At 43.3% G+C, this 288358-nt stretch overlaps 3 protein-coding genes across 7 annotated transcripts; 2 read left to right on the forward strand and 1 right to left on the reverse strand.

The window, feature by feature from the left end:
- Window positions 1-2737: 2737 nt before the first annotated feature.
- Window positions 2738-3700, forward strand: mc4r (melanocortin 4 receptor). Its single transcript, XM_029528965.1, has one exon. It carries the CDS (start codon window positions 2738-2740, stop codon window positions 3698-3700), a length of 963 nt encoding a protein of 320 aa, XP_029384825.1.
- Window positions 3701-21529: 17829 nt separating this feature from the next.
- drosha (drosha ribonuclease III) lies at window positions 21530-106361 on the forward strand. 3 transcript variants are annotated; one of them, XR_003842304.1, is made up of 33 exons: window positions 21530-21563; window positions 22380-23235; window positions 23318-23386; window positions 24282-24576; window positions 25573-25729; window positions 26939-27099; window positions 29500-29580; window positions 30578-30664; window positions 30796-30882; window positions 32677-32748; window positions 33129-33210; window positions 33526-33600; window positions 34757-34926; window positions 37167-37291; window positions 40290-40389; window positions 45339-45446; window positions 48960-49067; window positions 56663-56801; window positions 56919-56979; window positions 57308-57367; window positions 59812-59911; window positions 62424-62526; window positions 68956-69026; window positions 77080-77124; window positions 80819-80976; window positions 86187-86292; window positions 87615-87756; window positions 90089-90171; window positions 91704-91807; window positions 94796-94888; window positions 95828-95874; window positions 102907-103188; window positions 105051-106361. XR_003842304.1 is itself a non-coding variant. In XM_029529199.1 (32 exons), the coding sequence occupies exons 2-32, from the start codon at window positions 22382-22384 to the stop codon at window positions 103035-103037; spliced, it is 4074 nt and encodes a 1357-aa protein (XP_029385059.1). In that variant the 5' UTR covers window positions 21530-21563; window positions 22380-22381; the 3' UTR covers window positions 103038-103502. The 3 variants fall into 3 exon arrangements, 2 of the variants coding, with proteins under 2 accessions (XP_029385059.1, XP_029385060.1); XM_029529199.1 differs by lacking the exon at window positions 105051-106361 and having other exon boundaries at window positions 102907-103502; XM_029529200.1 differs by lacking the exon at window positions 105051-106361 and having other exon boundaries at window positions 25573-25714; window positions 102907-103501.
- Window positions 106362-106871: 510 nt separating this feature from the next.
- LOC115060994 (cadherin-6-like) lies at window positions 106872-153280 on the reverse strand. Of its 3 annotated transcripts, none has more exons than XM_029529201.1 (12): window positions 153197-153280; window positions 133100-133487; window positions 124354-124648; window positions 122004-122123; window positions 119007-119174; window positions 116931-117118; window positions 113917-114170; window positions 110955-111091; window positions 109625-109746; window positions 108739-108856; window positions 108253-108504; window positions 106872-107547 (listed from the first exon to the last, which is right to left on the reverse strand). In XM_029529201.1, the coding sequence occupies exons 2-12, from the start codon at window positions 133334-133336 to the stop codon at window positions 107045-107047; spliced, it is 2394 nt and encodes a 797-aa protein (XP_029385061.1). In that variant the 5' UTR covers window positions 133337-133487; window positions 153197-153280; the 3' UTR covers window positions 106872-107044. The 3 variants fall into 3 exon arrangements, with proteins under 3 accessions (XP_029385061.1, XP_029385062.1, XP_029385063.1); XM_029529202.1 differs by lacking the exon at window positions 153197-153280 and adding an exon at window positions 147549-147607; XM_029529203.1 differs by lacking the exon at window positions 153197-153280 and adding an exon at window positions 147435-147533.
- Window positions 153281-288358: the final 135078 nt, after the last annotated feature.

Raw genomic sequence — 288358 nt, forward strand, 5'->3', positions numbered from 1 at the left:
CTGCTTCCCTAAACAGGTATTTCTAATACAGCTGATTTAAAATGCTTGGAGAACTGCAGCACGAGTGGAATTAAGCTTCCCCATACAATTAAAAAAGGTATATATTTGCTAGTCAGACTGATGACAGAGGTTCTTTTTTTGTCCACTCACTTCTATCTTCACCATGGAAACAGCTTTTTAAAAGGCCTAATAGCAGTATCTAACACAACGGGCTGATTAGGTTCTTCAGATGTAAATTTGGAGGAGCAATTTTCTCCTTTTCAAAGACAAAACTCCACCACCGGCAAGAAACCACCTACAGCGGCGGAGGAAAGTCAGTTGTATTCGGAATACAACAGGAGCGAGATGGGCCAGCTGAGCCCAGCTAGCTGCTAACTTCAGTGATCGAAGTAAAACAGCTGCTCTCATAAATGTGGCTGTTTTCTGGCAGACTGGCAGCTAAACAGCTCTAACTTTTAGAGGAATGACTGTCAGTCATCGCAGAGGAGAGCTGCTATTGTTGACGTCACTCTGATTTGTAATTCTGCTCGATTCAAAAAGCTTTTGGTGCTCTGAACGGTTAAATCCACCTGCAGAAACACCTGTTGGTCGGTGGAAGGTGCTTTAATAGTTTCCTGTTCAGGTTTCCTGAATCCAGTGCTGACAGACAGGGTGAGTTTTGCACATGTACACAAAAGTGTATGTGTGGAGATGGTGAGTGACGAAGGCCTGACTTAAAGGTCAGGGCCGCATAAAGAGGTGCTCCATAAGGTAACTTTCATTATAACATTAACACGATCGTCAGAGAAATTACAGCCATTTAAGCTCTTTAAATGTTTCGGACCGGAACGATGGCTGATGATTTTCCTCCTGTCTTGAGAATCATCTGTAATTAGTGACTAATTCTATTTGCAAGGCGAATAAAAGGGCACTCGGGGAGTCATCCATTCTGCTCAACACGAGTTCTCACACTTTTAAAAGCAGCTTTTGTGACGCGTCTGATCCAATAATAAATGGACAGATGAGTTTGAAATGAAATCTCTGGCTGCTCACAGGAACCCTCCAGATGCATCCTGCTCTAAAGTAAGCACTGAGCCTTTTTGTTGCAGTTATAGAACAAGAAGAAAAGTATCTTTTGTGTGAATGAAAATGTCAACTTACCAAATAAATGAAAATATAATTACTGCTGTGCTAACTCAGCCTTTTCACTGGAGGTTATCCATCTGCTTCGTCTCTCTCAGCCTTTGTTAAAACAGCAGCTTTGGTCGAAAATTAATCCATCTTTAACAGCATATTGTTGCTGTGTGTTTTTCAGCCGGAGCTGATATTTATGAAAAGGTCAGCAGGATTTTTCTAAGTAGGTTAAGTAAGCTGCTTTATCCGGCAGGTTCTTTTCGAGCTGTAATTGTGTATGGCTCGACCCGTTTAGAACTTTAAGGTTCTGGGTTACCTGACAAATTAACAAACATTTCTCTAATCGTTTCTGCACCCTTTTCCCTCCAAACAAAACTAAATGCCTCTCGTCCAACTTCCCAGCAGCGCTTGCTCCTTGAAAAAGAGATGATGAAATATGATTGCATTCTCCAGCAGCAGATGAAAGGCAGCCATTCATAAGAAAAGATAATCGTGTTGGATCGTATCAGTGTTTATATCACCGTCACATGTTTGACTTTAAAAGATAAAGTTCTCATGGAAGACCGTTTGTTTTTGTGGAGTAACAAAGTTCTTCACAAGGAAAAAGCCAAAACAGAAGGCTGTCACAGTTTCACAGCTGCTGCTAAAGAGGGCGAGTCACAGACGTGCTGACCTTGAATTCATGAATAATTCAGTTTGATGAGCCGAACCGGACTTTAATTTTAACTTTACACGGATCTGAAAAGTGGAGCCGGTGCAAAAGAGCCATAAACCTTAATTCTATTAATCAACCAGCAGGTGGCGATGTCACTGGTTGTAAAAAGAAGGCAGATTGTATTGAAGTCTATGGGAAAATGAATTCATCAGCTTAGTGAAGGCTTTTGGTCTGTCAAGTTTGAAAATCTTCAAAACAACATGAGATTCATTTTGAACCTGCTGCTTCTGTGTAGAAGTTGAATATTTATCAGTGGTGCAATCCGGAGTTGGAAGACAAGACAAATAAATACAAACGTTCCTTTTTTCTTTTAGCTGTAAATATATTAAGATACATAAAGATATCTTTGCGTCATCCTCCTAGTACTAAAAAAAAAGTGAAAAAATAACTCCATGTGATGCTTCTCACGTCCAATCATTTTAAATCCAGTTCATTCATGTACATCCAGCCAAACTTTGCTCCGCCTCCTCCAGCTGATAGGACGACCAGCGAGAGGGGAGTGTGTGTTCTGTGTGTGTGTGTGTGAGCGAGACAGAGAAAAGGAGAGCGAGCGAGCGAGGAAGGATTAGACTAGCTGGCAGTGATGATCTGGCGGCACTCGAAACGAGAGCTGCAGCTCACTTTAGTCTCCCACTTCTGCTTTCTGCTTCACTCTCCATCATCCTCTTTGATTTGCTCTCAGCTCTGACTCCACACTCTCAGACAGCAGAGCCGATCGTCTTTGGCTGACAGTGGGAGATGTTTGATGAATATTGCCTGTCTTGCTGAACCTTTCTTGGTACAAAAGGGGGAAAAGGAAAAACTGAAGGCTTTCTTGTCCCCATTTGAGGGTTTCCTCCAGATAAAGAAAAGGACTGAAAGCAAATGAGCCAAATGGACGGATAAGAGCGGAGAACAAAAAAGAAGACCATGAACACCACAGATCACCAGGAGCTGCTCCAGAGCTTCCAGAACCAAACGTCGGCCACTACGCCTCAAAACAAAGAGTCCTCAGCATCTGCAGGATGTTATGAGCAGCTGCTGATCTCCACCGAGGTTTTCCTCACTCTGGGCATCATCAGCCTGCTGGAGAACATCCTGGTCGTGGCTGCTATAGTCAAGAACAAGAACCTTCACTCGCCCATGTACTTCTTCATCTGCAGCCTGGCCGTCGCCGACATGCTGGTCAGCGTGTCCAACGCCTCCGAGACGATCGTCATCGCGCTGATCAAGGGACGAATCCTGATCATCCCGGCCACGGTGATCAAAAGCATGGACAACGTGTTCGACTCCATGATCTGCAGCTCTCTGCTGGCGTCCATCTGCAGCCTGCTGGCCATCGCCATCGACCGCTACATCACCATCTTCTACGCCCTGCGGTACCACAACATTGTCACCCTGCGAAGGGCCATCCTGGTCATCAGCAGCATCTGGACGTGTTGCACGGTGTCCGGCGTCCTGTTCATCATCTACTCGGAGAGCACCATGGTGCTCATCTGCCTCATCACCATGTTCTTCACCATGCTGGTGCTCATGGTGTCCCTGTACGTCCACATGTTCCTGCTGGCGCGCCTGCACATGAAGAGGATTGCAGCATTGCCGGGCCACGCCCCCATCCAGCAGCGGGCCAACATGAAGGGTGCCATCACCCTCACCATCCTCCTCGGGGTGTTCGTGGTGTGCTGGGCGCCCTTCTTCCTCCACCTCATCCTCATGATCACCTGCCCCAGAAACCCCTACTGCACCTGCTTCATGTCCCACTTCAACATGTACCTCATCCTCATCATGTGCAACTCCGTCATCGACCCCATCATCTACGCCTTCCGCAGCCAGGAGATGAGGAAAACCTTCAAGGAGATCTTCTGCTGCTCGCACACGCTCCTGTGTGTGTGAGCCACGACCTCGACATTTACAAAAAAAAAACAAACAACTTAAAAAAAAAAAATGATTTGGAGCCAAAAAAAGCACTTTGAGCCTCTGAGCGCTGCCGGGTCGGCTGTTAGAGACGATAATGAGCCGGTAGGTTTACAATCACGCTGTAACATAAAGTGTTGCTCTGTTGGCCGATGCTTGTGTTGTGATAAACGCTTTTCTTAAGTGCAATTTGAAGTGTGACCAGCATGTAAAAAACCCAGCACTTCATCTACAAGACTTTTTCTTTCTTGAGCCTCAACTGAACCTAAAAACACCACATCAGTACGTCTAATGGAGATTTTCCACCCCCCATGTTGGCGGGTGTGATCTTCCTTAGAGCAGAGGCCACCAGAACGTTTCGCACACTAAAAGATTCCCTGTTTAACATTAACATTAATGTTGGATCTCTGCTGTCACTGAGCTTCACTTCTTCATCCTCATATTCCTGCTGCCGATCAGCTCGGAACTCACCGTCAAGCCAGTTTGAGTCGACCTTTTGCTTTTTGTGATCGGTTGGTGTGTAAAAGGTGAACTGAGGAAACTCAACGGCAGGAGTCTGGATTCGTGGGCTCAGGAGGAATCCAGATCCATCAGGTCCGAGCCTCACTGAGGTTTCATTCTGACTTCACTGTGAACAAACTTGAAGCTGCAGTTTCACGACGAACAGCTGCCACGTGGTTAGATCATGTGTTCCTAACGAAGGTCGAGGCGAACGCCGTTACACCTCATCTGCTTCATTTCCCTCATGTCTGTTGTACCAACCATGAAGGCAAGCGCTGGGAAAAACGTTTTACTTGACTTAAAGTGCGGCTTTCAGAAACCCAACACGCAGCGAGGCAACTTTTTCGGAGAGCCGGAGGTCTCGTGAGGGATTTTTGACGAGTCCAGAGCAGAATAACAAGAGCCAAAACACAAAGTGGAGTGATTTCTGTCATTTGCTTCTCTGCTGTTTCCCGCATCGGACCCTCTCAGAGACTTTTCTGTTTCTGTGAAGGCCAAAGTTGTACAATCACTGAAAAGGAGGGAGCATGTTTACATTAACGATGGTCAGTTACACTGTGGATGTACAAAAAGCAGGAAAATGTCAGCTTGTGCATTTCTCAGGCACAAAATGTGACCGTTAATAAGTATTTATGGTTTTTATTTTGCTTATTTGCACATAAATGTGTTTGGGGAAAAAGACCTAAAGTTTCTCCTTCATTCACTCACAAATTTGATCTTTGCAACTTAAATTTTATGTCTTACAGGATCAGATTCTTTTTTTATTTATTTCTTTTGAATATGTATTTGAAGCAGGGCAGCAAAACATAACATCTATTCATCAGCTGAGTAGAAAGTTGCTTTATGGATAATTAAATCCTGAGTTTCTGTGAGCACAGTGTGGAAAAAACAAAACACAACAACAACCCTAAATACACTGCAGCTTTTGATATCTGCTGATTTCCAATCAGTGCTGTTGTGAATTTGTGGTTTGTGTAAATTTGCACTTGCGGGTTGTCGACACTCCCTCTCACAGTTTGCACATCTGTATAATAGAGATCTGTGTCCGTGCAACAGAGCAGAATGTGCTGAGTGTCTTTGTGTATCTGTTGTGTTGCTGTGCTGTCGGATGCTTTGTTTTTTTATTATCTTAGCCTTAATTATGTCGCACTGTGATATGAAGACCAATGATGTATCAGTGTTGCTGTGTGGTGACATGCCTATGTGGGTAAAAGCTACTTTTAATCTTGCCTTATTTATTCATGCCTGTTCAGACCTGAAGTGCATTTCTAAGCTTCTCAAATAAGAATACAGATGATTGATTTTCCATGTGCTAAATATATACAAATATACTATTCTTTTTTTAACCACTGCATTCTCTGTGAATCACTGCTGCTAAATAATTTGAATAAATCATAAAGCTTTTTCACAGCTCTGTGTGTCATTGTTCCCTCCGGGGAAGGCAACAACCTCGTGCACTGAATATGGTCTGAAATAAGAAACCAGCATACAAAGGAATGTGTTCTAGTATCACAGACACAAATATATTGACAAAGTCAGCAACAGCTTTCTGCATAAACCAGATGTAAATATAAACTGCAGCACAGATTGTGTTTGTGTGCGATGATGGTGAATAATTTATGGCGTGCTAAACACCATTTGCGAGTCTGGAAAACGACTTCAGCGTGGCTCCAGTCAAAAGTCAAGCTAAACAGTGAGTCTGCAAAATATCACAAGTGCTTACAAATCAGCTTTATACTTACACAAATGACCCTCTGATTCTAATTCATTCAATTAGGAACCAACTGAAGGAGCACGCTGTGTCACGAAACCTATACACAAAAAAAAACAACAAAAACAGAACAGCCAAATGTCAGCGGCCCTGTGGGGGGGGTTCTCCCTGGCTTCAGTCCTGGTCCCGGTATTTTCAGCAGGTCCAAAAGCCACAAAGAACTTCCCTCAATTATCGGCGGACCCCTGTGGAGTGCACTTTGACGTTTCTGTCCAGCTGGGCTCCACCGGTGACGACGTGCAGGGAATGACGAATGAAGAGGAGCGTTTCTGCTGACAGTCAGCGGAGGCCTGACGTTGTGAAACAGTTGTCATCTGCACTGACAGCTCATAGAAAGCAAATACTTGATCTCATTTAAGGTTTTCTGCACATGCCTCATAAAGTCTGGATTTTTTGTGGCAACACAGTTTGAGTTTCCTTCTACGATTTTTTCTACGTCGGGTTGAAAGAGGATAAACCCGACTAGCCCAAAGAAATGGTGCTACAAACTAGAAGAAATGAAATTGTCCACAATGTGCTCCTTCATGGTTTCAGTCACAGTTTCAGCTATAAATTATGAACAAAATAACAAAAAGGAAAAAACAGGCAGTTTATTGTTGAACAGCCTGATGCAGAGTTGGCCGGATGCTGGATCGGACGAGAAGTGGAGCTGAGCTTTTCAAACCGAAGAAGACAAAAAGGTGCGCCTGGAGCGAAGGCAAACAAAAGTTTACTTTAGCTGCGGATGGTTGGGAGTTGAGAGCTTGTCTGCACCACAGGTGGTTTGGCAGCAGCAGGAGCCCGGCGGCCTCCACCAACAAAAACAGTAATGAAAGTGAAAACAGCAGGAACACAGCGGAGCAGGGGATGGGCCGGACGGATACCAGGCCAATCAAAGTTCCAACTGCGGCAGAAGAAGAGATGCAACTGACACTGAATGGCAAACAAAGAAAAACCCTCCTCCCTGCTGCAATGACTCATTTCCTTTGTTGTTTGGGTTTTGCATACATTTGGTTGCAAAATATTTTGCAGAGAGTCATTGAACTGAGTTTATTTCTCTTTACAAGAGACCTTGTGAAATCGCAATAGATTTCACTTTTCTAACCACATGATGACACTTAAAGAGGAACAGCTATTCAACATCAACAAGAAAACACAGCAGCTGAATCAATAAAGAAAAATATCTTGATGCCTCAAGAGGACACAAACTCGTCAAGGTTCTCAAACTTTCCTGCAAAAAAAAAAACCTATTGCTCTGCGGGAATGTTGAGCTCGACCACAACAGCCGAGATAACAAATGAAATGTAAACAGCTGCAGCATCCAACTTTTCCAACATGGATCACGTTGTTGGATTTAAATGTTTCACACTGGCCTCCAAATCCACTTCGTCTTGCTGCAGTTTTTATCTCCTGGCTGGATTTAGTCGAACTTTGACTTCCTGGTGTGTGCTGGAGATGTACCGCTCTCTCAGATTGCGGTGTGTCGTCTCTGAAGAGGCTCTGGGATGCAGCGCTGCGGTACCTCGGGCTATGTCCGCCCTCCTCGTGTCGGCCTCCTGGGATTCTGACATTGCTGCTTGCATCAGATTAGCCCATGTTGACTCTCAAGACAAATAACAACGGAGTTTGCTTTCAAGTCAGGTCCCCTCTGCCAAGTTTACTCACCAAAACAAATTGCCTCGTTAAAAATGCATTCAGAGGGCCCCCACTTCTGTATGTTATGCTGGTGGGAAATCTTAATACCACCGTAAAGGCTGTAGTGGAATTGATATTAATATTAATTTGACCAGCCATTCAATCTGAGCCATCCTGTTACAGTCTCACTGGGTTTGTTCATTCCCTGAAGAGTTTGTATGCATGTGTGTGTGTTACCTTATGCTCCAGTCACCATAACAACGCATCCAAGAAAACCCGCGAGTGGCCAGAATTCTTTTCTCCTTTTCAGTAAAAGACAAAGTACATTATAAGACCTCTTACAAGCTCACACCCCTGAAGGAGCATTAGGAAGCATTCAGCGCTGACGTCATCAGATCACTCCTACACTGGAGACAGGAGGCAGGAGGCAGAAATCCAATCTGTCACCACTGTCAGGAGGAATAACGGCGCCTGTCAGTCATTTGGCGTCCAGCTGCTATTTAACATTTTCATGATTTCTACGTTTTGAATTATAGCACAGCTAACCAGCTAAACACGATGAAATAACAAAGATAGTGTTCAGATATGTTTTACTGAAGAGCTAAACGAATGTACGTTCACGCTCCTCAGAGGATGAAACCTTCGATTTGTTGGCCCTTCGCTGACCTTCGTCAAGACCAAATATCTCAGAGCAACCGTTGTTCATCGCTGTGGCCGTAAAATTCATGCACTGAAGAGAAACAAACACATTCAAACACTGACTTTTCCTGCAGCAATGGTATCATGCCAACTGTTTTTTCAGTGCTTCTTACAAATACACAGTTTCCTAAGAGGGAAAAAATGTATTCCAGTTGTCCATGTGACCCTGAACTCAGCACTCATTATATTTCCTACGATTACACAGTGCACAAGTGTTGGCTACTGTATCTGGAGACATAATGAGGCCTCAGATGCTGCGAAAATTAATTGAAAGCTTCATTATATAAGTGCTGGTATCGGTGTACGTGAAACTGCTGTTTGCTGAAAGAAGGACGTTCTGTTTACCTCGTTATCTTAAAAGATGAGAGAGAGCTTATTTTTCTTTTTCCGATTTCTCTCGGAGCCAACTTTGGCAATTTAGAGAAAATCACCAGGTGAATTAAAGAAGAAAAATACATAGATGATTTACTTAATACTTATTCACTCGCATAAATATAAAAAGAAAAAAGTTCATTTATCTTGTAACACTTCATTGGTCCTGGATTGGAGGGGAAAATCGACCAAGCTTGCTCACTGCAGTTACATTGAAGGCACAAAAAGGGATCAGTCTTCTTATGCCCTGAAAACTGAACTCATCAAAGATCTTAACCACACAATGTCTGAGTAATTTCAGTCAGACCCCTTTCGACTTTGAATTTAAGTTCAAAGTCTCACATCATCGTTTTTCAGGAGAATCGAGAGTTTGAATGTCGAAAGTGGAAAGATTTCTTCAGGCTGTTTAAATCAATGCAGCCATATCATAGACGCTCAGGCTGCTGCCTGATTCAGCATTTTCTCCATCGGAGCTGATGTGTGCTCAGTTTTAGAATAATTTGGACGTGATCAAACAAACATCAATTCGCAACTGGGTGCAAGATTTTTTTTAACTGCACATGAATCAGCCCTTTAACCAGCAGCGGGGGTGTCAGTACGAGGCCAAGCTGTGCAGCTGAGCCCAGATAAGTTCACTTCCAATTAGAAATCCTGACGCTCGCTGAGAAAACCAAATACAGCACAGTGCATCTCAAACTGAACGCACGTCTCCTCTGCATTCAGGAGAGTCTATTGAAGTGTTATAGCAGTACGCAGCAGCAGGTGCAGCACACTGAGCCAATCCAGACAGTTTTTTCATTTCTGGACCGTCTCGTGGGATTCCTGAGCATGTACTCCCACTCAGAGCTTCGAATGTCTGTGAAGATCCAATATCCACAGAGGCCGGCGCTTCATCTTTCAGTTTAACTTAAATTTGGTCCTAATCACCAGCTCAGACTCTCCTGAGATCCCGAGCCAGTTGCCTCTGAATGTGCAGGCGTAGCAAGCTGCTCAATTATTAACCGGCTCGATTTCCGGCGTCTCCTGTCAACACGCCGACGCATCCCACAGCGAGAGACCGAACCCTGATTGCTCCTGATGGTTACAGAGGGCGCCTCGCATACTTACCTGCCGCAGCAGAGTGTGAGTGAGAAACTAAATAGCTGTAACGATATCGGGGAGGAGGAAGGGGCACATAGTTACAGACAGCAGGGTCAAACCCAAACCTTTTCTGAAGAAAGAGCAAAAATGGATTTTGGTTTTGAAGAATTCAAGGGAGGAACTTTCCTGATCATGAGATCAACATCGTCGGCCATGACTTGATAATTCATGTTTATTAGTTGGATTTTGTTCTCTTATTGTTGGAAAATGTTTTGCGAGGCCTCTTTTGGAATCTGACAGACAGAAGTCATGTAAAAGGAGGCCAAGCTGATGAAACGGCAGTTTGTTCCGACTCTTCATTCAGAGAAACCATCTCTGCCTCACATGAAAAAATAATAATCCATTTGGACCGCCGCTCTTCTTCCCTCCGTCAGCAGGTTTTACCTGCGAGGTTTAGTCCACCATGTTCTGAGATTCTGTACTTTGTCTGAACCGAACCGGCTGGGCGGCATCGGCCACGGGAACCTCGCTCCCGCCGTTTGTGTTTCCTGTGTTATTGGCATACTGATTACTGCCGGTGTCTCTCTGTGGTTTTTGTGAGTCTGTTATTTATTCAGCCTCACACTCTGCTGCCCAAACTGCTAATTAGCCAATAGGTGACCAAACTCTGCTCCAGTGAATGATTAATAGGAAGCCACAGAAACGCTGGAGAGCTGATTATCACAGGAAAGATTTTAACTGCTCGACCATTCTACTCAAAGCCTGAAAGTGGCTGAAGGTCTGTGCTAATTAAATTCACCTCAGAATGTTTTCAGACAAACTTTTAAGCAAATCCCCGTTTTCAGGACGATCTAAACAGCATTAATGTTTGCATGGCAGCTGTCTATTACCTTTGCTTTGCAGAACAAAATAATTTACATAAGGTACAGTACTCTGCATTTATTAGTGAACAGGCCACAGCTGCTGCTCATCATCGGAGGTGAAAGTCTGTCAGTGAAACCTGCAGCAGCAACCGGAGAAAAAAACAGATTCAACTGGTGTGCTGCGAACATATTTAAAAAATCTACGCTCATTTGTTTTTAACACACTCTCTGCTAACTGCTAAAAAAAATCAAGGCTAGAAATGTCCAATAATTGCTTAACCCACACATTGACAAGGTCCATTTCCATTCATTCCATTTATCAAAAGCATCCTCGGCACGAAATGTACTTTCAGTAGCTGAATTCGTTATTGTTCCATCAAAGCTGAATGTGATTTAGATGGAAATCTGAGCAGTGGTCGGAGTCAACATGGCTGTGACCCGAAAAACCACATTATGAAATTCTTTTTTTTTCTTGTTTGTTGTTTTATAAGTCTAACATTCAGTGAAGGTAACAAAACACAATTTTGGCCTTGCAGTCAGAACTCAGAACTCAGAGTCACAACTCAAAGGATTTTTCCATCTGGACTCAAAAACAAACCAGTTCGATTTGGAGATTTGGAACGAGAAAATGGGGGTTCAATCTGAAGCCAGCGGAAGAGTCTTTCAGCTGGCTGGTTCGACCAAAACGGCAATCTGACAACCCAAATTGGTTGAGAAGAGCCAGCAGTTCTGGTTCAGTCACTGAGGCTGGCCTGAGTGCACTTTTATCCAGATCACATTCCCATCCCTCCACGGTCCGCTCCTCTGCACTGCAATCACCCAAATCCTCTTTTACTGGAATTTAGTGCTTGAGTGCCTGTTTCCATTTTGCCCGCTTTCATTTCACGTCATTGTCATTCTATGCAATTTTCTGTTCTAATCGTGAAGCACCAGGTGAAAAAGGTGGTGATCAAAACCGACAGTCGACGAGCAACACCAAGATTTACAGGGAATCCAGTTTTTTGTTTTTTTTTTTCTGATGCAATTAGGAAATTCCCAATTTGGGATCAAGTATATATCTAACGTAAAGAGCTTCAGAACTTCCTGATGACTTGAGGAGATGTTTTTCCTCTCATTAGCTCTGTGTGATTGAAAAAGAGAAACAGCATCATTTTTCAATCATGACTTTTTCACCACCACCAACCAAACCTGCTATTTTGATCTGTGGAACAGGATCTCATTTCCGCCATTTCAGAGCCGCTCTGTGATTAACTTTAATGACACAGGGGTACTTTTGGATGATAAATAAAAGCTGGAGTGGCTCCTCACTTCATGTCACGTTTTATTTTTCTAGCTACGTAAGGCGCCCTCGTTTGGGCTGCCTCGCAGAAAAAGTCCTCCAGAAATTCCGTCCTGAATAAAAAATGAGACTTCAGCGACGGACAGCTTCGGATCGCCGCCAAAGGAGGAGCTGATGTTTCTTTCAGCTCAACATATTGCTCCTGTCAATAAGGAAGAGGCGATAGTAAAGTGGATGGTTTTTCTTTTCATATGCTGTCAAGATATCATTGATTCTTTGACAGTAAAAATTGTGTAGCAGGAGCTTATTCATACGAATTATGGGTTCGGCTGTGATGTTGAAGTAGCGTTTCCCTCAGGAAGCCTGCTGATAGACACAATCAGGACAGCTCTGTCAGGTTCAAGGAGCATTAGACTTGGAGATTTGGTCGCAGTCGCAGCTGTGGCTCCAGTCCAACGTTTCCTGGAGTTTTCCCAGCATTCCCACTGTCTTCACTGTTTGAGTCTCAAAGAGTCTTCACTGGAAACAGGAAACATTTTGTGTCTCACCTTTGGACTTTGCTTTGATCAACTTTCTCTTATTGGTGTGTGGACTTGATGAGTCTGAGGACTGATGGATCTGCGGCAGCATCCACCATCCATTGTCTAAAAAATAACCAGCCTGAGATACATGACTGAAGGTCCAGTAGGTCCATGACCGAATTCTTCTCCAGTAATTCAGCCAAATTACTGGAGAAGAAAACAAAAAGCAATTAATCGGACCTTTGAAAACTTCAGATGCCAAAAGAGCTGCAGAACTTCAGAAAACATTGAATCACTTTGCATTTTTCAAAAAGTCTCACCAGAAAACTCTAAAAAAAACTCTTTTATATGTTTTATTATCCTTTTCTAAAAATCCAAAATTCGTCTCTTTGTTTTTTAAATGTAGCGACTTTTTTCAGCATCGGGGTGTCAGGCCTTTTCCGGACCTTTCTGCCCCTCTTCTGATCCATTATCTGAAGACTTGCCACTCATTACATTAATTGGATAAAGTGTTTGTGTGGGAGTCGGATGGAGGGTGCACTGACTGACTGCGGTTCACGTATTTAGTGTTTGGTGTCATGTGGAGAATTAACCAAAAATGGTTTTATTCAACCAAATGTTCCCGTTCAGATCGAGCTCGCCGCCGTTAAAGCATTTCAAGTGCTGCTCCAATAACCTGATAGCATTTTTCATGTAATCATAAAGTAAGTCGAGGTATTGTCACGACTTTCGGGGGGAGGCGGGGGGGGGGCACCAATTTCACTTCGTGTGCAACTAAGAGGTTTGTTTTAATGCAGTTCGGCTGCTCTTCAGTCGAGAGGAAAAGCCATTTCAATCAGGGGAGAGTAATAGGAACAGAAGAGCTTGATGTAAAATGGAGTTTATTGAAAACAGATGTTTTGGACGTTGCCCTTCTGACATGAACTTTTAATAAGCTCCATTTCTCAACCTTGTAAATATGAGAGAATCTCCACTTTGTGGAGAAATGTACGTTTTCTGGATGGATCTGTTGGCTTTTCAGTCGATACAGTCACATAAGGATGACACAGATTGAGCTTCAACATGAGCTCTTTGCACGGTCTGTCAGGTGTGTGTATAATTTCAACAAGCTCATTTTACCAACAATTATTTCCAGAACTCCATTTCTACAGCTGTCATCAGCTCCTCTGACCTGATTCGGCTGATCGATTGAATTCGGGAGGTGCTTGAAGCCAAAGAGGCAAACAAAGATGAATAAAACACAGGTGCTGAATATATTATTAGAGCACGCAGTCGAATCAGCTCTGCAGCTTCCATCTCAAACAGCAATAGATGCAGAGAGAAAAGAGAGCTGGAATGAAGGCCAGCGGATCAGCAAAGGTTTGAGCAATAAACGGTCTCAAGGTTTTCAGTTCGGTAAAACTGAATGCAGAGCAGTCATGCTGTTGGCATTGACTCCTTTTTTGTGGAGGTGGACGGTCACAGCTTGTACATTAAAAATTCATTTGTTCAGATTTGGCAGCAGCTCGTTTTCTTTCACTAGAATTTATCCATCTACTGTTCAACATGAATAGATTTCACTGGTTTAATGATTGATTTGGCCTTTGAGTTAATACATTTTTATTTTTGGGAAAAATTAAGTTTTATTGAAAGTTTTCTCAAGCTGAGTGACTGCAGTCCAGAAAGAACTTACTTTCAAGATGATTTCGTTCAGTTATGGTTAGGGTTAGATGTAGATGAAGCTAACAGCACAATCTGTCTGATGACCATCAGGAGGCGACTCCACTGGTTTCAAAAACAGGTTAGATTGTATTGAAGCGTATGGGAAATCGGCCCTGTTTCTACCTTGACTTATTAGGGATAAATGTTCATCTCCACTTTAAGAAAAGCAGCATTCAGAAGGCAGCCGGCAGGACTGATGGCCACAACTCAAAGAAAATCGCAAAATCCTCAAGTACATGGGGAACGCAGTGAGGGTGAAGTGTTTGTTTTTCTGTGTGTTGTCGTTTTGATGCTCATTTGGATGATTGTCACAAAATAAGATTTGTCTTTTATTAGCACTGTACTGGTGGAGCTGCTGGAGGAGGAGGACCTGGATGGTCTAGAATAAAGAATAAATATCTATTATAACTGTTTGTTGCTGTATGAGGAATTTGCAGGGACTCAGGATGAGAAAAGTCTCGTCAGGAAACAAGTCGTCTCTGAACGCTGAACACACCCAGTGACACTGCAGCTGAAAGTTGGCTTTTTGGAAAAAGACAAATAAGCACAAGTGAACTGTAAAAAACTGAGCTCTCTCTCTTGAACTCTTGAACTACTACTTGAAATCTGGTGCTTTTGGTTTTCTTGTCTGTTTTTCTCAAAGGCTGTTTCATCCAATTGGATTCAAATCAGGAGACAAATCGAGCATTTCTAGTGGTAATTTATTCACGTTTAAGTCCAGTGGCCTTAACATGTTCAACCATGACTTTGTCCTTGTGTTCTGAAGATGTACTTTATGATAGAAGGGCAAAATGGATTTTTGTCCATTTTTGCCCTTCTATCATCAAAGTACATCTTCTCAAAAGACTGAGGACAGCTCCTCACCTCATCACTTCCCTGCTGTCGTATATAACTGCGACATTATGGCCGCCGGTCGGTGGGATGGTCACAAACCTTTTAAATTTACCTTATGGTCTTTATTCCCAGCAATGCTGCTGCTCAGTCTGCTGGAAAGCCCTCCAGATTGAGTCCAGTCAGTGTGATCTGTAATCTTAATGTGTAAATTCATGACTGTTTCCATGATCTCCCTCCAAAGGGAGAGATAATTTTTTAAGCTCCAGCTCTTCCTCTGCTCCCAGCTGAGTTGAAAAAAAAAATCTTTCTTCATCTTAACTTGAAATCAAACAGTCTATGTTGGGTTTCTGCCCAAAAACTATTTAAGTTAACTATGTTTTTTCTCTGCTCTGATTTTTAGTTCTCTGAAATATATGAGCTCTGACGATAACAGCAATATCTTGAAGAAGATTTGATTGGCTTTTCAGTGAATCTCCAGAAAGTGTGTTTTTGTGTCTATCTCCTGCTGCTTGCAGACTTGATAGAGGTTTTTTATTTGATCTATTCTTCTGCTCTTTATTCCTCCAAAGTCACAAATTGTGATGCATCTTTTTATAATAGCTTCTCCCTCACAATGATTGAGTTGTATTAACAATCTGTTATAGGGAGCTCAAAGTGCTCAAAAGTGGAATGAAAGAACAATGACTCAAAGGATTAACTGAAGAAATATGGACAGGGTCACAAATGTGAGGAGAAAATAGGAGTAGATGGAATAGCAGTGACTGCCTCAGACTCCATTCCTTCCTATAGAAATGAAACCAGTTCAAGGAAATAGTATTGCACAGAGGAAAGGCTTAGAATATTTTTCTATTATTTCTGCATGCAACATTGTGTTCTGCACAACAGCAGCTCTGCATCAGGGAGGCAGACATGAGCAGAGGAGTGCAGCGCTTTTTGCCTTGAATGGTGAAAATATTTTCATGTTTTGAATAACATTAATTGAACCTCTACAGCACGGCAGCTTGGTGCTGAGGGCTTTTCTGTGCAGTGTTTGCCTCTGCTGGAGCCGATCCCAGCTCATCCTGGACAGGTCTCCAGTCCAGCACAGAGACAGACAGAGACCTACGGACAGTTTAGAGTCACCAATGAACCCAAACAGGATGTCTTTGGAGACTCCACACAGAAAGGTGTGCCACCATGCTGCCCCTCTTGGCACATTCTGTTATTTGAAATTGTTACACAACACAGAGCTTTTAGAGCGTCTGTTTCCATCAACGTTTTGTAGGGTGGAGGTATTGTAGTTGAAAGTAATATGCATCATGAAGGGCAGCGATGTCTCTTTGTAGCGAGGCGTGTTTTCCCTAATTGAGTCTATAGAAACCACTTTCCCATCCTGAATTTGTATTATGTGGCTTACTATTAAACATTGTGAGAAAAACAAAAGGCATCAGCGTGATATCTGCGAATTTAGCATTATCCCAGTTTATGTAGACAAAGTTATAAAGAATGTGTTACTGACTGACTATTTGTATTACACACGACCTACAAACATCACTAAAAGGTTCTCATCTGATGTTTCTGGTACTTAAAACTACTGTGCATATATTGATTTATATCTTCTATATCCAACTCTGAAGGATTACTTGGCTTTTCGGTTCAGCTGAAGTAATCGTGTAAAGTGAATGCATCAACAAGTGCCTGTTTCTAAACTGAGTACATCAGACTAAACTCCCTGACCTCTTATTTTTCTTCGAACTTAATTTCCTCTTCCAATCAAAAGCATCATGTTTTGGCAGATGAAAAATACAATCTAATCTCTGCATGTTACCTCAGTAAATTTGTGTTTTCATGTGTGCGCAGGCTCTTCACAGAACGAATGTACAGCAGACACGATGATCAAGGCCAACCAATGAGCAGCATGTTCCACAAGGAAATTATCATCCAGCACTATAATGGAGGTAAATTTTTCTAGTTTCAGTCATCAGAATCTGATTGATGTCAGGACAAACTGACGCTGCCTCCATGAAAAACAGCGTTTGAATTCATCCTTTTAAGAAGCTAAATTGCAGTTAATTTTTTCCACGGCCTTGTAGATTTGCTCAGCAGAGCACAGATCCGTGCTCGTCCCTCACTTTGGTTAACCAACCAACAAACAAATGAAAGAAAAAACAGAGACAAAGTGAAATCCTTGGTGAGTTCTCGGATCATTAAGGAACTGAACAAAGCTCAGGCTCACTCTGCACATTCATCAGATGTTTTCATTTCACTTTCAAAGGAAAAGACTAAAAATTAAAATACTCCATCAAACGTCAAAACAGATAAATATAAGTAAATCAAAATAATTTTTTATGTACTCATATTATTATTTTTTTTAATATCACAAGCAACAAAACTGGAAGAAGTAATCCTGTTATTTCTAACTACCCGCCAGTTAGAAGCTTGTAAACAATAGAAGCAAATAAAATAAGCTAGCTATGCTAAATATTGAAATATATCTGCTAGTTTCTGATTCTGAGGCTCTGATGTGTCTGCCTGTAACCCTCTTCATACTCTTTCAGCTGTCAACCTGGAGCAGGTACGTGGTGATGGGCGGGGCTTAAGATCAGATGAAGTCTTTTTCCTTTTTCTATGTGAGAAAGCTTTGTTGAAACCAAAATTATTTCCAGATGGTTTAAGTCAGCTTTGCGTTTCAGGTTTATTTCAGAGAATAAGAAATGAGAAAGTATGAATCATGAAGAAAATAAATCCTGATAAAAGGATAAAATTGGTGGTGACACCCTCAGATACAGGTTCTTCGTGCCCAATTTGCATCTTCTGGCTAAATAATTATCACTCTCTGAGGCTCCATCTCCACTCTCTTATTTCTGAGCCGAGATAATTAGTTTGTTTCAGCCATGATGCTCAAACCTCTCAATGTCACCCCAGAGGACTCAGAGTACGACAGGGTAATGTACACAGCTCGGATCTGGTTTCCCCCAGAGGAAAAATCCTTATGTTTGGTCTGCTTCTTTTTGGGATTTGGGCTTTATCGCTTCAAATGACAAGTTTCCTTTAATAAAAAAGGAATAAAACACCTTTATAGATTGTTTGCCAAAAATCCTCTTATTCCTTCTTCTCATACTAAGCCAGACATTTCATATATTAATATTTTTTTCTTGTAGAGCACTTTTCACCTTGTGAAGTAGACTCAAATAAATCAAGACATGCAAAGAAGACAGCAGATAAAACTATTAAAATAAGGTAAAGCTGGCAGAAGCTCTTCCATTAAAGAAAAGACTTAAAGGACATTCTTCCAGCCTGATATCATGACTGCTGATGTCTTGTCTTTAGAAAGCAGCTCCTTCGCACCATTCTCCAGGCTTATCCTTGTTTATATTCTGAGGGTTGTTTCCTCATGCTTTATTCTTTTACACATTTGAACAATACATTTCCGTAAAGGTAAAACACACACACACCCAAAAATGTCAGCTGCAATGTGTGCATGCATGGTAGCATCATTCTGCAGTGAGCCTCTGTGTGGGAGAAGCTGGGGGAAGCCTTTAGTTTTGGGGCAGGTTAAAAACTGCATTACACAGGTACCTGGTGTGCAGGAACAGTAAACACGTGCAATATGACAGATGAGGTTGATCAGCGTGATTTTTTATATCAGCTTGATATCAAAAAGTTATTTCAAACTCTGTTTTCAGTTCCACTCTGGTCATTAGTGTGAGCTGAGGTGCTGCTGTTACCTCAGTGATAAAAGTCCACCTCAAAAGATGATTAGGTGCATGTCATATATATCATATATGGAGCTAGACTACCAGCTGACTTCTGCATTCATGCTGACCTTTTGGAAGTTTTCAAGTTTAACAGCACTGAAATGATGCCATGTTCAATTGAGAACCCTACATGTGACATATGGGGTCATTCTTTAAAATATCATTGAACTCCTACTGATGTCACCACAGAGCTCCTCTTTTTGAGGGGCTTTTAAAAATTCTTTCACAAGGGCTTCACTGTTCCACTTTCACTCCGAGTCTCAACAAACAGTAAAGGGGGGATCTTAAGTAAATCACTTAAGGTGCCCCCTTTGTGTGGTTCAAGGGTCATTAGGTGTGATGAGAGGAACTTGCTATACGCCTCCTGATAGAGCCTTTTGTGGTGGTGGTAAATAAACGTAAAAATTAATAAATATGACGTCTCACATCCTGGAATGCCAATCATGTTTGCATTATTGCAAAAAACTCTGAGAGCAGAGTGGATGGTTAAGATCTGAAAGGCTTTCAAATTACTACTTGAAAGTATAGAGACTGCTTGGCATTGCAGTTCTCTTGAGAAATAAAAAACCGACCCTTTTCTTTCTTTGTTTCTTTTTCTTATTTTCAGGTACAGAGGGTGTGATCGGCACAAAGGCAGAGAATATTAATGCAGTTTGAGGCGACCTGAAGTGAATCATAATGGAGTTCTTCTGACCAACAACTGTGTCAGAACACCACTGAGAAACCCGATGAAAATGTGTTTATTTTTATTTTTTATTTTGTCTTACAAATTCTGTGCGTCTTACCTCTGACCTGTGTGTGAATCACATGTATCTGGTGAGTAAAAAACAAATTACCTGTTTGCCCCAAAGATTGACCAGAATACAGATTGATCAACTGAATTCATAAAGGACTTTTGACAGTCACACCTGGTAAAATTTTCACAATAGAATGATTAGAAAACATAACTGCAAGGCCAAAAAGTTTCCCATACAACCATAAAAAGGCTTTTCCCCTGAATAAAACAAGCAGCTAAAAAAGGTCAGTATTAAAATAAGAAGGTTTTTATTTTCACTATTTAGCAATCTGTGTGTCTTGATAATTAATAAAATAAAAAATTCAGCATAAGGTTTACATATGATTGAGATGATGGCCAAGATTTTGTAGACACCTGAATAAAGTTCGCAAATACTGAAATATGTGATTGTAGAATGTTACATAACAGGCGGTTAGTTGTTCCTATAATCAATGCTTTACATGTTGAACTTTTGGTCAGCTTAAATATGCAGTCTCCAATTGTTGTTCTGTGTGTGTCAAGTTCTTCTATACCAAAGTGGGAAACCAGTTTCTTTACTGAGCTGGCTTTGGGCGCATTGGATGGTTTGAAAAAGTAAATGGTCTCCCTGAACAGTTTGGTTTTGTTGTGAGGGCAGTATTTTCTACGCACACAACTCTGCTCTCCAGCATTAAGTTTGTCTTTCCTTAAAGGACAAATGGAGAAAAATTTAAAAACAAAAACAAGTGGGGTGTGGTGTCCATATACTTTCAGGCTGTTTGTGTATCTCGCCCTCTAGCAAGCAGCACATATTAAATAATTTTGATCTCACAGATCAGGTGATTAGTGGTCTCAATACAATGTGGGTGTAGCCTTCCAGCAAGCTGTGTGTAGGCTGCGTGCACTTCGACCTCACTCCTCCACAGTGATTCAACCAGTGATGATGTGCCATGCATAATATTGCAGCAGAGATGCTCGCACACACTGAGGTTAACAACAGGGCTGTGACCCACGCATTCACACCAGTGTCCCCCCGGATGGGCTCGGGTCACTGCAGAGCACAAGTTTAATAGGCTGCCTATTCAGAACAATGTGTAGGAGAGGCTGCATGGACTGAGGCGAACCTGTTCCCCAGCTTCTTCGAGAATACAATGACAAAGGTAAGCCTTAAGAAACGAATGAAGTGTGTTGCATGCTGCTTCATTCATTCTGGAGAGGACTGGGAGTTTTGTTTCCATGGCAATGTTCAAGCAACTCACTGTGAAGCTTTAAAAGAACCCCAAAACAAAGCTCTGCCACCCTCTAGTGGATATTTGGCAACCGTGCATTTTAATGTTTTCTGTGTCAGGCTGATTTTAGTTTTTAAATAATTCGTTAGTTATTACAAAATACCAAATATCCTAAAAAAAAGCAACAAACAAACAAACAAACAAATAAATAAATAAATAAATAAATAAATAAATACAAACCCAAATAATTTCCACTATCCCTAACCCGTAACCCTTCATCTTCATCAGAATCAGGAATAATTTATTGATCCCAGAATGATTTCCGTTTAGAGGTGCTCTAGAACAGAATCAAAACTAGAAATTACTAGAAATTAGACTAGAATTAGACTAGAAATTACTAGATACTAGATAGATAAGTAATCAAATTAAGAACAAAGAATACTTCGGTATATACAGATAAGTGTCAGGTAAATGTAAAGCAGAGAGTGTCATTTAGCAGTCAACGGATGAATTATTTGACGGATGCAGGAGTCTGGATGGTAAATATATTTATTACCTGTTTATCTAATTAAATGTGGCGTGTTAAATGAGTGAATGTTTCATAAATCTGTCAAAGTGAGCAAAAATAAATAAAAATAAAAAATTAAAGCGGACAGATTTTACTATTTCAGCACATCTTATTGTGAATTTTAGTTTTTACGGGAGAGGAATTGGTTTGTTTATGTCCGACACTGAGGACCGACTGACCAGGAACAAGACGAGCTTCCGTCGCTCTGATTGGCCAACGATCTGGCTGCTTGGATATGATTGGTCAACACGGGGTGTTTGCTTTAAAAAGGGCCGACTAGAAAAAGGCTGCATTTCCCGGAACGCTTGGCGACTCCGAGGTGAGCCGCATTCCGCTGCTTTAATCGACCATATTAGCCCAAAAAAACAGTCTGTTATTATCATAGGCATTTAAAGAAGAAGTGAATGTTGAGCTGCGTTCCGTTTTTTATTGCTAAATGTACACGTTTTCCACCGTTAGAGATAACGGTGCCTCGCGTGCCCTGGGATGATGGGTTAGCCAGCTAGCTTGCTAGCATGTCACCGGCTTCTTACTGAGCCTAGCTGCTAATGTTTGAATAAAAATTCTTCTTATTATTATTATTCTTAATAAACCATAGTGGAGAATTATTGCAATGTCTCTTTAATTCTACCAGCATCGTGGACGTAGTTGATCTCCGGTGCTTCATGAGGTTTTTTTTGTTTTTGGCGTCATTTTAGCTCAGTTAGCCAATGACGCAGAGCTAGCCTCTTATTTCTGAATGTTCAGCTGTTGCTAATGATCAGTGTGACTTAGACACTTCAATCACTTCTTGTTTGACAACCCTGCTGGCATTTCACTGCTACACTCGATTATTGTGTCCTTATGTTCAAAATGGTATCACTAAGAAGAGACTGCGGATGAAATCTAATCTACCTACCATGACAGTCACTGAATCCGGATTAATTCTTATTAAAAGAGAGGATTTCCACAAAATGACAATAACCATAATAAAGTTATTTTTCTGTAAATATTACATGTATAGCTAAAACCAGCCCTACAATCTTTTGAGCTGATTAATTCTCAATTTCATGTCTTTGTTAGACTTGTTTACTTCTATCTGTATTTCATGAAGTTTGTAGCAGGTTTAACGGCATCTTTTCTGCCATGTCCTCAGTCATGGCTTTCCACCAGGATCGTGGCGGCCCCAGGGGAGGAATGCCCCCAGGTCAGCATGGCTCCCCTCAAAGCTACCGACCGGCCAACCTGAGGCCGCCCCCTCCCCAGCCTCCCCTGCCCCCGTACCACTATGATCCTCAGGCTCCTCCTGGTTCGGGCTACCATGGAAACAGCAGCTACATGCCTCCACACACAGACTTCATGCAGTATCCTCCTCCAGCACCATCTCAAGCTCCCAATTCTCTTAACCAGTGTCCAGTGCGCGCACCGTTTTCCAAGCCCCTGGTCAGGCAGGGCTTCCTAGAACCTCCACCTAACTTTCCACCTCCTCCATTACCCAGCTCCACTGGGAGTCCAGCACCAGGGTCCCAGGTGTCTGCACAGAATGCCTACCACCCATACATGATGCCACCTGTGCCCCCACCACCATTACCACACCCGCCAATGCCTCACCCCATGGCCCCTCAGAATATGGGCTACCACCCTCCATATACCATGAACTATCCCCATCCTCCTCACCCCCCATTCCCTCCTCCCACATTCGGTTCTGGCTACACCCAGAGCCCCAGCTCATTCAAACCCGACCACAGCTTTAGGCACGGGGGCCAATATAAGTACGAAAAACCCATGGATGACAGGAGATCTCCAGAAAGAGGGTATCGGCACAATGACCACAGGCAGAAGGGCTATGGTTACAGTAGCCATGGTGAAAGGCACAAAATGGAATTTACTGGAGATAAGAAGGATCGTGGGAGGAGTCCAGACAGGCGCATCAGGCCGGAGGGTGGAAGATACCGGTCAGAGTCTGACAGAGGCCGGACTCCCCCCAGACACAGAAGCAGGGACCGGAGCAGGTACACAAACATCAGTATCCTAAATAAATTTCAACGTTTAAAATATTTTTTCCCTTAACGCTCTCTGTGTGTTTGTCGACAGAGAGCGGCATCGCCACAGAGAAAGTCGGAGATCTCAGTCACCTGACAGACACAGAAAGAGACCTCGGAGGTACGCAGTAATAGCTCATTTGTCTTTTTAAAGCTGTTGTGTATGGAATACTAATCCCAATTCGACCAGACAATTGACATTTTAGCTGCAGTTTTGCTTCCTCAAATGGTCAAACCTCTCATGGTTTTGCATTTGGTTAGTTTAATATCACGGTGCCTTCTGATTCTCCTCAGAATCTTCTGGGTGTTTGCATGATCTTTGATTATTTAATGCTTCCCCAATTTGCCCCGTAACCAAAACTGCATGTCTCTACTTTTATCTGTTTTAGATGGAAATTATGAAAACAATTTTTTTTTGGCACTTACTAAAACCAAAACTGAAGCTTCTATACTGATGACAGACTCTATTGAGAACTGAATACTCTACTTGCTCTTTTGCCATGACTAGATGTACTACACTGGGTATCGTGACTTTCATATGTAGGGGAAAGACAGAGTCCAGAGGCCTTGTCTCTGTTCACGCGTCAATATGAGAGTCAGGTCAGAAGGATCTGCTCTGGTGCCAAACAAGTCAAAACAATAAGTAGAAGACATCTGGGGTGTCAGGACAGAGAACTACACTACACACACACACACACACACACAGTGCTGCATAAGGGGTTCAAGATAAGGGTGACGGCACAACACACACACATAGCCTGTCTTAGGTATAAGAAGGCATGCCACATGTTGTATATGGGTTCTGTCTCTGACTACGTTGTTAGTAGGGCCGATTCCCTGTCTGACACCTGTGCCCGGATTACCTGATTGCTCTTTTACACCTCTTTCCAGCACAACACATACACTTAAAAGTGTATGTACAAGTGTACAAGCACGTTTTCATAGAGTGGTGGTACAGTGACGGACAGCTATGTGATAAGTGCACTTATCCCAATGCTTGTTTTTGTCATTTGAAGTCGTTCCACAAGCAGAGACAGGAAACGTGGTCGCTGGGAGGAAGAGAGAGACAGGAGGCCAGAGGGCTCCTCAGGCCTGAGCAGAGAGCGCAGCTACTCCTCAATCAGGAGCAGAGACTCTGACGAAGCTTTCAGTGACAGGGACCGCGAGCGAGAGAGAGAACGGGACAGAGAGCGAGAGAAGGAAAAAGAGAAGGTGGATGATGAGAGAGAGGAGGAAGAGCTGCTGAAACCTGCCTGGATACGCTGCACCCATGCTGAGAACTACTACTCCAATGACCCCATGGATCAAGTGGTACGGTTGGCTCTTTCCTTCTAATTATATCTCTATATCTAATTATATCTGTTGTGACATATAATTGTTATTATATAATTTCTACCCGGTTGGAACAGAGTCCATGGCTATAAAATGATCATCGCCTGCAGTTTGTAATGGGTAATTACACGAGAACGGCTTGTTTTGGTTGATTGGATTTAGCACATTGCTCATCAACGAAAACAAACTTGTCTGATATTGTTGCATTCACCAAATCCACCAAAGTTCGCTTTGGTGGTCAAAGCGAAAATTTCCCTTTGATGGTGATGTTAAAGAGTTGGATTAGCTTCTCTTTTCAGTCCATATTGTTTCAGCCTCTCAGTGACTAGTGAGCACTCAAAAGACCCTGTACAAATCATAGCCTGTCCTCTCAAATGCTCTTCTGATGTCTTTAGAGTTAATGCAGACTCCTTTTTTCCTTTTCTAAAACGCTGACCTTTACCAGGAGTGTCTCAACGCTTGCTTCCTGCTGTCGTCAGCTACTTTCTCTCTACAAATTACATATTCTGGCAGAGGCCTGACCTGTCCTTCAGTAAAGCTGAAGTGAAAGTAAATGTCGAGAAGGAGCCAGACTTTATTTCTTTGCCTGTCTATGAACAGAATTAGTGCTGTTGTATATAATACTTTTTTGCTGGGACAGCGAGGCTTCTACCTTCTAGAGTGTAATATTGTTTCTGCCCCATAAGGATGAATGACATAGATGGGCCCGAGAGTGCAAGACACAGTTGTGTAATTTTTGTTAGACTTGACAGCACAAGACCGAAATATAAACAGATCATTTTCACTTTTGTGACATCATCAAGATTATATTCATTTTCTTTATTTCATCCGTGTAGCTGTAAAATCAGCAAAGGTTGCATTTGGCCAATAAAATTTCAACACTTCCGATCGACAGCTGCTTTCATTAACAAAAATGAATCTGTCATATTGTTGCCATAGATTTGCATGCATTTTATTTGAATTGGTCGTCTCCAGGGAGACTCTACAGTCGTGGGGACCAGCAAACTGCGTGACCTGTATGAGCGCTTCGGGGAGGAGTTGGGGAGAAGGCAGGAGCGAGCCAAAGAAGCTCGACCCAAATGGGAGCCACCCAAGACCAAGCTAGATGAGGATCCAGGTGAGGAAATGAAAGGTGAAACTATACTACACACGGTTGTAGTGTGTCTCTGTGTCTCTGTGTCTACACTGTTCTCTAGCACCACAAAATTATCACACAGTTGATTTAACATTAAGAGAGACTGTCAGAGTTAGGTTTATTTATCAGTGAAAGGGGGGCTCTGCTGACCCTCTGATCCACTACCACCTGATATTTGTTGATTTGCTGCAAGACATCATCTTATTGAACAGTGATATCACAAAGTTCAGATTATCCTCATTATCCCCACAGTTTTGATGAATTAGTAAAAGAAGGCATGAGTGCAATGCAGAGTAATCTGAAGTAATATATTTTTTTCCCATCATCTTGCTGCTTTTGTTTTGCACCTCAAACAGCCAGTGACAGATCCCACAAGTGTAACAAACCTGCACCAGCTCATTCTTGCTTTCTTGTTTGGCAGTTGTTCTGGATGCAAGTGCAGCAGCCAAATAACAACTAACAGTTAATACATCTGTCGACAACCTTTTGTTACAGACGCACACAAAATCTTGCTGTCTTCTCAGCAGTGCATTGGGCTGAGACAGAGATTAAGTTCACCGTTTATGATGCTATCTGCAGGGCTGTCAGATGGATTGTCTCTTTCAGCACCACAACAGTATCAATCTTGCCCAAGGAGATCTAATTTGCTAAATATGTTGCTCTGGGCGCTGACTTAACAGTCAAGTTCTCAAGTTAAAATGCTGATAAGAAATGAAGCTAAAAGTCAGAAACTGTTCAGATGAATGGTAATAATAATCCTCATTTTGGAGTGAGATTATTTTTCATCCAGTGTAAAAGGAGAAAAAAACAAAACACAAAATGTCAGTTTTGGCATCTGTGCTAAGACTTAGCTTGCAGATGGTGAGAGAAGTGGACGTCTTAATGAGGAAGAATATTTAAACAATGAAGCTAGGATAAACTCCATTTGTTCCCCCGAAGAAACATTCAGACGTGAAAGTTTGTTGTATCATCAGCATTGTGTGGGTAATTATTCCTCCACAAGAGCTGGCAAAGACAGAGTGCACACAGTTCGAAAACACTGACAGATTGCTTTACTGAGACTTTATATTGTATAATACTTTGCGCGGGCAGAGCTGAGCAAAGGGAGCTTAACCACTCGACCAGCTCCAGCTCAGCAAATTATGTTTCAGTTGTCAGGCCTATAATGTTCTAATGATTAAAGACCTTTTTGCTCTCCGGTTCCAGACGACAGCAGCAGTGACTCAGAGTGTGAATCAGATGGAGAAGGGAGCACCTGTTCCAGCAGCTCTGACTCTGAGGTTTTCGATGTCATTGCGGAAATCAAGAGGAAGAAAGCTCACCCGGACCGTCTGCACGAGGAGCTGTGGTACAACGACCCAGGACAGGTCGGTCTTAACAAAGGGATTGTGTTACAAAACCAAAGCTTCTTCTTCTTCTGTATTTATCTTCTGAAATTCTTTTGTCGTCATCCCTGAGGGTACTCTGCCACAATGGCATAGCAGTGTATAAAGCAGCACAATCGTGTCATTTTGTGACTAACAAAGTTAGTTCAACATAAGAATAACCAATTCTAAACAGTTGTAATTGTGACTTTCTATGATTCTATGAGCAAAAACAGCACATACATTAACATTTTTTATTTTATTTATTTTTTGAAAATCAGAATTGGTTAATGAGTGTAAACTGCTGCAACTCAGTTATTCCCAACTTACTAAAGGAAAATGTATTCTCCTGTTGGATCCAATCAACAAATCAAAGATTTCTAAATCAGTATTAAAAGAAATAAATTGGGGTGAAACATTTTATATCCGTAAGCCCGTATGCCCACGTCTGCAACATGTAATGAGTTGCAAGACACTCATTTACATCGATGCCACACCAGAACATATTCAGGCTGATTTGTTAGTGAGATATGTTGAGGTCAGTTTGTAACAGTGCCTCTATTGCATAATATGTCCAGCAGAGTGCAGTGAGAACCTTATTTTTCAACTATAAATTGTCCCAATTATTAAATTCCTGATCAAGATGTTTTGTGTTCGTGTTTAAAAATATATAATATTGGCAGATGAATTTTTAGCAGCAAAGTTTAGTGGGACACAAAATGAAAAATAGATAGACGGTGCATGGACAGTTTTATCCAAAGTCCAGCACCCTGAGACTGAACTGAACACTAAGCACTAGTGAGTGTCAGAGCCATGATCCAGGATGAAACGACAAAGATTCCTGTGTACATCAGGAAGATGGTGAATATCACAGGCAGCAGAGACCTGTTGGGGAGGAGGAGGAGGAGGACGAAGAGCAAGAGAAGGAGGAACCATCATGGGAGAAAACCTCCGCACAACATGTATCACTGTCAGCACAGGAATGGGCTCTGAACACAAGATCAATAAGGGCCAGGATCTCCCACGCCAGGAAGGACTCCAGGCACTGCAGAGATGCCCCTGCGACAGTCCAGCATGCAGAGAGCGCCATGACCAAGTGACAGGCCAAGGGCAAAAGTGTATCAAATCAAATTTTAGTTTAGATTTATTTATACAGCGCCAGATCATAACAAAATTACTGGAGAACAGGATTGTAGTGGGTGGAGCCATCTGCTTAAACCGGCTGGGTTAAGAGAGTGAGAACAACAACAACAATAGAAGGAAAGAGAACACAATATAATACAAGCAAAAGTTCAGATGTAAAGAGTATTAAAGACGGAGTCCATTAGTAAACATCAGCAGTAAGTTTCAATAATAATAGGGTCAATAATGACAGTAAACATAATGATCAGTAATCTTTAAATACACCCACGAAGGTGGCAGAAAGTGACTGACCTATGATCCTGTGGGACCGACTGACAAACTGGTGATGGCTAACCAACTGGACATAGTAGCTGTGACACATCACAAGATGTCCGCAGTGACAGGTGCAGCAACAGCAACAACATCATCATCAAGAAGCTCAAGAAATACCAAGGGCTGAAAGAAGAGGTGGAAAATGTTGAGAAAGTGAAAGCATCACTGGTTCCCTGTGTAAACAGGAACACTTGGGCGCATACTGGGAGAACCAGCAGATTCCAGGAGCAACTTCTGAGATCTTATACAGATATTGCAGAGCACAGCTCCCAAGCCTCTGCTGAAGGACCTGAGCTGGGAGGGGGAAGCAAACACCATCGACATACAGAAAAATATATTTACTTTGTTTAAAACCGAGAAGGAGGAGGCCAAACTTTGACCTCATTCATGTTCAAAAAGGAAGAAGGGATGTCTTGGGATATTGGACCCAGCGTGTCTGTAGACACACTCCACAATGTAAAACTTTATAAAATATTTAATACGCTTCTATCAATGCTGGATTGTGAGCACCAGGTTCAAGTCTCTGGGCACATTTGAAATCATCACTCTACAAAATATTTCTGCCCTGACATTAAACTGAGCCATTCAAAAAAATGTGCGGAGGAATGGAAAAATTAGTTTACCAGTGAGCTGCTTTGTTGAAATATTTCAAAGGCCAATAAAACAACACTGCCAATACAGTTTAAAATGTAATCATGAGCCAGTGTTTTTTGTTTTGTTTTGCCTTTTAAATGTGCGCTTACTGTTGTGTTGCTGATGAGTTGAGACCTTTTTGCCAGAGGTCGCTTCATATTGCTATGAGACTATCGCAGAGATAAAGTCAAAACTCCAGTGAAGTCAGCAAAGGTCAGGAGTTTGCAGTTCGGAGACGTAAAAGGCTCAGCAGCTCCTGTGTTATACATGGCAAGTGGAGCAGTTGTCTGATTTACGTATTTTCTTTTTGTCCAGATGAATGATGGTCCCTTGTGCAAGTGCAGTGCCAAGGCCAGACGTACAGGGATCCGCCACAGCATCTACCCGGGGGAGGAGGTATGACACGTCGTGAATAAATCAGCCTTTCATAACCTTGAAGTTGTGCCACACAGGGGCAAGGACATTATTCTAGTCAGCCCAAATGTATTCTCTGTACAGAGGCCATTTTCTATTGTATTAGAGGGACAGTAAGTAAGAGTTTATCATCCCAAAGAGCCAAATGACATTACATCTGTGAGAATTTGGCAGGGGAGTCGGTCTAAACCAGTGATCCATCGATTATTTTGCCACCTGCTGAGATTTCTGGTTTTCATGAATCATTTTCATGTCCCTCTTTGTTTTGGAACAGAATCTCTGACATCGATGCATCTTCAGCTGACAAGTGTGAACAAATTGCAGCAACAAAGTTAAACAAATCTCAGAGCTGTCTGTGTGATATAATTCCCCCATAGAATTTGTTAAACGCTTTACATTTAAGGAGGAATGGAGTATAGTTAAGGAGGTAAAGTCTTCTGAGCACCATTAGTGACCAATCAAGACCGTGGATTGTTAAATTAGTTTTTTTTAATCTATGGCAGAGTATTTTCCTCAGAGGTAACTTCACATCAGCCCAGAGAAAAACCTCAGCTGTACTGCTGCAGCCTTTTTTTTTACCCATTAGCTACTTTTTGGTTTGTCACTTGAAGGTCACATTAAGTCTTTAAAATCTAAATGTTCTGGAAAATGAACATGGCCAGCTCCCTTGTTAGTCAAGCCGTTCACTAATTTCTCGTTCCGTTCTTGGTTGACCTGGAAATGGTTTTTCTATTAATTGTTTTTTAATGGGCAGTGCGCCTTTTTACTCATTACAGGATGTACATCAGGCTTCACTGGGATGTGTTTGTCACAAATATGTTTCATCATTGGCAAAATCACTCAGCATAAATGAATTAATGCTAAATGAGTCATATCAACTAACTGTTAGTTGATATGACTTTTTTTTTATTTATTTATATTTGCTTTCAAAGTGGATGAGCTTTGTGTTTGTCACTAAGTTTGGGTGTCTGCCTTTCAGTCTGTGAAACAATGCCGTACAATGAACAACAATGCGGGAAAACTCTTCCACTACAGGATCACTGTATCTCCTCCGACCAACTTCCTGGTATGGCAATATCTTTTCTTTCTTTTTTTTAACTCCAAAATGAGAGAATTTCTTTGTTTATGTTATGACATCCATTCAGCTGCGTTGTGTTGTGTGTGTACCCACGTGTGACCAGTTGTTCTCCCTTTTAGACTGATAGGCCGACGGTGATCGAATACGATGACCACGAGTACCTGTTCGAAGGCTTCTCTCTCTTCTCCCACACACCTCTCACCAACGTAAGCCTGCTTTGAGTTGTTATCGGTGTAGGCGATAAGTCAGGAATTTTACACCACAACAGGTTCAGATTTTTGACAGTAAGTGGGTGTCACTTTGCAGTCGTTTTTCTCAGCTACACCTGGGTTTTTTATTTTTTTTAATATCTTGTGTCACTGCTATTTATTTAGTTACTTGGAGTTTGCAGAGTTCCTTTCACATTCAGTTTTTGGAGGCAGGTGTCATAACGAGTTAGCTTGACTTGCTGTATTTGGCAATGTCAAGATGAAAGCAGAAAGTTTACAAGTTTATTTTTTTTCTAACTTCTCCTATAACTATAACCCCCACATTTTATATTCAAACCAAAAGTGTGATTATATATTAAACATAATTTCACCTAATTTTGATTAGGCAAATCACGTCACAATGTTTTGATCATGTTTTAAAGCTCCTGATCACCATTAATACTTTGTGCTTGTTATCTTCATTTTTCTGTGATTTAATTGCACTTTGTTATCAGATTTGTCTTCAGTCATTAGTGAACATTCAGTCACCTTATGTTCATTCAAAGCAAATAGAACAAATCATGGAATTATGTGATATCATCAACCTATCTTTATTCATTTTGCTTTATTTCTTTTTGGGATTGAATAAGATCTTCCTTGTATTCCTCCCACATCTACCATGAGCTCTATTCTCTCTCCTCTCTGATGTGGGAGCCTGCCAACATTTAACTCATGGGTGTTATTAGCTCTCTCCACACACCGGCCGAGAGAGAGCTGCTCAGCTCTGCGCTCCCCTCATATGATAAATTCATCCTTCTGCATGTCTGTTAGGGCAACATGTGTAATTCAGCTCAGCGTTTGAGTGACAAAAACCCCCCAAAAAACAACTTCTTCGCCGCTGTCTTCAAAAACAACTTAAAACTGGCTTTTTGCTTCGGGGCGGTGTCTTTACTGCCTGGACAAAGTGCTTCTCTCTCACTGTGCTGACCTTGTCGCAGACTCCTCTCGCTCACGTTTGAAGGCCCATCAGCGGCTGTCAAACATTAGAGAGGTCGTGGCTTAAAAGGATCCTCTTTCTTTGTGCAGCCATTTGAGCCACACGCTTGACTTTTTCTCCCAAGGAGCAAGTTTTAAAAGGAAAAGACAAATCGACAGGAGGCAACCAATCCAAATCAGTAGCCACGCTTGTGTTTGTTTTTTTCCGCATGTTTGAATAATAAACTACTTGGTCAATATCCTTCTAGCTTGAATAGAGCCTAGAGGATTAGCTGCGATTTGAACTGGATAATTTAAGCAGGCCTTGCTAAAAGCTGGGGTAAACGCTTCGTGGCAGTGTGGGGATTAAGAACCTCACCTGGTGATATCAGCATCCCCCGCTAGTTAGCCGCTGGGAAGGGCAAGAATAAATGTGACTCCCAGGTTAATCTCTTAAAATGGACCCCTGCGCTCTAGCAACAAAGAGCGTGTAACTAGGAAGATTAAACATAGAAGAGCAGGCTTATCTATTTGGTGAGATTTGAGTTACTTAATTTTCAAGAGTCAGGTGCACTGCCTGTGTGCGTCTGTGGAAGCAGCCGTCAGTGTTTTCAAACAGAACTTTTCTGTTGGTTTTTCTGCAAGTGCGATTTGTTGAGCGTCCATATTTTTCTCTTTTACCTGCACGTGGTTTTGAGTGCCATTTTGGGCAGGCTCCGCAGTAGAGATGAGGTTTTAATGAGTTTCCTCGAAAAGCTGTAACCTCTGCCTAACGCCATGGTAATGAGTCAACCCTTCCTTTCTTCTGCCCTTCCTCTGCTCCTTTCATCATCACAGATTCCATTGTGCCGTGTGATCCGCTTCAACATAGATTACACCATTCACTTCATAGAGGAGATGACACCGGAGGTCAGTGAAACCACACTTTATCTCCCAGCTCTTTCTCTCCCTTTTCTTACCCCTTTTTGTTTTTTTTGTTTTTTTTTATCTCAAACGGCTGAGCCTGAGCACAGCTGAGCCACATGTAACCCTCACACCTCAGTGTCTGGGTGAGCGGAGGTGATAATCCTTTTAGAGGATGGAGAGGAGATTCTTTTTAACCTGCTGAAGTTGATTAAGTCGATAAGGTGGCTTATGTGATAAAGTTAGAGAACTGGATTTGCTTATCAGTCATATCTGCATTAATACACTCCTGCCCTTATTTATTTATTTTTTTTTAAAATCTGCCTCCACTGTATGCTTACAAAATAATGTTATCAAACACCAACATGTCTGTCTCCTGTGTCCAGAACTACTGTGTCCGAGGCCTGGAGCTGTTTGCTTCCTATTTGTTCCAGGACATTCTTGAGCTGTATGACTGGAACCTGACAGGTAGGAGTCTTGTGCTTCTGGAGCTCATGCCTGGGCTGCGTGTATGTTGTTTGTTTTTACAGGTAAATTTATTGAGAAGCGGTTGAGAAAACAATGTCAACTTGAATGATTAAAAAGGAAAAAAAAAACATGTTTTCATGTTACTGTAACTAATTGTGGGAACAAAAAAAACAAAGCACAGTAACTGTCATGACATTGTCAAGCAACATGATTTGTCATTTCAGCCCTAACTTTGCCCTCATAATTTTAACCAAAGCAATGATGTTCTTATTGTGGATAGTAAAGTAAAAAGAAACTGTCTGCTGCTCCTTTCAGATCCTGAATGTGAAGATGACGCCTCTGTGTGCCAGCGGTTTCATTTCATGCCTCGTTTTGTCAGATTCTTACCTGGTAAGACTCATCTTTTACCGCTTATCTGTTTATGGGTTGGGGGGTGTGTGCTGAAGCCAATCCCAGCTCACTCTGGGCGAATGCAGGGTCACCCTGTACATGTCTCCAGTCCATCACAGAGACAGACAGAGACCAACATCCACTCAGACCTATGGACAGTTTAGAGTCACCAATGAACCCAAACATGGTGTCTTTGGATGGAGGGAGGAAACCCACACAGCACTAAGCCGCCTTGCTGGCCAATGAAAATCCAAGTCTAACACAAAATAAGAAAGGACAACATTTCTGCCCCTATCTTGATGTATGTGATATGTTCGGAGCTTCACTTTCAGAGCAGCTCTGCAGCTGTGTGGTGTTCATTTTTTATACACATGATGGTGCTGGTGCACTATGATACTGCCACACAGTTTGTTATGACAACCATGCCACCTACCTTCCCTCCATCAAAAAACAATTTCTCTCCCTATGTTTCCCAATTAAGTTTGCTACAAACACTTATCTGCCTCTTTCAAAATAAAAAAAAATTATGTTTCTGATGTGATCTGTAAAGAGAAACAGACTGGGAGGTACAGTGAGAGCACAATGATGTGTGTTTGAAAATTGCACACAGAAAGTATCTATCTATGTATATATATATGTGTGTGTGTGTGTGTGTGTGTGTGTGTGTGTGTGTGTGTGCGCTCGGTTTTATTTCTTTGCACATGTACATTCATATGTGACCGCCTGCTCACCGATGATTTTTAAGATATACATTTGAATGTTTGTCCAGCGTGCGTGCCGTTTGTGTCATTACGCATTGTGCGACATCTCGTTCAGACCTTTCTTCTGAGCAGCGCCCGTGATCACCTATGTGTTCACTGAACAGCGCAATTGTATTACACAGGGGACATTTCCACAGAATGTAATATTGGCTCAAAAACTGAGTTGGCAGAGGTGCGGCAGGGTGAGATGCTTGTATAAACACAAAGACTTTCTCCCAATGTGAAAACTGATTTTGGGCCAAAGATTTTGAACAATGAAAGAGTACATTGTATTGAAGCTTCGAGAAAAATTTTCCCTCAAGGAAAAAGTCACAGCTGGTTTATTTCCACAAATTTTAGCACATTTATTTATTTATTTTAAATGAACTGTATTCATTTTTATAAATATGTCTTAGATGGTGGAAAGGAGGTGCTGTCCATGCATCAGGTGCTGCTGTACCTGCTGCGCAGCAGCAAGCCGCTGGTCCCCGAGGAGGAGATTGCAGATATGCTGCAGTGGGAGGAGCTGGAGTGGCAGAAATACGCGGAGGAGTGCAAGGGCATGATCGTCACCAACCCGGGCATGGTGAGGCCTCAGCTTCTCTGTAACGACAGGAGGTGGCCTTGTCTTCCATTTCAAGGGCGTTAGTCACCCCCAACCACGACACCGCAGGGATAAGGCAGTTCATGTTAGCCTGTGACATGAACAATCTCACCTATTATCCCCAAGGGCGTTGGCTGTCATCAACACTGGTTGGGGCGACGCTTTTATGGCACGGTGAAGTTGGTTAACCTTCTTGTATGGCCCATATTTTAAAGAATGTAGAATAATTGTGTTTGGGTAAAGGTGAAGATGTCATTGCTAGCTAAAAGGTTGAATATGAACAGTGAATATGATTGTGTAACCTTTGTGGCACGACTGAGTTATTGAGTCAGCTGCCCCTTCTGGCAGGCTTGAATTGTTGCTGTCAGGTCCTTCATGTAGGCGGAGGTATAATAATCTTCCATCTGGAGATTCAAGTTAAAGATTGGTCTGCCAGTCAAACACAGTGTATCAAATATGTTATCATATAGAGACTTGGAAAGTAGAACTGTCTCTGATGATTGTCTGCTTTGTCATCTGCACTGTCACTCTTTGGTGTTTATAAGCATTTCCTCTAGTAAGAAGTAGACTTGGCTCAAATTATTCTTCTTAAGTTATGTCGATGATATGAGCTGCTTCTACCAGATTTGTCTCTATCACCCATTATTGATAGTTAATCCGTTTAGTCAGTTAGAGAAGAGAGAGAGCAGTAAAAAAAATAAAATAAAAACCCAAGAAGGGCTGCCCTCACTCAACTCCATCATGGTGAAAGGCTGTAAATGTTACAGCCTCGAAGTCCTGTCTTAAAATGACTGAAGTGGGTGGCGGAAACAGAGTCAGAGCAAAGTGCTGGACAGTGTGCGGCAGGGCAGGGCAGCACAGCTCGTTTCTGTCAGCTGCTGCGATACTTTCAGCTCTGGTGTCCAGCTGACAGCGCTGTCAGAAGCACAGCAGGAGACACTCTGGTGCAGTAGAGATTTCCAAACTGAGCTATAACCAAGACGCCAACTTTTTACTTTCTCTGCCCGTGTGGGAACTTCATATTTTGACATCCCAGATGATGAACAAAGACCTTAAAACACGAGTTTCTAAGTATAACACGAGAGTTGCCTATGGGAGTGGAGAGCTTAACATGATGTGTGCGGAGGAGTGCTTCGCTTTGTAGTGTCGAATTAGCTGACCCTTAAATTTGTGAGCTGGGGGCCGCCCTAAAAAGTTCTTAAAACTAAAGGGGACTTTTAATGGGCGTTGTTATATCCACCTAATAATCCAAAAACCGCAGCTATCCAATTACAGTTTTTAGGAATTGCGTTTTGTTTTTGTTTGATCAGTAGTTCAACAGATAACAGATAAAAAACTTTCACTGTTTGTTGATTTATACAATTATTTATACCCTCAAATATGTACAAGATAGTACGTTCTTAAGCCCTCAGAAGCCTGCTCATTAATTACTTAATATCTTTTCAAAGCTATGGGTCCCAGCTCAGTCTATACATGCTTTTGTGTTACACCAAGGTCACATGCTACTACAAATTAAAGAGCCCGATGCCGATCAAGCAGGCATGCTTGAGTGATCATCATGCACAGTGTCACGGTCCACAAATGAGGGCACAAATATCCCAGACCTTCAATCAGCTACGGCCCTTTTACGTGTAAAGAACCAGTCGACACTAAATGGCCCAGTATATATAAATTAGCCTTTATGATGTACTTGGGTTAAGATTGTGAACAGTGTAATCATCAAACCTTTCATCAAGCCAATCTTACCTAATTGTGCCACTTTTTAGAGAGAAACCTCTCGCTCTCAAATCAGGGTTTGTATGCAGGTTGTGACGAGCAAGCGCGGCTAATGTCAAGGTGAGCCCGAGCCTTGAGCCATCTGCCGCGCAGCTCATCACGCCTTATGCTACAGCCCTCCTCCCTCTGATCTCACAAAATGCCTGACAGGCTAACTGTGATTTGGGAGTCAGCTGAGGATGTGTTGCTTGTCAATCTTCTCCCCGATAAGGGTGTCAGAAGTTGGCGTGCCCATCCCTGATGCCACTTTATCGCTGTTGTTCCATGGCTATGAGCCAAAGCTGGGCCTTGTCTCGTTACATCCCCGTGACAGACGACCCTCCTGGCGTGGATTATTTGTTCTTTCACATATTGGTTGCAGATGATTGAATGATGGTTGCCTTGTAGCTAGATGAATGTGTTTATACTGTAACTTGACTTGATGCACTTCTTTTGCTTTTCCCTAGAAACCCAGCTCAGTTCGTATCGACCAACTGGACAGGGAGCAGTTCAACCCCGATGTCATCACCTTCCCCATCATTGTTCATTTCGGGATCCGTCCTGCTCAACTCAGCTACGCTGGAGATCCTCAGTAAGATCACATACATAAACGCCTGTGTGTGCGTACACACACGTAAATGTCGATCAGCCACCCGAGCACAGAATTTCCCCTCATAGTTTCCACCTGCTATGTACCGTCTCCCTCGTTCCCTCTGCTCCTCAATCACCACCGCTCTCCCAGGACGTCGTGACGGCACAATCCTTCGTATCACACACAGAGGAGCAACGAGAGTGGCGTATGTCGGCGAAGATGGGAGATAGACGGAAAGCTGGGAAGGGCAATAGAAAGATAAAATGAGTTGCATGACATTTTCACATGCGCCGTCACGGGTCCTGGATTTCCGCTGGGTGCCTCCGCCATGGGAACAACTGTGGTTTATGTCTCGTGAATAGTAATGTCACATACACACACGCCATGGGGTAGCAGTAGGGAATACTGTACTATGCTGCTGCATAATTAAGAAAAATCAGTGTATTAGATAATCCGAGCTGCGTCCTCTCGAGGTGCTCAGGAAGACAACAGCAATCAAAACTTAACACACAACTTAGTTTCTGTGCTCTTACTTTGAATCCCGGCCTACGGAATCCCTTTAAAGTCAAATATCTGGTTTTAACCACAAAAGTTAGGAGTTGCTGGAGTAAAATTCTGATGATGAAGACAAGTAAGAGGGTGATCAGTAGGAGATCCATTTAGCCAGAACTAGTTTGCTTCCTCCTTCTGACTAATGTCCTCTCTCCCCTGCTGCTACATTTTAGCTGTCTGAGCTTTTATCCCTGTGCACCCTGCTGCCGTGTCAAACTTCTCAAAGTGGCAGACAACGACAAATTTATGGATGGACTGGGACATCATTAGCAGATGCAGACACGAGTAGTAAGAGACCAGTGGAAAAGATTTCCTACCACTGCTAATGATGCGTGTAGCAAGGGCAGGAGTTGGTGTTGATTGCGGCGGCAATGCCACAGAGAGGGAGCCTTGGACACAGCAGCAGCAGCAGCATATATTAACTCAGGAGACTTAAGAAGCTGTGTTGTCTTCTTCAACAAAAGAGGGATGAAGCAACAGAATAGCAGAATAGAAGGAGTGAAAAAGATATGAAATGTGTGCAGAGATGCGAAAAACAAAATACACGGGAGTTTAAGAGACAGAGGAAGTTGAGAAGAGGAGATAGAAACACACCTCTATCCCTTTCAGGCATGCAGGTGAATGTGCTGTCAGTTTAACGTGTCTCCTTCCCTGAATCAGACCCACATTGTCTTTTTCTTTTTTTTGGTGAAAGTCGTGCATGCAGTCTTACAGGGTTGGATCTAGCAACATCCCTGCAACACCTCCAACATGGCTTGAATTTAAATTTACACCTCACGGTATAGAGTCAGAAAAGTCTCCCTTTCCCCACAAACCCGAAGTTGAGCTGTAATTTACATACTCCACTCTCATTGAGCTGTTTTTTTGTTTTGTGCTGGTACACAGTGAAGTTGATCATTTCTCAGACTGTGCTGTTTCCATGTGCCATTTATCTCACAGAAGGTCTGGAAGCTTTTATCAAGTATGTACTTCTGTTTTGTGTTGAAAGCACAGCAAACAACCATTCTGTAAAAAGAGATGTTGCGGGCAGTGCCAGCTTAAAGTTCAGTTTTTAATGTGTGGTGTTTTATCACATCTCTAGTTTTTTGATAAAGCACAAAGGTAAATAATGCGAGTTTTTAAATGCAAACCTTGCTCTGTCTTCCAATAACCTTGCAATGAATTTATCACAGGCTAACATCTTGTCAGTTTTCACTATGCTCTGCCCTCTCAGAGTATTCACTGTGCTCCAGTATGTCCAATACACCACTGTGTGAATGAGAAGATTAATTTGGCGATCTCTGAGAAAAACACTGCTTCCCTTAGCAGATAGATGAAGCCTGCAATGTTACAGATGCTGTGTCTGCAAAGGGTTAGAGACGAGAAGCGGAGGAAGTGGGGGTGAAGTGAGAGGAAGAGGCAGCATATGCTAATGAAGCATGTGCAGGGAGTGGCGAGAGCCGCGGCAGTGCTACCCCAAGAGCACACGGCGGATCTGTGGAAAGGTCATTGGAGCGGATTGGGGATGAGGGGGCCTCCCAGGCTGCATAGATGTTCTCTCTCTCTTTCTCTGTCTTTCGTCTACTCGGGCTGCTTCAGTGTGGAGGTGGTGGTGAGCTGATAATCGGGGCGGTAAAGCCGTCTCATTCCCTCGTCTCAGTCTCTAATGAAGTCCCCACTATTAAAGCTCTATAATTCTTCTATTCCACAGTATACCCCCAGCTCCCTCCTCTTCTTTTCTTCCTCGGCTCTCTCTTGCTCGCCTTCTCTCTTTTTATGCCTCTCCCCTTTCTCTCTGTCAATGCACCATCCTGTCCGCTAAACCCCACCACCTTACCTCGTCATCCCACCAATCATAATTGAATAACTCTGAGTAAATGAGGAGAAAGTCTCCTGAATGGGAGCAGAGCGGTCACACTCGGCCCTCAGTGCATCATCAATCAGGAGCGCTGATTGAAAAGAGAGTGTCGGGGTGTGGGGGAGGAGAGAGAGAGGAGGAGGGCGGTAAGTATGGTGGCTACATGTCACCTTCCCGATAACGCCCTGTGTCTTTTCAGATGCAAATGAGCGCAAAGACAATGAGGTTTCATAGAAACGAGAATGAGGAGGTTGTGAAGATTGCTCTTGAGCCACATGTCAGGGCCGTTTAAATGTTTCACCGCTTACATCTTTTTACCAGAAGAAGAAAATGGGGTGAACTGCAAATTGTCAAGTCAGTGTGTGTGCGCATGGCCCTCCGCTCCCAGTTCAAACGGCCGACATCAGAAACACAGAGAATCTTCTGTGTCCACTGGACTCACACACAAGCAGCTAATGCAATAACGGCCGCAGGCGACTGTTAAATTATGTTTAATATCAGCCAAGCTGCAGATAAAATATTGATGTGTTGTTGCATAGCTGGAGAGTGAAGAGGGAAAGGGGGAGATTACTCCTGTCAGCCTGACACCACCTTATTTACTCCTGGCAGGTACCAGAAGCTGTGGAAGAGCTATGTGAAACTACGCCACCTGCTGGCCAATAGCCCCAAGGTCAAGCAGATGGACAAGCAGAAGCTGACACAGAGAGAGGTGGGTTGAAAGATAACACGCTTTGATAGATATTCATTCAAATTCTCACACTCTCATACATTGCCAGGTGGTTTTCAGTTTTTTTTTTTTTTTTTTTTTTTTTGTGTGTGTGTGTATGTGTCGATGTTGGTGCAAAGTGCTTTCAATTAAAATCGTTTAGAAGTTAATTCCCTGAAAATATGTGTGATTTTAACCCGGGCCCTGACACACCGGAGCACTTCCAGACTCCAGCAGAAATTTGACACTCACAGCCATTCATTTCAAAATACAAACTATTCACATGACTATTATTTCTGCTGTGCACACTGATTTCAATTGCTGCTTATCTGGAATCCAACCGGCATCGCTTCAAACTAACAAGGATGCTGAAATTACAAACTGCAGGCTTCAAAATGGCAGCTCACAAACCAAATGGCGACATCACAGTGGGTTGATCAGGTTTAGCCCTTTTCACTCAGAAATGAAATATGTCATTAGCTTTCTTTACAGTTGTCTTTCCAAGGGTTTTTCCTAAGTACTAGTTTGTAGTTGTATATTAGAATGGAAACATGGGCAGTATGCATCTGTGCCGATGAAAGGCTAAGTTCATGTCACAAACAATAATCAAGTGCATATATGCACACTGAAACAGTTTTCCCTCTGTTTAAACTGGCTGTTAAAAATAAAATGGATTTCAGTGAGTAATAAGCAGCTTCAGGAGACTAAAGACAGACTAATCAAGAGGTCGTTTGGGCCCCCGACTATTGGTTTATGTGAATAATGTGAAGCAGTTCCTTTTGAATGCATAATTTAGATGAATACACAGCTCAGAATAAGAAGGCAGCAGGTTTTCTCCTGAGCCAAGTGTGAAGGTCAAATCACCTCTAGGGACGAGAGCGGAAAAGGTTTAGGCTTAGTGGAGTAATGACCACGTAGCTACTGGGAATCACGGAGGTACAGGTGATGTGTGTGTGGCCTGAAGTCGTGCTTTCTCCCACTGTATCTCTCCTGCAGGGACTGCATTAGCTTCTCGGCAGTAGATACAGCTTTACCTGTCTCTAAGGCTTTGAGTGTGCTACAGATCCAGTCTGTTCCTTTGAGGTCTGTTTGATACACTCTGAACCAATAATGAGCAAGAACTGGGAGCTCAATTAGCTTGTTTCCTAGGTAGCTCAGCAGAGCTCTCTGGCTAACAGGCCCTGACAATCCTACTGTCAGCCTGCACTGGAGCAATTACCGAAGCCCAAACACATGCACACTCACACACTGGGTCCATCAGGCTCCACCACAAACATTAGCCATGTCAGTGTCTTTACGCTGCAGTGGCAGTGTGGCATCACTACTTATCTGATGCCTGAGGGACCACTGAAACTTCCTGTGTAAATGGTCTTTCACTGAAACACTAAACACCTGTTCCTCTGATAGGCATTTGCTACCTATAAGAATCCTCCTGTCAGGGGTGTTCACAGCAATGTTGTGCTCCTCCAGCTGGCTCTTTGATACCTCTGCACCTGGTTTGAAGTCTGTGGAGCTGCTGGGAGACCAGAGGTGTCTACCTTGGTGAGAACTGGCCTTCACCAGCAGGCCACCAGGGCACATGCCTGTGTCCATTTCTAGATCTCATGCTGGGAGTATGGAGGGTTTGTGGGTGGGTGTGCGTGTGTGGGTGGAGGTGTTGTGGCATTGAGGCTGCCAATGTGTGTGTGTGTTGCCCAGATGGATTTTGTGCAGAGCCCTCAGCCAAAACACTCTACTGGGCCTCAACCGAACTCATACTGTTACTAAAGAAAAATTTTTCTTCTTTCTTTCTTTTTCGTTCTCTGTAGCGACTTGACGTTGGAAATAATAATCATCTTTCAACTTTCAGTGGTTTCAGTAACCTATAATGACTACGTGAAAATGAAGTACCTAAGTATGTTACTTTATTATCTCTTATCTCTAATTTGAATAAGTATTCAGCCTCGAGTCAGTGCTTAGCCAGTGAATTCAGCTCCGAGTCTTCTTTATCAGCTCAGCATATGTGGATTTGGGGATTTGTTCTGATTCTTCCTTGCAGATTTGGCCAGGCTCGGTCGAGCTCTATGAGGAGTATCTTTGAAAAGCTATCTTCTACTCATTCCACAGATTTTCCTTTGATTTCCAGTCTGGGTTTCAGCTGGGCCACACACAAGAACTTAAGACTGTTTTTCTCAGTCTATTCCAGTGTTGATTGGGATGTGTTCATAAGGATCATTGTCCCACTGCAGTGCTATGTTGGCCCCAATCTTGAGATTCTGGCACTTAAAGCTGGCTCCTTCATAAGAACTTATATTTATTTGGTCCCTAAGTTTTAGGAAACAATTTGTGAAAAAATACAGAGAAGATGAAGACACTTGCAAGTTTGGCAAAAAGTGAGGAAGTTGCTTGGAAAATCAACATAGAAGGCAAAATAAATTTCAAAACTAACCCATAAAACACTTGGTTTTCTTTTTTAGTAGTATTTATTTTAGACTGAATGAACAGCCTATTTGCAAATTGAAGGATCATTGGTTGCTTTGAGCTACTCTGAAGATGGCGGAAGAGGAAAGAAGCAAGTTTTCCTCTAATGAAGAGAGCGCTCAGCACGTTTCACGGATATATACAGACATATACAGATTGGTGACAAATCAAACGAAGAATCAACAAAATGTTTTATTAAGACATTTGGCTGTTGTGTGCTGCCAAAATGGCTTCAGTGCTCTTTGGCAACTCCTGTCTTCACTCATTTGGTGTTGGTTCAGAGCCCCGTCTGACAAGACACTCCAAAATCTCCAACAGGCTTTCAGTTGGGATGAGTTGACTTCAAAAGCAGCAGCATTTGATTCACATCATGTTCCCACTCATCAAACCATTAGCGACCCCCCGCCTTGTGCCTTGTAGATTAGAGGGGGAGGGTTGGCTTTTTAACCAGGGTGAAACCTCACCTGTTTTTTGCATCATAAAAGCAAATCACTCTGAAAAAGTTTTTGATGATTTGCAGTGACCCTTTGCTTCCTCACTGTGGCAGTCAAGCAGATAGGCTCCGTACCTGAACGCTACACACAACCTCACCTACATGTGGACAACATGGTGTAGGATGACTGCTCCGTCAGCCCCAACCAGGTTTTGTTTTTTTTTTGTTGTTTTTGTTTGCATTGCTGCACAAATGTCTTCATCTCTGTAACAACACTGACTTTCTCAGTCACCTGAGGAAAAAGTTGCCATTTTGTTTATCCCTAATATATCGCACTAATGCAGAAATATCATGCTCATCAGATGTGTACTTCTGACCCCAATTGCTGACATCTTGAAATCCAGACGTCACCTTCATCACCGTTCCTTTCTGTCTGAAGCTCCTAATATTTATGCCCAAACTGTGAAATCTCTTTCAGTGTCACTTAGATCTTTTCAACTCTACGTGGAAGCATCTGCATTCCTTATGTTTATTCCGTTTCAGTTTTTTCCTTTAATTTGTCACCATTCTGGTTCATGCATTCATTTGGACCATGCTCCTACAACTTGAGATACATGCATTCAACCTCCATAGCAAAAAGAAAAAAAAAAAAAAAGTCAATGTAAATAGTCTAAATGTGAAAGGTCTGGAAGCCCAACAAAAGTTTTATTTGTCTGCTAGAAACCATGAACATTTACATCAATTATTTATGTAAATGCAGAGGTTAGTTTTGGAAGACCTTATCCTGGATGACCTACAAGTGCCCTCGCTTTTAATCTTCAAGCTTTGCATAGTTCAAACAATGTGAGGAATGTGGTGAGAATAAACTAAATCCCCCTAAATGAACCTGCAAAAGCACAAGTAAGCAAAGGCAGCACACATGCAACAGATGTACCCTTCTGAGTCCTGCGGGCATTGAGTTGCAGACGGCGTCTTTGGTGTTTGACCCCAGCCTGATCCAAAATGCAAACACTCCCTTCAGCAGAAGTATGTGATATAAGTGAAATGTTCCCTGACTCGTTGGTCTCTCCACCTCCCCTTCCAGGTTAATTATTTAGTTTTTGTATTTCTGTCCATTCCTTGACCCTGCAGAAGTCCCAGAATAATAAAGTGTTTATATATCATTCACACTTCTCTATGATTACTGCGTTCCATATACAGTGTGCTTGGCTGTGTGTGGGGAGATTTGTGTGTTGTTGTGTGTCATTGTGTGTGCGTGTGCGGCGCGTGGGTGCTCGTGTTCACTTTGATGCACAGTTCAAAGTAGGATGGCATTATTTATTCATGCCTTTGTTGTTCTTATTTTCTCTGCGAGTCAAAAATTCCTGGCGTTCCATTTTAGGCAGATCATGGCGAACTCAGACTGAGTCGATAGTGTCTCGGTTCAGTGAATCATATGCATGCACACAGACTCTTAGGAGGTGCACTCTGTCAATGCTTTTTCCTTACTGGTTGTTATTAGTAGGGCCCTCTTGTCTCAAACTCCACTCCCCCTACTGAATTTGCAGTTATTGTCTATAGGGCCGACATGGTGCTCTGTGTGTGTGTGTGTGTGTGTGCGTGCCTCTGTTTTTCTGTGATGATTCCTGCTGCTGCTGCTGCTGCTGCTGCTGCTGCTGCTGGTGGTGGTGGTGATGATGGAGCTACCTCCAGGCTCTTCTACAGTGGTTTTAATGGGCAGGCAGGTGCTTTGGCTCTTGGTGGCTGGGACTGAAGCCTCAGCAAAAGCCTGCCTACACCGAGCACCACCACTGCCCACAGCCATGCTGACCCAATGCAGCGCCTCAATTAGCCAGGACCAGCAGAGCTGTCACTTCCTCCTGCTGCTTCTGTCCACCACTGTACTGTATATGTGTCAGGGAGGTTTCAGTTTATTGCATGTGCCAACCTATCTGTTGGTGAGCAGGAGCGAATGAAGGGAGGGGTGAGGGCGGGGTGGGGCTTTCTCAGGATGGGAGCTGCTGTCCCCGTAGGCTGTGCTCCTGCAGATCAATAATTGACTGGCTGGTTGTTTTGGCAGGAAGCTCTTCAGAAGATCCGTCAGAAGAACACGATGCGCCGTGAGGTGACAGTGGAGCTCAGCAGCCAGGGCTTCTGGAAGACTGGCATCCGCTCCGACGTCTGCCAGGTAACACCCGGTCCGCCGTGCCCAAACACCCACACATGCATATCTGCTGCAGTATGTCGTCATGGGTCAAACACCTGAACGCTCATAGATGTACTGCAGCTGAAGATGCACACACACTCGCATATTTGAAATTAAACACACTGTGTACCGTACAAGTGCTGCATAGTGCTTTAAAACCGGATTCAAAAAGTCATTAAAAACAAAACATTTTTCAACCTTCAAAAAATTCAAAATCTCAAAATATTCAGCTCATGATGGTTTGAAACAAAGCAAGCAAAGTATTGCATTTAAAAATCTGTTGATAAATGACTTAAAGTGATGAATCAATTGAGCATTAAGCTCTTAAGGGAGACTATTACAGAGGTTGGATCCTCCGACTGCTAATGACTGCTCACCTATTGACACCAGTCTGTGTGTAACAACAGTCTTTGGAGTCAAGATCCCAGCAGCCACACCATGTGGAGGGTATTTATGAATAATTCTGTCTTATTACCAGTCATTGTTATAGTTTTTGCCACATTTCTTGTCTGTAATAATACCACTGCTCACCAGGTAAGGTCGTGACAGTAAAAAGATTTTATTGTCAACATCCGTCACTATTCAGAGACCGACTTTCACACAAACAGTTTCCCTGTGAAAGGACGGTTTATGAGTGTTTCTCAGGGTGTGCACACTTGTAGCTGTAACCCCTAATAAAGATGTGCACAACATCTTGGTAAAGTGTTCATCTGTACACAACCTGCCTGTTAACAAACAATTACAATAACGGCTATGAGAATGACGGGCAGAGCTACATAAATATGCAATACTTTGCAATCATCCTTTAAAAGGGCAGATACATGGACACAGAAGTAAATCCACTCAGACAGACACAGTCCAGTGCTCGCTGCACAGCCACAGTCAGAAACTTCTGATCTTTCCACACGTTGCGTCACTCCTCCATTCAAGTGTCAAAATCTGTGTAAGGAAAGTGGAATCCCACAGAGCCTTAGCAGCCATACCCTTCATTAAGTAATGTCTCAGACCTGACAGTTTATTTATATACAACCTCACCACCAACACCAGAACTCACCTACCATTATCTGCCTCAAGGAGTTGTTACAGGCAGAACAGACCAGGATGCAGTTTCATCTAGGTGCGGTCGGCGCTGTACACTATCTTGATCTTGGGAAAGTGGGACAACATATGCAGCATACCAGTCCATGCGTACGTACTAGTTAGCATGAGCGGCCCTAATGAGACTAGAACCGTGGACCCGAATGTGTTAGTGTCACGCCTTGCCCACTGAAACATACAGGGCTGCATTTGTTCGTGGATTTGTCAGTGCAATGAAATGCACTAGTGTTCTATTTTATAATTCCTCCGTTCATTGTCAGGGGCAGCATTTTCTGCCTGTTACTCTGAAAATAATTGGCATTAGCGTTGCACATCTCTTCCTTCTGAACACATCCCCGATCCGTGTGCAGAAACGATAGCCCACAGCTGATACTCCTCTCCAAACTTGGAGAGCAATGACAGAAAGTTCTACCCTGGCAAACCAGACCTCTCTTGACCAGCCGACCAGTTAGGTCTAGCAAAGAAGGATCCAATCCATAATTGCTGCCCAATTATATTTGCTTCAAGCTGTACTGCTATGACTAATTGGTTCATGAATAATTTCACCTCGAACTGCAGCTGTACAGTCTGCACAACATGTGACATAGACGAGAGATAACGGCAAAAGTGACCCATAGTTTCCTGATTCTAAAAGAGGGGAACGAAAAAATAGACTCACTCGTTACCGGCAGCACTCGGCTACACCAAGGTTGTTTAACTTGAAAGGCTCAGTCAAGGACCAGGCTACACATTTGAGGCAGGGATGAAATGTATTTACTCATCAGTGATTTCTTTATGAATTTCAAATTTGCATTTTTTTTTTATTTATTTTTTCCCCCTGCCCTGTCTTCTGCTTGTTTTAACTTATAGAGAAAATAAGTATAGGCTGATCTCTATTCACACAAACAGTGGTGCATTAATTTATTTGTCATCACTTACCATCGACATTAATCCACCTACTTAAATATCACATTATCAAGCCAGAACACAGAGGGATCTAAGTTTTTATTGAAAGAAGGAAATTAATTAAATTTATTCAGCAAATTTAAACTGCTCTAACACTTGGCATTGCTGAATATGCTTTTTCTCATAACGTCTTTTTGAAACAAATTACAGTCGAGCACTGTAAGCCTTTAGCCTCACAATGACATCTCCATTGCACAAGATGTAGTGTAGAAATCGGAATGGATGAGACTTGAAACAAAAAAGATGTTCATTTACTTTTTATTATTTCTTGCATAGGAAGGAAATAGATGAAATAAATACTAGAAAGCAAGTAGGGATAACCTCTTTATTGCATTCCAGTTATTAAAAGAATGATATAGTTAGCTTTTAGTACAATTTAAAGTTAATACTTGTAATAATTCAGCCAGCAGGGGAAGGAGAAATTCAAGCCACTGGTCCAGTTGAACAGTGTCCAAATCATCAGCACGTCATCTGTGACAGTAAATTAGAACTTTGCCACCTTTTTAATTAGTGGGGTTTCTACTATAACAAGCCTCCATCCTGCCTTTCTACACACACACACACACACACACACACACACACATACTCGGTCACTCAGGCAGGTCAGGCTCTGCAGACATGACCAGGGCCTGGCTTTGTTAATTGGCTGCTTAACAAGGCCTGGGGAGTGTGTCATCACGGCCCCTGTGATGGCCCCCGGGCTACGTGGCAGCACCACTTGTAGCTGCTGGGCCCTGGACTCGCCCTCCCCAGCAGCGCTAATTAAAACATGCATGGCTCCCTCCTCGCTCGTTTGGTGGCACGGGGTTAATGTGTCTACACCAGCCTCCACTACAGTTCCTCAGCCGCCCCGACGGTCAGACTTGATAAGCCACCACTAATGATTCTGTAGATTGGCTCCCAGACTGTCAGATTCATTTGCTGACCACTTGCTGTTTTCTCTTTTGTTTTCATCCTTACTTTCTCACAGCCTGGCTTTCCCTCTTCCCTTCATTCAAAACTACTCCTCCATCCTTTTTCACTTTGTCTTTCTCAAACTTTTTTTTCTTTAGATATAATTCAGGAGGGTCACAGGGGTCTGTCTGTGTTTCTCTGAATGTAAGTGTGTCAACAAATGGGCTTTGATTTGACTGTTCTGTCCAAATGTGGATTTTCCTCCTCTGTCATTCCCTCTCACAGTGCAGCGATTGGGTTTTTGATTATTTCATCTCTCTGTTGCAGAGCACCACTTAATAAATAATGACTAGATGATTGATTTCTCCTTCCCTGTTCCCTCTATCAATTCTCTCGCTTTCTGTCTCCCAATCTCTTCATCACACTTTCTCTCGAAACATGCTTTCACTTCCCATCTTTCACATAAGGCGCAATCCTGATTTTTCATCTCTGCCTTTTTATTTTTGTTCCGTCTCCTCTGTTGCCCCTTTTTGAAAATTCTCTCTCCATCCTCCACAGCACGCCATGATGCTGCCAGTCCTCACTCATCATATCCGGTACCACCAGTGTCTGATGCACCTGGATAAGCTGATCGGCTACGTCTTCAAGGAACGCTGCCTCCTTCAGGTAAAGCAGAGGCATGACAACACCGTGTCCCGAACCCCGACCCAGGCTGCAGTATTTAAAGGCTTGCATAGCTGATAACTACCATGTAGGCAAATCCTTGTGCTTCTTTTAGGCCTGGTGTGTAGTAGTAGTAATAGTGTAGGTTAGATAGCCAGGTGAGAAAGGGAAAAAACTAACAAAAAAAAAAAAAATAATGTGCTGGGGTCTCTTGTGTGCAGAGAGGCAGTGGCTGCCTCATTATTGTGCCCATTCCAGCTCTGCAGGGATAGCTGAGGTGGAAACAGGGCCTCAGAAGTCAGCTAAGGTAACCCACACACTGGCCTGAGTCATATCTCTGCAGCGAGCAGCCCAGGCCTGCTGTGAGTCGCAGTGACAGTAGTCAGGACAACAACAGCCTCCTCCGTAATGCCAGCTCTCCCTTGTCAGGTCTGCAGCCTCAAGCGTTGAGCTCTCAGAGCACACCCTGCGGCTTCCTCAAGTAATATTGGAGAGCTGTCATAAGCTGATACATTAGAAATCAATGTGTTGTAGCCTATCCATAGTTAAAAAGGGAAAAGATGCATTAAGATTCGCTCAAGGCTGTGTGTGTCTGCGTGTGTGGTGTACATGACCGCTCAGTGCTCTGGGTGTGTTTATGTATTGGGGATTTGCATATATTGATCAACGATTGGCCTTTTTGTCGTTTGTGTAATGATGATCCGTCATTAAGAATGCTAAAAAGGAAACACTGACCCGCTGCCAGCTGCCCGAGAAGCTGCGGTGCTCGGACAGAAGGAGACACCCATTTTAGGGTGACATCTTGGTCCCTTGGAGAGAAGTTAATAGATTTATCCCTCCTTCTTAAAAAAAAAAAAACAAAAAAAACAAAACAACAACAAACAAAAACCAGACAAAAACAAATCAGTTTGATGGTGACCTCACATCGAAGCCTCTGCAGTGTGTTTCCCGTCTGTCTGCATCGCAATTCTATAAATGTTAATACCACAACATTGCTCTCTTTGTGTGTGTGTGTGGATGAAGGCAGAGCTGTCAGCAGTTCACTACTACTGGGACTGAAATGGCCAAAGTAGGGAGCCATCACGGCTGGGCTTACTGCACCTTTCTCATCTACTGCGCACACACATCAGCAGCTAATGTCCCACAGTACACACACTTTCTGCCCAGATAGGTTTGGACAGAACGGCTGCAGGAGTGCAATGGTGCTTGTTCAAACAGCCTTCTCCAAGTCAGAACTCATTTCAGATTTGCCATCACTTCCCATTTGCCTCTACTCTAATAGGATGATCACATTTAATGAGTTGAATGTTTTCCAGTGGCAGTCTGTTCATTTCTATCATGAGAGAATCTGGGACCACATTTTGATTGTGTTACAAGGAGTTCTACTTTGATACCGGCTTTTGTGTGTACCTTGAAAGTCATTTAAGTGTAGTTGTACATAAAGAATGGGTGAATTTCGACGTTTGAAGCCAAAATACATATTTGATAATATTACTTTAAAGGAGAAAGACACTTGAAATCTGTCTTTGAGTGTCTGTTTCAGGTTTGGGAAAAGCCACTTAGCCAATAAATTGCTAAATATAAGAATTCCAGACATTTGCTTCAAAGCCAGCGGTGACAGCGTAACACAAAAGCTGTATATTTTGCTTGTGAGAAATGGTGACTTGATGAATACCCACAGCTCCTTGTGTAATCCTTTACAGACTCCCAGCCCATGCCCTCTGGACCCCTTCTCTCTCCTTTATTTAGGCCAGCAGCTTGCTTCTGAGCCTGTTTCCATGTTTTTGAGTGAATGGGTGAATAGGAGGCCGAAGAGTTTTTGATAAAAGTGCAGCCATTTCAGAACCACTTCTCAAGAGGCTGAGTATCTAATGCTCATATGACTGATTTTGAGTGAACCATTTCCCCAAGAATAAAATTTAGTTTTCATAAAGTAACTTTATATTGATGGTTCAGCAGCCTGGGCAGAAGAGTGGTATCCACTGTAGGTTTGTTGTTTAGATGATTACATCAAAATAAATAAACCAGTATCCAGGAAAAAAAAAAAAAAAAAAAAAATTAAAGTTTGGTTAAATTACCATTCTTCCAGTATAAATAGTGGTGAGCTGGAAACATCCATTGTTGGTTCGAAGTCAGGAGATTTTAGAAGACATAATGTTTCAGCCTGCTGACGACTTTGTTGAGATGCCCATTTCCTTTTTCAGGACGACTCAGCACCTTGACACAGAGCCAAAACTTTTACTAACTACTGCTGACCGTGATATTAGAGGGTTCGACTGTCCGGCGAAATGTCCTGACCTGAACTCTATCGAGAATCTATGGGATATTGTCAAGAGGAAGCTGAGAAACACTTGACACATCAATACAGACGAGCCGAAGCTGCTATCAAAGCAACCTGGGCTAAGAGAGAACTCAGAACTCGAGCATTTTGGAGACGGTTGATTTTTGATTTCCATGAACTTTAATGAAACAAATCCAAAAGCTAAAAATAGAGCAGTAATATTTCATTCTACGTGAATTTAAAATAAATGAAATTTTTCAGTAAACTGTACCAAAAAAAAAAAAAAAAATCCATGATATATATATATATATATTTTTAAACACACCTATAGATATTTCTTAGCAGGGGTCACGTCTACATGTAGCACCCCAAGAAACCCTGTTCTGAACGAGGGCCGGGCTTTGGGCTCGCTCTGAGGACCTGTCTAATGGACATTGGTGCAGTGAAGGAATACCAAGCAGCAATGGGCAAGCTCGAGTCTTCCCTGGAGCATAATATAATGGCCTCTCTGCGTTAGAGACAGGAAGGCCCTAACAACATAATATATATGAGTGAGAAGTTGTCTGAAACACATGAATGAATGAACCAAATGAATGTTTTTAGTGAAGAACGGGTCTTGGGTGGTCACTCTTGGTCCAGGACAGCTGAAGTGATATTTTAAAATGCGAATTTTTGTTCTTGCTGTGAAGAGTAATGAGCTGTACTCCCATTAAAGGAAAAATAATTTATTTCCTCCCATTTTTTTCCTTCTTTTTCATACTTTCCTTAGAAGAGATGAAAGCCGCGGATCATTTGGGAGACCAGGCAGTTGGGTGGGTCTGTACAGAATCAATGCTTGTTTCCAGCTTCTTCTCTGTAATGTATTAATGGAGGAATATCTGCAAATTGGAACTGCAATAACGTATGTCACAAGTGTGTAGTCCTGCGTGTGCTGCATTGTCTGTCAGACTGAAGAACAGTCTTTGATTCTCTATGGAGCAATGCACCTGTTATTGCGGTAACACATAGCAATAGGCCCCTGGCATGAGGCAACTGACACAAAAAAAGAAAAAGCCCCCAAGCCTGAGAACGGGAGCCTCTGCACTCGACACCTCCTACACCCCCACGCCACCATCTCACGGCCCTTTGAAGCTCCTCTTCTGAGAGCTTCCCCGTTTAAACATTTAACATTTAAAACTTAGGGGGTGGGGTGGGTTTTGAGAAACATGTGTTCGTGGTTACCACATGCTCCCGCATCCCCGCATCCACCAGGCCCTCATAATCCTGCCTGCCCTCCCATTGTTTCATCCCCATTCCTCACTTTTGCCCCATGCTGGCAGAATGAGAGGCATCAGAGGGGAATCTCAATAATTCAACTGAACAAGCCCTCGGCCTCAGCTCTGATATTGCATGCTTTTGTTTATGTGGCCCCTTGAACGCGGGGTACGACTCTGCATACAGCGTGCGAGGGTATTTTATCTGTTTTGTTATTCACAGCGACGCATTCCGCGGCCATGTGATGGAGGTGTCCAACTTTTTTCAAGCAGGGTTGGACTGAATACTCTTTCACAGGCTTTGAATATTTTCTTGTATCTCTGAGCCATAAAAGGATGCTGACAATGTTTCATATCGTGAAAGAACGCAAGGCTTGTTGATGTTGGCCCATAATGCAGCATACCAAACACTGGTACAAGGCCTGTTTTAATCATATGGGCCATACAGTCCCATCAGTAAAACCACATCTGAAGCAGGATTTACACCTTTTTGCAGGGGGTTAACGGCAGTCCATGCCTCCGTTTGATTTACATTTCACCAGATGGCAGCACCACAGCAGCAGCAAATGGTCTTAATGTATTTGATCAGGCTCTGTAATTATACTTCCCTCAATGAACCTGTTTACATTGTATAATTCAATGTGATAGACAGCAGTAAACTTCTTATGATTAACACACAATTATAAATCCTCCTTTAGCCTGTATCTATAAATAAGCTGTGAATGCTATGCTCTTATGTCGTATGTTGTTTCTGGATCAAGGCCAAACTCCAGTCCATTATTCCCTTCTCTTTTAGCTCTCACTAGCTAGTTACTACCTGCATCTGTCAGGTTTTTCTCTGCAGCTGAAAAATGATGCTGTGAGAGCACTGAGGGTGAACCAAGACGGTGAATTTACAAGCAAGTCCTGCAAATTTGGCTGTAATGTGACTGAATATAGCGTTGTCATAACACGCTGTAATTATATTAGTACGCAGGTTAGCCAATGATGACAGTTTAAACTGTAGCGTCATTGACAAAGGAAAAAAAACAAAACAAAACACCATAATGGCCAGTTTGAAAACATAATAAATCTAAACCAATTCACCACTTCTTTGTCAAATGTAAGAATTGCAAAAAGGACAAAAGTGCCAAATTGAAACTTTGGCCATCTGGCTAAGATGTTAAAATGTCCCTCCATATTTTATTCTCTGTTCTCTGTAAATATCCAGCTTGTGTTGGCTCCTGCATCTTATTCAAAGCGTGCGTTGTGTTTGTGCAAATTACTGAGTCTGAGGGACAGAATGAAAGCTCGAAGACTCACACTCAATGTCGTTCCCATTACGCTCCAGAGGGGCGAATTAAAATATCTGACAGTGAACTCAGTCTGTTGCCTCTGTTTTTATTCACCTGCGTACACTGTACACAGTATTAACATGGCTGGGTTGTGTTTGTACAGCAGGCAGTTTTTCAGGCCCGCTCTTTCCAGTCAAGCCTGACGCTCTCCACTGAGCGATGATGTTTATTTCTGTTTAGCCAAAGGCAGTTGAGCAGCAGCTGAGGCAGTGATCACTAAATCCAAATCCCTGCGTTACTTTACGCAGTCATTATGTTGACAGGAACAGTTGCAGACGTCAATCCTCGCCTCAGATTCAGCTTAAAAGCTGTTGTTTGATGTTGTCCTTAACTGTGAAGGACCTGCGGTGTTTACAAAGTCTTCGCTTGATTTCATTTCTGTTAGAGAACTTGAAGCTGCGTAGAAGGCAGTCAATGACTTGCGTCTGACATCGCACAATGGGGGAGTTGACATTGGAAGCACATGTGGTGGTGGTTGTTGTTATTGTTGTTTTTACTTACATTTTTATCAAACTGTCAACAAACTGCTGAGATTTACTAGATTTCTGCATGTCTCATGTCAAATAACCAGCTCTTAACCACTGCAAAAAAAAAAAAAAAAAAAAAAAAAAAAAGAAAGGGAACGTTTGCCGTCTGTGTTCAAGGGTACAAAGCTGAAGGCCTCTTGAGCAACTATAAATATTGAAACCTCTGTGTTAATGTTTTACGTATATATCTCATTGGAGCTTGAAATTGATTTGAAGTTTGCTGAAAGGAGACAAGCATTTTGAAAAGCAAGCCCAGGGGGGAGAGTAGATGGATTTCATTTTTTTTTTTTTGGAGGGCTGAGATTAACATTCTCATAATGTAAGATTGATAAAGGCTCGACGTATCCTACTCAGCCCTATCTTTTCCCTTTTTCTTCCCTCAGCGAGTTTGAGTTCAGCCGCGGCAGTCTTTCCAGGCGCAGCAGTTTTTGTCCTCTTTTCAAACAAAGCTGAATGTCGACTTATCCGTTTGCTTCAGGGTTATTTTACCTTTAATTCCCACTTTCAGCTCTCTCTTCACAACTTGGAAAGTTTAATCATTAATTTTCATACAAACAGCTTTTCCCTGCAACAAAGAGGCAAAAGGGACATTCTTCACACACTCGCTGATTCTCATACATGTGCACCTCCCTTTCTTCTTTTTTTTCCTTTGATCAAACATTATTCGACCATTATTACTGTTTGTAATTAGGCATTAGCCGAAAGGGGAAATGAAAAAGATCAAACTCTTTTCAGTGTTTTCACAGGGACCAGCGCTGGGCCATGTTGTTGATGTCTTTTGTTGTCAATTGTGTAGACGATCCGCCCGTTTTGAGTCTCAGTACTCAAACTCACTTGTGTCTCTAAAAGTGTCTTTGTTGTATCTGAAGAAGTATGAAGGTGAATGGAAGTCATTAAGGGTATATAAAATTGGATGTTAATGGTTCAAAGAGCCTTGAACCTGAATTCTAATCAAATAACCATCAAGGGCAACTCAGATTGTATTAAAGTTGGTGGAAAAATGTCCCTCCTTCTTTCCTGATTTATTAGCTTGGCAAACATTTTCCTAATGAGTTTATGGTCTAAGTCTTCAAGTCTTTACAAATACATTTTGATGTTCATTTAAATGTTGGTCCCATTTGGAAGAAAGAAAAGACCAAATCACATCTTTTAAAAAGTATCTCACTGAAAATAAGATAATTAAAACTGATATTGTATTTCTAAGAACTGATAAAATAGTCTTTTTTTTTTTTTTTTTTTTTGCATATTGTGCAGCCCTAGATAAGTAAAAAGTTGTTTTGCACTGGAAAATCAGTTTTGTTGTGCAACATTTCATTATCAATGATAATACAGATTCTGATTCTGGATATGAAAGTAGCCCACATAGATATATACATATATATATATATATATATATATATATATATATATTTTTTTTTTTTTTTTTTTTTTTTTTTAATTTTTAAGGGTTGCCTCTGCAGCACCTTAGCTTCTTCCTTTCGGTGGCAAACCGCGGATAACATGTGACAAAGTAATAAATAAAATAACGAAAAGACGGAAATCTAAAGAGAGAAGCCACCTCCACACAACAGAGAGATCGAGGTGTGAGGAGGCAGGTGTGAAGAATTGGCTTCAGAACGTGGTCAGACACAGGCCTCCCTAAGCGTGACATCAGAAAGGTGTGATGGGGATGCGGTTTGTGAAGCCAATCGACCATCCAACAAACAGCTCAGGAGGACACTGCTACCCGCTCAACAGGTTCACGTGCCTCACAAATGTTGCCATACTGAATTTAAATTCACAGAACTGGCAAACAAGCCGATCTGTAGTCCGGCCACCTGTGATGCAGACTCTAAAATGCTCTCACATGCGTCCTCTCACGTGGTTTGTTGTTCGCCAGCTTCTTCCGCTTTACTAAACAAACAGAAAGATAATGACCTAGAAAACTGACAGGGCAACAATAAGTGAGTGCATTTTATGACTGACTTTTTGTGGTGCACTTATAATCCCTGTTAACTTTGAATTGCTGCAGATCATTGTGGATATTTTTGAGCGTCTACATTTTGAATGAGTGACATCTTCTCTCCTTTCAGAAACTAACTGCTCTGACTCATTCAGCCTGTCCTCAGAAAGCTTCTTCAGTTCCTGAAAATGGTGGTGTAGGTGAATTGTTAAATTACTCCGAGTTTTAAACCCCACTTCTCTTTCTCCTTTTTCCTTCCAGCTAGCCATGACTCACCCCAGCCACCACCTAAATTTCGGCATGAATCCTGATCACGCCCGCAACTCGCTTTCTAATTGTGGCATCCGCCAGCCGAAATACGGGGACAGGAAGGTGCACCACATGTACATGAGGAAGAAAGGTGTATAACGTCTCTCTCTTTTCTTTTCTTTTTTTCCCCTTCTCAGTGACTTCACCATTCTGTCTGAAATAATCCCTCACTCTGAAATCCTTCTGGATTATTTATTTATTTTTTCAGGAATCAACACATTGATTAACATCATGTCTCGTCTGGGGCAGGATGACCCCTCCCCCTCCAGGTAGGCTGCCTGCTGGCACATATCTGTTCATGCTATCGCTGACCACAGGACCAATCGAAGGGACGATTTTTGTGATTAATATACCTGGCAGGCCTGCTGACAAGAAAATTAACTTTAACTGTGAAAGGAAGGGATATCTCGGGGGAAATGAAATGAGCTAATTTTAAGGGCAGTGACTGCTTATTATTGAATGTGAGCTGCTGTTATTCTCAGTGCGCTGATGAGGTGAGGTGCCGTGTGCGTGACAGTTTATGTTTAACTTCCTTCTACGTCTTAATCTGTGCTCACGTGATCCAACTTTTCCCCCCTCTGCAACAACCATCCTTAGGATCAATCACAACGAGAGACTGGAGTTCCTGGGTGATGCCGTTGTTGAGTTCCTCACCAGGTGAGAAAGCACTTGATGGACGCGACTGCTAATCGAAGGCGACTCCGACGCCGTCAGCCTTTCTTATCCCACCCACCGTTCCTCTCTCACCCTCTCACTCTATTTCCCCCCACTCTCTCACTGTCTATATCTATCTGTGTCTGTCACGTCCACGCTACTTTCCATACTTTGGACTCATACAAGACAGTGATTTACTGATAATTGGAACTGGGAAGTACCCCCCAACCCCTTTCCCAACCTTCCCCTCTGTTAATGGCCTGAAATTTTCCATGACAACTTGCAATTAGCTGTCTAGAATAGCTGTCTGGAATGCTGACTGTGTTATTGACTCCCAGGTGTGTGTGTACTTTGCTGCTGGGCACTTACCTAAGCATAATAATGCTAATTATATGTAGCTATTCTTAATCTCATACACTTACCTAGCAAGGTGCTCCATAAGTATGTGAGGCAACGACCAACCTACCTACTGTGCCTCTATTCCCTCGGCTAAGTGGATGTTGCTACTAGAAAATGGAAGCCACCGGATGCATAAACACACACACACACATTTTTACCTGACTTTCATTCTCCCAACAGCGTAACTTTCATTCATTAATTCATTCATCTTCTACCTCTGATCTGTCTCCGGATCACGGGGGGTTCTGGAGCCAATCCCAGCTCACCCTGTACAGGTCTCCAGTCCATCACAGAGACAGACACCACTCAGACCTACGGACAATTTAGAGTCATCAATGAACCCAAACATGGTGTCTTTGGACAGTGGGAGGAAAATCCACACAGAAAGGCCCCAGGCCCAAACCTACAACCTCCTTATTGTGAAGCAACAACACTAACCACTATGCCGCTGTGCTGCCCAGCAGCGTAACTTCTACTACCAAAATCTAATTTGTAGCTCTCAATGCGAACGCTTCCACAACACTGAACATTCACAAGCAGGATTAAACCTTAATAGGAGCTGACACTGGGGTACACAGGACACTGCTTCTGCTCTTTATGCAGCAGGAACAGTGTTATATGAAGGTGGTTAGCCTCTGTTTCTCCAGATATCCGTGGGCATGTTTTGCCACTTTCCCTTCCCTTCTTCGCCCGTTTCTTTTTTCCCCTCCGCCTTCCTGCTTTGAGTCTTTGCGTCTGACGACACACGGCTGGCCCTACACTCTGGCCCTGTGAATTATTTATCAGCCTCTTGTCCAGATATATGGGTACAGCAGCTCTAGCCAGCTGCCTCGTGCACCTCCAGAGTGCGCTGCCCTTGGAGACTATCTGTACCACCGCTGTCCAGACAACACAATATTTTGCACATTTGAATAGACCCAACATTGGGGGAGGGGGTTAAGAGATTATTTATTTTAAAGGGGTAAGAAGATAATTAAAAAACAAAAGAGGGGAAGAAAATCAACCCAATATTTGTGTAGCTTCTCCTTTTAATCAGGAGTTATTAAAGTTGAGGTAAGGTAAGGTTTTAAATTAGTAACAATTATTAAAGAGAAAGGGCTGAAAATGCTAACCAGAGATAATCTTTGGAATTGCATGAAGCGCACAGAACAGCAAGTACACTTGTGGTTTGCCAATAAAATTTGAGAATTGCTGGTGCAGAACATGTAAGGCAGAGCACAGGAGAAAGTGATTACAGATGAGCCTCAGAGTTATTGGCTGGAAACAGCTTTGGTTTTTATGTACTACGTGGTCACCGGGGTCAACAGTTCACGGCATCATAAAGAATATTTTGAAAGCCTAAAAGGGAGTCCCAGTCTACATCTGAATAACAAACAGTGCAGACAGTGCTTTTGGTACCTGGAGAAATGATCTGCAGCCCAGTCAGCCAGTTTGTGTGACTGACACTTGTGCCAGCAAACCAAGTGTCTTCTAATTATTTTTCATTACATGAGGTGGTTTATATTAATTCCAAGTGCTTTGTTTCCACACTAAGATCACCATACCCTGACAAATAGACCTCTCGTGATTTTGGAAAACAGAAAGCCACCTGCTTTCGCACTCTTTGCATTGATTAGAAATGACTGAATTAAATGGCCTGTTTTAATTCAAATGAAATCAAATGACACGCTGCGGTTAGGGAGATGCTGGACCGTAATGAAAATGGAAGCTGCTCGCCCGAAACCCAGCTGTGGAACTACTGAAGCGTCTGCGGCCATTTTCTGGGTTCCAACACGGACCTGGAATGACTGGAAATCTCTGAAAATTAATGAACTGCTTTTGGAAAGGGGCGGGAAAAAAAAAAGGATGAGGGAGAATGATCAAGGTATCTCATTTTCGTCACAGTGAAGAATAACTTTCATTAGATTTGGTGATTGTCTTGTCGCTTATGTATTCAGACAAGAAATTAAGCAGCTGGAAAAATGTGTGGAATATTTCTCAACTAAAAATAAAATGTCCGAGATCCCTCGTGTCTCAAACCTGTTTTTCCTTTCTCTCCCCCCCGTCAGCGTCCACCTGTACTACCTTTTTCCCAGTTTAGAGGAGGGCGGTCTGGCCACATACAGAACAGCCATCGTACAGAACCAACACCTCGCCATGCTAGCCAAGGTAACCTAACCTACTACACCTCATAACAAGTCCTCCCTCTGCAGGTCAACGCAGTGAAAGGTCTGCGAACTGACAGGAGAACAAGTTCTGAGATGGCCTTATTGTTTTCTGTCTTGCTGCTATGACTTAGCTTCTTTCTGAGGGGACACTGGGGAAAAGAGTAATTTTGTCTTACTGCCATTCGTACCCCCTTTTTTTTTTTTTTTTTTTTAGCCCCCTCAGGTTTGTAATTGGAGATAAAAGGTTGTTGTTTTGGAGGACTAGACTAGTGCAGCTGGGGTCCCAGTGGGCCCCTAGAGGTCTTCCTGAAACACTCTCCAGTTCCTGTTATCGCTAGGCCCCCTTGCTTCCCTCCTTCTCTCTGGCTGGCAGCATTGTAGAGCCAAGCTGCACTCACTGGCACATTTGTAAAGAACACAACAATAATCGTCCCGTGATGTGAAGAAAGCAATTAAAAACTTCAATCTTTCATGTTGCTCCCCGCTGAATACAAAGATGCAGCCGCCTGAATCTGCATTAGTGCTGTGTAGCAGTTTGGCTTGTTTCAATTTGCCACTCGCGGTAAAGTGAGTGTGATACAGTGTTCGACGTTGCCAAGTTGTTTACCAGGCTCCTCTAAAGCCGTCTGCTCAAGAACACTTGCAATTATCTTTCAAAAAATATCTTCAGCGAGCAATGGCACAATCCACCACTTCACTTGGAAGGCTTAAAAGTCAGAACGGATTCCCTCTGAGTTGGAGTATTTATGAATTGTGATTTAATTTGTGCGTGAAATCACGGGGGGTGGGATACCACCAACAGCTAGCAGCCATAATTAAGTAGCACCCTGACTGTTCATCTGTGGTGCGCTGCCAGTGAAGTCGAGTTGGTATACTTTTGATTTGGCTCAGAAGAACTGTTGTAGAAAGGCCCAAAGTCCCAAACATCACACTCTCATTTGAATGAAATGCATACATTTCTGTTATTATTGTCAGCCAAAGAGTGAGCATGTAAACATCTTATTTTCAGACTGAAAAATGATGACAGGAAGTTCAGTGCCTGGTCTGTGAGGAGACTTCTTCTTACAGGTTCTGGGACATATTTTCTATTCTTTCCACAGGTTTATTTCTACAGACCAGTTATGACACACGCTGATCAGAAACCATTTTGTGACCACAGGCCGGTGAAGTGAATGACACTGATTATCTGGTTACAGTGGCACCTGTCAGAGATGGGATATATTTGGCAGCAGCTGAACATTTAGTCCTGAAGATGATGTGTTGAAAGAGGAAAAATGGTCAAGTGTGAGGATGTGAATGACTTTGACAAAGACCTGATTGCCTGGGTCAGAGAATCGCCCAAAGTGTAGCTGTGTTGGAAGATCCTGGACCGTAGTGGTCCGGACTTACTAAGACTGATCCGAAGAGGCAAACTCAGTGAACCAGCGACGGGGTCCAGGGCCTCTGTCAGCAGCATAATCCTCCCTGAATGGTTTGAGGAACAACAACCCATTCAAGGTGTTGATTTGGCTCCAAATTCTCCCAAATCCTAAAGCTCTAACAAACTACCAGGATGTAAAAATAACTGCTGCTGACATCTTGGTCAAGATACCACAAGTCAGCGGTCTCGAGGATGTAAATGATTTAAAAACTGTCTATCAATAAGCTTTATAGGCCAACATGAGCAGTTATATCACAAGAAAAACTCCACGTTGAGGAAACAGTGAGGTAAAATAGGACAGTGTAATAACAACAAAAAAAGATGGATAAGTCGAGCTCTTTAATGATCCTAATGGGAAATGATGTCGCTACAACAGCAGGAGTCACATGAATCACAAAACAAATGGACACAGAAGGAGCTAATGTAGAAAGTTCAGCTAAAAGCCTTTTATGATAAACAACTAGAAGAAAACAAACAGCAGTGATAGAAACTCTTCAATATTTATAGAATTTTATTTCACATTGGAGGGAAAGCACGCTGCATTTGCTGTTAAGTTAATATCGTGTACAACATGTGCACAACGATGTTTTGTGCATCGAAGCAGCAGCAGCAGCAGCAGTTAGTTAGTTAGCTGCCCAGTGAATGTTATGCAGTATAATATCAGCCACAGGTAGAGGTAGACTGAATACAGACATGTATGTGATACAGGGATATGAGTCACTGACAACCTTTCAGAGAGAAAGAAGGTCAGCTTACAATTTATCTTGGGATTATCCAGTGAGTCTGTGTGTGTGTGTGTCAGTGTAATATTGTGCATGCATGTATGCACAAAATGAACATGTTCCTCCTGTGCCGGCTTAGTGTATCATGCCACAGCTGGACAACACATGGGCACATCTGTCAATGCCATGAAGTAGAACCTTTTCCAGCAAAGGGCAGGCAATCTTTCTCATTTCCCTTGAGTCTTTTTCTTTTTTTCCATTGAGAGCCTGCAAAAATGTGCAATACCAAAAAAATGCTATTACTTTTTCAAGAGGCTATTACTGAGGTGTCGGTGGTGGCATACTGATATGAATGAGTTTGTCTTTTACAGAAACTGGAGCTAGATCGCTTCATGCTCTACGCTCACGGACCAGATCTGTGCCGGGAGTCAGACCTGCGACACGCCATGGCCAACTGCTTCGAGGCTCTTATCGGTGAGGTTCCCGCAAGACAGCGATATGAGGATGATGGTTTAGCGGCAGAAAGGTGGGGGGGAGACGCAGGAATTCATTTTGAGTGAACTAAATATGTAAATCTATTCCTAAAAGGACAGATTTACATAGGCCGAAAACAAATACTGCCTCTACGCTCTTACGAACACAACACAAAAATTAGTAAGGGGTTTAATGCTCTTTAATACCGCTAGTTTGTGGAGTGCTGCTTCGCTGGACTTTGCAGCAGCACAAATGTATTTAATCTGAAATGCTTTTATGCATAAATGTTTTAAATCCATCTGCCAACGTCATGTGCTCTGAATAAAATTGAATCCGTTAATAGTTGAATTCAGGTTTGTGTATACACCTGTGTGTGTGTGTGTGTGTGTGTGTTTTAAGGAAGCGCTGTAAATAGCTGCAGTAGCTCTCCCATAGGCTGTGGAAACATTACACAGCTGTATTGATCTCAGGAGATGTGGTTTGACCTCTGGGCTGGACAGACAATCCCCAGAGTACTGCTCTCCTTTTCAGCCAAACACATACACTAGCTCACTATTCTTTCCATTTAGGAGTTCAAGTGATGGAGTTTGTGCAGTGATTAGGAAGCAACACGCACAAAAAAAAAAAAAAAAAAACTTGTGCGGACGCGCACACACACACACACACACAATCTCTCGGTGGGGTCGATCTCCTTCTCTTCCATCCAACCCCACGGGCAGCTAAGCTGAGCTCTCGCTCCTAGAGAGCTGCAGAGTCAGCTTTCCTCATCTTATCACCATCTTGATTGAACCAGTTCAGCCATCTCTGTGCTCCCCTGATGACAGATACAGAAAGAGGGTGGCTTTAAAGAGACCGCCCCCCAGCCGCCCGCCTTTCCTAACCAAAAAACAGCAGTGCGCAAAGAGCGGCGGGTAAAAGTGCTGACTGGCGCCATGGCCCCCCATCGGCCCCGGGGCCTCTGTTCTTGTTACGGGTTCATTATCGGCAGAGACAAAGTCATAATCTATTCTGTCCTCGTGGCTGTCGCCGCCTCATTGCCGCACACATCCCAGCAAAGGTAGCAGGGCCACGACACCGGAAGCCTCTCTGCTTTCCTTTTTCTCTCTTGTGAGAAAGAGAGAAAAGGTTCTTCTCTCCATCTGAAATTTTCAACTTAATAAAAGTGATGAATAAACAGGGTTGCTGTTAGATGGTAAAACCTGTGAGAAAACTGCTGTCAGAGAGCCCAGTGATGTTTTTTTTTTTTTTGGATTAGTAACTCAAAAATATCACCTCACCCTCACTCGCCGCAGACACGCATATTGATGGGAAAATGTCTGCACACACACACCAGATTCGAGGTGTTCAAAGTGATTTCCATTGAGAATGCCGTCTGATGTTGCCTCCTTTCTTTCACAGAGACTTTTGTCATCTTCATTTCAGTTTTTTTAGCTCAAACGCCTCCTTTAAGACCTTGTTGTCGAGCAGTCTATCTGCCTCCTCCCTCCCCCTTCTCTCACTTGCTTCTTATGATCCTTTGCATCCTTCCATCTCTCTCCTCCACCCCCCCCCCACTGTGATCTAGAGTTTGGGTGTTATTAGGTGAAAGATGTGCCACACGGATGATGAGTCATCCTGTCACTGTCATCTCCCCCTTCCTCCTCCTCCACTGCCGCCATCAGCCCTCAGACTTTTTCACTGAAGGGAGCGTTTTCTCCTTACGAGACAAACTCAGATCGCTCGCATGTGCCGCAGGATGGTACAAGGGGGCACACACAAATGCTGTCATTTAATCCTCATCCTCGCGCCTTTCCGCCTGACAGAGATGTCAAAAAAAAAAAGCTGCCAGTTCCCCAACAGCAGCAGGCGCCACGTTAACAGACGTGCACTTGCAGACATGTCGATGCCTTGTTGTCTAAAGGTACCGTCATCTTATTTTTTTTTTCCTTTTAACACTTTTTTCACATCATCCAGCGTGCACACGTGTAGAATTCAAATGGTCCTCTTTTTCCCCTACACTTCTGTTTTTCAAAGCTGTGATGGAATATGACATGCTCATAATATTTCCAAGGCCCTGGCAGATAGCTCTAACGGCGTACTGTGCATGTTTTCTGACCTTTTGTTTTATTTGTTTCTCAGCCACGGTGACCGTTGAACCTGGGCGGTGTTGGAAATGGCAGATAATCTCCTGCTTTGCATGGGCAAAGCTTTCCCTCTATGGAGCCGAGAATGTGTCTATCTTGTAACCCCTGAGGCAGGGCCATTCTCCTGCTCGAGACAGAGAGACAGAGAAATGGAGAGAGCTGAGAGAGAGAAGGGAGAGCAGTGAAGGACTGGAAAGCAAAGGCATCTGCAATGCAAATGGGTGCCCTGCAACCCTGAATAATTCAAAGTGTTGAATGGAAATCTTGCTTTTCTGATCCCCCGTCATTAACTTCTGCCGGAGTGGGCCATTCTCATTTGGGCTCTTTTGGCCTGCTGCACCTCTCATCCTGTACAACCCCCCCATCTTTTTTCTCGCTCACCTTCTCCCTCTCTACTTTCTGCTCTTGCCCACTTTGCCTCTTCATCTTTAGAAACCACTTTCTCCTGCTTATTCATAGAAAACCCACACGCCTGTTGCCCTCCCATTTCCCTCTCAGGTCCTCTTTGCCGATAAGCCACGTTGCTTCCTTCCTACCTAAAGTGTTTGAAAGGAATCGAGTGAAGAAGAAAAGGGGTCCCACTCTGTTTTTTTTATGGCCCTAATTTCCTTGTACAGTTGATCGGTGGATTATACGCTGCCAGCAGCCATGGGGGATACAGATGGTGAACCTTTGTGAGGGCCCTCTCTAAGCTCTCCCTATTAAAAGAACAGAGAGAAAGGATTATCTCTCACTTGCTGAATATCAGATTCATACACAATGCAGTGTCTGTATTCATTGAGCAAGTACTGTTCCCTTTGTTAATTGTTGCAATGGTAGCAGGAGTTGAGTTGATTTCTTGCATGCCCTCTTTTTTTTTTCTTTTTTTTTTTTTCTTAGTTGCTCCAACTCAGCTTCTGCTTCAAGTCTCATATTTGGAAAGTAAGATGTTGGAAAATTCAATTTTAATGTTTTGGTTTCATTTATTATTATTTATTTTTGTTGCCTTTTTAATGTGTAGTTTTCTGTGTCCGTCTGTTGCCTCAGCCTCCATTGAGCGGCGAGGGAGCAGGTTAATATATTATTTGATGGATTAGAGCCTGAGCGTTTTTGAATAATTCATTCTAGGTTATTAATGTGACTGTCAGCCATTGGTGTTTCATATGCCCCTGACTCTTTTTTTTTTTTTATTGGTCACTGAAAATCCACAGACATTGGAATTCTATTCCTAAACATAACATTGTACAGTTGGCATGGTTGTCTGAATTAGACGTGTGACAGATGTGGAGATTCATTAGCGCCGGGCCGTCTCTGGCCCATGACTGATATTCTCTCCACGGCACTGGATGGAAACTTGGTTATAATTTGGACACTCTTCTGTCTGATCAGAATCATATTTGTGCTGTCAGATTTTTTTCTTTTTAATTTATCGGTTTAGAGCAGGCCTTCATTAGGCTCTGGGTCCATTTTAAGTCCAATTCAAAGTTGGGAAAATATCCAACATCATTATGAAGTACATCTAGTGGATATCCAGGTTAAAGATCGCAAAGGGTACATTGTACAAAACATTCAGGCAGAGTGGCCATTAAATAAGTAATCTACCTGACTTTAATGTTTTCAACGTCAGTCTTCTTAAATACTGAGTCAGATATACATTTAATTGGGTTTAGAAAGAGCAGGGGGATAAAAATAATTGATTCCTTAGGGGTCAGAATAGCATGCTTAAATCCATCCTGAGTCCTGATATAAATATTTATTCTAAGCAGGTTGATTTCAGCACTAAGATCCCTCTGTATTGTGTTTGCTTCAAAAACTCAATGGATTGAGTGTGCCGGAGTTCTGAGACTGCTGAGTGATTTGGTGAGAGCATGACATTACTGCAAGATGAGAGATGCTAGCATATAATTGCCAGTTGAGTCTGCTTGGGCGTCTTTGCAGGGTGCGTGTGTTCGGGGTGTCAGCTGCAACCTTGCAAACTAATGGGGTGGACTGTGAAGTACAGATCTCCGTTTAATGATTGCGGCAAGTTGTGCGATTGATTGAATGGCTTTGGGGCACACTTTTTGCACAGGCAGCCTCCTTGTCAAGCGTGTTCTCGCTAGAATTAACCGCACATCTCGGTTTCTTCATCTACAGGCCCTTTGATTGACACCAAAGGTGTTGCATTGAGATTTTTAAAACTCCTTCAAATCCCCTGAGGCTCTCTTGCTTTCTACCCCTCCACCCCCCACCTTCTCCTACCTCGTGGAATAAAAAAAAAAAAAAAGTTTGGAAAATGTAATCAGAAGCAAAAACTTTGCGCTCCAGTGACTTTGAGGCCTCCGTTTGGGGAACTTTCCTGATTTGCTGTGTCATCAAAACAAGAAAACTGGCTTGCAGCCTCACCCACACTCCACTAGCCTCAGTATTCACACACATGAATGCCTTATGAGTGGTAGCTGAAAGGCATTCAAAAGCCGGTCCTGCGAGGTGGTTCTTATCCTCCCACATCTGGTCTCCAGAGGAAACATCTGCAGTGTAGCAGCACCTAGAACTGAGGTCCACATTATGGTAAAACCACAAATCTCAGTGCTGATGCTTAGTGAAAAACATCTTGCGAGGAACCGCTCCCCTCTCGAGATCCTTCTGTGGTCTAGCTTCAGTGAGACGCTCGCCCCATCACATTCAGATTACCGAGGCTTTCCTCGCTCGTGGACATCTGCAGCAGCATCCTGCCTTTGAGGATTTGAAGAAGAGTTTAGATTGACTGCTTTTTGATTTAGGGCGGTTTCTGTCTTCAGGATTTGAGTGGTCAGACTTTAAAAAACAAACCTCAATAGCTGGCGCTCTCCAATATTCACAAGTTACTTTGATTATTTACCACTCAGCTGGATTTTTATTTTAGTAAAAGTGCCTCCAAATGAATGAGAGTCTGTTATGTGCAAAAGTGGCTGCAGGGTGATACAAGGTTGTCAAGCTTAATCAAATTTTATGAACATTTGGGCAACAGCTGGTAGTAATTTCCAACTCTGTGTTGAAGTGAAGGACATGCAAGGTAGATGGAGTGGGTGTGTGCTTGTGTTTGTCTTTGAGCTAGGTGGTTTGTTTGTATTTCTTTATGGTTTTGGTCATGTAGGCTTCATCTTCACTGCGTCTGTGTGTGTGTGTAAATGGCCTGTTAGCCATCTGAAAGCATTTTCCCCTCCCCAGATGATGAATCCCTCATATGTTTTTGATGCCATCCATGAAAGCAGTTTGCGCATTTAGACTTGCAACTGCACCGCGCCCCATTTTCAGTGGCTCATTTATGCACATAATAAAAACCGCTGCACGATTGTATACCCAATTTGCCAGGTGGTTATTGCTTTCTAAATTGAATGAGCCATCCTAAGTGTGATGGTTCGAACTTGTACACAGCTTAAAGGGACCATGATGGCACCTCTGATTTTTTTTTTTTTTTGTATAAACAGAGGAGAGAAACAACGAAACACACAACAGCTCCTTGTAAAGGAGCCAGAGATGTTGGATATCATAGACTGAGAAATTTGGGACATATCTCTGGTTATTTGGTTGCTACAACAGCGGTGAATGTATTTCATTGTGCCTCCTGCCTTGTGTGTATGTGTTTAATGGTGTATGCACAAGTTAGATAAAATATTTTCCGCTTAACAATTCAAGTTGATTTGCGTGCAGCCAAGCCACGAGTGTGTAGGTGAGTCGTGGAGGAAATTATACTTTTTGTTCTGTCCGTGAATGAGTGTGAACATGAAGCGCGAAGTGTGTGTGATCTCCTGTGTGTTTTTCAAGCCTATTGTACCTGACGAACACTTCCACTTTTAATTCAGCGGTGATGTTTATGTGACCTTGGCCGGTTTCCGTCTCAGTGTGGCGATACAAGTGTTCCCTCCTCGCTGCCGCCGCCGCCGCCGCCTCCTCCTTCTCCTGCCCTCTGACAGGGGGGAGGTGGATCTGCACAGGAACCCCAGGGTCATTTCACCGTCAAAAAGCAATAAAAATGCACTCCTACTTTTAATAAAGCAATTATAACTCATTGCCGAGTTCAATTAATTTTAAGTTTTCCATTAGTGGAGAAGTCTGAAATTGCCTCAGAATTGCTAGATTTTTTTTTTTTTTTTGCTTTACAGCAGCAATGCACTGTTGGAACGTCATGCTTTTTCACAGTTACTTTAAAATGATGTGCGTGGAGTGGTGGGGGGGTCGGGGGGCACTAATTTCCTGTTTTGCATGATATAGAAAGTATCCTTCATGATTTCCAGCAATCACTCTGGATATTTTTTCCACTCTTCTTGAATAAACTTTTTCTCCTCTTGCCCCCCCGCTCCTACAGGTGCAGTGTATTTGGAGGGAGGCTTGGAGGAAGCACGGCAGCTCTTCGGTAGACTGCTTTTCAACACTGAGGTAACTGGCAAAAATCACAAGTAAACTCTAATTTAATTTCTACCTTATGCCGCTCTCCAGTTTTATGTAGAGGATGAATATTTACACGTGTCTCTTTCTTCCTGTGTTGACTAACCCAATGTACACATCAGTCACAGAGTTGATGAAATGTTCCTATTTTGATCCATGGCAGACCCAACTGTAATGTTTTACCAATCTGCTCCTTTTGTATTCCTTCAAAAACCCACACACTTTTTGCTTTGGCATAGGACCACATATTGCTCAATATTGAGGCCCTGCCAGCCTCCCAGCCTGAAATCTCACATAATCTTGCTTTATCCTGCAGTACTTTTGACTAGCTGCACATTGTGTGTGTACCCTGATATGCACAAAGATAAAACAATAGGAATTAAAGTAAAAAAAAAAAAGAAAGCACAAAAAAAAGGTTTAGATAAAGCCATGCCAGCAAAAAAAAAGGATGCTGAGCGTGGCTTGTATATCTTGCAAAATGAACCGAAGGTATTGGAACTAGCAGTTTGCCAATCTCAAGCAGGACACCTGCTATTGTTTGCGAGCGTGTGTGATCAGCAGGCTTGAATAATTGATGAATGAATCAGTATTTGCGCTCATCTTGGCGACAATTGGTAGAAATCGGTCAAGTGATTGCAGCAGGTCTTCTGTGTAGCAGCAGGCTCAGTTCTAATTGGCTGTTGATGGTGTTTGTCGGAGGTTCAGTTGGCGACTCCCACACACAACAGGACACATGGGTAATCTGTCTAACATGTTTGATGAAAATCAGATCAGAGGCCTCAGGAATGAATCTTTGAAAACAACCAAGGAGGATTACTATTAATGAGGGATCATTCCATCCAAAAGAAATTTGCTGACAGGATTTTGTTTATTCAGTAATCTTTATATTTTCAAGGTTCAAACTCAATAATTCAACATTCTGTTTTAAGAATTTGCTTTTTATTTGATTTTCAAATCTCTTTTTCCTGCTTTAAAACAACAAAACGCACAGACTGATAAGTGTGGATGGAAAGCTGAAACATCTGTGGTCCTGGTGACCTCCGTCCAGTAAAGTTTGACAGTAATTATCACAATGAAGAGATCTCTATTTGTTTGATCAGGAGAGTTTTTGGAGCCATGTAAGAAATGTGGCGGATCTACGGGAGGTGAGAGAGGAGACGGTAACACCTACCATCAACATATGGATGATTTGAAACGGGCAATTTGGCAATTTGTCCTGTAATGCAAAACAAACCAGCAGCATTAGGTACATCGATATCTGGTGGCTACGGAGGATGCCACGACAGCGCTGCTGATGACGAGACATGCAGTTTAGTGTTTTTTGTCACTCAAAGAGACAACAGAGGAGAGGAGAAGAAAGTTGGATGTGGTTCTGATGGAGTTTCCAGATGGAGCATTCATGTACAAAGGAATAAAAAAAAAAAAAAAAAACACAGACGGGGTGTATTCACAGCAAGGAAAGAATATGAGGAGACAGGTATGATAACAGATGTTGAATTGTCTAAATTGCACTCCATCTCAGATGAAATTAGGGTATGTGCTATAATTTATAATAATAGTAAAAACTTTATCACAGTAGCCAACATGAATGGTGAATAAAGACATCGAGGCTCGGAGATGCAGGCAGGACTTGACAGTAGTTAAACCATTCAACACTTAAGTAATCACTGAGATCTTTAAATCAATTCTAAATGGGAGCCTGTTTAAAAAAAACAACAACAAAAAAAAAAAAAACTAGGATGCTCAAATGGAGAATACGTGATCTATATTCTTTGTCCTACCCCCTTCAGTATTTTGAATGTAGCTGAGTGTGAGCTTCTCAATTTTCAGAGAATTGAGATGATCAATGGATGAGAAATTAAAGCAGAAATAACTTTCCCCAAACTTGAAAGAGATGAACAACGTGATTTATTGGTCCTGTTGTTTATGACCCTCAAGCTAAATAACATCTGTTCTTTGTCAGCTGAGATTTAACGATAATCGTTCAAATTGCACATGCAGCCGTTTTTATCATCCGCAAAACAACAGACACAATGTTTGATTTCACTCAAATTGACGTGGAACCATGATGGCGCCTGGATGAACTTCATGTTTGACGTCTGTAGGAAGTGGAAAAAGAAATGTATAACTAGGAAAAAATTAACATTGTCTAGTAGTTCCGCCACTTAAAATGTTTAAAGCTGCTCGGTTAGTAAGTGGCCCTGAAGACAAATCCAAGTTTCCACAAAGTCAAATCAACCAGTAAATGTCCGTATTGTGATTTTAATCAACCAGCCGGTCAGGTGAGGACCTGTGAGAAGGTAAAAGGCTGAATAATGAATTTAGTAGAAACAAAAGTTGACTCATTTTGATTTGTCAGTTTTCTGACTTGCACACTGAGGATTGTAACAGTACGAATGGTCACCCTTCTCCCCCCCCCCCCCCGGATCCTCCTGATGGCTGCTCTGTCACACACACTGAGGGGAAACAGATGGACACAGACAGGGGGTGGGGAGCTGTGGGGCGGGCCGGGTAGATGGACAGACAGCAGGTGAGATGTATTTCCGCCGCTTGAATCCTGCTGCATTTCTGGCTTTAACGTGTCAGGATGGGACTGAAGACAGCACATTACCAAACTAATGAGATGCGGTGCAAAACTGAAGGACAATACATTTTTCTCTTATCACACCCTGGAAGGTTTTGTCGCTGCCGTGTGTTGATACGGAGTTGCATTCGCACACGGGGCATCGGAGCTGTGCCCTCCTTTTTTCTGTGTCACAACAGGATGCTGTTTGGTGTCTCTCACGCTTCCTCCTCTTTTTTCTTCTTTGCTTTTCCTTTTCCATTCTCTCCTCTCTGTAACACTCCAGGATGTCATTACCCCCACAGCTGTTTCACTCTACTTCTCTTATGACAAGTCAAAAACAAAAGCTTCACAAATCCGGAGGTAAAACTCTGAGTTGACTACCTCAGGCAAAGCATGCATGTAATTTCCACCTCAAGACCAAGCCAGACAAACAGCAGCGCCATTTTTTTCTCTCCCCTCTCTCTGTCTCTGTTATTCCCTAATTGGTATGGCATTCATGACTGGAGCGCAACAGTTATTTCTGTCCCCTTGTTTTTCTCTCAACACATCACCTTTGCTGGCACTGGTTTCCAAACAACAGTGCTCTTGCCGTGGATGGAATTTAGCTTCATTGCACACAGAGACCCGGAGGAAACAATAGATTCTAATTTGCTAATGACATTACTGTGGAGGTTATTAAAGCATCAGCAGAGAGCTAGGAAGCAGCTTCTTCAGGGGGAGCTGCTCGATTGCTCCCAACCTGGACTTAACAGCAGTTGCAGGGTTGCCGGGAAAAGATGTTGATGCCACGGCGATGTCCTGAGGGAATAGCCTGTTATGAGGGGCAATCATGATAATGATGATCTCACTAGTTACCCACTGGCTAATTTGTTGGCTTTTATTAACACCACCTCACAAGCTCCTGCACTCAAGCGCCAAATGTAACAGAGGTTGCTGTGACAACGGAGATGGGTCACCATGGCACTGTGACCGTCGCTTCTGGTAGCGTGGCGGCACAGCCTCTTTGCTACCTCCCTCACTTCTGGGTGCAGTGCCAAAAAGGTTTTAGGGCACTTTGCTGTCAACTCGACTCAAGCTGAGCTAGCAGTAGAACGGTTAGGATCTCTTAAACCCGTTGATTTGAGCCCATTTTGACATTGTTAACAGCTAGTATGATTTCTGACTTGTAAGGTTTTGGAAGAATTGCCTTGAACTCTGCTTGATAATCATAACTTGGTGTGACATTATTATCTCTGCACACCAGAAGAGTGCGCTGAGCCTACATGCTCATAAAAGGTTGGCTGACATTTCCTTCCATATGAAGGCCATCTCCCTGCCTTGAACCAACAGTAACCTCTCTGTCACTGTCAAGCCGCTTTAGGCTTCTTTTTTTTTTTGGCTCAGTAGTACTTAGACGTTTGTGTTCTTAAATGAACATCCAGTGCACGTAAGTCTTTCAAATAATGAGTGAGTGTGACAATTTTCTGTTGCATGAGCCACAAACAAACAGAGCACTTTGCCTTTCACTCTGTCAGTGTTTATCCCCTCAACAGCCCAGTGTCATCCTCTTTTTTTCTTTTTTAAATTTATCTGTTGAGATCTATGCAATTTCTGCTCTTTGTCCTGTCACAACGATAACTAATATTTCTAATGTTTGAATGAGAGTGAATGTGCTTTCTCCACCATGTCCTTGGTTTGGTAATAGCCTGGAGGACAAAAGCACGCGCACACTCACAGGCCATTTTTTCCATTCACATGCACTTCTCTGCTCACACTCACAGGAGCTGTAAAAGATGTTCTCTTCACCTCAACCATAAATCGTGGGCTAGACTTCACCAAAGCATCGACATTAGTTTTCCCGTATTTGGAAGAGCACCTTGACTGTTCACTGATAGAAGCCTCAGTTTTGGAGTTGGGACTGCTTTTATGTTGCCATCGATCAGCGGCGCTATCTCTTATCGATTTCTCTGCTGCACTACCACGTTTGATGGATTGATTGGCAGCCTGTGGCTGGAGACTAATTTGTCAGGGAGCATTGGACCTTGTCAGAGATGAACACCGTTGTGTCCCAATCATGGATGGCCAACAATCCCAGGGGGTGTGTCCTGTTGGAGGGGGGAGCAGGAGGGCCTGCCTCTTCATGGATGGCTTGTGAGCCCCGAATCTGTGCAAGACTGAGCCAGTGTCTTGGCTCCCCAGAGGCTGAGAGCAGCAGTGATTGAAGTCCGATCATCGAGGGGAGTTTCACCAAGTTGCCTTTCATTTTGCTTTTAATTTCAATTCCCATTGACACTCAAACATGTTTACATATGTCCCCCCTACACACACACACACACCGACACACACTCCCACTCCAACCCTTTTGTCTCTTTCTAGCACAAGAGCTCCATCCTCCAAATGGCTGTGATTCAGCTGCTGCACATGATGATTTGTGCCCCCAGTAATTATACCTTCCCTGCGCTGGGAGAGAGAGAGGGAGAGAGTAGGGAGGGAAAAAAACCTGTTGTTATTCTTAAATCCCCACTCGATGCCGGCTTAATCATTGTCTGCCTTGTCTTTGGAATAGCTGTAATTGAAACATTAGCTGTTCGAGTCTATATACAGCATGTGGGCGGATCGCGTGCACCCTGTGGATGGATTTTAATCATAAAACTTGATCACAAGCTGAAGTCTACTTCAGTTCTTCTCCCTTTCTCCCTTGTTTTTTCCGCGCCTCTGCGTGAAGTTGTGTTCTACATTTTAGAGGCATCTCTTTCCTGCGTGTACGTTGCTGCGATTCGTGTGCCAGCGAAATCACTGTCCAAAGCAAGTGATCCATTAGCCAACGCTATTGACTTTCCTCTAAGTGATGCAATCCTCCACAGCAAAGAAGCTGTATTGTATTCACAAGCAGGCTCAGTGTTGACCTGATACCACCTATGAACTTGGCGCTTTTCAACTCCGGTCCGAAGCAAAGAGACAAGCAACCAAAAGGAAGCATTTGCTTCGTATTGACCGCTTTCATGAATTTTTCATTAGCTGCTCAAGTCAATGGGTTGCCATGAGGGTGGGTTGAGAAGATGAGGCGCCCATTCGATGCCGCTGACCACACACAACTCCCCAATGGGCAAGCACTGCATTTTAAAGCTTTATCTCTTTGAACCTTTTAAACACCTGAGCAATATTGTACTTTAGAGGCCCTCGCCACATCTGTATCCACTCCTATGACTCACCCAACATTAGACCCCAGGGACGAAGCTGTCTCCTTCGTCCCTGGCAACGCCGCCCCCTTTTTCTCTCATCCGCCGCGTCTCCAGAGACAAGACACCTCTCAGGCCAAATCCTACAACCCTCTGCCCACAACACCCCTCACATTCTGGTCAAATCCACATCCCCACCCACCCACACATCACTCCCCAGCGGGTAGTCAATATACACACCTCCTGGTTTGAAAATTAGATGCTGACTCATTTGCTGCCCCCCCCCCACCGACTGGGGACACTGATGGCCCCTTAAATAACTGAGAATAAGGAATCCAGACTGTCCCCTACACAGAACAGTTGATTGTTCTCACCATCGCAGTCTTGTGTTCACCAAAGAATCAGTAAAAGCAAAACTTCATCATTAAATGATAAATTGAATCTTGGTGCTAAGAAACAGACCTGCTGTTGCTGATATCGATGAAACGCAGGGTATCAAGGTCTAAAGACAAAATCTAGACAGATTTAATCAATATGCCAAGATCAATGCTGTAATGTCTTTCAGCCCATTGTTTTAGTTGTACTTTGCTTTTACTCACTCTTGCTCTTATTAACCTGCTTCTAGCAGCAGTAGGCAGCAAAAAAAGGCTCTGATAAATCTACTGTGGTCTCACTGCCAAGCACCAAATGGCAGTGAGACAAAGTTAGCAACAAGTTGGATGAAAGTTTTAACAGCTGAAGAGTCGAAGATATTTCTGCTAGGTGTTGGAGGAAAGGCAACACAGTGCCACATCCAACCCTTATTTCTTTGTCTCCATAATTTACTCCTACTGAATGCTAACTTTACTCCTTATCTGCTGGATGTTTAGCTAAATGGGCATAAAAAAACTTCAATAATTCATTTTGATAATCTAATAATATGTCAATACTCCATTTACAGCCTGTTCCACTGCCCCCATGTGGCCAAAAAAAAAAAATCAATTAATGCATTTCTAATGAACGTGGTTAACCAGGATGAGCTTAGTTAACAGGAGAAAGATGCTCCCTGTTATTGTTTTGGACGGCATTTTATCAGGTGCAGTTTACAGCTGGCGGCTCTAAGAGACAACATATTCCCGAGACTCTTCCTCTCCACGTCTGTACTAAGGCGTTTAATCAAAGCAGCAATGGCAGCTGGTGGTCATATTGGGTTGGTGGCCCAACAGATGCATTATATTCATTAATAGTTCACACTTGACCAGCAGCAGGAGCATCACATCAGAGCTACTGTGCTACAGCAGGAACAGTCTTCTTAAATACAAAAATAAACTCAAAGTCTCCGCAACTGGTGCGTCCGTAATTCCTCTCATATGAAAAGAGAACTCTTAGTCTCACATAGCTGTCAGCCTTTCACTGAAAACTTATTATGGAACCATATTGTTGTTTGTCTTTTTGGGTTATTCCATCACTGTTAGGCTGATGTGTCCTCAGCCTCTTAACTTCTAGACATTAAAGAAAGTACAAAGTGCTCTCTCTAGGCCAAATGGTCAGAAGTCAGTGGCCTGCGAGCTCAATGAATTTATCCCAATGAGTAAATATAGGGGATGAGCTTCCACACTGACACTCAGAATCTACAACAGTGAGTGAGGTCTATAAGTTTTTGTTTGGGCTATAAGAAGAAAAGAGAAAAATATATCTTGTGTTTCCGTTGTGAGTGTTCGATGTGTTAGCTCCTCTAGTTTCCACCAAAATAAGAAAACTATATGTTGTAATGGATTTTTTGGAAAAGGCAAGGGAGTGCTCAGTCCTGTTAGCTCATATATACCAGCAAAGAACCAGAAACCTCATCTGAAGCTCAAAGTTCAACATGTTCAGGTTTAATCTCGTGTACAGGTTGAAGTTACAAGAGCACGGCTCCCTGCTCATTAGGGTAGCTCCAAAATCTGTCACAGGGCCGATGAAATTAGACAGAGGAAATGTTAAAGGAAGCCACACTAGAACACGAGGTTTTCGCTCTGAAGCTGGTACCGTAATTGTTGGTGAGAACAAATATTTAGATCTTTAATTGCTTCCAGGGGAGGGAAGGGAAATTACACACATTTTTTTTGTAATGTTAAAATCACCCAGACACCTGTAGAGAATTAGGCTCAAGTAATCTATCATCACTGTGTTTTTAATATTTTTTCAGCCTCTTTTATCATTTTGGATTCTTTGGCGTGTTTGTTTTTACTGTTGATTGATTGTTAGGAGGGCATTTATGAACACAGGTGACCCCGAAGCCAAGGGAAAATCAGGGAGCTGTTCCTTATGACTCACCATCCCTCTGCTTCTGTTTTCACAGGACCTACGGGAGGTTTGGCTCAACTACCCACCACACCCCCTGCAGGTTGGTCGAGATACGTTTCATTATTGATGTTTATTTTGTGTGGCGTGCCTCACATTAAAACTCACCTCACCCCCTGACACAAAGGAATTCTCTCATCTTTGAACTTTACCAGCCCCTGAATGTGTGTTGTTCTGTGTTTGTGTCGCTAGCAGAGGTGGTCAATCTGTTAGTTATTTAGCCTGAGGCTGACTGAGTGCTTTGCAGATGTCACAAGCCCCCAAGTAGCCGTCCACCAGTCTCCATTGTTCTGCTCCCCTGTCTCGCTGTCTCCATTTTGGTTGAGACCCTAATCCTCTTTTTCATTTGATCCATCCCTCTTCCCCTTCGCCATTTGCCCCCTTTCCTGTCATCGCCGCTCTGCACTCACCCCCTCTCTTCTCTGCTGCCGCTCTTTGCTTTACATGATCTGCCCAGAAAGATTGAACATGTCAACAGTGTTTGTTTGAAATTAGGATTTGGAAGAAGAGATCAAAGATGCCATAACAGGATTACAGTCCCGAATCACATGGGGCCTCCAGGGACCGTCAGGCATCCTTCCCTCTGATGTGTTTGTGAGGAGAAAGTGTTTCTTTTTGTGTTTGCTGAGACTCATCTTGAAGCAGTTCAATTTCTTTATCTCCCTTCATGAGTCGCTGCATTTTCTTATGTGCATCTTTGCATAGCCATGTTTGGCTCAAAATAACATAACACTTCTCTACTCATACCTCTCTGTGTATATAAACATATATCTGTTTATTCCCTCAGCCTGTATTTAACTCTGGAGAGCATCTGGATCCTTTTTTTTTTGCTTGTTAGTGCTCAGAATAAACACATTGTGTCCAGCAGTTTTGTTTACCTGCCGAGTTACTCTGTGCACCGCGGTCAGGGTGGAGCCCCGGGGTCAGACCTGCAACCGCCCTACCATGCAACCTCCACATTGTGCTGCATGAGTAGTGATTAGCCGCTTCAGAACAGCAGCCTCGTTACTACGCACACAGTGCGTGGCTGAGCTTTCCTCTGGGTGGTCCTCTGCAAACAGGTAACGCCTGTTTAATTGTGCCAACCTCCTGGTAGCCAGATAGCATCCTGACCTTTTGGTTTGAGAAGATATAATCTGTTTCACACCAGTGGAAGAAAACTGCATTTACTGATCCTATAACTCTAACTTATCCTATAAGTCAACAAAGTTCCCTCAAGAGTTTAGGTGAGAATATTGTACCTGAAAATTGTTACTGTGAGGTAATAAGTTGCCGCCTCCTTCACTGGCTCACCAAGATGAGGAGGACTAAATGAAGGTGAAGAGGAACCGTCTTAATGAGGTTCGAGAGGATGGCAGTGGCAGCTCGCCACGGCGTGGGTAATTATGCGTACACCCGTCTTTGGCATACATGCATACATTAGCCCTGCCACCGACATGCCCTGCAGAGCGCAGTGGTGTGCTTTCGTGGTTGACAGGCACATCTTTATGTCTTTCGTGTTCGTTCGATTCGCACCAGCGCATCATCATCCCCAGCTCTCTGGAATAATTTACCAGAACGTCATTTACGTTGAGTTTGGATTTCAAAATTTCTCCTTTGGTTTATCAGGGAGATACATGAGTGTCAGGCTTTTTGGGCCTCAAAAGACCTCGGCTCTGATTCTGCTTTCGGTCTGGACTGAGCTGAAAGTGATGCTTTGAAGCCATTTCAAAAGTGTGTGTGTGTGTATATATATTTTTTCCACAACGGCTGTTGGGGTTTTTTTTTCCTCCTCCTCGCTCCTCTCCGTTTGAAGCCTTGCTGCTGGCCATTCCCCCTGAAGGATAGCTTGAGCCTGTGAGTGCTGAACTCGTCAGATGTTGTTAGTTGTGATGCATGACATTTAAATGCCTTTAGTTAATTAACAGAGAAAGAAAAATGGCAGGAATGAAGTGTTTCTTAGGACATATTGGATGATGGAACCATGACATTACCAGCAGCACTCCAATTAAAATACCGAGTTTAAAAATACATCTCTGCTTTTGCACACTGGCTTGACATGGGAACGAAAGCTGTTTACTTGTCATTTCTTCATTAAAACAGATGAAGCTTCCAAAAAAAAGAAAAACAAAACGAAGAAAGTGGCTATCTTGCAGCAAAGAGCCTTGAACGTTGCCTCCTTTATTCTTACATTTTCAAAGACTCTATAGTGTACAGCTAAACCAACAAGCCAAAAGATCAACCAACATCCACATGAAATTCATGTGGCTCAAATTTTCAGCTTTCTGTGGAAAAGATGTCTTGGTCAAGCTTGCCGTACAGCTGTACCACGAAGAGACCAATTAGATGCTTCTAGCTGCCTAATTAATGCACCCATAAGGATATCTCTTGATCCAACAAATATTCATGCGCATATTTTCTTAGCATATCATTTCTAACGAGCACAAGCATGAGCAAATTCTGTGGCAGCGTTTTTTTTTTTTTTTTTTTGAGCCTCATCTACCCCTGAACTGGCCAAGCCCAAAAGCTATTGTTAAAAGCCTAATCTACAACAGTTTTCACAACAAAGAGCATTATTTCAAAACTCTCCAGGGCAAGAGTCTCAGAAATAACTGGCCTTAAAACAAGCGAGGAGATATGTAAGCGTGTCTGAGTCACCACAGATATCAATTGACTGTTTGAATCACCAGATCCAGAGAGACCGAGAGAGAGATTCGAGCTGTTTGACTTAAAACTTAATGACGAAGAGATTCCATCTGCTGCAGATCATCCAAGTTTGTTTTGAAGCGGAGTAAAAACACACACTCTAAACAGGCCCTCAAGCAGCACATACTGAAGAGGTTCATTTCAGTTTAGGAGTTAATCTGACGCTCTTATGGAGTTTTTTTTTTTTCTTTTTAAATTTTAGGATCCAAAGAGTCATCACTTTGTTTGTTATTGACTTTCAGTAGAGTACAGGACATCGACACACAAACGCTTTTTATCATCCCAGCCCGTCAATCTGAACACGTAGCCAAAAGTATGTGGACATCTGAGTGTTGCAGGGGTTTGTTACTTCTCAGCCTCATCAGTTGGATCAGTTCTGGCTCATTTTTTTAGTATTCCAGTTCATCCTAAACCTGTTAGAGGGGGACTGAGGCCCACGGGCCCCACACCATGCTGGGCTAACCACTTCTAATGGACTAACAGGGATAGGTTTCCACAGAGCCGTGGCATCAAAAGCTGGACGTGAACTATTGATTTATTTTTCTATTTTATTTTATTTTTTTGCCTAGAAAGCACAAAATGCTAAATTATCTTGGACCCAGATGCATCTCTGATTTACTTGTGTGATAGAAAACATCCAGGCCTCAGGTCATCTGGGACAGGTTTACTCACTTCCTCTGCTCCTTGTCTGTGCAGAAAACCTCCTGAATACTTGGGATCTACCTTAACTGGGCTATTTGCAGCAAGACGCCAATAAATCACATCCCAAGCATAAACTAGGTTTTAATATATTTTATCACTGCAGCGCTTCTTTTAAAAGAGTGCACCAAGTCTCCACTTCAATATGACCTATTAAATTTTCTTTTATTTATTTCTCTTCATGTTCTATTTTTAATGTATTTCCATATGGCTGCGCTCTAATGTCAAGATTTTCCTTCTTTTATAGCCGAAACAAGACAGAAATGTTTCAACAATAACAATTTTAACAGATTATTACTGAACTTAAATGCTCCAAATCACATTTGTGCTCTCTCTTTCATCCCATTGTGCAGGTCCAGGAGCCCCAAACAGACCGGCAGCTGATTGAGACCTCCCCTGTCCTTCAGAAACTGACCAGCTTCGAGGAGTCCATCGGAGTTTTGTTCACGCACGTGCGTCTGCTTGCCAGAGCTTTCACCTTGAGGACTGTGGGCTTCAACCACCTCACCCTGTAAGTACAATGGCGGTTTGTTTGTCGCTAACAGAGTTATAGCCAATAAAAATGCAAAGTGAGGCACTAGTTGGCCAGATGTAATTAGAACGGATGCTGCAGAAGTAGCCGGAGTCAGTGTGCTGCTCCCTTTAGAGGTGATAAGGCTCTGTGCATTATCATATATAATGCGATCTGAGATGCAGGGAGTTTTCTCAGATGTCGAGCATTTTAAATTGTTGTATCTGTTGTGAATGTGGCAGCGGCCTCCTCCCACATCATCATTATGTCTGCCCGCCTGCTGTTTATACATTTCTTCGCAGCAACTAATTCAGTCTGTATGACAAGTTGTGTCTTAGATGTCATGTTTAAAGTATGCTAGTGAAATATTCCACTAATCCAATCCAGAGAGGCAGCGAGGGGCCTGAGGGACTCTGAAGTCCCTGTACCTGTGAGGCCAAACCCCCCTGCCCCATGGGAACTGGGATTTTGGGCATTTCTCTTTTCTTTTCTTTTTTTTTTTTTACTTTCACTGGAAGCTCATATCTTATTTGACAGATTTTTTTTTTTTTTTTTACAATTGTCTCTCATTGTCAAGCTTCACTCCAGCTTTTGAATCCCTGGATTCTCACTTGTTGGGTCCAGGCTCTATTTAGACCACATGTGGTTCACTAGGGCTGCAAAATTAAGCACAATATCCAAATTGCAGCAGCTGCAGTTTTTTGATAAAGGCGAGATGTGTCCCAGCATTGCTGTGCGTTGTTTGAACCTTACGTGTTGTGGTACTGCCATTGGCTGCATATAAAAATCAACGTAGTTTCCAGGCTTGACTGGCTTCACTGGCTGTAAGTATATGGGAAAATGAATTCTCTTCTCACTGGATTTATTAGCTCAGCAAATGTTTTTCTAAAGCGTTTTTGTTCTCCCTCTTTAATTTCAAGCCTGCTTCAATTCCACATTATGTTTATTTTTTTAAGTGATCGTCCCGTTTGGTGGAAAACATGCTTGTGTGCTGCAACCCCCAACACATCACCTCATCTTTAGCAATTACATTTTTTTTTTTCTTTTCAGTCCAACTGAGACTGCATTTTCAGTATCTGCCAACATAATCGCAATATGCTGCTTTTGTTCTGTTTTGCTGTTAATTGTAACGTGATGCTGCAGTCACTTAGCTCTGGCACGCCAAAAGTTTTTTCTTCTGCTGTGACATTTCTCCAATAACCGGCAAAGTTACAAACTTCTACAGAGATGACTCCGAATTGATCTTGGAGGGAGCGGCTCGGGCTGTTTGCAGACAAACATGTCATCATTGTGTCACTGCAGGGTAACCTCGCACAGTCATTGATAAATGGAAGAAGGGGAGTCTGAGACGACTGCTATTTTCATATGAAAATGTTCCGACTGATGAGGCTGCGTACTTCAATTTGAAATGTTTCTGGTTCTGAGTGTGAGATTGTTATTTGCAATGGAAACTTAACAAACTTCTGAGCTTTACAATTCAACACAATAGCCAGTTTGACAGCTACAACAAATTAGCCTTGGCAGCACACCTCTGATATCTCATTGGCAGGCTGCACTCTGTAATTGCTTGCTTAGTTTTGCCACAAGGACATTGCTGCGTGCGCGAGTGTGTGTCTCTGGTTGTGTGCATGATGTGTGCACGTAGAGCGCACAGCTGTGTATGTTGTAATCCATCACTTAAATGTCAAATCTCTCTCCACTCATGGTCAGTGAAGTCGATTAGAGGTCCAGAGGTTTGACTCCCACTGAGCTTTACTTTGAAGACTTTTTCATCTCAAGGTTGATGCCAATGATACTTTCTTTTTTCACTTGATGGCTTAATCTATATTTTTATTTCGTTGTATTTTATCATTACTTTTCCCAGAGCAACAAAAAAAAAATGGAGGCAGAGAGAAAGGAAAATATATGTATTTTCAGGATGATTTATCTTCATTAGTTCATTAGTGGCCAAAGGCAAGTTGACCTAAATAGAGCTGACTTGAAAGCTGGGACCGAGCAACAGCGGCCCATGGGGACCAAAGGTCATACCAAACTAGGTCACACTGCCATGATGGAGAGGAGGAGGAGGTCAGATAACAGGAAGTAAGGTCAGGTAATAAGGTAGGCAGCAGATGAGGAGACAGTACAGGTTGACCCTTGGCCTATCACTTTTATGCAGAAGTAGAGGACAAACTGACCTAGAAGACGACGTGAGAGGCGGCTGAGACTGGAGGCTTCTATCAGACAGCAGAAACGCAGCGCTGCGGCCCCCAGGCGCCGGGCTTCCTATCTCCTCTCACAGCGGAAGAGCCGGGTGTTGCAAGAATTTCACCGTCTGTGAAAAAAGGGATCCATCTCTCTTTGTGCTCAGCGTTGTTTTCTAAATCAAAGCACATCTCACCGTGCAGCTTTTACTGCAGTCACTTCAAGCATTTGCACACGCAATTACGTTTTATTGAATCGATTGTTGGTCTCACAAAGAAAGGGCAAGTTGCATAAATCAGTAAACGCAATGTTTTGGAGTATTGCAGTTTTTCTAAATCGAGTACCTGGAAAAAGAACAGCAGTTTCTTTTAACACAGGACTCGTCGCTACGAGAGCATCAAACATCATTGTGGTTTATGTCAGCGAGCCAATTTGTGGCGGATTATAAGTGAAAAATAATGTTTAATGATTGAGATTTCACATAATTTGCTGTTTCTAGAAAAGCTACTTGAGGTGAGTTGGTTGAATAGCTTGTCTATAAATATTTATCATGCACATTGAAACTTTAAATCCATGGCAGTAGTTTATCTCCACTTATTTCATTATCTGTTTGGCACAATTTCATAAGAAGGGTCCTTGAGATTTCATTATATTGAAGAAGCATTTTGAATTTATATTAATGTTTTCATGTATTTTTATTTTTATTTTTATTCTTTTATCCCCCTAGATCCTGAATGTTTCGTTCCCAAGCCGCTGGTCCACTTGGCCCCCTCTCCTCCTCCCATCCCAAACAACACTTCAGCCAAAGTAGCTCCGGTTTACATATTTGAACGTAATACAAGCGACAACACATGAATAATTTTCCTAAGACCGTGGGAGGACAAATGTCCCGCCAAAATGGAGGGCTCCCCTCTTTTGGAGTGGGCAGCCAGTCGCCGCCTCTTCAGAGGGGCTGTTAAAGGTGTTTTAGATCAAAGTCAAAGGCGAATAAAGACCTCAGCTGCACACTTTACTTCAATTTCCTCCCACCTTACCGGAGCATTGTGTCTCTGCTGTTGAAGTGAATCAGGGGCGGCTCTTTGTGCAGCCTCACACAGCGACGCCTTCCTCTTTGACCCACTCTATCGCTCCTTTTCACCTCATCTTCTTCTGTTTTTTGTTTTTTTTTTTTTTTCCTCCCCTCCTTCATTTCTTGCCATCACCCCACTGTTCCCTCTCCCGCTCTGCCTCCTATTGGACGTGAAATTAGCTCACCCTACACCCTTCGCCATCTGTTGCTACGCAGCATGGGTTCCCCTTTCTCCAGCTCATTTACAACACATATAGATTGAGCAAACCTGTTGGCACGCGTGTTGCACGGTGCTGACAAGAGGAGGCTTTCCTCTCAACCTCACATCCTCTCACTCTCGTCTGCGGTGACAGAGCCTTTTTAAGAAAAAGCTAGCTGGCGTTTGTTATTTTTATCGTGTAAATGAAGCTCAATCTGGGATCTTTCAGCTATGAACTAAAAGGAATATGTCTTCCTTATCCTGTGTCCCTGCATTATTTACAGTAGATAAACTGCTAAGTCAGAATATCTTGCATCAACATTGATTATTGGTCTTTTTTTTTTTTTTCTGAAAAATTACAAACATTGCTCTCAAAGATGAATATTTTATAATATCGTTGAAGAATAAATATCTTTGGGATCTCGGTGAGGCCAAACGCACTCAGCTGGGAAGTTTCATGAACTTTTTGCAGACTTCCAGAAAGTGCTGCCGCTGTGGTTTGAGTGATAGAGTTTTTTCCATTCCTCCCTCCCGTTCCGCTTTCTTATACACCAGCATGGACGAGCAGAGGGGATGATTGAAGCATCGGCCCTCTATTAGTGAAAAATCACTGAGTTCTTCAGAGACTCACTGAGTTTTCAGATCAAATATTTAACTGACTAGTTAATTGAAAGAAAAAAAAAATCTGATACTGTTGATAATGGATAACTTGAAGATTTTTTTTTTTTTCTTGGAAACAGTCTCTTATTCCAGATTATTAAATGTGACATTGTGGATTGAGCACATTTGTGTTGTGGTCCAGTTCTCTGTGTTTTATGTTCTAAATATTTATTCAACAGAAGGTGAACTGATAAACAGCTTAAGATGTTCAAGCTGTAGTTTCAATCACACTTTAACTCTCCGGTTCATATTTTCTGCTTCTCATGAAAGCTAGCAGTGCCGGGAGTTGGACAATAAACTTTGACCTTTCCCTTCCTTTGATGCCAGCGTCGTCCTCCTCTGCATCTTTCTCTCTCATCTCCAGGCTCACTTCTCCTGGGAGGAGTTCTTATCTATAGATGGATATGTGCTCTGCTGCAGCGTATACCTACCTACCTGCGCTCACTTGCTTCCTGCCTGGCACAGTACCAGCCCTCATCTGCAATGCTGATTTATAATTCTGTTTTATTAATGACCATTACAGCGGCAGCAGTTTGAGCGTGCTTGCTGCTTTTCAGTGACGATGAGAAAGGCGGGAAGCTGATGTACAGTATCACAGAGATGCCATTAGCATTTTTCCAGGAATTGTTAGAAGGTTGAAAGTTGCTCTGTAAGTCTGTGAGCTTGTTCGCTGCTTTTATGGGCTTAGGATTTTGACAGGCAGTCCTGCAGGTGTACCGGAGGTTTTTGTTTTTTTCCCCTCACCCATTTATATTTGAATTGCAATCAAAGCCCAGAGTTTTCCTCAGAAGGGCTTCTACTTCAGGCAGCCTCCGAGTTGTCACATTGCCTGTCAGTACAGCTGTTCCCAGAGGCCACCCGTGAAATGTACATCATCCGACTTCACCGTTTCTGCTAAAAGACTGAAAGCCTGGTAGATTTGTTGAGAGCATGATGCCTTTCATACCCCGTTGATGTGTGGCTGAATAACCTCATGTGAAAACCCTCCTGGTCCCCTCTTATTTACCCCATTTCCTCCTGCTCTCCTGTCTCACCCCCTTGTCCTTTTCACACGATTGACTATATCCATCCATCTTTTCTTTTCTCCGTTCTGTCCAGGGGCCACAACCAGAGGATGGAGTTTCTGGGAGACTCGATCATGCAGCTGGTGGCCACACACTACCTTTTCATCCACTTCCCTGACCACCACGAAGGACATTTAACAGTAAGATCAAATCACCGTGTCACCACACATGCGCTCCTTGCAGCCAGCGGGCTTGAACTTCTTGCACCTACATCTTTGTACCTGCGTTTTGTCTGTACTTAGTATCTGTGCTTCTACTAACAGAAGTTTCCTGAAAGCACACTTCACTGTAAGTTTACATGAAATGAAGTTACAGCTGAGCTTTGGCGCCTTTGTGTTATAGCCCCCCTTTTTTTTTTTTTTCCTTCCTCCCATCAATCTTCGAATCTCAAAGTGCCAGCCAGGTATTCACCCCCTTCTTCTTTTTCTTGTTTCCACAAAATAACTCTCTTCCGCTGCTCACCCCACACTGCGCCTGTACGTTTACTGTGCTCTTTGTGATGGGCATTGTCATGAGACAAAATTGTACAGCAGTTTTCAATAACACATCTTTGTTGGCACATTTTTGCTGAGGCTGTCAAGTGTCTGAAAAATAAAGTTACGTGTGTGTGTATGTGTAAGTGTATACTGGCTTGCACAACTTGGAACACAGGTACAAAGCAAATGATCAGACTTTGAACATACAAGTCCATTTTCTGACAGCGTCAAACAGCATTAAGTCTCCCTCTTTTCATTCGAACATCAGCATTTCTCTTTAGAAGGCTGACTCCTCAAGGCTGCGGGGATTGAACCAGTCTAGAACCGAAAAAACCTCTGCAGTTAGACGTTTGTCCGTGGATATTCTTTTAGAGGGAAGTACGATGTTGGCTGTATAAAAGCTTCCAGAAAGCCTGCATTGAGGGACTGAAAGCTCCGGCAATGCCTATGCCCAAGAGTCCTGACGGAGTACATTTGAAATGGATTTCAAATCGGGAGAAAAAGTGCTCATTCAACTAGTGTGTGTGTATGGTTGTGCGGCTCTGATTGTGATTGCAGTGTGTACTGTTAAGGAGGGCACATCACAGTGAGACAGAGTCAGACAGTCATATTTCATTCCATTTGCTCTTTTTCTGCATCTTGTAGCTATATTTATCATGTTTGTGTTTTCCCTTTTAGAGACGTAAATGTACTTCACCCTTTTCCAACATGTTGTCATCCGCTCAGCTCCAAGTCACAATGTAATATTTAACAGAGCAACGTGCAATCTCCCTAAAACATTTACTCTGCATTACCATTTCTGTCTTTGATGAATTATTCTATGTGGCGGTTTATTTTGATGTTGGGTATTTTATTTATTTATTTATTTTTCCTTCTGCATGTGTGTACTTCTGTACATTTCAATGCATCTGTGTGAAGTCTCCATGTGGACACGGGCAAAAGTGACGTTCAGTGCGTTGTTTTTTGTTTTTTTTTTTTGTCCACAGCTGCTCCGCAGTTCGCTGGTAAACAACCGCACTCAGGCTAAAGTTGCAGAGGAGCTGGGCATGCAGGAGTTCGCCATCACCAACGACAAAACCAAACGCCCGGTCGCACTGCGGACCAAGACCTTGGCCGACTTGTTGGAGTGTATGTTCACATTATTTTCAGTCATTCGCAGACCCCTCTCTCTTTGCTCCTGAATGTGCAGTCTGAGAGGCCAGAATGAAGTGCCAGTATTGATTTCTTTGTTCCCTTTTGTGGTGGATATCAAACAGTCACTTCTCTGCTGAAGCCACTAGAAGTTGCCCCCAATGCACTTAGTGTGACTGCAACAGTTAGCCATGATTTCTTTCATTTTGTTCTCATTTTCTTGAAATACCACCAGCTACAGCTGCCACAATACCTCACAACCAATAATGAATGCACTTTTGGTATTTTTTCATAGATTTTTTTCCTTTCCATATAAAACCAGAGTAAACCATAACATGTTTAGTAAAAGAAGTGGATGGCGAGCAGCTTCTGGTGGTTGTTTTTTTTTCCCCCACCTTGTTGCTAGCCGGTAGCAGAGAGTTGTTATTGTAAATCACCAAAAAAAACAATCACACATTACAGTTTTCTATCATGATTTGACTTCCTATATTACAGCTTCTGATCTGACATGTAGAAATTCATCGGCGTTTTCCTCTAAGTCTGAGATCCCTGTGTTTTTTGTGTCATGTCAAATAAAAGCAGCTGAGGTCTCGACAGTGGCTCTAGCAGAGTGAAGAAACACTTTTGGCCGTGTTTGCGTGTGGGGAAGCCCGTCAGGGATTATCTTGTGGCAATTCAAACTCCTGCTGGTTTTGTCACTTGGTCCTTGGTGAATCTCTTCCCCCGTCATGTGGAAGAAGAAATCCACTGCCTCTTTCCTCCCAGACCGATCCCTGCTGACCTTTAATTCTATATCAAATCGCACTCATCCTGGTGTGAAGTCCCGGGGTAGACCGTGACTTCAAGCTGTTGAATGTACTCACCATTCCGCCCTTCCCATCATAACAAGGGAACCAGTCGTTTCCTTCCTCCTAGGAAATCACAAAAAGTTAAATGTTCCAAATGTTCGAGGTCATTTAGAAAAAGTCCCAGAGACACTGAACTCTGACCAATGAGAAATTTAGAATTCTGTACTTAGCACAGCTGCCGTTCTGATACTGATATTTGACAGGTTACATTACTTTATTAACATGTCAGCCTTAAGTCAGTTTTAAAAATCTTCTATTGTCTGGGCTGTAATAGAAGCTGAGGGAGACTGCTCCAAAATGAATGCAAAAGATCCCCAAAACCCCCAAACACACAAATTTAATTTAGATAAGGGTGTCCTTTATTACTGCTAATGAACAGACAGAATTATGTTTTTTTTTGTGTTTAATTGTTATTGCCGCATTTCCCTCATTTCAAACCTGCAATTAAAGGAAGTCTAGGGAAACTTTATCAGGAGTTCAGGGCTCCGTGCATATCTCATTAGTATTAACAGAGAGTGTGGTGATCCCTTCACAGAGCAGGGAGAGACCATCACAGTCCATGTTAGCACAAAAGAGGAAGCCAGCAGCCACAAAGACTGTATTATGAGGATTTTCAGAAGAAGTGGAGGGAAATTGAGAAAGACAAATAATGGGGGAAAAAAACAAACAGAGAAAAAACATTAATATGCTCTAGGTCAGCATTCAAGAGACAGACATTAATGGATGAATAACCACACACACGTGGAGCTTCGCATCATTTGCCTTCCAAATGATCCTTCAAAGTTCAGGCCAGAGCACAGAAGATGACACAGGAAGGGGACGGGGGTCAGCGCTGGAAATGAGCGCAGCTCTTCCGCATATGAACAGCTGTGCCCTGCAGCTACGGCAGGCCCTCGCTGGCCTCCTGAAATATTACCTATTATTCCTCTCTTGTGTCCAACGGTCTTAGTCACAGAGATGAGTGAATGCAGTGGCAGCTAATGGCGGAGGGGAAAAACAAAGAGAAAGCCACGAGATGAAGATGACACCCAGCACCAACCGCTTACATTTCCTCTCGTTCTTTCAGTTCACGCGGACCGTCCATTCAGCTTGGCCTATACTTTTACCATATATATATATATATATATATATATATATATATATATATAGAATATTGATGTTTCTGTGAACTTTGTCTGGCCCTTGGTAAACAAATTTCCTGTTGGTTGGAGAAAGGCAGCCAGCTACAGAGCCATCCTCTCCAATTGTTTACATTAATATCACATCAGTTACTCTGGAGGACCACAGCTGAGGTTTGTCCTCTGGTCTTTCTTAATGCTTTATTTGTTTCAGCAGAACCTGAGCCAACTGTTAAGCAGAGCAGAAAAACGAAGCCACACATCAACTGCCATCTTTTTATTGCTTTGTCCATTTATTTATATATATATATATAAATATGTTTATTTTTTTATTTTTTGACTGCTCTTTTTTTCTTTCTGCAGCTTTCATCGCCGCACTCTACATTGATAAAGATCTGGAGTACGTGCACACCTTCATGAATGTCTGCTTTTTCCCCCGCCTGAAGGTGAGCCTATTGATAGCTATTCACCACCCTCACCTGATCAATGAGCCACTGAGCCGGACATCTCAGAGAGAAAGGACCAGGGAGATGATGAAGAGCAAGCTAATGGCCGGGCCCTAATGGCGCCTGCATTGACGCAAGGCTTGAAGTGGTGCTCGGCTTTTGAATGCCTCCCACAATTGCGGCTTGAATTGCTATTTTAGTCATCTTTAATGGGAATCGCAACAGCGGCGGAGCGTATTTATTGGGCTGTTGACGCAAGACGTCAGTGTTTTTCCATTGATCCAGGAAGTGCTGCTGAAAGCAGGTTGGATAGAACAAGTAGGCTTCTGCCGAGACGTCCAGAGTCAGATGTGAGTGAGGAAGTTCAGGGATTCGATTCTTTTACCACATTTAGAGAGCTGCTCATTAACACAGCTGCTGTGGTAAAACATAAACTATTGCATATACTCTCCTGTGAACGGGCATGTTCACGTGTGACTATCTACATGCTGTGGGCCTCTCCTCGAGAAGCTGTTCCAGTGGTCTGATATGCCATGCTAATTGCTGTCTTCGTGTGCCTCTCCTGGGAGATTCTGCAGGAGCTGAGCTTTGCGTCATGGTTGCTGTGAGAGAGCACCTCATTTCCACTTCCAAGAGAAAAGTTGTGAAACAGCCAGTGTGTCTCCTTACATAGCCTTCTGGAAACCACAGCTTTGCACACTGTGCTGCTTCATCCAATTTGGATGGAAATAGAGAGGCAAAATCAGGGATGTAAACGTTCCTCTCCTTATGTTGGCCCCCCCTCCCCCCTCCCAGCTGCCCTGTGTGATTACGCAGATAGAAGGGGTTTGCGTTAGCGTCGGTACATCTGTGCACTTGAAATGGCCCATGCTAGTGCCGGGCTATATGCTGCGCTCTTTTCAAAACAGCCAAATTTCTCTGCTTTAGGCAAAAGGAAGTGGGGATGCCCCCCAGAGAGAGAGGAAAAGTGGGAAGGAGAAGAAGGGAGAAGTAAAACGCAGAAGCAAGCACTGGAGAGATGGATGGGTTTTGGAGGCAGTAAAGCGAGAGAGTAGGAGAGCGTGAGCAACAGAAGCAGAAGCAATCTTTGTAGAAAATTAATAGGAGCAGACAGTTCTGGATTCAAAGTCTGCCTTTTTATGACAAGGCTGCTTCCCTGTTAATGGAAGAGCTTTTAGAAGTCCCCCTTGGATAAGAGAAATGTATCAGGGCTGCACACCTGGGAGACTCCCAGACGCTCTTTATTTCTGGTTGAGGATTGGCTTTTGTTTTAAGTAGCCGGTGATTTGTACGCAACATGGAGAAACGGATGGAGAGCCAGTCAGAGAGAGAGCAAATAAGTGAGTGCAAAAGATGGGATGGGGGTTGGAGAGGGTCATTGCAAGAATGAAATAAAAGCCTGAGCGACCGAGGCGGAGAGCGAGGGAGAGTTTGTAACTGCAGCTGATTTCTATTTCTTGTACTTCTCTGAGCAAAGTTGGAGAAAGAAGTAGTTTGATTGCATGTACGCTGTGTGTGTGTGTGTGTTGCAGGAGTTCATTCTGAACCAGGACTGGAATGACCCAAAGTCTCAGCTGCAGCAGTGCTGTTTGACCCTGAGAACCGAGGGCAAGGAGCCCGACATCCCGCTGTACAAGTAAGACTCGAGGAAAAGCCGCTCACAGGCTCACGATGGTGTTTGTTGATAGAAAAACTGTGTTTTCATCCGACTTCCCCTTTACCCAGATTCTCGGTATATCTGTGTTTCTCTCATCTGTCCAACTGTCAAAGTGTCCTTGGCGAAGATACTGTGCGGCGCTATGAAAAGAACAAGTGCCCTGTGAATGGGTCTATATGACCTGTGTTCTATAGTGCTTTAAGTGCCCATTAGGACGAGAAAAACGCAGTGGCAATGCAGTCCATTCACAACTGCATGAAGCAATTTTAACTGTTTGTCGCCCACTGGAAGCTAACTGTTCCAACAGTTTACTCATTGTTTTAGCTCACTGTTGGTATTCATATTATACAGCTGACTCCATATCCATGGTGAGGGGGTGTAGGAGAAAATCCCAGATGTCATCGGGCCAATCTGGACGTTTCGTCAGCGTCCCTAAGGGGCACGTGGAGCTCTCACTGAAGCCTACGGGCAATTTAAAAGTCACCAATTAAGCAAAAGTTTTGGGGGAGGAGGGAAAACATGTAAACTCCACAGAAGAAAAATCTTCCTTCAAGCCGTACTTCACCGTGCCACCCTGACCTCCATATCAGGATCTGCTCTACATTGCCCCAACAGCCAATCCTCAGAAGCAATGATTCTATTTATTTGAATATATTTACCAGTTTAAGCCTGAAAAACCTGAGATAGGTGTCCAACCATAAGGTAACACTCCTGCAAGTGTAAACTGCAGGGAATGGAAAAGTCCACGTCCCTTTCTTTGTCAGTGTAATTCAAAGTCCAGAGCTGAGATGGGTTTATTCAGGCGTCACGCGGGCCGCGGTACATACCACCGGGAAATGAAATGGCACAAACATAATTTATAGGACTTTTCTCCTTGTTATTGATTCCTGAACATTGTGAATAACTGTGTAAAGGTCTCTGTTGTTGTGGTAAATAAACACGCCCAAAGAGACCTCCTGTTTGACAAAAGGTCAAGGAGCAAGTGTCATTTGACAGAATGCTTTTGAGAGCTGCCGTGAAGTGTGTTTGTCACCATGGCAACTGACAAACAGTGTTTTCTCTGATTTGGAAAAAAAAATGAAATAAATAAATAAAAGTGGGATGTGGGGGGCGGTAGCAGCTCGATGAATGAGCTGGGGCGGTCAGGGATGGAGCACTTCTATGTGTATTGAGCTCCACAATCCAGCATTTAATCAGTTCCGTCTTCCTCTCTTTCCACTTCGTTTTCATTTGGATGTCTTTTCAGTTTGCCCTCCGTTTATTATTCTGTCCGTCAGCCTGACGGATGGTGATTTTTGACACAGCACAACTCTGACACCACAATCAACACTTCCCTCCAACTCAATTGCACAATGAGAACGTGAACAAGAAACAAACAGAGCTCCCGTGTGACTCGAATTTCAACATCTTAGCACAACAACAAGAAGAGGCCCGAGCTCGGATCAGTTTGAAGCTTTTTGCCACGTCTTTTGTGGGTACTTACAGTAGCAGCAGATAATTTTGGAGGACTTTCTTAACCTCCTCCCTGAAATGGTCCGACCCCTGTCGCCGATTGACGAGACTTGAGATTGAAATTAATTTCATACACCAATTGCTGTCAGGTCTTAAGGGTCTGTTTAATTTGTTTACAAGTGTGAAGGCACCAAAAAAACAAAAAGAATCCCAGGGTGAGACAAGAGTGTGAGTCAGACTGAAAGTGACTAAATGACCGAACGGGGGGCAGGAAAGGACGCGGCAAGAAGTGGGGGAGTCAATGCACTGAGCCCCCTGCTAAAGGCTCCCTGGTGAATGCGTCTAGCTGATGACAGACCCACACCTCAACCCCGGCGCCATCACTTTACCGTACATCTCGTCTGGGCAGGACACATCAGGGAGCCGACGCATACGCGCTTTAACATTGTGCAGCCGAATGGCCCGGAAGCCAATAAGTAACTGCTTTTAACATGGTTGCCTCCCCCCTGCCACTCCTCCCTTCCTCCCGCCGGCACTCTCGCATCTCCCTCGCACACTTCCATTTGTGTGCAGCCGTGCGGTTGACAACTTCCCAACAGCCTTGTAGGTTTCCCTTTTCGCGGCTTCCCGTTTTGTGTTATTTTAGCAGCCCTATGATTCCAAGCGACACACGCCGGCGTGTTGAGGTTTGGCCGGAACGCCACGCGCAGGAGTCTTATTTGCTCCACGCTCTGTCATTTGTAAGTGAGAAAGGAGGCTGAATTATTGATAAAGTGTCATAAGTGACCACATTGCATTAAAAATGGATTGCTCTCCTGAAATAAGTAAATTGTCCGTGAATAATTTAGGTGACTCACAGCTTGGGCCTGAGATGTTTATGCTAATGTTAACATTTCAAACATCTCCCCAAGTTTTGTCTGCTGTCATGTACATGTGTCCCTGAAGAAATGCAACCAATTGACAGCTTTTTTTTTTTTTTTTAAATCTTTTAAGCATCAGTAAATTAGTTGAACGATATTTTCCTCATCCTCCCTCTCTCTTATCCTTTTCATTGTTTACCCTCAAAGCTCAAAAGCTGGAGGGTCTGCTCAAAGACTATTGTCATTTTCTAATTTCGACTCCTCTCTCAACATGTCATGTTTTTTCCTTTAAACACACGCAGATCTTGCTATCTGAAGATGATGGGTGTTGGGAGTTGGGCTGGAGGCTTAAAAGTTGTTTGTATGTCCCTCAGATTGCTGTGTGCTCTCAAAGCGCCCCAGTGAATCAAAGCGTTATTCCCCTCGTCTCAAACCGCCGCTTGAGATGAATTATTTTTGTTACAACTGAAACCTTTCTTCTTCTTTTCTTTTCTTTTTTGAAAACCTCCCTTTCTAATTTCCTCTCTCTGAATGACAATGTCCCTGAGTGTCCTTGCACCTTTCTCCTGGGTATTATTTGTTATTTTTCAACTTTACCTCTCCCTTCTCCAACCCCTCCTTCCCCCTCGCTCTGTATTTGTCTGTGAATTTGTAGGACCCTGCAGACGGTGGGGCCCTCGCACGCACGCACCTACACCGTTGCTGTATATTTCAAAGGGGAGCGTATCGGCTGTGGCAAAGGCCCAAGGTGAGTAAGACAGTACAATATAAAAAGACACAACAGGACAAGGCACTCTCCCTCTCAATGCACCACTAATAGGCTACAGAATAATGGCTGTGTGCTTTATTGATGGTGTTTATTATAGCAATTAAGCTCTTGTTGGCCTATTCTATCAGGAGAGACATTATGCAGAATGAAAATGAATCGATTCGTTATTGATTTGACATAAATTGTGTAATGGAAATATCACTTGGTGTAGAAGATGAGGCGACGCAGCATATAGAGCTGCGTTTGGGTCCACCTGAGGTTTTGTGCTCGCGTGGGAGACAGGCAACGGGTGTGTTTGTTTTCGACACACTCCGGCTTTTGGAAAGTAAAGAAAGTGAATCTCATCACTAAGGCCCTTTCAGGGTTGGAGGGGTTGACGATAAAGCTGCAGCTGAGCCTCCGAGAAATGAGACCTAAATCCATCAAACATCTTTCGACCCCCCCTCCGCCCTTTCTTCCACATGTGGAACCCCCCCCTTTACTTGAAAGCGCTCCTTCTCGCTCTAAGCTGGCGATAAGTTTGTCCCTTCCATAGGATCTTTGACAGCTTACTGTTTCTGTATTTACATGACTTAAGCTCCCAGCCACCTCCGCTGTGGGCTCTGATCACATATACGGAGAGGGACTGTGAATCGGAGGCATAAACAGTGCCCAGCACAGAGCCGCCAATAGGCTTACCTTTTTGAAATGTGTGCTCTGTGTTACCTGGGATTGTTAGGCAGAAGGGCTCTTTCAAAACAAATAAAAAAGCACTTTTCATAATCCTCTCAATATTGGGCCTGTTTTTCTTTTTTTTTTTTGTTATTTTTTTGACAGAATTTCAAAAAAGGGGCATTTTGAATATGCTAAAGACCTTTTCTCCTTCTTTCTCTCTGTCTCTCTGTCTTCTAAAAAAAAAAAAAAAAAATTCTAATCTAGCATCCAACAGGCGGAAATGGGAGCTGCGATGGATGCACTCGAAAAATGTGAGTTATTTGGCAACGCAAACTCCACCCTCCCCCCCCCGCACAAACACACAAACACACAAACACACATTTTCACACTTTAAGCCTTTCACACGCTTTGCCTCAGTGTTGAATATTAGCCTTGGCTGTACAGTATGCAAGATGGCTGGCGAAGAGCTGTGGCCTGACCAGCCGGTTGGCTGCAGCATATAGGACATTAGGCTGTTTGAAGTGCTAGCCCAGAGCACAGGCATGAGGCCTAGCCAGACATGGAGAACCAATAAAACAAGGCCGGGGGAGGCTAAGCATCCTCGACCATGTCCATCATTCTGAGAGACTGCAGGAAGTTTCTGTCGAGGGCCATACAAAGTTTGTGTTTTTTTTTTGTTTTTTTTTTCCCTCGTTGTTGTTATTCTTCCTCTTGTCATGTCTGGAGCCCTTTTTGCGAGCCACAAAAGTGAGACTTCACACTCTCCCGTGCTCAGCGCTCCTCTTCAGGTTTGAAGGAGCGCGGTGGATACGAAGGCCCCCCCCCCTCCAAGCGTCGCTTCACTCCTTGGCTGTTTTTCATCCTGTCATCAACCACCACTTAAGGAGAATAGATAGTGATTTTTTTTTTTTTTAAGGCATTTACCATGTTTCATTCACTGCCAAGTAAAAATGCAAAAAAAATGCAATTGCAGGGCTCTCAGAAATACATCCGTGAGCCGTTTCCATCATCTCCCATTAACCCCCCAAACTTGTGGCATATGGACACGGATGTATAATATCACAAATTGCTTTGCATGCGAAAGAGTTTTGGTTTGTTCTCCAGAATACTTCCTGGACCAGACTTAGTTTCCATCCCTGTGCCCACCACATTCATCAAATGTACAGTTTGTTCATTACTCAACTAATTAGCTGGAGGTGAACACAAATGGCTTTGTTGGAACGGACCTGTAGAACTTGCAGAGGGCAGGAAGGTCAAGCTTTGATTTCATTTGGCTTGTAAATGAGGCCTCGAGCCACTTGTGATTGATACGGTCTGCACGCCCAAGCTTTTAGCTTCTTTATGAAACGTTAGTCTTAGGGTGTTACTATTTAAAAACTGTTGATCTTAATCTCCTTCTCTGGCTGCAATTGGCTCCCCCTTCTCCCTCACCTCCCTCCCTCCTTATCAGGGGGCGTAGTTCAGTGCACACACTCTCTCTCATGTGTCTTCCTCCCTCCCTTAATTCCTCCCATTTCCTCTCCCCAGTGTACACCTCTGTCACCATGATTGATAGATGCTCATTGCTAGTAAATGAACATTTCCCCCCTCATAAATTGCGGTTTCATGTGACTAGATTAGCAATGCCTTCTAAAAGGTCAGTTAATTTAAAATCATCTCTCTGAGTCTTCCTTCCATTGGCGCAAAATACTTCCAGTTTGAGGGCTTTGTTTGACTTTGCGTTGTCAATTCATTCAAGCCCTCGCCTTGGTGTACTCTCTGATTTCACCTGTGCTGATGTGACTCTTTATATTACTCTGATAAATCAATTGACTGAAAAATTAAACAGGCTGCTCAAGGTAAAAGATCACAGACACTGCGGTTGGCCTCCTTGCAAGTAAATGAGTTGATTAACAGTGAGATTACTGGTGGTATGTTATTTATCAGAGAAAGAAACCTTTTTTTTTTAATATGATTGAGAATGTAATATCTTTATGTCTTATCAAAACAGACTGATCAATGCCAAAAATAATCATCAGGTGTTGCCCAAGCTGGAATTTGCTGGTTGTGTTGGATCAGATGTGATCATCCATCACCTGTTCTCACTTATTATTCAGAGGTTGTGTCTCTTTCTTCTTTTTTCTCCATGCAGCCGGCCGATGATTTAAAATTTTTCAGAATTCACCAGCCATGCGTTAATTAATCTGGCTGTTACATTCGTTTCTGTTACCCCCCCCCCACCGCCCCCAATTGGAACGTCTTCTTGTGGAGATAAATATGTAAAGCCAGCCTTTGAAGGATGCGAGTGTCTCCTGACCATGAGCTTATATAATGAGAGTTGAGCTCGTGCGCTACCGAACCGCCAAGCGCATCAACTCCTATTGGAGCCGCATTGTCTCTCATGTGATTGTCAAGGGCCTCGCTTCATTTGTTCGCATAGCAAGACTAATCAAGGACATTAGCCCCGGTGTCATGTAATTCGTCATTGATTGTCTTGTTGGCCCTCACTGCAGCTTTGGCTACACTATTACTCCTCGTGTACAACAGCCCTACCTTGTGTTACTCTCAGATCGAAAACACCTCCCCGCCAACGTGTCAGGATCCATTTCCATGTTTTATTTAAGGCCTTCTCGGGTATCGGGGAGCACTTTGAGCAGGACTGAAGTTTTTGTTTCTGCTGTAGAGCTTTTCCTGGCTGACAGGATCGGCGGCTCCGGCGGTGTCGGAGAGGTGAGAGACACGGCCGTGTTCAGTCAGACAGCTCGGAGCTCATTAAAGAGACCCAGGCCCAATATTTGGTGTGTGTGCTGTCTGTAGCCGATCCGCTGGTGGCTCAGCTGATTCATATTTCGTTATTTGATGGCCCGCGTTTTGACAGTCTCCTGCCTGTAACTGTCAAGGCAGAATTAAATGTTAACCAAGGCCCAGACCGGGGGAAACATGAGTGCAAACAAATTGAGCAGAGAGCAGCCAGGTAGGGGGGAACAGAATCGACGGAAGGAAGGAAGGAAGGAGTTGGCGGCGCAGAGTTTCTCCGGCACCGAGGCTCCATGCACCACGCGCCGTTAGGTCTAAGGCGACATCAAATATACATGGAAACGGCTTAACCAGTTATCATTCATCCCTGCAGATAGTACTGTCTCTGTTTAAAGTCTCCAGTCTCTCTCCAAGAAGCCTTCCCCTTCCTATTCATTTTATACATTTTTTTTTTTCCCAGCTTCCTCGCAGCTGCTTGTTTCTCAAACAACGCAATATCTGTTGAATAAGAGGAGGGGGCTCGATTTAGCTAGTAGGTAGAAGGGAAGTACATTCTTTCCTCAGCTTTCTCTAAACCCCTTAATCTCGGGATAAAAGCGTCGGATGGATAGAGGCACAGTGAAGTACAGTATGCAGGATCTTTATTCTCGCTGGTTTGAGTCTTTTCTTTGCCCTTTGGCATGGCAGGGAAATCCCTTCATGAGCGCCGCGATTGGCTTGTTGACTGATATGGTGCACGTGAGCTTCAGGTGATAGACTCAGCCGGCGCGGTGTATTGTGGAGTCATAGCCTCACAGCCTGAGCTCGGGCTGAATAGTGAAAGGATTCTGTATGTTGTAGTGGAGAGCTGATCCCTCATCGCAGTCCACCACATCCAGCTGCTGCATTTCAGCGTCCGCTGTCTGTCTGTGGGCACGACAGGCAGAGCTGTTGTTGAGTCCCCCCCGCCGCCAACTACCAGTTGCCTTCGAAGGTGGTTACCTCCTTAATTTCCAGACGGCAAAACAGCATCCTTTCTGAGGAATTGCTGCATTGTGGATAAACAAATAAACAAAAGATATGTGCGTTAACACCTTAAACACAGATTAGTATGCAGAGCGCACCGTTCCTCAAAGGTGCTTTTCTCCAGAACGAGAGTTCTCAATATGTCTGTGTGATGCCCAACGCAGTCTGAAATGAAAAGCCCTGCTTATTCTTCAGCAACCCCTATACTTAGAGGCCTGCTCTTGTGCCGCATGTTAAACAATGTAAATGGTCAAAACCAGCTCCCCCCTCCATTTGAGTGGGTTATTCTCAAGTCATCTCCAAAGGAAAAAGGCCGATGATTTCCATATTTTAACTGCAATATGTAGTTTTCCCTCCGAGGCTCACAGTGTTGCTTACTCACTGAAAGCATTTTGAAATTGGTTCTGTGTTTCTGTGCGCGTCCATGAATGTGTCTGTTTCAAAGTTCTCTCAGAATGATGTTTTTTTTATCTTAATGTATGTTTTCTAAAGGATTTGAAAAAAACAAATTCGATCCATCTCCTTTTTAATCAGATATTGCTGTTATCTTGCATTTTTCCTCTCTATTGCCATAATGACAAATTAGAGTGTTGCCGGAGAAAGAAAAGTCAAACACATATGCTATGTGAATTGCAGTTTCTGTCGGTGTTTCATTTACGATAGGAGCTTCTTGAATTCTGATTATAAGAGCTGGAGGCAGGCAACCACAGCTTTTAAATGCTTGTGGCTAATTCCTCCAGACAGTCGGCTGAAGAAAGTGTTCTTCTCGGGTTGCATTTGTTTACCTTGGATGTCAGAGCTGGGAATATCAGACCCATGTTATCTACATTCCAGTGCAGTTGGAGTAATACTGCATTACGCGTTGTTAAAAATTGATGTTGCTAAGAATAGGGGAGGAGCGCGTCCAGTTTATTTATTGACTATTAGACGTTTTCTTTTTGGGCTTTTTTTCATCTCTTCACTTGGAAGAGGAAGTGAAAAGTGAGGGGAAATATATTAGATTGTCGTACCGGGCTTCTTTTAATGTTGTTGCAGCCATCTTTGTTTTAGAGGTCATAGTCTGGGATGTTATTCTGCTTTTCTGAGCTGGAAATCTGACTTCAGGGGGTGTTCCAGTCGAAATTCCCAACTGGAAACTCCCAAAGTCCAGCTCATGGTTCAAACTGAACGCACCATCAAGCCCAGACTGAGGAGAAATCCTGTCGACTCGACTAAAAAAATAGCAAAAAAACCTCACAGCATCCCAGAGCTCATAGTGACCGCTTCAAAAATGTGCCAAACAGTCAAACTGTCCAAGATATTTAACTGAAACAATCAAATGTGCAATCGTTGCATTTAAAAAGCTGAGTTCCATTTCCAACTTATTAAAATGATAAATTAATTCTGTCAGTTGGTAAAATAGTTTGAGCATTGCGTTTAAGACGAGAAAAAACAAATAAAGGTTTCCGACTGTGCTCTTGATGAGGGATTCTTCAAATAAACCGTCGGTTGGATCTGTTTTTCAAGCCAGTGATTCGCTAACAAAGTGCTTATCGGCACCAGAGAGAGGTTAAACACAATCCAGATGGATAATGTGTCGCTCCGAAGTAGGAGAACCATTTTTACTTCAGCTCCTGCAGTGTGCTTCTCCGACCATGGTTATGGGTCCGCAGCAGCGGGACAGCAGCACTTTCCAGAAAACACAATATCCACACAAGATAGTTTAATAGTTGCCTCAAACCCTGAGGCGCCATATTATCAGCTGCGAGTCCACTGTGTCTGGACAATGGTCATAATTAAATTTTCCCATTTATCGCAGGATAATATACATTATCCTCCCGAGATACAGCGAAGGCCCAAAGTCTTTAGAAAGTGGGACATTTTCTCTTGCTCTGGCTCTGAACGGCAGCAACATTGGATTTTAAAAATGAAACAGCGTGTGAGGTCTAAGAGCTGAGTCATCTTTGTTAGGGGTCGTTTACATTCACACCAGGAAAACATTTTTATGCACAAGTTCGCAAATTGCAGCAGGAAAGTTTTCTCAAATGTACAGCCAAAGGAAGAAAAAAAAAAAATCCAATAATTTTGAACTCCGGAAAAAAAAAAAAAAAAAAGTCTGCACGACTGGCCAATACTTGTTTTCATCACACATTTACAATTAAATATAGAGTGAGCAAAGTTTTCTCTGTATCTCAAACTCGACAGAACAAAATAAGAAGCCAAAATAATTTTGAAAATGAGTAGCTGCTCAGACAATATATCCTTAACGGAGAGGCCTGAATGGAAACTAATTTAAAATAGAAATTTGGTTCAGGTGCAGATGATTGCTTACCCCAGAAAGCTGAAACCGCCTTAAAGACAGAGTTTGCATGACAGTGGTCGTTGACCAGAAAAGCTGCAAAGGCAAGTTTGTGTGTGTTTGTGTGGGCGAGTTGACACAAACTGCCGGGTGGCCGTCATGCATGCTGTTTTAAATTGAGTGTGCAGTGAGTAGCCCTGGAAAGGTAAACACTTCATGGAAAATTACCTCAGCTATGAATATCAAAATTACAAAGAGCTCCAGCTGTCGTGGCTCAACACAAAAGCCAGAATTTAGGTTTTAATGAGATCAGCCGATTAGTTTATCAGCTCTTTTGCCCCTTTTTCTTATTTTGTATTTTTGCCATTAAAATATTTACTTTGCCATTTTGTTAAAAATGGTGAGATTGTAAATTTAAATGTATTAAGAATTTTAGAAAAATTGATTGTGAAAATACTTGCTAGTTGCAGCTACAGCAAAGATGTAAAGTGGTTAAATAATTAATAGATCTAAGAATTTACATAATCAACCAAAATCTAAAAAAAATCCTGATTCCAGTTTTTGAATTGGAAATCATTTCTGATTTTGTTGGATTTTTTTTATTTTATTTAACTCTACAACGTTAAAATAAATGATAGATTATGAACTAAATTCAGAAATCTTCAGCTGTGTTTATTTGATTGACTGAAGTTTTGAAGCCAAGCCAAACTGTGGCTTCAAAACTTCACTTTAGAAATGAATGTAGTGAATGCTACATTTCTGCTCTTCCAGTCTCCTGCTAAGAAGCCATGCGGCAGCTGTCTGGCAACGAGACAATTAACATGAGAAAATGAAACAAATTTAAAGATCATCTGTGCTGCGACTGCTCCAGAAACAAGCTCTTTTCTTATTTTCTCTGCTCTCTATATGTTAGCATCCAATCAGCCTGTATGTATTACCCCCCCTCACCTCCACTGTCACACGACAACATCTTATTACAGATCTCATTTAGAAATGTTCACTTACAATCACGTTATCAGATCTCAGAGTCACTGTGCCGAAACCACACAGAGCCTGTTTAATTTCTTGTTACTTCATCATTATTAATGAAATAACACGAGGGCAATTTAACCGCAATGCCGCCTGCAACATTCTCACTCATTTAGCCAAAGCGACGGCACGACTCTTACCATGAAAACTATAGTCGGTGCAATCTGAGGCCTAAATTGCCGTCCTCGCCCGGCTGGAAACTGACCTTGTCTCCTCACACACACCTGCTTGTGTCTCTCTTTATCTGTTCTCCTTGGTCAACCTCTGTTTCCTACTCTGCCTCTCCCCGTACCAGATAACTTCCCACAGATGGCTCATCAGAAGCGCTTCATCGAGCGGAAATACAGACAGGAGCTGAAGGAAATGAGACGGGAGCGGGAGCGGCAGGAGAAGGAGACTGACGAGGTGGAGGATTGCAGGAAGTGACAGCGCCTTCTTTTCTTTCGCCGACGTCTGCGATCAGGAGTCCTGGCTGCGAACGTGAGAACCATCCAGGCTAAAAGCTGGCAAAATGGAGGTGATCATGGAGCTGTATAGAGTAGAAAGGAGGAGTGATGTTCCCCTACATGGGACAGAGGTGAGCGATACGACTGTGAACCCACCAGTTTAGGCTGAAGAGGGTTTTTGTTACTTCCAGCGATAGACAGCAGCAGATATGTGTATCAGCATCGTCGTCGTCTGACATCCTCAATTTAAATTAACTGAGCTGAGCTGCGACTTTTAAATCCATCACTAACGACAGCGTTTTTAAAATGTACTGTGAGCTATTAAATAATAAAGTGTAATAATAATGTTAAAAAAAAATCTACATTTTGTTTGCTGCATCTTTTTAGAGAAGGTCGAGTCAATTATATTCAGTCACCACAATGTCACCATGTCTCATATCTGCCACTTATCCTCGAATAATCAAAAACTGCTGCTTCTTCACCCTCCTCCCACTTTTTTTTTTTTTAAACCTTACCTAAAATCTGATTGGCTGTCAAACAGATCTTAATTATAGATTGTCTAATTAACAATTTCCTCAGCTCAGTAGCCTCTGGATCCAGATTTTTTAACAATGGCTGTCATATTAAGAACTATCTGACATGCAGAGTCGAGTCTTTTAAGCTTAGAGTTTAATGAAGATAATGTGCACATACCTGTGAGGTTGGTAAATGACTCGCCTGAGCGGCCGTGGCTGCTATCACTTTCTTTTGATAAGCCCCATTTTCCAGGAAAAAAAAAAAAGGGGGGGGGGTGAAGGAGGAAGTGCGTCACAAGCACATAAACCCATCAAACGCCCGACGATGATTATGACGACAGGAGAGAGGCTGATTTTAAAGATATTTAATTGTGTCATATAAATATTCAGTACAAAATATCACGTTTTACAAAGCAGATTGATGGATGGCCAATGATGTAGGGCCCCTTTACACTACCACAACCTCTCAAATTGCTTTTCTACATTGACAAAACTCGACTGCTCAATCACATTGTCACCAACATAATATAGCGTAGTAGAGGTGAGCCCCCAGGCCGAGCGTGTCTCTACACATCAACAACCACAGATCTATTGAATCTGGAGAAAGAAGACATCAGCGTCGCCATCTAGTTGCCTCAAGTTTAAGAAAAACAAAAAGTAAAATCAAAAATGAAGTCAGACAAACTCAGAGACAATGACGTGCCATGTGCACCATTTTTCTGTTATCTTAGCTGAGCATGGTGCCGACGCTCGGAGGCAATTATAGTCTCCTTAGGAAAGAAAGAAAAAAAAAAAACAAGCTGGTCCTCATAATGGCAGTACGCTGACATCTTGTATGAAGAAAGAAAATAGTGAAGACTGAAGTAAAAATGCTTTAGATGAGTGCTGCTGTCATGTTGATTTCCATTTGAGGCCTCACGTCATACCTTTAGGCAGAAAAGCAGTTTTCGTAGAGTGAAGGGTTTTTAAAACCCATTGAATGCTTATCAGAGGCAAACGTTGCCACAGTCTGAAATGGCCACTCGCACAATAGGCGCCCCAGCAAAGAGCTCAATAAACAAAAACAAGAGGGGCGTGTGCGTTTACAATGACGGGAGCGTGGAGGATTTTTATCAGCTGGATTGTTTAATGTACTGCATCGTTGGCGAAGTGGAGCCCTGATTCAGAGGACGGAAAGAAAGAAAGGAGAGGTGGGGGGAGAACAGTAGCATTGTGTTTTGTTATTACTGTTTCAAATGTCTGATAAATATCAGCCACTTCACAGGTTGGCCTTTGGCTGTGAGGGCAGAGCTGTTTTTTTCTTATTGATGCCATTCTGCCCTCCCAGTTCAACCAGCCATCTTTATTTCAATGCTTTCTTATTTTTAATAATATGATTATTCATATTCAACAATATATTTTTTTTTAGATATTTTATTTCTTCTCTTAATCGCAGTTGAAACTAAAATGGTGTTGTGTGTTCTTGTTGCTGCCTGCAGGATAATATTTTGACCTTCTCCCTAAGCCGAGGACACAGCTCTGGGTTTAAGAACCTTATTCCACACAACTCAAAGGTCAGGTGCCCCTTGATAAGCATCTTTATGGAACAGGCTGCTCATCCCACAGGAAATCAGCTGAGTAAAGCCCGAACACTTTGGAACGGCTTCATGTTCTACAGTACATGTAAAGAAGGGCGGCCTTTTTCTTTTTTTTATCTTAAAGGAAAATACTGGTGCTCTTTGCTTTTTTTTGGCACATTTCTATTCCTGTTACATAAAAATACATTCAACCGTGCAGGACGGACACCCTTCAGAGACATGTAGATTTTATCTTCCAACACTCGAGATTTATTCTTAATGCTGTAAAGTGGTGATACATTTATAGTCATGAACTTTTTCACGGTGGGATAGTCTAACCTTAACATAAGAAAGAAAAAGAAAGTCTGTCATTTCTCACTATTTTTATAATTTAAGGCAACTCTTCTGATTCATATCACGGACTTTGATTCGTTGTCACATGAAGAATGAAAAGCTTTACAGAAGTTTAAACATAGAATTTTTCTATAAATCTCAATCGACAGTATCGTGATTCTCACTGGGTACATTAATTCAGACGCTCAATTCTTGGGTTTCATAATCACCTCCGGCGTCGAAACAAACCATTTAGGAGGAGGAAAATAGAAAATGCATGATGAATTTTGATGGTAACTGTCCACAAGATGTTTCAGCTGATCTAATTTGAGGCCGTTAGTTTCAGTAGCATCCTCTCAGCGAAGCGTCTGTGAGGGAAGAAGACCAAAAAAAGTCCAAGACCAGTATTTTCCTGTTAGCTGAGCCCGGCCCGAGTTAAGCTGGGTGAACTTTATCAGTGTAGCATACAAAATAACACAATTCTGTGTACTTCATTTTTCAAGCAGAGAGTTGGCGGCACGGAGAAAATGATTCTGACGACATTCAGCTCAGCGAGGAAATATTTGGTCTTTCGGCTCACTGCACAGCAAATGTAAAAAGCTGTGAGCAGATGAAACTCAGATACTGCCCCCCCCCCCCAAAAAAAGAAAAGACAAACTGGTGAGTTTGCAGGTTTGTGTTGTGGCCCTTTAATTCCTCAGTCCTTTACCACAGCTTTGGGTAAGCTTTAAAAAAAACATTAGCCACTCGTCAGCAGCCATGTGCCACAACTAACACAATGTTTTGATGTTGTGTAGCAAGACTTCACATTAGAAACGACAATCCCAAAATCCTCTGGCACTTGCGGCTCGAGCGCAGCTGTAGATAAGTGGCTAATGCCAGGCAGCCATCAGTGAAGGTGGTCAGGGGGCGAGGCTGGCGGGGGCGGGGGGGGGTTCATGTGGACGATAGAAATCCCTAGAAAAACAAAACAACTGTACAGCGTATTGTATCATATTACCATACGTACACAAGCTAAGATAGAACTCACAATATGCAGCATGTTTTTGTCCCAGAAACACTGAAAAACACATCGGCATATCTGTTGGTTTACAAAGCTGCTTGTTGAACGTGTCCATCACAGGCAGCTTTGGAAAAACAAACTTAAAAAAACAAACAAACAAACAAACAAAAAAATTAAAATATTGGTATAGATATATTTGGGCCTCGTGTACGCCCCACACACACAGGCACACACACACACACACGCACACGCACAAAAAAGAAAAAAAAGTCTCGACACAACGTCTCTTCACTGTGCCCCCGCAAAAATGCAACTAACACTGACTGGACACACAAAGCCTACGTCTGGTCACCCAAAGGGACACGTGAGCGGTGGCGGTGAAAGGGTCACCTGGATGAATGGTGCCGTTTCTCGGTCCTCGCGCCATTTTCCTCGCCACCCATGCACTGGAAGTTGTTTTGTTTTTTTTTTTGTTTTTTTATTTGTTGTTGTCGTTTTTTGAAAACGTGTTTTCATCACTTGGTGTTCCTCTCTCTCTCTCTCTCTCTCTCTCTCTCTCCATCCGTGTGCCGAGCTCTTGTTAGGAATCCCTGTCGCTGTCGTCGCCGCCGTACATGTCCGCCAGTTTCTTAAAGCGCGGCCCCCACTCGCTCAGGTAGTTGTAGTCCTGGTCGCCCTCCGTGGTCACCGACTCCAGCGAGCTGAGGGACTCGGCCACGGAGCCGTTCCCCTCGTAGGCGTAGGTGGCCAAGGAGTCGTAAGGCGGCGCCGTCGGGTCACTGTCGTTGTCCTGGAGCCTCTGGTTGATAAAGTCTCTCACATCCCCGTTATTGTCCCGCGTTGGGGGCAGCACGGGCCGTCGCACCGGAGGGTAGAATGTCTCGGGCACGATGTCCCTCCGCTGCTTGTTCTCCTCGATGGCCTCCGGGTTGCGCAGCGTGCCGATATCAAAGGCCTGAGTGTCCTCCTCGCCACCGCCTTCATCGTTGTAGCTGACAACGTTGTCCCGGACATCCTCTTTGGAGATGATCAGAGGCTCCTTCTTCTTCTGTCTCCTCAGGGCAGCAAACAGCACCACAATCACTGCAGCGACAACAAAAGTACAGACAACAAATATCAGAGTTTGGCCACTTCATGACGAAACCGTTCACTGATGTTCGGTGGACTTTGTAGAACGGCCTCAGCCTCCATGAGGAAGCTTTATGTATTTTTCCCGCCTCGGGGGCCCGCTGCCATTTAACAACACAAAGGAACTCACTTTAAGAACACACCTCACACGTGCCCCATGCTGACCTTTGGAACCGATAAACAAACCATCTGTTTATCTGATCTTTGAAGTCTTGTGATTTCTGGCCTTTAAATAAAAACTGTTTGCAGAGTATATTGTTCTAATTACCAAAGTCCCAATTATACTGAAGATAAAATTGCCTGATTTTTGTCTCTGTGATGAAACGAGTAAACATTCTGGTTACTAAAGGACGTCTAGTCGTGGCGTGAACACAGCTGATGAAGCCCAGCGTCTGTTTAGATGCTGCAGAACTGAAACCAACCAAGTCAGACTTACAGGAAGTGATAAATCAAATTTAAAGAGTGAAAGTGGCACTATGACTTTAACACCTGTGAGAGGGAAAAAAGCTCTGAAGCTGCAAGATCTCCAATCTCATTTTCAGTGAAGTGAGACTTTCAGCAGCTGAAAAGCTGATAGTGAAAAACACATGTTTGCGAAATCTGAAGTGCAAAACACACTTGGGAGTGTTTTTTTTTTTTTTTTTTCCAGTCAGTACTCACTGAGCAGGATGATGACGCAGAGAAGGATGGCCACCAGGGCTCCCGTGCTGAGTCCCGCCCTCGCCGTGAGCGCCTCGGCGTTGCACAGTTTCATCTTGCCCTCGCGGTCGCAGGTGCACACCTTGATGGTCAGCGTGTTGGTGCTGCTCTGCATCGGCGTGTCTCCGTCGGTGATGACCACGGGCACGTGGTAGACGCTCCTCTGCAGGCTGTTGTAGCTGTTCCTGCGCGTCAGGATCCAGGCTGTGTTGTCTGAAAACAGCAGGATATCTGGTTACTGCTCAGTAATCAATAACCTGAATAAATATTTCAATAAACTTCCATTTGGTCTGTGAATGTGCTTTCAGTGCTGCGGGACGAAGAACTACAGAATATCGATAAATCGCAGCACGACGGTAGATGTGGTTAAACGTAACACAAAGTGCCTTATGGGATTGTTACGCCGAAGACTGACGTTTATTTAAAGCGAGTGGAGAGTTTTATCACCTTTGTTATCGCGGACTGAGAAGTTGGCCTTCCCGGCTGCCTCCTGAGCAAGACTGAAGAAGAAGCGGTGCCCTCCAATTGGATCGTCTGGATCTGTGGCGCTCACGGTTTGTATCCTCTGAGAGAAAACAAAAAAATTATTGTAACAACACGCACAACTCAACAGGCACCACAATGAACTGCAATATAACATTCTAAAAAGATGTTAAAACATCAGACATCACACTTTACATGTTATCTCTCCTCAAAGGTGGATTCAGTGTCACGTATTACATGTTACATATTATTTTGAAGTCATTATTGGCACGTTGTTACAGCAACAACACTGAATGGCATTTTTTTCTTCTTCTTTTTGAATGCATGAGTGTATAAGCCAACAAATAACTTAAGCTCGGGGTCGTCGCGCATCCAGTGAGCACTCATCAACTCCAGACTGCAACGAACACAAAATACGCGGCGCAATTTACAAGTGATAAAAAAGCTGAGGACTCGGTGTCAGAGTTGAAATCTGATGTGTCACAGCACGTTGTGTTTTGGGCTACGGCAGAAATGGCAGGAGCGCAACTGAAAAGCCGACTGTAAGATGCTCGTGTTGTGTTGGAGTGCTGCAGTAAATAGTCTATAATGCGGCAGCCTCTTTTTGAACCTCTTGACACCTCTTTGACAGCCTCGTGTGCTCTTGGCTACTTTAATCTCGGGCGCATTCGCAGGTCGGATCAGTTTTTGAAAAAGTACATTTCTCCAGCTGAGATGTGAGTTATGGAAAGGAAAAAAAAAAGTGCCAGCTGCATCAGTGCTGCACGATCCAACCAATCACACGCTGAGCTGAATGAAAAGGGAGATGTGGAAACCATGGCAACGGTTTTGTGCGTGTTGTCATACCAACCTGATTAGCCTTGGCGTTCTCGCACACAAACGTCTCGTAATTGGTGGCGAGTGTCGGCGCGTTGTCGTTGACGTCGAGCACTCGGATGTAAACCGGCACGCGGCTCATCTGTCGTGGGTTGTCTGAAAAAAACAAACAAACAAACAAAAAAAAAAAAAAAACACAAAAAGTTCAGACGCTGTGATTTTACCTAATCTGCTTCAGAAGCAAAGAAATTATGTGGCTCGAAAAAAGGAAATGTCACAAGCACAAATATAAAGAAATCAAATTAGGCTCTTAATTAGTCTCTGCTGATACACAATCAATTCCTTAACTTCTTAATTAACTCAGACTTCATTCAAAGTCCTCAGATAAAAGCTGCTATTCAACTAAACCAGCATGAATTTAAAACAAACAAACAAAAACCCACTATACAGGTTCTGTCGTGGTTCTCAAACTGGTCCACATCAGGGGACCGCTCAGTCACACATTGTGTTAATGGAAAATTAATTATTCTATTTTATTCACCGTCATGGTGGGAGAGGGAGCTGGGGTCAGATCTGAAGCAGGGAAGGTCTCACGGACCGCTTGGCGAACTCACTGTGGCGTTTTTTTGCACAACAGCGAAACAAGGCGAGGCTGTAAGAGTTCCAAATTTTAGCTTTTGCTGATTTACAGCGAAACTAAAAATCCCACTTTGAAACCTCTGACGGAAAGACACAAAGAAATTCACTGAGAATAATTTCTTACAGAAGAAAAGACGAGCGCAGCAGAAAACTAACCAATACCAAACATTAACACTAACATTAAGGTTTTTCCAACTTTTCACTTTCTTTGGTTTTCCCCACTGGGTCTACTGTAACAGGAGCTCGGCGCTCGGAAAACAAGACTCCTTATTCTGGCTTACAGCGTCTTTATCCATAAAATGAAGAAAAGTGCTCCAAATATCTCACAGATCAGTAAAACAGGACTGATCCTCCTTTAGGAGGTGTTAAACAAAAGTAAAGTGCATAAGTGGCAATATGATAAAATATACCTTTAGGATTTGGACTAAATGTGAGATTCTAATATAAACGCTCGTTGGAACTGGCCTGGTTCTTCCTGCAGAGTTAAAAATAAATAGGAGCCCCTGACACTTTCTGAGAGTGTGAATGTACTCAGGGAACAAACAGCAGCCAGCAGCCAAAACTGGGCGAGCTGGAAGTGTCTTCTTCTCGTACTCTACAAACCCCCCTCCCTTTTTTTTCCTCACTTCACCACAAAACATTCAAAGGTTAGTATCTATTCCAAAAATCCAATTTGGCTGGCAGAGTAAAGAGGAGGTGGGTGAGCGGAGATCGGCTGCACTTACTGAACTCGGTGGCGATGACGGTGATGTTGTGCCAGGTGTTTTCTTCTCTGTCCAGCTCCCTGACGTTGAACACTGACCCGTTACCCGCATGGATGTTGAACACTCGGTCCATGTCCGTACGCCTGTCAATGGAGTACCTGCACAAAACACACAAAGACGGGGGTTTGCTCGGAAACTTGTGTGCGCTCAGGTGCAGTCGCATTTACAGAGCTTCTCAGGTGTGAACCTGAGAGGAGGACGGTAACATTTACTGGCCGCTCTGGGTTAAACTGGCATTTTGGGGGGTTGGGTTCGGCGGGCAGGAGGTATTTGTCCTCACCCTTCCTTTTGTTGTTCAGACCGCTCAAAAACGCATTAAGAATTTTAGGAGTCCAGGCTGAGTCTGTCGGTCTCACGGGGCCTGGACGCTGTTGATTTTGTATGTTTTACGTATTTTCTTTGGCTCAACGGATCAGATCTCTAAGTTAACAGTCCGCTGTCTCCCACAGAATTTCATACGGGATTTAAATGTGTGCGGCGTGTCTGATGGAGACCGATGGCTCAGAAATCTGTCTGCAGATGTTGGCCGGCAGGATGCGAAGTGGCCCTCAAACACACATCCGTCCTGCGGAGGTGACGGAGTAACGTGAGCGTTCCCCGTTGATCCGCTTATACATCAGTGTGATTAATGGAGTAGCAGGCCTCAGGAGGAACGAGCCCCCCCCCCCACTCTGAATGCACCATCGCACCGCTGTCCTCACCCTCTTCGGCCCCTCCCTGTTCCCCCTGCGACCACCATTTTAGTGTCTTTATCTAAACACCCCCTCCTCGTTCCTGCGTCCTCCTCCGACAGTAACTCTAACCTCGTTAAATCTCCTTCAGCGGTGGACTTTACTAATTGCTTTTCTAATATTCCCAATAATTCTGCTGGCTGCGCTCTAACCCTTTGTCTGATTAATGACAGAGAAATAATGCTCCGCCTCGTCCTGACCGGGCATCCGAAGTGCTGCTCTCAGCAGGCCGGCAGCTGGCTGGACGGGAGGCCTTGATTCCAGGCAGAAGGACACGGAGGGTTACAGAAATGTTAGCTGTCAGCATGTTGGGACGTACTTCCCTTTTCCTCTCTACGGAAGCCTCGTGACCAGCCTGACCACCGTGGTACTTTCAGATAAGGCTCGTCTGGTGAACGAGTCAGCGAGCTTATTTCAGGATGTGCTGGTCAAAAGGTTTCACCTCTGACCTGGCTGAAACTATATATTTTTTAAAAAAACATAGAAAAATATCTAGATCCAGGGCTGGCAGTGCATCTCTAAGGAAAGCTGTGATCCTGTTATTTATTAGCTGTATCTGGCCGTGGCCGACACAGCGTCAGTGGCTGATTTAAGATTTCAGGTGACTTATGAATCTCTGACAGCCAATTTTTTAAAAATGGATTCTTGGACCTAAATCTAAACCGCTGTTTCCCAAATTGAGAGCAGGAAGTAGATTAAAAAAAAGTCTATGTTCCAAAGCAGACACGTCAAAGAGAAGATTTATCTTTCATTTCACAGATTTATATTTCATTGCTGAAGCTGGTACATGATGATATATAAACTAAAATTATCATCAAGGCTCATTTAGTACTTTTTTGGAACTTTTGATCATCCTAACCTTTAATTTGGGACATTATAAGAATATCTACTGAATGGATCTTGAACTGAAACAATTTCTGCCAAACTTCTAATTAAACCTGAACCACAGTCACTGAGCGTGTGCATCTGAGCATGACTTGGGGCTTTTAAACTGGAGGGAAAATTATATTTATAAGGAACGGTCTCTATAACTTGTTCACTCTCATGCCAAACTACTAAAACGTTTTATAGTTTGTGTTTCCTTCACCTCTTGGTACAGCTGCAGACTAGAAACAGCAAAAACTAAAAATAAAATTCCAATAAAAGGTGTCACAAAAGGCTTTTGTGACCTGTCACGCGTCGAGCGGCAAAACTGCACGATCGACTTCTGAAAAGAAAAGAAATAAAATGTGTGAATGTCTCTGAAGAGAACAAAACCTTTTTCAATTTTGCCACCTTGGAAATCTTCTGTGGCGCTGACGCTGAACATCAGCAGCTCGGCTAAATCCTGTTATATGTTTGAACTCTGGATTTTTGACTTATTTGCCTCTGCGCCAAATGGTTGCATGTGTGCGGTGACCGGGCAGCGCCAGCTAATAAAGATAACTGTCTGGGCAACTTCCTCATGCCAGGCGGCCCTCAGGCTTCTTCTTCCTCCTCCTCCTCAGCGCGGCTCTAAATGCCACGGGGTAGCTACCTCCTTGATGATGGGCGATAAAAGAGAATGATATCATATTTGACACCTGCAATAAAGTGGAGGAACTTCAACCTTGAGAGTCGGCTCCCTTAGTGCATCATAAAAATGAAAAAGTCTTTGAGATGGAGTCGAAGGCGCAGCCTCGCACCTCGCTGCCATGACTCCCATTTAATAGAATACTTGCATAATGTTGTATCCCTGCGGAGCCGTGATGAGCTTTTATCACATTTCAGCTTTTAGTAGTATTCTGTGAGTCTGATATCATAACGTGTCTCATCATGCATCATTGTTCAGTATGACCCGGCAACTTCCTTCAGCTTTTCACATCAAAATAGATATTTTATTTATTTACTTTATTGGGAGTTCTGCCCTTATCGTGCTCATGATGGAACTCACGGGTTGCTCCTCCTGCAGCTTTCAGCCATTTCTCCCAAGGTCTCTCTGCATTGTGGGAAACGACCAGAAGCTCCAGAAGAAGCGAGTGACTGGAGTCCGGATTTCATGTATGTACAGACTGAATTCATTATTTAGCTCCGTTCTTGAAGGACGGTTTGAGAAATTTATCTGCATATTTTAGATTCTGCAGGTTTTTGCAACTCAAATGTAGAAAGTAAAGAAGTTTTTTTTTTGTTTGTTTAATATATGTATATATCAGTGCGACATGCCGGTTCAGTACCTGATGAGGGTTTCTTTGCCGTCGGGGTCCGTGGCGCTGATGGAGCCGATGGCGGTGTTCCTGGGCACGTCCTCAATGACCTCCATCACATAGGCAGCACGCCGGAAAACCGGCGGCTCATCCACGTCCTCCACGATGATCTTGACGGTGGCCTCGTCCCTGAAGGGGCCGTTGGTGAAGAAGCGGGGGTTGATGTGGACATTCTCCACCTGAATTCGGAAGCTGTACTGACGTTTACTCTCGAAGTCCAGAGGCTGCAAAGCAAGAGCGAGAGGATGTCGGACATGTTGTTTTCTTGAGCTGAGGGTAAAAAATCCATTTGTGATGTTTTTGCTTCTTTGTTTTAATCATCCAGTTTGTGCCTTCATATTTACTTTTAAACATTCATTTGTATGCGGCTGCACGTTCAGCTGTTGATTTTTTGGGGGAAAACTAATCTCCTCTTTTGCATCCGGAAACATTTACCTTCAGGTCAGATTGGGATTTTATGCATTAAACTGGCAGTCTCTTTCTCAAAGCATCTTCTAATGATGCCAGTTGAAGGTGGACGCACATGAGCAGCTGCACAGATCAGAACTGCTCTTCTGAGCATGGAAAAGCATCTCTAAGCCAACACAGACTCCACCTGAAACCGACAGTCTTACAGATACTGTTGTGAGTCGACCACGTTCCTCTTCTGTTCAGTTTTTCAGGCTGAGTACAAAATATCGCTCACAAGGTTTCTTTCTCTTCATCCACACAAAAACTTGTCTCATTTTCAATCAACTCATTTGATGTTTATGCTTTTCAACTCGATTTCCTGATCCTTTCCACACTCTATGAAACAATAAATCAAAGTTGTCTCTCTCTGCCGTGTCTGCTGGGCGACATCTGTTCATTTTGTTTTGTTTTTTTTTCTGTTAAATGAAGAGATCAATACAGCAGATTAGTCTCACATGCATCAGAGATGATATCATTGTTGGGGTTGGTGTTTCATTAGCTCCTTTGTGGCGGTCATGTCTTGTTTTGTTTTTTGTTGTTTTTTTTTTGTGTCAGCAGGATTATGCCAGACGTACTGAACCGATGTGCACCAAACTGGGCGGCGGCTCCGGGCGCCGGGCAGGAACAAACCCATTAAAGTTTGGACCAGATCAAGATCATTAACTATGAGTAATAATTCCCCCCCTGCCCCCCCGGAGCCTGATGGTGGATGTTGTTTTACATTGACTGTGACACCGACTGAGTGCTCTTCCAGTTCAATCATGAAGGAAAATACGAGTTGTAATGCAGGAGGGAGGAAAGAAGCATTTATATTCTCCTTTTAAAAAGGTTCTATCAAAGTTGTTTACATTCCTAAATGCTCATCTATTAACAAGGATAACTAGGAAGAGATTCTAAAACCCAAAGGAGAATAAAATAAAATGATATCTCAAATGGTGCTTTGTTGAAGGACGCGTCCAAACTCTGCTGTTTATATTTGGGCTCTCTTGTTCGTGTTGGAATGGTGACAGTGATAAAGCAGGGAGTGAATTCAACTAACAGATAGAAAAGGCTTTTGCACACATTCTAAACTTGGAAATCAAAACCTTTTTGAAGCTTTTTTTTTTTTTTTTTTTTTTTGGCGGCTGCAGCCGTTGCCAGTGAGCGGTCATGCCGTAGCTATCCCAGATCTCTGCCGTTGGTGTTCAGTCTTTCATTTCGTACATTTGTTTACTTAAAAGAGAGCAGCTTTGTTTCTGTTTTTATTTATTTTTAATTTTTTATTTAGAATCTTGCCTCTAAAGTAGTTTGCTCTTACATGCTATAATTTATGGGCAGTGCAGGATGATTAGTAGCCTGATTTCTGCGTGACTACTACACTTTTCTGTCATCGTGCGTTTTGGTGGTGTGTCTTCGCTTTCATGTTTCCTTTTCTGAACTTTGTTTTGAAGCATCGGCTACTGAAGGTATCCGTGTATTGATGGAAATAATTGGGGAGCGGCGCATTTTAATGACTACGTGCCCCGTGCTGAGCGGGAGCAGTCGGATCAGAGTGAGCCTCTTCTCACACTGACGGCGGCTGGAACAAATGAAAGGCAGCCGGGGCCGTGATGGCTGGAAGCAGCCCTTGAAAGCTCGAGGAATCCAGATGGAACAAACTGCTTCCTGAAGCCATGAATAATAACATAACATGAGTCATTGATTTCCAGTGTCACCTGGAATGGTGGGGGTGCACGTCAACAGGAGGCGTGTGTTGCTTTGAAGGACTGCCGCTAAGTGTGGCGATGGGACACACTCCTACTTGACAAGCCCATTTAATTAGCAGGTTCAGAATTAGGACACCCCCCCCCCCATCACCACATACACCGCATCCACTGCAGCATCTCCGCGCCTACAAAAGGCAAATTATGTCACCTCCCACTTAAAGACGGCATGATGGCGGCGATCGATGGGAGGCTGCAGAGAGGTCGTCTGATGAGGCAACCTGCAGATTTCTGTTGAACACATCAGAAACAGACGGCAGCCCGACGCTGCTTTGGTCTCAGCTGAGAGGAAGAACGAAGCTCACTCTAAAACACATGTAGGGGAAGTGTGTAATAACTCTACGGTCCATCTTCTGGCTGTCTCAGTGTATGGAAATATTAAAAAATTTTGTATTTTTATTTTCCTCCTCCTTTCTCAGAGTGAGTAGATTTGTTTTAAGCTCCTTGAAGAGTCATAAAGAAGAAAGCCATTAAATGAATTTCTGAATGTGAGTTCGTGCTTTTGTTTCTCTGAATCAAGGAGATGAGAGTTTATGACGCGTTAACAAAACACCTCGCACTGATAGCATATACTTCTACATTAAATACGCCATCCTTGAGATTTTCCTGTGGTCGAACGCGATTGATGATGCTGCTCGTGGTCAACTTTCACGACCACACTCATTGACTGCATTCACTTTCTGCATAAAGTGGATTCATTCACAGGAAACATTGTTTTTTTTGTTTTTTTTTACTTGAACTTTTGCTGCTGATGCAAATCACAACCCAACCATGGAAACTCAGTTCTCTGACCTTCCTCAGCACGATGACGCCCTCCTGCGTGCTCCTGTTGGTGATGATATCAAACGTGCCGGGGCTGTCACTCCACACAATCCTGTAGTCCATCTCTGCGTTCTCGCCGATGTCCGCATCCTCAGCTGGGACCAATCCCGCCGTGGCGCCGAGCTCAGTGGACTCGGGGACTCTGAACTCGTACAGACCTGTGGAGAGAAATATATATAAATATATTTTTAGGATTTGATGAAAAGAAATTGGGGCATTGAGGTTGTGAGAATCCACAATCAGGTTTTCTTTCCACACACAAAGACGGCGTTCATTTAAGAGGTGCATCAATGAGATTTAATGAAAATTAAAATCCTCATCCAGAAGCAATCGTGCCCTAAAATGCACCTGAAGATAACACAGAAAACAAAACAGCCAAAAAGCTTCATTCAACATTTATGGCTCTGTCTGTGAATACAGGTCGGGACGGACATGAGTCAGACATCAGAACCAGGCGGGGAGGGCGAGCGGGTGAAAAGAAGAAGAAGAAGCACGAGATTTAGTGCTGCAACATTTGTAGATCAGCTGTGGAGCAGACATTTCATATGCGGCAGAACATATTTCATTTCCAAATCAGACGTTTGGCCTTTTAGCAGAGGTTGCTACGAGCGGAATCAACTCCACGCTCCAAAGTTTAGGATGTGACATAAATCCTGGGCCAATTTGCTCCACATAAATTAATTGCTTCTTGCTTCTTCGCTCTCCTCTTTCTAATTTTTGGTTGTTTTTTTTTTTTTTTTTTTGGCGGGATGATCTCCTGGTTTGAGGCGGATGAATTGATGGATGCCTGTCGGCCGCGGCGGCTCCAGCTGCATCTCGTATGCTTAAATAAATAGCCGGAATGCAGGAGGGAGCGGGCGTGATATACACACTGCCTGTGGAGACAAACAGCACTGACACACTAATAAAACATGCTGACAGCGTTTTGGCAACGCCTGAGTCGGCAGGTCGCGGTGACACTGACACACACACACACACACTGAAAGTGACACACTCTGAGATGCTTTCCCTGGGCTAACAGGTATTTAGCATTGGGTGGAAAAGAAGAGGCATCACTCCGGCAGACAACAATGATATCGCTTCCTGACACTCCACCTCCTCTGGGTGTCCCATTACAATATTTCTTTCTTTTTCAAACCCCCCCACCCACTCCCGCCCACCACCACCCTAACGCCAACTCTTCCTCCCTCCATCACAGGCTGTCTCTCTTGTCTTTCTCTTCCTCTATCCTCCCTCCTCTCCTGTCAGCTCCTCCGTCCCTGTCGCATCCATCTCCCTCCCTCCTCCCTCACTGTTCATTCATTGGCAGTGTAGCCAAGATGACAGCGTCTGTCTCCCGGATCCCCTGCCCCCCCCCCCCCCCCCCCCAACAAAAGGAACGGGGGTGTTTTGCAGTTGGGTGTTTGCCATACAGTTGGTGCATTACTGTACTGAAGGGTGGGTGGAGGGTGGGGGGGCAAAATGACACCAGTAATCTGTCAATCTGATCTGGCTGCCGTTCACCATGTGCATCAGAGAAAGGGAGATGGGAGGAAGGCGGAGGGGGGCTAGAAAAGGAGGCGATGTGTTAGGTTAAAGGAGAGTAGAAAGGGAGTGTAGAGAGGAAGGACTGATGATTGATGAGTTAGAAAAAAAAAAGAAAAAAAAAAAAAAGGCACCAAGGTCAGCTGGAGCACAAAACTGAGAACGTCAGTTTTATGGAGTAAAAAAGCAGCAAAAGAAAGACTTAACAGGAAGAGAGAGACAAAGAGAGGAGGAGGAAGGGCAGATAAAGCCGGAGAATGTACTCTCTGCGTTTAATAGGGATTACAGGGATGATCTGATGCACTTTGCAGGACCCTTCGCTCTGTCATATGGCTCTATATTTAATTATTCACTGCCTTTAAGAGGCACAAAACCCCTTCGTGCTTTCCCCGCAATAATCCAAATTCACTCAGAGAGCGAGCGACCAGATGGGGGCCGCAGACTCGCAGACCACGTGGCCTTTCGGAGGCCGAAGACGCCGTGGCTCCGTGTTTGGAGCCGCTTCACGGAGGCCGTACTCACTCTTGGTGAAGCGCGGCGGGTTGTCGTTGACGTCGGAGAGGGTGATGCTGACCGTCGTGGTCCCCGAGAGGCCGCCCATCTGTCCAGCCATGTCTTTGGCCTGGATCACAACCTGGTAGTTTTCTTTGACTTCTCTGTCCATGTCAGGCAGCGCCGTCTTGATCAGGCCTGAGGAGAGATTGGAAAGATAAAACACCGTCATGTTGACTTTATTCAGATAAAGAATGAAACACATGAAGGAGGAAGAAGGTGTAAAAACAAATTTAAAAAAAAAAAAAAAAAAAATCAATCAAGAGGAAAACTCTGAGGAGTTTAAACACTTTTTGTTATTACTGTATTTGTAGAGGCTCGTTTTATTTTTATTTTTAAATTTTTCTCGTCATCTCTGCAAATGAAAGCTTTTTCTGAGGAGCGCTCAGCAACAACAGGACCTCGCGACCTCGTTGAGCTGAGGTCACCTGTGTTGTTTTGGATTAGTGAGCATGTGTGGGAACAAAAAAAAAATCTGAGTGAATATGAGCTCACACCTGCTGCTTTAAAAAAAAAAAAAAAAAGAATAAATAAAGAAAGAAAATAAAAAATAATCAAGGTTTTCTATTAAATCCAGAAAAATACAAGATGGTGATCTTTAGTTCTGCAATATATTAACTACAACTCATGTACATAGTTCTGGGTACAGATTCATGTTTGAAAATGCCACGACAGCTTTAACAATCTAACATTTATCGAACCACAGGCTGCAAAATTGAACTTTAAATGGAGCTAAATGTTACAATATAGATTCTAATAAATAATAATATATAAACGTGTCTTCTTTTGTTCAAAAAATAACACGCTATCAGCTGTTTGCTACGACCCAAAGTTGCGCTTTGTTGCTAAGCGACACCTCGTCGTCGTAGCAACGATGAAGGGAGTGAAAAGGAAGTCCACATCAGGACGGACGGATGAAGAGAGGCGTTCGATTCCCGTGTGAAGGATGCCTGCAACTTATTTGGCCCCAAAAATGACCTCACGGTGACGCCCATTTACTCCTGTAACCATGACAACCAAGGTCTGCGAGGTGAAGAGAGAAGGTGTGCATACTGAGTTCGGCTGTATATAAATACATAAAAGATGATCATCGGAGTGAAATGCAATGTAATTGGAGTGTGAACATAAATAGTGCCGCCTCTTTAACTCTGTACAACTTTTATAAAAATGAGACAAATGAGCCGTTTCCACTGGAAAGACAACAACAAAACAAAAGGTTCCTGTGCTCACCTGAGATATGAGCCTGGCTGCATGAGCTCCACTGAATAAATGACGTTTCATCTTTTAGTTTTATGAATCTACAGGCCAGATAATTAAACCACTAAGAACATCTCATCGGGGAAAGGTCAGCGCTCGAGCTCAGTAGAGCTGAGCGGCCACCCAGGAGCACACTGTGCTCTCCTGATGTCTCAGGTACGACAGAACAAACTGGGCCAGCCGACCAAAACCACAGCGTTTTCCTTTGATTCCCCGAGAGGAGAGCTCGCCTCCAAATGTGTTACGCGTCATTCATCTCCTCTTTGGAATTAAGACTCTGCTAATGTTCGGCTTTTCAAGTGCCGTGCGGTTGCTTACTTCTCCGCTGCGACACATCAGATCTGGAGTTTGGAGTCGGGACAGAGACTGAGCGAGGCGGTAATTGGCAGCATATTCAAAAGGTGCGCTTCCATCTCCCATCAGAGCTGCTCTTAAATCCTGTTTGCTATTACATGTTTGAAATTCAGGCTTCATAAGAAAAGGAGGGAAGTGAATGGAAGACATAAAACCAAAGAGGTGTGATGGAACAGGAGAATAAAAAAATTTAAATAAAAAAAAAAAAAAAAAAAAAAATCACCCTAAAATAAACTGCTTTGATAAACTTCACTTCCAGCCTGAATAGATGATTCACTGTGTATCAAACGAAGAGGAAGAGGCTGACGAGGCAAATTGCTCCGGCTCAGATCAGGCCGGCCCATTCTGCTCAAACTTCTTTTTTCTGCCTCCAAAATATGAAAAAAAAAAATCTCCCCGTTGGTGCACCATCCATCTCGTGGCCGTTAAAGAGGACGCCCTTCCCTTCAGAAAACTCGCCTGCTATTTACTTTTGCTGTTGCTTAACGACGACGACAACACGCAAACACTGAGGTGGAGGAGGAGGAGAAGAAGAGAGGGGAAACAAATCCTGCTTATAATGTGATGTCCAGGCATGTCTTTGTGTAAGAGGGAATGTCAGCTTACATACCACATGTGGGATAAACCATATTACTGTTAATCCCTCCGCTAATCTGCAAATGGCTTTTCTTTTTTTTTTTTTTGTTTCTCTTTAGTTCAAACAAAAAAAAGAGAGCGACATGAGCGGGATGTGTTCCAAGGCGCACTTTAATGATTAAAACTAGCAAGCAGGTCGATTTTTGGGGTTGGTGATTTGCCGTTCATTCTCTCGACTATAAAATCCAACTGCCCTCTTCCTCTGGCCTGTCAGCCCGGCCGACTGATTCGTTGGTTCAGCTGAAGAAAAACTTTGCTGCCTCTCTGAGTTATTTTGTGATAAACTGTTTTAATTTGCCTCGCTGGTAAAGCTCAGCGTGCCGTCTCCATTCCCTCTTGGGTTGGTGATTTGTTCGTTTTCCTCTCAGAATGGCCACCTCCGGACGACGGGTGTAAATTTGTTACGTTCAGCTGCAGGTTACACGTGTAGGTGGACAGCACGGCGGCGGGAACGGCCCTGAAGCGGGAGGATGAGAGAATTTTCTGCTGAAGGAGGACCGAGGAGTTTGTGGTGCACGTTAGTCAGAAAATAGCCGTCTTCCTGGCTGCGGCGCACGCCGGTCTTTAAGATACAGGCAACGATTTCCAGAAAACGTTGGATGTGAGTTGAAACATTCCTCCTCTACTGTCAGAAAATATGTTTTTGGGACTCAATTTGTCTGAAAGTCTGAAAGGAAAACACAACAGCAAAAGAGAACCTGCACGGAATTCGACACTGACCGGTGTCCGGGTCCACCGAGAAGTACGGCTGGCCCTCCAGGATGCTGTAGACCACCCGGGCGCTGTTTCCGTACGTGGCGTCGTCTGCATCGGTGGCCGTCACCTGAATCACCGAGGTACCTGTGGTGGAGGGAGGGAAAGATTCATGACAACGAGCTAGATCAACTCTTCAATACGGCTGAAAATTGCTTGCTAGATAATTGGTTAAGCTGATGAGGTGTCGGCTCCTCCTCTGATCAGGCTCATGCAGAAGGTGACTGATCACTTCTGTCTCTTTGCATTACTCAAACCGATCTTTATTCCTCCGGCACTTATAACCTTATACATGATTGATTTTTCCAGCTAATCAATAAGTCCTAATGTATTTTTCTAAGTATATCTCTCTGAGTATACAGGCAGCACCAATACCAGCTCTTTGCAAAACCCCAAGAAGCCTATTAGTGCATCCACATATCTGGAGTGACTGAGAAGCCAAATATCTGATAGGAGGTGAACGACTGATCCATTTTCTCTTCCAGAGAGGCAGAGGCCCTGTTTCAGCAGAACAAAGGGAAGCGGTTAGCCAAGTGCTACCTCCCAAATGGCGCCTCGGAGGGCCAAGTGTTGCCTCATTACATGCGGAAGAAAATTAATTGAGTAGAAATATTTAATGGCAAAGTGGTATAAATATAGAATTGTGCAATACAATTGGATAACGACCTCGTGAAACTTCTCTAATTCGACGTCAGTCCAGCTTGGAGAGGATGAGAGGAGAGTTTCTGTCTTTTAAAATCAATGTCATTTCTTTGGATGAAGGATGCTCGAGGAAAAAGGAAAAGGAAAAGACGGAGAGGAAGACCACGGCTGTCTGATTTGGTGTAAGTGACAGTTCGGGAGGATTCCTGAGCGAGTTCACCGAACCCTGATCACTAATACCTTTAACTAGGGAATTAGACTCAAAAGAGGCTTTTCTGACATGGCGGCTTTTCGAAAATATCACTGATCCACATCAGCCATCTAGTCGCCGACTTTAAGCTTTTGAGAGAAGAATTTTCTGACAAACAAGTCAGGAGTCATCGCGGCTTTCTGCTCAGGCGGGGCAAATTACCTTGACTATAATCACTCAGTTGTCAAAGCAGGGGTCCGTCAAACGTCGCCCCCGACCGAGAGTCCGAGGGAGGAATGTCACAGCCACGAGACTGTAATAAAACTCAAAGTGTATGTCACATTTAAAGGGGCAGCGTCTCGACGCAGTCACTCGTGAACACATGCTCTGCCAAGCGGTGACATCACACCTCAGTTGTTGCCATGGGCGCCCGTGCTGCCCTTAGATAAGTGCCGGCCTCTCCCTCTCCCTCTCTCTCGGGGTTGCTGAACCAAGTGACGACTCTGTCACATGTCGGAGCTGCAAGACCGACGTCCCTCCGTCCCCAAAGCAGCAGTACAATGGAGAGTTCACTCCATGTTTTCATGCAAGTATTGATCAGGAGGCGATTTATTTTGTTTATCTATATTCATGAGGCCAGTATGTGCTTTTAGACTGGGAGCGAGAGCCCCGCAGTGCACGGTGAATTAAAGTTTAATTTGGTGCTGAGTGACAAGAACAAATGATAATACGAAAACAGCAAATGGTGCTGTCTCAGAAACTGGCACTCCAGAAATAGAATCCGCAATTATTCACTGTGATGACACAGCTGACAATGCTGGTAATTAAATTAAATACTGTTTTAATAAGATACAATACTGTATTTAAAAGATTATCCGCAGCAGCGCTGTAACCATCACGCAGACGCTTTACCTTGTTTATTCTCCGGTCAGGAAACAGCTCCGGGTCTTTCTCATTTAATTAGTCAGGCCCTCTTTGTTGAGTCGGCATCATTATTATGATTGATAAAGTCCCATTGATCCAGTAAGACTGGCAACTCTATCCTGTTTGTATCGTAAGCCTTTTAATCCAGCTCCTCATTCACACATGCACACACCTTCATTTGTGTGAACGCTTAATTATTGTCTTTTATGAAAAAATACATAGTAGTGTTCATGGTTTGACACCATGAACGCAATTTGCTTTGCCAGCTGTATCCACTCCAGAGACTACTCCCGTTTATTACTTATTTTTTTTATTTGTTTCTTTATTATTTATCTTTACAATATTATTGTTTTATTCATTGATTAGATTTTTTATTTATTTATTTATTTTTTTATCTCTGAGCTGAGCGATAGGAGGAGGTTTACGGAGCTTTTGGGGCCTTTTAGGGCATTTTAAGCTCAAAATAAAATAATTTTATTGGTTTATTATTTGGGATCAGAAGCAGTTCACTGATTAATGCTGTATTTGAACTCATTTGGAACATTTCCATCGGGGGCTTACCGATGTCGGACATCTCGGGGACCTGGGCCATGTACGGGTCCTTGGTGAAGCGCGGCTCGTTGTCATTGATGTCGTGGATCTTGATGATGAACTCCGATTCGCCCTCAAGCGCCTCGTTGGTGAAGCGGTTGACAGCTTTGGCGTGGAGGATGTAGTAGGCCTTCTCCTCTCTGTCCAGCCTCTTGGTGGCGTGAATGTCACCCGACTTCTCGTCTATCTTGAAGAGGGTGCCCGCCCCCTCACCGCTGAGGACGTACCTCACACTTCCATCTCCTCGGTCTGAATCTGAATGAAGCTAGAGAAAAGAATAAGAGGGATGATGATGATGATAATAATAATAATAACAATAATAATAATAATAATAACAACAACAACAACATGGCTCACTGTTGCACCAAAACAACAATTTCAAGCGACCGTTTATGGTGTTTTCATTTTAATAAATCCCCACTTTGCTGCTCTCTATCGCTAATTGCTATAGCACAACAGTGATTGAAACTCCGGTTCATGAAAGCTTTCACATTTGCTTAATTTGCTCTCATGAACAAGAGTGTCAGCTCGCTCTTTCCGAGCTGAACTCTCCTCCAGTAGTTAGCATGAGCAGAAAATAGCCACAGTGAACAGAAGAAAAGGAAAAAGAACGTGTGCTGGCTGCATCGTTTGACTGACGGCTGATCTCCGAAAGGTGGAATGCAAAAACACATTGTAGTAATTATCACTTTGTACCAAAGATCTTGACAAAATGTGATTTCAAAGCAGTGTTTTAGCAGCGCTGTGCACACGTCAGTGACGGGGCCGATCTGGGCCTTGGCAAACAAACACCAACAGCTTTGATAAGTGCATTGGCTGTTATTTAACAGATTCATATCATCTCTCGTAAACCGTCGGCGGCGATGCACATCCGCAGCTTCACCGCATCCGGGCCATTTTCGTGTCCTGCCAAGAACAAAAACACACACACACAGGCGTAGAGTTTACAACGACGGGCGCCCCGGTATTGTTTGGAGCAGGCGGTGGCGGCGCTCTTCACCTCGGGGCCCACACTGGCGTTTTCTCAGTGGTGTAAAACAGAATGCCAACGGCTTGCAGCCTGTGAAGCACTAGCCTGAGTGCACGCACTTCCAAACCTGCCCGCCTGCAGCCACCGCTGCCGCCTGCCAATCCCTCAGCAAAAAGACCACCATGCCAGACAACCACGAGAGTCCACTTGTCTGTGGAGCTGCTCATTATTATTCGCTCACTCCCTCTCTATTTTCCGTTTAATTTACTTATTTTTTTTTTTCAACATGAATAGCGGCTTAGCATGCTCTGACATTTTAATTCCACCACCAAATCCCCCCTCAACATATTTATCTCAGAGAACTCATCAAAAGCTTGTCCGGTTTCCCCTCCCACTGTGTCCCTACCTACTGCCTGTTGCCCTGCTTTAATAACCAAGGACGTGGTAATAATTGCGGGCCGAGGCAAAGGGCAAAAGGAGAGCACATGTTTGCAGACACGGGCGAACACATCACGCACAAACTGAGGAAAACAAGGATGAATGTTTTTGCTCGATGAACCCCGTTAGCTCGTTTGATACTGATGGTTTGAATGCACATTTTTCCTCCTTTTTTTTTTTCTGCGTGTGTCTACAAGCGTTCTTGGCTCTGCTGGTGGACAGACTGAGAGGGGATATTGTGCGTTGCAGCTGGGTCACGTGGGAGCACATTGCAAAATCTCCCTTCTCATCATATATTAAAAAGCTTTTCATCCCAGGTGCTCGGAAGCTTTACTAATTCATGCTGTTTTATCAGGGCAAAGCTGGCACATGTGAGATGAACAGCTTTGTGGATTAGCATCTTTAACACTATTTTGTTCGCCTGCTTGGATGCTGGTAAAAATGACTGTTTTCATTCCTTCTCTCTGTCGAACAGAGCCAGTCGACTGTGTTGCAGAATTTTAGCATCTTCGGATTAGGATCTAGAGTGGAGTACTGTTCCATTCACCCACTTGAATTCTGGTCAAAACAACTCTTTTTTTTAATATATATATATATATATATATATATATATATATATATATATATATATATATATATATTTTTTTTTTTTTTTTATTTTTTTTATTCCCCCCTCTGTCTAACCAAGCCAGGAAAATCTCTTTCAGAATTTTATTTGTTTCCTGTTCTGCTTTACAGAACATGCTTCCAAATAGAGACTCTGGCTGAAAACAATCCACTTCAAAATTATTATCTTCCTCCTGCTGTTATAGCTGCAATGTCCTTTTCTGTGATTGTCTATCAAGCTGCCTATCTCTGCCGGCACGACAATTCAGTTAATAACTGTTGAGTCCTCTCCTTTCGGCTGAGATGGGAGATAGACAGTGTGACATGCACTGTGTCTGCTGTCATTTCTATGGAAACAGAGAGATCTTGTGGTTCTGAAGGGTTCCTCCCTTCGCTCCCTTGAAGGATGTTACAAGGCAGCTTCGGAATATCGAGCTCCAGCGACTGCTGCTGTGACCCCGTCTCTCCCAGTTGCCCACCTTGCTGGTGAGGGGAATTTACTGCTATGGGGAGGAAAGAAGGTGTTTCCAAAAAAAAAAAAAAAAACAAACAAACAAAAAAAAGGTGGGGGGGGGGAGGCTCTCCTGGAAATCAATGATGCACCCCAACGTGCATTCACAATGGCCCCTTGATCAATTTATATTGAAAATACAATTAAACTGTCACAGGGTGAAAAAAGAAAGCCACATGTGCGTTCAGCATTGTCACCAAGAAGCCCGGGCACGTCGATACCTGAGCTTTCTCCTCTAACCTCCTACGGTACCAAATCATAAAAAAGGCAGAGAGCATGATGCTATATCCATTAACACTGGGACTTTTGGTCCTTTCAAGAGGACACTAGGAAAAAAAAAAAAAAAACGTCCATATTATTCACTTATTCATTTATTGTGTCCGCAATGGAGGCCACATTTCCTTAAAAGAACAGACCGACATTTTGGGAAACATTTCTGCTTTGGAAAATACAATACACCTTAGCTTAACCCAAAAACCTAAAAAAAAAAAAACAAACAAAAAAAAAAAAAACAACTGTTTCACCTGTTTCAGTTAATTTTCCTGACAGGATAAAAGCAACCAAGGAAAGTTGCTGCGCTCTGAAATGAATCTTCATTTCAAAGAAAAACTCCAAACAAGTTGATTTGCATTGGAAACTGGTTGAATTATTCTCTCACGCTTTGAGAAAATAAATCTTAAAGAGACTCAATTACAGACGTAACTGACTTGAGAGGCAGATTCCTTTTCCGCGAATCAGCTGTGGAGCAAAATATTAAACCGGCGCACCATTAATGACATGCTATTTATTTCCAAACCTTCGACTCAATTAGCCTCCTCTGCTAAGCAACACCATAATATTTCCAATGGCTGGCACTTTTTCATAGTGGAAGATATTTATTTCTTTTTCCTGTGAGCTTTATCTTCCAGCCTGAAGTGGGCTGAGAAGTGAAGTGGTACTCATCAGACATCTGCGCGTGAGAACTTATAAGGGAGCCGTCTTTGTTTGTGAAATTAATCAGCTTCAAGTGCAGCAAATGTTAGTGCAGCCTCGAATCTGGCCGCCATTTGTGCTTCACTCAAGTTAGGCCAAAAAGATGGCACTGGAAACAGGCTGCTTAGGGCAATTAGCCAGTTAGCCTTTAAGGCCTCGTGTCCTGGCCTGTCGAGAGCTGGCTGCCTTCTATGTAGCCAGATGGTAGCCTCAGACTGTGCACAAAAATAGTCCTATCAAATGTCTGATGATGTGTAAAGTTGAGACATGCGGTCAAGAACAGCAGAGACTTAAAAGGTGAAATGTCAGCTACCATACATTTCCCCCTTGAGGACATCTTTTGTTCCGTGTCCCGCGCATAATTTCCAGCATGCTATCCTTTAATTATGGGCAATTCTCAACAGTTTGTATTTACTTTGCCGCTGGGCCCAGACAACAAATCAGGACACAAGGTCACGTCCTACATGTTGTTTCCGAGGATTTAGGGGCCTTAAATAACCTCAGATTGTGTTTTACACTCCACACGTAGACCAAATGTCTTCTTTTTTTTTTCTTAAGGTTTGAAGGGTTCAACATTGGAACAATCGACTTTGTTCTTTGTACTGCAAAAATGATATTTAGAGATTTTCGTCTGATTTTCTTTATACTTAAAATACAAGCCGCTCGGGTTGGAAGAATAAAAAAGGATTTTCTGAAGTCAATTCAGTGTTTACAATGTTGGGTTTTTGTTTTATTGCTACTGAAAAGTGGTCAATTGTGTTCTTTCTATAGTGAGGACAGTAAAATAAACAAATGTGTGCTTTAAAACACAAATTAGACCACAAAAGTTGATCAGATGTACATAAATATGATTGAGTGGCTCAAACTGTATTAAAATCTATTTGTTTTTGGGTCACACATGAATTCAGAGGATGGGGAGTTGGAAATAAGGACTCCTGACCTCTGGCTGGAAGCCCCTCCCCCTTCATTTGTAAAAAAGGAGATGCAGAGGAGAGGCGTGAACATTTGATGAAAGAAAGTCTGTTAATCTCACCCCGACAAAACCGTCAGGTGTCTGTAACCGTTGCAGGCGGGCGACAGCGTTGCTGCAGCTACAGCGGCTGTCAGCATATCTCACCCAGACATCACCACGCTGTCAGACAGATGTTTGCTGGGCATCGCCGCCACATGACCTCATCACTCCCCCGCCCCTCCGCCGCTCACGCTGCGAAGGAGAAGAGCGTAATTGAAGTTGCCCCCCTCCCTGTGCACAAGCGGGAACTTATTGCCTAATCAACAAACACGGCCGATGTGTGCTCCAGGTCGCCGCTGGGGACCGCAGGGGTTGCCATGGAGCGGGTACAGCCAGGCCTACGCCATATTGCAAACTCCTTGCCTCTCTGCCAAGGTGAGCAGCTGGTAATGGGGGGTGCAAAAAAAAAAAAAAAATTGCCCCACCCCCACAAACAAACACACAGAAACCTGAACCTTTCCACTCTGCTGCCATAAGATGCTTCAGTCCTTCCCCCAGGACGCCGCTCCGCCGTCGCTGAGCTGCGCAGGTCTGGGAAGCGTATTATGTCTGTGTTCATCTCTTTTTTGTGTGTTTTTTTTTGTTGTTGTTGTTTTTTTCCCTCTTCTCCTCTGATTTCCAGCCCATTACTGGAGGCTTGTGTTTGCAGGTGTGTGCGTTTCGCATACGCGCCCATGTGTGTTTGTTCACGTACAGAAAACACTGCTCACTTGCAAGGGACTATGTTTAGGAGTCTACCCACCAGGCCCAGAACCACTGGGGCCTATCAGGGGCTGTAAATACTTTATGAGATATGATAGTGCAGCACAAACACTCCTCAACCACAGGCCATTAACCATTTTCGGTGGATATGTGCCCTTTGGTAAAGTAAGAAATAATGAAATAAACAAACACTCTCTTCCCCCAGTGACATCCCAGGCCCTCGGAGGCCTGTATGCAGCTCGCCTGCTAATGAGAGGCAGTGTACGATTCCCCCTCCTGCAGGGAAAACTAAAAAAAACAAAAAAGCAAAGAAAGAAGGAATCATTGGCCAATACAGCAAGATTAGCAAGATTAGCAGCCAACCGGCTCCCCCAACAAGACACTGGCAGAGCATCCTTCTCCTTTTCCATCGCTCCTCTTTATTCCTTCCTGTTCCAACTGCTTTTGTCACACTTGTTCGGGAAAAAAGACTGCAATTTGATTTGTTAGCTATTCACAACTCTATAAAGCTGACACTTAAAAAAAGACAAGAATTAAATATAATTAAACAAACAAACAAACAACAACAACAACAAAAAAAAAACAGGGATAGAATGAGTTCACCAAATAACTGGAGACAGGACGCTGTAATTCAAGTGCAGCTTCATCATTCCATCTTTTACTGTGTTTCAAGAGCTGCTCCCTTGTTTATAATAACATGCCATTGTGTTATTTCCAATTCATTTTTTCTGCACAAACAAAAGTGGTTTTGTTCCATGCTGTGCTCACTAGCTGCCATGATGTCTCTTGCAATGACAAAACCACCTCTATTATTTTTACCCCCCCCGCCACCTTCTTCTTTCAGAACACGCCACATTGTGAAAATACGGCCTCCACCTGAGGATACAGATGCAGATGGTTGTTCTCTATGTTGAGCCATGTGTTTGACTCAAAAGCTATTCATCCCCTTTAGGGCCTAATTCATCACTCGTACTTTATCTAGCAATTAACAAACAGTAATTGCAATCAGATAAGATCTACGTTGTGCAATCCTATGTGACAACTGGCTTGCGAGCCAACAATGAGGGAAAGCGCCCAGCTGCATGTACTTTGGGGAAACAAGCGCTCGGAGTCATGATTAAGTGCGGTACTCGACAGTTGATGCCTTAATGGCTGCAGCCCCCCTGGCTTTCTAAAAGTACACCACGCTCAGATAATCCATTCTTCTTCTTCTATTAGTCCTTTTACAACCTAAAAGGACGAGTGGCACATCAATCAGCACTCTCCAAAGACAAAGTGGTTTGATCATGCTTGGTGCTTACTTCTGATCTTCATTCACTGTGCGGCTTTCTTATTTTTCTTTTTGTTGTTTTTTGTTCTTTCTCGCATTTGCTAGTCTCGTACCAACAGCAAGCTTGTGGTGTAATCCTTTTAGGCCGGGGCTGAAAGTCAACCCCTCACTCCACTAAGACGTATGTTGCAGAATCTCATTTGGTTGGATGACTCTATCCTCTGCCGACGCACGATAGGAATGCAAAGCACTGCCCCATTCAACTCTGTGGACAAAACAGCCTTTCTTCCTCCTCAGTCATCCTGACCTTGCCACGATGCTTCACAATCTTCTCAATTACAGTAGGTTGGAGGAGGAAACTGATAACTTCAGTTCCACTCCGCTGCATGTAAAGCGAGCATTATTTGGTCCATGTTTGTGTACATCCCCCCTCCTCCCAGTGTTATCTATGTTTTCATTCTGTTGGACAAATAATAGAAGTTGTATTTTACCGTTGGGCAGGACGGCTTGATGTGAGCGGACTGGACATTGTGCAGGCAGCCACAGAGTTGACGGCGAGCACAAAAATGTATCGGACAGCCAACAGAGAAAACAAAGCCCGAGGACGGATGAACAGATGGATGGACGGATGAATGGCGGAGCATTAAAAGGATCAGATGATGGGACATTAAGAGAGACTCAACGGAAAACAGTGGAGTTATCGCTGCAAAGGGCACTTAGAAGAAACTTTAACTTTCTAAAACTGTTGCATCAGAAACTCTTTCCTCGTTTTTTTAGTACATGTGTGACTGTTATATGCAAATGAGGCCATATCTGGTGCAATTTGCATTCGTTTGGTTTGACGGATGGAACCTTTTAAAAGAAAAGGAAAAACCACAGCAGAAGTCTATCTTCATAAATATGTATTGACAAGACAGCACATAATGAGGCATTTTTAAATGAACAAAAAATTGCAACTTTTCTAAATTCCACCACGTAAAAAGTTCAAGTTGTGTTGTGTTTTTGTCAACAGTGGCCTCCTTGAAACTAAAAAAACTATTTTTTTTTATTTATTTTTTTTAAAGAATGAAATCCCAGAAGAATAAACAAAGAGGAAGAAATTGAGAGAAAAACACCTAATAAGCAGAGAAACTCCAGGAGACTGAGAGCCGTGGATTGGATGGACAGCGGACAAAGACTACAAAGACTATATTGAGTTTAAAGTTCTAATTTGTGGGATGGAAGTTGTTGCTCTGTCCTTTTGCTGTTAAAGTGATGACCTCTGTGTGGTGTCTTCACTTCTCAGAGACCACTTATAAGCTCGACAGTGCAGCCTAATGATCAAGTTTCGAGTACGGTGCCCCTTTTTATTTCCTCCGCTCGGCTTTAGTGGGCGGATGTGGTCGCTCACACCAACCACTGGGCGCTTTTTCCTTCTTTCATTCTTCAGCAAACTGCTGTCGAATTTGAAAAAGGGAAAGAGTTTATATTCTGAGGGAGTTAAGAGACGGGCTAAGCTCCTTCAACATATCTAAGCCTCTCTGACAACTCCGAGTTTAGAACGGTCAGGCAAAGTGACAATTTACAGTCCAGAATATAACGAGACATTTCCACCTATGCGACGCCAGTTAACGGAGTAACTGCACAACTTCAAAATGCAGACAAACACCGTGTTTGAGCTGATTCCAGTCCAGTGCAGCAAAGAGGTGGGGGGGGGGGGAATTTAGTCTGCATGTGGTCTCTGCTAATTTGAACATTTGTATGTATTTTGTTTTTCCTTTTATTTGTGGAAAGAAATTGAGTTAGACGTTAAACCTTTTTGCATTAGCAGCTTTGCATAAATAAAACAGTGTAATACGAATATTTTGATTCAAATCAGGGACGATCTGATCAAAGAATCAAATCTGTTTAATAAAAGTCTGGTGCGGATCGCACTTAATATCCCATTTTAGTTTAGTGGGCAAAGTCTTAACATTTAATATCATCCAGCCCTCTTTCAGTTACTATACCGAACAGTCACTTTGTGGAAGTTCAAAATTCTGGTGTGACTCAGCAGTAACAAGGTTATAATTACACCTGAAATGCTGAAAGATTTCCATTTATTGAACATGAACCGATTGTTTCATTTAATTCATGTTAGGTTTTAAGTGAATGAAAGTCCTGGTCTGGTTTGTTTCATAATCATGTGAGCTCGTCTGTCGTGGTCACGTGGCGCTGCTGTGATTTCAGTGTAGAGGAAGTAGATTCAGGAGCTACCTTTCCGACATACTGCAGGTCCGTCCCCGTGTACTCCTCCAACAAAAAGAACTGGTTCCACATCCAACCTCGTTTGGAGCGCCTGAGCGGCACCCCGTTGGCGTCCTGTCCCGTCAGTCCCGCCGACCCTCTCCGCCCCCCAGTAGTCCTTCGCAGGGCCCTGAGCCCGTACCCCGGAGAGTTGAGGTGGGCCACGGCCCACAGCGCCATCAATATGCAAACTTTCCTCCTATCCATGGCCACGCCACCACAGCTGTCTGTCCGCTGCCCCTCCCCCTCGGTGGTCTGCGTCCGGCGGTCTTTGGTCAGAGTATCGGATCAGTCCTCATGCTGTGATCTACTGAAGCAGGAACGGCTCCTCAGACTCACATGGGGTGGCAACCAGCACCTGGAACATTTACACAGAAAAACAGAGTCAATACTGGGAGGGGAGGCAGCAATTTGCTACCCAAGACCAAACTCTCATTTTGTTTCACAACCTGAAGTCAAGACCGACTCGGTGCGGTTTAGGGTTTTTCCAAGATGCAATAGAGTTGAATTAAAGTCAAGTCAAGTCAAGTGTAAGTGGGCAGAGAAAAGAAAAGAAGAGTCGGCGCCTACAGATGCTTCTGAAAAACCAGTAGAGATAAAAAAAAAACAACAACACTATCTTTGGCTTTACATTTTCTTTAGCTGCACCATCATTTGATTTCAGGAAGCTTCTGACTTAATAAAATAAAATAAAATAAAATAAAAAACATTCCTCTTTCCAGATTTCACCTTTTTTTTTTTTTTTTTTTATTAAGCAAACCTTTCGCCTCAAATCTCTTTTTTCATGTTTGGGTCCTTACTTGGTTTTTTTCATTTCCAATTTCCTTCAAACGCTTTGGCCCCAAACTGTGTTCAAATAAACTGCTGAAATAATTAGTCCCTCAAGATAATTCAACTTCTCAAAGACGAAGATCTGCAGCTTTTTGTCTGTCGTAGAAAACAGGCAACGTAAACACGTTGCATCCTCCGCATCACAACACCTTCAAATTTGTCTTAGAAATCAAAGAGACACATATTATTGGCGATAAATATAAATGGAAATCTTTTTTTTAGCATAAAGAATTTTGATTAATCAACACAAGAGCACCGGACCAAAAGCTCTCACAGAAGCTTTGATACACATCGTGTTGTGTGTTGTGTCGTGTTGTGCCGTCAGTCATGTGATTGATGGGCAGGCCGAGTGCCGCCTCACCTGATTAATATCAGATTAGACATTTTTACACATCAATGTATGGACTTACATCTTGCACAGCACATGTAGAGCTATTTTATCTCCATTAAGTCCCTGAATCAACATCTAATAGAGTGCAAGGCTCTATGTGGAGCGGCCTGTTCTATCTTTCTAAACAATCTGTTTCGGCACACTTTGTTATCAGACCCAGCAGAATGCCAATGGAGACCCTGGGCAATGTCAACCCCAGTTTATTACCTTAAGATCAGAGCAAAGATACTGAACAAAATGACTGTTTGCAAACCGCAGAGAAGGGCCCTGATGTGGGCAGTGGAATATCTCGCCTCTCTGAGTCTCAATCATCTCTCCCACCTGTTCCCCCTTTTTTCTTCCGTTGCTGTCCGCCTGTCCTCCGATGGCCAAAGCAGAGCGCTCTGGCAAATGCGAGAAGGAAGCAGAACAAGAACGATGCAGGACGGAGGTGGAGGAGGAGGATGAGGATGAGGAGGAGGGGTAGGCAGAAAGAGAAAGAAGGCCATGTGTTCTGCTTTTGTTCTCATTATTCCACGCAGGCTGGGCGATATCCAGGCTGCCAGTGTTCCTCGGATGGGGTTTGGTTGGAGGGTTATCAGCGGGGCCGCTGGGGATCGTCTGCAAACGTTCCTCTGTATCACACATTCTCAGAAGGCATGGGAAAAAGGACAAGGGAGGGAGGGGGCAGTCCCTCCCCGATGCATGGCAGGTCCGGGTCTGGTCGGCTTCCCTCACACAGCGTGTGGGGGAACGAGGAAACGATGTCTCCGGACATGAATTAAGTACCCTGACCTGCATGCAGAAGTGGAGCCAGACGGGCTGAAGGGAAATGGAGCGAGAGAAGTGGGGTGAGAAAGAAAGAAAAAAGGTGGCGGCTGAGGGGGGAGCGGAGGTGGGCAGTGGAAGCTGTCACAACACCGCAACTTTGTCTCCCCGAGACTAGTGCTAAGTTTAGTATCTGAAAAAATCTGATACAACAGAAATAAAGAAAACGCCATCAAGCAGTGTCACAGAACAACCGCTGAGCTGCACACAAACAGATGTCTCACCACATCGACTGGGACAGCTTTGTAGCAACTTTGGTGCAGGGGGTTTTGATGTCGACTGGGTGCCTTTGTTGGCTGGATAAAACAAAAATACAGTAGCTGCATATTTCACTCCGGCGCCTGTCTGTCAAGCCACTTGCAGTAAAAAGACGGATTCAGTTCAAAACATAATGGAGAGTTTGATAGGTTGTGTGTTTTTCAGCTATTTGCCTGTCTGTTCCACCGGTTCTTAAAGACAGTTTGACTGTCTTGTTTACTTTCCCCTCCACAAAACCATCCCAGAGTGCAGCGGGGTCAGAGCCTCCAGCATCATGCGAAGACGCCTGTCAACAGCCAACTAGCCTTTTATCAACAATGCTGCGGCGCAACTTTGCACAGCGGAGACCTCACCGATCCTCGACTACGAGCAGCTGAAAATTAGAGAACAAAGACAAACAAAAAGACAGCTGTCATCGGTTTTCTATCTATGATTAATGACTAATCGATTCAACATGTCACGTGAGGTCTGAGTCGTGTAGAGAAGATCTCGGCCGCTCAGGTTGCTCATGCTAGTGTCGAGACGCAGGAATGCAGCCGCTGCGAGGGCACAAGGTGAGTGGACGGCTTTCTGAGCAGACAGGATGGCATTGCATCGTCTCTGAACTCCCTTGCAACAAATTTTCAACCCCGCTTGTTTGTTTACACCCTCCGGACGAGTTTCAACTTGCAGAAACACTTGCTAAAAAGTTTCTCATATCAGACGTAGTTAGCGTGACGACACTCAGGGGCAAACTGGGGAGGGAGAAAATGAGGGGGAGACGAGGGGGGAAGGAAGGTGATGTAGAAACATCCTGTCAGAGCAGCGTCAGCAGTCAGGCCAGGAGAACAGGCCATCCATTACGCTACCTGTCTTCTAGTGGCAGCCAATGCACCCCTGCGTTCCCCTTATGAGGCAAAATGCAAGCAGTTGAAGCTGGGGGGTTAGGTCCCTTCATTCTTTTCTTTTTTTTTAGCCCCTCCTTGCGTTGCAGTTTATAGCCCTCCCTCCTCTTCATCCCATCCCCCGTGCCCCCGTCGATCTGCCTACTTTGCTTTCACAGGCCTGAGCTGATATGCATTATCGCCGGGCTTTCCGCTGAAAGCCAGTCACTTTGCATGTGTCCTCTGCCTGGCTCAGCACAGGAGGGGGAGGTGGAGGAAGGGTGGGGGCTGGGGAGGGGGGGGGGGGGACTCCCAGGTCAACAGTTCGTGTGCTGATGGAGGCAGGTGAAAGTGAGATGGACTGTCAGGCCTCTTAATAACACTCCCTTTCTCTACGCTCCGACTCTCAGGGCAAAAGCGCAGTTTCCTTTCCAAATTTGCAGGATGACTACTGGATTATTTCTCCCCGCAGTTCCTCCTCCGTGTCTAGTATTTCCCTTTTTATCACTCCCCCTACCCCCCACCTCAACTCCCAGCACACTCAACTTTATGAATTTACTTAATTGACGCTGGTGAGGAGCATGTGGGACTTTGAGCTATTGATTTGCTCGAGGCTTCAGCATGGTTGGAAATACCAGCCAGTCTCTTGGGTCGACTCATGAAGCAGTCTACCTCAAGTCCCCCAGCACTGGAAAGCTGGCCCTTTTCAATGGATTTCTTCCTAATGTCACTGTGGAAAGCTAATGCTTTCACTGTATGGAGGGCTCCGATGTCCCTGAGGAGCGCTCGCCCCCTTGACCACATTTGTCATACCCTGGAAGCCGTATTGTACGACTCCCCGCCCTGATAATTCTCATGACAAGGGACCACGACCAGGAGTAAGTCAGCTAGAGCTTTATTTTGCGACGTCAAAAAAATGTCACGACCAGTTAAAGAATGCTACAATGTCAGATGTAGCCTGGCAGCGGTGACAAAATGCCCGCCTCTTTACATTTGTACCATACATGGCCGAAAAACAAGAGTCCAGAATCCAACAGATGGCGATTTAAAGGGGGACTTAAGTCTGCTCTCTTTCATCTTGGGTCTTATTCACGACACTGGCCTTCGTTCCTGTTGGCACCAAGTTAATTACCCAGATTAATGATGACGATAATGTGGCAACTTTGCTAAGAATAGGTCAAGAAGCACGAGCAGCTAGACAAGTTTTACTCGCTCACTCGGCACTAAAGCCAGTGTAGCCGCACAAACAGAAAGAAGAAGTGAAATTACGGCTGGGATGATCTGTTTCCATCCAGACTGAAGGCCCGAGGCGGCTCTGACTTCTTCACTCTGCAGTTTTTTGTGGCCACTTTTTTTCTGATTATTTTATATTCTCCCAGAGTCATGTTTACTTCCAAATAAGGTCGCCCCCTCGACCCACGAGACCCTCTCAGATCAATATCGCTGTGACTTTCACAGTCTCACTGCCTCAATACAAAGCTTTTAAAAAGGTCCCATATTTTACTCTCCAAGTGTTTCATCTGAAGCCTTGAAAAATAGCAGATTTCAGGTAACAGCTCTAATTTCCTTCAAGGGTTGGCTGGTGAGTCCGGGTGGAGGCTGACGGTGGTGATTGCTTTGCTTTGACATCACAAAGTCACACAAGTCCTGACAGCTCATTTAAGCTTTTGAGGCTCCATTTTTTATTTTTATTTTTTTTTAAATACAGGTTGTGTGCATTTCTTTCATCCAGCAACTTTTATAATGATCTCAAATATCACTTCGTACAACACGGGCCCTTTAAAAGTCTCAGAGATGAGGAGGAAAACTACAAATCCAGGTTAAACAAAATGTAGCTGTAAATTTTGAGTTAGACTGTGTAACCACGACGGGGGAAAGAGCGCCCTTGTTGGCTGCCGTCTTCCATATACGGATGTCGCCTTGGGTAATTTTTGAAAAGGAGCCACAGGTCTCGTCTTTCCCTGTTCGCTTTCTCAGAGAGCACCATCGTCATAATGAAGGTGTGTAATAGAACATGACACCATAATTATATTCTCCCAGTTAAGAGGCAGTGTTTACAACAAGCACACGGCTGCCTTTATTTTCGCCCCCCTCCCTTCACGCACTCACTCTCTCTTTGTCTGGCTCTCTCGCCTGCCCCGTCTACGCTTCATATCATGTGCCATTTAATTGCATTTTTTTTTAAAGGGCTTGATGAAAAAATGAAAAAAGTAAATTGCTTTAAATTGCCTGTCACAGATTGTGTGGAGTCGCCGTGGAGCAATAAGACTTGTGCATTGTGTTTGGTGCTGGGTAAGCAAGATTAATGCGTCTGCTGCCAATTCTCTCTCTTTTTCTCCCCCCCCCCCATGCCCGTGATTCCACGCTCAAAGAATTGCCAGGGATAACATTTTTAATCAGAACAATTAGCTATTAAATGTATCTATCGGCTTTATCGAACTCAGGACTGCGGGGATGGAGACGGGGACACAGAGAGTCACACATGCATTTGTCAATACTTATTGGATCTGGCCAGCTAATGGCCTTTCCAGTGCACATGTGCTATTAAACACAATAGACCTGGGTGGCATTTTAGGCTAAACTAGACTTGTGAGTGACCTCTTCGAGCAAGCTTATTCTTCTTGTCTTCTCCTTACCTCCTCCTACCTCTCACCACCTCCTGCCTTCTCTTTCAGTTTCTTTCTTTTTCTGTTTGGGGTTTTTTTTTTTTTTTTTTTTCTCTAACGAGGGATATGAGCGACACGGCAAAGCACCCTATCGCACCCGTTGAGCGGAAGACTTCCACACCAACCAAGAAACGGCCCCAGGGGTGCAATTAAAAGTGAGAGAGGAGAATGTCAGCCAGGGGTGGTTGTGGTGGGGGGTGGCGGGTGAGGGCGGTGAGAAGGGGTGAGGAAAGGGTGAGGGAGGGGCAGGAGCAGGTGGGTTGGGCACTGGTGCCACAGGTAACGTGGTTGTGTTACAATCCACAGAGGAGGCCCTTAAAGGCTGCTAATGGGTGGAGGTGTCAGCACTGGGTTGTTCCACCATCTCTGCTCTTTTTGGCCCTCTCGGGTCTTCGCCCCATCCCTCCTCTTCCTCCTCCTCCTCCTCCTCGCCTCAGACTGAGTTTGTTAAGAAGACTCAGGCTCAGAATAGGTGTCATTCACAATACATGGTATGCTGCTCGCCGGAGAAATTTACAGCTAAATCCCAGGTGTGTCTCAGGGAACCGTGCTCTCGCCCCAAATCCGGGGCTCTCCATTTGTCTTATTGCCCATGTGGGTTAGTGGTTTGCAACTGAGTTTCCGATAGCAAATTACCAAAAACTGTACAAAAACAAGCCCGCTGTGTCCCTGGACTCTGCAGCACAATGGGCAGAGATGCAGAAAAAAAGAAAAGAAAAGAAATTCCCTTGGGAGGCCTGTCAATATATATTGATCTTTTGTTTAGCTGAGAAGCAGCATACTGACATACTGCCGCATTGTCTTGAAAATAACTTCACCTCACTCCAATATGACGCTGAGATGCACACGTCCCGCAGATTAAGACGAGGAAATTGATCACTAAAAGGGGATTTCAGACAGATGGGGGATATTACCACAAAGGAAAATAAAACATGTCTGTAGATCGAGGATGGCACAATCATCACCATAAAAATGTAAGTGAATAAACAGACGAAAATCCCCAGTCAAATTGGAACGCAAAGCTGGACCAAAATTCCTGACTGAACATCGGCACTGTCAAGCCAAACTGTAGTTTTCTAAGCCCTCTTTCTGCTTCTAAATAGCACATTAAGTTTCACTTCAAGATGTGTTCCCAACATTTCAAATCACGCTATCATTCGAGTTTAAAGGATGCTATTGGATGTTTATCCGCAAAAATTGTACGATGCTTGAGGAAAAAAACAAAAAAATACAAAACAAAACTTTGTCACCAAGCCCTCAAATTACAGTTAGAGTTACGTGGTGAATCAGTTTCCCTGATCATACAGGCAGAGGTGACACTGCGCCTTACACTGAATGACAGTAATCCAAACAAATCAGCTCATACTCTGCCTGTCAAAGACAGGGGTGTGCCCACAGCATTCATCCCAGTGAAGCGCTCCAGAGCTCACTGCAAACACATTACCTTGCCTCGCTGCCCAAATGCATACCAAATAACCCATATAAATCATACAATCTGGGCCAAGTCAATGAGAGCCCCCCCACCCCACCCCACCCCCTACTCATTTTCCGTGTTTTCTGCTTATTTCCTCTGCGCCATCATTCAGCCGAGCTCGCATCACTCAGGCCGAAGCTCTTGGAATGGCCCAGTTTAGAACCCACAGAGGGCTTCCTGAAGTAACCCTTCCTCTAGTGCACTTGATTTTTATGTCTTCGCAGTCTGGACTAAATTACAGGTTGCCAACTCTCCATGCACACAACAATGCTCTTTCCTGTCTTTCGTTCCTCCCATGTTGTCACTTTGGCCAAAAAAAAAAAACAAAGATGGGATCCTGTGAATCTGCACTGGTGTTTACGGTGGTGTTTGCAATCGAGAAAAACAGCAGCTGAAGAGGAAACCTCTCAGCGCATTATTATAAAGAGTCCCTCCACTCCACACTCACTTCTGATTCTCTCAGCATATCAGGGTGGCACCGTTTAGTTCCAACTCCACTGCCAAATAATGACTTTCATTTCTGAAATATGGTATTGAACTATGCCATCATAAACGACAGAGTCTCACTTTTTAGCAAGCAGTTTCTGATTCCACTTCTCAGAATTAATTGACTAAATGGGATCTCGAAGTCATTATCTCTCCTCGCCAGTGCTCCAGTCCTGCAGTAGGGGCTAATAAATTGAGGTTTGATTTCGCTAAATGTCCTCTCGCAGACTGATAACGCCTGGTGCCCTGGTGGCAAACAGATGTGGTCATCTCTGCTCGACGGCAGAACAAATGGGCACTAGACATCCTCACAAATAAAGAGCAAAGAAATAATAGCTTTACTGGCATTCATCCTCTGACATGTTGGCAGATGAGACGTGGTCAGTTGTTTGCTTTCCTGTGTGTACACCAGAGCACATGTTTTTTCACCAGCGGCCGTGTGGTCTAACACGGCTCTCTTCTGATGGCCTGACAATGACGGCGGGGGGTGGGGGTGGTCAGCGGAGAGGCTCAATGGACGGGTCTGCTGGCTTCCTGCTCTCCCCACTGTGGCCTTTGTGGCGAAATGCTGGTGGTTATGGGAGCCTCCGTCTCTATGCAAATCAACATTTGCTTCCCAAGTGTGCGTGTTTGTGTGTGCCATGTGCAGTCGAGCACAAGAGTTTTGTTTTCTGAAACGTTCGGCCCCGCAAAGTCTGAAGCATAAAGGCCAGAGCTGCGTCAAAGTAGGAATAATCCTCGCAACGACTCTGCTAATTAAAGGCTGTTGTTTCTACATCAATAATGCTCTTTACCTCCTAATGGTATCGCCAGACCAGGATATTAGATCATGCTGCAGCTTTCGCTTTTCAACGAGTAGTGCGTTTTCTGGAAGTAGAAACGCTGATTGGGCTACACAAAGGTCAAACTTTGCAAAGCGAATTGAAAATCAGTGAGGGAGTTGTGTTCCCATGTTTGTCTCAGCCTCCCTGTTGTGACAATTACATGAGAGGAAACGACGTGGAAGCACATTTCCATTCAGGCGTATATCGACTGTAACAGCAGGTCAGCAGCAAGACAGCCACAAACACAACTGTCACACAACGCTAAATAATACATGGGGCTAAAACAAAGACATCACACACCTAAAATATGGCTCCAATAAAAGGGCCGCATAGAGAAACTGTGTCCCACCCTCCACCCCATCGAGTAAGAGTAATGACCTTTCTTCGAAGCCCACCATAAAATAACAGGGTGACGGTTAGGAGCACCTGTTTTTTTACATTATTAATAGCGGATGCTTCACACATACTCAAAGCTCAGAGAGGCACTGCTTTCTGACAGTTCTTAAATTGCCCCCCACTCCTTATTAAAAAAATAAATAAATAAAATAAAAAAATCAAAAACTGCACTAAACTAAAACCACTGAGGCACTGGAGTGTTAAGAAAGCCATTTGTCACAGGCAGGACTTCAGCCTCGCCTTTGGTTAACAACAAAACAAATATGAAATAATATGAATTGTATGAATACTGTTCAAGAATAAGCCACACAATTTGTAATGGCATCTGAATTCAAATGGCTCTTATTTTGTTAGCAGCACTGCTCAAGAAATTAAAGGTGTGTGTGTGTGTGTTTGTGAACGAAGAAAGGTATTTGCTGGCTTTTAACGTCTAAGATATTTCGTCCGTCTGCCCATTTCTCAATCCGGTCACGTCAAAAGGGATTCAAGTGTCCTCTGAGTTGAACAACAGACAGCCATGATCTCCTCTGACCTTAACTGTGACTCATGTTTATTTACCTCAGCTAGTTACCCCCGAGGGACGGCGGCCTCATCACCAAAATGAGCGCGGTGATGGGTGGGTTGTTTTTTTTTTTTTTTTATTACCACTCCTGGGAATGGACAACTCTAATGAACAAAGAAGCCCGATTGATCCGGGTTAGCATTTGATTCCGGAGCTCTGCATGGACACACACCATTCAATATGCCGGCATGCCGGCGGAGCACCCCTTGAACTTAGCTGTACACACATCTTTAATCACACTCACCTTTTCTCATGGCTGGTGTGACTTATAGCTTATTTGTAATTACCGTGCTCCTCGGGAGGGTTGGCTCAACAACAGGCCCGGCCATAGGTCAGGGAGAGACACTGTAGTGGGCCATATGGGCTCCCGGCCCAGGAGCAGAGAGCAGCGGGCGGACGCCAGCGTTGGCATCGGGATGGGGGGGGGGGGGGGGGGGTTAACAGAATGGACGGAGCGGGAGATTGAATTATTCGGAGACAGGAGACGGGCTTATCAAGCCACGGCCACATTGCACTGACGTTTGCACCCCAGTTTCTATTTCCCATTTCACACCTGGACTACTGCCAGATAGGATGTGTTCTGCGGCCTCGTTTTTACCCCCAGATTCACAATCGGCAGCCACCAGTCCAAAGAGGGTATGGGGTGTTATCTATCACCACCTTACCACCCGCTGCATCCTCTCCTTACTGCCCCTCCCTCCCCCCTGTTGTCACCAGCACCGCAACAGCCGTGGTGTTATTACAGATAAACAATCAATACTGCATTAACGCGTCCACGGAGGCTACCTGGAGTTAAACAGGCAGACGAGGAAAATAATTCGACCCAATGTCACAGGTGGACTTCAAGCAACTAATCTCGCTCACACTCATGAACCGGTAAACCGCCATCATCTTATGTATTATACATACATCTATATATGTACTTATATTTACACCTTGGAAATTCAGGCCACTTTCTTTCATTATCCTCAGCCATCGTTCCTTTGTGTTTAAGGTCACCAGATAAATTTCTTTTCCTTCCTCTCCTCACTGGTCACAGAATGAAACCCGGCTGCATTATAGAAGTAATACCCTACTTTATAGCTAAGGTGACCATGGATATTGGAGAGCAGGGACCCATACGATCGATTTGGAGCGAGGAATGGAAATTTTAACATGATTCCCAGCCAGGCATTTTAACTCAGAAGTATTGGACCCACTCTTTTCATGACTGCTTCCAACTGGCCTTACTAGTCCATTTCAAAAATCGTGATGACAACTTTATCTAAAGGAAAGGCCAGTTTGAGTGTGAAGTGAGGTGAGCGCCACCTCACCCTCTACCCCCCTCCCCACCGCCCTGCTGATGGCTGTGTGGTCTTTGCAATGCTTACATGCAGCACATTTGCATCTACATTCTCAACACCGCCATTGAAAAAAAAAATAAATAAAAAGAGGGAGAAGAAGGCTTTTTGTTCGGAGGCTCTGTGAAAAAATGAAAAACAAAGGCGTTCTTATGAGGAGACTCAACAAATAGACCCTGCCTCTCCTCCTCCCAGACTGGAATTAAACACCCCTCATTCCATACTCATTCATTAGCCCCCACGCCCCCAAACCCTTCCACCGTATGGGGGGTATGAAACACACACACAGAATAAAGGAGTTGGACTTGGCTGAATGATTGCAAAGACTGTTTACTAATACTGCTGCTCACTCTGCTTTATTACAGAGTGCCAGGCTTTCCATTACTGCAAAGGCAGAGAGAAAGAGTGAAGGGGGAGGGAGAGGAGGGGAGGGTGGCAGAGGAGGTGAGAGCAGACAGAACAGAAAGGAGAGAGGGAGACTGCCAACGTCAGATTAAAAGAAAGGAGAAAAAAAAAAAAAAAAGAATGGCTCAGTTGATTTACACCTTCATTACTCTCCCCTAACTCTGCTTATTGCAAATCATGATGCTGCTTTATGAGCTGAATCCTCTATTACGACAAGGCCGGGAAGACAGTGCTTTAGTCCATAAAGCAACCGTACAGCAACCGCCACCCGCCAGCACCTGACCCACTCATCCTAACGCCCGTGTGCCAGAGAGGAAGGGAGGCGAGATAGAGACCGAAACTCGCTCGTTTGCTCGTCACTCCCCTCCCTCCACCGGTTTCCTGGCTTCGTGCCTGTGGACAGCGCACCCACATTTCCCTGAGCCAGATGCCAAAGAAGTATGACTTAGTGAGTGCAAAGCTCTGTGGCTTCGCTGGGAGAAGGAGGTGGGGGGGGACACACACAGCGAGTGTTTAATGTTAAGTGAGCTGTGCCATATTTAAGTCAACAAACATGTAGGACGCTGGAGGTGTGTGTTTACCGCCTCTCCACCGCAGAGCCAGGAGGTGCCACTGATGCGTTGACTGCGATCAAGTGCAGGGGGGAAAATGTGTATATTTAGATAGAGACCAGGATGTATCTTTTTTTTTTTTTTGAACCAAGGGAAGGTCTTGGGAGCATGTTTGCTCTTTTTTCCCTTCAATTTGAATTAGTTTTTTGTGTGTGGCGGGTAAGTCTAAGAGGAAGAATGTGGCGGAGGAAGGCAGGTGCAGGACCTAATAAATCAGCCGATAGGTTGAGGCGTGTAGGTGAGCGCCGGTGTCAGCGTGCTGATGTAAACAGGGTGCGGGTGCATGAGACACACTGGATGAAGGTTTGTTATGTGTATGTAACACACTGCTCCGGTTTGGCCTGTCTGACTCCCATCTGGAACAGGGTTGACAGAAAAGTTGACAGATGCTTCACCAACGTCCATTATTTATGAGACTGAGGAGATCCACACTGCATTTCACAAGTGTCTGCTTCTGCTACTGTAGGTCGAGTTCTGACATTGTATTCTGTGTGTGTCCGCACACACACACACACAACCTTGTTTACTGGTGTTTGTGTGGGAAGCTGATGAGTGGGTAGCTGAATGGACAGGTACATTTTATTTTTATTTATTTATTTCTTTTTGCAGCTGCATGTATGCGTTCTTACATGCATCTGTGTTTGCTCATTCACTCTGGGATATGTCAGCTCACCTGCTTACTGTGAGTCTAACCTTTGACCTCTGGAGTGTCATTAAATCCCCTGCAACCCCTTCAGCTCCTGCATGGAGGACCAGCAGACTTGGTCTCTCTTAAAACCCACTTAGAGGCTTACAGCCCGGAGGCCCGACCATCGGATTGAATTAAGGCTATGATTAATTGAATCTGGTGGTGAGTAACTTGAGTGACTGATGTCTCGTAGGACCAAAGGTCTAGACACTATGCTTCAGAATAAAGCTATATTCATTCATTCAGCGGCATCACAGGCGGTTTCAGAGTGCCTCAGGCATGGATGGTTGCCTTTAATATTATTGCTTGGAGTGCTGCTTTAAGCCTAACACCACCAGCAGCAGCAGCACCACCACCACTGCTGCTGCACCAGCTGAGAGCGCCCGTGTTAATGAGAGGCACGATATAATTAATACAAATGGAATGTTTAATGCAATTTTTCCATTTCAAAGAAATTCCCCTGGCGTTTTTCCCAACAACAAATTCCACGCTCTTGCATTGTCCTCGGGCAAACAATAACCCAAGTTTGCCATCGTCTTCATTAGATCAAACTCAATTATTGCAGAGCACTTGCAGCTACTCCGTCCGTTTTTGTTCTTAGGCTGCTGGCTTTAGCGACTTGAAGGTCCTCTGACAGGTCCTCACGCATTTGTCTTTGACGGACAGCAGCGTCAAACAGTAATTGGAGGCCTTTGAGACCTGTACACATCCGTTGTCAGTTATTCATGTCCAAGCACTGTGTTCAGCTGCAAGGGGGGTCTCAGAGTGACCTTTTCTCAAAGGGGGGCGGGTTTCCCCTTCTGTCTGAGAGACGCCCTGGGTATTATTCAGCCCGATACAGTGGAGTACTGTTATTACTGCATCTCCCATGTTGCTGCAGAAAAGCTCATATTGTGTCCGTCCCCCAGGACTATCCGGTCCCTGAATGGTTAGGCGCGCTTTGATTCGGGAGGTAGTTTGTGGGGACGTCCCTTCTATTTCCCCCCTCGTTCACAATGAACCATCCTAATGTTTCAAGAGGTGGCAGAACAATGGCATAAACCTCTCTTTTTCAGTCTCGGGATAGAGAGTAAACAGGACCTTTACTGATGTATTTGCCTGTTCATCTACAGAACCTCAAAATACAGGCGGCACATTGTACACAAAAAAAAGAAAAACCCAACAAAGGCATTCTGCAGGACAATAGCACAGCGAAGGAAACAGGCGCACAATGGAGTCCAGATATCATTCACAACATAGACAGGAGACCATTATCCACAGAAGGAGGGGCCCATCTGAAGGTGACAGGTCTGGGCGACAGAGGAATTGTGCGCAAGGTGCTGCCACCAGGATAACAGCCTCCCTGAAGCCTAACCTATAAGGACAGGTTTGTGTAGCGCCACTGGCTGCTGGGTTGTGGTGTTACACGTCATCTGCCATAACCTGGGTCATTACTCCTGCAGGCTGTTAGAGGGGAAAATCACATCACTCTGCTTTCGCCGCTGCCAAAGAAAACTGACACGCTACAAGTCACACAAAGACACACCTCAAATATGCACACGCATGCACAAAGGCCCCACAAACACCCTCCTCGCTGTCACCGTCATGTCTTGGAGCCAACAAAAAAAAAAACAAAAAACAAACAAACAAAAAAAAAAAAACACATAATTACACACACACAATCTATCACATACTGTCAGTGGTGTCTGGGGGGGTTAACATACCAAGTGGCATCCTAACAGCGTCCCACCAGCCAGTGTTGCCTGAAGCTGACAGCTCTCGCTGCGGCTGCCTCGCAGGAGTAAAGTAAGCATCATTATCACCTTCTCTCGCCATACCTCTCTCTACTTGGAACAAGCGCCAAAGCTCTTTCAAAGTCTCCCGTCTTTTATCCGCCGGCTGACCCTTTTCCCTCCACCGCCTTCTGTCTTCATTGTACTCCAGTCAGACACTAATGCTCCTCGTCCTGTGGCTGGACTCTCTGATCTCCTATTACCCTCTCGTCATCCGACAGTCAATATTACCACCCCCCCCCCCCCCCCCCCCCCAACAAACCCCGACTCATTCCCGACCGGTCCTTCCCTCTGCTTTCACAAAAGTCTCAAAAGTCAGTCAGACAATGTTTGCCCCCGCCTCTCCATCCCCCCATTCCCCTTCCTCCACCCCTTTCATGCACTTGCTCATCTTCTATACTCTTATTAACTGCCTGTCATGTTCTGCAGCCTTCCCCCAGACAGTGTTTAGCGTTCCTCAGTCCACTTACTGCAGCCGGAGTTAAGCCGCTGTGCTTTGCACAGACAGGAATCCAACTAGAGGGGGAAAGGCAGGACCTGCGGACATGATCTGTCTGTCGCACTCATTCACACTCTTCTTCCTCCTCCTGCACCAGCTCCCCCACAGCAGGGATGGAGCACACACATCCTACGGGATGTTACCTCCAAAGCAGAGCAGCAGCGAAGGAAATAACTGAAATAACACAAATCACAATTTTGAAAGTCAAAAATGAAATTGGGATATTTCCCATCATCTCCCTGCGTTTGGCAAACGCTTAAATTTGAGGAAACCATCTCAACTAAGACACAACACGTACGTTGGGATCATTCCAGCTCAGAGGCTTGACCTTTGACCCCGACACATACGTGACATTCTGCAACAGTATCTTGCAGGTTGTGATAAAAAAACCTGTCCACAGAGAGACATATAAACACCTGCCAAAGTGCTACAAACCACCTCTGTGGGAGTTCTCGCTTCCAATAAGGTGTATCCAGGACCATGAAAACACACACTAACACACACAAACACACAGATTGAAGGTGAAAACAATGCCAAACCATGCCGGTGCAGCTGGTAGTCAGCGGGGACATTTTTAGTGGAAGTTGCATTGTCACCTTCTGTCAGCGGGGCGTCTAAAAAAAATGAATGAACAAAAATTTCCATGAAATTTGGTGGCGAGATCAGCCTGGAGGTGAGGAACAGGCGATTAGATTTTGATGGTGATCTGGATCTGCGATTTCTACCATTGGAAGTTTATTGTTTCCTCTCCACGTACCGGATGTCGAGATTAAATTCCAAATCCAATCTAAAGCCTAACAGCACACCAACATGATCAGGAAATCGATTTCACCTCGAATTTAAGCAAGAGGAGAATCCTCAGCGTCCTTGAACGAGGCTTCCTTTCTACTTTTTGCTGATATTTTTTTCGTCGCCACCGGGGCAGAATTCAACTCCCAGGCACGACTGGGATTTGTTTGGTAGCTACAATGCTGGATTTGTCATCTGCCCTCCATTCTTCTTCACCTTCCCCTTCCCAGGGCAAATGGTGTAAAAAATGAGACGTGGCTGGTGGATAGACTTTCATGCCCCCGCTTTACCAGTGTCATTTCCGCAACTCTGAAATTGTGCCATGGTCTACAGGGCTTTGTTGTAAATCACTATCTCCCACTGTCAGACTGCAGTCTGGTGCACACTGTGGATGCCTGGCTTTCTGCTGCCTCCTGGGTGACTAATACGTCTTGTTAAATTGTGCTGAGAAGCGTACGGAGAACTGTACACCTTCCCTCCTTTGTACTATGTTTGTTTACTTGCATTTGTGCCGATGCGCTGCTTTTGCGTGCGCCTACTTCAAAATGTGTTGTTCGTTCCCGTGTGTCTACGTTTTCCTGACTGAATGGCTACGTTCGCAAATATGCTCACTAAACTCCACAAGTCTGTCAGGCTTTGTTGGGAATTCAGTTAGATTGCTGTTCGGCCAGCTTCTGCACACCGCCACTACAGTATTGTAGTTGTGAATCTATGTCTCAGCCACTTCGTAATTAGAAAAGCTGTGGAGCCAAGCCACGGTTTGGGGGGGGGGGGGGGCTGCAGGCAGACTGCATTATTCAACATTGGCAGCAATTTACTCCGTTTCCCACCCCAAAGACATGAATCTAAGTGATTTCATAGTCACATCCGTGCTTGTGTGTTTCACCGTACAAAGCTGGACTCTCCTCTCATCAGCAGATCTTCAGCCATGTACTGTATGCTCTTAGCTTCATCCATCACCGTGCATACAACACAGAACACACCGCATCTTCCCCAACCACTTTGAAAATAGATTTATGAGTACATTTCTGTGTAATTGGTGTTCTCCTGCACAAAGAAGGGAGGCATAATTACCCATTGTTAAGTGAGGTGTAAACTGTCTGATCCATGTGTATTTATCTTCTCAGCACAGTGAGCAAAATAAGCCTTTTTTTTGTTTTTTTATTTAAGGTGGGTTCGTGTCTGTAGACCCCTCAGTGATGTTCTACTCTCATGGCCACCAGCCAGCTCTTAAAATCCCCCCTTCTTTTTTTTTTTGCTCAAAACCTGTCGAGAAAGCTTTAAAAGAAGCCGAGGCTTAACTGCATCCTCCGTCTAATTCGAATGTCTTTTTTAGGGGTAGAAAAATTCAATCTGAGACTCGGGTTGACCTTCAGCGAGGAAGGTGGCAGCAGCTCGCGCCAATAAGTGGATTTAGCACACGTCACAATTCCCGCTTCCGTGTGAGAAATTACATCTTTATTTTGGTTTCAGCCGCAGCTACAGTTGTGAGGCTCTGCTCTGTGACTAGCCGTCTCTGAAGGGAATGTGGCTCATTAGCACGGAGCAGTTATAAAGTTGCCATTTTGCCTGCAGGAAATTTGCTGGAGTGGCCACAAGAAGCCTCTGGAAATGAAAGAAAACGTCACAGTAAGGGGAGGAAGAAGAGAGAGAGAGAAAAAAGAAAAACACCATCTAATCTGCCATTCTTCTTGAAGTGGCTAAACAAGCCTGCCTTGTACAGCAGTGGGCAAAAAAATAAATGAAAAAAAAAAAAAAAAGAGACAAACTCGGTTGGCTGGCACTGAAAGCAGCATCTCCAGATAAATATTTGGCACGAGAAAATCTTTCAAAGGAATCCCCGGGGCACTAAGAGTACAAACCACGGCGTGATTTATTATCACATCATATAGACCGTGACAAATGCACTCAAACAATCAAGGTGCACCTAGTAAACTACGATCACCCGGGGGGGGGCTCTCTGCCACTGACTTCAAACGTTCGAAAAGCAAAGGACACACAAATCAGAGCCACGCGAGCTCGACATACGTCCACGAGCGGCCGAGCACAAGCGGGAAAGAAGGCCGGGGACGCTCCCACAGGGGATGGGAGGGAGTGCGTCGGCTCACACGGCAGCCACCGGGACATGGCTTTTATTAGCTCCAGATGCCGCCGTGCAGCCAGACTCGAAACATTCAGTATGATGAGCAGGGAGCATCAAAAATAAAAGATAAAAAAAAAAATGATGCCGCCCATCTGGAGCACAAATAATGTAATCAGTTCGGGTCAGCGGTCATCATCGGCTGGCCGTCGGGTAAACCCACCAACCCTGTGACGTCAGCATCTCACGGGGACGGGCAAGAGCTGGCCTCGGGAGATTGAGACGCCGGCTTTTTTTCTGCGTGTGTGTGTGTGTGTGTGTGTGTGGAATATCCCCCAAACTGCTGAATGCACAAACCGACAGAGTGAGAGAAGGGAGACATGTGAAGGGCTGTTTATTGTAATCTAAAGCTCAGCTGCAAAGAAATATGCAGATGGCTCTGATGTGTCAACCCCCCCGCCTGTCAAATCAGCTCTGCAGCATCACCTTTCACATCTTCATACATTTATACTTGGTACTGTATGTTCCCTACACAGGATCTCTATTTGCAGATCCTTTAAATATTCAGCACCTGCCGTGTTTTCTGTATGACTTTGATCAGTCACAGATTCCACCCTGTCCCTTTCATCTCTGAACTTCAAACCCCCGTATGAACAACCTGGACCACAAAAACCTTCTCCGGTTCACATGATCTTCTCCTTTCACCATGCTGCTCCCCACGATATCAAAACAAGCCAGAGATAGATCAGAGAAAGATTTGGGAAAAAAAAAAAAAAAAAAAAAAGAGGAGTTAAACTAATCTCTAAAAATACATCTAAATCTACATGGTTGCCCAACATCCTCTTCATGAAACTCAAATCCTTGTTTGTAATTTAAAAAGTGTGTGTGCAGCTGAGTGATTATTGCAGAATATTCCCCCGATAGTTTGTCAACCGCCACCCCCACTACAACTTCCTGGCCGCCTTCAGGCATATTACCTCAGGCTTACACTGAGCCGGCGCACTAACCAACATGGAGCAATCGGCAGGCAACAGGAAGGACAGCGAAACTTTCCAAAGCACTGGATTCAATTTTCAGCATCGCACACGGGCCCGTTCAGGCTCTCAACACTTCTCTCTCTCTCTGTCTCTCTCTCTGTCTCTCTCTCTCTCTCTCTCTCTCTCTCTCTCTCTCTCTCTCTCTCTCTCTCTCTCTCTGTCAATACCTCCAACTTTTTGAGCAAAGAAGCCAAGTTAATTCTTTCACAGGGCCACCTGCATTATTCAGCCGGAGCATTAAATATTCACAGCCACATCACTGATATCATCTTGTTGTCAATAACGCTGGAGGACATGGTGTTTTTAGAAAAACTTGAGTCAACTCCAGGGGTGCGATCCCAAAAAAGATAGACAGGAAAGATTTTTTTAATAAAAATAAAAAAGAGACTCTTTCAGCTACAAAAAAAAAAAAATAAAATAAAATAAATTAACTAAAAAATAGAGCAGCAGAGCATCACTGTGAAACTGCAGGCGTCCACAGATAGACAGCCATCCACCTTCATCAGAGCATGTGGGACAGCATGCATCGATTCACATCCCGTGGATTTGCCACTGGCTGCAGCAAGATCATCCTTATGGAGGAGGGGGGGGGGGGCAGCAGGATGAGGAGGAAGAGGAGGAGCAGGGGAGGGGTGGCGGTGGTTGTGTCAGCTCAGCCTCACGGACCAGATAGAAGGAAGCGATGTAGAAATGGTGATGGTGGTAGGGTTTGTTTTTTTTTTGGGGGGGGGGCATCAAGTTTTCAAACGTGACACGATAAACCAGAAGGAAGCTCCGAGTCCGGATCAGCGCCGCGCCACACCGTGAGCCATCCAGGCTGGGGGGGCGCAAACGCACCTACTGCATCGTGTCGGACCCCCCCACCACCACCACCTCCTCCTCCTCTTTCCCTTTCCTTTGGTCAGGGTGGATATGAGGGGAGGGGGGTTAAAAATGACCGAGAAGAAACGCAAAAAAGATTTTTTTTTTTTAAAAGTTGATGAAGCGGCGGAGAACCGAGAATCAAACAAACAAGTTCCGATTCCAACTCATCTCCAATTCAAAGCTCCTAAGTTATTCCCACTAATTAGCCCCGAACAGTTACGGATTTTCACCCCCACCATTAGAATATACAAACACAAACAACCCCCGAATCAAAGCGACACACAACTGTTTTCGCGTCAGACACCGAGCGTGTTGGACACACAAAAACCACGGCGGGCTGAAGTTACGAGCCAGAGAGAGAAATAAAAAAAGCAAATATCTATACAAAAAAATAACAACAACAACAAGCATCAGATCAGCTCACCTGACAATGAAGTTATCTGGGAGGGGGGGGGGGGGGGAGGCGACGCCGGAGCCAAGTGTGTATCCGACCGCTGCAGATTTTGTGTTCCACCTTCAGCTGCGCGTCTCAGCCGCGCTGCATCACTTCTCGCTGTGTGTGGATGTCAGGGGAAGGCTGTGAGGGGACTCAACCCTCCCATTGGCTGCCATTCACAAGTCCCCGGCAGAACAAGGCACAAAAAAAAAAAAAGGAGGTGGGGGGGGGGGTAAAAAAAAAAAAAAAAAAAACCGGATCGACTAAAACAAAAGGAAGATGGAAGAAAGAGGAGATCTGAGCTGAGCTGCGTTTCACTTCAATGACAATAAAAATATTTTTACACACACACACACTCATATACATTTACACAATCCTTAATTAACAGACATTGAGTGTCGCCTCAAATCATTCAGCGTGTGCTTGTTTTTGTAAAACCGTGTCAGGTAGATCACGTATGATTACAATAGCTAATTAAATTTGGGCGGCTCAGCATGAAGCCAATGGATAAATGCACTAGCAGATATCATGCCATCACAAATTAGCATGTGTTTTCATATATAAGCATTTCCTCACCTCACCATGTTACTGCTGCATCATATATATCCTGTTTTTGTATTATTAATTTGGATGTATTGGAGAAAAATCAGCCAATTAGGTAACTAACAGTCTGATATAGCTGCCTCTCCTCAGCTACTGCTGCTGCACTTCCTGCTGTTTCTGGCACCATAATGCTAATTCTTAGCAGCACACGTGTTGTTATCATAAGTGGTTTTAGCCTCACGGAGTCATCAAATGCACTCAGGTGGCAGTTTATTAGGTTTAGATGGCGAAGTAAAACAGTGAAATGGTCCAAAACAGGAAGAAATCACAGACAGTTGTTTTGCCGCCTGAAGCTTTTTTTATGTTATGCCGAGTCTCAATTTGTCTACTTCCATACTTGAACTTGCGATTTTGGGCGTTTAAGTGCCTTCATGCATTCGTGTTTAAACGCTCGACGGTCTCCATCGTGAAGCGCCATTTGCGTTTGTAGATTTGCTGTCTTTTTGTAAAGCACATTTGGAAGAGAAGGCGGAGCTAAGCGAGAGACTGAAGCCATCTGCTACTCAGGAAAATTAAGTGAGAAGTAGCGCCTCTTTCCGACAGATTTGTTTTTGTACATTTTGAAGTGACAAATGTGTGATTTGATGCCACTACACACCTCCTATTGATGGGTTAACCTTCTGGAATTCATTGTGTTGCGTTTGTGATTTGGACTCACAAATATCAAACTCCGTTGACGTTTCACGGCTGCTACTACAGCTAAATGTCAGACTTCCTATTTTGGACGGCGGTTGGATTGAAATCTGATTACTGACCGAGCCCGTGAACTGTGGCATTTTATAAGTAATCAAACTAATGCAGCTCATAAACGCTTCATCCAGCTCTCTGCCTGGACCGGATTACTCCCTGTGATCTGTATTTTGTGTGTGTGTGTGTGTATGTGCGCGCAACGTTGTTATCATTCCTGAGTCTGGTCTTAAAAATCACTTTGCTCTCTTATGTTCACGTTGCTTTGTTGTCGACTTTAAGAGAAGGAGAGGAATAAAAACTTGGCGGTGTCCAATTTTAAAGAAGATCGAGCTGCTCTGATGAGGAGGAAGGTCACGTCCATTGAAGTTTGACAGCTAAATTGACTGGACTCCCTGTAAGCACACCAGGTTTTCGCACAAAAAGTACCAGCCTTTTATGAGAAAATAAGACAAAAACGTGAAGCAGGCTGCCTCTGAGTTCACCTCAAAGCTACACGCTGACTACAACACTTTGTTTCTACTCAAGTCTTGCTGGTCACACACTTGAGTCAAGTTCTTGCACTGACAGAATATTGTGTCTGGCTGGTCACGTTACATCACACCTCTCATATTTCATTTGAAGAGCATCCGTTTTGGCCATCAAACTGAAAAATTTAGAGCCCCACAGACTGAAAAGGGACTCGGCGTTGTTGTTGGGTTAAATATAGTGCTATTTTGTTGTTGTTGTTCTTGTGCGGATCTGTGTACTTCTTCTTTCTAAAAGTTTCCTGATTGTAAAACCAAATCAAAAATAATTGGTTGTTGAAGGCTGATTTTTAATAGTGTGGATGAACATTTCAGTGACACAACCTGCAGTCGGGCGTTTTCCGTAACCCGTAATGTCGTAGTGTTTTGTGAAATGCCATCTTGCTGTGTTCTGTGAAATGTCGTCGTGTTTTTTTGACCTTCAGGGCCACCGTATGTCGCGGCCGCTTTAAGGTGCACCCAGATGTGTTTTGATGGATTACACTCAATGGGAACATAAACACATATCAGCCCGGCGCTCATTTAATCATCTTGGTGACGACCGGTTAATCACGGTCGGGTGTTTGTGCGCGTCACAACCTTTGAGCCAGTGTTGACCTTTCGGAGACGAGAAGAGAGCACGGGGGGGATTAACACCGGTGAACAGAGATACAACATTTAGTCCAGGCAATGAGGTTTTAATGTGGTGGTGGTGGAGGCGGGGGGGCAAAGCGCACACAGGCAGACGGTGCAGCCCCAATCAGTCACATAATTAAGTTGTGATGTCGTGAAAGCAGTTCGGTGTTATCTTATCATGATGAGATACTGAAAATATAATCACAAGTAAACAAAGTCTGATTTCTGGAGATAAAGGGATAATTAAGTTGTGATCTTAAGATAACAGGAGCAAAATAAAAAAATTAGACTTTGGCTGCTCTCTGCTGCCAATGTTACTTTGTCAACTGTGTAATGTGATCTCATCAGACATTACAAAAGAACGATTCGTGTTTTCCGAAATAATCATTTGAATTATTAACAAACGAGAGAATCTTTTATCATTTACCTCCTTTAACTTTCAAAACAATGTCCACGGCGAGATGTGAGTCACAGAAGCAATGCCACATCTGATGAAAGTGTCATGCTTCTAAAATGTCCAATACGCAAACCGAAGGAAGCTCTGCAGGCGTTTTATGGTTTTGGTTATTTCTCTCTTTTTCTTTTTTTTTTTTTTTTTTCCAAGCCAAAGACCCCACGCTGTGCATGCGTTACCACCCATGCAGTGTTTGTGTCATGATGACCACTGGCTGCTGTTAGATTCATGAGTTTAATCCCTGGAAGCGCTCCAAGCATCCACTTTGCTGCTGTCCTGTCCTCTCAACCAAACATCAAACTCTTGCCTATAGCGCAAAATGCAGCGAGCCAAAGGGATGTCTGCATTTGGCATCATGTTCTATCAGGAGATCAGCCTGAGATGAATAACCGCTGCCCTTGACTGCATCATTGCTCCTGAATGAGCCTACATTGCCTGAGTATTTTGTGCAGTTTATTTAACAGCCTGCCTCTGTAAACACATCACAACAGTAAATGCAGCCTGCGAATGGCACATTTATCCCGATGACATATCTGCTTGTTAAAAATAAAAACGTAAAAACGCGGTTGCTTACTTTGTGTTTTGTCCTTGTCATGTCTTTTTTTTTTTTTTTTTTTTTTTTACAAATTAATATAAAAAAGTTAAAATGTGGGGATATTAAACCTTGAAGCAGAATTTGTAATATTTGTAGGATAAAAAAAAAAAAAAAAATGTTATGCACCTTGGTGGCTTGGACCGAGAAATGGACGTAGATGGCAACCGCAGGCCGAATTTTTCTTTGCCAGAGGAAGGAATTGTTCGAAGCAGCAGATCTGAAGTTGGAATCTTATTCGTTACAGGGGACTTTTAAATAATAAAACCACAGACTCATGGTCAAATCCTGTTGGTTGTAGAATGAGTTGCAAACATAATAGTTTCATTTTCTGTTGTAGCTTTTATCAAATATCTGAAAACCCTGATTGTTGGGGACTATTTTCAGTTGTGGATTCTTACAAACACAACAAATACTTGAAGAAGCTGGATTTTGTGCCTCGTAATAAACTTAATTAATGGTGATGAAAGAACATGTCACCTACTGCAACAGTCAGGCTCATCAATGTGTTTTTAACAGTTCCAGAGGATTCAGGTTTTGGATACATTTTCTTGCAATAAGAATAAATAGATCATCGCTGCTATGTTTTCATCTTGTACCTAGTTTTCAATTTGAAACAAATGTGCTTCTGTCAAGTAATGAGCTCTGAAATGAAGAATAAAACCACACTTTTCTCTCGTACACCCGTCCCCTCGTTTTGTCACAAGAAAGAACAAAATAAAATGACTAAAGAAAACTAATTGAATTAAATATGGAGTTGGTAAAACCAAGTGACAACCCACTGCGGCGTCACCCATTAGTTTGTGAGCTGCTGTTTTAATCTGCCTTCATCCTCTATTTTCATCTGAATGAGGAAATCATAAAAAAAGAGTTTATGTTATATTGAAGAAGATCTGAAACCATAAACCTGTTAGGAAAACAACTCTATGTTTAAAAAATAAATTAATTAATTAAATAAACCAAAAATCCAACCAAACTAAGAAGCCCAAGTGAAGACTGATTTTATCGGTGAGCAGTTTCACCTGAACGCCGTCACAATGACTTCATGTGGTCGGACGTTGACTGGCAGCTTGTTTGTTTTTGAAAGAGAAGACGACTCGGGCTGGTGGACTGAGCTCTGATGAAAAGAAAAGCCTCAGCCTGCTGCGTCATGCACGAGTCCATTCTGCAGCAAATATAAAACAAAATTAGTATTTTTCCCCCCTCAACACTGCGGAGAGTTATTATGCATGATTAAGATGACTTATTTTATTATGTGTTTAATTTTATGGATGAGGCTTGGGAGCTCTGCTGTGGCAGAACCCCAAAAAAAGGAAATCAATAGGTCCCCTTTTAGCAACAGAGCCCAATAAACAATCCCAGAAAAAGATCAATATGCTACAGGAAAGCGAACAAGGGAGCAAAGACGGCGTCAGGGCGCCCCGTATCACAGATATCATCGTCTTTTTTAGGGAATATCAGATATACCGTTGCTCCTCCAGACAAAGATAAGTTTTTATCAACATAGTTTCCCGACTCCGGGGGGAAATAAAAGCACAACATGTTTGGATCTTTTCGGAAGCATAAATATTCACAAAGTCACATATAATGTCTCTGACTGCCTGACGTCAAGCACATTTGATCCGTGGCCTCGCGACCCCGCGACGCAGCGACACTCTGCACAAAGGAGGCCATTCAGCGTCGTGTTCGCAGCACATGTACAGCACATTGTGTAATTATCTTCGGAGGCATTTCCTGAATCAGTGCCCTGTTTGGAGTCGCTCACACTTAAAAACAGCTGATGGTCACAAGTTTTCCGCTGTACAGTGCATTGTTTTCTCTAAAGCTTGGAGCTTTAACCTTAATGTTGCTTTGACGTGACGACATGATGCACATTTACTCCGACTGCTGACCGAGCTGCTTCCCTCAGAGGTCGCTTTGGAAAAAAACATACAAGTAGTAAACAGACAAAAATGGAAATTTCTGCAAGGTGGAAGCCGCCACACATGGCGGATTAAGGCAAAATAAGCTGAAGCAGCTCAAACACGGAGCGAGGAAATCTCTTTCTTCACTGAAGAAAATACTTTGAATATACTTTTTGAGCCAATGTAGAGTTGAAAATGCCACTCGAGCTATGTGTCGGAAGGCTATTCACACTGAAGATGTGTCTGTACTCTTTTAATGACCGAGGAACATGTGACACTTCCTTTGGTACATGTGAAAGAATGAGGGAACTGCTGCGAGGAGACCTGCACAGCTCTCTGAAGAGTGCAATTAAAGCCTCACATATAGACACACTTTCATTTCCAATTCTGCTCCAGGACTGGAAGAGGACAATTTGCAGCAAAGTAATAATGACACTATGCAGATAGTGTTTGCTTGCAGGGAAAAAGTTGATGTCAAAGGTTTGCGGAGATAAACGTTGTTCAGTCCAGCCTGCGAGTGATAAAACTATGTTTGTGGCTTTTGACTTGTTGGACATTGCTGAAAGCAACGCTATAGGTGACTTTCTACAGAAGTGATAAAATGCGGTTCTTTGAGCAAATAAAAAGTTGAATTCATTGTCGGGAAAGCAAACCATTGTTCACATCGCTACAGCCGTTCTAGATCTGTTTTGACCAGCAGGCTAATTTTAGCAGTTTAGTTACTGTAGATGCTCATTGCTGCGTCGGTTCTTTAATTGTGTTACACAAAGTTACACAGGTATTGCCGTTCAGCAGATATTACCCTCGGATCAAACACTCGACGCCTTTTTTCCAACTATAAAAAGGTTTCCAGCTTGTCTCTTTAGCGGAGGAGGACAGATAGCGCTGATCCACAACGGACACTGATGATTAACAGCACGACTTCCTTTCTACAGAATGATGCTAAAACAGTGTTAAAGATGTAGCTAATGTTTGTTATTGGCACATTTTCTTCATGCGACTACAGCATCCATTTTAAATTGTGACACAACGATTCTTTAAATACAGCGTTTTGTTCGGCGACTGATCAACTTCTGATATTTCCAAAGGAGCTAAATCTTCCCCAGAGTTACAGAATGGTGCAGAACCTCCACATATATGCACACACACACACACACATTTATATATATAAATATACATAAACACATAAAGCGTTTAACATGTTCTAATAGGACACTTGCACGGGCACACATGCGTTCACTGAAGCCAATTAAAATGGATCTGCATGCTTACAGTGTGTCAGACTTTGCTGTGGTTTCTTCTATGCACATATTACTAATTTGGAAAACTGATAAGGTCTTTGCACTTGTGTTTGGCCTCTGTGTGTACATACTGTACATGAGGACATGGCTTCCTCTGGTAATTCCCAATAATGAGATGACCTTTTCCAGTTTCCAAAATACCCTTTTCAGCTTCTGCTGGAAGTTATTAGTGAAAGGCATTGCAATTCTTTCCTATTTGGAATTGTAAAAAAAAAAAAAACAAAACAAAAAAAACCCAACAACAACAAAAAATACAAGTCAGGGATTATGATCTGTCTTTTGCCATCTCTCCTCAGTTCCCACACTGAAATATTGTGATTACTCTCCTCTGGGAGGGAATTGCGCAGGAAAGCAAGGCAATAACATTTTGTAGAAACCCCCCTGCCAAACTCAGTGCAGATTTTCTGACATGGTGCAATAATCAACATAATTCTCTGCTGACAAAATGACAGCCACACCTCATGCTGATCAGCAGATTAGTCAATCGGAATATTTTAAAGGATTCTCAGCTGCTCGGAGGGCCAAGAGCCTAATTTATCCCAGATCATGAACGATTTACTGGCAAACATTCATCTTCCTGGCAAGGAAATGTTTCAATGATGTGACCTTTTTTTTTTTTGGATGAGTCATGCACGGATTGTCGTGTTTATTGAAAAGCTAATAAAAAAACAGAAAAAATGCCTCGACTCCTCTAAAGTTCTCGCTGAGTCTCTGCAGCTCAGGCGCTCCAGGAGAGCCAATCTTAAAGGGGGCCTGGTACTTTCCAGCCAGTTCAGTTACGCCATTCAGTAAATCACAGTGAAGCATTTGAAAAGGATTTTAAATGGCACTTAGAAGCAGATTTGAGGACCTCATGCTCTACAAAAACTAAAAAGCAGAAGCCAAACCACACTTCAGGCCACCTTAACAATGGTGAGCGAAAGTGGCACGAAGGAGGAGTGTATCAAACACACAGTGAAATCGCCAAAGGGAGTTTATATTTGCATGACACGGTGACACTCTGTGTTTATTAGCATGCAACCCCTGCCTTAGCACTCCTCTCCCCTCCACCCTCTTTTACCCCACCCCTTCCCCTCCCGGAGCCAAATCCATTCCACCTCTTTAAACGGCGGGCCTGGGCGTCCGGGCATGCTCAGTGAGCGTAGCTAATCAGGCAAGCTGAGCTGTGTCCTCTGATGGAGAGAAATCCGTCGGGGTGGGGAGGTGGTGGTGGTGGTGGGGGGGGGGCATGTGGAAGGGAGGGAAGGGAAGAAGGAGGGGGGGCAAATGAGTTAGCCACAGATCTAAACAGTTTGTCGTGGTGCATTCACTCACAGATTTTGGAATGAAACGCACAAAAACAAAGTGTCCCGTTAAATGATGATAATTCCACTTTTTCCAGACTTTTGCAAAAGGTGTGTGGGAGTGTTTTTTCACCGTGTCTTCACAGGTTTCGTGAACAGCCCATTTTCATGCATATGTAGTGGCATAAATTCAGCAGTTCACCATATTCAAAGCCTAATAGTCCCTTCTGTGTCGACGCGCAGCTCTGCAGGTTCCACTGGTAATTGGTGCTAACATCTGAAGACCATGTAGGCATACGGCGTCTAAGATACCGCACCTTTACAGCAACAAAGGCTGAGAATGGATTCTATCACAGCGTCAAGGGTGGAGGAGGAATATTAAAAATGCAGGATTAGCATTTTAACACCATAGTTGGTCAGAGCAGATAAAATGGACACTGACTGGGGGAGATTAGTTGTTCTTTTTTAGATGTGAGAGCGTCGCGGCACGCAGGGAGATAGAGGCATCGAAGACAACACAGTGACCCTTGGTGAAGCAACAGAAAAAACAGTGTACATTTTGACGGCATCATAAATCACGGGGCGCATGGCAGCCAGCCCAGTTGTGCTGCGAGGGCAGGTTGAAGCTACTATCATCCCTCCTCCCATGTCCCCTGGCTGTGTCTGAAGAAAGAAGTGGAACAGCAGGAAAAAAAAAAAAAAACATGTCTGGTCTCTCTCCACCTCTTTCTCGATCTGTGTTGAGCCCTCGGCGGGCAGGGCGAGCGTCCGTAACCTCGGCATAGTCACCGTACGGCGCCGTTTTGTTAAAGGATTGACAAAGTGCGGTCAAGTCCCGCTCCCTGCCGTGTGCACGAGGTTTAGCTCGGCTGAGATGCACTGAAATGCACTCTGCGAAGGACGTCTTCTTTCTCTGGCTTTTTAAATTGGAGAAAGACAGAGATAGAACATGAAAGTACTATAAGAGTGAGAAAAAAAAAGAATCTAAGTCAGACTTTGTGTGTGGGTTTGGAGGAGCGCCGGTGGAGATCATCTTTATCCTGAAAGTGGAAGTCTCCAGGCTTAGTGATCACAACAAACATGGTCAGCCCGGGTTTGGGCTTTGGTTAAGATGACTCCAGGGAGTGTGGACAGTGGGAGGAGGCCTTGGATGCTTTCCTGTCCTCTCCCTTTGCTTCTCGTCCTCCCCACCCACTCGAGCAGCTGTTGACGTGGGCCATCACGGGGAATTTGTCTCATTCAATCGGAGGGAAGGATTAGGCCTGAGCTCAACTACAGATGGACTGAGACTGCCCCCTATTAATAAATCCTCCTGTGATGCTGTATATTCATCAGGACACTTTTTCTTTTTCTGCTACAGAGCGGCTACTGGACATGAACGCAGCGGCGTGCTAATCTGCCCCGTTACAAAAGCTACAGAGAGACACGGAAAAAGTGACATGACGAATTGAAAGAGGGTGGAAAGAGATGGTGGTGGTGGGGGGGCGGGGGAGGATGGCCTTCTTCTTCTTCTGCATAATTTGGTTCCTATTAGCGACATCATTCAGTGGGTTTTTTCAGATGATAATTTGGAAATCTGGGGTTGCGGCGCTAATCCAGCGGCATTACACTTTACCGAGGGATTACTGAGTGACAGCTTCAAGTGAAACGAAAGATGTAAGGGCCTCTTAAGCCGTGTTCCTATTAAAAGCCACAGTGCGGCGTGACACTGTGGCAGGCTTCATTGCACACTTGCCAACTAGTTGGGGATATATATCCCCTGATAAACGCTCCAACGCTCATAGGGATTTCTTCATCTTTTAAAAAAATTTATTTAATTTTTTATTTCTTCACTTTCTGCATTCAGCCATTTTTAAATTATCTTCCTCAAACTAGCTTTTATTTATTATTAATGTTATTATCACTTTTTTTCTACAAATTCACAGCAGACTGCTTGGGGTGTTTTTGGAGCCTTGAAATTTGTTTAACGTCTGACATATTGAAGAAAAGAAGGCTGAAAGTCTTTTTGGTGCGTTTTCCGTGTCAATCTCTCCGATGCTACTTTACTATCTGAAGAAGCAGCGAAGTCATTTCATGCTTTATCCAGGTGATTCCTGAGCAAAGTTTATGGGTTTCTTTCTTTTTCATTCAGCCATCTTAAATCCTCTCAGTGTTCATGTGCAAATGCAGCACTTTTAAAGGGCAGATCTGTTGTATAGCAGTTTGTTGGTTCACCCCTCATCTCCAGTGTCCCTCTGATATGGGACTGTCTGCAAACAAGCGGCACTTAACTAAACTGTAACTGCGGGCAAAACTGAAAGCGAGGATCCCCAAAGTACCTAATTGCTCTGGAAAACTGTGCGTAACGTTAAATTTCACTGCAAAACAAGCCGCTCTTTTAGTCCCATGTCTGCAACATTAAAAAAGTCGGGCTTTTGAAAACACTTACTAAAGGAAATATTAAGGAAGTAGAGTCAGCAGCAGCCGGATTATCAGGTAATTAATTACTTTTTCGTTCCTTCACGGAATGAACCAAGAAGCTGGAGAAGAAGAGGAAGCCATTACCCCCCCGTGTCTCCTCATGTGGGAGATATTGGTGTGCTGACACACGAGGGTTAAAGCAATGAGGACATTTTTAAAAATGAAAGTAAAATAAAGAAAGTGTTGTTTTCTTCCACAGTAATCTGTATATACAGCCAGCTGAAGACGCATCACTTTCCCCTCCTGTCTCTAGACTGGATCCCTGGAGGGGGACAGAGTAACTGTTCAATCCCAGGTAATTAACTTCACCACGACCCTGGGAGCACTCGCACCAGACACCACAATCCTTTAAGCACAACACTCCATTAGTCACATCCCACAAGGCCGTACAAATGGCAGGACAAAAACAGGGGCATGCTGGGGGCTCATCCTGCCCACATAATCACTGACACACTGAGGCGAAATATGTCTATTAGCCCAGATCATAATGAGAGGGTGTGTCTGATAGATACCGAGCGAGTTGGGACACATTTCAGTATCAGTCCATTTGGCAGTTTGTTTTGTTTTGTTGTTGTTGTTTTTTGAATCTCCCCCCTTTTCCCCCCATGAGGTCAGTTCTCACTGTAACATTAATCAGTGCAAAGCATCAAAACGTGATGCAGATGCAGTCTAAAAAAAAAAACAGAAGGGAGGCAGCGCTGAATCAGGTCCTCGGTGTAAAATGGACAGCTGTAAAACGTCCAAAGAGTAAATAAAAAGCTGCTCATTAGCTCTCCCTGTTTTCCATAAAACCTCCGACACATGTTGTTACTCAACATCCCTGAAAGGACAAAAATATTAAGTACTTTCTGCTTCTTCACGTTACATTATGTACATTTATGACATATAAGTTCTACCTCTACCTGGCGGATTTAAATTTAAGCTATTTGACTTCAGGGTGAACACATACATTATTATCATAACGCTGTCCAACAGTGTGCAGAGTAATTAGAGAGAGTTCTTCGACCCCTCTGCTGAGTTTAGTTTTTACATATAATAAATATAAGATTAACTATATTTCACCCTGAAACTAAAAGGGGCCATGAGTTCAAATATATGTGATTCATAAACTAGAACAAAAATGCGCAAAGTTTTTTTTTTTTTTATTTGTAGTTAATTACTGCAAATAAAAATGTGCTAAACTCCCCTGTTGGGTTTGTTGAACTTCGAATGGTAAACACATACAGCACATTTCCACCCACTTCAACGCAGTGACAAAAATAGAAAATGCATGAAACAGGTTTGATTATTGCAGAATATGGTTTGTTTATATCAGACTCCCCTTGTAGTACGAAGCTGATTGAGGAAAGAGGCTTTCAAGGTCGTCAGTAAATCAATATTTTTACTGAGCGTGAAAAAAAGAGAAGCCATCATTAAAGCAGCTATTTGTAAGTCTCGTCTCGCTACATGGCCGACCAAAAAAACAAAAAAAACAAAAACAAAAGACGGTTTTACCCACCAGTTGCTGAAAGCTGAGCCTTAGACCTGTTCCCCTTCTTTACTCACAGAGAGGTGGAAAGTTCTGCCACTTTTCCTTCTGCACAGATTAGCTACCGACCCGCTGAACGCCCGACGGCTGAAGAGCTTGCCAAGCCACACCAGAAACAGAGAAAACTTCAAATTGCATATTGGAGCATATTAATGTATACAAGCTTGTTTACTTCCATAAATGATTTGAATTATTCTTCCATCTTTGCCTTGACTGTTTTTGATGGAATCTGGTATTAATTGTTTTTTAGAAAATCCCTGTGATGATTGTGCGATACGGATGATGCAGACCAATTCAGCCTCACAAACAAACATCACATGTCTGCCTTCTCTGTGCAAACAGCCTTGTGACTTTCTGCACAAACAGTAAAAGTGCAGATTGTTAGATGCCCATTTAGAGCAATGTCTGGATGAAACAAAGTGTGGGTTGATTAACTGGTCTGGTTTAATATGGATAAAACAATCAAAGCGTTACAAAAGAAGAAGAATGACTTTTTTTTTTGAACAGACACACAATGTTCAAATCATCTCTATAGCAGTTACTTCTGTGCAGACATGTGGGGCGACACGAACAAAACATTATCAACATGCCTGATCTTTTCTCTCAGACACCGAGAGCATCCTGGCTCATTGTTGGATGAAACGTACATCCAGTCCGTGTGTCTGGGTGTGAAATGGAACGTATTCAGTCAATAGAATATCTGCAAATGTCAAAGCGGCTTGAATCAAAAAGCTTATTGAAATTTCAATGCGGCTGTATGGGTGTCTCTAATGAGGTAAGAAAAGAACAGTGTTTCTCTGACTGTGCAGCAGTCCAACCAATTATCAGACTTCCCTGCTGCTGAACCATGGGAGAAAGTCCATAGGTGATGGTGGGGAGGACAAGGGGAAGCCACGTTGCTTAAGTGAGAGGGAGCAGATAATGGACTCGGAGCTTCTCTCCCTGACACGCTCCACAAAGGCAGGTCTGGCGTTTTCTCGCCGACAGCCATCAGAGAACCCGGCATGTGATTTGACTGTATGTGTCGAAAGGGGAGCATGACTGTCTTTGGAAAAAATGTTTTATTCATCAGATGGAATTGGGGGGGAGGGGTGTAGGACACTGCTTACCTCTGTTTCTGATTTGCCAGCAAAACAAGTCTGCCAGGCTACACAGTCCAAACTGTTAAACTGAGAAATGAGCGCTGCTTTTGGACTTTGACCGGATCACTTCTGCTTTAAAGACGAGGAGAAGGTGGTGGGTTTGACGGTGAAGCATCTTTGAGCAGAAATCTGCTCAATCATCACTGTCAATTTTTGATGCGTTTAGAGAAATACAGTATTTTAAAACCAGCCGGCCCTTTGAGATCCACGAAAGGCTGCCAATGTGCAGTGTAGCATAAAGTGATGCACTAAATCTGACAAGCTATCGATTCTGTACACTGCGGTGCCCGGAGGCTTCCTCTCTTCTGGTCAACCACAGTTGAAATTCACTTTGGTGAAATTTCTTGTTGTTGTTTTTTGTTTGTTTTAGGTATTCGCCGTCATTCAGATCAGCGATGCCCATTTATGAGCCAACCACACCTTAGTGAAGCGGCAGTCACGTGCATTCACATGTAGCCGGCGACATGTTCACACAACAGCACTTTGGATTACCATGAATTTGCGAATGTTTGCTCTAATGGAGACATGGCAGCGCTTTCTGAAAGCTGAGAAGTTGTGCTTCACAACCAATATGAGGTCATCACAATAATTCCACCCACGCTGCTGCTGGAAGCCGGCCAATCCGCTCCCTCTTTGTTAAGCATATATACGTTCTTTCATACGGTAAGCTGCTGGATATCAAAGGCTCTAAGCATTCTGGAAAAATGGGCGAAAGCGCTTACTGACAGGACACTTGCTGCTCCACTTAAAAAGTCCAGCTGGACAGGAGGAATCTTCGTTGTTGAAGGGTTAATTGGGAAAAACCAGCCATCCAGCCAGGTTAGAGATTTGGCAGGTCGGGTAAATAACCCCGACTGCCTGTATCGCTCCCTCTGCCAGTCATTATTGAGTTCTCTGCTGCGGCTTATCTGGACTGCTCTTAATACGCATAAAAAAGTAGATGAATGTGAGTTTTGCTGGCGGCCAATATTTCCTGATTCACACTTCTCTAATGAGCTGATTTTTTTATTTATTTAATGTTGTTGCTCCAAACATGCTTTCCTGCAGTCACCTTGGACAAACATTTCAGCCCAACTATGTCTAAATGGCATCGTCCTCACCTGCTGGATGCGAAAAAAAAAAGAAAAACTCTGAATGTTGACTGGTGAGACCTGGCGGCGACGCTGACTGTGAAGGCAGGCGGACTTGAAGCCCGGATTGAGCCCCTGGGTCAGGCAGGAATCAGAGAGCGTCTCTTCCAAACAGGTTCTCGGTGGGAGGAGGGGCCGCCGAGCTGTGTCAGGCCGGCCTGCTGCTTTTGTCAGTCAGGCAGCGAACGGCAGTGAGTGGAGGTCGCCGAAGAGCAGGAGATGACTGATTCATGGGTCGGCTAGCAGGCTGTGTGCGGACTTTGTGTGTGATTTTGTGTGTGTGCCCTGCAGTGGATGACAGATTGGCAAGGCCACGGATGGGCCAGACTCCATCAGCACCGCGGGCTGCTGTGATGTGTCCATTCTCCCTTCACTCACCACAGCCAGACCAGAGCTGTCTGTGTGAATTGCCCCGTACGCGCACAAGGGTGTGTGTTTTTGTCGTCTCTTTCCCAGTCACGGGTGTGTTGTTTCAAAAAATCAAAAGCACAATCACTACATTTGCCAAGCAAAGTGAAAGTAAAAGTTTGTCTTGGCGCCGCTGTTGCAGAAAACATGTCGACAGCTAACAATTTCGCCCAGAACGCGGAGGCACAGCTGCGGGTAATGCCAGTGCTGCGCTTTGTGTTAATATTTCATGTGTGTGCGTGGTTGTTGGATGTTCTTGGGTATTTCAACTGATATTTGTGCGTGTCTGTCTGCGCGTTATTGTTTCTGTTTACAGATGCTCGAACGCCCACATTCAGGGCCTGGACAATAGAAAAGCCGAAGAATTAGTCACAAAAGAGCCGCTGGATTGTGGAAGAAAGCAGAACAACTACATCTGTATCATTTCAACAACTTCTCCAAATGAACTGTCTCACAATCAGCTTCACAGTTATGGAATTATATTTTGTACCGAAAAATAGCTAATTCATATGCTTTGTGTATGAATGAATATGAGCACGTGGCACTTAGTTCCACATCTGGTCCATACCTGAGATGTATTCTCATTTAAGTGTTGACTCTTATTTTATGTTTTGCTTGGACCTTTTTAAAAAAAAAAAAAAAAAAAACAAGTATCAGTCCAACTTCGATGAGTGCGGACGGACCTCCGGTAAACAGTCGCTCACCACTGGAGCTGAATTGGCACAGCTTGTCCTGCCCTTTGACTGAAGAAGAGATATTTACACTTTCTGACTTTGCTCTCATCCCTTTCAAAGTGCAGAAACAAGAGTTCAGTGCCAGTTGAAAGGAACATTTTAACCTCCCGCTCATCGCACTTTGACAGATTCTGACTGATGAAGCGAAGGAGGTAACAAGCCTGGCACCTCTCCGACAGCACCCTCCATCCTCCACTTGTCAGTGTCAGGTAACCATTTCCCAAGTGCCACCTTCAATTACTCCGGATATTGCTAATGATTATACATTGTGTGCAAATGCAAATGTGCGCCAGGAAGTTTGGTGATATAAAGCTCGGTTCGGTCGTAGCATGACTAATGATGTTCCAAATGAAGGGTGGACTTCGATGAGTGTCTTAAAGAGCAGAAGAGAGTTTAATTACTCATCTGTCTGGCCGCTCGTGTGATCTTCAGGCAAGACCTGGACAGAAGTCAATTACAGTGTTGATGTGCCATCTCCATATCTGGCCGTATACCTTGCGACTGGGTCGGCCGTGGAAATGGCACATTGTCAGAGGTCATTATAATATTAATCTGAAGGTCAGGAGATTAAAAAAAAAAAAAAATCACCTGCGCAGGAGTAGGTTTGCCAGAAATATCGTCGGAAGGCGGGTGCACTCTGTGTTGAAGGTTCCTCATTTATTACCCTCGCTTCCACTGTGAGCAATTTGTGTTGGGCAAAAATAAAGAAAGCTGGTCAAGTAAGACTGCGAACTGTATAATTCCCTCATTCTTTCATTTTTTTAATCAGCCACCTTTTGGCTATTTATTTCAGTGTTTTGAGTAGGTTAGCAACACCAATAAACACACCGACTCTTGGCGGCATCACCACCCACAGCTGCTCTGGGAGAGAGCTGTTTTACTCAGGAAGTCAGTTGCTCAGAGTCTATTTGTCTTTTGTAATTACCATTCAATAAAGGAGAACCCTTGGTAATTATCCTTGGCGCTCAGTGAAACCAATCATCACGAGTTAACATAAACACAGACTGGTTTTTTTAAAGAGGCTGATTCAGACGCAGAGCCCTCCCTCGCAGATGCTGCAGCACGGTCCCCCTGATCAAATACACAGAGAGGCGGCAGCGGCGGCGGCGAGAGGTGGTGACCAGGCCCCATCTGCGGCCGTGGCCCCCTCACAGAGCTAGGTTACGACCTCATCTTGAAGTTCAGAGTGAGAGGTAGCCTTGCCAGGGTGGCGGCCCCCGCTGAGCACCACATCATATGCATCATTGGTTCAAGGATTGTCTGGGTCAAGTGAGACATGAAGACAGGCCCCCCTCGCTGATGATGCCGAGGCAGCACGTTTCTTTCATTTGATTGCGTGGGAGGGAGGTGTTGGAGAGGAAAAGACTAAACAGACATTTTTTTTTTTTTGAGTTAGTTTCATTTTATTTTGGTTATTTATTTTGATGGCACGGACCGGCGACCTAGATAACGCAACTGGTCCGTCACGAGCCGTGCTGTGTCGCACCTGCTGAACCTTTGACTACAGGAAGCTAAAAACATTTATGGAAGTGGTATGGATTCGGATGTCATTGACTGCGGACGTCTTATCAGAACTCACCAGTTCATATGAAACTGAAGACAGCCGAAACTACGGAGAGACTATAGCACTCAGTGCGCAGCATCTGTCAATACCTCGCACTGACAAGTATACAATCCTTTGCTCTCTACCTCTACCCCCGCATTGTTGAACGCCGGCCTACTATCTGGGCTTTTATCTTCCTGACATGCATTTGCCACTGACATTTACATGAAAGCTATAGGCCTGGCTGGGAATAATCTGCACTGATAGGAAACGTCTTGAAGTTGCAGAAGAAAGAGGAGTTGGAGTGCAGGCATCTTTCGAAAAGGCTGTAGTCTGCTGCATCGCAAAACTGCTTTTTGGACGCTGCGTCTACAGCACGGAGAAACGGAGCCATACAACACAGAGATGCAATCACAGATGCAGCTGCTTGGGCTTTATGCAACAGAGGAACAGATACAGAGTACCTCTGCAAAGAAATATATAAATATATTATCTGTGGATTCTGCTTGTCGTCCTTATCGCTTCATTTGTATCCTTTCAGTGTCCACAAAATATAGAATATAACACATACACATTACCAGTGGTCTGTGTTTTGGTTGTACTTAGTGTCAACACCCTAGACTCTGAAAATAGAAAAGAGGACTAAGTCAAAGTAAAGTGAGAAGTGTGACTTTTAGAGATCCATTAAGATCTGAGAGGTTGCCAATTATTAGGTTTTTAAATACAGCGATTGACGTCGCCGGCAGAAAACTCTGAGGCACTCAGCAGTCATCATGGGAACAATATGACAGCTCACGACAGGAAAGGCAAGCTGTTATTACTCAGAGGACTGTCTCTAAGAGAAATAGCCAAAAAGTCCTGAAGTATCTTTGAACGTGTCTCTCGGTATCAAAAGGCGTTGAGGGAATGAGAACAACTGTGATCACAAATATATATATAAAAAAATGAAGGGAGGTCTGGAGGGTTGGAATGTGGGGGGGCTGACAGACAAACAAAATCCTACTCATGTTGACTCGCAGAGTGAGAGTCAGCGTGAGAAATTCAATTGCGCAGAGACGGCCTGGAACCTTTATTAAGCCGTCACCGCGGGGCGAAGAGGCCGAGGAACGTCGGACACCGGCCCGCCAAAATGCATCGTGGGCTGACAAAGCTGACATTTCGACTTCATTATGCATCTCCAAAAAATTATTTCTCACGTATACATAATGGCATTTACAGATGAACCCTGCTGGAGATTTTGGGTATAGATGCTGGGTAACTTTTTGACTGGCAGCGTAGCGATGCATAAAAACATGAGGATAACAGCGAGGGGAAAACAAGGCACATTGCTGATTAGCTTCGTGGTTAACACTGGGGTTTGGCATGGCAACCAATAAGAGGCAGAAACCGTGCTTAATGGGAAATATCAGCACGGACAGAACGCTTCTTTTGACAAATTGGACTGTGCGGTTGTCGTATTGCGTCGTGCCTGTGTCCGTGTGTGCGTTATGTAAATATGTATACAGCACCGTCTCCGCAGAGAGAGGCGAGGAGTCGGATTCTCTCTGAATGCACGACACATCCAGAGGCATTAGCACAAGCATGTGTCTTTTGAATGCATTTTAAACACCCTTAAAGAGTCCTAGGGGAGGAAACCGGTGCGCTAATCTTACAATGGATGTATTTTTCCTGTGTGGAAACAAGCCTTGGGCACAATAAAGCAGAAAGCCTGAAAAAAATAATACAGCAAAGAAACAATCAAAATAACTACACAAAACAAATCTTTATGAATGATGAATGAGAGTGCGCTTCGAATTAGAAGTGGCGCTTAATAAGGAAGCTCTGTCTGTGTATTCATCAACACTGAGGCCAACAAAACTTTTCTTCACCTCGTTTATCTTCAATAAAATCCCCCCCAATAATGATAATTGTTCAAAATTGGTGGAAAATTAATCTGGCAACATGTCTGTATGAATAAATTGTGTCATTATTACCTCATAAGGGAACCGAGTGAGGGAATTTACGCTGCATCATAATCCAATCACCTCATTAATTTTCACAAATGTCTTTTATTCTTCTGTTGCAAGGGAACATGTGTGACTGAATCAATATTACACTCGTGCTCCCAATATGGAATGTTACTCACAATCGAATTATCAAAGCACAAAAGACTTTTATAATGTATGTCTAATCAGCGGAGGATTGTAAACCAGAAAACGATGCATTTCAAAAAGCCATTTAGTCGCACATTAAAGGGCCATTCTGTAAAATCTTCCACTATATGAAGAAGTTTATTTGTTTTATGAAATTATAAACATATATCGTTCAATTAGGATTGTAAGCTCGCAAATGCAAACTCTTCAAATACATATTCACGTTTACGCCAGTTGAGGTGCAACATCATTAGAAGTCACGTAAAAGCGAGCTGTTTAAAATGGGATATCAGAAACTGAAAATAACTTATGTCTTATTAAAGTTATTAATAAGATATCCAAAAACTTCGGGCAAGTATGTTATAAAAAACAAAAAAACAAGAGAAACAATATTTGTGAAAAAAAAATGTGTATTCATTTACATTTTTGTAACCTGAAGAGTGTTAGAGTTGTGTTAACTTTTACACTCAGCATCAGTGATGGCTAATTCTGACTTTAGGTGTTAAAAAAACACACACAAAAAAAAAAAACCTTTCCAGGTAAACTAATTACTCGAAAATATTTCTTCACTGACGAGAAAATACATCATCCTAACGAGGTGGAACCATCCGAAGCGATCTGAATATCCGTTTCTTTGTGTGGCAGGAAAACACGGCGGCCGTGGTGGAAAAGCTTGACGCCAACAGCAGTGAAACCCAGAGATGTGCCACCGGGAAGCCTCCTTTGTCATTTTGTGAGAAAGTGTGTGGAGAGAGAGGGAGAGAGGAAAAAAAAAAAAGGAGGACAGAGTCTGTCATTTTCAGGTAGAGGAGTGTTGAGGCAGAACCTATTCATCTTGACCTACATAGGACGGGTCGTCTGGAGCGAGGTTAACGCTCCAGCACCCCTTTCCAGGCGTCATGGGATCATTAGTATCCTTCGCTGTAGCAGTGCAGAGCTCCCTTCTCCGATGAAACTACACTGGGGGGCGGCCCATTTTCGAGGGCTCTCTTTCAAAGTGGCCATTTCCATTTGGAGGATAACTCCCCTCTCCTCCTCCTTTCTTCCTCTTTCTCTCCCTGGTTGAGTGCCGCCGTGCAAAAATGTGACGAGGAGGAAATTGGAGCGGGGTCAGCCTCGACTGTCGACGCCGTCGCTGTCATCCTCACCTGGGAATCTTCACCTCGACAATAAGCGAGCCACACCGCAACGGGATTGGAATATATTTTAACAATGCGGGGACTCTGCTGGTGACAAGATAAGAGCGGGAAACGACAGGAAACCGTCGGTTTGGTTTGGTAATGAATCACTGACAGGTTCAGGTAAAGTGGTGCTATGTCACTTGATTCACTAAAAAAAAAAAAAAAAAAAAAGAAAGAATACAGCAGTAAGTGGATCTATTCCACTTTACATGCTGCCTGTCAACGCCGTTTTCTCACAGCGTGTTCCCAACTGAACGCGTAACGGCTGTACGATGACAATACGCCTTTTTTGGGCTCATGGCGACACAAAATATTGATTTATAGATGATGATAAACCCACAGTGGTGCCTCCTTATCCCCACAGTGCTTAATGGAACCTCTCCCTCTCATTTCACCACAGACTACATGAGAGTTCACATCTATTCTGATACAAATTTTCAAATTCTCTCAGGCTTCAGATTTACTGCGACATTTCAGAATGCAGGACAAAAAAAGGCCTTGAAATTTAATAAGCTGCAATACTTTTCATTTGCATGAAAAGCACTGGAACTGACTGCCCTGGCCTGTCCTTGCAGCTTTGTAAAAGTTTTTTGTTTTTTTTGTGGGAGAGGATCTGTGCTTTGCTGGATCAATTTCTAAACCCATTATCCATTTATTTTCATTGAGAGCAAATGTTAATTTGATTACACGTACTCTCACGATAACCTTTTCTAATGTGTCTCCTTGTTCTCTTTGCCTTTATATTTTCCATTCTCTGCCACGGCTGCACCAAGTTTGCACCGCTCCATCCGCCTCTGCTTCAAAATGCAGAAAGAGTGTGCTCAGAAAAAAGGCATCACCTCGTTGTGCTGCTGTTCGAACAGCAAAATCAAACCACCCCAAACCTTTTTGACGGCCTTGTGTTCCAATGGCGGCCCCCAAATCGAGGGCTGGGGCCCACTGGTGGACCACAAAGGAATTACAAATGGGTCGACAATCAATTAAGCTGAAAAGATGTAATTATTTTGCATCTTCTATAGTAAAAATAAATGATGGCAACTTTAGTCCAATTGCTCTAAAATATTACATCCATAACAGACTCAGAAACCCTCAATGGATAGATTCTAAGCAACAGAAAGAGTGGATATAGAAACTGAGCTTTCCCAGACTGAAGTCACCCTGCTGCAGACATGTTTTTCTTTTCCTTATGAACCCCTGTGTGTCGTTTGCAAAGTTGTTGCAATATTACAAGATTAACCATCTGAGAAGGGAGCACATAGTCAGACACACACGGCTGGAGGAGGCTTGCTCGATTGGTTCCTGCAGTCCTGGTGGATTTCTGTGGGATCATCTACCGAAAGACTGGATTGCTGCGACATTTCATTCTAAAAAGTCATCAGGTTGCCAAGTTCAGACAACAGACAAATATCTGTTTTTCTAATCACCATTGCTCGATGATGCAATCAGACAAGTCTTCCAGGGTATCAAAGTCACCGTGGGTGTTTCTGCAGGGCATTGACATGCAATGCCAACATCCAGTGCCAATGCAGAAAGTAGTGACCTTTCAGCAGCGTGACAGAAAGTAAGTGTGAGGCATGAAACTCTGGCGCCGGGGTACCAGATGTCACGGTCTGTCCAAGACCGACACGTAACGCCGCCTCTCTTCTGAAATAAGGATTTGGAAATCACACATTTACTCTGACACATCAAAAGGCTTCCATCAAAACCATTTTTCTGTCGAGACAAGAAAGATGCCACCAGTCTAATCGACGCCTCTTGGCATTTTGGACACTTCTGGAGATGATTTGTATATTCATTCTTAAATGTTCTTCTGTACATTTTTTAAAATGTCTGTTGACAAATTATAGCGTCGACATCAAGAGAAGAAAAAAAAAAAACTGTGGCAGACGAGCATTAATGTCTGAAAGCGATACGCAAATTACACCAATTTTTAGGAGGCTGTCAAATTTTACTATGAAAAACAAAATCAAATGCTAGAAGAAGAATTTTAAAGATGTTTCAGTCACATAACCTGGTCACTGAAAAGTGAAGCCAAGTTGCAGTCTCCCTTATGACCTCTCTTACAGTGAAGTCTATGGGAAAATGATCCCACTTCTCATTTTATTTTTTAGCTCAGTGATGTTTTCTTCAGTAGAGAAGTGGACCCTCTGATGGTTCGCTTTTTGTAAAGTTTCTGGTCTTCCAATGTTGACTACAGAAAAAAAAACAAAACAAAAAAGAAACTGCAGTGCATTTGAGCTTTCTAAAAATCAACATCAATAAATTTTGCGTGAATTGAAAAAGGTTAAAGGGAATAACACAAACAGAGCCGGACTAACAAGCACAAGACGCCACTTACACGAATTTAAGAGCGAGACGAAAATAAAGGAGAGCGTGTGTCAAATAGAAATATCACACACAACAAATACTGAGCACCAAAGACAGATAACACAAGCGGTAATGGATGGCCCCTCCTTCTCCTCTGAAATAATACCATAAAACGATCCAGGCCGGAACAGGAAATGAATACATTTGCTTGTTTTCATGTCTGATCGCTCGCTAACAGAAGTTTCAGAATCAGCTGTGGGACGAAAAACAAGCAGCGGCTTCCTGATAAATCCCGGTCAGTGAAACCGACACCACACGAGTGCCAAAGCGGAGGCGGGATCTGCAAGAAAACACACATTTATTTCTGTCTTCGTCCCAAACAGCTCATAGACACCCCCCCCGCCCCTCCCCCGGGCTCACAGCTCAGCCCTTTTGGCCTCGGCCTCCGCTGAGCTCCTTCCATTCCTGCCCTGCCAATGTTGTTGTGACACTAAACTTCCATTACACCCCCATCACAGCCAGTGTCTCAGGGCGGGGGGGGATTTACTGCTACACCCATCAGCCCCTGTCCTCCACACATCATGAGCCTCTGCACACAGATAGATAGATAGACAAACAGACTCTGGTTGATTAAATTGAGGTTAAACTCAGTTTGAACTACAATCTTGCTGATTGTGTAGCTGCGCGGCTCTGATGACACAATGTTATCCAAAGGGGTGTGTCTTTGTGTGTGTGTGTGTGTGTGTGTGTGTGTGTATGGCTTGCTGGCAGTGAGCCACGTGCCGTCTCTTAACGTTGCTTTAGCTTTACGTTCTAACATTTCTGATTTCTCCAGACTCCACAGAGACCGCGTGGCTGGAAAACTTGGATTGCCTTCTATTTTTGGAGCTCACCAAAATGACCTCTAATTTCAGCGTTTTATCAGAGAGGCTGAATATACTGCAGGAAGGGTGAAGAGGAGGGGAGAGAAAACTGAGAAGGAAGAGATGAAACAAGAGGGCTTTGCTGGATTACTCTTTCTTTTTTTTTTAAATAAAAGAAAAAAATCCATTGCTAGTAATGCAACACCACTGGCTTCCGCAACAGATGTCAAATAGCATTCCCGTGGCTGCGTGCAGACGCAGTTAAAACAAGCTTGTCAATTATAGCTGAGATGATGAAAGTCTTTTTGCAACCCACAGAACTGAGTAGTGGACCGCAGGGAGGCGTCGGTGGAAACCGCTCCATATGGAGCCCACATGCACGCAGGTTATACAGCCCAAATCCTGACAAACAGTTTAATTAAATAGAATCATTGTTGAACTCGTGATTGAGCTTCAGATTGTGTCGAAAGAGCACAGCCGGCGCCAAAAGGGGTTTTCGACGCACAACAATTTGCAGAAAATGGAGATAATGCCGGAATTATTATCAGCCAATATTGCAGCAGTCCACCTCCTCCAGCCGCAGCAGGCTGTGTGAGGCCCTCTTCGTCGTCCAGGAGTCAGGTGCAAGGGGAAAGGAAAGTAGGGAAATTAGACATAAATCAAATTCCGCTGACTCGGCCCGAGCTCAGCTGCTCTGCAGGAAGTCTCAGAAATCTTCCTTTCATTCTGCATCAGGGTGCACATGAGTCAGTGCTGCTCTCCGAGTTTCTCCACAGACCAAGCTCCTCGCTCTTGTGTCGCGGCAGAGCTGGGATCAGTTTATGGCAACGCCACAGACATAGCATTTCCATCCTCTTCGCCGCTCTACATGCACTCTCCTTAGCGCTTCACAACACAAACACTGCAGCGACTCGCACCGTGCAGACGCACACCAAACACAACACTCTCACACCCAAAACTCCACTTAACTCGCGGTCAGACGGGACTCGCGGACTTGCTGGATACAGTTAACTACATGCTGCGGGTAGTAACATGATGTATATGTAATTATTGTAGTTTGGATTCGGGAATTAAATCTGAAGTTCATCAAAACGATTAATTTGAACAGTTTCATTTGTTTCTCTGACCGCAGGAGGCCTGGTGGGGTTTGCCGGCTGGCTGCACGGGAGCTTCTCTCGACTGTGTGTGGTTTGGTCTTTGGGAATATTGTCTGTGGGCTTTTAAACGAAGGGGCTCAGCTGTTTTTGGAAGGTATAAAGGAACGAAAATTAAGCAGCGGCGCCGCCTGGGAATCCGTTGTCAGCAACAACAGCCGTGTTACCTTCGGAAACAAACGTTCTGTGATCTACCTGCCGCACACATTTCCAGGGGAACTGCTGAGGCCGTAAGATGGAAAAGTTTCACAACACGACTCCTCTCCCCAAAAAATAAAAACAAATAAATAAATAAATCTCAGCTAGCAGGTCATCTCTCTGCCCCGTTATCTAATATGATCTAATCTCCAGCTTCTTTTCTTCTCTTTTCCTCTGGCAGAGGATACACAGGCAGACGGCTAAACATGCCTGGGATATTGGATGTGTGATGGCGGTGTTTGCTAGAGGTGTCTTCCTCAACTTTGCCTTGCACTCTGATGAGCTGTGGGACTGTTATTCCCCAGGTGATCCTGCCGGAGATTAACTCTGCTGATTCTCACTGTGTCATTTCCTTGTGTGTGTGTTTAGCACCAGGACCAGTTATCTGAGGTTCTCTTTTACTGCGTGTGTGGAGATCTTTATTTTTACTTAAAAAAAAAATAAATAAATTAATCGGCGTTGGAAGAAAATCTCAATTTTATTTTATTTTTTTCCTTTTTTGGTTGAGTTGAAATAAATTTGAGAGGACATTTCAAAGAGTTTAATGGTTGATAGTTCAATTCAAAAGTATGAAATAATTTAAGTGAAAAGGAGGAAGAGATTGACTGGAGCTTGACCTTTCCCATACAAACAAAACAAAAGCTGAGTCATAGGGCAACCGCGAAAAATCGTGAACTGTGGCATAAACAAAAGATAATTAATTTCCTTTGCTTCTTGCTTGTGTGATTAATTATTCAAAGAAACCTGCAGGCTGGATAACACGATAACATGATGATACGTGTTTCTGTATCAGAAACATGATATTTCACATAAATTACCCCTCCAGCCGGTCTGAACCATGCAGGAATCATATCATTTTTTATTTTTTAGTTTAATTTGGCCTGTTTGTGTCCAATTACCAGCAAACAGGGCTTCTGAACAAAAGCAGCTTATCAGCTGGACAGCGTTTTTTTGGTAACCTGTCATCCTGCCAGGTGGTGATTGGAACAGATCCGCCTCCAGTCCCCGTAACTTCAGCAACGCATGATGGACCAGTCTGAGCTCTTTGCTGTAATTTACCTCCTCTGAGAGTAAACACGTCGTGAGTTTAAATACACACTTGCTTTACTGCAATTCACACACAAAGATAAAAACCCCCGACATCACCTCTCTTTTCCCCTGCAGCCTACGAGCCGCTGATGGATGGCTGCCATTATTTTTATCACTGTAACATAATAAGCCCGTGTGGCGGCGCCAGCTCTGTTAACATAACTAAAAATGCAACCACCTAATATTTCCTTTGCTTTGCGTGTGCAGTCTATCAGTTGGAATTGCAGGTGAAAGATCCTTTACCGTATTAAATACGCATCAATCACCCATCACTTGTTTTTATCAGCGCAGAGTTTGGTTGCAACAATTTATTCCAACTATCAGAGCATGGATAGTAAAGAAGACGGAGCTTCTGTATTATATGTTTTGGAACGTTCCTCGGATTTGAGATCGTGGAGTTTATTGTCTCTGAAAGTTTTGATAAGCCACTCAAGTTGCACGGAGGTACATGTGGGTCATAACACCCCAAATTAGGCCAATTTAAGATCTCTTCCCCCGCCTCTAACGCTGAGAAGGTATAACTAGAGGGCTCTAACAAATAAATTATGAAATGCCTGCAGTTTTTTGATAGAGATAAAGCAGATACAATATTAAATCCTTCCCAAATTAGTGGTGGATGTATAATTCAGTAGGTGGTGAACATCAGCTGGGCTGAAAGCAGGCACTAATGAGATGTGGGCAAACTGCATCTGAGGTAACTGCCCTCCTCTGGCTCTCCTTCTCCTTTTCCTGTCTCTCTCCGCCTTTGTCTCTCTCGCTCGCTCTCTTTTTCTTTTTTTTTTTCCCTTTTCGTTGGCTCAATCAACCACCCCACAACATCCATAAACACAAATTTGCTGTAGGCCCCGCGCACTCGAGCGAACGGGATGCTGAACACATGGTGGAACACAACAAAGACGAGCAGTTTCATCAGAAACTGAGCCAAGCTCGGTGCTGCAGACATTTTTTTTTTTTTTTTTCTTATGAACCCTTGTGTGTCTCTGCCATTTACAAAGTTGTTGCAATATTACCAGATTAACCATCTGAGAAGGGCGCACACAGTCAGACAGACACACACACGGCTGGAGGAGGCTTGCTCGATTGGTTCCTGCAGTCCTGGTGGATTTCTGTGGGATCATCTACCGAAAGAATAGATTGCTGCAACATTCGATGCTTATATGTGATCGGGTTGCCATCTGTAGATGATAAAAAATGAATGTGCATCATATTACTGAAAGATTCAAAGGATGTGTGCGGCACCTTGGTTGGTTGGTTTCTCTGTACTGTTTGACTCTCGGGTGGTGCAAGAGGTTCCATTACATATGCGGTGAACTGCAGCTGGAAAGTCTTTAGCGGCTGCACTTTTTTTTTTTGCCCCCTTTGTTGTGTGACATTGGTTTGCTGAGTCACACTGCAGGGCCAAAAGTCACCAGACAAGACATGAAATTGCTCTCATGTGTCGAGGCTGCACATCTCATCCCAAAACCACAGTCATTAATCTGCTGCCCCTACAGCCTCCACTTGGCTTTGGTGCTTCTCTCCCTGTCAGCTCCGAAGAGCATTAGTGAGCTCCGACGAGAAAGCTGGAGAGTCTGGTCAAGCTCCTCCACGTCAACTGGGGCAAAATCACGCCGTTAAGGACCTGACTTCCTGCTCGACTGCCCAGCAGAGGCCGGTCTGTTGTCGCACAGTTGGAAGCCTCTCAGAAAGGCGTCTATCCATCAAGTGACCGCTGTTGATCGGATCTGGCTCCCCTTCACATGCAAATACAGCGTGATGATGAGATGTTGCTCCGAGCCGATCGGAAAGATGATGCATTTGTTTGTATGACAGAAGAGAGAGAGAGAACAGTACAGATGGGTTGAGCGAGGGCAGCACAACCAGATGAGCTTTTATCGATTTAAAATCGTAAAATATGTTTCGTTTATTACGGAAATGTATTGGGACTAATTAGGTTGTGGCTCAGACCGCATCTGAATGGGATTTCAGTACCAGGTCTGAACAGGCCCTGAGATAAAACACACACTCAGCTGCAGCTTTACCCAAATTATAGGAAACAGTTCACGAGCCTGAAATGGCTATTTATGCAACATCAAACAAAAGTAGTGAAAATAAGACATTCAGATATTCCCACAATGCACTTTGATGTTGTGTTGAGAACATCAGCATCAGCCTGTGCCCCCTGTGAGCAGCAAAGCCAATCAAAATCTAATCGGGAAGGTGTGCGAATTGATCAAAACGATTGTTATTTTGCTCTAACTGACACTGAGTAAGCTGCTGCATCTTCATCAGCTGCTCAGCTGAGCTGATTCGTGGAAACGCTCCCTCTCTCTCTCTCCGTTTGATGGAAATTCAATTCATGATCAGAAAGGATGGTAACATTTTATATAGTTATTGAATCATACAAATGGCAGTAAGTCATCGTGTTTCTAGCGCGAAGGTCGGCTTTTCTTCTCTTTTCTTTCTTAACACAAGAACCATTCACGGCCCGCTGCTCTGCCGTACCTCACGCCAACCTGCGGCTTTTTCCACAAAGAAAAGAAAACATTACTTCGGTTTTATAGCTGCGCTGATGTTTACCGGGAATCCGAGCTGATTACGACGCAGATGGTTCATAAAAAGTTCTTTTTCTGCTGTCTTGCCATCATTATGCTGATAATGTGCTCACCCAAAGAGTTAATAAGAACTGAAAAACGAGCTGAGGCGATTTTGAAAAAGCAGCAAAAGAAGACGGTTGGGACTTCCAAAGCGAATAGAGGATGGAACTCGTTGAAAAACATTGCAATTTTATTGTAATATTAATTTATTAGGAGTCAGGTTTGTTAACTCATTGGGGAAAAAAATTATATTATAAACGAGACATCTCAACCCATTATTTGCCATTTTTTTAGTCAGTTACTCGCTGTGTGCTCGGGCAGATTATACTTTGGTCTTAATAAAACTTATGTGGACTGGAATGGGTTTTAAGGCTCTTATCAACTTCTCATCCACTTCCCTCTTGCCAAGCAGAGCTGTGCTCACAAAATAAAATTGCCTCGGCGCAGGAAGGGAAGCAGACTCTCTCTTTTTTTTTTTCCATCTTTGCTGGTTGTTGAGGTCTAGTGAGTGAGAAAAGTTCAGCTGTGGCCAGCTCTTCTTGGCCAACAAGCTTGTTGACTGTCCACATGTCAGCCGAGTGTCCCCTGTCTGTCGGCTCCGTTGGACATGTTGACTTGTTGTTCACAGCAGCTCCCGGTTCACCGTCGCAGGGACTGTGCTGAAGAGGCGCCACTTTGGGATTTGGGATTGTCCCCCCGGCAAAAAAAAAAAAGAGAAAACATTTTAATTAAAGCTACTACGAAGCTCAATCACTTCCTCCATCAGCAACCTGAAATGATCGCACATTGTGAGCACTGATATATATATCCCCAAAAAAAAAGGCCCTATTGGACACTAATAGCAGCTGCCCATGTACTGCAGGGAAGCGTATTAACAATTAACTTTAGCAACTGCTGCAGAAATGATCACCTTAGGGAACCACACAGCAGAGGCAGCTGTGGAGCCCAAGTACGTTTACTCAGGTACTGTACTTAGATTAATATTTAACTACCTCTACTTTGCTGAAGTATTTCCATATTCAGCAACTTTTGGGATTTCATTTCTGCAGCTGCACTGCAGTTTGATGCAGAGATCCACATGTCTCACTGAACTGATATTGAAAATATGTGCATTTAAGACGAATGAAAGACGAGGAAAGCTTGTATTTTCAAAGTTTTACAGATCCCAGATTGCGCAACAAGACCAGAACGGAGAATGTTCTGGCAGAGTTCTCAAAAATATTTGAGCTGCAAGAGCTCTCCTGTTGGATCGAACCACTGATGAGCTCGATGCTGACCCCGTCGCCAGTTCACCGGGCTTCCTCCCATGGACCACTTTCAGTAGGTCCTGACCCCTCCGGACGGGTGTTTAGTTAAGAAATAACTCTCTCTGATGTCCAAAACTCAGCGGCACTCACATCAGAACTTAAACAGGATGCACAGATCAGCACGCCGTTGGGAAGCATGAGTCACGAACGTTATCCTCATCTCTTCTTCCAGACTCACGCTGCAGCACACAGAGGCCGAAGTTGCGGCAAAACGTTCACCACTGAACATGAGCAGGTGTGTTTTTGCTGCTGTCACATCTGGTGAGTTGCCTTCCCACGGCCACCCACCGCTGTCATCGGCGACCTTTAAAGGTAAACGCCTGGCCACTCTGCAGTGTCTAACAGATTTACCGTCGAGAGGAGAAAATATCAGGAACACTTAGAGTTGCATTTACCGCCATTAAGAGTTCATTATGTTATGCACGAGAGGAGCAGTGGTGAGAAGGAGCATATGGTGAGCTATCTCCGACTCCATTTCCACACTTTTCTCTGAACTACACACTCCATCACTATCATTTGATGTCCCTCCTCCTCCTTCCCCCTCTTTTAATGCCTCCATCTTCTCTTTTGTCTCCACGCTCTGTTCGTTCCTTTTACTCCTCCACACCCCCCTTTAATCACAACTTTGTTAAAACTAAAACAAACTTCCCTTACGGATTGGGATGATTTGCATTTCTGTGTCTGTGTACGAGTGCAGAGGGTTCGATGCCCGACAGAGAGCACCCCAAACGTGCTGTGCCGCTACACAAAGGAAGATCAAGCCCTGCTGACATTTCTGCTCGTGAATTGGATGTCTCAATACATTTGAATAAACACAAGCATCGTCATCTAACAAGAAGTAGTCCACCAAGGACAAACCTGCCGTCGTTGGATACTTCCCTTCTGGCAAAACCTAACAGATATTTCGCTAATAGTGTGCATATGCATATTATGCTCAGTCTGAACTTACGTCTGCTAAAACTGTGAAACAAACAGAAAGAAAAAAGTGAAATTATTGTCAGCTGCTTTGTGATTTTAACACTCCAACATGTTGTTCTTGCTAGTAAGAAGCACTTCATGACAACAGGACTGGAGAAACAGAAGCTGACTTCCCTTTATGTTCACGACTCTGAAATTCTCTGAGAGCGAGAAGGTCACAGGTTTTCATCATTCCAGCTGATAATACACTCACCAAACAGCCAAGTACTCTGACACGGCGTCCTTGGACGAGGCTCCGAACCTCTGCCTGCACGCTCGCTGCAAACCACAGACTGTAAGTGTCAGCTAAACACCTCAAATGCATACCATTTTCCACTCCAATCAGATTCATCAGAATTTATTATTATGTTTTCTTGAAGACCTGAACAAATGCTAGCGAAACAAATTCTTTTCCAGTCAGCAGCACTGGAATTCACATGATTTTCACATTGTTAGGACAACAATTAGGTTTTTGTTAATTGTTCGCAGCTTCATTAATTAACCCAATACATTTTTATACAATTAAGTTCTTCTTCATGCAGATGTTCCAAAAAACAAAAAACAAAAACAAAACAGGTAAGACATCTAATTGCTCTGTGTTTTGATTTGAAACGAGTCAGACATATCACAAATTTTAGCGTCAAGCTGTTCGGCTTATCGCAGGACTGCCTGCTTGGTTTTATTGCGATGCATTCCCTCACCATCCATCACCTTTTAGCACTGCTGATTATCCCGGCAAAAGATAATTACACAGCGCAGCGCTGCACCGCAGAGAGGAGTGCTAACAGTTATCTGACCACCTGAACAACAACTCAGGGAGGAGAGGGCAAAACAGGAGTGCAGCTCTGACCTCTGTGTTACTGCCGGATGCACAATCCTGTGTGTGTGCAGCAAAGATATTGCAACTTGAGGTTATATTCAGGCAATCTGCTCATATTGTTTTGTAGCTACAGTTCTGATTGATCGTGTTATTATTTAGTTCTAATATTAAAGAATTTCTAAACTATGAGTTCAAATTTAGGCGACAACTTTAGGTTTTTGTTGGCAATGTGAAGTAAACTGAAAGTTTTAAATTTCAAAAAGTTGTAATCGCTCTCTATTTTGGTCTCCACCAGTCTGGCTCATTGTCACCTGGTTATTAAATGAAAATATAAAAATAAATATTTTCTTGTTAGCTGGATGAGCAGACTGATTCCACTGTCGTGTCTGTCCATTAGCTGGTAGGCCACAGCCAGCAGCCAGTCAGTGGCATCACATCTTATTTATTTTAAAAAGGAACATTTATGTAATCTAATTATCAGAAATAGTGATAAGTGGCACAGTTTGGCTCATGAGGCATCCAGATCGATATCACATGTGTAGCTAAATGTACAAAAAAAGTCTGTATAAGATTTAATAGCTACAGTTTGTCATCCATCTTATAAATGAAGTGTGAGTACCTCAAAGACCACCTTTACTTCACCTTTATACGGTGACTACGGTGCAGCGGCGGTTTCATTTTTTAGGTTCAGCTGAGAATAAATAGGTAGTGTGTGCTACTGGGAGGCAGTTTTGTGTGCGCGTGTGCACGAGTGTGGGTTGTGTTGCGTGTGCGTAATTATCGCCTCTGTCTCAGCGGTGGCGGTCTTGTCTCATTACCGTCGTGGCAGGGTGTCCGTGCTTTCAGAGAGCAGCGTGACGTCTCCTGCCTCCCAGCCCCTTGAGCTGAGGACATGGACTCGGAGGTGTCCAGTCTTCTCCTGCACAAACCCCCCCCTCCTGAGCTCCTGCCACAACTGTACCTGAAAACATGCTGCTAACCTGCTGCTAATGGGCAGCTCCTATCTGCAAATAAGGCCCCACTTTAGCTCGGATACAGCGAGTGATGCATTCACTTGGCCAGATCTATTACGCCCATTGCCTCTAATTCTATCTCTCTCCTTCACTGTTGCCGAGCATTGTTTTCACCACCCCCTGTTCTCTTGCTGTGTTCAGCTCAGCCCTCCTCACACACAGAGGGGGGTGTTATCGCCACTAGATAATAACAATGGCAATCTAAAAGGAGGATTCTTTTGCACCAGATAAAGAAAAACATTTACATATAAATATAGGTTAAAAAATGTGCCCGTCTGCTGCAGACTGGGCTGTGGTCGGAGCTGTTTGGAAAGATGTGCTTCAAACTACAGACGCGGCATCGGGGAGCTACAACTGCACCCCTGGGTGTATTTCTGCGGCCCTGTTCTCACCTCCGGATCACATCTGGCCCCTCCTGCCAAAGCTACCGGGGTGTCTGCACTTGCTCAGTGATAATTGCTAATGGTAATTACCAACCCTTTCCCCCGGTTCAAGGGGGACTTATATAAATAAATGACTGGCGAGGTGGGCATGGCGATTTCCCAGCAATGTGGCGTATCTCTAACGCCGTCCTTCACCCTAATTTCACCGCTGGGACCTTGACAGGATCTCAGGTTCTCTGGCCTGCAGACTGCACCTATTATCTTCACCGGCTGAGGCCATTAACCAATGCACTCATGTGCTGTATGTTGGCTCTCATATTAGTTTGGCCCTGGTAAGTCGGCTGCCGAAGCCTCTCTTCCCATCATTTACTCCAAAGCCTCATGTGGGCTGATACCTCCTGACCCCTTTTTGAAATGCATTCAGAAGCAGCGCCTCTCAAGTCGGTTCTCTCAGCCTCGGTACTACACTCCCAACACAGATAGTCCATCTGGTGAGATGGAGGACTCCTCTCTGCATGACCACCTTTTCCCCCCAGCAATCTCACACTGAGGCCACCTGCACCGTGGCGGGCAGAAAAATGGCTGAAATGGCTGCGAAGAGATTTGCCTCCGGTGCAATCCCCTCAGCCGCCAAGTTGGAGGTGAGTTCACTTCTTAAGGCTGGAGGGATTCAGCGCCGCCTCCCACTGTGGAGAGAGTTGCTGTGAAAGCAGTGGAGGGAGGAAGAGACAGAGGGAGAGGGGATCTAAGGTGGGAGCAAACAGTGTGCCATTGTGACTGAAATGAAGTCTTCCCTAATTAGGCAGCGGGCCTTCATTCTGCACATTAATAGTCTAATAAAGCATGGATGGTTTGTGGTGCACTGTGATTAAACGGACGTTTGCTTTAATACATGGTGGCTGGAACAGTACGTGGGGGCTGGTTCTGGATATGTGCCACGGACACAAACAGCCCCTGCTCATCTTCTGGACTAATTATCCCAATGTTCTCGTCTTCGTGATTTTTTGCGCTCGGCAGACATCAGGAAGGGGCCAGAACAAGCCAAAGCATCCGCAGAAATTGTCAAAATCATTTAATCCATCTCCCAAGCAAGCTAATGTAATTGCTTTTTGATTAATTGCGCCGGTGGGCGGGGGGGGAGAAAAAATTAGAAAATAAAAAATAAATACAAGTTTGCTGTTGTTGTTGGTGTCAGATTACAGTTCAGTGAGATTTCTCAGAGGGATTGGTTGTAAACATATCCCTTCATTTTGGCTGTTAATGAAAGACTGCACTTGAAATCTTCATGAAGTGTCATTTTCAATAATGTTGCTCGGCGGTCCATTCCAAAGTTGTTGCAGGAGGTGCTGACCTTTCTTTTCCCTCCACGCTTCGTCAGAAAAACTCAGAGAAAACTCTCTGTTGCAGGTTAAAAACACAACCTGATGAGAATTTATATGGAAACCTGAAGACAATATGCCTTTCTCACAAAACGCACTGTGCCATGTTTTAAAAAGCACAAGTTTAAAACTGCTTAATTCCATTTACCTGCCTGGGTTTCAAGGGCCTGAACTGCTCTAGCAAAGTCTAAAAAAAAAGAGAAGAAAAAAGAAATAAATCCTTTCCTAATCGTTCTTTCCTTGACCTTGAAGGAAAGCATCACAAGGTGACGTGAAGGAGAGTTCATAAGGAATTAGGAAAAGAAATGCTCAGCTTTTTCTTTTCTAAACTCACTTTATTCAACATTCAAGATAAACACTGTGACAAACTCCACGCTGCAGGCCGCCGGCGCCCCGTTCAAAGGCTGAATCACGTCTTACACTCACATCCAAGACGGGGAGGCTGAGCCATTAAAATTATAATTAAATAAAAATGAGATATTAAACAAAAGCCCAGAATAAATTATATTTAGCCATAAGTGTATTGAATTTTTTGAGATGGGCGTGTTTGACAGGTGGAGATCAGGTGGAGTTTAACTAAAGCCCACAAAGGGGGGGCGCGTAGTTAAACATTTATGGATATGGTATTTTGTTAGGATAATGATATTGTTAACTAAATGATATCGTCAATATACTTGTTCTTCCAGTTAGCTCCAGTCTATATTTATGGATCTGGACCTTGGATTTCCATACGTGGAGTCAGGAGTGTAAAATAAACTGCTGAGCTGTTTCAAACACGCTCTGCCGAGGTAAGACCGCAGCGGGGTGTTGTGCTTTCCAATGTTGCTGCCACAAGGAATTGTGGGCAGGCATTATCTCCTTTCCTTTCATACAGGATGGCCCGGCGTGTCCTATGCTGAAGGAGATAAGATAGGAAGCACGGCGAGCTCCTTCCCTCTGCATTTAGAGAGTTTGACCGGCTCTTATCACGGCTGCCGCTTAGATACTTCCAGGTCATTTCAATCGCTGCCCGAAGCACAAACAATTAAATAAATAGTTAAAAAGACTTTTTAACCACGACGCTTGTATCACGTGTGTTGGCTCACAGTCTGGGACACTTGAATGGAGCAGAGCCTTTGTTGATGTTATTAGTAACACCTGTGCTTTCGCTGCTATGACAAGTTGAAATGGCTGCTGCCAAAAAGGCCTGTTGTTTTGCTGGTTGGAATCCATTTGCTGCAAATCACATATACTTTCCATCACAGTTAGGTATTTTTCAAACCACGCTGCTTGCTTTGTGTGTGTGTGTGTTTGTCTCTATCGGACCATGCAGCCAGTGCTTTATCAATTTCATCGTGATGCAGAGATCTGTTGGCTGACTGTTGAAAGTTGTTTGACAGGAGTTATTTTGAGTAATAACATATGATTGCATCCTCTATGTGATATGAATTATAGGATATAAAATAATGTGCTGCCGAGAGCTTTCTTTGAAGTTGCGGAGAGATTTGAGTGTCTTCTTCGCTGTGTGGAGTTTACGTGTTCTCCCTGTTCCTGTGTTGGTTCTCTCTGGGTTCTCCGGCTCTCCTCCCACAGTCCAAAGACAGGCAGGATTTGGTGAACTGCTGACTCTAAACTGCCCGAAGGCAGCCGGTCCAGGCTGTACCTCCTCCCCATTCAGTGTCAGCTGAGATCGGCTCCTGCAGCCCAGCACGGATGTTTGTCCTGTTGACTGAAAATATTGGTGCCTATTCTTGACGTGCCCCTTCAGGCTTTTGGTAATTATTATTCGCTCCTGTTTTAATCAAAACTGTGTTGGAAACTTTCAACTTTCCCTCTCCTCTGGCAGAATCCCAGAGCCGAGCTGCTGTCTGAACACCGACTGTGGCACAATAAAGAGGTTCTGCAGTGACCGCAGGTTCTTTTTCTTATATTCAAACTCACCGACAGTTCTGCACTCTTCTGAGGTTTAGAAGTGGAGATGTCGGCAGTATCTGCAAGCGTTTATGCGAGCACAAGGAAGAGGGAGAGGCAGGGGGAAGCAGGCGGGAAGGCACTCTGACAGACAGAGTCTAGGCTGGTCTCCGGTTCTCTAAGGGAGGCTGCCTATCTTTTGTAGAGACAGAGACTGCAGGCTACCGTAGTCAGATGCAGAGCTCAACTACTAAAGGGGAAGTTAATAGCTTGGCCTCCCTTGGAAAAGCAGCAGAGAGAGAAAGAGACGGGAAAGAAAAAGAGCAGAGGGGATGGGAGCTGGAGAGCGATGTAGTGTGGTAAAGGGGTCCATTAGCATTCCTGCTGTCAACCTGACACTGACAGCTGACACTGACCCAATGTCCAAGGTGAGCAGGAAACATGGCGCAGGAAGCAGAAACCCCCCAGAGGCAAACTGCCGCCTGTTTTTATGCTGTTCTCTGTTTCCTTTGTGGTTGCAGTTGAGTGGATTCTAAATGTCACAGTTCTGTGACACATGTAGATGACTTTGACCCCGATACGCCCCGGCCATGCCATTTCCTTTGTCACTTAAGGCTTGCACAAAGCAAGAATTTCAAAAAAGTGATAAGAGAGAGCTCTTTATTTTTCAGTTTAAACGAGAGTCTCCTCCAAACTGCAGATTTGCCCAAATGAAGTTGGAGTGTAAGTTGAGGCAACCCGACCTTCTGCAGGAATTCACAGAGCTAGAACTGTCGCAGGAACGGAGTATATTTCACCCACGGCAGCCCGAAGCAGCCAGCGGGGCTCCAGGGCTCAGATGTTGTACAAATCAGAAAAGACGGGATCGGTTTTGCTTGCCATACATCTGCTATTTGGGTTCAACCGCGCTTCAGCTACAGGCAACATGTCTGCTTCTGCAATATTTCCAATCAAGAGGAGACTCGCTGTAATGCATTCAAAGATTCTGGCAGCTGATAACGGACATCTGGGCTGCAACAGCAGGCAACCTCTACCTAAACAAAAAGCATGCAAATAATTATGTTAGAACACAGATTCATATGCTTCCCACTGCACACATATTGTCATTATCGCGCCCTTCTCCCTGTGCAACTTTCAGATTTGATTTGAATTAGTGACTCCACCAGTCACACAGCAGGGTGAGAGAAAAACAGGGAGACTGGGAGAGGCGACAAGTTTTAATTGGTCTTGTGTTGCAGTGCTGAGCTGAGGTGCCTTCAGGAGACAAGGATTCCCTCAGAAATAGCTGTCAAAAAACACACACAAAAACAGGTTGAGGCCAAAAGATCAATACTTGAAGATTTTTTTTTTTCCTTTAACCATCCACTGATCGTTTCCACTCAATTCTTTGAATCTAACTGCACAAAAAACAAAATTAAATTCTTCAATTTCAGCCTCTGATGGTTGTTGCTTTTATTATATCACCTCATATACAAATACCGTGAGTCAGCCCGCCCATGAAGTGACAAACTGTGATATGTGGCGTCGTTAAGGAGAAATTTCAGGAAAAATAAAAAACACATCTAGCATCGTATATAGCAACATGCTGAGCTCAGCTTAGCTCCTTTGCCTTAAGGAACATCGGCAATAAAATGCGCTGATGTGACTGATTCTTTTTAACTCTTTGGGTGGCAGTAATGACGCATTCAATCAGATTTTTTTTTTTTTTTTTTGTGTCTCTAAATACACAGCGAGCTCACTGATTCGTGATACCAACATGTTGTACTAACATCCTCACATGGTGATGTTTGTCTGGTTTACATGTGTTTGGCGTGTTCGCTTGCTGCTGGTCGGCATGATTAATAATTACACTGCAGGCGGTCATAAATCATAACTACAAGCTTGATGTGACGATTGTGCGAGAAGGACCAAGTCCAAGTCACAACAACATGATTCTGAGACATTTTAATGAAAAATAAAGAAATCAATCAAAGAATCAGCCCCATGATGGCACTAAAGGGGTAATCGCAGACATAGCCGTGCAGAATTTGACGTGTTTTCGCCGTGCATCTTGCACAGCTGATGACTCCAGCTTATTAAGTGCTTCAGAAAATATTTTACATCTGATACTGGGAGAGATCTGGGAAACAAAGTTAGAAATCTAATATTGTATAACTTTGAAATGCATGACTGGCTCATAAGGGGTATGCATTTTTTTTTTATTTGTTTGGAATCACTTGAGCCAGGAGCATTATTTTCTGCATAAATTGAAAATCCTGCGCTATATAAAGCATTGATATGTTGGCATGGGAACCACACAGATTGAATATTTCCACCGTGACAAACTAAACCGCTGATTGTTGGATTGTTGATTCAATGTATAGCCCATTCACGGGTGCTTGTGCAGGCACAGCTGTGCAGGCCTTGGGCTGGAAAAATGCCTTGATAAACAGTCAGCAGCAAGCCATCAAAAAAGAGCCGTGCCCACACGAAACTCAAGTGTCAACAGCGGAAAGTAACAACTTTCCGCACTGTTTGATTGCCAGGGGATTTATTTATTATGCTGTGTGTGAGAACGAACACACGGGCGACTCGACTTGTGCAAATAGTTAATTTCCAGCGTTGCCTGGCAGATAGATATTGATCTGCTGCTTAAAACTGCAACAAGATCAATATCAACTTGGCACAAAAATATGCTTGAAAAAAAAAAAATATTACACATCCTAATTTTGAATATAGCACAAACAAACTTCTAATTACCTCTCAATCAGCAGGTAAAGGTGTGTGTGTGTGTGCAAATGAGAGGGAAGCCAAGAACAGAGAACAGCCTTCTCTCTTCTCAATTTTACAAAGCCGAACTACTGTGCAGCAAAAAACAGTCGGCAGATGTTTTGAGGTCGATTGCGAGTCTCTGAGAACGCTCCCCTCAGTAATTTTCCAGCACTCTGGAGGAGTCTGCTGTGTTGAAACCAAGGTTCTTTCTACAATTCTGAGCAGCAATCAATCGTATTTGAGATGCCATATGTGTCAGACACGCAATTAAGTGAGGGCTTTGAGTGACTGTAATTTGTGGCGTCAACAGACGACTTCCAAATGTCTATTAAGTCCAGGTTTATTAAAGCCAGAGTAATCGTGCTGGGTGTTTGGTTGGCCCTTATGAAATTGGAGGTCAAATTGTCGAATGCTGTCGAACATTGCTGGGTTATGTCTGTTTTTTGTGTTTTTTTCCAGCTAACGCGGGCTACAGGGGGTTAACCGTGCAAATCTCACCTGGTTAATATTTCTGATCAAAACTACTTTTGCCCTCCATCTCGTATGCCACTTCGGTTCCAAGTGAAAGGTAGACCAACCTTGCACGGCAAATGATTTTTAATGGAAGCAGCCGCCTTGAAGTTTCTGCTGTGCTTCCATCTCCCAACCTAGAGAGACTTTATTAGCGTTTCACTTTTGCAAATTCTCTTTCCTCTTTTAATCTGCAATATCTGCCAATAAGTGCTGGTGCTGGAAATGTACAGAAAGGTCACAGACTGATAGTGAGTAATAAAAAGGTTTCAAGCACCGCTGTTCACCACTCTTCAGTTCCTCTCGTTGACTTGATCATATCTAATTTTTTCCAAAAGTACAAGCGGATTCATTTAATCTTCAGAAATCTGTTTCATGAGGCGACACATAACCATCATCATCACCCACAAGGCGGCAGGTTCGCCGGACCCTCCTCCTGCAGCCTTTGTCGCTCTAGATGCTTTCTTCTCCGCGTTCTTCCTTCCCCCGTTCTAATCAGTTTTCTGCACGAGGTCACCAAATAATAAAAAAGGTAACTATGGGTCATAAAAAGCTGCCGGCAGAGATGACCTATGGGATTTGTTTTTACTGGAGGACGATCTTGTTTCAGGTGGGCTGATAATGTAAAACGCAGCAGCAAGGAGTGAAGCAAAGTGGTCAGACAGAGGAGAGTGCACAGCTCCTCATTAGGCCACTTAGCACCACATACGTTGTCTTTCATCGCTCCCCTACGCCATGCATGAAATTTATGTATACGGAACAAGTCCGGCATTAACCCCTGACTCCCTTGTGCATCGACAAGTCCTAATTTCAAAGTACTATATCGCTGTTTCAAGAAAAAAAAAAAAAAACTTGCATAATACTCCTCTAAATCTAGATGTACAGCATCGAGGATTATTTGATAGAACATGCTCGGTGTATGATGTCTTGTCTGTCCACATCAAATCACACATTACTCCTGTGTACCCTGCAGTGCGGGCGTTACGATCTTTTATGTGTGTTTTTCTCTTTTGATCAAACGCTGTTGTCAAAGGACCGGACAGGTGACCCCCAGGCAGCGTGAGTGTAAATCTCTTTTGGGGTTCCGTGACTTTAACTGGCGAGGTGTTGTCTCTCTTCATTAGTCTTCCAACCAATCATGAGTAATTCAAACATATTACTATGAGGTCTGTGCATTTTCCTCCCTAAGAGCTTTTCTGATAGAGATGACTATTACTTAAAAAGAAAAGAGAGAGAGAGAGAGAGAGAGGGATGTTTGTTGCTTCTGTTCTTGATTATCTTAACTCACAATAAAAATAATGTATCTCCACTCAAGATATTAAGGAGAATCGGGAGCGGTGGTGTGTGTTTTGGTCAAACCGTGCACACAATAATGGCTGAGTGCTCCGACCAAACAAAAAGAAACAACATATATCATCTAGAAGAGACGGGAAACTACTTCTTTGTCTTTGTTTTATATATATATGTATATACAGTGTGAATATCAATTTGACAGGCTGTTGGAGTGAAGTCATCACTGGTAACCTGTGCCTCTCCTGAATTTATACGGAAGCAGAGCTGCTTTTAATTAATCTACTGAGTTTACAGCTCCATCTGTTTGTTCTGCTGGCACATGTGAGGCTTTCTCACTTTATTTATCTTTTCACTGAGTGTGACCTCCCTCTGTTCACCTGTTCCCCTTCATTTCCTTCACCCCGCATAGCCGGTTATTCACTTTGTGATAGCCCATTGCCCATTTTCTTATATTTAAACGGACGACAGCGAGGTGCTTCACCATTAGATGATTTTGTGATTCATGCTGGGAATGATACTCCTGAGTTTGGAAACAACATGAATGATGGACAACTTCTTTGTCTTTGTCTAATTTTACATTTGTGTGTGCTCCTTTTTTTGCCCATGTGAAATGACCCGCTGTACATTATTAATGTCCCGCGCATCTAGTTCCATCACAAGGAAGATTATTGAATACATTTATAAACACCGGCATGTTCTCAAATTGAGACGACAACAGCTCCTCTAATCACCTTCAAATGATCCAAATATGCCTGATTGGCAGGATTTCTGTGATTGTTTAGTGACTCCAGCGATTCAACACTGAAAGCAGTTGTGACTGTTGACTGGAGTTAATCTAAAACTGCCTGTAAACAAGCACATAATTCATGATAAACTGCAAGCAGTCTGGTGTTAAAACGACTCACTCAGGATTAAAACTGCGGTCTCTGGTGTTGCAAACTTCTACTTTGGCAGCTGAGCTAATGCAAAGAAACGTGAGAATGAGACTCATAAAATCATTACGGCTGCGCCACCCCAAACACAAACGCACACAGTGTTGGATTTTGAAACTTCAGAGACAAAGAGTCACAAGTCCATCCAGACCTCAAAACCTCAACTACTCAGTTTGTGAAGCAGATAGAATAAAGTAGGAAAACTCCTCTGAGAGCCTAAACTCTCAACGTTTGTTTTCCATCATCAGTTTGGCTTTGTACCAGTTTGGTATACAAGTGAAGAGTCAAACACAAAAAATTACATATGATGTGAATAGAAATATAGTTTTCACACCAGAGCAAAGACGATTTAAAAAGTAGAATACCTGATAGCGCTGTCACAACTTCATAAATTTGAAACTCCCAATTCACCCAGAGTTGTGTTTCCAAAACAGTCTGATTCTGGGCTCCCTTTATGTCCATTAGCATGTCCAAATTGTTTCATCAGAATGTCATCCACAGTGCTGGTTAAGACAATTAGTAAAACAACAGGGACATCATGCAGTCGCACACCACTGATTAAGTTCTTGGAAATATTAAACAACTGGAGTTAGAGGAAATTAAATATGAAAAAAAAAAAGCTGTGTGCACAGTTAGATTGGCTCATAATAACCCAGCGGAGTTTTAAAAGGGCAACCTTTAAAGGAAAAAACCAAGGTCAGACACCTTTGGGTGGAACAGATGGCTTCTGCCACAAACACCCTACATGATACAGTGTAATTGGCAGTAACACATTATTTATTGACCATTTGCCGAATTGGTCAATTAGGTTAATAGGTTACTTTACTGTTTACTCTGATTTACAAACCTGCAACTCATCAGCACCTGCCTAATTCCAGGTAATAACAATCACCCATCATACGGATGGCTGAAGAGCACATACACACTTCAAACTCAATGGACTCTTGTGCAGTCGTTAATTCAGTGTAAGGTTTCGCGCTTTTATTTTTTTATTTTCTTTCTTCCCCGGCTTGGACTCACAGTCTGTGAATGTTTAACAAGATGATCGTGTTTCATTTAAAAGGCTGACTTGTCTCAAAGTACATTTCTTATGACAGATGTCACATTAGGCCTTAGAATCAGTTTAAAGAACTGGACTTGGACTCATTTAGGCCAATTTTTTCAGTGCCAAAGCAGAAGTGACCTCGTTGAAAGAGCTTTAGTGACCTTGAAGGCTCGAGGCTACTGTTATCTTTGAACCTGGATCCATATGTTCACTCGCTTCTCTCCCTGACAGGGGTTCTGCCCATCTTGACGGTGAGCCCTTGGATCTCCCGGCGCACCAGGTAGACAGGAAGCTGCCAGCTTTTGGGTGGTGGTGGGGTTAAGGAGGGGTCCTCAGCGGAGCCCCGGTGTCATACACAGCACGATACCCGGCGCCTTGTCTCAACGAACACCCCAAAGCTGTCGCCATGCTCGTCACGTCCCAGAATCCACTTCACTTTGTTTATTTATTCATTATCTCTTATGTTCCTCTAATAAGGTGGGGCTTGTGCGAGACACACCGAGGGGTGAGGTCTCTGCCGAGGATCTGAATGGAGGTGCTGTCTTGGGCAACAAAAGTGCCAGCGTTGAAGGGTAATGGGCCCACCCACAGGCTGACAGATCTAAAAGGGTGATTAACGAACACCCAAGGGAGAAAGGCAATAGGGGGCGAGGGTGTGTGTGTGTGTGTGTGTGTGTGTGTTCGTGGAAGCCTTTAGAGACTCTCTCGTCTTCTTTTGCTTTCTGCTCTTCCTCTGTGAGAATCCGTGCACCGGCGCGCTCGCTCGGTTGTTCCTGAGCCAGATGTGCATAAAGAAACACAAACAAGTGTACACGCACAAATAGATCTCTCGCTCATATAGCTACACACACACACACACACACACACACACACACACACACACTAATACACACACCCGGTTCCCGAGGTAATGTGGATCGTTTTGCCCACAAACATGCACATGTTGAGACGCTGACAGGCTGAGCAGCCTCTATCAATCTAAATAAGACTCAGTGATGTAGCCCATACATTTTTTCTGCCCCCCCCCCCCCACCACCACACACACACACACACACACTAACATACATACACCAGAGCCAGTGTTCACAAAAGCAGCTAGTCCTCAGATGGTGGGATAAGTCGAGCTCTATCTCCAACGAAACACGGAGGCCTATTTTATCGAGCTATATAAAGGCCAGGTTGATGGGGTTCTAAAAATATGGTGGTCTTAAATTTCTAGACATTCTTGGCTCTAATAAAAGGATGCAGCGGCTCATTGTTCTACTTTTTTTTTTTCCCTCCTCTGATGTGTTCTGTATGCCTGTCCTGAATTCCAATGGGGGAACCATCCTTCCTTCCATTGCTTTCACACACAACACTTTTCCGTCTCCTAATCTCTTAACCTGCCTTTTATTTCCACATTTCCGCCGGAGTCTTTTTGACCCTCCCGTTCGTCACATCATGCTCTGCTACTCCCAGCGGGCAGTGTGACGCCTCGGACCTCTGGCTCACGCAATTACAATCACAACCTCTGCATTATTCATCTTGCTTGCGATCGGAATCGGCCCTGCCACAACTTTCCTCTGGCAGAGTGTTTACGCTTGTAACACCATATCACCAACTCGGTGTGTGTACACGCCAGATGTGTAGAACTATGAAGGATGATGATGATGATGATGATGATGATGGATGATAATGGCGGTGTCAAGGCTGGTTGAGAATTTCATGCCAACAAGGATATTGGGGTTAAAGCCCAGATGGAAGGGGTTAAAGGATTGTTAGCCACCTCCCTCTTCCTGCCCACTTTGGAAAATGATAAACAAGCGCACCCAGGGCGGTTAAAGAAATGAAAGCCCCCCCACCTCGTGTTACCAGCGGCACTCCTGCACTAAATCTGGCTGGTTTCATTTACGCTCCTCATCTTCCTTCCTTCATTTCCACTCTTTCTGTATATCATCCTCATTCTGTCACATCCATCTGCTGGTCATTAGCTATATTCTGTCAGTGCAGGATTAAGGGGAAAGCGAAGCCTCGTTTTCAAACCACTAACTTTCATCAGACATATGCTGCTAGGTGTGTGGTGCTTAAGAGAGCCGCCGAAAAAGCGCATGCAGCTACGTGACACTTAACACTCTGCGTTCCAGGCATCTGTCATAGCCACTGGCTTATGCCTGCACCGGGGAGTTGCCACGCCGGGGCGCTTTGAGGCGACCACAAAGGGCTTTGCATTTCTCTTCTGCTAATGCCCGACGTGGTGCCTCCTCTTTTATTTGCATGTTTGCAGCAGAACTGGGTGGGAGTTGGCTGTTTGCTCACTTCCTGTGAGGCGAACACGAACAAGATTTCCATGAGAGGGATGGAGGGATTTAAAAGAGGAATCAAGAAAAAGACAGGCCTATTACTGAGGCTGGAGATGGATGGAGCGTGAGACAGATACCCAACTCTTACTTTTTTCTATTCAGTTAGGAGCAAAATGAAATGCAATTTGTACGCTGAAAATCGGCCATTGTCTTCAGGAAGATTGTTCAATTCAAATTATGACATTGAAACGACATTGGTACGAGTCTGCAGACGGGACAAGGACGTGGCAGATAAGACGCAGCTCTCGTGAATAGGGGCATCTTTTTTTTTTTTTTCAAAATTATGTCAAGTTTGGCATTGAGTGGGAGCATGAAATTGAAAATGGATTGATTGTGAGCTGAATGAATGGCATTGGCTTTGTTTTGTTTTGGTTTGGTTTTAAATATATATATCTTTTAAAACAATACATTTCTCTGATCCACTCACGTCTTGTTTTCTTGCCGATAAACAACAGGCTTCCTTTTGGGCACGGGCTCGCTGGGTGGCCCCTCATCAGACTCTATGTGTGATGGTCGCCTTGACGTTCTGTTCATAAACTGTGGTTTTTGTTCTAATATTTGCACATTTCCAATATGTGCTCATTGACATTTGGATTTCCCAGAGAGTGTCGAGGCAGGATGCCAGCCCCCCCGCCCCCTTACCCACCCTCCTTTTTTTTTTATTTTTTTCCAGTTCCCTCTGAGCATGAATTTATAAATTGAAAAACCAGGCAAAAATGACCTTAATCCGCTCGCCGTCATTCTGCAGGAAATGTTCGTGCTCTGCAGGGACTGGGTTTACAGCCACCATCTGTTGCATTTTTCATTAACAAAATCTATTTCTTCATTTAACCATGCACGCTCAGACAATGCTATGGTTCCCATAACACCCCTAAATCCTGGGCTGGAGAAGAATGAAAACACCAACTTGCCATAGAGAACATGTTTTCAGATTAGTGCTGTAATTGCAAGTATAATGCAAATATATTCATCAAGGATTACGGCTGTGACATTTTGTATGTATTCAGGTAACAGGGGACAACAATTCACCTAATAGAGCTGAGTCAGAACGGACCTGAGAATGAATTTATTTCACAACTTGCTGACTCTTGCTCGCCCTGAGGATCTTATAATGGCCCAAACACATGGGGGACTTCTCAGTATCTTGCTCAAGTACACTTGGAAAATGCTCACAGCTGATGTCTTGGGCTTGAACTCAAAACCCTCTGTGTGATGGGGGAACTTCTCAAGAAGCCACAAAATAAGTTCACTCCACAGATTTAAAGGTCCCAACAACACGAAATCTTCCTCTTCGTGATAAACAACAGGCTAAGACAACTACCAATAAAGTTTTGTTTTTACTGTGCACAGTTTATGATATTTTAAGTAGTCTATATTCATCTTTTCTCGGCTCTGCCAAGTCCTTCTGCTCTTGTGGAGTGGCTCCCCAGCCAGCATATATCATGTCACCATTCTCTGATAGGTTTATTGATTTTGCACTCCCCTCAGCACCATCTCTCAAACTTTTCAACAGCAGAACTAACTGAGACAGATATTTTCCAACTGCTCAAAATAGATCATTAGCCAATTGGAAAAGATGGACTTTAAGCCCCACAGATCTATACAAAAGATTAGGAGAGAGATGGAAAGAGGAAAAATCCAGACAATCTGCACAATCTGCATTAGTCCATGTAGAAAAAGGGGGGTTGCAATTTCACGTTCTGCACTCTGATGATAAATGCAACTGAGTAGGAGGGACAACAGCCGGCCAATGAAATGTTTATGGTAAATATACGAGAATAATATCTAGTCGCGGGTGATAATAACATGCAGCCGTGCCTCTATCGTCCCTCCCGGCCTTATAACCTTCAGGAACCACAGACAGAGGAATGACAGACAGCAGAGAAATGAAGACCGGTGCTGCTTTAAATCCTCTCCCCACCGATATGACTACAGGTCTCTATCACTGTGTCTGAGCACATCCATATCACGGGGGACAATCTACCCTCTGGGATGGGCTGTTGTCTGAATGGTTTCTGCCAGCTTCCTCTTTCTTAGGACAAATAGGGTAATAATTCCATCAAGGAGAGAGGATGAGGGCAATAAAACATGCAAGAATGGGGAGGAGGAGAGAGAGAGAGGAGGGGAAGAGGGGAGGAGGGGGGGTTTAATGTGCTTCGTTGTCTCGGATGCAATTACAGTGCCCATCATGTGATGCTTTATCTCTCAGTCTCCATGGATTCTATCCTCTCATTCTGTTCCCCTCTCGTTCGCACAACACACTCACGGACATGAAAAACCAGAAACAAAAAAAAAAAAAAGGAAATAAAAAGAAGCAGAAGCCAAAGTGCCATGTTCAATTTTAATTTGTTTGTTGTTATAGTACAAACCTGTTCGACAATGTTCTGTAAGTTTAAAAAAAAAAAAAAAATACAAACACCTTGAGCCAAATAAATTATGATAGCACATTCCCAGATCATTTCCCGGAGAGTAATCTGCGAGGATTTAAAAATAGGCTGCTCTCTATGCATACTAATTGCAGACAGCTTGGGATAAACATATGATTTGAGAATTCTTAATGTAGTTAGTCACTGCCATGACATTTTTTTTTTTCTGACGCTACTCCGACTTCAGGCAAGGTCTTTTCTGATCAAGTTAATTACTTTGAGGGGAGCAGTCAGTGAGGCTAATTAAGAAATATGTCTAACTGAACTATGGTCAATGACAGCCCCACTCCAACTACTGGGTTCTGGCCTAGATCACTAATGCCTCCTATTTAGGAATTACAACATGACAAATATCCAATCAAACCTCCAGAAGCTGCCCTCCATCATAGCGAGCTGAACTGTCATGGCAGGCAGGTTTCCTGGGTGGCTTCTGAAGCCAGCCGTAATCAGACGAGTTCACACCATGTTGTTGATTACCTCAAATTAAGCGTCTGAGGCCACAGATGACCAACTGTGGCACCCATGGCTTAAAAAAAACAGATACCACACAATAAAACACTCTGAGAATTGTAATCAGCATTATTGGTGGACAGAGTGACCTTGGCAGGCTGCTAATCAGCCTCCTCGAGTTAAAGGTGCCACATGTATACATTTTGGAAAGCTGCCTTTAACGACTTGAGCTTCAGTTTGAGGAGAAGAAAACATGTTTCCATTGGATTCCCCATGAAAGCAAAGAAATCAATACAAACTGTGATCTCTGGCAACAAGAATCCTAAAATGAGGAGTAATATCTGACAGCACCGCAGCGACCCAAACACATAAGTATTTCATAAAGCAGCCGCCTCACCTCCAAGACTCCGGATGAAGGGATTGTGTTTCCATCAGTTGCATTTAAGATTTGGGGTCTTGGACGCTTCCGTTATTATATGATTGTTTGTTTTATTTTATCATGCTTTACACCAACAGCACTTTCACCTCCAGTTTAGGATGGTTGTTTTTGTTTACGTGTTAGTCCTATGATCCATTTGTGTGACCACTGGTCTTACTTGACAGGTTCAGGAATTATAATGAAATAGTCTGGTCACATGTCATGCACAGACACGGTGACGGTGTCCATCATCCATCCGGGCACAAAAGTTAAAGATGTCAAACTATAGCAACGCAGTTTGATTTAAAAACAATGACTTTGGAGTAAATCAGGCGCTTCAAAAACAAACTCCACCTCTGGGACAAATCGGTCCTGATTGAGAGATTCTGGTTCCAGACATTTAACATGACTCATTTAACTTGTGATGAGAAATGGATCCAACACCGAGTGGCTAAGGAAGACCACACAGGGGGTTTGGTCCAGCATTCGGAGAAGAAGAAGAGAGACATGGAATAAATCCTGTCTCCCTGTTGGAGGGGGAGGTTTCAACACAGAGGTGGGGTGACTTCAGCGGCCATAAACAGTCTTTTTCATGAAAATATCCTGTATAGTCGGAGCTGCCGCTGGCCATAAACACGACTGAATTATTTATGAGCAACATTTTGGAAACAGCAGTGAGAATTTGTGGATAGGGTGATGCATGTCCAGTGGCCTTATTCTGTGGCAGTCCTCTAATGCTTTGATAAATGGCTGTTATCTACACCCTTTGGTGTATGACGGCCATCTGCTATGAACTCCTTAAGGGCCAATTGGAGACGTTCAGAAATCTGGGTCAGCTCAGGTGGCTGCATTAGAGGAAAAGGTTGCTGACCGTGAGAAGTCCGGCAATCTCTGTCTGTGTCACAAGGCCACGCCGACCTCCTTATCAGTGGGGACAGAACTCAGTTTTTCGGTTTGTACTCAGAGGCTCGCCTCGGAGAGATTGGCTCTGAATCAGGATAGATTTACCCGCCGGACTGCCATTTCTGCACACTCATGTCTGCCTCTGAAAAAGTCAAGCTTAGTTTCCTGTGCATAAATTTACTTATTGCTCACAGGGAAGGGACGTGGTCAGCTGCTCGTCTGTGCTGCGTATGCACAGACGCGGTCCTGAATTTAATAAAGTGAGCGATGACAACCTAGCCAGTATACAATAAAATTTTAATACCGTCACCTGCAGAGGATTGCACTTGGATGCATTAACCTCCCAAATGCAGGGTAACCTTCATATATCTGCCCAAAGATGCAGAATGATTAAGAGTGCAGTGCTGTAAGATTCATGCGTCCCTCGTGTCCACGGCTGTCAGAGTGTATCCAGGTGGGTGGATTGAGTAGTAACCGGAGGTAGAGGAAACACTAAATGGTTAAGTAGGTTTGTTTGTTCCTTGGGGGGGTTCAGAGCCTCTTCTGGACTAAAAGAGATGAGTCCATCCGAGCAATTAATCATGCTGGTATTGGCATGGTGGATACAGTATCCACTCAAGGACAGCTTTAAGATGCATTAAGCCGAGTGCTGCCAATCCCAGGGCACAGTTGGCTCGGGGTGGGGCTGGGGGGGGGGCAATGCACGCTTCTCTTCCCAGGCTTTACTCTCAGCCACCTCTCTTTGGGTACGTCTGCACTGGTGGGGTCCTGTAACGATTTGTTACCCGGAGCTGCTGGAGCTGTTTGGCTCTGTCAACCCCTCCTGTCAGAGAACAGGAAGCTGATGTGTGTTCACAGCTTCACTCTTCCTCGTATCGACTACTAGCTGCCAGTGCTTTAATCATCCTTTACAATAAATCTCAATCAATTCAGCACTGAGGATGCGGTACACGTGCAGATGGCATGGGCTGATAGTCCTGACACATTGCAACTCAATCAAACAGTGGCACAATAAAGCAACCCCCCACCACCCACCCACCCATCCGCCCACACAAACACACCCCACCCCTTCCCTTTCTCATAGGACAAGGAAGCGGCACTCTTGCTAATCTATGCCATCATTGTGCCATGTAATCAGAGCTCGTATCACCCTCCTCCATTTTCCAATGTCAAGCCTTGACAACGATATGAGGACTTATTAGTTTAATAGGCAACATAAACAAATCACAACCACTTAGCGGAGCAATCATTTCAGCTGCACTCGGCGGACGTCTTCTGCAAGATCCCAAAATTGAGACTGTGGTCGAGGGGATTGGGTTATGGTGTGATGGCGGTAAACAGGTGGCTCCGTCGGCGGTTTGCCAATACACGCTGCACCAAATGGAATAAAATGGTGAAACAGATGTTCTGCTGTGCTGTGCCTTGATTTGAGTGGTGCTCATGATTTTAAAGCCTACTGAAGTATACACTGTGCCTGGCATGGCTGACGGGCCTGCTGGAAGACTTGACAGCGGCTGTGAACCCAGTAAGTACCGACTCTGACTCCTTGCTGGGAATGGTCTGACAAGGGTGTCAAGCAAATGAGAGGAGCCTGCGGAGGGCGGAGGAGGAAGCAGACATCCAGTAGTATAAGCAATGCAACCGAACCGAGACCTGCAGTGAAAGGGAGGGAAACGTGAGCAGAATGCATCGTCGGCTTTAGGTGTTGCAGAACTGCTTATGTCAGTGACTCTGGCCTCGGCTGGGCTCGCATTCAACTCCGAGACCGCCCGAATGTTTAGGTGCCTTTGGCGAAATCACTGACCGCTTCCCCTCAGAGGCAATCAAGTAGCGTTTAATGGCGGTTAGAGAAGTAGTAAATCTGCATGACAACGAGTCAGTAATAACATTTACAGCCGCGGATGAGCCACCCGCGGTGTAGAAGGTTATTGCGACACTCCTCCCGCCGCAGCAACAGTCACAGGAAAAGAGACTAGATGATCAACTAATAATTGCCATTTTGGTTTTGATATGCTTTTAAGAAAGGAGGAGAAAGTTCACAATGAGGAAGAGGGTCTGAAAGCCTGTAATGACAGCGGCCTGCACACAGAGAGATGCAGCGGGGGCGGATAGTGTGGATAGCTGCGAAATTGATGCGACCTTGAAAAGATCTGGAAACAGGGAGAGTCTGCCTGGTAATTACGGTGAAAATGTGTGTAACTAACTACCATGTTCAGCCCGCCAATGAGCACAGGCTCCCTGACCACGCACCATACTCAATTACAGGGGAGAGAGACGAGGAGAAAGCCAGCAGGAGAGAGGAGAGGGAGGAACCGGGGTCATTTTCCCCTTCGATGACCTTCAGACTAATGCGGCCCAGGAGAGCCAGCTATTTTCTGAATCTCACTGGAAAATGTCCCCAACACTCTTAGAGATGTTTTTCTTTCCCTGCCCACATCTAAGATGCAGGTGGGGATGGAAAAGAAAGTGGGAGAAAGTAAAAAAAAAAAAAGAAAAAGTAAACACCCTTAAACAAAGAGGAGCAACTTAATCAAGTGAAAGTTAGTTTGTTGCTGAATCGAGAATCTGCTCTCCGTATTTGTTTATTTCAGCCCGACTTTGCTTCTCAAAGAGTTGGCTTCATGTGTTTAATATAGTGTGATTTTGCAGCCTTCTGTCAGTCTCAGGTGTCATATTTTTTGTTGGGTTTGTGACGTGCCTCCCAGGATGCACTGCTGCCCCCCGCCCCCCCACCCCCCCGCTGGCTGTGGTCACAGAAAAAGCAACACACCTCCACGGGCCGAGTTATTTACTTTAAATCGCTGTGATCGGCACAGTGTGAGAAACTTTTCAGACGCTTTGAATGGAATTTGAAAGATGATGAAATTATTTTCTAATGGCAGGCTCAAAGCTTGTGGCGTGTTAATGAACTTTGCCTCCTAACTTTGAAGCCCCAAACAGATTGTCCATCTGCACGGCGCCATATGCGACTAGAGGCTGCTGCTGCTGCTGCAGAGTGAATAAGACCCTGTATGATCGCACAGCCTGTGTGTTCGGAGACGGTGTTTGTATATGAACAGCTTTGTTCCAAAATTAGACTTAGCAGCATCTGAAGGAGGGTGACACCAGTTCACATTAATTGATTTATTACACAAAGGGGAGAATGTACAACATTTCTACATTCTGAATTCTCCAAATTTGCCGAGCCTGAGGTAATCATTTATTCACGTCATGATACGTAGTGGCCCGTGCCTGCGTGGGTTTCCTCCCACCGTCCAAAGACATCATGTGTAGGTCTGAGTGTGAGTGCTTGTTGGTCTCTGTCTGTCTCTGTGTGTTTGCCTGGTGACCTGTCCAGGGTGACCCCATGGCCCGGAAACGGATCAGAGGAAGAAGAGGAATGAATGAATGAATCAACGATACGTAGTGTTTAATGTTTATTTGAGTAACGAGCGTGGCAGAATTCTTGTCGCTCCGTACTGTACATGCTAATAAGTGTCTTTTGTTGGACGGCTGTTTTCCAAGCATTCTGCTTGGACTGAAAAGTGAGAAGGAAAAAAAAATTTTACTCTACATCCCTTTAGCCTGCATTCATTTTACATTCTAACACTGAAATTCTTTCATCATATAACTTCAGCGACTTCACACACATAATTATCCGTTCATGTGAGAAACTCCTACAACAAATAATCTGCTATCTTAAAATTTTTTTCTCCAATTCAGTCAATTAACAGTATCAGGGGACAACAGCCTCATCTAATTGAGCTCTCATTGGTTGTCTGTTATATGCAATATAACACATCCAGTATATAACAACATAACACATACATTATATATATATTTTTATGTGATAAACATAATGCTATATCACATTTTACTGAATAACTAGATATGTGTTTATAAATATTTAGCATCTAGCTAACGCAGATATTCACACAAAAAACTGTGTAGTTGTAACGTGGGAATAAAATGCTGCCATATCTCCCTTTTTGTTTCAGTAAGTCTGCCGTTGTGCTCGCTGATGGCTGGTGACCTGTTTATAAAAACAAGCGCACCCCCAGTCCGTGGCCTGAGCTGAAAATGGAGACGTCATCTTCCATTGTGACAGAAAAACGTAGACAAAATCTGTTCAAAGCCATGACTGAAAATAAATCATCTTTACATGGGGGGGTATTTTTCCTTTGAACAGCAAACTGCTCCGCTGCGTCTCGCGGCGTCCATGTTGACGGAAAGTGAGGTTGACAGAGTCAGTTGCTGCTTGTCAGGGGGAATAACCCTGACCCCGCCGCCCCGCGAAGAATAAACAACATCAGACTGAATAATGAAGTGAAAACAAAGTGTCTCCTCAATAACTTAAACGTGCAGATGTTCCATTATTATCATATTCTGCCCTTTCCCAGCTTGATAACCTGGCGGATCTCTGACCTACTCTTTTTTTTCCAGACGGGGATTTGAACAAGGGCTGGGGGGATGAACAAAAAAACAAAATCAAGGCTCAGACTCAGACTCAAGCTTTCTGGCACTTTGAAGGTGCTCTGGTGCTGCTGAGGTTTCCCTCCTGTATACTTTCTGTGGAGACATAAAACAAAGCCGCACAGCCACAGTCGGTCTGAAGTTATCATTTCGTCACAGTTTTCTACAGCCAGTGCTTCAAAGAGCAGAATCTGGGAGAACTACACGCTGCACTTCCTTTTGTGAAATCTCAGCAGATGAGTTTTATCATTCAGCATAAATGCTGAAGCTGCTTCTCGTCAGTAACTGGAATAAACCCCGCGTAATGTCTTTTAATGCCTGCTCTGTGATTGAAGGCGCCGGTGGTTTCTGTGACATAATTATGCCGCCATTTTGGCCCGGACACTCTCTCCAAAATGAGATTTCGATCCCAAGAGGCCACTGTGATTAAATCAACATCAAGTAAATATATGTTATTTTGCTTTTTTTTTTTTATTATTATTATTTTCCTCGTGTTTGGCTCTTCGTTTGAAAACGACCTCAGTGCAGGAAGTGTTAATTTATCAAATCCTGGTTCTGGCTTTGTCTTCACTTTAACATCACAATTTATGCGTGCTTTTTTTTTTTTTTTTTTTTTTTTACTGAGACGATAGTTCTGCAGAGAAACAATATCTCTTGGCTGCAGTAAAAAAAAAAAAAAAAATCTAATTAAAAGCTTATGTGCATTTTCCATCATTAGATACACATGAACCCACATTGAACAAATAAACACAAAAAAAGTGGGACCACTTTCCATTCAGAGGCTGATTAAGACACTAAAAAAGAACACAGATTCCAAGAAAAATATTTGAATATAATTTAAAGCAGACAGCTTGACTCTCTTCACAAACTCCAGTCACCTCTTAAGTTGGGAACTATTAATTTAGTCCCTGTCCCCATCTGTTTTCTATCTCATCTTGAAATTGTCAGTTTCACTTATTGTGCTGCTTCCTAGAAAAATAATATTCCAGTTGAAATTATGCTCATAATGATAACATTCACAGCCCCCCCACCCCTCCCTGTAGATCCAGATCAAAAGCCGTTTTTTTTTTTTTTGGAAACAGTAGATAAAAGAATGGGGAAGAAATTACATTACAGAGTGCCACTGAGATCGACCCATCCAAGAAATTCACTGCAAGTAGAATCCAGGCGCTTTTGCAAGCCACTTCCAGCTGACATCAGAGAAACCAAAGTCTGGGACCATTAAAACATAAAATCCACCCCAAGTTCAAGGAGATTCTTCATAGTTGTCATGAAGAATATTCATTAAATAGCTCCAACTATGCATGCATGCTGAAAAATAAAGGCAACAGCTCTGTGTATATGACATTAAAAGCCTTCGAGTCACCATAACGAAAAAAGTATTTACTATTTCTTCCTTTTCGGCCCTCGTCTCTAGTTTGTTATGATGATGATATTGTGTTTATTCTGATACATCCCTAAAAAGAACCAATACACACCCTTTGCAGTGAGGTATGTAAGCAGCTTTTCAACAAACTCCCCCAGGTCAACTAGAGTTTTCTGAAGTGGTAAACAAAGCCGGGCGGTGAAGGAGTGTCCGAACGGTTCACTGCACACATCCATCACACTTTCCAGACAAGTTAATACATTTGTTTAGCTTGTTTGCATCCTGTCTGATCATTAGAATGCTTTCATTCTTTGGTCTGCTTTATTTGTTGTTGTTTTGATGCCGCAGCACCAGATCTCAGAGCAAAACACTGCGGCCACTCCAACATTGCCGGCTCTCTGAAACACGACACTTACGGGAGATAAAGATGCTCCATTTGCTCCATTTTGCTGTGACTTTAGAGTGAAACTGAAGTATGAGAGTGAATGGTGAATGGTGAATCTGCCACAGTCCAGAGGTTTGGAGGACTGCTGGCCTCCTGCCCCCGGTGGATGAATTAACACACCTGGAGGCCGTCCACCAAAAACAACAGCTGACAGGAAACCTCGAAGTCCAACTGAGCCACTCGGTTATTACAGCAAAAGAGATTTTCTCTTTTCCTTAAGCTCACCTTTTGTTTCGAGGGCATATGTCGCAATAAGCTGCACCGTGTTGTACACAGCGGTTTAGTGTTATGTCTGATAGAGCATGACAGGAGATACTTCGGGGGTATCCGAGGTCTTATTGATAGAAGAAAAAAAAATGTAGAAGGAAAGAAAAAATGAGAAACAAAAAAAGACCAATAAGAGAAAAAGATCAAGATTCAAACAAGACAATAAAATGTCCAGGAAATGAGCTTTAAGTAACCTGGAAGAGACTTTGAACGTCTGTTACCCTCTCAGTTTAACGCTGAGAACCAGAGGAGAAAAGCTCAGCAGCAGCCTGATAGAGACGACCAGAAAGGCCGTGATGACACCGAGAGTTAGCAACTGTTATTAATCCTCTCCAACAAAGTTTTCAATTGATTACCAATTCAACCTAACACATGATTTGGCTTTAATAAAAGCAGAACAATGGAGTAATAATCTTTTGGAGAGCCTCAGAGACTCCTTCTTTTGTGTGTGTGTGTCATCAAGGATACAATCAAGCATGCAAATCTCTGAAGCTACTCTGAGACAAGGCTCATAATGCTGGGGGGGGTGGTGGGGTAGAGAAAAAGAATAATGAACCTGGTGCAGCCAAAGGCCTTTTAATGTAATCCAACGGCTGTCTCTCACAGCACATTTCATCAAGCTTCAATAAAAATGATACATGAAAAGTGACACATTATTACTGAAGGCAATCTGAGCTGCTCAGAGACAAAACAATCAAAGAAAGCAATCTGAAAAATCACAGACAACAATCTCGACAAGTGCCGGGTGAAATTAGAAAGGATTTAATTTTGGCGGCACGGTAACAATCAAGGAGCGCTTCAGGCTTCGGTAACATTACAGGGCTAACTTCCCATGATGCAGGCGGACACGGTTTGTTTGATTGCAAATGAAAAAAGTCATGTCAGAGGTGTACTTTTGTGTTCAAACAAAGAACACAATCCCATTAGGGGATAAAGCGCCCATTGTTGCTCTCTGGGCTCACAATCAATAAAGACTCACTCCAGTTCAAGTTTCTAAGATTAGATCCAACGTTGCAGTGGGCCGAATGCTTAAGAGTGCTGCTTTGGTGCTGTGTTGGTATAACAAGGTTACGTCAGCCAGAAAAAGGCTTCGGGTACAAGTAAAATTAATTTAGGTGGAAGAACAGATAACAGCACAGGTCTCAAACAATGTCTTGTTTAAAATAACTGGGCCATGCTGGGTCTGTTATGAAAGCAATTATTGAGTTATATAAAACAAAATCGATGGATTTTCTGCTGTATGTTAAAGGGATTCTTCTTCCGATAGACTGACTGATGTTTTGTGTTTTTAATTTTTCTTTTTCCTACACAGTCAATTAACAAGATGAGCTAAAAGCACCACAGCTGCACTTTTACATTTTTCTTTTTTGCAGTGAAAAAAAAACAACAAAAAACCCAAAACACATATCCGAGCTTTAAAAAGAACTTGTACGGACCGCTGGCTGGGAGAGATTAGAGAGGGAGACTCAGTCAGATTGACTTTAAAGCTCAGAGCTCAAATCGAAAGTAGCTACTCAGGTCCATCATGTCTCAACAGAGAAGCCTCAACTGTGCAGTGTTCATCCCGCTTGTTGATGTGGCATTTCATATATAGGCAGGAACAGTGTCTCAGATTTGGTAGTCTTGGCTTCGCCGGCTAGTGGCCAAAAACCCAACATGGCCAAATATTTCACATAAGACAAGTGGTCTTATGTGGCATAAGACAAAGGCCGTCATGCCTCAGCTCCATCGATTGAAATGTTTTGTGCCTCAGCTACGCTGCTGAAAATGAAAAAGGTGATGTGGTGAGGAAAAAAAAAAAAAGGTTTGGAGAGCTGCTAATCAACACAACAGCTGTGAGACTTTAAAAAATATTGATGGAGACCTGCGAGCTCTTCGGCGTGCTGCTCCCTTGACCTCAGCGCTCTGATCTTCTACAGACAGATGTACGCCTTTTCAAACTATGTCTCATCAAACCCAAAGGTCCTCCTATTGAGCTTAAAATGTCTGAAGAAGATAATCAAAAGAAAACAGAGGGTCAGTGAAATACCCCCCTTTTTACTGAAATGAACCAGGTTGTTCTGGCATGTAGAGAATAGGAGGATGAGGTTGATAGAGGAGTTTTAACTATATATGCTGAAGGTTGCAGCATCAAAGAAAAATGAGTAGAAAGTTCCTCTTGTTTCACGTGGCAGCAAAAGGCTTTTCAGGGACCAAGTTGTGACACTAAAAATGAGAGATCCTTCTTACGGCACTTGCTACAAGAAAATGATCAAAACCGGTAAAACCGCTCCGGAAACCAAATGATTTCAGCCTTCGCCGCTCTGCTGCTACAATCATCTCTGCCGCTCACTGTTCCAAGTATTTCACCAGCCCCACTTCCACCTGTGTGCTGTAATTCTGACATCTTGTCTCCTCCGGATGTGACTCACTTAATTTTTTTTTTCTTTTTTTTAGTCATCCAGTCCATCTGATTCTGAGCAGAAACACTTTCATTTTACCCGATGCGGCATATCCTCCTGCCGGTGTCATAAAGGCCTGGAACGGTTTTCATGCCTGACGGCTTTTTCTCTAAGTTTGATGAGGGTGTAAACATGAAGACATCAATTCACTGATATATCTCCAATAAGAGACAACTTCTCTGACCCTGCAAGTAAACATCGTGGCTGGAAATTCACAGGTCGAGCAAAAGGCACTGTTTGAAACAGAGATTCAACCTCTACCACAGAGCAAAGTAACATCACGCAGCTTCAGCATATATAAAAAAATAAATAAATAAAACCAGCCAATAAATACATGACGTATTAAAATGCTGTAGCAGTAAAAAGGCTGGTGATGATCCATAGGTCAACAAAAACCAGGCAAATCAGGAGTTCGCCACAATCAACCAAATCTGCACCTTCTCTGAAATTAGAACTTTTTTATTAGAAGAATGGAGAATAAAGAAAAGACAATATGATTGTTCAGTTTTGAAGACTGGCTGAAATTAAAACTGGTCAAAAGTATGTAGACAGCAGAAAATGAACATCTCATCTTAAAATTAGCGACAGTCTTCACTCTGCTGGTTTCAGGCTGCAGGGCTTCACTCTCTTTCAGCCAAAGAAGCATTAGTGACTTGATGCTGGCTGATAAGGCCTGCCTCACAGCTGGCACTCCAATTCACCCCAAAGGTGCCAAATGGGACTGAGTTCAGCCTGAGTTATGGGCCTGCCTTTGTTCACGAGCGAGCGCCAGGGTGTTTAAAAAGTTGTGTTGCCTTAGTATATCCTGTTTTGGACCACTAAATATATCAAACCTTTGAGTGTTTTGGGGCGTTCCGGCATCACGGTGTTGCAGACCTTTAGAGATCACATCAGTGCAGTGGAAGTAAAGCAATTTATACTTTATTCTACTTCCAACACATTAAGTGGTCGGCTGCAGGGCGGCGAGTTTAAGGTCGTAATGCTCCCATTTTGATTGCTGGCAGTTACATTTTGGTTTAATACAAAAAACGAGACGAGGGAACAGCTTTTATTGGTTTTGGTCTGTCAGTGGCTTTTTTCCAAAACAGTACGGGTACGTGAAGCTCCAACATATACCGAACAAACAATTTGTTTCTTTCTTTTTCGAGAACTAATAACTAAGATTATCCCCAATTGCGGATATACACATTCAGTGGCAAGAAAAACTATCAGTTTATCTAAAATTAAAGTCTGAGCTGATTTAGGAGTACGTCAATCAAAAGTATGTAAAGCCCTCAAATAATGGCTCGCACAAAAGCTAACTGGACTGGTTAGCTTTTGTTTTGCACACCTGGAGTCCAATCAATGGAGCCCATTTGAAGGTGTGAGGTCGAGCGAGCATCACCGGTGAAGCACACTCAAAGATTGATAGCGGTTTTGGTCAAAAATCTCCCCCACAGGTTTGATCAGTAGGTGATGGAAGAGCTTGGTTCAGGTTATTGCTGCCAAAAGAGGATCAATCAGCCGTTAAGTCCGAGGGTTTGCTTCACCACCGCTGTGAATGTGAAATGGCTGTGATTAATAAATGCTGTTTATGTTTTATGAACTTTATGAATCGTGTTTGACGAAGAAAACCAATGAATCCTAACGACTTCCCACACTTTCTTTTTTGTTTTGTTTTTGTTTAAACTGCGTGCTTAATCTTTTTCTAACGTCCTTTGACTTCAGTGAATGAAGGAAAACAAAGCTCCCATGGTAACTTCACAGAGTTTTAACCTATTGCTTTCTGGAAAAGCTTTAAACTACACTTGCCTTCCTGTCTTTTCGTCTTCTCACTTTCCCCCCAGCAACATCATCCCATCAATGCACCTGCTTGTTTTCGTTCCCTTTGGCACTCTTTTATAAAAAAACGACCTGAAGAATTTTTTAACTGGGTGGCTCTGCTAACCTCCTTAGTCCCCTAGAGGGAGCATTTTCGAGTGTGGTGCGATGTTTCTGAATGAAAGACAACAAGTTGTAAGGTGAAAATAAAAATACACACTACAAAATGCTTAATTGAAACTGGATAAACTTCACAAGTGGATTAAAAGGCAGAATATCTGTTTGCCAAGATCCAAATTCAGGACAGACAGTCAAATGGTGTCAGTTTGTTTTCATTTATGTCATGCCAAGCATTTAGTCCGCTCCTTGAGTCTACACGGCAAGCAATCATCAAAAGAGAAAAAAAAAAAAAAAAAATGAAAACACAAGCCCTTTTCTGCTAAGACGCATTTGCAAGCAAAAGAAAAAAATGTAGAACTACATTTTTGCACGCAAGATTTTAACTACTAAGCGTAAGTGCATTAAGCGGCTTTGCAACTGCAGCGGGTATATGAGAAAATACCGCAATGAGCTTTTTCTACGGAGCTAAATATTTTTGTTAGGGTGCCAACCGAGTATGCTACACCGTCGGAGGCCTGTGGGACAGCAATACCCCCATCCTGTATGGGGAGATGGAGCAAACGCAGCCAGGTACGAGGCAGATTTGCTTTTTCCGAGGAGACGGGAGATGTGCCAGGTGGTAACAAATCACTAGAATACCAGGCCAGCAGGCAGAAATCCCTGAGACAAGACAAGGTGGGTGTAAATACATCCACTCAACAGGAGGCTGGAGCCTCTGCAATGCAGGGTGGCTCTAGAAATGAGTTTTGCAAGGATGTGAGTCTGAACGCACATCGGATGATGTTAAAGTGCTCATATTCAAAGTCCATGATGGCTTATCTGTAAAAAATCAAACTGATTTATACAAATTGACAATAGCAGGAGCAGAAATCTGATAACTGAAACCCTCGAGCGGTAATAGGGAAAGAGGAAGAGAGCGAGGAGAAAAAAAACACCTTTCAATATTCCAAGCAATGACAATGAACATCATTCTCAAGAGTGAAACATATGTGGCACACATTTTCATCACTGGCAATCGAGGAAAAAAGCTAAGATCCAAGGACAGCTGCTGCAGTTTAATGACTTTATCTTCGTTTAAATGAGTATCTCTCTCAAAGGAGCGGTTCCACATCAACGCTTGAAATCTATTCAGACAATATGACGGCCACCTGAGAGGTGCATCAACTCGGATTCTATGGCTGTGACTTGGTTTTTCAGAAACATAATACCTTCCCTCTCGGCGGAGTTACCTGCTCGGAGATAAGTTTGGCTACGGTGAATTGGAGCACCTCCGTCCTCTCTGGCTCGTGTGTGAGAGTTACCAGAGGCAGGGATGAAAGATGAAGCACCCTGCAGTGCGTCCGCCAACACCAGAAAACTTAATCAAACTCTGTTTACCAGGAGAGACTGCTGGAACTAATTGTGCAGCATCTCAAAGCAGTGGACCTGAGTCATCCGCCCGCGTCTTTAAAGGCTGTCTGTTCCATATACTGTACATGCAAAACAGCAGAAAATGATTACAGCCGGTGACTGAGCGCAGCTTTGGGAGCCTGACTGAGCTTAAACTGCTCTTATCTATGAATTTATTCTGAAAATAAATTACAACACAACCTTGAATGTGAATCGTTCAAATGCTGATGGACCAACAGAGACTCTTAAAGCGACACCAAACTTTTATTTATTTATTTTTTTTTTACCCATTTCTGCTCATAGTTTTTATTATGCAGCGCAATTACTCTTTTGGTTCCCTCACACTGCTCTCATCAATTTCATTTCCAGCACTAGCAGGCAGATGTTTTCATTAAAAAAGAAACAAAACAACAAACGATAAATCTGTTGTACACTACCTACCTGCCAAATGGCAAATTAAGTTAACGATTAGCTGGAGAGAAATGTCAAGCCAGATGTTTTGTGGAGTTTGTGGAGCCAAAATCACGATGACAATAAGTCAATCCTCGCCACGTGGGGTGAAACCCCACTTTAGTTTTATGCTAATGTTGTTCTGGTGGTAGATCATTGTTTGCCAACATGTTAGCTTCGTTGCAGACTCCATCTTTGCCTAAGCACTCAGGAAAACACTTACCCATTTTTAAGATTAGCCTAACAGAGTTTAACATCAAATTAAACTCTATTCCTGCAGAAATCATCCCATGTGTGAAATTTCTGTTCTTTACTTTCCTGAATTTACAATGCCAGCCACTTTTAGAAACTCTGGCCAGCCGGAAGTGAAAAGTTGTTAATGCTGATATTGGCAACAGCTAAATTTAAAAATAGATTTAGTCCCCTTTCACTGAAGGCATCTTTGGAATGGTGAAAAAAAGAAAAAAGACAAAGCTAAGTGGGAGCAATTGTAAATAATATCAGTAGCAGCTGAGTAAAAAATGGAACAATCTCAGAGCATGAGGTGCTTGGAAAATGAAATAAATGCTAAATGTTAACATTCTTAGATGGGTTGGTTTTGCACTGTTTAGCGATATTTTTTCTCTACTATCAGTGTGCACAACATAATTGCGTCTTCGACATGTTATGTTGGCATTTGTTTGTCAATCAGTAGTGCCGATGAATCACATCAACATTTGAGGGAGCAAAGTTGTTGGTGTGCACTGCAATTAGAAGTGGATGATGTCAACCCAAATGCCCCCAACAATGACCGACCGAGCCTCGGAAATCAGATCAGGGCCCACCTGAGTTTCTGTGCAATAAACCGTGGCCCTCATGGGTGAGAGCTGGAGCTGCGCTCTCCCTCCATGTGCTGTAATGACTTCGACTAAGCAGGTCCTCAACAGATGGTGACATTCAACACCCCAAAGGTTGTCTCAAAGCTTAGGCCGGGAGTTTGTGATATTGTTTTTCATATGCAGGGCCAACACCTGTCAGAGATGGCAAATGGGGCCCAGAAAAGTTTATCAGTGTGAATCAGAACCGGTTCCAGTTCTCCATCATGCAGACAAATGCTGGCAGTTGGGTGAAATAGACTGCCAGATGGGTGAGAGGGTCCAACTTGTTTGCAGTGATTTTTCAAGTGCTGCTTTGTGATACGTTTTCATTAAATTCAATTTTTCATGCTAGTATACTGATCTGAAGTTGTAAAAAAAAAACAAAAAACTATATATATATGACATCTTTTATTAAAAAAATGTGAGGAAAAACACATCTCCTCTGTGGCACAGCTACCACACCAGGGGTGTAAAATAAAATGCAAACAGAAAGCATGTGTGAGGCGAGGCGGGGCGGAGGGGGGCACACAAAACAATCCAATGTGATTCTTTACTCTGGAAAAGTCAGGAATTTTTAATATTTCAACAAAAGAGAAAACAACACGGTGAGAAAAAGAAGTGAGTGCCGTATACAGGCATTTCATATAAGCTCCCGAACATCCTTTATCATGGAGGACCCTCGGCTGTCTTGTCAGTTTGTGTTCACCTCCCAGGCATGTAGACTCCACCATCTGTCCTCTGTCACTTCAGCCACCTCTGGGCCTTAAGGAATAAAACCTATCCGTGCAGCTTCCCTACCTGACACAGGCTGTGGCTGTGCAGTTTAAAAGTCTGCTTCCTGCTCCAAGTCATGTCAGGCCGCTGTGGCTGTTTTTTGCAGAGCACTTTTCCACACAGGGAGGATTTTATTTGCACTAATTGAGGGTGTGGGTGGAAAAGGAGACAGGACAATTGGGGTGTTGAAGAACTGCTCTTAGATCTCTCCTGGATTGCAGTTCCACTACATCTACGGCCACAGTTTATTTAATTTATTTTGTTTTTTTGTCTTTTCCAGCAGAGTGAGTTTTCCCAACTCTGTCTTTGTGTTTGCCGGCATCTGCTGTGCATTTAGGAAGGTGAAAATCACGGGGATTGACACGTAGCAACGGTAAACAATGTGGAGTCTAACTGCGGACCGAGCAAACGGCACAATGTAAAAACTCCTGACTTTCAAGGGTGATGAAATCTTTGCAACATCGAATCCACCCGGAGTTCCCGCAGTGTCGAACGGTAAGGCATGTGACACTTCTTCGCGCATTAGGAGCACTGAGTCTTTGTGTTGGATTCATATTTCATGACAGCACAACCAAGAGGAGCCATATGGTAATCCAGACTGGACCTGCCTCAGAAAATCCACCCCCAGCTAGAAACGGTGGTGGAGTGACCTAATGAAGCAGCGTACTGTGCGCTGCCTGGGGTCAGGATGGGGGAAAGGGGGGGTTCAGATGGCTGTGGTCAGTAGCAGCAGCAGCAGCTAAGCCTTCAGCGCACACAGCGCACTGGCCAGCCAACCACACAGGACAAGGCCCAATATTCCCAAAAGCGGCACTCTGCCAACGGGGATGGGGGGTAATCTAGCAGGCTTAGTCACGGCTGTCCGAGGTAGGTGTGCATGTGTTGAGTCCACATGTGTGAGTGGGTGTGCATTCGTGTGTGTTCCCTTTTTACTGCTGTGGGTGAAACCCACTTACCACAAATTAAAAGCTACACAACTGCCCCCCCCACCCTGTGAGTAATCCTACACACGTCTAATTTTAACCTTCAACCCAAACCTGTAATCTAAAAAAATTAGGGGCGTATCAACAGTTTAGTACCGCACCCCTTTAGGAGAAAAAAGAAAAGAAAGGTCAAGATCATAAAAAGTAGAGGGTGAGAATTGCTGACTTTTTGTTTAAGGATGGAGACAGGTCGTCTCCATGTGTAATCCACTTTGAAACCTTTATTGGTTCTTTCCTTTGGTGGCAAAGAAAATAAAACACGACGGGGACAGACTCGGCAGAAAGAGAGACTTCCTAAAGTTCAGTTCAAGTTGACCCTTGCAGTGGCTCGACAAGCAGAAGCCTCTCTGAGGAAGCACAAAGACAGAGCGATGGAGGGTGTGCTTGATTTGCTGCAGCCTCTTACTCACTTCAGCTGAACTTTAAACTGCATTTTTTTTTTTTTTGTTTTCAGTGTGAACACTGTCGCTTACACCGGAGTTGCATCAGGAAAGGATCTGTAGATGACCAGTGTGGACAAGAGGAACAATTACAGCAGCCAAGAGCTTTTTCCGTCACCACACTGGTGTACTAGTGTTGGACTAAGGAAGAAAGAAAGTGCCAGAGTACCCCTGAAAATTTTGAAAAAAGCATCATGATCATGTTTTGAAAAGGCCGGACTTAACTGCTGGTTTGGGACACCATGTGCAATGATGCCTCGGCTCGGTGCTGGAAAACTATCCAATTCATATGTAGGTGGATCTGGAAATTTCTTTCTTCTTTCTTCTTTTTGCATCCTTTCAACACAAGCAAGCGAAAGAATATTTGCACCTTCGCTGACTCCACCTGAACTCAGCACTGTGGAGATGCACTTTAGCTGACATAATGGACTCAGGCAAAAGCTGAAAATGCAGATGCACCGTCAAGTTCTCACTCTTGCTTTGTGGCAGTAATTCCAATTAAGGGAAAGAGCCGCAGCAAAACAAGTAACAACACAAAGACTGCAAAGAGAGCAAGAGAGCTTTGCCTTGTAGGTAACAAAGACAACACGCTGCACTGTGTACTACCACAGGATAATGAAAAACCTCCAGCCGGTGCTTGTGTTTGAGCCTTAAAAAAAATAATAATATAAACTGAAAGCACACGGTTGGCTCCTTGTGCATGTGGTTTGTGCTTGTTTTTCAGAAACGTTTCTCCTGGCAAACAAGTTAAATGATTGATCAAGTAGCAGCGATTAAAAAATAAATAAATAAATAAAACAAACCCTGCGTAAGGCGACTTTCTTAATTCCCGCCTTCATCCCTAAAGCCTCATGTGGAAGCACAGCAAGGAAAGTGTCCCGGCTTTGAAGGATTTTTTGTCATTGTTTTCCTCCTCCTCCTCCTCGGGGGGACGTTTGGATGAAATACATGAGCGCTACGGCACAAACACATGAAGAATAATCGCAAAACATTATTTAACAAACACATAAAATGTAAATGGACACGATGCTTTCAGGCCCACTCAGCCATAAATATATTTGGGCAGTCGTCCAGTGACAGATTTCTTTTTTTTTTTTTTTTTTGTCCTTTGGCCGGAATTGGCAGTCGAGGCAAGATCCATAAACTCGCCGCCGCTCACCTCCTACCTCAACCCCGCCGCCCTCTCCCCACCATTGTCCTGCCGATCCACGTCCTATTGGCAGATGCCAGCTGAGGAGGAGCCGTAAGGAGGGGCTGGTGAGGCGGAGGAGTAGCCTTGGGCGATGTGGAGACTCAAGTTGGCATCCAGAAGTAACCTTTTAAAATGCAAGCGCGGTACTGAGAAGCCAGACCTCACAGGGACAGGTTTCAGGATGAGCGCTTATCTATTCAGCAACAACACCTAAGTCTGCCAAAATACTGCACTAAGCAGCGCAGCAGACCAGGGAAAGGTCATACACAGCCATATGCAAAACCCAGCTGCCTTTCCCCTACACACACAGCTGCACCCTTTTGTGAGATGCATACAATATTAAACAACTGGGGAGTGAGAGAAATGCAATTTCAAGAGACATCTGATCGATTTTTCAGCGAAATAACGCGGATCTTGTGAAGTGTTATTGCTTTCATATCAGTTTGTGGATATATTCATAAACATCCCACTTGCAGATAGTGGTATGCTCAGCAGAAATATGTGACAGATATATGAATCACACGGCAGGCCGACAAGGACACTGTCCCCCGTTTTACCCACAAGATGGCTACTTCCACAAGGCGCTGAGTAAGGATTCCCCGGCACCAGCTTCATATTTATCTGGCCGATACACAAACAACAGGAAATAACAAAAATGTTTTATGCATTCAGTTGCTATTGGCAACAATCTTTTCGCTGATAAATATTCCATTAAAGAGATAAGGTTGTGGCATGCAAAGAAATCTATAGGCCATGTATGGATTTTCAGACACGTTGCACTTGGACTTCGTTTTACCATAAAACAATAGATTCAAATAGTTCTGCACATCATCATCAGTGCTAGGGATAGAAATAAAAAGCCAGCTGAAAACGGGTGGAATCGCTTCACTTTGTTTCTGATTTCATGAAACATGCATTTTGATCTCAATGGGAGAAAACTGATCTTGAAAGGGAACAACAAGAGCGATAATGCTTATCTGAGAAGGCAGGGCAATACCCAATACTCAAAGGGATGCTCCACTATCTGTACAAAGTATTATTCTTAGAAAAAGGGTGGTCTCTGATGTTCAGGCTCCAGGCTTTGCACCTTGCAGTGTAATAGAATAAATGCCCATATCTGTAAAAAAATGAGATTGGAACTGTGCAACTGTAATCTAAAGTGGAGGGAGGCTTTCAGTGTAATCAATCTCCAAAAAGGCTTTTAATGGAATCAATGGAGAGAAGGGGGATTGATTTCTGCACAGTATACTGCCATTTTTAGATATTCACTCTGTCAAAACTCTCCTAGGCGGACTGAAAACTTCCATCCAGCGATATAGGTTAATTGCATATTGAGCAAAGCAGCCCATTTGTTAAGTGGCACACTTTTTCTTGGTGACCATTAAGTTAGAGAAAGCAATACGGCAGCGTGGAAATATAACACAGAGCTGTGATCTGAATCCCAAAACAAAAAAAAAGAAGAAGATGATGAATAAAAAAGGACCATTATTGTGTTCTTACCTCATTTGGATTAATTTTGGAAATAACTTTTCAACTTGTTGAAAAACGAATAAAGTTTGGACCGTTAAAGGGAAATGTGCTCACTGTACTTCATTAGATGAACCCCGTGTCCACTTGGGGACACGCCCTTTTGTACAAATGAAGAGAACTGAGCCTTCAGCGAGGCTTTAGACAGTAGTTTGTGGAAAATGGATAAAAATTTCTAAGCCTTGCATTTTTCACTGTCCCGATTCTGTCCCGTCTCAATATGCAAACTCGTCAAGCACGGCTGCTGAAGAAAAAGTCCTTTTTCCTCGGCTGAGAAAGGGCTCCAGCTTCCATTTTTAAATCGCTTCTTTCTTGAAGAGAAGACTCGCTTGCAGCTGGTACGACATAAAGCTTTTGTCATGTCGCTTCAGATAGCAAGAGACAGCGTTACGTGACCTTTCAAATAACTGGGAAGATTTTTTTTTTTTTTTTTTTTAATATGCTTTACTGTGGACGAGGGGAGGGCGGGTTGAGGTCCCTGGAGTGGCGATTGGAAACCAGGCCTTATCACCCGATATCATTGCTGGACCTCACTAATGCTCCCGTGGGGGAACGGGAGCAAATCCCTGCAGCCTGCTTCCAAAACTCCTAATGGAAACTATTCCCGGTAGATTGGAGGCCGTTAAAGAGGCTGATTTACTTTCTGAAACAAGATGCTCAGCATAATTGCATACATTCACATGTCGGCATAATCTCTGCCAGGTCGCACTTAGCAGCTATACTTCGGTAACTTACATTTTATTTTGTCCAAGTCAACGACGTTGGCATAGAAACAGATCACGGACAATCAGGGTTAAAGGACAAACCCACTAATTCTGCTGGAAAGAAAAAGTTGCCACATTTATGTATTGAAACACGCACACGCCATTATCTTCTCCCCCAACTCAGATGGAAGTTGTTTAGCACAGATAATGATGGAAGTCTGCAATGTGTTCAATTAGCACCGTGACAAAATGTCAGAGTTTTATTGAAGCCTTGATGATTTGATAATATTGTGTTTTCGAGATATGATAATTGTATCGTTCTTTCCAGTTGCCTCGTGACATAAATAGAGTTGCATCAGCTGGCAATAATAATAAAAATATGAATCCTGCAATAAAACGAACAATCCCAGTTGTTTTGTGGGTGTTGGTTTTCATTGCCAAAGATGGTGATGACTCGTGATTGCCTCTTTTTTTTTTCCCCTCCACCTCAATTTATTATGTGGTGATCAGAATGAGGGTTAGGATGGAGGTGTTTGTAAAGTTGACATAACGGAGCGAGATAAAGCTATTTTGGACGCTCATCAAAATAATTACAGACCCACATTTCAGGCTCGCCTCCTGTCAGAAAACTGCAGACAGGAGGCAAATGTTTACCGACGCAGCCGGTCTGCGATCCCTTTATGCCAAAGGCTGGCAGTGCAGACCAGAGAGGCAAATTGACCAGAGAGGCAAATTATCTACCACTGCTGAGTCCATCTTTCTGCGGATCGAGTGCTCAGCCGGTTCATATTTCACTTGTGAGTGGGGGCCGTGACCAAAACCTGATACCTGAATTTCATCTGAAGGGAAAGGGGTGAATCCAAAGGCCAGCATCAATCCCCTCCCTCCTTCCTCCCAGAAGTTATACCTGCAATAAAATAGACAAGGTGTGCATCATTCTCTGACTGGTTCCAACCGTGACACCACTTACCCCCTCCCAGCCACGCCACATCCTTTGTTCTCCATCACTTAACTGTGGAGGTGTTTGGCAGAAGCCTTGACAAGTTGAGCGTCAAATGGAGTTGACAGATTGTTGACATCTTCACTCGTGCCGTTCCTGGATTAAATGCTCTTGACAGGGACCGCTGTTTTATTTCTTGGAGCTGAGATCTGATGAATTATGAAACAGTCATAGTTGCATGTCAGCTCTCGTGCCCGGGCGACGCACGGCGGTCATGTCCACCCCCCCCCACGTCACACTCCCAACCCCTTCGTCCTTTGTAGCGCATTCTCTTTATGTCAGCCATTGTGATTCCCCGTGTCCACTGTCGAGCCCCCGACAGCACACAGGCGGGGGGGGGGGGGGGGTCTGGGGACCGAGGACTTTGATGAAATACCCTGAAACAATATTTCTTATTCATACACACGGGACAATGTTTGTTCATATTAAAAAAACAGCATAAAAGGAACGTGGCTCTGATATATGCCTCAAGGTTGTCTGCTTTGGTTTCTTTTTTGGCATTTTATCTCGGCCTCTGTGCAGTCTTGCTCTAGTTTCTCAACTCTGTTTGCTAAGAATTCCCTCGCAGTGATGACCATATGGTGGACTGCTATTCAAAATTTTCATTTATATATTTATACATATATATATATATATACAAAAAGAGAGAGTGCATCATGCTTCCTTCAAGCTCACCAAACATGCTCCCTACCTGCTGAGCTCTACCTCTAAAAGCTTTGATCATCACAACCCCCCCCCCACATCTTCATCCCTGCCCCCCTCAGGATCATGCAGACAAACATGCACATGCTATTAAACACACACCGAGTCTTTGGCTTGTTGTTGTAGCTAGCTGGGGAAAAAATAAAAAATAAAATTATACCCCATGAGCTTTTATTTTGTTTAACCACTACACCTTGAGCATCTCAGCCTCAGTCTGGGAACACACAGTATGATTTTCTTTCAACACAACTGCACCTTTTTTCCATGCATTATGAATGCTCTGGACATGACAAGCACATCTCCCTCCAAACTACAGGATGAGGTGCGTGTTCATAATGAACCCATTTCAAACGTAGCGCCGCTCGGCTACAGCAATGTGGAAATAACCCTCAAAAATGAGCCGCTATCTCTGCCGTTTTCTCTTCGACCAGATGATGAAACCTACCGGGCTCTCTTCTCCCAACCCGACATCGCGATGCGTCAACCTCACATTCAAAAGTGGGGCGGCTGATGTTTATTTTATCTTGTTTTATTTTTTCTGCAAAGGCAAGGCCATAAATCTCTGTTATCGCCTATACAACACAAAGTTAAATTAAATGCTTTTGGCAACATGAGTCATGAAAAGCTCAACATCTAAACCTCTCAAAAGCAGAAAATTCAAAGTACTTGGTCCTTTGTTAAACTCAGAGGTAAAAGTACTCCATTTACTTCCTGAACTTCGGAAATAAAACCTTTTTCTGCTAGCATTTGAGGAGTCGTGTGGTTGTTGCTGGGTAGAGAAACGTGGGCACATTCCTTTGGAGAAGAGATTTTTTTTTTTTTTTTTTCTTAAAATGACATTTTGACAAAACTGTAATGATTTTTCTGACTGACCTTGTTGGGGATGCAGCTGCTGCACCAGTAATGAGAACACAGTGTTTCTGCAGCAAACAAGAGCCTTGCAACCTCACACTTTTTGGCAGCAGAGAAAAGCGGGCTTTGGGACAGTGGTGATTTTGATCTGCCGTGACCAATGCTTGTGGAAAATCAGAGATTAATTGCTGCTGCAATACTTCAACATGCACAGATTCATTAATTTGCCCAACAGTCGGTGGGAAGTCAATGTTCACTATTAGAGGCATTGTAAAATACTGATTGAGTAGGACTTAATAGACTAATTTTGCAAAATTAAAAGCCCCTTTATGTTCCATTTATGTATCAGAATTGTGTAACTGTCATAATCTACATACTTCTCATGCCTCCTTTATATTGGCATGGATATCAAGCAGTAGATTTTTCTAAGGGGGCGGCTGAGAGTCAAATGTTTTCTGACAGTGGAAGACGTCGCTCTGACCAACCATCCTTCTGTACCAGCTGAGTGTTTGTTCTGTGTTGGCATCAGACCAATTAGCTTCTCAGAACATTCTGCCATTCCCATTTTTACCATTTCTTTGTGTTTTCCTCTCATGAAGCTGTCAATTTAAAAATACTCTGTATTAGCACAACCTCAGCTAAATATATAAATCACTCAGTAAAGACTGCTCACTGTAAGAGGGGACAGTGGCTCACGTTGAATGAATTTATCCTTATTTTCTAGAAAGTTCCTCTCACGTGTTTTGGGTTGTTCCAGAGCTGATCTGAAGTTCGATCTTTATCTGATCGGGAGTTCTGCTCATTCTTTGGAGCAGTAATGATGAAAAATCAGCTCCAAATATCTGATTGTCCATGTCTCTCTATCTTTACTATCCCGGATACAACTCATTTACTGAAACATATACACATGTTTATCCGCACAAATAAAGCAGGTATCTGCTGCTATCACCTGGCTTGGGCACATAAATCTAACACATAGAAAACTGGTAACACTAATTTCCCAGGAGTCCATATAATTTCAACTTCAGGGGCCGAGAGTGTGAATAAACAACAGCATCACACTCACCCTGAATGATAGACTGACAACGACACACATATCTGACCCTGAGGAGTGTTCCTAGTCATCTTACTGAATCTGAGACGTTCCTTTCAGTGATGAATCTTGCAGCTGTGTCTCGTGGTTGAGCCGGACAAGAATAGCGTCCTATCTGGCTTCGGGCTTAGGTGTCTTAGCTGAGGGTCTCTGTGTATCACCGTCCACCCTTCTACATCAAACAGGAGAAAGTCAGACAACAGATTGGTATCATCTGACTCGGCGGCGTCCTTATCGTGATCCTCGTGCTGTTGTTCTCCTAATGCCTGGTGCCGTGAAGGGGGGTGGGGTATCTCTTCTGAGCTGTTTTCACAGTCCTAATGTGTGTTCTTGGGGGTTTGGTTTACACAGATCTGGCATCCTTACTGTGCCATTTCTCCCCACCTAATCTCCGAAACATGACTGCTATCTGATCCTCACCAAAAGCCACTTAGTCAGACTTACATGGGGTCGGATTGTGCTTGGCAGACAACAGACGGCTGAGCATTTTTCAAGCCCTGAAATCACTGAGTAATTTGAGGGCTCCGCTGCACTGGTCAAAGAAAATGGGCCATAATTACACAGCTATACACTATCAGGAATAATGGGGACATGAGTTAGAAAGTTGGGTTTGCTCATCTCACGTCTTTCCAATATACTGACACAGAAAAAAAGGGGCATTCTTGTATTAATTAAAGTTATTAAAACCTTGGAAATTTGGAAATAATTGCCACAGATGATTCATCTGCGGTCTGTTCTTGCAAAGGAAAATTAGTTTATTGTTCGCACACAATTGGTGCAGCGGCACAGTTTTGGTTTTCCTTTCCATAAAGGTCACCGGGTTACTGCTCTTATCAACAAGAGGCCTCAGCTAACCTTTTTCACAAACAAACATAATAAAAATTAGCTGTAAACTTTTTCACTGTTTCATTTATTTCGCAGGATATCCATTCATCACAAAAGCCATAAGGATGGACACAAAAGAGATGGAGCGCAGGATGGCAAAGTAGCAGTGTGGAGCGTGGGAGGATCCCGCCTGTGTGTCTATGGTAAACACCCGAGCGCTCATGGCAGAATAGAGAAGCAGATGGGTCACAGGGAGAAACATATCAGTGTGTGGAGTGACATCCAGAGATCATTACGTCCAATCAGAGCAGTGCAGGAAGTGCAGGCCGATTGAGATTGATGGCACCAGACTGCTGCCTCACAGCTTTGAATAAATGAGGAGAAGGAAACAGAGCTGCGGAACAACAAAACCAGTGTCCTCTCCATTTCTCACCCATAGAGAGAAAAAATGTCCTCTCTGTTCTTGTTTCAATGCGCACCATTATTGGCGAGTGTTTGTGTGTGCTGCCGTTTGAGCTAGTGTGTGCATTTTACACAGCTTGTGTACGTGGAATAAGTTAGGAGGGATTGCAAGGAAGCAGGAAGGCAGAGGGAGGGAAAGTGACGAGTCTTCGCTAATGGCCTCTTTTCCTCTCGGTATTGTTGAGGTTTTATGTTGCAAATACACCGACTGTGCTCACACTGCAGTGCAACACAATTCAAAGGGAAATAAATTACTGTTTGAAGAGGAGCCAGTGAGGTTTATTAGGCTTTGTGGTGGGAAGGGATGGAAAAAATGGACAAACCTTTACAGTGTCTTTATTTCAAGTACCAGTTAACGACAAAAAAAAAAAGAGAGAAGTTAAACAGAAATACGGAGTTTAACATTAAAATGAGTTTTAATGTCACATGGAAATATTTCCACTTTGTAAATATGTTATTTACTTCCTATTTCCTTGCCCAGTTGGAGGTTTCCACATGGTTTCGGACACTTTAGTTTTAGTGTTTCGAGCTACAGACCTGTGTCTAAACTCTAAACATGGTTGAAACAAGCGACAACCCACCCAGATGTCACCCTCTACTTTGTAATTTGCAATCATTTGAAAAAAAAAAAAAAGAACATCACGTTACGCAGAAGTAGACTTTGAACTGCAGACTTAGGCCATAACTCAACTGAAAAATGTTTATGTTGCCAAAAAAAAATCTGGTGGGAATTAGGATCATATTGCCATATGGTGAGGTCACCCAGATGGTCGTTGGATAGAGTTCAGGTTTAAGACACTAAAGCTTTGGCTTCACTTTTCAAGTCTGGAGTCCAGGTCCATTTATATAGACAAGTTTGAACAAAAGAAGAACTCGATGCAGCTTTGAGGTATTTTTAGTGATAGATATTTTTTATCTCTGAGTATCCACCAATATGATCTGAACTATCGGGATGCTACGAGACCACCAGGTGTGCCTGAGCTGAAAACCTGAGGAGGTCCGCCGCCACCATCGCCTCCATGATTCATCCTTCCAACAACATAAAGACAATCAAATGTCTTTTCCCTCATGGAGAAAAATTTGCCGTACTCTTGCACGTAGCACGTGCTCCATATTGGCGTCCGCGGCCGCCTACAGGCATAATAAATGCAGCAGAACCAGAGCACGCTGTCTGTTTTTGTCCATACATTCTCACTTGTTGATACCTCCTGGTGTCAGAGATACGGCCGATAATGATCCCGGTTTTGCAAGTAGCAGCAAAGGTAGCCTCGGCCTGCTAGTCTCAGGCTGAGATGAGATGCAGGCATGACTGTCTTATTAGTTTTGTTTCGCAAACAAACAAACAAAAAGAAAACAAACTCGGGACACCACTTTTTTTTTTTTTCCTTTTCAAACTTTTAGTTTAGCTTCAACTGATGCTGACTTTGTTGTATGTTTATAAAAGGTGGGTGTTTGTATCATAGCTAATAAAGTTTCTCTCTCTCTAACCCTAACCCTCTGGAGGATTGTGTTAATCAATCAGAGGGCAAAAATAACAAAACGATTACACCAACACGGACACGAAAAACAAAGACTATCTTTGGTATCAAACTGATCTTTTAGTTGATTTGCTGTCCGCAACATTGTAAAATGATTTAATGGTAGCAACTTAAACTGGGAGAAGATAGTTTCATGGCTGCTAACGGAGGAAGACTCAACCAGGTATCAATTAAGTCTGACGCATTTTCATTCAGAATTAAACAAATCTGTGGCCACATCGCTCACACGGAGAGCAGGTAAAGGTTAAATGTTGTGCTCAGGCTCATTTTTAAGCATAAACGGTTGCTCAGCGTTCACTGTAACTCTTATAAAGTTTCGTTGTTTTTGACATAAAGTCTTTCTCTTTTATTTTTATAGTCTTAACTACCTACCAACACTAACTGCATGCAAAGAATGCACCTTTGTGTCTTCTCTTATTTATCCACAAACAGCTGTCATGCTTTATTCTTCAGGCAAATCTCCCAAAGACACAGTGTTCTGAGGCGCTTACTTAAATGCAGATTCAAATGCTTTACATCGCAGGAGCAGTGGAACAAGTGTACCTCATACATTTGAAACTATGGTAAAGGCTTTCTGGTGCCTTTTAAATTAAAATAAATTGAAGATCTCGATGTAGACTCACTAGTGAAAAGAGTGAATATTGACTTCTGCTCCCTCGCTAATATTGAGTGTCAGCAAAGCGCTTTACGTGGTTTATATACTCATGATAGATGACAATAGGATTTATTTTTGGACGGAACTATAGGCTCCAGCCTCCAATCGCTGCATGCTGCGAGTCAGCAGCATGACATTCTGATTTGTTCATTTTGGAGACAAACTGAGCACTCCCCCGTGCAGATCTTAAATGAATCAGAGCCCTGGATGAGCAAAACTACTATAACTGCTCCAGCCAGACATTCTAATAACAGATCTGATCAACGGGGGACATGCACATCCAAACCTATCAGGTCTTCTGCAGCGCTTGAGAGCAGACCAGCAGCTTGTGTTGGAGAGTAGATGTCTATCTATAATCAATACACCACAATCTGGCCTTATCTCCCTCTCTGATATGCTGCACAGCCACTTTTCCACACCCTCCAATGTCCTCCGGCATCGCATCTGAGAACGTTGACAGAAATTATGGATTGCCACATTTTTCCAATAAACCCTACAGTCAGCGAAGCCCCAGCCGCATCCAAAGATTTGAAATTTGGTAAAATAACTTTTCAAAGAAAAGCAAACAAACAAACAAACAAACAAAAGAAAGGTTGGGAAAACAATAAATAAAAGGAAGACTGTGTGAGCCGTTTATTTTTCCAAATATCACAGGCTCCATTGGTCTTGGCAGCCGGCTGCAGCCGTACTCCCCCTCCATGCACCGTTAGTGTAACTAAGAATGATTCCCATATCATGTTGTCGCTCCGCTGCGGTTTCCTCTCTCCCAACAGGCTGGTGACCTCAGAGCGAGAGCAGCCTAAGGCTCTCAAAGAAAAAGATGCCCCCCTCCTGTCTGAGGTCGCCCCACACCCACCCCGCTACTTCAAGTCTGCTTTGGGGATGTCAGTGACCCCCCCTCAACGCCCTGGAGCCTACAGGGGCCAGTGATTTACAGATCTTATCTCCATATGGCCAGGCCTTTAAGCAACACCTGACAGACGGGAAGTTTTCCTGCATGTCATTTCACCTTTCCCATACAGACTATATAATATTCATACTGTACTGACCCCGCACCATTCTGCATATGGCACCTGAGGCATAATCTGTCAGTTTTTGACATGCCAAGGCTACTTTTCTTATGCAAATTCTTTTGTTTACATGCCCTTTGTTTCCTTTGATTTTTATTTATTTATATTTTTTTTTATCCCTCGGATTTGGGTTATGCTTCGAGGTTATGCATTGCCTACAAGTATTGAAAGAAGGATGGTGGCATGCCAGAGTGATGGCATGGCTCGGAGACAGGAGGAAAGAAGGGGAAGGCAGAGGAGAGGGGAGACAGAGTGGAGGAAAGAAGCGGCCCTGCTGGAGGCTCGCCACAGGCTACGTCTGACATCCCTCTCTCTGACGGACTGATGAGATTACCCTGACATTTTTTCCTTCAAACTTAAATTGCATTACCACAAGGATCTTATGTTAGGCAGATCTCTATATTATTCTCAAGGGATTTGGGTTCCATTTCAGTCTCCGCTTCATTCTGTTCTCTCCTTTTTCACTCACATTCAGAGGGATGAAATCTTCTTTGCAGCCTTGCATGTATTATCCATTGGCAAGACTACATGGATCCCATTTCAGAGAGTGTGCAGAACGTTTGCCAACATATATCACGGTCACACAGCAGCCTTGTGACCCCCCCCCCCGCCCGCCACTCTGGCCCCTCCTACAGTAAACTAGAACGATGCAGGTCACTGTTGTCGTAAGTGAACTCTGACATTTGATTAGTCAACTATCCTTGCACAGCGGACTATTAGCAGAATGAACTAACCAAGCAATTCCGCCTTCGGGTCAGCAATAATTAAAGATAACCCATTTAAAAACCAAATCCAAACATGGACCGTGAACTATACCGATTGGGGTCACGAAAAATGTTTTTTTATGCCACTAATTTACATTCAACCTTTGCATTTCACCAGCAGTTTCACCTTGACATTTAAGGTTAAGTGACAAATTAGGGCGCAGTCGTTTTTTGGGGGGCGAGCGCTCTGGGTGTCTGTGTTCGCCTCCGGAGTCGGCACTCTCTCTTTGGCGTGGTGCGTAGCATAATGGTCTCAATTAGTCTAAAAGTCACCGGGGGTAATAATTCACTCCTCTCAGGCTTCATTTCCTCAGATTCAAGTCAAGCATAGCACAGGAAATGACACTTCAGGAGCTTTTAAAAAATGATGAGGACAAGCGAAGCGATCAAGGCGGTAAATCAGGTGAGTGACTTGCGGACGGCGACAGCGTGAAGTGGCGGCAGAGCCTGTCACTCCCCCGCAGTGACATGTTCATCAAAGGCGCAGGTGACATCGCTCAATCACCGTAGCCGTCACCGGAAAGAGTGGTCAGTGGCATCGAACACAGATTTCATTATTGGAGTGCCTCTCGCTAAAATTAATCACTGACAGTTTAGTTCCTATGAAAAATGAACGTAATCTATTTTGGGATGTTTTGCCAGCTGTTTAATCTCAGGATACATCCAATACAGGCACCCGATAGCTGATAATGCTATTTTTTTTTTTTTTGGACGCAATAACAGACAATCAGCAAATTAAAACATTACAGTGATTCTCTGTCACCTTCAGAGCTCAAAGAGAGCAGGAAACTGTGACGACGTGAAAAACACTGCAGGCCTTTAAGGTAGATCAATTCACTCCACCTGGATTTCTCCACCTTTTCTGGCCCGTGACCCGTTTTCAGGTCCCAAAATTCTCATGACCCCAATTGGAGTTGTCAAGTTGTCATGTAGATTTGGGTTTGGCATACTTTTGAATTCTATTTTCAAGAGTTATGACAAGAGCGGGAAATCAATCACGTTTTAATGAGGCCTTAATTAAAGTTGATCTTAAATTTAATTTTAATTGTTCTCATGCTTCACTTTTTGTGCTGTTTTGTCACCTCTTAACGTTGTCTGTTTTTTGTTGTTTTTCTTGCTTTTAGTGTTTATTTTTTGTCAACTTTTTGTGCTGTTTTATCTTTTTTTTCCTTGAGTTTTTCCCGCTTGTAATGTTGTTTTGGGTACTTCCTGTGGTGCTTTCTCTGCTTTTTGTGGTGTATTGTTGTTTTTAATGGTGTTTTGTCTGTTTATTGTCTTGCTTGCTTGTTTCTTTTAATGTATATCATTAACTGCAGATAAAAGTTTGCGTCTGACAATACCTGACACCTTTATCATGTCAGCGTTCATTCGTCTTTTCTCCCTCATAAATAAACAAACTCAAATCGAATAAAACAGAATTGCCTTATAAAAATGGACCAACACTGGTTTAAATATTTGTCTTTTTTTTTTTTTTACTGTGTAAACAGTTAAGCTTATGTGACATTCAACCATGTGTGTAATGCAAAATAGTAGAGCAAGGAAGCAAAAGCAAAAGTTCCCGGTAAGCATCCCGGGGACGGGAGATCAGCGGTGACCTCGAGTCCGCCGGTGGATAAGGATCTTGTCCATATTCATTCCAATCTGGAAACCATGACTTACCAATCATTAAAAAGCTTATAGATTTGGCATCACTGGGACATCTCCATTTATCATGCAGCTAGAGATAGAGGCTACTCCGCTTTCATAGAACACCCCTCCCCCTCTTTTCCATTCAGAATAGAGGAAAAACAATGCAGAAGTGAAACTTACAATTATCACCTTTCATTGGTGTGCTAATCGTTTACTATAGTTTCCATGGGAATGCTTGGACTGACTGCTCTCGCAATTAATTAAAATGATCCGAAGTGACTGAAACACAACACTAAACATTTAGCTTCTGTTAATTACATGTGAACAGTTGTGATTTGGCTAATTTGCAGTTTGAGCAACATAAAGGTCAATGAATGAGCAAATTTATGCAATTTACAAGGTTCCACAATGTTTTAACTGAAGCTCACTACTGCAGAATGTTACAGCAACAAAATATTTCTGCTGCATTTTATGTTGTCTGTCATGCAATCTGAAATCTAAAATATTGCTCCCACACGCATTCCTACATTTTTTTTTAATTTTTTAATTTTTAGTACAACCCTCAAACTTCCAAAGACAGACAAATTATTAATTTCTCATCTTGCACTCTTTCCAGGAAATGCACAGACCCTTTGAACAAGTTCAATAAAGTCAAGTTGTCAGTTTTCGAGACGAGAGCAGATCGAGGGTAAAGAGCCTCGGGGGTAATGGGATGAAGTGTGTTGCCACATTGTTGCAGCATGCGTGGGATTCCCATGGGAGGGCTGCAAATGGAGTCAGGACACCGCTCCTTTCTGACATCTCAGGCCCACGTGCCACCGCCTTCACATTCTCCCTCTGTGTTTGATGTCCAAATTGAGCTCTGCTTCAGCGCCTTCCCTGCTGCCTCCCCTCCGTGCTCCTCCTCTCACTGCCTCTCCCGTGGTTCTCACAGAGACGTTGAAACTACAGTTAAACTGATCGGCTTGCTGATACATACACTGGGCTGGCTGGCTTTGCAAAAAAAGTATTCATACATCACTCACAGCCAAAAACGGTCAACGTGGAAAAAATCCAGGATTAGGCTGAATTAAATTTTAAAAATGAATACGTCGTTTATTAATTTGATAGCGAGGTTAAAAATGAACTTCCCTAAGTTTTGATATCAAAGATACTAGAGGGCCGTAACTGAGAGTTTCTCTCAGCACTGAAAGTGGAATTGGTCAGTTAGCCCTAATGAGCTTCAAACCCTGAAAGGAAAACATCTAGAATTTAAAACCGCAGCAAGTTTGCCAAAAAGAAGAAGAAAAAGAGGACAAAGGTAAAATTCCTGGAAATTTAAAGGCGATGTGAGGGAATGACATGCCTCTCAACCCTGCCGGCCTCCCGCCGGCTAAGTAGTCACAGTTTTTGCCTCAAAATTCGCCTCATTGGTCAGATGACTTTCCACACATTTCACTTGGAAATGAGAGCAGAGGGAGAGATGGGGCCACCGCTGTTTCTGACATATCCCGCTCATCTGTGACCGCTGTCATTTTTATGACCTCTAAAGCAAATACAACTGCGTAACAGTCGCCTGCTTTAAAAATACTGTGATAATTAAGAACGTATAAGGTCTTTAAAGTAAAGCAATCCGTCAGAGCGGAGTCCGACCAGGACGCCACGTCTGCTGCTTTCCTCTTCTTGGCTCACTTAACCCTCCACTGTGACCCCTCTTTGCGAGCGGTGGCCCCGGCGCTGGCTGCTGTGTGTTTTTTTGCGTGGCTGTCGCATTGCCGTGACACACGCTGGGTAGCAGCGGGAAGAAGCTGCGAGGACTGGTAGTGGTGCTGGTGTGACTGTTGGGGTTATGAAGGTGGTTGGAACAGATTGGCTGATATCACACTCTCACCCTCCTGGGGGGATAAGGGACTGGGAGGCGTAGCGTTAGCCTGGACGTGTGTGTGTGTGTGTGATAGCAGTTGAGGGCGGGTGAGGAAAGAATTGTGGGAAATACAAAATCCTCAGATTGCTGAGTTTGGATGCCATGACCCCACACTGACCCCCATTTCCTGTCTCAATTGCCTCAGCGTGAGCTGGGGCTCCATTTCACACCACCGCCGCTCTTGTCCACAATCATGTGGACTCATGTGGGAGTCCATGCTGTCTCCGTCATCATGTGTAAATAATGACAAAGGGTCATTGTGCGATCATGCGTTACAATGCGCACTGCTCTTGTGATTTCTGAACGGGAGTGACTTACATATTAATGAGCGTCACTGTTGCAATCACAACTCCTACAGAAGCCCGAACACAGAACTGGCCAAGCGCTACTTCACACTCAGTTTGTGTGGAATTAAAGTGGATATTTAATTCAGATTAACATCGAATTGGCCTTTTGGCTCATTGAGCTACATGTTCAACATATGGATGACTTCTCATCAATGAATGGGTGGTACACAAGCATCTCTGTGCATGTGTGGCAAAGTTGAAGTTGCACAATAACCCCCTTGTGCATGATCTGTGCGTCTTTGTGTGTGAAAAAGAGAGACTACAGAGGTATTGCAGCATTAAAAGGACCACTGGCTTTCTTCTTTTATGTGAATGCAGCCATTTAAAATCAGGCATCAGCAGCCAAATCAAGGGTGACATCTGTACGGAAATCGCCTCCTTAAAGGGAACGTTTCTACTTCAAAGCCATTGTCGAACATCGATCATCACACATGACCTACAGGCACCAGCTGCTTTTGTGCTTCCTTTGGTTTCTTTTGTTTTATTGTTTTTTCTGCATGAATAACAAACAAAAGTCGCATTTTTATCATCAGACACAGATTAAAAATGGCCAATTAGCACATCCGACAGCACAAGGTTGCTATTTATGACTGATTTGTGTTTAGTCACCCATTGTTTGTTTTACTTATAGGCAAAAATGTATTTTTCGTATTCCACAGTGATATAATATCACTTTGGTGGTGAGCTGTTAGTTCATGTTTCCTATAAAAGTACAGGACAACGCGGTGGAGTGCGGAAACAAGTTTGAATTCATGTTCTCTTACCACATCCCCCCCTGAAAAAAAGAAAAAGAAAAAGAAATAAAATAAGAAAATGTTTGTGAAATAGAAACAAACCAAAGACTGCGAGCCTCCAAACATACTGGTGAAAGACACCTGCTTTGTCATTTGCATTTCTGGCGATGCAACAAAGGATTTAGGTGCTGGAGTGGAAGTAGTGCTGTAATCTAATGTTGAGCACTTGAAATCCAAGTAGGTAGGGCAAGGGGATTGGGATTGTCTTAATGTGCCAAGAACTGAGGAGTTGTTCCACCTGGCAAAGTAATCCTTCACTCATTAGTACTGACCAACAATGCTATCAACTCTCCACAGGTGCATTATGGTTAATTTGTGCTATGAGGCAGTAAAATCTATTAGCACCGCATGTTAAAGAAGGATGCCGCATAGAAAACAAACCACAATTGGAGGTTCAGTTGATGATATGCATTTTGCTGCAAAGCATCTCATGCGAAACTAATGAAACCAGAGAGTGTGCCCGGTTTGCATGACCATTAGTGATCGTGAATAAGGTCCAATCTGGGCAAATTATCCCCGGCCTTGATCATCCACTGTTCGTTCAGAGAACTTTTTCTCCCGGGCCAATTTACGCTTTCACTCCGTCCCGATTTGTCACGGACGCTGACGAGCAAAGCCGCATCCCGCCGCCATCCCCGGTCTGCAACAACCATCACACTGCATCTGTTGCCTGCGTCATCGCGTCCCTCCCTGAACTCCATTACGAGCGACGGTGAAAACACAAGTCGTTTTCTTGTGCTCTCTCGATCAGTCACACACCAAGTTGCAATCCAAAAAATGTAGAGAAAGGAGCCTCTTGTCTATTCCGGTTGCACTCCGCAGTCCCTCTAAATCACCCCTAATGGGCTGGTGGACGGTGGAGGGGAGCACACTCTATCACTGTATCAATCATTCACTCTGTTTTCCTCCTCCTAGAACCATCCGCAGGATCACTTTGGTGCTTTAATGAGCCATTACAATTCCTATCAGACAATCTCGGCCCAGACGTGTGTGCACATGCGTTTGTTTGTGCGAGAGTGCGCACACGCTCCGGCTGTTGTGGACTTACGCTCATGCTGATATTAGATTGTCTCAGCAGAGTTTCTGAGATAGCAGTGATGTCCTGTCTGTCTATTTCTCACCCACTTTCTCTCTCCCTGCTGGTCTCACTCTCTTTCTAGTGCTCTATGTGATGCGTGTGTGTCTGTGTGTGTGTAGTGGACAGTGGGCATGGGTTATAATTGCATTGCGTTGCCATCCCACTCGGTCTCTACTCCCATCTGTCTCTTTAATATCCAGCTAAGCACTCTTGACCTTGAAGCATCCATGACAGCACAGAGCCGCATCCACACCAACACATCCATGGATGACTTCTCTCAGAGACTGCAGAAATGATAGAAGGCTGGGGGACGGTGAGGGGGGGTGAAAGACAGGAAAAACGAAATGGGGAGTAGAAAAACAAGGTGCAAAATGTTGTCTCTGAGACAAAGGTGAACAAGAGAACATGATGGATAGAACCAGCCTGGGCGAGCGGAATCATATAGAGGAAAAGCAAGAGTGTATCGGACAAAGAGATGCCTTCAAGGTCACCGGAAGATTCATTCCATTTGGAGCTGACTTGATTTTACAAAGGTTGTCCACAAGGACTCCTAAAAAAAATGTTATTTCAACAGAAAACATGCAAGATTAAATGGGAGTCTAGGAACCAAAAGATATGTTATCTGCCTCCTGGCATTCCCTTTATGCTGCTCAGAAGGATGGCTCATTCTTGAAGCGGTGCCTTTGGGCTTTCATAATGAATATTTGCGCTAACTCTTCTCGCTGTATATTACCACAGCAGAGGCCTTAAAGGCAAAGCTTGCAATTAGATCTTCAATCTAACCTAAACTTATTTGATCAGATCTTTGAATACACTTTTTTTAGCTTCATCACAGGAAACTGTACAATTCATACAACAAAAGCAAAAAGATGAATTATCTTAATGAAGCAGTTTTCAGTCATGCGTCTTTACAGACGCCAAAATCTGTTCAGCCGGTCCACCAATTTGGCTCGGACTGAAATATCTCATCAACCGTTGGATGAATTACCGTGAAATATTGTAAATATATTCAAAATTCCCATATGATGCTGCTCCAAACTGTCGTTTTCTCTGGTTCCACCACGAGCTGGGATATTGGCAATATCTTGATGATTGAGACATTTTTTGGTTCCTCTGATATCTTTGCAAAACATTTCAGGACCCCCCAAATCACCACAGCAGCTGCTCATACAGATGGCTCCAAGTGTTCCCTCGACAAAATGTAGTACCACAGGCCTTTTTAATACATTTCACCAAAAACAGGGTGCTACTTTTGATTATGACTGGAATGAAAATGTTTTAAACTTATTTATTATTTATTCTTATGGGGTAGCATGTGGTGGCCGGTTAGCAGTGGCACATTAACAGGCAGATGTTGGAGCTTTGGAGTCAAAGAAAAGGGTCATAAAATTCTAAAATAATAATTAAAAGTTTGTTTTAGTTTCACCCTTTAAGACTTTTTCTACGCCAGCATGATCTCAGTCACTCAGTCAAGACTTCTGTTCACTATAATGGGGATCGAGAGATCGTAAGAAAAATAAAAAACAAGATACAAACACTGGAAAGCAGAAAGACCAAAACAACAAAAGCACTTAACGACAAAAACTTTAGAATATTCTCTGATTGGCTGTGACATCGCCCACTCCAGCCAATAGGAGTTTCGGATTTAGAGACATGACTCTGGCCGTTTCAAACAAAGATGGAGGAGAGTTGATCGTTAAAGCGGGTAGAAGTCTGTCTCCTGTTCACTCCCTTCCTGAGGAGGTCCTGTTGATGGCGCCTCCTTTGGATTACGAAAAAATCAGGAGTTTGCTCGTTCTCGCTGGTTTTGCCGCCCTCTTATCAACTCAATGTCATACATAAAGGATAAGGATAATTCTGGGCCAATCTGGCATTTCAGGTGTACTATAGTAGAATGACTTATTAAGAAAATGTTAAGTCCCTGCAGCATGGTTATCTTTATTGAGAAACAAAAGGATTAGTAACATGATTGATGGGCCTTGTCTCCCAGGAATTATACTGTAGAGCACCACTAATTGCTCTCTCTTGCTCCCTCCTCCTCTATTTATCTCCCTCGTTCCATCTCATTCCATCCACATCCGTGCCCGTGGCCAACGCAATACACTTTTAGCCATCACCTCTGCCATTGGAGCTGGCAGTGCGAAGGGTTACGGGTGTCACCGACGGGCTCCGGGCTCCGGGCTCCTGGGTGAGCACTAAAAAGAGTGAACTGTCCTTAAAGTTGTAGCTGAGGGACTTCATTTTGAATTCAGGCTCAAGTGGTTTGTTGAACACATGCCAGGCCTGAGCCAGAAGGACAGGGTGTGTGTGTGGGGGGGGTGGGGGGTACAAACCCTGTATGGGTATGGTAACGCACCGTGTAATGGACTACTGTACAACTGGATATAATGTGCTGAGTCATTTAGGAAAGCTATTAAGCCGCCTGGGTGACTTTGAAATTCACTAAGCCTGTTCACCCTTTACATTTATTCAGGAATAGAGCTGCTTCAGCCCCCAGCTCACTAGATCCAACCAACACACACTTTCTCTCCTCCTCTGCTCTCCTCTTTGACATCTTTCTAACTAAATGCTGAGAAGAAACTTAATTACAAATAACTGGGGGAGAGAAGGCTTATCATTAGGTAGCATGGAAAATAGCATGGCTTCTGCCAGAGAAGCGTTGTTAAATACTGTACAGCTGTGTATTTCCACACACTTAATTGAGCATGTGTTGTATTAACCTTGAAAGCATTGTGGTGGTTCTATTTTCAATTAATCTTCTAAAGGAGAAGACGCACAAATTAAAATGGGATGGAAACACAGTGTTGCTGTCACAGAATATTTCTCCAAGAACAATAAGCGACTCATTCCTTTTTTTATTTTCACTAAGCATCCTAATAGGTTAGCGTCCGCTTAGATCACTGCCAGCCCATAAGACGGCGAAATGCTGCATGGCAGTTTCAGAGGCCACCAAAGCGCTTATTAAAATTATTGAAATTATACCACACCTTCCTCCGAGCCATGCATGTCCTTGTCATTTATCATTAAACCATCCGCTGCTGTAGACCTGATGCAGAGGGGAGCCATCAGGTGCAGGAACAGACAGCGAACGCACCGCGGACCTACACTTCCAATGATCCACAACGCATAGCAGAGGGAGCGAGAGCGAGATGAAGTTGTTATCAAATAGCATTTTTCATGACCTGCCTGAACCCCGGGTATAAATGACTGAAAACCTGAGCCAAGGCTCTGGGGGAGATGGAGGAAGGCCTGTTAGAATACATTTTAGGAATTGATGCTAAATGTAGGCGTCCTATTTGCATGACAACACGAGTGGCACGCCGTTGTCAGTTTGAGCCTCCGGCACCCGCAAGCGTTTGGGTTTGTGGGTTTGACTGCTTACCAAAGAGACCGACTCAGATCATATAATGCCACGGAGGCTTTCCAGGTTATGATGTTGTTCAATAATGAATGCAGTGCTTCACATTTCTCTCTTTAGGAAGCAGTTCATGCAGAAAGTGCCCCCTCACTGCCAAAATGGACTGAGGTTGAGAGGGGAAATATTCAGAAAGCCACAAAGGTGAGATAAAGAAAAAAAAGTATCAGGAAAAGGTGAGTCAGAAATCAAGAGAGATTCAACTCAAAACTGCATGTGGAGACGTATCATCAGAAAGAGGAATGTGTGTATACACCTTTTGGTGAATTGATAGCTTTGGGTGTCCTATTGCTTTGAGGAGAGGCTTTAAAAAAGCATGCCGTTAATCTTTTCTTCTCTTCCTTTTGCTGCTTCTGTCATCCATCTCTTCAGCTAAATCCATTTTCTTTTTATAGTTAGCCAATTAATATGTGTTCTTCCAGCTCAGGTAAAGGTTGGAAAACCGTGCTGATTCCAGCTGTGCAATCCGGAACAATGCAGGAATCATTCTGGCCACTGTGACGTGATGACTGATAGCATCTTGAAAAATACAATTCCAACATAAATTTATTATAAACTTTTTAAATCTTTGAGACGAATGTCCTGCTCCTGAGGTATAATGAATACCTGCGCCCTCTGGGGACCTTTTTTTTTTTTTTTCCACCAATTAGTCAAGTGAAGTCATGTCTCTAAAGGGAAAATAAAAATCATCATTTTATGTCAAAGGTAACGGAGATTCAGGCTCGCCACGTTTCGGGTCGTGAGCTAAAAATGGCCGACAGCCACTGACCGTTGTCGCCGTCATCATCATCATCGTTCATCACGTGTGTTGCGAGGTTATCCGTCTTCGCTTCCATCCATCGGTACTCTTAAGTCTGGAGCATCACAATGAGCAGAGGATGACTCATGGTGGCAGGGGTTACCTGCAGCTAGAGCTAATTTCAGGGCCAGACACGACAGCACCCTGGAATCCATTTTTAGGGCAGCCGCTGAGACAGAAAAAAATAAAACATACTTTTACTATTTATCACACCACTCACACATTGCTCTTTTTTTCCTCCTTTCTACAAGGCTCTTAATCACAGTCCTCCTGTTTTGGCGTCCCAAATATGCACTGAATCAAAACCTTGTTGCTCAAAAGGCACTCTTTGGAGTGCACTCTTTGTGTAGATTTGTAAAAGCATCACTTTTCCTTTGAAAATTCATCCAATTAATCAGTGTAATTAATAGCACCGAATCTGCTGCAGTCTTGTTGACATTAAAGTTTTTTAAGTGTTTGTATTCTTTCTACCCACATTAGTTATATACATGAAGAGCGGTGCCCGCACTCAGTCATAACATAAGAATTTAATTTAAATTTGCAATAACCCTTTCTGAGTTATGACCATTGAGGCAAAGGGAATAACTCTCAGGCTCCAGTCTGCTCTGAAGTTCTTTGTTCAGCACAATTTATTCAGAAAATTTTATTTGCTGTAGAATGACAATAACAGTAATGAGTTGCTGGTTTCTGTCTCAACACGGACTCTTCTGAAGGACGCCACTTAGCTGACTACATTCAGCGAAGGAGCTAACCCTTGAAATAGAATCGCCTGCAGTTTGTTTTTAGGAGAACAATTTGCTCGGTTCAGAGAGCTTCTCCGTGGCTGAGCAGTTGTCGAGAGATCTGCTCTGCTTCTGTTTCAGAGATCCAGATCCTTTGGGGAAAAGAGAGAGAGAAGAAAAGTTGGAAGAAGGAAATGAAAAAGAGGAAGTGCAAGAATCTCGAGCAAAATCCCCAGAAAAAAAAAAAGCACCCAACAGGAAAGATAATGGCGAGTTGGACTGTTTCCATAAAAATCAAAAGTTTGGCTGTTTTTGAGTCGATGTCCAAGTTATTTGGGAGTGACTGCTTTGCCAATCCAAATACGGTGGCGAGCAAAACTCAACGTAGGTATGACCCTTTGCTTGTCTGCGGAGGCAGACATGCACCAGGTAAGCCCTTCCTACGCTTTGTTTTTCCCCAGAGGGGTCATGGCTTAGTCTTTCAAGGATGGACAAACTAAATGGCACTTTACTGTACCATAGCTCCATCCCTGGAGACCAAGGACATTGTCCATCTGAGACTTTCCCCACATCGATGGGCTCCATATTTCATCTCTCAACTGTTCGTGACTTCACGGCAGAATACATGGCACCCCTTTGTGACATGTGACCCCTCCTGCCGCCACCTCATACCCCCCAACAGGGCTGCAGAGCGAGAATAAAAGCTCACCGTGAGCAACCCCTGTCTAACTGGTTGGAGACAGCTGGATTAGAAGCCACGGCGCCCCGAGAACATCCCAATTAAAATCAAAGCAATCACCATCGTGGAGAACTCATTAGATTGAGAGGCTGTTTGAGGCTAAATGCTATAATAACGCGGGAGCTGCAGGATTTCAAAAGCCTGTCAGACACTGATTTCATACATTGCGAAGTTTGATGAATGGAGCTGTGTGAGAGGCAACTCTTGAGCGCTGCACTATTACTGAAAGCTTTGCTGGGGATTAGAGAGGAGACAGAAGCTTTCATTCCTTCAGTAAGTCAATGTATGAATAATTTACTCAGCGGGTATCTGTGCGAGCTCCCCCTGTAAGCCCTGGTAATGTTTTATTTGTATGTTCTCTGTCAAAAGTAATCTAGCATCTGGAGTGAAAATAGTCAGTGGAGATCCGTGGAGTGCGGCGAGCCTCATGCTCGCATAATACCTGTTTGATGTGACGTTTGTTGTCAGCGATAATTAGCTCTTCAGTGGACCGTGTCCGTTCCCTATCCCACGATTAGAGGGACGGCGATAAGCTCTGAAAGAATGCACAGGGAGGTTTTCTCCCCTCCCTTTGTCTTTGCTCCATTTCCTTTCTGGTGCAGATTGGAGTTTTACTTAAACGAAAATTAATTCTTCTTTCTTTCTTTTTTTTTTTTATGAGTTACAGATGTTATTTTTGAACAATCGGGCCATCATTTTATGTCAGGCTGTTATTTGCTGAAGCTTACACCGATCTAAGAACGTGGTGACAACAACAACAACTTGAACTATTCCTTCGGAATAACTTCACTCTCAAAAAAAAAAAAAAAAAAAAAAAAAAAAAACAACCCAAAAAACAAAATATTTTCAAACTCTAAATCATTGCTGCTTTCTCAGCAGAGCTCACTAATTAGTTTTGTGGGTCCAATGTTATAATGCAAAAGAAAGATTTCAAGTTACAATAAACCCGATTTAATTATCCATTAAATTAACACCTCTTGCAGCCGAGGCGGCACCCCATTCAAAGTCATAAATTGGAAATTCCCAAGATTGCAATTACAATATAACCCCAGTGTGCTGCGATATGTCCAGAACAGGAAGAGAGACAGAAAATAAAGGATCATGACCGCAATAAAATAACATTTTTATTTCTGTGATGTTATCTTAAGCTCGAGGTTTAGTGAACTTGGCCTCTAAAAACTGTGGATCACACACTCTCCCCGATGACTTTTAATTCAACCGGTGGAATTATTTCCGCCTCCCTAACATCTCGGCCTCAACATAATACTAAAACGCCAGTCAGCCTTTACTCGTGCTCGCTGACTCGCTCTCTTGCTACACACTTTCTCCCACACACATGCATGCATGCATGCACGTCATCTTGCACACGGCTGTGTGCTCCCTTTATCTGTTCCACATGAGCATTTCTACACTCACAGTAGAGACATCGACACGCACATGTGCACACAAAGAGAGAGTGAGAGAGAGACCCCAAACACCAAAACAGTATTAATCCTCTGAGGAGGTCTCTGAAAGGGTTTCTTAAAGCTGATTTCCAACACAGAGGCTTTCCAGGTCAGCACTGTTTGTGGTGGCAATGGTGCTGAAGCATTCAAGCTTTACGCCTTCACATTTTCCTTCGCTTCCTTTCCCCTCTCACGCAGTCTTTCGTCCTCTTTTCTTTCTCTCGATATCTTTTCCCGTTCCCGCCGTCTGATCCTGCGTCTCCTCCCCCATCTGGGACTACGTCTACACTGAGCCAGGAGAATCTGAAACTGCTGTCTACGCCCAGAGATGAGTTGCATTTCCACGTTTGCGCTATAGAAAAAAAAAAAAAAAAATCATGTGAGAAGTAGGAGAGAGGATTAGGGGAAACACTTCTTCCCACCCCGTCGAGGTTGAGGAGCTCTGTCGTCCCTGTGTTTGGGCGGTGTTATATATATATTGGACAGATGAAAGTTGAAGGCGCAGCATGAAGAGTTAAGCGATCATTTCAGTAATTGCAAGTCAGGTGATAACAAAAGTCATAAGGAAGCACTGGCTGTTGCTCCAGTGTCAATATGAATCAACCTAGTAGACGTTGTTGATGATGAGTGACCTCTGACCTGACAGTAGCCTGATATGACGTCAGGGAGTCTCCTAAAGTTAGAAGGGTTAGAATCGTTTCATCAAAATCCAAAAACCCTTACGACTGCACTGCGAGATGATGACTTGGTTAGAGTTCAGTGAGGTGCTGACGCGATCTCTGTTGTCATGGTTACAGCAAAAACAAATTTATTGAACTTTCAAAGATGAACAAAAACTGCTGTTGCCACGTGGGAATCGAACACCACTCTCCTGTATCACAATTGTGCATTTTGCTGACCCAATAACGCTGCCGCACTCTTCTCTTTGACCACTCGATATTGCTGAGCACCAAAGCCTAACAATTTTTTTTTTTTTTAGGAGAACAGTTTTGGGAAATTAGTGGATCACCAGAGCTTCATCTCCACAAATGCATCCAATAGTCTGGGAAGCGATGGACCGAGGAGCCAAACTGTTAGAACAACAACTCAGACTTAACTTTTGCTTTTCTTGTGCCAACATTCAAAGTCTTTCCACTCTGGTAGATTAACCAGCAACACGGACGGCTTAATTTCACTGTTCACCTCCCAGTCGCTGCCACGGATCACAAAATGCAGGTAACTCTGCATTGAAAATTAATTAACTTCTGTCACATGCTGTTATAAATAGCATCGCAGGGTTTTGGAATCCAATACGGCAAAAACAAAAATGGAGGAACCCAAACTGACCTCCCCGAGTAAACGCATGGTTACCTGGAGCAACACGCCCCCACTATCGCAACGCTATTTTCAGTCTGAACACCCACGGAGAAAGGTCTAAAACGGAAAGATCCATCCAGCTCAGCGTGGACGGACTCTCTCCCTCTGTCTTTCTTCGAAGCTCTCCCTCTCACTCCACTCATCCACTCCCTTTTCTGTCAGAGCCAATATGTTTTGCATTTGAATCACACTGTTATTTAACATAAATCGAAGCAACTTTAATCAACAGCAAAATAAATGCACGATGCCGCTCCGTATGTAATTAGTTGGAGGTCTTTAGCTTATCTGTTTTTATAAGACCTCCAGGCTCAGTAATGGGATAATTAAAATCAATACAGAGGCATCATTGCATGTGACTTCCTCTGAGATCTGATTTCGTGGGGGCCTGATAGAACACATCAGGGAGGCAAACAGACGAGGGTGATTTTTCTCCCGGTGTCTGTTTTCTTACATTCATGTTGGCAACAGAAATGCTTTTGCCGTTCTCTGTAATTGAAAATTACCAAGGTATTATTGTTTTACACCAAATAAATTAGCAAGCACCTGTCAAAATTGTAAAAATCCGACACCAGAAGAGACAAAACAGCGAATCCTAGATTGTTTTTTTTTTTTTTTTTTTTTTTTGCTGTAGCACAATAAAATCGATTGAAGAAAACCAAGCCTTGCTATCAGCTTCACAATCACGCATTTTGGACTTCATCCAATAGATTTTAAATGGGTGTGTGATGCAGAAACAGGCTAATTTTCTATCAGTCCCCCAGAGTAGCATGACATTTCCTGAAATTTGAATATAAAACCGAACAAGGTTTTTTGCTGGACAGCAGCAACACCCTGCACCGGAGTGAGGAGTTTTACAGCCAGTATTGAGGGGGGGCTGTTGGGGGGGGCTGCTCGGATGGTAATGGGATATTCTGGCAGTGTTACGACTTCATTTCCTCCACCTGTGATCCATGACAGCAGCATGTTCTCTGTGCCCTGTTTTTACGCTCGCCTCAACACGTGTTTCTACATCATCACCATCTACACACTCCCATTCTCTCCTTTCCCAACACCTTGTCTTTGGGTTGGTTTCCTGACAGCGCGACCCCGTGACGTTTCTGCACCATCTCCTTCCATCTCAAAGCCGCGTTTACGTAAGCCAAACCTGACAGAAGGGCTCCAGGACACACACTTTCTGAGAGGACCTTTCCGAGGTGAGAGATCAAGGTTGCCATGCTGCACATCCACCTCTTATTTATTTAGTTTTCTCTTTGCTCTAGATCACATTATGAACCTGGTAGAATAGAAATACAGAGAAATAAGAAGCCATGGTTGTGCCATTTTTTTCTGTTTCGTTGTTTTTGGCCCTGACTGTATCACAAATTAGAGGATCAAGGCTTTAACTGATGTTCATTAGCCACCATGATTTGTGTTCACAGCTGCTCCCTAAGAGAGTAAAGCGCCTATGGACATATATCAAAAAGGCATCTGTGAAGTTTTATTCATGTGGCTTCTTTCCTCTTTCTTGCTTTGCAGGCTTTAAAACCCTTTTACGTTTTGCAGAAACAACCGACAGTGACATTCAACAAGCAATACGAGAGGAATAAAATGAAAAGAGGAAACAAATCATGACAGAGCCAAGCTATACATGACTGTGCAGGGAAGGCCACAAACGTCCCCAACCACTTCACCTTCACAGAGCTGAATGCAGGCGGACGATGCTTCAGTCAACCTCTGAAGAGGAAAGCAAAGCTGCCAGTTTGCTCGTTTTATAGCCGAGCCTTTGTTTGTCTCGAGCTAATTCTCTGATGAAATGCTTCTTCTGAAATGAGTCATCATAAGCAGGTTAACCTATTTTGTCTCCCTTTCTTCTTATTATTAAATGCATATCCTGATTGTTTTTTTGTTTTTGTTTCCTTTTGAATAGTTTCGCAAAACTAGACACAGAGGGGCTTTCACCAGAGAATACAGGAGTGCGTGTGTTTGACACCGAGGAAATGAAAATGAATGCTGCCACTGCAACAGAGAATCAACACAATGATCTGCAAAGCCGCCGGATCGTTCTTTTGTTTCCCTGTTTATTTGTCACTTGGAAAACAATAAATTATCATTATAAATCATCATGCTTGATTAATTCCTGTCCTACACTGTGGTGTTGTATCACGGTGGTAATAAATATTCAATCTGTTGATTAAATGTCGATAACTAACGGTTAACTATAACACAAACATTTGTTCATATCATATTTCGATAAAAGCCTTTAAAACTCGGTTTATTTAAGTTTTCTTCCTGTTGCATAGCTAAACGTTCGGACTGACAGCTGTTAAATCGTGAGTTCAGCATCAAACTTTATTGCGTCAGCCGTCTCCAGCAGTGAGAAGCTCCCCCTCCTGTTTTACTTCATCACTTCTATTCTTCTACTGAGATTAGCATGCTAACAAACTGGCTGCAGCCCAGCTGCCCCGTCTCATCTCTTTCTGCCACAGAGCGTCAGGGCCGCCCCGAAGAAGGAGAACAACCAACCGACAACCAGCTGTCAACTGCTGTTTTAAAAGATTGTCATTTGGCTTTTTTTTTTTTTTTTTTTTTTCAGGTGTGTGGTCTATTTTCCTCTAAATGGGTCCAGCATTTAAAGTTTTATTGAATTAGACTTTAAACTAGAAACTGAGAACATAAACTCATGAGGAAAATGAGTTTCCTGAGCTCATAAATCAAGTGAGAAAGTCATAGACAGTCGACCCTGCCCGAGGTTTGAGCCACTTCAGCATGTCTGTGTCCGTTTTTATTTACAGTCTAAAACTTACAAATAGCTGCTTTTAAAGAAAACGAAGTAAAATCTTTAACTGGTTTTACAGTCAAAAGTTTATTTCTTCTATCTTGTTAATGTGGTTGTTTTATAAGAGGAAATCCAATATTAAAGCTCTACTATATTAACCGAATAAAAAAGTGATCCGACGTCCAAACATGGAGCTCAGTGTGGCCTTCAGCTGTGCGTGTTTTGATATCTGAGGGTCGGGGTACTTGTAAATTACTGCTGGTGTGTTATTCTCCTACGCTTTCCTTCAGCCCATTGTAATGTAAAATAAATTGACCTCTACCAGTGTATTACATCTGAATAATCAGCCAAGCAAACAAATTTTTCCATCATGACCTGTGATTAAAAGCATTTTATGCAAACCAAAGTGCAACATTTCAACCCATGAAACAGGATTAGAAACCAGGTGTTAGCAGCCTTACCTTGTCAGTGCACTGTAAAAATGCAGCATGTCAGTTTTTACTCTGGTAAAATTTACTCACTTTATTCTTTTGCTTTTCTGGGTACATTAAGTTTTTGGTCAAGTTTTTGGTTCTAAAAATAGGACTCGTGTTTTTTTCCCATTTTGAGTTGTTGCTGAACATGGAGACCATGTGCAGAGGCAGTAAAGCAGTCTGCCACAAAGCGACACTTTACAAATCAATAACTCTTGTTATAACAATGGGTGTCTGTTATAACAATACGAGCGAACACAAATGAGTAAGGCAGACAGTGGACAAATGGAGAAATCGAAGTGCATGATGGCATTTCGGTGGCTACTCAATCCAGCGTGACAGCCGAACAAAACCCTGAAGAATCACCATATATGACAGGACTGACACGTGAGGGGATCTGAATACAAACACTGTCAGAGCGACACACAGGGGAAAGAATACATCAGTCACTACGGCATGATCGCAGCTGACGTTTTCCATCTGAGCTTCAATTATCTCTGACAGTGAATTGAAAATAAATGAGAAATAACAACGCAATTACAATGATGCAATGAGTTGTTTTGAGGTCAAGGCTCGCTGATGCTCAGTTACAGTATATTCTTATTGCATTTGTCCGAGCTCTGCCAAGATTGTTAGGAAGACTGCTACCCCTCTCCCCCCTCCCCCCAGGAGGAGCGGAGAAGGTCAGGGATGCAGGAAGACATCACAGACGGACAGAAAGCAACTATTCGCAGAAGAGGAAGATGAGAAGTGCTGGGTTGAATCAAAGGAATAAATAAAAAAAATAAAAAAAACCTTTCTATTGTCAGCAAAGTGGAGGTCTTGCTGAAGAAGGTTGGGGAGGTCAAAGCTCGTCTAAATTCACGAATATGTAGGTAAACATTTGCTGAGCCTGCCGTCTCATCTGTCTGCAAACTCAATTTCCAAACTGCTATGACAACGGTAGGATGTAAAATAATGCAGTTTTCCCACAAGTGCTGGATTTCCCTTTAACCTGAATCAAACTTAGCAGAAGCCCCCAACACAGATTATCTTTTATCTTCAAGTTTTTGTGTGGGTGTTTGTGTGTTTACATTCTGTGCTTCCATCTGTGGGTGAAGGTGAGCAGATATGTGAGGAATGCGTCTCTGAGGGAAAGTGTTGTGTTGCTGATTAAAACAATATGCCAGAGTGGCAGGGAGATGTTTTTTTTTTTTTTTTTTTGAGATGTTGAGATGTTATACATCATATATTCAACAGATTACCACATCAGTTTACTCAGTGAACTCTCCTCTCTCTCCTGATGTCGCTGTGGTAAGGAAAAGCCCCGGGGAAAAGACAAAATGCTTTGTAATAGTCCCGGATGTGGGCCAGTGGAGGCACAACCCATTTAGTTTTTACTAACAGACATACACTCACATATGCAAGGACCCTATACACTGTGCAGGCTCACACACAGCCTCAGGGTGTCAGGTCCATTAGGGTGCTTTAGCGTTGTGAGAACGGTGGGGGTGTGCTCAGTTTGACTTTAGGACCTTTTGGAGTTAACATCTCCCGATGCATCTTTAAAATTTGTGGCTCGCGCATAAAATCCAGGAATCATCACATCCCTGAACCTTGGCCGTTACGTTTCGGGACTTGGGCAGCAACATTTGTAATGATTCATGGTGCTTGTGGAAAAAGAAAGTAAAAAAGACAGGAGGCGTGCAGCGCAGACAGCGGTTAAGATTGCATACGTATTTGGAACGTGGCTTCACTTCAGGCAAAACCTGAAGTGACTTAACTGGTGCATGTTAGTAAGTATTTTTAACAAAGATGGCTGAATGGGGCCACACGAGAAAATACTAGATGACGACAATGTCAGCACAAAGTACGGAGCAAACGCCAAACAAAAGCTGAATGATGATGTCTGTTTAAAATGGACTACCCGGTTGCGGCCGAGGATGACCTTCGCCCATCTTCCATTTTATTTAAACACTTCTGAATGGTCAAAAGCTGACATGCTTGTTCTTTTTCCCCGTGCAGGCTGCCGTAGAAGGACAGGATGTCGGCAACCTTTTCCCTCGCTTAAAATGCTTTTGGCTGCAGCCGCAGGAGCCAGTAGACCAAACCGGTGTTGCTTTGTCTGTGCACGATGCTGCGTGTCATCACTGCAAGCTCATCAACTCATAATCTCAGAGTGTCACTGTGCGTGAAAACCTCAGTGAATCAACAATTTTTTAATGGTTAATCCATCCATTTATCCACTTTCTATCGATAATGGAACCATCCATCACTGAGTAATTATATTATTCGGAGTGATTGTTCTTTGGTGTCTGGAAGTGGGATATAACTCTTGTGATCAAGCATTTAATAGCATTCTATGTGGTAATACAATTAAAGGAAGAGCCCACACACAATTAGGCAGTTTTTAGATTTAGTCTGTCAGGATTAAGATTACGCTGGATTGCTAAAGTTTAAGTTTTAATGCTTGAACCTGAACGCAGGTTCATCTTAACTGTAAACACCCTCTTTACAAAATGAGCCCAAATCAGTCGTCCATCAAATCAGAATGTAATGCAAATCTTAGTGAAGGAACATAAAGTTTAATAAGTGTGCTGTTATTTGGATTCTCTGACTAAACCAGGGAGGAATAATAAAGGCAAAAATGATTCTTGATCACAGTGCCCCCTGTGGGCCAGAGCTCTACCGCAGAAAAAACTAATAGACAAAAGAAACGAAAAGGAGAGAAAGGCAACGGGCTTTCTGGGCAGATTATGATATTAGATATGTTTGGACATAATCAGAGTGCTGTTTTCCCACCTTGAAGCAACCGCAGACACAGAGCTTAAAAAGAGCTTTAATTTTTAGTAGTCAGCCTCTTGAGAGAAATAACATTGAGTTAGAAATTAGAGTTATCGCTCATTTAATCTGCATATTCTCACTGTTTGATAATTGTTAAAAGCTCCCATGTGTGTACTAAAAGCACCAACTTGTGATATAGTTCATTATTAAATTTAGTAATCATGACTCCTTTTTTGATCCGAATCACAACGAATTTGTTCAGACTGAATAAAAAGAAGGATATTTCAAGGTGAGATGAACAATCTATAAATTCTGCACAGGTGACACGAAGGCAGGCTAACAGCGAGAATGGCCTCTTCTAATTGTGTTTGGAGTATTTATATTGTTAATCTATTGCTACGCTGTCATCATAATCGGAGTGGGAGTTAATTTCAGCTAATGGGAGAGCATTCACCTGGAGTGGGCCGAGGCAATCAGGATACACTCATGTACCGCAGTCCTTCTGAGGTACCGCCGCCCCCTAATGATCACTGCTCCTTTATATTTACTGCAGGCTGCATCTAAACTGGGATGAATCCATAAAAAGTAAAAAATAAAAGGATAAAAGGATGCTGGGGAGATAGATGTTTTTATCAATGTTTACTGTGTCCTCTGATGTGCCGTCAGATACGTTGGCAGATGCTGCAGCAGACTGCAAAGGCAAGCCCTGTCACAACAACAGCACTGTGTCAATTCAGTGACACAACCTTATGTTCAGGTGACGTGTATCTTCAATATTTAACAATTAAATAAGATTTTGAAGGACAAAATTGGTCAGTCTTTTGTGAGATATAATACATTATTAATGGATTCCTAAGAACAATGCCTCCTTGCTTTCTTCTTCTTTTTTTTTTGGTGACATTTGAAAAGACATTTGAAAGGAAGAAACTGTTTATGTACTGGTAGGCATGCAACACGTAGTGTTATATTAAAAGCTGGTAAACGTTGAAACGTGTTACTGTTGTGCAGTTGAATGATATGAAACACACCCGCCACCTGTTTCCGAGGGGTACACAAGCCAGAGCACTTAAATGCTGCTTTAAACACCACACACTGGTGTTAAGTGGGTGTTATGTTGAAAAAAAAAATAAATCAAATGAAATAAAATCTCCACATGGGAGCAGGCGAAAAGGAGAAACGGATGATGATGCTTTTCACGAGTGTTCCATCTGTTCACGCCAATATGATGATTAAAAAGCCGGGAATATTCCTCAGCTATGAGAAGTGTCACAGCTTTAGTAACCTTCAATGTATTTTTGTGTGTGTGTGTGTGCATGTGAGTGAAAAATAAATAAAATTTGATTTATTTTCCCAGGAACTAAATGTGATATCTATCTATCTATATATATATATATGTATATATATATATATATTGCTTCAAAACCCATTTTGTGAGGGAGAAATGTTTTTTTTTCCTTTCCACCACAAAAAAAAAAAAAAACAAAAAAAAAAAAAACCCACCTTGAGAGACTCCCTCCCTGCAACACCATCTTGCACGACATCTACACCAAATACAACATGTGTCGAGGCAATTGCTGCGCCAAAGGTGTGTGTTACAGGTTGAAAAATTAAGCAGACCTTGGGAAAAATAGCGTATGCTCATTCAAAACACAGGGCTGTCGTTTTAGTGGAAAATTATGTGAGAGGACAGCAGGTTTAGAGCCCGTCTATATCAGTTTAAGCACCTCCGTGACTCGAAAGGAAATTGGAACAATACTGAAGAAAATAAGCATCGATCTTCCAATAAATATTATCCCTGAGTCATGCCGGAGAGCTACAGATATCAATGCTCTTCTGCTCAACACAAAAACAACAGATGAACTGTCCGGCCGAAGATGTTCAGATGTATTCCTGCTATGTATCAAACAGATTTGTTTCCATAAAAAAAAAAAAAAAGACCAGATTTCCATCCAGGTAGGTCAGAGATTGAAACTGACCAGAGAGTTGTTTTTGTCCCAGAGGGTTGGAGAAAAACTCCCAGTAACAGACCATCACACAGCTGGAGACGCCTGAGGCAAACCTTTCCTCCTCACCCCCGGACCTCCTCACTTCAAAACTGGGGCAAAACTTTCTACACAGCTGCAGATCCATCAGATATGACAGAGTGAGGACAGCATCCGACTTCCTTATCTTTCCACTTTCAAAAAACTCACAAAGGATCCCCATCAAACTTTACAACAAACTTGCACTGTCACAGTCGTACTTCAGGTGCTGCCATGGAGCAGAATCAGACATGTTATGATGTTTTTCTTTTTTTTTTATCTGTTCTTGATGTTCAGCACTTTCAGTGCCAACAAGCTTTATCTATGATGCTAAATATATATATTTAAAAGGATAGAGCTGTTTATGTTTTGATGCAGTTTTGACCCTTTTTCATTTTTTGGACTTAGTTTGCCAGAAACTATGAGGTTTGGGATTGGGCAGAAGGAAGTTAGAAAATATTGACTCACACATCGATGGTTTTGGTGATTTCATTGGTTTTTCTTCACAGGAATGAAAATATCGAATAACACCGACTTTGTCCTTCAAGCTAAACATCTGAAGTAAAACCGGGTCTTGGAAGAAAATAAAAAAAAAAAAAATAACACAAACCGAGAAAACATAATAAATCCTGCATGGACACACAAAACAATTCAATCATATGTCAATTCCCTCAGCAAACAAATACAAGTTCTTCCAGAACCGATATTGCTTGTGGCTGTTACTGTGGGAGGCAGCGCGGAATAAGCAAAGAGCCTTGTGTGGGGAATATCCAAAGGTCCAGAGTGAGATGGATGGAGAAGAGCGAGAAGAGATCTGAGATCCTACTCCAGAGTGGAGGCATGAGGAGCATGACTTTGTTGTCGATGCTGTGAGATGTTGGAAGTCTCTGAGCCAGCCGAGTGATTGTGGTGCACTGCTGAGGTAAGATAGTTACATAAAGACCTCCTACAATAAAACACTCAATTCAAATCAGGCCCTTGTGAGGAGTTTATTTTATGAATGAACGGTTTGAGGGAGGCCTCTTATACGCACCGTAGTCCGCACTGCAGTAATGTGCAGACGGGATGTGAAGTCATTTCAGGTTTTGTGGATGTGCTGCAGTGCTTCGTTTTTTTTTTTTTTAATCTTTCTCATAGTCAGGCACAAGAAAGTTCCCTTTTTATTCGTTATACAACACTGATGCATGCTGCCGCTCTATGGAAAACGAATAGCAGGATGAGGAGAGATGAGTCCAATGATACCTGTGTTGCTTTTCAACATTAGCAGATATGTTTGAGAGCAGAAAGTCAGATAAGCAGCAGCTGTAACAATGATCTGTTTCTCCTGTTAAAAGTCCTTTGGAGAGATGCCTCATTTTTTTGTATCACAAGAACATAAAAGCTTTGCATTAGCGTGTCCCGAGCGTGGTTAGATATTCACATCCACCTCAGGATGAATTGTAATCACTCTAATGCTCCAGTGACCTTTGTTCTTGCTCTATCATCATTAAAATAGAGGTAAGGGCCCTCTAAGCATCATTACCAAACTTGAAGGTGTTCGTTTATTTTAGTAAGCCCCAAAGATCGCTGTTGTTTTGATATTAAGAAAAAAGAAGGGGAGAAAAAAAAAACAAAAAAAAAAAACTGGCTCACAAACAAGCAAACCAATCTGTGATTTGATATCAAAGACAAATGGAAATCTCAGGCAACGGGGATGTGAACTGTTCCACCACAAGACTGGGGAGAACGTCTCGGGCTTTCTTAGCCGCAAAGAATCAGAGCATTGGCAGATGGTGTGGTAAGTGTCAGATCAGCAAACTCCTTTGCGTATCCAAAGAAAAAAAGAGAGAAAATAAAAACTAAACAGACGCTGTTGTCAGATCACTTTACTCATGTCGAATGTGTTTACTCCTGCAAGTCACACAGATAAATCCATACATCCATACAACCGTCAACGCTCACGTTCCCCTCAGGGGAAATGTGACAGGAGGATGGAGAACCCCTCCAGCTCTGAGGCCATTAGAGAAACCCGCTGCTCCACCGCGTCGGCCATCTTTGCTAACATTTCACCTGCAACATCACGGTAGCATGAGCCGGTTTCCCGCCCAGGACAAAAACAACTAAAATAACATCCCGCTCTGTTAATGTTTAATACTTAGTGATTGCTTTTGTTTTGAATTAGGAACAGCATATTGTTTCTCCGACTAAATGAGGCAAACCAGATCTCTATATCAAGAGAGAGGAGAGAACTGAGCCCTGAAATTTCTTTGGATGAATTTTCACAGATGGGAACATTTTGGGCATTTTGTTGTTTTCTCTTTGTGGTTAATTCAGAACACTGAAGCACACAGGGAGCTTCACTGAGATGCAGTTTGATGTAACGAGTGAAACAAATAATCTGGTTAATGATTGGGAGTATTTCAGGTCAGACAGTAGATCTTTGAATAAACCGCACAAATCAAAGCTGGTGAGCCTGCTGGGAGGCCGGAGAAGCAGCATGCCAAAGACGCTTTGCAACACAGAGGGCGGGGGCTGTGTTTACAGACGGCTTCAGGCCATTTAAGGCCCCCAATGGCAGCCATATTAGAAGTCTTCAGCACTTTGAACAGCTGTACCGATACCTATTGGCAGAATTTGAATTTAAAAGATTAAATGAATATATTATTTTAGTTGAAAGGACGCCTGACCTTCCCGTCTTGAAAGGCAGCTGACTGGACAAAAACAAAACAGTTTCAAATTTCATCTTTGATTGACGGAATAACTACATTACTTTCCTGACGGAATGGCCACTTTTGTTAAAAAGCTGAATCTTCAAGGCCCAAAGGCACAATGGTGGCAAAATCAATTTAAATTTTGGAGTTTGCACCAGCGACCAGAACAAAAGTGTGACCCGAGAGAGAGAACAGATGCCCGCAGGGTCCGAAACAGGGGAAGCTTACTGGCTCTATAGTTGCACTTTTTTTCTACCGTCTCTCCGGAGGGGGAAAGATTATGGTTACTGTGACAGACTAGCACTAGCGTGTCCCTCTGGCTTGACAGCATGTTACAATAGCTGCTCGTTCGCCAACTGGCCCTGCAAGTAGTCCTTACAAATAGTCCCTTAAGCCTCTCGCACTGCCGATTTGGACACAAGGCACGGGCAAGGGATACTTAGCCAATGCTGCCACACTGAGAGGAAAAGGCCTCCTATTTGCATATTTTTAAAATAGCTTTCTACCATCTTGTGACTTGATTAGACCGCTTGGTAGCCATTTCTTGTCCAGCTACACAGAAATCAAAACATACCGTTGTAGCTCAGAGCTCTTTTGATGGCAACAATCAGAATAAACAGCTTATTGGGGAAAACAACGACATCGGACCCTTAAAGAAAGAAAGTGGCCATTATTTTAGTCACTTCTATTTAAAAGCTGCTGACACTTTTTGCAGATAGGAATCAATTCTTTAACAACTTCCTTGTAAAGATATTTAATGTGTCTGCAGTGCAACAATGCCTCAGACGTCTTTATTTAGCCCGGCGCTGCCGTTACGGGCCACCACCACATTTGCCGAGCCTTCACTCCAGATGTGGTCATTTGGGCGTGGCGACGCGACGTCCAGCCGCTGCTGAGGCCAGTGAAACAATGGCTAATGACTGTGCAAATGGCATCCTGGGGGGGGGGGGATTAAAGAAATGGTACCTGGCATTAGAGCAGATCTCGAGGTGGCGGGGAGCTTGTTCCACCGTGGCACCGCAATCAGGCCTGATTTGTGTGATTGAGAGCTCGCAGTAAATGTTGATGGCTCATTTGCTCGTTGATGGATAATTGTAGCTATTAACAACACGACACCGGCGTCACCTTTATTATAAGATTCTTCTTCACAGTGTTAATGGTTTCCTCTTGGCCGTGTCCTTGCATTCATTATGAGGAATCCTACCCTGTTGTGCGCTTTAACGACTATACCTGAGCCTATAGCAGCCTTGTAGAGCCATGCATCTTCTTAAGTCGTTCTAATAGTTACAAAGCTCAAGGATACTACACATAAAAACGATTGGTGGTGGTAAAAAAGAAAAGACAAAAAAAAAAAAACAAAAACAAACAAACACAAAAACAAGAAGAAGAAGGAAAAAAACACAACCCTGAAGTAAATGCATTTTTTCTCTTTTCATCTATTTCTGTCGATCACAGAGGGAACATTTTTACAGCAGCATCTAAACTTCAAAATGGAAATTACTCGGGACAGAAACTAAGGCAGAGATGGAGCAAATATAATCACATAATGCCTGTACGCTTCCTTTAGTCCCTGAAGGCAGCAGAATGAATTAATACAATGTACCATTTTTGTTCTTTGAAGCTTAAACTCTATACTTCCACCTTACAGTCTATCTGCCCCTCCCATGGGACACACGGTCACATGAAGCGCTCGGTGTTACAGAAATATGTTTTCTAATGACTCTTCTTATGTGCTCGCCTTTGTTTTTGATTCAATGGGGGGGGTCAGTGTTCTGCACTTTTCAAAGAGAAGGAATTTAGTTAATTAGCTCCGGCCCTTTTGTTACGCACTCATTAAAATGAATTCAAACTTTATTTTATTTGCATAGCTAGTATAGATTATACAAACAGATACACAAAGAATCAAAGTCATATTGTGGCTGATTAATAAGCATCTCTGAGCAGGAGAGAAATAAAAGGCTTTTCTTCTTTATTTAAAGACATCTGTGGGAACATGGTGGGGTTTCTATTTCTTTCTTTCTCTCCATTGTCGGGCACAGATCCAAGTCTTTGTCACATGGGAGATGAATGCGCTTCGTCACTTTGCTTGTTGACAAAGACGGGTTGTGTCAAATATTTTTTTGATATATGACAGCAACAGAACTCCCGAGTTAATCCAGGGCATGTCGAATTTTGCTGAGTCAGTGTGATGGTGCACATTCACCTGTTAAAAGATGTCAAAATATACATCTATCTCTAGAATTCTTGAGGGGGGTCCTCCTCAATGGAGCTGCAGAAAAAGCCTCAGGCTGTACTGTTCTTCAAAGAACACCCTTCATAACTTTGATAGAGAATCCATTATGGCTTCTGTGGGGTGTCAGTAGTTGGGTTTTATTGACAAATGAACAGAGGCCCTTTGCAGGTTGTGCATACTTCACATGTAGATCGTGACCTGGCTAACACACACACCATTTTGGCCTTTTGATTGCAGTTTAGTAATCAAAAGCCAAGCGTGAGAGAGGAATCCTGCTCAGGTGCAGACTTCTGGGTGCACTAAAGAGGCTGCAGGAGCTTAGAGCTAAAGTAAAGGTGAATTTCATTTCACAGCTCCTGATAAGGTTTAGGGGGTAAAGTTGGAGCTTGAAAGCACACCAAAGAGGGGCAGATATTACCTTCATGGACTGCTGGAGAAAACGTAATTACGAGTTTGAGCACATCTAAACAAACTTACGAAGTGGCAAAGTCCAGAGTCACCCAGATGTGTCAGTCTAAGGGTCATGAACTTCACATCGCAAACTAATGGAAACGAGAAACTGACGAATGTCGATATTCCCGTTTGGCATCTTGTGTAAATTACTCGTGAAGTTTTCAACCAAAAGATCAATTACATGGTTGACATGGATTTAATCAGATCTAAAAGAAAAATGTCATCCAGCAGAAAACCAGAAATGTTTTTTCTTACTTTTTAGTTTCTGCCATAAGCATCTCAGCGCATGACAGCTTGTCTTTATCTGAAGACATTTTGATTGGAAGTCCTGATGTTGCTCAGCGTTTCTCAAACCGCCTCAGTTCTAAACTCATTCTAAACTTTACTTCCCCAAACATCCCAGAATCCAACAGGGCGCCTTCTCCGGTGGATTTGGATCGGTCGGGGCCGTAACATGAAATAATGAAGCTTGGACTTGGAGTTTGTGCCTCACAAAGTGGAGCTCTGCATACGTATCAGTGATGCACGGTGATGGCTTTATTCTCAAAAGCATGTTTCAGTGGACTCTTCCTGAGCCAGTCTTCAGCCTCCGGTCACTCATTTTTTCCATTATCAGCGTTTGATAGTTAACTGGCTGCTGATAACTGGTGACATTTAGCTCAATCCCACTGCAGTCTGACCGTTAACGTCGGCCAGATTTCCGCTCTAATCTCAGCTGATCATATTGTCAAACAAAAACTGTCAAATGACGAAGCAAACTTTTGGTCCAACAACCTTAAACAATGTATGAATTCACACGTGCGTGCGTTGAATTAATATTGGAAACCCCTGTGGCTTGGAGAAAGGCTGATGTGAGGCTAACATTTTAAAAAAGTTGTTTCAGCTCAGGACATTTCGACCCGTGTTCTCCAAATCTTGCTTCAGGACTGAGTCCACGGCTGCTGCAGTGCTTCTTCATAAAATACAACCACATTTGTGTCATTAAGCTGAAGGAAATAAATGGCCGTTCTTCTCTGAGGTCAAATTATCCTCTGGAGCCAGTGTTTACCATATCTATCCTTCGTCGCGCTGACACCAAATGAGAAATACCTCGTGCCAAAAGTCTTGCATTACAAATATCATCGTGAGCTAATGTCTCCTCAGACCGGCCAGTGATGTATTTGTCGGCTGGCTGCCTCCAGACAGAGAACCCCGTGCAGGAAATGTAGGGCATGTCACAGAGGTTGGTTGACTCCCCTTTCACCCTCGCTCTCTCCCTCTAATGACTTTTTAAGTCACATTGAACGCTATGAAATCACAGTTTCATTTCATTCTATTGTGAAAATTGACTGAAAAAAGAAATTAGACACAGTGGACGTGTCGTGTTCTTCCACAAACCTCCCTGGAGGTTCTTTTGAATGTGTTAAACTATCAAAATCAATCAAAGCTGCCATATTTCACATTGATATGGAAATCAAGCTTAATGAAATACATTTTCTGAGACTCATAATGCAATATTTCATTTCAATTTTTATTTTATTTTTTTTTACTTTTCACAGACAATCGTTCAGATTTAGATCAATGACCAGAATCAAAGAGGCAATTACAATTATAAGACACTCGTTCCAATCAATGTCTGTGGCTGATTCAATACAAATTGAAAGAGTGTTGTTTATCTATTTGTCTGTAGTGACATGTGGAGTATAATTGCAAGCCACTTCATGGGAGCTCTCCAAATCTTCCCAGACAGATGACATATTTGTTGCATCTATTGGTCTCTGCCAATTTCTTTCATTCCCAGTTAAAGCCTGCCCCCCCCCCCCCCCACTGCCTGACAGTTTATTGATGTTTTGCAACAGCTGCTATGACATGTATTAATTCTGTGCTCGAAAGAATACAAGCTTATCCAGAGAGACAACAATTTGCTTGGAAATAATGAAAGAAGTTGTGCAACAGGGCAATAATCGTCATCCCGACATTACCTTTGCACTGGATGTCTGGACAGGAGAGGATATCTGAAGGGCACTAATATCTCAGAGAGATTCTAAGTCATATCGGCTATCCGTAGATTGCCATCTCTTCTTAATTATTTATATTGCAACTAGCGAAATGTTCTGCTGGCTGTGTGCTGGAGGAATACAGTGCTGTCGTTTAATTTGAGTTTTCTTTCAAGGAGCCATGGGAGATAATGACACAAATATTGTGTTTGTGTTTCTGAGACCAGCCGAGACATCTCTGGAGTTAATTTACCTTAGTGTAGCAGCCAACCCCCACTGTGAAGACCCAACTTTACCATCATACAGATTAGACTCAGAAAGATATGGTGCTAAAAAGGAATAAAAAAAAAAAAAAACACAACACTTTGTGAGGCAGACTTAGAGAGTCTCAGTTCAGTAGACATGTTATTAGCTAGCTGGAAACATTTATTTTTTGGAATAGAATTGATAAATTCCAAGCATTGGTTGTATGCTTACTGTGGTTTTGAAAGGGAAGCGGGACGGCTACATATGTAGTTTGTCCATAAGGTGTCATGTGGAATACGTATTTCAATAGCATGATGACACAACTTCACTTCACCATGACCTTTTGTAGCTGTGAGGGGTATTGAGAATTGCGCCTTAGGAATGGTGAAAGCTCAAGATGTTAGCGTTGAAAGACCTCGGAGGAAGGAGGCTGGATTGGATGGATCAATAAAGCATGCAAACCGCAGCCTTCCGAAGCAAAACTTACGTGGGAATGCCATGAATCTCACAAAGCACGCTCACTAATTACACTCCATTGATTCCAAGACTGACAGATCTGACATGTAGAGTTAGAACGAGGTGCAGTTTCCACTTATCTGTAGACTCCTGATCCAAAACATCTCTCCATGACGCTAGAAGCTTGAATGGCCAGGAATTTCTTATCCACAAAGGTGGCAGATGAAACAACAACAACAAAAATAACAGATTTTGTAAACGGTTATTTGTCCTGGAAGGTGAAATATGTCAACCTGTCAGTCATTGGGGAAAAAAAAACTGTTTAGATAAGACAGCTTGCTGTTTTCCTGGAGTTGCAGTCACCCTCTTTATCCAATTGGAAGCCCGGAGCAAAGACCGGCCAATGACAGCCAATCAACGGATACATTTATCCAATCAGTGTTAGGAAGAGTCATGCCAGTGTCTGATTGTGGGGCACAACCTGCCGTTTTCTGTTAAGGCGGCCGCTTTAGACGATGTCTGTTTCGAGCAAATGCTTCTTGAGCCTTGCCAGATCACAATGAATGAGACTAAAAATTGGGAATAGCAGCCATTTCGAGGCTATTACTTATGATATGACAATACGCATTGCAGGAAATAAAACAGGAGCACATTTTCATTCTGCGTGATGTGAGACTGAGACACGTACGGAGAAAAACAACATTCAGCGTGTGCCAATACTAAAAAGTCCCTGTACAGCTCACTGTATGTCTTCTGCAGTTTCCACCATGAACCAAAGAAATAAGCAAGATATTTGTATCCTAACTGCTCCTGACTAAACCCTTTCCCTCACGTGGGCCATTTCTCAGACAAAATGTTTCTACTTTAAATTAGCCCACTTTGACTAATAGCAGAGAGGGAAACATAAATTTCTGCCATCTGAGTTATAGGAAGGAGAAATTGGTCCCAAAAATTCTAACCGTTTTCTGAGAAGACGCACAACTGTGGGCAAATTTCAGCCCAAAAGTTCAATTTGAAACTTCATGCACAGCTTGTGCACACATGAGCCGTAGTAAATGTCTTGTCAAATGGAAGTTGACTTTTCATGCAATGGAAAGGAAATGGCCATTTGGAACAAAGACCCCGTTATTGGAGGAAATATTAAAAGCAATCCATTCTAATATGTGCGATAAGACCTCGATGGCATTTTTCAAAACCTACTGCACGAGAACCAATAAAAAGGGGAAGCATTCGGATATATTGCAGAATCAATATCATATTTAAAGTGCTCATACAAATTTTGTGTCGAGGATTGTTTCACATTAACAGCCAGGAGATAGCAGATAAAGTTAAATCACCCATGGCTTATGCGACTATTTCTGCCAGCAATGAAAACGTGACAGCGTTTAGCCGCTCCCAAACAGAAATAACAAAAATGTAAGTATGAGGACAAAGTGAATTATTCAGTCTGAAATTTTAGTTCAGGTTGAGCTCCAATAAAGACCGTAAAAACGTGAAGGCTGCAATTTTTTAGAGGTGGGGGGTTCATGATAAAAGATCAGAGGACATACTGGGGGGGTTGGGGAGCAGCAGACCGGCTGAGCTCTCTCTTGGCAAACACAAGGACATCTGGAGAGGAGCAGCTGACCGGCGGTTGATTTTCATCTCACCCCACATGGTGAGATTTGAAAAGATTTTCCATCCATTTTTTTTTTTTTTTTTTTGGGTTGTTTTTAATGAAATAAAACCACTCTGACTTACAGACACGTTACGTTTCCTGTTTGTGGCATTTCCAAAATGCCATTTTCTGTATTCTTCTCGTCATAAAACAAGCAGCAAGCAGGAAAGAAACCCCTTCTTCCTTTCCGTCGTGCTACTCAGTAAACTTATTTAACCTTCATCCTCTTTGATCATGTTCTCTTCACAGGGGGAGGCCTCGGTGGCTTCTCTGACCGCATCGCACAGCGGACTAATGATTAGAACTTCTTTAAATAACGTTAGGAATCCCTTGCCTATTATTTCTCCCTCTGTTCTTCCATCCTATAATGACAAATCTTAGACCTTCAGAGTGTACACAATTATTATTCCTTTTTTCTTCCCCTACCCACGGAGACATTTCCTGGGCTGTTTGATGAGTGAATCCTCTGTGGTCTCTTTCCATTGTACCTCTAAAATAAAGCACAATTTAAATTAGGTTCTGCTCAGTCTCTCATGTCTTGCACAGCGTACCCCCCCCGCCCCCCCCCCTTCCCTTTTCAAGGAGGTACAGTTTCTAGTTCAGAGAAAGTACTCTGCCTCTACCTACTGTTTGTTTTCTCCGTCTAATCTCCTTGTGTAACTCAAATGTGAACCCTTTGAACTCTCTGAGCTTCACTAACTTTTCTCCATGGCTCAGTTTTTTATTTATTTATTTTAATTTTACTCACAGTTGGTGTTGATAGGAGTCACACACACACACACACACACAGCCTGATTTTTCAGGGCTTGGCTTTTGAAAATGAGCTCGTGTTTTAGAAACAATCATGGGCACACATATTTTTGTCCTGAAATGAGGCCAAAGCACACACAAGTAAATAAAAATATTAGGACAGCTAAAACATCTCATGAAAAACGGCATAATGGTAAATTGGACGTTATGGCGGCACTCGGGGCAGATTGGACCGAGATAAGAGTTGTAATGTCGACAGCAGGCTCCAAAGTTTCAACACCAGCAGCAGCAACTTTTAAAAAGTTCAGCATATCACTTTTATTTTAGTAAAAGAGAAAACAAAGGAGAGAAAAGAGTCAAGCACGAGGCGTGGAGGTCTATTTTCCTCAGCTCCCCAAACATACATTTGCAACTTCGTGCAGTAGTTCATTCCATCAAGATCCTTTTTTTCTCTCTTTGAGCTCTGTGAAGTTTCCTCTTTCAAGTGAAGGAGTTGTATTTTGGGCAGTTGGGTTTTGGTGTGTGTGTGTGTGTGTGTGTCTTGTTTTGTCCATGGATCTATAAGGATGTCCCTTTCATATCTTCTTTTTACAGACAAGGTCTCTGTGGAAGACAGATCCCCTCTTTCCCTCTGCGCCTCCCTAAACTGTCATCTAGTCTTTCCAATTTTCCTCCCTAAAGGCCAGCGAGGACACATTTCACACATCTGTGAAAAAACCCAACTCGCACCGTTTTTCTAGCCTTCCATCCTCCTAATTTAGACTGCTCGTGTTCCTTTAGCATCATTTGTTTGGATGACACTCGCTCCATTATGTACACAAGTAGCTGAATTACGCAAGATATTTTTTCCCACATTTGTTGCCGAAGTGCAAAGAAAACACCTTGCTGGTTTCTGTATGATTCTGTACTTCTTTTTTTCCAGCCGCTGCACTTCACAGTAAGAATATCAGTGTGTTCAAATAGTTATAGTGTCAGAAAGGTTTTCTCTGGTGAGCTCAATTGCAAATAGAGCAAATCTTTACACTTACAAGCTTTGCTAACAGAGTGTTTTGTTTTTTCTTTTTTGCCTTTTCTGATTCTGCTGCATGTTAAAAGACTAACACATGCGCACGCTGTGCCGAATGTGAGTGCAGCAGGAAGCGCAAGGTTAAATTCACATGTTTGCCATACGCTCAATGAGTCAGCGAGGGGAGGTGCGGTTTGTGGGGTAGTTAGGGTGGCGGTGGGGTGCTACATGTGCTACGACTGCCTGAGCAAGCCCACTCAGAAAGGGAGAGAAACACGTCACGGGTCACTTGGCGGGGGTACGTTAACCCCACGTGACTGCACAGGTAGCATAATGGGAAACAAATTGAGTGCCATTTCTCACTGGAGGACTCGGCGTCACAAGACTGGCGCCGCTTCAGCCTCACACCAACCACAGCCTTCGTGCTCCTCACACTCCCGGGCAAGTGTGATATGACAGACTGGACACAGAAAAGAGGACGTTGATAAATGGCTGGAGAAATGTTCCCTTACAAAAAAAAAAAAAAAAAAAATCATTCAGGAGCTGGCTACATTGCGACTGATCGGGAGACGCAAAGTCATGACACAACTAAATTTCCTGTTAATTACCGAAACGGTGCGCCGGGCTAAAATATCCACGTCAGTGTCTGAAGTAAATATCTGTACGGCTTCGTCATGAAATGCTGCTGCTGCAAGTCTAATTTTTTACGTGTCATCAGCTGGAAAACTGTACAAGAACATAAACTGAACATGAAGATAGGATTATAAAATTACACTTACTATAATATTAAAAGGGCAATGTTATGCAAATGCATTCATGTTTTCGACAGCTTTAATAGGCGGGTAATTACATGTAGCTTACATTGATATGTGTCCATATTTGAGTGTTAGTTATACAAACATCCCTTGGATGTTTGCTGCTGCTCAGGAGATGTGGATAAGCTCCTTGGATGAACTCAGAGACTGACTCTGATCCAAACATGTGGAGCAACAAAGACCCTGGATCAGATTTCTGAAACCCCTCGTTGAGGAGGGTGAATCGGTGGCAAATTAACCTCCACTTCCTGTAATCAGAGCCTCTTCAGATTAAAATGAGTCCAACTTAAATACAATCCGTGAGTTAATGAAGTAATATGTTTAAGCTTTGGAAGCCGAATCCATCAAGAGAAGAAAGCTGTCGCTTTTTTTTTTTCTTTTTTTGGGTGCTGTGATAATTGGTCCAAATTTTGGCCGCCATTTCTCGCCGAGTACGTTTCCCCTTCGAAGTGAGAGCAGGGAGAATTTTCCTGCCACTTGGTAAAAGATAATTACCTGAATCTTTAGGTTTACGCATCAGTGATCAAAAATGAAAAGGCAAGGGGCTCCTCGGGTTTAACTTGGAAGTTGTTGTGTGGTCTTCGCAGCTGCTGCCGGGTAAATTACTACGTGCAGTTAGGATGTAAAACACAGAGTCACTTTCATGGATCACTATGTAGAACAAGTGAACAGTTTGCTTTGTCAGCAGAAAACTTCTGTCTGGTATAACTTTGTCGAGTCGCTTGTGTGTGACTGTACACGTTGTCAGGTAACATCAGGTGAAGGATAGGCGGAGAGCCTTAAATGCAAAACTTGTAATATAAATGCAAATTAAAAGTTTTGCAATGCTGCGAAAAGATTTGTTTACACAAGTATTTTCATAAACAGGTCCGTATTTTTAATTACAATCTTTTTGCAAACATACAAAACTGCTGATCTTTCATGTATAACTCAAAACTCTTCAATTATATATGTGGAGTTAGCACAGATTTACTGTTCAGGGTCCAAAGAAAACACAAACTGAGGATTACCGTCTTTTGGTTGAACGTCTGCGCCGTCCAGATGAGATTCTAGTTACACGTCTGTTTATCCAGAAGCATAAAATATTAAACGTTTGTGTGATTTTTCGTCATAGTTGCTCTGTGAAGTCTTGTGTTACGACTGAAAACATCCGTCCCATCTACTTACTATCACAGAAGTCAGATTGGATTGAAGTCTATGGGAAAACAGCCTGAATTCTCAGCTTATTTATTCGATTGGTAAATTTTTTCCTCCTTCTCCTCCAAATATGTTTTGAAAAACCAAGAAGGCTGAGGGCCAGATTAAAAAGCCGGGGGCTTTGTGAGGTCGCCACGACTTTGACCTTTAACCACCGAAATCAGTGAATGTTTTGGCTAAATTTATAGAAATCCTCATCCGTTGAGAAGAGCGGATGAACCACTCTGCCCCCGGCCCCGGCTGTCACCGCGGCAGAGCCATGAAACGAGAAAGCCTCAAGCGCTTTCCTGAACAATGACAAGGAGCGTTTAAGTCCTGAATATTCAGAGGGATTTAAATCAGTGTCAGGCATTGTGTTAAAATAAAATCATTTGAGCATATTTGACAGCAGTGTAGACAGCTCAATGTGACAGGAGCCAACGTGAATGAATAATGAGCAGCAAGTTGAAGTGGCAACAATTGTGTTATCAGCATCACACACAACGATCTGGGGAAAACAAAAAAAAAAAAACAATGGAGAAATAATGACATAATAAAGTCAGGGACTGTGATTCCTTTGGAGCAGCCGGCAGCCGCTGCATCATTGTACCATACTGGACAATAATATAATGCATTGAGTTTGTTGTGGCTCAGTAACGGATCACAGTCAAGATAGCGTTACTGAATGTATATTTGTTTTCTCTTTAAGGTCTCTGAACCAAAAATAAATCATCCTTTTCGTGCTTCCAACATAAATGGGAAAATAAAGACTTCAATATCATATAGTGTAGATGGTGATAGCTATTGATTTGCCTCGGAAGACATTTCTGTCGTTTTTGTTTTTTTTAATCCTTGCTTACAGCCATGGCCTTTTCCAAGTCAATTCAGGAAAAACTTTTTTAATTTCATTAACTGTATCTCTCAGCTAAAGGGCTCGACAATCAATACTCAATCAGACCGCGAAAGTGACCACACTTGTTCGAATAAATATGATCCTGCCGGTCGGCGATGATTTTAATTCATTCTTTGGAAGGTTTTTCCTTTGTTTCCAAAAAAACCTCGCCCCGTGCTGGCTACTGGTAGCTGCCTGTCAATGTCTGACGTGCCGGGCAGATTCAGACTCGGAGGCATCGTAGCGTGATCCATAGCCTGACTGGGGTCAACCTGAGGGAGACAGGTGTCAGGGGGACCAACAAGTCCCATGTGGGAAGGGGTTCACCGCTAATGCCCCGAGGGCTCCTTTGTGAGAGGCGACAGGAGGGGAGGAGGCGGGCTGAATACTGATGATGTCAGCTCCCGTGTGCGGCGACTGCTGAAAGCAGCAGGTGGTCGGGGGAAAGAGGAGGGCAGGCATCCGCCTGATATCCCGTTTATTTATCAGAGGGACGGGCAAGTCTATCGCTGAATTTTGTGCGCCGCACTTGCATCATTTTAAACAAAGATTAAATATGTGACTTGGTGACTTGCTGAAACCTGAGAGACTCTTTTTTAATTAGTGGCGGCGTGTGGAGAGAATATAATTTTGGTGCTTATCAGCTCAATGCAGCTGGATACAGCAAATTTATCACAGTTGCTCACATCTCTGCGATAAGGTGTTCCTCCTCAGCCTGGTATACATTCAAATAAGACATTGAGTGAATCCCAGTAAGCCGTCTGAAAGATTGTTGTTGCCAACAGAGTGAAACAAGCTACTTGTGAGTCATTCTTCACAACCCTTCACACGCTCTACTCCCAAGAATGCCCCTCTGTTCCGGACTTTCCTGTACAGAGTGCTCATTTCATCCCATCATGAAATACTGGATTAGGGTTGAGATGATTTTTGGCGATTCGTGCCAGTGACACTGCAGCGAGACGGCGGAGAGGGGGCTTTCTTACCGGAAGGTCACGGGCTGGATCTCTGTAACAGCCGATGTGTCATCTGGTGTGTAAAAAGTGTCCCTAAGCAAGTGAGTGAACCCGCAGAGGGGTGAAGGTGGGAGTGATTTCAGGGAGGCTTAAACCGAGCAGATAGGATTTTTAGTTCTACAGACATCTTCCAAAGGTAAAAGTTCTCCGGAGGCAGACGTGTTCTCTGTGGTTAAATCAAACTACTGTAAGATTCAGTAACATCGAGCTCGGCATAGAGATAAGAGAGAAGGGAAAACCACATTGTTGTTTTTTTAAAAATCTTTCCCATGTTCTTCAGCTTGGCACCGGCGTTGTTAAGTAGAGCATAATTACTCTTTATTACGACAGATTTTTGAAGATTTGGCCAAAATTGTGGTCCAAATGGAAAAAACCTGGGGGTGCTGCAGTCCAACAGTCTGATCTAATCTGAACCACTACAGTTAGAGGCAACATAAATAAATACTGGCAGTTACCTCCTATTGCACGGAAAGATCAAAAGTAGCCCAACAAACATATTTATGATGACATTCACTCTTTCCAAATTGATTTTTATTTTCTTCTTCTGCCTTTGCTTCAGTAGCACATTGCTACCACCAGGTGGTGTTCAGTGGAATAGAGCTAACGGCTGCAGCTTATCTCGAGCTCGAGTGTGCGAACACACACACATTAAAATGAGGAGCAAACTGTGTGAGTGTTGCTCCGTGGTGCTCCTAATAGTAATAAAAGGAAATATTCCTTAATGTTTTAAGCTTTTTAGCCTGTTTGACCCGCCTTTTTCATCCTCATTGGCCTAGAGCGATCTAACAAAGCTAAATTATTCAAATGGAGATAATTCATTCAGGACCATCTTGCCCACATGACTGTGTTCTCCTTAGAACATTGTTAGAGAGTAAAAATCCAATTTGTGTGTGTGTGTGTGTGTGTTGAGTGCAGTGTTTCAGTGCCAATGGGTGTTTCTGTCATCTCGCCAATGCAAACGCACAAAATACATTATTTGTCTAGAGCGCACGGTTGGCCTGAAGGTTGGGTTTCTGCCTCGCAATGCATTTTAAGTTCTGTGCTACAGAACTTACATAAAAAATATGTAAAGTGGCAACTGGGATGATCCAAAGCAAAAAAAAAAAACAAAAAACAAACAAACAAAAAAAACAAAAATATGTTCAATACTACTAGAGGTTTGTTGCAATACTATTTGGAGAAAATGCTGGGTATTTGCAAATGTTCAAGTTCAGCGCCACGTTATCATTGCTGGTTGATATTCCATTAGAATTTCACATTATGTGCCGCCCTGGTATTTATTAACTCTCAGGTACGGCGGTGCCACTAGTAGTTGTATCGCAAGCTTGAGTTGCACTGTTATCCCCTCAGGCAAGTGTGAAATAAGTCTGAAATATCCACTCAGAGAGGAAGGTGAGGGAAATGAAAAAGATGGCACCTACAAGCCTTTTACACTTCTTTTGCATCGAGTTGGGTGGTGACTTCACGACGTGCTGAAAAGAGGACCGATTTGAATTTTCGCTGTTGGTAATCTCTGCACTGAAAAAGCGCTTTGCACAGAGTTTTGACACAGCCGTTAAAATGTAGAGCACGTGCAACAGGTGCCGTGTGCTGAATGCAGCTGGAAGCTGCACAACTTCATCTAAATATTCAACACTCCGGTCTCTTTGGCTGCGTAAATAAAGCAAAAAAAAAAAAGAAAAGAAAAATCTGTCCTGTGAAGTACATTGTTCCTTAAAATGACTTGCTCGGTCATGGTCAGAGAAAGATCACGGTCACAGTCAAACCAAATCGCTCCACTGTCAGTGTAACATGCTTCGGATTCCCACCAAATCAGCCGGGCTTGTCGTCCTCTTTAGGACTTTTTTGCGCTGGGTGTAAAACTGTCATGCTACTATTGCATCTGTGACTGAAAGATTACAGTTATTACTCGCAGTGAAGTAGAAGACACTTGTCAACGAAACAGGAACAATTCATAGAATTTTTCTTTGTAGGTCATTTATGGATCTTTTCTTCATGTTCTTTTCATAAATTACTGTCATTTTTGTCTTTTTTTTGTGTTTGTGTTTACTTACAGCAGGTAAACAGTCACTTCTGTTGAAGAGGGTGTTAACAGTCAGACTGTGAGACCAACATGATGTAAAGAAGGGATTAAATTATGTGCATTTGTCTGGAATTATCTCAAACACAATTAAATAAGAGCTGACAAGGTGAAGCTCATTCTGTTAAAATCAGCGTGTGATGTTTTGCCTAAATCGATGACGCGCCGTAAACATTGTGTTTTACACAAACACCAGTAAAACCAGCCTGATATATGCTGCCCTGAACCATCAGGACCTGGACTGCCAGAGCTCCTGATGGACTGGATTTGGTCTGAACCAGATTTAGATCGGTGCTGGTTTCCCAGCGGGACATTCTCCAAAGCGTCACACTCTCTCCAGCAGCTTGCCTTCTTCCCATAATGCATCCTGGTGTCACATCTTTTCCCAGTTAAGAGACGCACAAACACCCGACCAGACGGCCTTCTACTATCGCTCTGTGATCCATTGAAGGAGTTTTTAGGGAAAAATGACCCTTGTCCTCGTAGAAGTCGCTCATTTTTCCTGCTTCAACACGTCACCTTCAGTAATAAATGTTCACTTATTACCTATTATATCATTACGGCTGTGGCCTTAATGCTCTGGTCGATCAGTGTATACCCTGATTTATATCTGAGGAGTGTTCGTCCCTCTTTTGCTGTGCTGTGAGAGACACGGGACACGTTCATGTCCCCCGGATTACCATGATGGCCCTGTAAATAATTTCATCATCCTGACTGATGGGCAGCTGACCTTCCCAGGTAATATCGCAGCCATCTGGAGAGGGGGCTAGCGCTGCCATAGAAAAATTGCCAGCGCCTGGCTGAAGCACTGATGTGAGAGTCTCTGCAGGACAGGTGAACGCTAGTCAAGATGGTTCTTGTTTTGACAACACAGCAGTATTGACTTTGCGAGTGAATTATGATGACCTCCATCGCAGAGATGTCAGCCACTCCAGCGGCTGGAGTCAAATCCCACTCTCTTAGCTGCGCAGAGTTTGAAAAGCCAAGTTGCCGAAACCCAAAAAAAGACAAAACAATCTCGAGTCAGCGGGGTTTCTTAGAGATTAAGTACTTGGACCTTTGCCGTGTGAGTCACGGGTGACAGCGTGAGACTTTCCAATCCAGACATGTTGCCTGTGATTACATCTTCTCTTCATCTGTCTGTGAGGGTGATTTATTTCACCTCACTAACACACTTTACTAACACCTTACTGCATCACTGAATTATCTAATAATAACAATAATAATAATAATAATTAAAAAGAAAACTAAACTAAAAAACAGATGCCATTAACAAGCAAAAGACGAATTGCGTGTCACACAGAGTGCCATGTTTATTATCAGCATTTGTTTTGCATGGATTCCCAAGACCTGTTGCTGACTCAGAGCCCGGGGGAAGCTTTGGCGCTGCAACATTTTCTGTGATTTTACACTTCGCTTGGCTGTGCAGCTAACAGCAAGATAAAACAACACATCTACAGTATCTAAGGCCTGGGAGCCTGCTTGGTACCGATCATCCCTGCACTCAAAGGAAGACACGCTCGTGAGGGAATGCCTCGATAATTACGATATAAATCGCAGCGGCAAGAGACCGCGGAAGAAGATCAGGAGGCGGGGAGGAAGTGGGGGGGGATCAGCAAAGAGCACAGTGTGTCTTTTAGGGCGGATATCAGAAAATCATGTGGGACTAAACAGAGATGAAGATTAATGGATGATTAACGGCTGTCCGCAGCGAGGGATCCGACGGTTTGGTGGGGCATGTAAGGTGGGTTAAAGGATGAAGGAGAGGGCCAGGTGGCCCCAAGGCTCCTGACGGCCTCCTTCCTCTACCCGCACCGCTGCAGCAGCTTAAGATCAGTTCTGATTAGCAGTCCGAGGGGCCGCTCGCCTTCTGATGAAGAAGAATTTTAATTTTCCTTTTTTGCTTTGGTGCAGGCTTCCCCTCAGCCTCGGCCTGATCTCATTGCATTGTTGCACTCGTTTGTTCCTTTAGCCTGCAGCATAGCAAAAAGGTTGCTTATTAAAGTTTTGTCTTTTGCTTGGTTGGACCCCCTACCCCAATAAATACATAGTTAGAGAAAATAATAATGACTGCAGATCTCCCTGAAGCTGTTACAAAGGTTTTCAGAGAAAATGAGGAAAAAAAAACAACAACTATATATTGATTGTTTTCCTGTCAAATTTATAATAATTTATTTTGTCTCATATTTCCACAGAGTTAATATTTCTACGGGAGTGATAGATTTTAATTTGTTTCCTTTTTATCTCTCACACACTGGAGTCAAGCTGTGCTTTGAAATAGTAATAATAATAACATAAAACAAATCTACATGGTTCATGATATCAGTCATGATGAATCACAGTTTCTATGTTTGTCTCGTAGCTTTGTAGGAAAATGTGGACATCCTGGGAAAAGCTACTTCTCACTGAATATGATTTCCTTTTTTCCTTGCTAAAGTATTAAATCTCTTACACTGTAACTCTTCAGGTAATTTCTTTCTCCCGGCTGGTAGTTTTATGCTGACTGTCCCAACTGTGAGTAGCATATTGGCTAACGCGGTGCTAGCAGCAGATAGAAAGCCCGCAGTAAAATGTTTTCACATTCATTTGACCATAATGAAGACTTAAATGAGGGCAGACTGGGGTTTTAGTCAAAGAAATGTTTCGCAGATGTCGAGCTGCTCCGGAGGCAGAAATTATCTTGTCGGGTGATTTGAACTGCACGACCACATAACAGGTAAATTTGGTAAATAACAGAACATCAAGAATGATGATGAGGAGAGCCATAAAGAGCCCAGAACCACTGTGAGTAGAACTAATGATAATTTACATCAAAAGCTGAGTAATGAACATGCGTGCATCTGGAATGACACATTTAACACTTAATATTAGTGTGAAAAACAAAGTGAATTTCCTTTCAGTCATTCATCTTGACATTATCAGAAAATTATCAGTATGAATTAAAATGAGATGTTACAGTTCCATTTTCTATTTTCAAGTCTTCTTTAATACAAATTGATCTTTTTTTTTTGAACAATGGTCCTATTTAGAGGAAATAATATTAAAATATATTGAGCATGATATAAATCCAGAATATTTGAGCTCAAGATTAAAATTTTTTTGATAAATTCAGCCTTGTCGGGTTTGTTGACCTTGTTGTTATATCAACAATACAGACAAAATACGCAAAACTCTCATGCAAACTAAAGAAAACTGTTCAAATTAATTGTGTTAAAGTTTATTATTTTATGCAGAGTCTGAAATGCAAATGGACGTTAAACTCCAGTAGCTTTATTTCTACCTCTTGTTTGTCTCAGAGAAATATTTGTATTCCAGCAGCGTCTGGAACACTGAAGAATGGGATTACTCTGTTATTGACCTGCCAAATATACAAAGGTGCTCGGAAGTATTTCAGGCTTTCCTTTCTGTTTCTTTGAGGGGAGGGGGGGGGGTCTTAAAATAATAGCTTGCTTCTACGTTGAGCTTGGTGTTCAATTGATGGTTACAGCCTGTGATAAATGGCAGAGACACACACACTGTGTGTGGTGGAGTGATGAGTGAGTCAGTGTAACTTCCTATTTGTAAAAAAAAAAAGAGTAAACACTTGAGAGACTGACCTCCCAGCGTCACTTGCATCTGACTGACAAACTGCAAACAACATTTAGACTGCGCTGTGTATTTGCATGTAAATGTTGATCTTTTAAAAATTCTCCCGCTGTGGGTTGCTCTGTGTTGTAATGGAAATAAACTTGTGATGCAAAATTTGTATTTTGACCGAAAAGAACTTGAAATGCTGTGACAGCCAACAGACCATCATCAGCACTGAGCATCTGTTCTTACTGCCATATTTCCTGTTCTAAAGAAAAAACCAAAAGGACAAATCTCTGTGTTCCTCGCCCCTCGACTGGCTTGGAGCGAAGAAAATTGAATGCAAAATTTTTGTAACAATAGACTGTCAGTGTTCTTACTGCTCCCCCAAATCAAAACCCGAGATTGTCCTCAAATCAACAGCAGACAGCAGCAATGAAATAACAGAAAATCCGCAAATCTGCCAATACTTTATTCACCCAAACTCAAAGTTACGCACTTCCCTGCTCTTCTCCTTCTACTTCTTCACATAGAAATTTGGGAACAACTGCCAAAAGTGCAGCATATGAGCAAAATTGGACCCAAATGTGATTATTGAAACAACTTATTACATAACCACACAACAGCCTCCACTCCCCTGGGAAGCCTTTACACAAGATTTATGGGAGCGGGCTTCAGGGATTTGTTCCCATTTCATCACATTCACCAATTTACAGAAGTTGGATACACTGTCTGATATTGCGTAATAAGTTTGGAGGCTTTAAGGTCATGCTTTGGTGCAGGCCAGTTAAGTTCTTCAAAAAGAATTAAGTGCATCCGGCCTTTGATAGCTGAAAATAATAAATTTGTGTCCAAATAAAAATGCTTTGTCATCCTATATCTGTTTGTCGCGACTTGAAATATAGTGATACAACCGCACAGGACTGTTATCACTCATATTCCCACTTATCAAGATCGGACAAACATTCGATCTGTTTTGGCACCAAAAAAATCCGATGATGTGTGGTGGCTACTCCGGCAACCATTTATAAAACTTCCCGTCAGGCACTGCAGTCATTACATTATTTAGCTGAGACAGCAGCTTGGCTGCACCGGCGTTAACGGGAAGGACATGGAGACACGTCAACTGAAAGAAAGCCAGAAAGCTAACTGATGCCTCAAATAGACTGAAAGTCAAAAGGATACACAGAGAAAAAAATATCTGGGAACAAAGTGGCTCCTTTTAACCCAACTGCCAGTTTATACATCATATCAACTTAATCAGACATGAGCAGCAATTCAGATTTGAGCTGCAAGGCCAGCACTGTTAACATGCTTCGCGTCATCCACATTCTATAGTTGAATCGCTGCACAGACTGTCGGTAATTTGAACCCTGGAAAAAGAAAAAGGAGAGCTGTGCAGAGGAGCCATCAGGCCGGATAACTCACAGACAACTGGCCAATGGAGAGTTTAACAGTTGGGGTGCTATCAATTAATGACATGTCACCAATTGTTTGGTGCTGCATTATTCATGTCTGAGCGGTAATAAATAATGAGCTAGGTAAATTGAGAAAACTCACAGCTCAAGAGTCCCCCCCCCCCTTTCCCCTTCTCTGGGCTTTTAACCTCTGGACGGTGTCTTTTGGTCCAGTGACAGTGTGTCTGTTACTGCAGAAACAAGGTCCCGAAAAGGGAAAGATATTAGAGGACTTGAGAGACAAGGCGGATGAGATGAGGGGTGCGGTGGCAGGATTGTGTTTGCGGAAGATTAAGGCCCTTCAGGATGGAAGGATGATGGATGGACGGCGGTCCGTCATCCATCAGGGTCTGTTTACATCACCTTTAAACAGGACAGCCACGCCAAGTCCGCCTTTCCCCAGCGCTCCCTTAAAGGGGCCAGCAGGCTGGTTTGACCCGAGCTTCGTACCAGTTCTAATCAGAGCTGTGATGGATCACATGGGAGAGCATATATGGAAGTGACAAGAGAGACTTATGGAGCCATTTGCCAAAGCCTTTATCCACTTGTCACAGTCCTTGTTTCCTGCTGAATGTGCGCCTTCTTGCGTCATCAGTTGTAACCTTTCATTTGCCTTGAAATGTTCTCCCACATACTGTACATCATTCATAAATGACACCGAGCTGTAAACATGTCACAATTTAATGGCCCACTGTCTGTTTAGTTTGAATGAGGCCCAAATGAGACATAGCCGGGCTGCTTCCTGCCGCCTCGGCTCTCTAACCATTATCAACACTGAGACTCTTTTATCCGTTGCTTACTCTTTTATTTCATGGGCCGTCTGTTTGAAACATGAAGCACGTTTTCAAAGACAATGCTCCTCTGTAGGAATTCAAAGTGGACTGCCGAATAGCTCACACCGACTCACAAAGAGCACCCTTATTTTTGAATCTCAAACTGATTTTTATTACAAATCCCAGACTCATAAAAATTCCTTTTGAGGATGGTTTATAGAGTTTCCCCATATTTATAATGAGTATTTTCTCCCTGTTTTAAACCCTTATTTCAAATGCAGTTTGAAGTGCCGTTTCACGGTGGAGATACAGCGTCTCCTGGTTCCAAACATGTGAGCCTGGCAACTTAAACTTGGACTTGTCAAATCAAATCTAGACGGGAAAAAAAATAAAAAAATTAAACATTTTGACTAATGTTTCCTGAATGCTAACAATGAGTCTACATGTACAACAGTTTATCATATTTAGTTTTGAAGCAGTTCACCACTTTCATTTACTTTAAAATATCTTTCCTAGCTGTGGGGGGTGTTTCTTCGAACAGCTTACATGCATATGAACAGAAACTAAGCTTGTGTCTAATATTCTCTTGGTTCAACCCCAGAGCTGGAAGGGGTCATTACAGAAACTCTCTCATCTTCATCTATCTAAGCAAATACGATTTTCCACCACGTCTTAAAAAATTGCGGGTATAAAGATATCAATAGTTCTGTCTGAAGTACTGTATATAATTGAAAAAGCTCCTGAGGAAAGAAGCCTGCATTCATCTGATTATATTTGAATGATATTATGAATCTCTAGCTTTTCTCTCCCTGACATATTGTCAGATAGCAATCCATTCCTTTATCTCCCTCTTGCAGTTATAGACTCATAAACAGTATGGCCGGTCCTCATCTCGCGTCCGTGGAGGAACTTTACTGCAGAAGCTGCATTATTCAGCACATTTCTCGGGGGTCTTTCAACACAGTTTGAACTAGTAACCTTTGCACAAGCACAGCAGCTGCAGTCAGCTCTGCACTGCAACTACACTTCTAGGATTACAATGCAACACTTTTCATAGTCTTTAACAGTCATTGCACGCAAGAGAACGCGCGAGATGGGAGGAGGTAGAACTTGACGGGTACTTTGATGCTCAGTTGTCGGCACCTTGTGCGACTCCGCCACTGTTGTAACATCCAGATCATATTGTTATCGTTTGATGGCAAGATATGAAATTTTTGTTGATGTTTATTTGTGTGTGTGTGTGTGTGTGTGTGTGTGTGCGCGACGCCTCATCAAGTGCAAATAGTAAATTAAATATAGCTTTTTCTGCCATTTAACTATAACTCTCTATTGATCCCTGAGGGGAATTCAATTTGTGGACGTGGAAATATATTCTCTTCTCTTCCTGACAGTGTTATTATTAAGTCCCAAAACAGATATGTTTTTGTGAGATGAAAAGATAAGCAGGAAAAAGCATTTCAAAAGCGAATCACTCAGTCAGCGACACACTGAATCAATGTATAAGGTACTTAAGGATGTAGTGATTTTGAATTTGGACAAATGCTGCCATTTTTGTTCCCCGGTGTGAAAACATGTCTTTAGCGAAGCTCTCATTTGAAACTAGCACAATAGTTCTGCTCCAAGCAGGCAGACCAGGAAACACCATTTCAAGTGATCAGGCATGCAGACAGGATGCTTTCTGGGGGACTCACTGCACCCTCTTTCTAGCTTCTGCTGACTTTGAGTTCAGGCGAAAACACTGTGAGTTAGTTTGGGGCCCATTTAAAGGTCGCTGTCAGGTAGGACGGCGCTCCTATCTGCTGCAGGACATCAACTTTTATTCTGTAACTTCAAAACAAAGGGGACTTTCTGCTTGTGCATTTGCATGTTGTGGCTCATGCTTTAACACATGCCACTGTTGCATCACTGCTGAGGAACTTCCTGTTTGCTGTGGTGCGCCTCAGGTGTCTTCAGGTCCGTGCTTAATGGGAGAGACACTTGATACGCAGTCGAGTCTTACAGCGCCGGCACTGATGTTTGGAAAAGCAAAACACAACAGATAAATCCACTCCCTAATTGAATGCAGGGAACGTCATGAGTACAAAATCTGATGTAAGGAAGGGGAGGGGGGTTGACGATACCTCGTGTCAGTTTCATAGTAAATCAGGGGATTTGGAATCTAAGCTCCCACAACTATAACAAAACTGAACTGAAGTTTTGCAGAATCTTAGTAATCCCTGTAAAGCCATCTCCACCAGCATGACGCCTACTGTGTAAGTACTGCAACGACCCTTTTGCCATTTGACCACAGGGCTCCTGTCGTCTGTTGAACCATATCACAGACAACATTGTTGTTTTTGGGTTGTAAACAAACCCCTCCCCTCACGGCAGATTACCACATTTCACATCTGCTCTCAGACCAAAAATGAGTGAAATAAGAAAACTTCTTCCTGTCATAATTCTGCTGCTAATTGCTTTGGCCCCTTAAGAGTGTAAAATTACACGGTTGTTGTTGTTGTTGTTGCTGCTCGGTTAGCGGGGCTCCTATGACGGGTTTGAGTAGATTTGATCGCCCAAATCAGAAACCATCAAAGACACAAGCGGAACCCCTACGGCTAAGAACCCCGAACACAACGTGTGCAGAGAAAGAAGCCCGGCCCTGCTAATGAAAACACAATCGCCGGCACAATAAGCGCTTGTGATTTCATTACTTTCATTTTCATTTGCATTAATTTGTGAGAGGCTTTCGTCCAAAAGGAATTTACAATAAGTAAGCAACAACAGATGCAAGGTTTTGATAGATTTTGAGGGGAAATTTAAATTTGAGTGGTTGTGATTGAAATTCATGTCCCAAACCCAGCAGAGGTAAACATGTAATCAGAACATCCGTGCCTAAAGAATACAATCTAAAAAGTGTTTTCAGTCATTTGACCTTCATAAAATGTTCCTTCCTTTACCGTTCATGATTCATCAGTGTAAATTATTCGAGGCAGCAGAGATACAGCTCAACTGCTAACAGCAATGCTAACATTGCTGCTACTACTGCTATACGACCGCTAATGAATAGCACACCTACACTGCTACTACTGCTAACATCACTGCAGCTCCTGCTTAAGTTGCAGCTACTAATGCTAAAGCTACTAAGCTACCAATCCTGCCAGTATTCCTAACACTGCTGCTAAGAATGCTAATTCCACTGCTATGGTTATAGTTGGCCTACTAATACTAGCACTGTGTTTATTACTGCCAATATTGCTAATAGCACAGCTGCTAAGCTAAAATTGCTGCTGCTAATGCTAACCGCACTGCTAAAATCCTGGCTACTATTGCTTACACTATTGCTACTGCCGCTAAGACTTCGAACACCACTGATTAATGCTAACATTACTGATACTGCGATGAGATAAGTTGACTCTCACTCAGAAGTTCAAAAATGCTTTCTCCACTTTCAACAGTAAATCCTGCTTAAAAGCAGGCACACACAAAAAAAGAAAATCCTCAGGAAACAAAAGATAGAAAAATTAAAATGGTAATAGGATGAAGGGGAAAAGGCCGTAATTCCCCGGTGGGGGATCGTGCAGGCAGTGCCCACCATTAAGAGTACTCAGCATTCACCTGCACTTCGCTCATCTAAATCCATCACATCGGGGCACTTGGCACGCAACCGAGGTGCATCTGGGGTTTGTTATTGTTCCTTCTCGGCATCCAGGAGACCCCGAAGAAAGGCGATAGTTGCATCTCTGGAGTGGAGATAACGGGGTGATATGGATCTGTGGCGCCACTTTTGCCGCCGGCAAGGATTATGAAGCATCATACTTGCTCTAATGACCTAATTATTAGGCGGTAGCACTGGAGGATTCTCACCATCATTTAAAAGTTAATCTTACTTTTTTTTCTTCTCCTTTTTTTCTTATTATTCATTTGCTGGAGTAATAGGGATATTTAAATCCAATTCACACAGGAGGTCCCGTATTTAATTTCATAGTTTACTGAAATCTATGAGTCGCAGTCTCTGGGATTTAACAGGCCTCAAAATTCCACTGAACTGTAACATCTGCTGCTCTTCAGGAAAATTAAGCCACATAATACAACAGGGAATTGTGGAAGAGCAAGAGGAAATGAAATAAGAAAAGGGTTAATATATAACATAAAAAAAAAGAAAAAGTAGAAAAAGCGTGGTAATTCCTTTCAAGAGGGCCGTAATAGTTTTTAGATTGATAACCATCTACAGATTAAAGTCTTACCATCCCTGTGGACCTTTGATACTTCCTGTTCCTCCCATATATGAATCAGGAAAATGCAGACCAGAAGTCAGAACTGAAGCTTTGAGATAATAACAATTATCCCACGCTGAGCAATAACAGTCATTAACGGAGCGATGTACCCAACCGGCCTTCACATCACAGCAGAGGGGAGACATGGAGTGAAGCAGGATTTCCCCCTGTGCCATCAAACTCGGATCAAGGACACAGTAAGGGCGGAGAAATTTCTCTACCTGCTGACAAAGGGGAAAAGATGATCACTCTAAATGCCCGGCACTAAATCTTTCACACTTGTCAAGTCCACTTTGTTCCTGCTGCCAGAGCTGACCCCTCTCTCTCCATCAGCGGGGACCTGGCCTTCGTGGACGGGGAGGAGAAGGGAGGCCAAGACACTGGCTAAATTTATAACACACGTTTATGCCTTGTGCCCTCAAATCATCCAAACATATTGTAGCACTAAGTTAAGGACACACACACACACACAGCGTTTTTGGAATGACACTGTCGGCAAACCACTGAGGGTTTCGAGCTATTGTTTTTTTTTTTTTTTCCTAAATTCACAGAGGATATGTGCGGTATAAATCCTGATAAAAATAAGTACATAAGCATAAATAAACTCTGTATGATTATTTTATGTATTTCCTGACACTTCAAACACACAGACCTGTCACAACGCTGATATATGTGTACACTTTTGACAAGAGTGACCTTGTATCAGCAATACAGTGAGATGTTTGGGCATGTTAACTTCCATTTTCTGAAATGATGTCCAAACAACTATTTTGCACATGGATGGCAATGTGATTGTCACAAGGTTAGATAGCTCATACAAATGAAAAATAAAGTCTCTGAAGCATGTTAGATGCAGTCTTTGGGCGCTGGGAGCAATTTCAATTCAAATATATGCCAGGGAAGGTACAGTAGCTGTATTGAGAAATCATCTTGGTTGGTTGCGTGTAAAATGGTGAGTGTGAGTTGTTTTGTCCTTGTGACCTTGAAAGGAGCAGTAAAGTTTTTAAACAAAAATAAATAGAACTTTTAGAAATAGACTTTGCTGCAAAACTAAATGACGATGATTTTTGAACTGAAAGAAAAATTATATCTACCAAGTATTTTCAGTCACTTTCCATCTAGATTGTGCTTTGTGCTGATTGTCTAACTTTCTAGGAATATTCAGAGTAACCTCGAACCATCAGAAAGCCTCAATCAATCCGATAGACCGTCGGTGCCAACTTAAGCCTTTTTTGTTCCTATACATGCATTCATGTTTGTGGCGTACATATGTATGTGCACATGAGGCCTTCAGATCAAAACACTGAGTCACTGTCTGAAAATCCACCGTATACATGCAGGGCTCAGGTTGGATGCTTCATGAAGATGAGACTCGGCTGAAGCCAAGACGATGCAGCTTTGCTACAACAGCAGTGAGTATCTTCTGCAAGTTGTCAATTTTCCATCATGAGACACTTCCCTCCAGTCAAATTTTCTCGTTTTTACCCCCCCTTCCCTCGCCATTAAGGTGTGAACCCTAAAATATGTTAAGAAGAAAAAATGGCAACTATTCACTTTGGCAACTTTAATTGCCGGGAGACTTAAGTAAGCTTAGTTCTGAGGTACATTGAAAATCCCGGCATATCTGCAGCAGTCACTTCTGCAGACGAGCAGATTCATCTTCTTTCTGCTGTATTTGCTGTGACCACATCATGGCACAGTAAGTGATAAGCAGCATGGTAAAAGAGTGAGAGGGATTTATCTGGAGCTCTGCTGAGTGGGTAGCTGATAAAGGGGTTAACACAGATGACTTGTTATGACAGTAAACCAGCAACGGAGAGAGAGGGAGGCGGGGTTACTGTGGTAACAGCATTATGCAAAAGAGGGAAATGTGTTTTAATCTGGAATTGATGATGATGACCTAAAAAAAGGGAGGAGCTGTAAAAGTCGGTTCGATGGAACACAGCGAGACGAACAAAGCTTTGTGAAATTTATGTGCATTTTTAGATAGGAGCAAAACCAGCTCATTCCCTGCCGAGCTAGACGGAAGCAGCCGCCACCTCAGCACTGGTGTCCCATCATCATAACATTCAAACTGGCCTCTGAGAGTAGACACAAACAGGACGATGAGAAAATTTTATTCTTTCATCTGCTTCTCTGACACTTTCCTGAACGCAGTTGCAGGTTTCCGTGGAGGCACACACCTCTTTCTAGTTACTGAGCCTTTGCAGGAATTTGAGAAATAATAACTAACAGTCTTATTGATTGGCAATGCATCATTGTTGAGTTATATGACTATAAAGAACATATAAAAATTTATGAAATCTCAAGGATTTCCTGCTTTCTAATAATTCATGAACTCTTGAATGTTTAAAAACGTAAAAAAAAAAAGTATTTACAATAATCCATGTAGTCTGAAGCGGTACATGTTAAAAGGCTGTTAAGAAAAGGAAGTGCTTTCCATTGAATTAAGGACCAAGGAAGAAAATGTTTCAGGCTGAAGGATAAATACTGCTTTTAAATTCAGCTTTTTCAGGACACCAGTGTCGTTGTAATCTATTAAATCATTAGTAAATGATTTAAAACTATGGTAAAGTTATCTTATTCAATCTATGCATGTGTTTGCCAACTGATGAATACCAAAACAGAGTCGTGTAGCAGTGTGAAGGCCAGTGGGAATACAATAAGACGGGAACTTGGCCAATTACCCGAAATAAATTAGACAGCCAGCCTAATCTGTGTGAAAGCACTTTGGTTGGTGTGTCATTCTATTCTGATAAAGTGGGAAAGTCTCAAGTTTTGTTTGGGGGAGGAAACACATATATCACATTTCTGATGCTGACAAACATCGTTTCTTCACCCCACTACGTGTTTTTTTTTTTTTTTTGTTTGTTTGTTTCTTTATGTCAGAGCTTTCGAGAAAATGCTAATTATGTAAGAACCGAACAAAACAGCAGAACATCTCGGCACAGTTAATCATCACCTTTGGTGACGAGTGAAACCATCCGTCAAGCGAAGTTTATGAGGTGGCGGCGGTGATGAGCATGTTGAGTAAAGTAAATACAGGTGAACTGGGAAATACTGTGAGCGCAGCGATCAGCTTCTTTCTTCATGCACCTACTCCTCTCAAAGAAAAACCGTTCATTAAAATCAAAATCACAAAGGAAGTCAAGAAAAGAGAGAAAAAGGAGGCCACATGGTTGTTATTATTTCGTTTCCTTTCAAATTATTTGCTGATTACGCAGCATTCTGCCTTACATTGTTCTACAAAGGATTGTACTGATACGCACACACACAACCTTCGTCGCATTTCATCACTTCTCTCGAAACAGCATTTACAAAAGTCAACACGATACCGCCGGAGAGCATTTTCTGTCCACAACAGCCACACAAAACAGCTTTTTCTTCCTTCAAACACATCGAGCCCAACAGACGCTCCTTAACTCGAAGTTTCAATAGATTTGCTTTCTAACGTAATTATACCGCTCCCATATACAACACACTCAGTGTGAGTGTTACAACAACAAAGACCCTTCCCGGAGAGCCGTCATATCCCACAGTGCCTATATGAAGTGAAACACCACACTTTGGCAAAAGATGAAGTAAAACGAATAAAAAAAAATTCACACTGAGAAAGCTCAGCTGTTGACCGAGCTGAAAACTAAATGAATAAGTTCTTTAAGTTTCACTTCAGTTTTCCCGGCTTTGTTGCCAATCTAATGGAGCCACTTCACCCTGTCATGTATGAATTGAAATTCAAGTTCTGCTCTGGTCGCCTGTGGAGTGGGATTTTTTTGGATCTCCCTTCATAAAGAAAGATGTTGAGACATCTGTTTCCACAGGCGGCAATTAGGTTACTGTAAGAGATAAACAAAACAACTCATAATGAGATACCACGTAAATTCACAGGAAAGAAGAAAAGAACTCGTGAACCTTTTGATCACTGGAAATAAATGCAAAATTACCTTTTTCTGCATCTGTGAATCACAAGACTGGGTTGGTGTTCTGCACTGTGGAGCTAATTATTTGTGCACAGAAACGGCTTCAGTCATCACGGCTGACTCCACGGATGGAAGAAACACAAATCCTATACATGTCCCCGCGCTGACCCAGAGAGCGCATATCATAAAAACGTCCACGTGTCAGTGTAGTCCTTCGTGTAATTTGTATAATTCAGTGATATAAAATGATGTCTTCTATATTGATTTTGACATTTAATGTCAAAGTTTGGATCTGCTGTTAATTATCTGCATAAAATGAAATCGGCAGTCAAAGATATTATTACAAATTAGATGTCATCTCCCACCTGAGACATATAAACAAGTGAAAATTATTCTACATTTATTCTATGACGATGTTTCAGACATTTCCTATTCCTCTATGTTTGGTTATTAAGAGGGATAATTAAATAAAATGGTATGTTAGCTTAGCATAAAACACAGAAAAACAGCGGAACTAACCTGGCTAATGAAATATGTCAAAATAAGCACCACAATTACGAAAACTCATTCATTTTGTTTCAGGCTAGCTGTTTCTCAATGCTGTTGAGTCTGAATCAACAACTGATGGGGGCAGGGGGTGTCCTTTAAAACTATATGTGACAGTCAACTTCTCAATAAAACAAGATGGACGGATTCAGCAGTAAGTCATTGTTCCCAAACGACTCTGTGCGCCATTTCCAGCCCATAACTGCAGGGTCACCTGAAGACCGCCGCAGATGACAGGATTCGGAGTTGTGCCGAAACGAAGAGGTGTGAAGCGTGAACGGGAAAGATCCCCCCTGCGGCGCTCCTGTGTGGCTGCCCAGCCTCGCAGACACACACATCCCTGCAGCCGCACAAACTATCTGTGTCTATCTGTCAGGTCGTCAGCAACCTGGGAGGTTGTGGAGGAGTTTCAGGCCAACTCTGGCGCTCCTCTCAACAAGACGGGCTGGATTGTGTTCACAGCAACGGGAAGTCAAACGGTGTGATTCTCAGAGTGCTGCTTGCTTCATCCAGAGGAAAGAGCTCAAAGAGGCAGGCAGATGATGGCACTGTTGACTCCAACCTGAGGGCGGTCAGCACCTGAGGTCTGAGACAGGCCAAAGCCGGCCCCTCAAGGACTTTTCAATAAGCGGGATGTGAAGGCGAAGGGCGTGAACTCGTTCAAAGCAAATGAAGACGATTTCGGAAAAAAGTGGCACCAGAACTTTGTTGGGTTGAAGAGGCCTTCATGAGTGTAGATATAACTGTCTGCCCTACCAACTTGTAGGAGAAGTGCACACCTTTCTTTTTGTGGTGAAAAAGTTTTTATTGTGTGGCAGAAAGAGAAGCGTGGCAGCAGCAGGTGGCGGAATGCAAACGGCATTAGTAGTGGCAGGTGAACTAATATGGATGCAAACTCAAGGCTAAGAGTTCAGCGTCCTGGCTTCAGAGGCGCTCTTTCACAGTGACATGTCCCGTATCATGCCATCTGTAGCTGAAATCCCATCTCATTCCTTCTCACCGCTTCCACTGCAGTCTCTCGGCCTTTGCAGCCGGTGATGGTCGAGTCCAAAGCCCTGAATATGTTCCTGCAGCCGTGTCTCAGTAAAGCACATAATACCGCAGTCCCAGCAGTCCCGCTGGCTGGTAGTCACTGCGCCGGGCGCGCCCATTTTATTCAGCAGGGACCTCACAGTTCCCACAACAACGGAGGGAATAAAGGATTTATACTTCCTTCTTGCTCTCTGCTCAGTTCCAGGACTGCAACCACCCCTCCCCGCCTCGTGTCTCCTTTAACTCTGAAACTTTACTCCTGAAGAATTTGGGGCCTTGCTCTGAGCAGTGTGGGTTCGAAAGCACGATCAACTGATGATGACGGAAAAAACAATAACCCATCTCCCGTTTCCAAGGAAACACTGTACACACACAAAAAGTCAGTTCGGCTGCCACCTAATATCCATGTTCAGATGGAACAAACAAAACCAAATAGACTTAATGGGATCTGGTGCATCAGACTGTCACTAAAGCTGTGGCATCAGAAATCAGAGAAATATTTAATGACAAGAGAAGAACATTTTGGGTTTTCATCACCTTTCATTTGTCTAAAAATCCAGTTTCTCATCACCAGAGACTTTTAGAGATGGCAAACAGTAGGAGGGAGGACAACAATATCGGAAAAGGAACTTGTATTTTTTTCAAGGTTTATATTTGAAAGCATTTAAGATGTGAACTAGAGAAACTCATGCTGTGAGGCAATTCCTTTTCCCTCGTACGAGGAGATGATATTTGTATATTCCAAGACTTATTTCTTTGTTTGTCAAACAGATGACGCTTCTCGAAAAACTAGCTCGGATGCGATTTCTGGAAAATTGACACGCTGAAGGACATTTGGTCGGGGCACACCACTAGTATATGGGCATATTGGCTGCTGCTGGCATTGAACTGGTGACCTTTTTGTTTTTATGTGGTCTCCAAAAGCGTCAGGCCAACCTGACAGCCTTGAACGTTCCTTGGCCGTGCTGCCTTGCCTGGTGACATTCAAGCGGCTCCCTGGAGATGCTCCCTTGGCTCCCAGCTCTGCGTTTTACAAGGTCCCGCTGTCTCAGGCAGTCCACAAACAGGCGGGGATAATAATTAAGTGTGATTACCAGACATTAATCCATCCATAAGGTGACAGCCACAGCTGCCACAGTCTTATAGAGGGGCTTTCAGGTGACTTAACGCAGCCTCTGCTGCCGTAACGGATGTTCTCCAAACAACTCATTAAATTATCGTCTCAACGTGCCATTTTCTCCTCCTGGCTCCGTCTCCACTTCACAGGAATGATCTGTAAAGGTGCACCAGTCCTCGTAGTTTGTATTCAAAATGTCTCGTCTGGCATTTAAGTTTACATTTCCGCTCACAACGGACTGGCAACTTAACACGACTTTTAGGTGTAGAAATAAGAGGCGAGAAGTGTGGAGAGAGTATTTCATCTGTGTTTTGGGCTGTAAAATCTGAGCAGCTGAGCCATAGCAATGCTGTTCCTTTTTCCTCAACAAAAACATACCCCATGAACAACAGAAGTGCAGTCAGAGTCTGCCCACCGCCATCAGGGAACACAGCAGCCACCGTGTGCCAGTTTTTCCCATAATAGGTCCATGAGGGCAGAGACTCAGTCAATGGCATTTACCCAGGAGCCTCATGTGTTGCACTAAACCAAGGCCAAGTGATTGCTGAGGATTCTTCACTGTCTGTCTTCAGCTTGGCGTTTTCACTCCTCTCAGTACGTAAATAACAAATAAAATAAGAAAGGGATGCTACACCTGACTCACTGTATTTGACACAATGAGAACAGCTACGATGAAAAAGTAGATTTCCAATGAGCCTGTTTCACCCTTGACCCCAGTCAGCGATGTCACAGTATACTGCAGTACACATCTGCATCTCGTGGCCACGACAAAGAAATGAGGTAAGATAACTGGAAAGAATCCATTAATGACAACGATAATGTTGACCCAAAAGAAGCATCCCGACTCAAACAATTCGTTTTATATGCTGCATGTGCCGTCAAAGCTGAGGACAAACGACGTCCCATGTCATTTAACTCGGAGGACTCGAGGTTGCTCCAGTTCCCACCGCACTCTACAGAAATGCGCTCTTCAACTTCAAGAGATTTATAATTTAGTGACTTTCAAAATGAAGTGCCAATAGGTTGTGCGAAATTTTACGACTAAAACTGCAACTGCAGCCTGACGACAACAGGAGTATACCACTTCTAACTTTTGATTAATATCTAATAAGAAAATAATCATACATTGGCAAATCCACTGCTCGTGCAGCTGAATGCACAATTTCAATTACAGCAAAATTACTGGGAGACACGAGTGGTTACATTACATATCATGCACTACAGAGAACTTCACTGATAATTCATTCCCACATTTTATTAGCCATACGCATTTTCCCTCTAGACCAGAATGGAGAAAAAATAAATAAATAAAAAGCTCCAGACTTCAGCCAAATGAGGCTGAAGATCTCATCAGAAGACCGTGTTAGAAATGACACTGCATTATACATCAAAGTCAAACTCTGATTTA

Source organism: Echeneis naucrates, chromosome 20 (assembly GCF_900963305.1).
Source record: "Echeneis naucrates chromosome 20, fEcheNa1.1, whole genome shotgun sequence".
In the NCBI taxonomy this organism is placed as follows: Eukaryota; Metazoa; Chordata; class Actinopteri; order Carangiformes; family Echeneidae; genus Echeneis; species Echeneis naucrates.

Excerpts from the sequence above, each read along its gene's own strand:
- mc4r (XM_029528965.1), top strand. The coding sequence starts at position 2,738 with ATGAACACCACAGATCACCAGGAGCTGCTCCAGAGCTTCCAGAACCAA.
- drosha (XM_029529199.1), top strand. The coding sequence starts at position 22,382 with ATGGCTTTCCACCAGGATCGTGGCGGCCCCAGGGGAGGAATGCCCCCA. Across the intron at positions 25,730-26,938 it reads TCCAGGTGAGGAAATGAAAG|ACGACAGCAGCAGTGACTCA; the intron begins GTGAAACTATAC and ends CTCCGGTTCCAG. Across the intron at positions 62,527-68,955 it reads CTGCTTCGAGGCTCTTATCG|GTGCAGTGTATTTGGAGGGA; the intron begins GTGAGGTTCCCG and ends CCGCTCCTACAG.
- LOC115060994 (XM_029529201.1), bottom strand. The coding sequence starts at position 133,336 with ATGGATAGGAGGAAAGTTTGCATATTGATGGCGCTGTGGGCCGTGGCC. Across the intron at positions 122,124-124,353 it reads CCCCGAGATGTCCGACATCG|GTACCTCGGTGATTCAGGTG; the intron begins GTAAGCCCCCGA and ends CCTCCACCACAG. Across the intron at positions 119,175-122,003 it reads CTCGGTGGACCCGGACACCG|GCCTGATCAAGACGGCGCTG; the intron begins GTCAGTGTCGAA and ends ATCTCTCCTCAG.